General features: G+C 38.9%; 9 protein-coding genes across 14 annotated transcripts; 5 read left to right on the forward strand and 4 right to left on the reverse strand.

Moving 5' to 3' along the window:
• Positions 1 to 1,289: 1,289 nt before the first annotated feature.
• On the reverse strand, positions 1,290 to 4,941 carry mibp (muscle-specific beta 1 integrin binding protein). 2 transcript variants are annotated; one of them, XM_028444358.1, is made up of 8 exons: positions 4,736 to 4,941; positions 4,033 to 4,123; positions 3,498 to 3,546; positions 3,094 to 3,268; positions 2,037 to 2,108; positions 1,835 to 1,941; positions 1,607 to 1,692; positions 1,290 to 1,503 (listed from the first exon to the last, which is right to left on the reverse strand). In XM_028444358.1, exons 1-7 carry the CDS (start codon positions 4,759 to 4,761, stop codon positions 1,607 to 1,609), a joined length of 606 nt encoding a protein of 201 aa, XP_028300159.1. In that variant the 5' UTR covers positions 4,762 to 4,941; the 3' UTR covers positions 1,290 to 1,503. The 2 variants fall into 2 exon arrangements, with proteins under 2 accessions (XP_028300159.1, XP_028300161.1); XM_028444360.1 differs by lacking the exon at positions 3,498 to 3,546.
• A 3,610-nt stretch (positions 4,942 to 8,551) lies between these two features.
• On the reverse strand, positions 8,552 to 21,590 carry atcaya (ATCAY kinesin light chain interacting caytaxin a). Of its 2 annotated transcripts, XM_028445280.1 has the most exons (14): positions 21,142 to 21,590; positions 20,923 to 21,014; positions 19,720 to 19,819; positions 16,226 to 16,284; positions 15,899 to 16,147; positions 15,552 to 15,725; positions 15,317 to 15,419; positions 15,076 to 15,207; positions 14,753 to 14,839; positions 14,320 to 14,418; positions 12,252 to 12,287; positions 12,082 to 12,138; positions 11,926 to 11,971; positions 8,552 to 10,061 (listed from the first exon to the last, which is right to left on the reverse strand). In XM_028445280.1, exons 3-13 carry the CDS (start codon positions 19,794 to 19,796, stop codon positions 11,944 to 11,946), a joined length of 1,101 nt encoding a protein of 366 aa, XP_028301081.1. In that variant the 5' UTR covers positions 19,797 to 19,819; positions 20,923 to 21,014; positions 21,142 to 21,590; the 3' UTR covers positions 8,552 to 10,061; positions 11,926 to 11,943. The 2 variants fall into 2 exon arrangements, with proteins under 2 accessions (XP_028301081.1, XP_028301082.1); XM_028445281.1 differs by lacking the exons at positions 19,720 to 19,819; positions 20,923 to 21,014; positions 21,142 to 21,590 and adding an exon at positions 18,628 to 18,868.
• A 2,139-nt stretch (positions 21,591 to 23,729) lies between these two features.
• Positions 23,730 to 42,045, forward strand: zfr2 (zinc finger RNA binding protein 2). 4 transcript variants are annotated; one of them, XM_028444246.1, is made up of 19 exons: positions 23,730 to 23,885; positions 26,283 to 26,529; positions 26,756 to 26,870; positions 28,201 to 28,425; positions 29,400 to 29,743; positions 29,880 to 30,068; positions 30,289 to 30,535; positions 30,964 to 31,127; positions 31,386 to 31,505; positions 31,656 to 31,804; positions 32,295 to 32,421; positions 32,554 to 32,750; positions 33,261 to 33,429; positions 34,799 to 34,973; positions 38,940 to 39,028; positions 39,427 to 39,522; positions 39,621 to 39,732; positions 40,565 to 40,662; positions 40,748 to 42,045. In XM_028444246.1, the coding sequence occupies exons 1-19, from the start codon at positions 23,830 to 23,832 to the stop codon at positions 40,919 to 40,921; spliced, it is 3,093 nt and encodes a 1,030-aa protein (XP_028300047.1). In that variant the 5' UTR covers positions 23,730 to 23,829; the 3' UTR covers positions 40,922 to 42,045. The 4 variants fall into 4 exon arrangements, with proteins under 4 accessions (XP_028300047.1, XP_028300049.1, XP_028300050.1 ...); XM_028444248.1 differs by having other exon boundaries at positions 30,991 to 31,127; XM_028444249.1 differs by having other exon boundaries at positions 30,994 to 31,127.
• A 7,734-nt stretch (positions 42,046 to 49,779) lies between these two features.
• rx1 (retinal homeobox gene 1) lies at positions 49,780 to 55,958 on the forward strand. Its single transcript, XM_028444999.1, has 3 exons — positions 49,780 to 50,117; positions 53,802 to 54,055; positions 55,449 to 55,958. The coding sequence occupies exons 1-3, from the start codon at positions 49,811 to 49,813 to the stop codon at positions 55,917 to 55,919; spliced, it is 1,032 nt and encodes a 343-aa protein (XP_028300800.1). The 5' UTR covers positions 49,780 to 49,810; the 3' UTR covers positions 55,920 to 55,958.
• Positions 55,959 to 65,128: 9,170 nt separating this feature from the next.
• haus5 (HAUS augmin-like complex, subunit 5) lies at positions 65,129 to 77,054 on the forward strand. The gene is made up of 19 exons (XM_028444028.1): positions 65,129 to 65,563; positions 65,656 to 65,718; positions 65,851 to 65,883; positions 66,075 to 66,099; positions 67,532 to 67,664; positions 69,013 to 69,172; positions 69,263 to 69,359; positions 69,506 to 69,597; positions 69,697 to 69,751; positions 69,833 to 69,960; positions 70,024 to 70,105; positions 70,215 to 70,369; positions 70,570 to 70,732; positions 70,868 to 70,948; positions 72,646 to 72,791; positions 73,132 to 73,213; positions 75,644 to 75,782; positions 75,926 to 76,058; positions 76,811 to 77,054. Exons 1-19 carry the CDS (start codon positions 65,466 to 65,468, stop codon positions 76,911 to 76,913), a joined length of 1,968 nt encoding a protein of 655 aa, XP_028299829.1. The 5' UTR covers positions 65,129 to 65,465; the 3' UTR covers positions 76,914 to 77,054.
• Positions 77,055 to 77,733: 679 nt separating this feature from the next.
• sin3b (SIN3 transcription regulator family member B) lies at positions 77,734 to 95,968 on the forward strand. The gene is made up of 19 exons (XM_028444027.1): positions 77,734 to 77,892; positions 80,899 to 81,005; positions 82,368 to 82,521; positions 84,316 to 84,684; positions 85,398 to 85,553; positions 85,733 to 85,861; positions 85,985 to 86,074; positions 86,188 to 86,306; positions 86,535 to 86,748; positions 86,893 to 87,009; positions 87,121 to 87,359; positions 89,472 to 89,655; positions 90,477 to 91,338; positions 91,458 to 91,627; positions 92,121 to 92,294; positions 93,079 to 93,171; positions 93,258 to 93,352; positions 94,512 to 94,710; positions 94,799 to 95,968. The coding sequence occupies exons 1-19, from the start codon at positions 77,770 to 77,772 to the stop codon at positions 95,033 to 95,035; spliced, it is 3,831 nt and encodes a 1,276-aa protein (XP_028299828.1). The 5' UTR covers positions 77,734 to 77,769; the 3' UTR covers positions 95,036 to 95,968.
• Positions 95,969 to 101,124: 5,156 nt separating this feature from the next.
• On the reverse strand, positions 101,125 to 177,791 carry xpr1a (xenotropic and polytropic retrovirus receptor 1a). Its single transcript, XM_028445105.1, has 15 exons — positions 177,332 to 177,791; positions 168,532 to 168,583; positions 129,856 to 129,957; positions 125,489 to 125,709; positions 125,249 to 125,398; positions 125,083 to 125,166; positions 123,929 to 124,010; positions 123,513 to 123,700; positions 123,019 to 123,198; positions 120,362 to 120,530; positions 119,591 to 119,791; positions 107,959 to 108,125; positions 107,737 to 107,876; positions 105,599 to 105,823; positions 101,125 to 104,500 (listed from the first exon to the last, which is right to left on the reverse strand). The coding sequence occupies exons 1-15, from the start codon at positions 177,398 to 177,400 to the stop codon at positions 104,443 to 104,445; spliced, it is 2,088 nt and encodes a 695-aa protein (XP_028300906.1). The 5' UTR covers positions 177,401 to 177,791; the 3' UTR covers positions 101,125 to 104,442.
• A 1,450-nt stretch (positions 177,792 to 179,241) lies between these two features.
• acbd6 (acyl-CoA binding domain containing 6) lies at positions 179,242 to 220,207 on the forward strand. The gene is made up of 8 exons (XM_028445513.1): positions 179,242 to 179,722; positions 180,068 to 180,132; positions 180,431 to 180,527; positions 190,007 to 190,080; positions 195,211 to 195,316; positions 198,660 to 198,749; positions 215,238 to 215,268; positions 218,549 to 220,207. The coding sequence occupies exons 1-8, from the start codon at positions 179,444 to 179,446 to the stop codon at positions 218,701 to 218,703; spliced, it is 897 nt and encodes a 298-aa protein (XP_028301314.1). The 5' UTR covers positions 179,242 to 179,443; the 3' UTR covers positions 218,704 to 220,207.
• A 9,447-nt stretch (positions 220,208 to 229,654) lies between these two features.
• On the reverse strand, positions 229,655 to 238,444 carry lhx4 (LIM homeobox 4). The gene is made up of 6 exons (XM_028444935.1): positions 238,136 to 238,444; positions 234,679 to 234,850; positions 232,617 to 232,819; positions 231,938 to 232,092; positions 231,466 to 231,637; positions 229,655 to 230,330 (listed from the first exon to the last, which is right to left on the reverse strand). The coding sequence occupies exons 1-6, from the start codon at positions 238,212 to 238,214 to the stop codon at positions 229,942 to 229,944; spliced, it is 1,170 nt and encodes a 389-aa protein (XP_028300736.1). The 5' UTR covers positions 238,215 to 238,444; the 3' UTR covers positions 229,655 to 229,941.
• Positions 238,445 to 248,670: the final 10,226 nt, after the last annotated feature.

Consider the following 248,670-nt stretch of genomic DNA (forward strand, 5'->3'; position numbering starts at 1 on the left):
GGTGTAATGACTGAGAACAGAGGGACAGACATAACTTGACTGTTGTATGTATATTAAAGTAATCTCTCCTCTCTGTATCCTGCGTTCAAATAAAATCAAATAATAAACTGAATAAAATATCAACAGTAGTGCTGTAATCTCTTGTCTGGGGAGGCAAAAGAAGAAAACAGAAGGAAATGTTTTGTCCTTCAGACATTAAATTTTTTTCTATATCCCCTTCTATATCCAGGAGAACAAAGTTTGAATCCCACATTCTAAGCATGCAATCTCCCATAGCCCACTAACATGGTAAAAACGTGACAAGGGCTACATCAGATCCAAAGGTTGCTGCTACACATCAAGGCTGAGCGTTGGTGTGTCCCAATCTCATGAGCAAACTACGCTGAGAAGTAACGAGGTCACAATGGGTGGGTCTAGACTGGATTTTCAACCTGTGTTTCCTGTTGTGTGGAGCTGAACATGCAGGTGTTCATGGCCCTCAGCACAAACCACACCTCTGACCTTGACAGGCACTCTGTAAACCACTGAAGTGTGGCGTTACGTGCGGGAGCTGTACCTTTGCATGTGCAAACACAAAGTTCTCTTTTCCTACACGGGCAGATTTTGTCATCACACACACACACTGTTATTTTTAGCACTTACATAGACTTCATCTACAAACACATGATGGAGCTTCACACCGATCTGTGTCACTATTTCCATCTGACACATTATATGCACATACAGCTGATGTCACGAGTGCACAAATGAATAGTTATCACTGTAATACTTTTGGTGTCAACAAAAAGTGAGCAGAATTATTTTAATATAAGCTTCAACTGATGCAGAAAATAAAATTAATGACACTGAAGAGGTTTTTTTTTTCCTGATGCCAGCTGAAAAAGATCCAACTCAAGCATTATTTTTTACTTCCAGGATGCATTAATAACTGCAGCTAATTGCCATGTACTATATTTACTTGTTGCAATAATGTCTGAAGGTCAGTCCAACCTTTGACAGGATGAGGTCCATCCTCTGGAAATAAATCCATCCTACTATTGAATGTGAAAACATGATATCGGCATGAGCACCCAGTGCTAATAGTCTATATCTTATGGATGATCAATGACTTATTAAGACATTGACAAGGCAAATATGTGTTTGTTAACAGCATGGTAATGACCTTTAATTAAGTTGCAGATACAAGTAAAAATTTCTTCAAAATAAATTACTATCTATTTTATACACCAGAACTGTGTTGCATTTGGTACAAAAAACAAAAATCATATGAAGCAATGAATGAGAGGTGCTTTGATGTACCACATTGTTTATTTGTCCAAAGACATAAATGAGTCAAATGGTCCATCACAATTCAAAACTGGTCAGTTCAACCATCACATACAAAGTAAAAATCCCAGCAAAGATAAATTAACATTGCTTTAGTCTATATATACACACACAGGAAAAACCTTATAAAAAAAGTACTATTTACAAAGACTGTACAGGTGAAGAGGAGTCTTCCTGCTGCAAAAAATAGAAAATACATTTCTTTAGACACAAATATTCATACTTGATGTTTGCACTGCATGCTTAACAGACGGTACAATAAATATCTAATGTTACATACCTATAAACGATTTAGCAGGTTGTTCTGAATGTCCTCGTACACCTGGTTATAGATCTCCTCTTTGGAATTCAAACCATTCAGGCATTCTGCAACAATTCATCATTTTTTTTATTACTAATATAGAAATATGAATCAGAATTGAAACATTAGTGCCAATTCCATTATTACCCTCAGGTAAGATATTAAGAGGGACTTTAAACAAATAGCAAAAAACAGTTGCCAACGTACCAATATTTAACCCGCTGTCCTCCATCTCTTTCCTGTGTTTCAGGTACATTGGCCACACGTGACCATCGAACAGACCAGGGGGGTCGGGCACGGTGTACTGTCTTGTACTGAAAAGAATCAAAATAAACAGTGTTTGAGAACCTGTATTTCAGTACATAATTTTCATCTCATCTAAATGAATTTGAAAGCAAATTTGCCTCACCTTCTTCTTCTTTTGCACTCCTCATAAGGAATCTCAATGTAGTAGCATTTGTCAAAGACTTCCAGCAGAGGCCTGCGGAGGGAAAATACATAATACATTAGACGCAATCTAACGTCTTCTATAAAGCATCAGCGTCATTTAACACCCTGTTCCTTATCTATCGCCGCAGCACGCTCGCCACTCACTGAATGTACATTCAGACCCAGACACTCAGTGGTGACGTCGTAAAGGACCAAAGTCCTTATCTTGGACCACAAGGATGTTCAAAAAATCTGCACACAGGCGTGTGCTTGTACACTTATGAATGTACAATCTGACATGAGCTAACGTCATGACTTGGGCAGGGTTAAAGCTATTGACACAACAAGGCTTTTAAAATGGCTTGAGAATCATTTAAAATGTCAATGTATGGAGGTGATATGTAATTTTTCAAAAATTGTTAAATTAAGTTGCTCACAGTGGGCCTTGAATGTCAGCATTGTATGTTTATTGCGGTGGGTAAGTTTGGGACTTTTGTCAGTGGAAATTAATTTAAAAAAATATATATATAATTAATTTACTTCCCACCCCTTTTTTGGGTTAATTTTAAAGGTTTTATGTGTCCAAACAACTTTGTATGTGTATTTGGTAAAAGTGTGGAACAGAAGGAGTGTGGAGCTAAAACAATGTTCAAACGTAACATAAACACATCACTTTTGCTGTTTTTCTATTTTGACGATTAGCTATGGACTATTTGTGAATATGTCGATTGTTTAATGATATATAGGTAATTAATTGTATTATTAGTTGTACTTAAAAAAAGCAAAATCTGTAGTGATTAAAGGGGTATGATTAAATAGATTTACCCTTCTTCCTACTCCTTTTTGCACATGTAAGTTTCAGCGTTTGTGGATCATATAAACTGTCTATTTCTGTTGTTGTAATTCCTCATTTTTTGTTTTCTAAACTGTTTTTCTTTTATCATTTTACATGTCCGAAACAAAGACATCAATCAAATCAAAATATTTGCGTACCAGAAAACAAAAAAAAACCAAAAAACAAAAAAAGGTACACATACTCGTAGTTGTAGAGCAGGAAGCCCTCCACAATCAGAATGTGGATGTGATCAAGTTGGTCCGACACGTCTGAGGCAGGCGACACAGTCACACCGTGGGATCGGGCAAATTTCACTGGATTCTCCATCCAGGCTTTCACTGTGTTGGTCATGGCTTCCATATCCAGAGCTGTAACCACTGTTCATTAAAGAGTAATAGGAAGAGAGAAAGTGGAAAGGACAACAGCGGATTAGAATAAATACACAATAAAAATGTAATGTAATGGGTTTGTGTTGGCTGCTGTTTAGTTACTGAAGGTAAAAATGTGTGCAATTATAAACGGTGGCAGTGTGCACCACACTAAGAGGACAAGTATGGTGAAATCATATTGTCAGTGAGTCACTGGCAGGCTCCAGTGAAGTCTTACCATCCCATTGTCTAAAGCCGTCCTTCCCGACTTCTATCTGATCAGGTTTCTGAAATAACAGTCACCAATAAAACAGTGCTGCAACCTCACAGCTCTGAACACGAGCAGATCCCACTCACTCACATGTCAGAGTAAAGCGATAGACACAAAGCAGGGAGTAGCAGACAGCAGAGCAGCATGCACAAAACTAAGCAGTTTGCAGCAAAAAAAAAAAAAAAAAAAAAAAAAAAAAAAAAAAAAAAAAAAAGGCATGTTTGAGCTCAAAATAATAGAATTCAATACAGATATGCCTAAAGCTGGTAAACTTAAAATGTGTTAGAATATTAAAATAAAAAATTTAGTAAAAAAGAAAAAAAGACTAATAAAAGCTTTAGCAGAAATCAAGGAAACTTGTAATACGTGTGGGGGTGGGGGGTGTTACTCATTGCACCATCCTCCACTTTTACTACCATGCGGCGCTCATGCAGGCTTTAGAAGAACAACAAAGCTCAACGACACTGAGTCACACTTCAACAATCCTCCCCGTCATGCTCACCTTGAAAAAGTCATCCTGATGTACAACACAGCAATTGGGCAACGTCTTGATCAGGTTATTTGTCAGCGTGGTTTTGCCACCATTGGTGATCCTGAGAACAAAAACAGGAAAGCAATCACATTTATTCTATCATTGTAAATATGCTGCAGCCAGTATACATTATTCATCAAATTTATACAGCAATTTGTGTGGAAATAAAAAACAGAGCAGCTTAAGAGGATTTTTTTCCCCCCCTAAAACATTATAATTTAAGCGGTATCATAATTTGTTATTTAATCAAACAAACCAAAAAACTTGTAATACAAGACATGACCTATAAAAATACAGTAAATATGTGTAGAAGTTATTCACGAACAGGTTGCATTTTATTTTTCCCATATAAGAAAGTCATGATTGAATATATGTATTATAAAGTGCAAGAATGTTATTATTTGTAATAGGCTAATTATTGATACAGGACCGGAAACGACATCAAATAAATATTCCCTCCATTTTTGAACAGGCAGAGAAGGACCCGCCATCACATTTCAAATGTCCCGCTCGTTTAATGACAACAGAATGGGCGGAACAGGCGACTGATAACACAGGGGGCGCGTGTGGAAGTAGCATCACTGTTAAAGTTACAATTCAAAACATATATGTGAAATACGTACTCGAATAACATATTATTTAGGCTAAAACAAAGTTGAACACACTAACTTACCCGCCAATTCCTATAATGTATTTCATCTTGTCCTTCGTCAGGCAACAGTCCTGTGAACGTCAGGCGGTTAAAAAAATAAAATAACAGCTTCTCAAATAAAGTTTAGAGTAAAAGACAAAAATGTCCAACAGTGAAAAGTCTAAAGCTTTGCTAGTGAATCTCTCTATGACAGCGACCCTGTCTCAGTCTCCATTGACTGCGGGAGCGGATGCACTCAGCTTATATAGCCACCGTGCGTAAGCGTAAGGTTGCGTCACAGCATGGGCAGGCACGCGCACATCACGTCGACGTGCCTCTGTCTTCCTCGTGCTGAGAGACGTCCTGGTAGCAGCCAATCACAGACCGCGGAAGAGTGTGACTCTTAAATACGGACACGAGCAGCTGTGGGTGTCTGTCAGTGAGCCTCAGCGTCACATAGATATATACACATATAGCTCCTGTCCGTCATAGTACAGACTCCACTCATGGTCCCACCGTGGAAAAATACACGTCTGTCAGGGAAACAAACAGAGTAGGGATGGATTATACCCAATAAGAGGTACCAAGTCAGTACTAATGTATTTTATACATTAAAATGAATTGAAAAAAGGATTTTTTTTTTCTTTCTTTTTTTTTTTTTCTTAGAGGGAAACAACATTATATAGTTTTACTGTGGAGAATGTTCAATAATACCACAAAATGCATTAATATAAAACCAGGAAGAAGTTATTTTTGCCCCCTAACCTACATTTTATTTGGAGGTACGGAATTAGGATTAGGACCATTTTTGATGGAGAAAATAATTTTAATCAAGTTGAAATTTTTATTAATATTTTATTTAGATTAAAGTGGAAATTTTGAAAATAAAATAGAAATTTTTTAGAATAAATTAGAAAATTAGAGAATAATGTCAAAGCTGGAAGCGGACTTGGGCCAATTCACCATATGACGACAAACAGCAGATTGTGGTCGTGTATCAATAAATACATTAAACTATACTTTGAAGTTGGGTTTAATAACAAAGAAAATGTTTATCTTTTAGCTCGTAAACACGGCGTTGTAATCTCTTTAAGGACTTTGAAGACGTCGTTAGAACTGGTGTCGTGTATTGAGTTCACATCGTACTGAGATTGTATATACGCATGCGCGCACATGCACATTACCGGAAAATGAATTTTGCCAAAAAAAAATAAGAATTTTCTTTTGTTTGTTTTTCATTTCAAAGTGAATGGACACATGGTTAGGGTTAGGCTTAGTTTAGACTTATAATCTCAGTACGGAGGTAAATTCAGTACGTGACACCGGTACCAACAGCTGCTATGTCAGTCCCGTAGTTGTACCAGTGTAATGTTTGATACTGACGAATCAAAAGAGGTGCTTCATCATCGTGAATGTCTATTTAAAACTGAAATTGTCTAGGAATCTGAAAATATTAAATATGATGAGCAGCTACATACATGCTAAAAGGCAGGGAGGGCAATATATTCAAATGTTCTGATGAAGACACTTTTTAACCTTCAGGTCTGTGAATATCCTCTACTGCACACTGATACTACCTCATTTAACTTTTTGTGCTGAAGCATGGTGTCTACAAACAGTTTGCACAATACAGAAACGTACCATAAGAATGGTGCACAATGTGGATTTTTGTGAACATACAAATGCATTACTTATAATATCAAAGGCACTAACATTAATGGACCTGGTGGATCAAACAACAGCAATAATTATGTTCAAAACAAGAAATAACTTACTTCCCTCTAACTTACAAAATATGTTCAAAGAAAGAGAGGGGCATTATCCCATCAATGGTGATCTAAACTGGAAACAGTCAGATGGGCATTCCAGACCATGCAGACGCCGCTAGATGTTAACCTAACCACTAGGAACTAAGCCCAGAACCATGCAGGCAGACCTGATAACAGTGTATCATGTTTTTCTGCAGTCTGTGCCTTCTCCTCACCTTTCTCTCTCTGCTCTGTTTCAGGTGTCGTGAAGCTGATGATGGCAGTTCCTGATCATTGGTTCACGGCTCAACTAGTCTGGGACACTCATGTTCTATCTCTCTATCCTGTTCTGTTGGTCCTTCTCTCCACTAACACCAACCAGTCGCCGCAGATGGCTGCCACCTCTGAACCTGGTTCTGCTGGAGATTTCTACCTGTTCAATGGGAGTTTTTTCTTCCCATTGTCGCTGATGCTTGTTCATGTGGATTTGTTGGGTTATTTACAAATTTTATATTTTGATAGCGCTTTGTGATGACTTTTGTTCTAATCAGCGCTATAAAATAAAGTTGAAATGAATTCGATATACTGTATAATTGATTCCTTCAATGTAACTTTAACCTTTAACTTGATCAGAACTTGGCTCAAGCATGGCGACTCATTCTGGTTAAACATCTTAATTCACTTACTCGATACAATGGGGGGACTTCGACTCCTCCTCCTCACCTCAAACCTTGGCATCAATAAACTGCTGATAGCCTTATCAGAGTTTCATCAACAAATACTGATATTCTGGAAAATGTTGTAAACTTTTCAACTCACAACGTGACTCTATGGAACAATAGATACATCTTAGATCGCAACAAATCCTTGTTTTTTGTGACGGGTATGGGAGAAATATGTGGTCATTGGTTTAATTATTGAATTCTCAGTGCAACCTTTGAAGGCATTTCAGCTCTGTATCAAACACAGTTTCAAACCTTCAAAAGAAGAAGTGAACGATGTATACTAAGCAATACTCAAAAAACTATTTGATAAGAAATATACCCAATTAATCCAAATTTAAAGGCTTTTAAGACATTTCCATCCCTGTTAATAACGAGGTCCAAATGTATGCACATCCCTATTTTTTTGAAAAATGGCAATCCCAAAATGAGTAATCCAAATTCGAATCGGATGAAAGAACCAACTCGAAAAAAAAAACAGAGTCAAAAGGATTGGTCAATTACGAACAGATTTATTTTGTCAATGATGAGAATTTTTCAAATTTTGAAAAGGATCCATGTTTGAAATGTCGTGAAGGTTTTTTTTCTTCCGACAATTTTTTGATTGACCACGTGCGGGGCTGACCAGGGCTAAAGACGGTCCACATAGTGGAGTTATGGATGTAACGGACCAACAGCTGAGCTTGCTTTACACAGCTGCTCTACAGTAATCCAAAGGGATCAACATGGTCACGTTCACATTATACCAGAACAAGGTTAGAGTGAGTAAACAGGAATTGGCAATTATAATTCCATTAATTTAGGTCAAGTGCCTGAGTATGAATATACCGCAGTATGACAGTTTTTAGACAAAGGCCCCCCATGCTTAACTTCACACAATGTTCCAGGATTTAAGATTCTGGATAATTCCAATGAGCTCAATTAAACTAAGACACCCCCCGCCCCCCTCCAATTCTCCAAATTGGACCAAATATCCAAACAGTAGAGCTTGTCCCAGATGACTTAAAACACATTGTCCTTCAAACATTAGCTAAAATATTGATAAATCAAATATGTGCATGGCTTGTGGGGAAACCATTAAAGGTTCCTGTCAGTGTCAACCAGGATATATTTACCTTTGACCCTTGTCTGGTTTTGTTTAATCAATGAATTGAAGGCTGAAGAAACAAGATGTTGCGGCACTTTAATTTTAACTTTAATTTTTGTTTTAATTAACAAAAAGGAGTCTAAGAATCACAGTATGTGCACAAAACCAGTGTTCTTACAGAAGGAATTGTACTAAAAGGGTACAAGCTGTGACATTAGGTATTTCAACACTACATGGTACATGTTGCATGTACATCTTCATAATCATTTCAAACACAATCTAATAAAAAAAACTGAAGACATTTAAATTCCAGACCGAACCTTTTTATTTGGACATATTTACAAACAGAGAAGCATATACTTTGTTTGAATTTCAGGAAACAAGCAGGAAGGTGTATATGCAAAGTACAGTGTTTGTGATTCTGAGTGTATTGTGCTTTTCCTTTTTTCAGAATGCTACATTTTATTTTGAAAACGTCAAATCACTCTACTAAAGCATGACAAAATGCAGGCAACATAGTCCAAACATCCGTACAGTGTTTCTGGATTTGCTTTAATGAGCAGTAGACAACTTATTTCAGCCAGCAATATAAAAGGAGAAGCTCACAGAATGACAAATTGGGATTCTTTTTGCATCAGGGATAATGGTTAAAATTTCAAATGGCATCATATAAAACAATTTCCTTGGATCAAAAAGAAAAATATAAAAAGTTTTAACTTCAGAATTAAAATGCTACCTTCCTGTACAGACCTGTGCATAAACTTATTTATCAACCACTATCAGCAACAGGAGTCATGCTGATCATTACAAAAAAATAGATTTCATTTTTCTGGCCCATTCTCTTTGAATAAACCCACAATTAGAACCAAATCCAACAGCTAAAAAGTAACAGATTACAAATAACAATAATTTACAAGACTAACATCCTACTACATTAAAAATGCTAAATATGGAAGACATGATGGAAAACGAGGGGTACATGAGAAAGTGCTGAAATTATGTTACAGTGATGCAAAATTATCCACACAAAACGAGTAACTCGGCTTCAGAAAGCAAAGCATTGCTTGAACGAATGCACACAATTGATTTTACATGAGCCATTTCAGTGTATCTTCTCTTACGGTATCGCTTAGGCTACAAGATACTAGTTGCCACAACGTTTCTCTGTTACCATGATCATCAATTCTTCAATCTGACGTATAGATTGGATGAAGATGGAATAAAATTATATTTAAAAAAAGTGAACCAGGAAGGGACACTGATCCCCACAGGTGTTATGGACAACCTCACAAATCCTTTAAAAGGCTTCATGATGGAGTAAATATATAGCATGAGGTATCAAAATAAAGATAAAGGCATCTGATACATTGAAAAACACTGTAGTGATGGTGTTGCTACATCTGAGATCCTTTTAATATTAGATCTTTGAAGGCATTCAACGTTGGTTTTCTTCAGTCCGCAGTGCAGTGACCATGTAAGAACCAGCTGAGAACTGTCCTTACATTCCATTGCTTTGCCATAAGCTGCATTACCGCTTCACCATTAAAAGAGATGCATTAGTGACAGTTTCCAGTAGAAAAAAAGCTCTTTTAACAGAGCTGCAGAGCTTTTGTTTTCTGTTTTCTATCTGAGATACGATCAGAGGAAACCGAGAGGAGGAAGCAAAAGCAAGGCATGATAAATGCAGCACACCGATCCTTATATTATTCAGAAAAGGAAGGAGCATTGATAAAGTGGTGAAATAAGTCAGAGAAACTTTTCTTCCCACAGGTATATAATGAAGATTTGAGGCCTTACGACTCCGTTATGCTCTGCATGAAAAAAAAAAGAGTGCATGAATAATGAGTTGAATGAGTGTGGAACAGTTTAGCATCATTGAGAATATATACAAATACATTTATCATAATATCAAAGTTCATCAAAGACATCCAAAAATGTAAAATTCAAAGAGATAAGAAAGAATATTCTGTGAAAACAAAAGAGGTTACTAAATAACTGCCTTCAAATATGAAACACTTAATCTGCTGTATGAATAATTATCCTTCAAAGACAAAGCACAGACGTTCTAACAAGATTTGCAAATGTTCATTATTCCCACCAGTGTGGAACCTCTAGTTTAGATGCAATGGGAGCATCGACTGCTTCTTTATGGTTAGGCTCCGGTGTTAACATTCACACAATAGGAAAATCAGTAAATTGAGTCACACTGTTGGTCTCATATGAGACATGAATGTAGTGATTAGCAAACTTTTTTCTTTCTTTCTTTCTTTCTTTCTTTCTTTCTTTCTTTCATCTATTGTTAAAGGGGGTGGTTGTATTCATGCTATCAAGATGTCAATCGACGCCACTCGATGCTACTTTGAAAGGTATAGGCTACCCACCCCTCCTCTAAACCATAGGAAATAGTGTCATGAGCAAAAGAGTCGACTCTGAGTTGTACAGTGTTTAACAAAGCACCTAAAGTAAGGTTATGCAACATGTTGCCTTAAATAAACATCATTGGTAATTACCTAAATTATTTTTGATGTTTCTGCAATGGTTAATGCACCAATATGTTGAAGGTCTTTAACCAAAAGGGTTTATTTATGCAAAAATATAGTTCAATAAAGAGAAAGAAAAACTTGAAAAAATAGTAAAGCACAATAACTTTTGTCAAACAGAAAAAATTGTTTTAATGGATGAATGTCATGCATGATACATTTCTGACTTCTCAGAGAAGCCCAGTGAGCCGGGATCATACCATTATGTGAAATAAAAATGAATGAATTAATTAAAGGGTATCTGTTTGTTAAATGAGTTTGGTTCTATTTTGTTTGCCTGGTTGAAATATAGAATATATAATGTATTCTCCTAATCTCTCACTACCTGCTTAATGTTGTGGATTTAGGCATTTTAAGTCACATATAAAGATGATTAAATTATCATTTTAGACATGGAACAATGGCAAATTCCAGGAAGAACAAGACTTGTTTGGCCACGTGAAGCATTATCTCTTATCTATGATTAATCGGGTCAGCTATTTGAAATTTCTTAAACTTTATAAACAGGAAAAGCCAGAGGTGGGCAAAGTACTCAACTTTATTACTTCAGGGAAAGATGAGATACTCCTTATCAAAAACTACTTCAATTCAAGTAAAAGTAGCTTAGTCCAAACTAAAATAATAATATTACTTAAGTGAAAGTATTGTTATTTGCATTAAAAAAAAGTTACATTTATAAAAGTAATTAAAAGTCTCAAACATAATATAAACATAAGCGCAATTTCGGACGCACTGATGCACAATAATAAAGTTGGTAGAACTGGCTTGAAAAATAAAACCATCTGCTTTACAACCAAGTATACAAAGATAAATAAAAAAAACTATGGAAAGAGTCTTAGGTTATAAATTTCTTTACATTACATTGAATTCTCTTAAACATGTTAAAATGAGATCCTGCGATAATTGTTCATAAATCATTAACAAGTGATAAATAATAATTTATGGATATCTTTATCTTATTATAACCAGAAGTACACACACACTTTGATTTAACCATTTCATATTTGAAATATTCAAAATTTTTATACTGAAATATTTATAAACGATCAACTAAAATGTGTGAACTGTTCATTTCTGCGTGATGTATTTATTATTGCTCTCTTGTGGACAGAAGAATTAATACATGTTGATTTACCTTTGCTTTTAAAATTGGTCAGTGATCCACAAACATTGATTTTGGCCTAGAAAAAAAGAAAAAAAAGATGCATTTCAAGATTTTAAAATGCTACAGATATGCACAATATTTCAACAGTGGTTATAGGTTGAACATCGAAACGTTAAGACCAACTACCTCTCAGACTTTTTGTTGGAATCTTGCTGGCCCTGCTGTTTCTGCTCCTGCTCCATTCTTCAAACAATCACACAAACAACACATAAAGTGTCATCATTTACAGTATACATCCCAATAGTCTTACTGCGCTACGAAAAGATTCAGATTAAGTTTGTAAGTATGCATTTTACCTTTCTCTGCGTGCCTTAATCCGTTCTTCATCAAATCTGAAAGTTAAAAAAAATTCTACTTAAAGTCTATTTTTAACACTTTTTGATATATTTACACTAGGAATGTCAAACATTTGGTTCACAAGCAAAATGGGGATCATTCCTGAGTCTAATTCAGTAAGTGAAAATATACTTATATTGCTATTTTTTCGTAAGTACTTTTTCAGTTGTATGCATATTTCTTGTTTATAAGGGTTGCATATTTACAATTATAAAGCTTGGTTAAACAAATGTGACATGTGACTAGTACCTACCACGGAGGCACTACTCCTGAGTGGTCAGGAGTAATATACCAAATTAACCGCACGTGTGGGTGTGATACGCCCTGCATACTATTATGTGTGCCATGCACCCACACACTCTCTCTTTTTCTCTCGACTGGGAAGGAAGTTACAAGGCCAACTTCACTTCCGAGTGACAGTAAATGGTTACAGGTTCACCGGCATTCATATCATATCTAACCTGTTACTATATTACAATCCAAATGAGTCACGAGGAGAGTAATTTGGCATCACATCAAGGTCAAAAACCAGTAAAAGTGCACTCAATGAAAACAAATAAGGGAGTTCAAACATTTTATTGTCATCATCAGAAGATGTGGAAGACATGCGTCCAGGTTGATAATGTAAAACATCAACTGAAAACATCATGGAAAATGGGCCAAACAAATGGCACCCAGGCAGGGGAATAAAAGGAAAACAGAGGTTAACTTAAGGGTCTGTCACAGGCCCCAGGATTGAGGCATGGGCACTAGACCTAACAATGTTCAACCAATAAAACCTACTAAAATCAATGACAAGGGACTATCTGGTCAGGAATTGCCAGAACAGCCCAGAACAGAGTGCACAAAAGAGAGGGGTCGTCAATGGCCTATGCTCTATGTGGAACGATGGGCAGAAGTAAGTAAGTAAAGTCATTGAGGAGGCCCAACCAGCAGCATTACATACATCTTCCAAGGATGCACCTTAAAACAGTGCCCAGGTAGCTGCCATTACTCTAGCATAGCACGCTTACTCGTTTCAACGATGCAATAACTAAAAAAAAGTCCTTCTTCCAGCTGAAAAGCCAAAGCTCAAGACGGTACAGCCACTCAAATGGGAGGCAAGCAAAAGGTCACGAGAACCACCTGGACGTCCCAGGAAAGATGCTACACCTCTCAGAAACTGAAGGCCAATTTCCGGACTATGGGAACCAGAAGACAAGCCATCACTTTCTATGGATAATAGAAAGCGCTGCTAGGTAGCCTCTGATTCTGTTGATTCTGTCCGGCCCAGGGAAAAGAGGTGTTGTAGGACGGACAAAATAACAGAGATGTGACGGGTCAGGGGAACATCTCCCTTACCCTGACACCAGCCACTAAATACCTTCCACTTTGCACGATACTGCTGCTGAGTGGAGGGGGCTCGTGAGGCCTGAAAGTGCTCAACACTTCCTGATCAAGGCTGAATGATTGCAAATGCTCGTTCAAGGGCAATACATGAGTATGGGTGCCAGATCTTGCCATGCACCTAGGAGAACGCAGCTCTTCTCAGTGGAAGAGTCCATGGTTGGTGTTCCAGTATCTCGTGGATCTCTACCAACCATGGTCTCTGTGGGCAGTTTGGTGGCACCAAGAGTACCTTGGCATGTTGCATCCTCACCTTTCTCAGGAAAGCTGGAAGGAGAGCCAGTGGAGGAAAAGCATATGCCATATAGCCTCATCGGAGGCCATTACGTGCCAAGCGGTCCTGGAAGGCAGGTGCATTAACAGCCACAGAGGTCAGTGAGTATTCTCCTCATCTGCAAAGAGGTCTACCTAGTTTTTTCTATGTTGGGAATTCAGTTTATTCACAGATAGCTTTTGTTTGGGATTAATAAAAACACTAAGATATGGAATTTAAAATGAGATTCTGATTTAATTTTTCAAACAAACTTTATAACTCTCGCATTAACTGTTTGCAGCTTTGTTCTTCATAAGTTTAGGACTGATCTGAAGCTGATGTTTACTGCTGTAGCTCTCATTCTTCATCTAGTGGTCGCTGGTACTTACTGCACCACACTCTCTGGTATGTGGACGTGCTCCATTGGAACAATCTCTGCTAGTTCATCAAGGCTGTGGACATACTGGATCTTGTTCATGAACTTTACACTGCAAAGACAACAAGAGAAAAGGTGAAAATCACTCAAAAGTAGCAATTGTAAGGACAATGAATAGTGTTGGATTTTCTAATCAAGCATGCTAACAACAAAATGAGAATTTGGCCTGCTGTCCTATTATATTTGCACTGTGAACAATAGCTTTTTTGCTGTCCACTTATGTCAATGTCAAATTTAATCTCAGAAATTGGCCAGTAAACTAGTAGAGGACATCTTCTTTAGACTAATTTTTCTCATTCTGTGTTCTTTTTTGTCACCAAATTAAATTAAACTTTTTTCTATTTTTCTGTCACTTTTCCTAAAAGCAAGCGAAAGTGTCATTGTACCTTATGAAAGGTCGAGATATTGCCAGGACTGTACGGATGAACCATGTGGGATGAGCAATGATCAAGGACTTCAGGTTCTTTCTCAGTCTATCACAAACATAAATCAAAATATAGATTTAGATGAGCTTCAATCAATAAGAAGCTGCAAAACTGGGTAACAAAGGAATCAAACATTAACAGAGTGTAACAGTAAACATGATGAAATGACCTAAAGGAGCAGTCCTTATGCTTTAAAGAGTCAACTTTAACAGAGCGAGCTTCGTTAAATAAAGTTAGTAAAAAGTGTTCTGCACACAAAATATGGACCATTAGTGTCGCTTTACCTTCTGTCTATCATTTGGTAGCACTTCTTGAGCCAGCTGATCCCAGGCATTCTGCTGCGAGGTGTGGCTCCATTCATGTAGATGATAAGGTAATCTTCAGCCACCAGCATCTCAAGGCTGCTCACCACATACCTGGAGAACAGAGGAGGCAGGTGGGTGGGATTTCTTTACAAATTCACCTCAAATGCATTTTCAACTTCATCTGTGAAACGTTAGAGGCAGGTGTGACAGGTGGACATACAGGAAGAGGTTTTCCATGATGTAGTGATAGTCTTGAGAGCTGCTGTCAGGCAGATAACAGGCAGAGAAGACAATGATGGCATTCAGGCCTTCCCCATAATATCCTGACAAGACACAATAACAACATAATTTACCGAGTGCAGTAAGGATATTTTATAATGAAATAATGTATGTACAATAAATTGAATTCATCCTGCGTAGATTCTATCCTCTGACCAAATGTTATTGAGTCTGACCTCCGTGTGTGATGACTCTTAGGTACGGTCTAATGGTCTGCATGTCGATACGGTGCTCCTGTTCACCGATAATCACCGTCCTCCAAAGGCGTCCGTTGTTTCCATTTCCATCATCACCCACTTCTCCTGCACCATCAGCAGGACCAGCTTTGGCAGAGGCCACTGGTGTGTCATCTGTGCACACACAGGCACACACACACACACCAAAAAAAATCTGGATCAACTTATCAGGATAGAATTTCATCATCTTTACTTGTCTTTGTACAAGGCCAAGTTCCAACCTTCTACTAATGCTGAAAACACAAAGATCATCAAGGATAAAAGGCAAAGATTAGGACATCCTTCACCTTCCCACTCCAAATCGTTGCCATTGGTGACAAACTCCAGCGAGTCTGTTTCATCAGGCGTATCAATGTCATCCACATTGATGTCGAGATCGTCTGGTGTGTCCAGGAAGTCATCTGACAGGAGCGACCCCTCGCTCTGATCCAACGACAGGCTCATCTCTGGGGCGACCAATGTGCGCCGTTTCCGGTGAGATGAGGAGACGCCATCGCCGCCTCCAGGAGGGTTCACAGTCAGAGAGTCATGAGGAGCTGCAGGGGCAACAAATCAGGTTCTCATGATCATGAGTTATTTGTGTTACTTTTCGTGGATTGTGCATCAATACTAACATGCTCGATTGTCGGTGAGACCACAGGAGAGGTCCATGTCTCCGTACTCAGGTAGTGGTCTAGATAGAAACAGAAAGACACACAAAGGATGAGCATGTAGTAGTGCGTTCAGGAGTAAATTAAGTTTCCTTCAGAGGTTTGTTCCCATAGAAGCTGTTTTTACCTTAGTAGTGCAGTGGTTGAGGAATGTATACCTCCTTTTATTTGCTTTAGCATTACTTTGTATAACTTTGCAAATTTCCTGATTTATAATTGTGTATTACCTGTGAATGCTCTGTGACAGACACATAAGTAGACGTCACATGCACAGCACAAAGACACACACTGATGAATGTCCCTTTAATTTTATTCAACCTAATTCCTTCTGCCCGTACTTTCTACACCCATAATTAGGGATATAACGATTCACTCAACTCCCGATACGATTCGATTCACGATACTGGGTTCACGATACGATTTTCTCACGGTTTATTTTACAAAATGGGAATGTTGACAAATGACTGAAAAATATTCCTTTATTTTTTTGGGGAAAATACGATACTATTTTCCTTTTATTTTTCATTGTCAAAAGAATCCCTTGTTAAACTATTCAAAATGATGCAATTTAACTAAAAATAAATCTTGAATGAAATAAATAAAGGAATAATACAAATGAAGAAGCCTATTAATTTAAATTCTGGTTCTATAATAAACAATTCAAAACTGCGTAATAGTTCTTTTTCTTTTTAAAAGTGCAACTGAAAATGTATTTTGTGCCTTAACAATTGGACTTTAAAAAAACAAAAACAAAAAAACAGTCATTTTACTGTATTTACGTCAGATATTTGTTTAGACCAGCAGAGGGCGCTGGTAACCCAGTGGTCGGTTGGCATGCAGTTATTCCACCAGTGAAGAAGAGAAGCTATGCTAGCAGACAGAGTTAATAGAAAAACCTGACTTTTACAGATATTCACGTAATATTACAGATATTCTTTCGGTGCTAAAGGAGTAAAGAATCATTTATGAGCATGTTTAACAGTAAATGGCGGCCAGAAAGAAAATAGTAGCAGATTCCGCCCGTCACGTCCGCTTCTGGAAGGATTAATATATAGCGCCCTCTGCTGTTTAAAAAAAGTACTGCGATTCAATTTTCAGAGCATCAATGTGAACCGTGGTACCTATGAATCGATTTTTAACTGCCTTCGAATTAATCGCTACATCCCTACCCATAATGTTGGAGCCTATTCGGGTGGCTAAAATTCACCTTAAAGTATTTCACGAACTTAGCACTTGGGAGAAAATGCTTTGTTAAAACTCAATTAAATGAATAAAATCCTTTTTTCGTCTCTAAAAAACAGATACTGGCAGTGTTCAAGAGCAGATGTGCGATTGTGAATTTACCCAGACCCTAATTATTATAAATAAATTGAGCAAGAAAAACAGATTGCAACTCTACTGCTTTTGCCTCTTAATAAAGTGTAACATTAGGATAGCAAAGCAGCCCATTAAAGCGTGGGTGTTGACACTGATCTCGAGAAGCATTGAAAAACAGTGCACGGATGAGGATGAGACGGTTATTAACTTCTCTCTGTGGAGAGATCCAGATTGCAGGTTGTGAGTCAGAACAAAGAGAGAGGGGAGGAGAAATAGGAGGGGGGGGGGGGGGGGGAGGCAAATGTCTCCGCATGCAAAGCAGATCATTTGTGTTTTCCTTTATTTACATGGGATGTTCTTAATGTTGACTTCCAGCTTGGAAATAGAAGAAACCATGGGACTAAATCGGACTCACCCACATATCTATGTTTATAGTTCTAGATCTGTGTTTACTTTAAGCTAAAGCATTATACAAGATAATGATATGTCAAACATGCTGCTAACAACCGCTATGTTTTGATGGTATATCAGCTGTGAACAATGAATATGTAGCTGTGAGCCTGAATAATAAAGAATGCAAAGAGTCGGATCCCTGTGTGTGTGTGTGTGTGTGTGTGTGTGTGTGTGTGTGTGTGTGTGTGTGTGTGTGTGTGTGTGTGAGTGTGCGTGTGTGCGTGTGCGTGTGCGTGTGTGTGTGTGTGTGTGTGTGTCAGCCAACATCAGCCAGAGGACACTGTGTGACAGGATTGGCTTCTCCTGAGCGGTTTAGAAACAGAAAACCAGACTCCATTCAGAGGAACTCAGCTCCAAAGCATCCTTTATCCTGAGTGAATACATGTTTATATAATATGAACTGACTGCAGGCAATTGTCTCTAAACCAAAGCAAGCTCATCTCATTTGTGTGTGTGTGTGTGTGTGTGTGTGTGTGTGTGTGTGTGTGTGTGTGTGTGTGTGTGTGTGTGTGTGTGTGTGTGTGTGTGTGTGTGTGTGTGTGTGTGTGTGCATTGTTCAGTAAATGTCAGCAGGACAAGGAACCTGTGATGCTTACCTTTAGGAGGGATCGACGTGCTGCCTTTGTTAAAGCTTGAGTAACCTAATACAACTCTAACGCTGCTTCACCCTCTCTCACTCTCTCATCAAGGCACTATTTAGTTTGACTAAATCTTCCAATGGTCTCATCCAAAACCTGCCACCATTTTCTTGCCGTGGTGTTGTTGTTGATCGCTGCAACGTCACATGACGTAGCCTAAGATGGTTTGCAGACTGAGCAGCACCTGCTCCCTGCCTCCCCATTTGATGAAGACCAATGAAAGCAGGGAGGGAGGAGAGGGAGGAGGAAGCGCATCGCTGCTGCTCATCACACAGATCTGCTGCACATTTTCTGCTGCATTCCAACATCTCCACCGCACATTTTTCTATTTTCTAAACCACTGTGAGTTCATTTTGACTCGGATGGCTTTGAAAATAAGCATTATAATCCATTCCTTGTGTTTTATTCTTTCAATACAACATGCTGAGGAACTCTGATCACCAGTGTTTGTGAGTATTTGACCCAACATTATTTCAAACAACAGAGAAACCTGCAGCCAGAATAAGACATTACGTTTCACAGAAAATGGGTGAAGTAAGTATAAACAGGCCATTAAGAATAAAAAGGGGATTACTCTGAAGAAGTGAATCAGTAAAAATACTTCATTAAAAAAGGGAAATAAACTGAAGAAAGTTGATTTATTTATTGATTAATTGATTAAAAAGATTGGTTTATTATAATATTAAAATTAGAATTTAAAATAAACACATTACATTTGTAAAAGTAAGTCTTTTATAAAGTTCAAATAAATAAAAAGAGTACAAATAATTGAATTTTCTAAACTTATCTCTAAAAGATCACTTAATTTTGTAAAGAAAGTGTGAATATTTGGTTTAGCTATATGCATATTATAGTTTACTCATGTTACACGTGAAGCAACATGATTAGTCATTTCTTTTAAGAATGGCATGCAATGACATGTTTAGCTGAGAAACATGTCATAATGTGATATTTAACATATACTGTACAACCACTAATGAAATTGATGTCACATCTAAAGTGTGAGCGGATGATTGATGATGAAATGAATCCGTGGGTAAGAGGGCCTACCTTGGGAAATCTTCATCCTGCCACTCATCTCTCACTTCCATGTTCTCCATTCGTAGAGTGGCTTCTGTGGTGCCCATTCCTCAAAGAGGAGAACAGGGGGCTTGAGGGAGGACAAATAGATGTTCATGTGAACAACATTGACGGAATAGAGCAACGTATCAAAGTCTGACCAGTCCTGTCCATTTCCACAGTGCTCGCACAAGTACTGTCAAGCAGCATTGTGAGCAAATTTGATAGAAAAACTGACTATTTTATTACAATTTAGGGGCTGACTGCAGGGGTCCACGTGAGCAATTATCCCCTAGTGCTCTAAGTTAACATGTGAGAGGCATGTGACTTCAACAGATCCGGTTGTTCTGAGCTTGGGTCCCCTCATTGTCAAAATTTAAAAAGAGAATAATTTTTTTTTTTGAAAGGTTTAAGTAAAGTTCGACAATCAGGCGCGTAATCCTTCACCCTCTGCAAATTAATCCTTTCTCACTGCTGCCTTTAGATCTTTACTCACACTAACTTCAATGACTTTCATTCATTTGTTCAACAGAGGTTGGAGGGAATCCAATTAGAAGTGGTGCATGCTTTGAACAGCACAGTGCCAGAGGTGTAATGTCTAACAACCATGTATGACATTGACAGTATTGTATTTACAATACAAGGAAATGCAACATCGGTGAGTGGGATGTAATAACAGGGAGCAGTTTTAGTGGTTTTAACAATAATTGCTATATAATATATGGCATGCAGCTAAGTCTCATTTACCTATTTCCATTGGTCATATATGGCAATACAAGAAGATATATTAAATTGCATAAAGTAATTAAATCAGATAAACTCAGAAAGGATCAAAAACAAGAAAACAAAGAAATATGTCACATGGTTTGGTTGATAAGGAATCAAAAATCCTGTAAATAATGCAAAAACACTCTAAATTTTTAATCTGCACATGCATTAGCTGCTGAGCCCTGGAGTCACTTGCTCCCCACTCGACTAAAAATATGAACTTTTCAATAAATTGCACAGCCATCAAGAAGTAAAATGGCTGCACAGCTTTTCTGGGTCACCTGAAAACACAATTATTCAACACAAAATCTAGGATTTCACACAATTTAAAGTCCACACAGTCAACCAAGTGGCAGATCTGTGGGACCAGTTCAATTCAAATGTTAGGACATTGACAAATCATTGTGCTGTTAAGATGATACTCACATGAACTTGGTGTTATCTCTCAGTTCTTTTCTCAGGGCTGACCACTGTCCTCATCCACCTCAATTACAGAAGCAGCTTTACCAGTCCTGAGCCTCACATGAACAGAATTGCAGAACCAAGGTTAAAATTCCTCCTCTTTGTGTCTCTCTAATCCACATGCACACGGTCGTCCGTGCACAGACACAGTGGTATACAGTGTCCTTGGTTGCAGCGGCTCACCAGCAGCAGGTGTCTGAAGACAGGGGGCACCTCTGTTCTGAAGCCCCCCTCCTCTGCTCTGCCTCTGACCACCTTTGTTGAGGAAAGACTGGCCGTGAAGAGTGAAACGACAGCACGCCTCTCACAGATTCTGTGTCCACATGCAGGGGCTCACAGTTCCCCTACAGTAACAGAGTAATGCACCTGCTTTGGCACCATTATCTCTCCCAAACCCTCCAAAGTATCCCTTTCTCTCTCACTCATCAATTCCAATGCTTTAGTCCAAATTTCTCTAAATCCAAATCTCTTTGGTCACCCATCATGCATCACCCCAGGGGAGAATTGAGCACCAGCCTGTGTGAGCCTTCACTCCTTCAGATAATCCTGTCCTTGTTTTCAGTGGTCCTCTCTGTGGCTGCTGTTCCCTGGCAACAGCATCACTCTCCATCTCTCCTCCCTTTACATCTCCTATGGCCCAGCCTCCTTCATGCCCACCGCAGCACATCCCCTATCACATTGCAGACAATTCAGCTTCTTACTTCACACAAACCCAACCAATCATATCAGTCCTCTATCTTCTGCACTGTCCACAGGAGCAGCAAACGCATACCTTCCCTTTTTACAGCACATCCATTTAGGAAAGATGATTATTTAACGGACTTGCATCACAGTTAGATAAAACCTTTCAATTCAATTATTCAAGGTCATTTTTATCCAATCATAGTGGAGAATCCCACACTCTAACCCTCCATCACCTACGCACAAGGATTTCCTCTGAAGAGTTTGTCTTGACACACTGCTTTGTAGTTTGGTTGTAAGACTGCTGTTCAGTCATTGGGCAAGTTTAACTCTCTGACATTCAGCTGACACTATAGGAGATCATCCTCCAGAGCCTTCACTCCATGTCACTTCCTTCTGAGACCAACTCGGATCATGTGAGGTTGCACAAATCATGGGTACAGCAGGTGTTATTTTATTCAAATGCTTCAGTTTGTGATAGTAAAAACAATTAGGTACACAAAAGCTAGAAAACCTGTCACGTATTAGTATTTCTCCAATGACCATGGAGATTCCATATGTTTTTAAATGCAGATTATCTCAAAATAAAATCCAACAAGAGGAAATCTAATTAAACCTTGAAATAGGTACAGTGTCCCGGTAAATCAAAAACGATTTCATTAACACAATATAATGTAAAAGTAAAAAGAAATTGCATTGTTTGACATAACGAAGCCAAAAGGAGGACACAACATACTAAAACATGCATTAGAACAAATAAAATAATACAAATAATAAAAAAAAACAATACAATAAAATGATATAAAGTAATGTAACTTAAAACAAATTTTAGTGTGAAAGAAAATCTAAATCAAAGAAATACGTAGTATAAAAATAAAAAACACCAATAAAAATAACTTCTATCGACTAAAATAAGAAAGCCAATTGAAATAATGTAGAATCTCATTTCATATTATTCATTGTCGTTTATAAACAAAGTAGCACACTCTTCTTTGCCCCATTTATTTTGTAAGAAGACTTTCGACATAGATTGTGTATGTCAGACATTTGATATATATGTGTCTGTGTGGCTGTTTGTGTGAATGGCTGACGTGATTACCATTATAGGGAGCTGATAAAGTGGGAAGGTGAAACAAAAATTGATTTAATGTGGGTGTAGATATGTGGCATTTCATTTGTGCTGCAAAGTCCAAATTGTGCATTGGTATTCGGGGAAAAATATAGCAAATACAATTACTCATATGTACAATTTAATTCCTTAATAAAAAAAGTTTTATCACGAGCGTGACAGATTAATTGGTGTGGTCGATTGATTGAGCAGATTTGAGCTATTAACTAATTAATCGACATCGGTCAATAGCCCAGCCAATGAATCTGTCGGGCTTTAATTTGTGAGTGAGGTATTAACTTTTTTGCTGAATAGATTTACTGTGGTTCTGTGCTGTGCTTTATATATTATAAGCTGCTACTTTTCAATCGGCAGTATTGATTTCAAATTTAAAACACTGGGAAAAGTGTAGTAGTTCATTGTTTACTGTTACAATTTCCCTTTCTTGACTTATCCATGTTTACACTTTGCATTTTGAGCAACTTCTTTTTTTTTTTTTTTTTTTTTTTTTTTTTTTACATTTTATCCCAGAAATAGTTTGTGTAAGTTTGCCTTTTATTTATCAGTGGCTATACATTCCTTTATGTTCACAGCGTTTATAATTAAAGTCCCTTATTTTATTTTAATTTAGTCTTAAATAATTTTTTGGTATTATAAGAATGTGTGTTCTGTTCATGTACAGTATATATCCTGTGTATCTAAATGTTCCTATTTCATATACCTGCCGATATATCGACCAATAATATATATGTGTGTGTGTGTGTGTGTGTGTGTGTGTGTGTGTGTGTGTGTGTGTGTGTGTGTGTGTGTGTTATCGACAGATACATTGGATATCAGATTTTAAAAAACACAATATCGGCCAAAAAAATCCCATATCGGTCGGGCTCTAGTTTTATTTTACTTTATGTATAATATATCACGGTTCATAAATGAAATAATATATGTTTCTAATAAATGCCTGCTCTGTATAAGTGAAGTAACCGAACACTAGAGTGCAGACTAACGGGAGGTGGACAAGGGGGAACTCTCTTGCCTGTTGGAGCCTCGCTGCTCTCTGCCTCCACTGTACCGGAGATGCCAAGATGGCAGCAAGCAACTATTTCGGCTTCACACATGGTGGTGCCGGTCCACAGTACAGGTGAGACACACCGTGTTGCTCGGTGTCACTGTTTGTCATGGTGGTTAGCGGCTCTATGGTGTCGGTATAGCCGCTCAGTGAAGCGCAGAGAGCGGTGGTACACCCGGACTGAGCCGCTGCTCTGGAAGCTAACAGCTGCTAGCACAGCTTAGCCTGACAGGCCACCGCTGCTTCACGTGAAGGTTGACAAAATGAGACCTTGCTAAAGGCTTGAGGGATTAGCGTTGTTGACGCGTTTGGACTTGTTGGCCTGAACGACAGCAGATACTGTTTAGTGTATCACAGTCATGTATGGCGTTTTGCTGCTGAAGCTAAGTGGGACATCTTTAGGCAGCAGCAGGACTCACATCCTGGTCTGTAGCCACTGACTCAGGGACCTGTGTCTGCAAACAGTGCGATTCTGTATGAGACCATAGCATAACAAGCAATAGTTTAGGGTCTTTTTCTGTAGACCCAGGAGTAGATTGGTGTCAGATAAAGCCATCGTCAGTATTGAGTAATTTAATAATCATGTGCTAGTCTTATTTGACAGGATTCAACCCTAAGCAATGGTTAGTGGTCACTGTGTAAACCCTGTAAACATGACTGTGTCTGCTGCCTGTGCAGCTCAGGGATCACTTTTCCTCTGATCTAGATGTTCATGTCCCTGAACTGCACCAAGGCAGAAGAATAGGATGCATGAATTCTGAATAAATATCAGCCTGCTGCAGAAAGGTTTATGCTTTTTTGCCAAAACAAACGTTTTGATTGTTCACATAATATCAATCACAACGACTGAAGTATTCTGCTTTGGTTAATGTTGTGTTTTCAATGCAGATCTTTCTCAAATATAATAGCTGGTTAAGCAAACCAAAAAAAAAATTGTTTCCCAAAAAGTGTGTGTTTACATGTTGTTGACATGTTGGCCTCTGAAATCTCCTACAGCTTGAAAATGTCAACCTGTACACGTTTAACGCACACTAAATATAAATTTTGTGCATTACAACTATTGTATATCAAAGAATATATTTACCTCAATTTTTTGTAGTGTTCATAACATTCTCATAACTAGGGGTGTGTATTGCCTGGCATCTGGCGATACGATTCGTATCCTGATACATAGGTCACGATAGGATACATCCCGATATTAAAGTATAAGGCGATTATTGCGGTTTTATATATATATATATAAATAACCATAACTTTCCTGGTTTAAAAAAGGAATTTTTTTTTAACTGAAATACATTTTAAAAAAAATCAAGATGAATGCATTTAGAATTGCGAGATGTAATATCGCGATATATTGCCCAATCGATTTTTTGAACACCCCTATTAGTAACAATGTAGTAGGATATTAAGGCCACAATATTGTTCATTCCATTAATGCCATTTTCTTGTCAATGGGTGGAAAAGATGTTGGATGAGCAGCATGTACAGTGTTTGAAATAGGCTTAAAATGACTCGGCATGTTGGAAAAATTCATCAATGTTTCCAAGTGCCCACTGCAATGTGTTCAAGTACCCTAGGGGTACACGTACCCCTGGTTGGGAACCACTGCTGTAGTAGAACAAAGCTATTCATCCAGGGTAGAAACAACGTGTGGTGGTGCCACTTTTTGACACGGAGCGGACAGATGTGCCCTTTAAGTGTTTTGGAAAAAATAAAAAGTACGTATGATATGATTGGTACTGATACTTGTATTGTATCGGCCAATACTCAATGCTGCAATATCAGTATTGTATCGGCCAATACTCAATGCTGCAATATCAGTATTGTATTGGAAGTAAAAAAAAAGTTGTGACGTCCAACACATGGATGGCAAAATTAGATGTTTTCCCAGCAGAATGTTGCCTAAAGCATGCTTACGTCCTTCCCATGGGATGCATAGATAGATATAGTTTATTGCCATTCATACATATATACCATAGTTTTCCACACAAGGTTCGACTCTAGGCTTTAAAAAACAAAGCATAAAAACACACATTTAAAACAGTGATAAAGTGCTGTGCTGACACAGGATTAGTATTAGTTATTACACTGTAAACCAGTGTAACCAGGCTTCTATCTATAATCGTCCCGTTACTTAGGTAGTGGACTAGCTTTGAAATTAGCTGCCAGAGTGATTGGTCTGCTTCTCTTTAGTTCCACACACAACAAACTGTGATCCATCCATATCACAACCAGCATGAAATTCTGCACTAGTTGGAGAGCTACAGTTTGTGGTCTGTTGGATTCGACTAGCTTTTACTTCACCAGCATCAATACTCATTGATTTTCTCATATGACCCAGCTACTGTGATGGACTGACAGATTGATACTAGGAAGTAGAACGCCACACAAAGGCAGCAGTTCTACGAAAACACTCGCAGCGTGTTCCTTGTCATACTTTCAAGGCACACCTGTTTTTCTCTTCCACAGCACCCAGCCTCCCCCCGCCTACTCCCACCCCTCCACAGCCAGCTACAGCGTTCAGCAGGCACCAGCTGTGGCTCACGCAGTAACTGCGTCCTACTCTCCGGCACCGGTCCAGGCTGCCCGGCCCGTGGCCACAGCCCCCTACGGTGCCTATCAGAGCCACCAGGCACCTCCAGACTACACATACAGGCAGCCTGACCCCCCGCAGTCTACCACCACCCCTCAGACGTACCAGGTATACTCTGACACGGTCAGTCCCCTTTTCATTCTCCTTTAGAGTCTTCACTCTGTCAAAGAACATGTTGCTTTTATTTTGGCTGACTTTTTAGTTTTATGTCTGACATTCATACTTCCTTATCCACACACACACACACACACACACACACACACACACTGTGCTGTTGTGGTTTCATGATCATCCTTTTTCCGACTTCTCTGCAATCATCTAATTTGACTTGTGGGGAATTTGAACACAGGAAAACTACAGTTATGGACGCCCTGCTGCTGTGACGACTTACGACAATAAGCAGTACTACCAAACAAGTGTAGCCTCAACTCAGAGGACACCCACAGAGAATTACTATCAAACTGGTGAGTCTGGATTTTTATTCACAGCTAACGAGGTTTATAGATTCAACTTAAATGCTGTACTGTTTTGCTGCAAAACAGAATATGAACATCTTTACAAGACTCTATATTAATGTAGTAATTCAACAACGTTTAAAGAACTATTTACACCAGATATAGCATGACAGCTTTAAGTTACACTTACTAGAGCAGTGTTTCCCAAACTTTATTGCCCCATGTACCCCTTAGCCTTCATTTCTTATCACAAGTACCCCTTAGCTCATGTTATATATACATTATTTATTTGTCTCTGCAGGCTCGTCTAAACTCTTTACTGTGTCTCATCAAACATTAACCTTGAATTTAGGCCTTTTTATTAATTTATTTCTGATGTTTTTCTCGTTATAGAATTAGAATTACACTTTCTGGTGTATTTTATAGAGTTGTGGCACAAATTGTTATTGATGGATGAGAAAAAAAGTCTGTTTGCATGTAAAAAAAAAAAATCTATAATGTTAAAAAATAAGCCGACAAATGTTTCTGTGTACCCCCTGAGAGGCGTTCAAGTACCCCAGTTTGGGAACCACTGTACAAGAGGAATGGAATTAATGTGTTTTTCAGCATTAGACATTCTTTTTCTGACATTTTCTGTAGATAATTCAGATAACTGAGCCAGGAATGCAATTGATGATATTTTTGTTTCCATTCCAATGACTAATTTTGAGACACTCTGCTGTAGCACACTGATGTGATCATCAGCAATCACTAGTTGCAGAGATTATATAAGTGTCCGTACTCAGTAGGTCTAAGGATGTTTTTTCAATTATTTTTTTTTTTCCATGTCAATAGGTACCAGTAGATAGTAGGGCTGGACGATTTGGGAAAATAATGTAATTGGGATGTTATTCGTCAATATTGTGAATAAATATGCAATTATGATATTTTTTAAGGTCCTCTATTTATGTGTTTTATAACAAACACAAGCAATAAATCAATTTGTTCTATAATAAACAATATCAGACTTGTACATGAACTCTTTCTTATTGTTTGGCGTATGTTAAGATAAAGGCAAATGAAGCATGAATTTATATCAAAAATGGTTTATTTATCTACTTCAAGTACAATTGTAAACTTAGTAAATAATTGGTCTTGCAGTCTTGTAAACGTTTACCACAACAACTTATTTAAATTATGCTAAACAAGTGTGGTGTATTAAAGTGCAGATCCAACAATAATACAAACTAATCCTACACTCCCATTTAATTGCTTTGCAGGACAAGTAAAAATGAATGATTTCTGTGCTGTTTAGTAATGACATGTCATCTTTTCTTCCCCCTCACCTGTGTTGTATCAGTCGGTGTAAAGAGTGTTTATAGTCCGGCCCCCACGACTGTGTACAGCCAGCCCCCGCCTCAGAGGCAGGTGACCACCTTAAAGCCTCTCACCCCTCCAAGCTCTGTGGCTACCAGCTACAACATCTACCCCGTGTCCACCAGCGTGCAGCAACCTCCAACTCCCATCTCATCCTACACCCTCGGCTCCAATTTTAGCTCCACCGTTTCTGCTCCTTCATACTCTGGTGAGAATACACAGCCAACAGACACTATTATATTGTACTATTTATTACATTATAATGTTTTGGCACTTGATGAGTACTGTAGAAATCCATGGAGGGGTTTATCATCGCTGCAATTTTTTTTTTTTTTTTTTTTCAACATTTGATAAGAATGTTCTCGTTATGGATTACAATGCTTTATTGATTCTGCGCTGGTTATTTTGTCATTTATTTTCAAAGCGAAACACTAAATGGCTTACAAAGTTAAAGGACTATCACACTATAAACGCATAATCTGAATACTATAGTCATGATGAGTGACACAAATATGATTATATTTATCAACAGTCCTGACACAAATATGTATTCCGATTTTTGCCCACTTATGAGCTGCAGAACTTGAAAAAAAAATACTTATTGTCATTGGTTTTGTATGTTGAATCACTGCAGGTAAAGCTGTTTCTTAAAGTTAACTTTGCTCAAAGTTATATCTGAAAGATATTTACCGGTAGTTGTTTTCATATATGCTTATAAGTGAAGTTCAATTTTATTTCTTTACGTTTGCCTCTGAAGAGCAGCCCTAAGTGATGCCTTTCATCCATCCATTCATTGTCTTCATCCACTTATTTTAATCAGGTTTAATAAATGCTGATGCTTTTTCATGCTTAGTTTTTGGATTGTGGTAAGTGCTACAAACCTCTGCTCTGTTCAGACTGGTAATAAAAATAAAACTAATATAGCTGTGTTTTGAATGTAGATGGATAATTCAGATTACAAGGAGGTTATAAAATGTTTTTCATTTGACTGAGCTCCAGTAAAAAGGGTTAAAGAAAAAAAAAGCAGCATAATTACGTGCACACAATAGTCTTTTCTTTGCTGCCTCTGGTAAAATTGTTGTCTACTCAGTACTTATTGCTTGTGTGACTGCTCATGTTGACCCATATTCTGCTGGTGTTCATCCTTTTAGTTATTCTCCTTTCTCCTTCTCTCTCCCCCAGGCATCAACTACTCCACTTATGATTCAGTCGGCTACACCACCACATCCACTCCACCCTATTACCAACCGGCCCAACAGACCATCTCCCAGCTTCCGCCGCAGCAGTCGCAGCAGCAACAGCAGCAGCAGCCTCAGCAGTCCCAGCCCCCCGTCCAGCTCGCACACAAGCAACTGACAAGCTCATCCTGGAGTAACTCAGGCAGCAACATGGTGACGGCTCCAACGGGAAACAGCTACAAAAAGACAGTGTTTCACCAGAGCAAGCTGCAGAAGCCCATAAGGCCTCCCAAACAGCCGCAGCTTCATTACTGTGACATTTGCAAGATCAGCTGTGCAGGACCTCAGGTAGGCAATTAAATCAGAGTGGAAAAGTAGGTTATCAGTGACAAAGCTTTAATATGTGCATGCAAAATTCTAAAAGCAGCCTACATACAGTATATATAAATGGAACATTTTGTTTCGGCTCTTTTTGCTGAATCAGACATACCGAGAGCACCTCGAGGGTCAGAAGCATAAGAAGAAAGAAGCAGCTTTAAAAGCTGGAAGTCAGACGGGGACCAACAACGGGCCCAGAGGTGCACAAACTCAGCTGCGCTGTGAGTTATGTGACGTCTCTTGCACTGGGGTGGACGCCTACGCTGCTCATATACGTGGAGCCAAGCACCAGAAGGTTAGCAAGGCAACCCTTTACCTGACTCTGTGTCCTCTGTCAGGATTTCTCTTTTAAGCCAGTGTCTGCTGCTGATCTCCCCTCATGAATGTGCTTTATGCAAGTGATGTTCCCTCTGCACTGCCAAGTCAGAGAAACAATCCTCCCTGAGGGACGTGGGGTGGGATGACGTACTATCTTTATTACATGACTTCAGCTCTCTCTCTCTCTCTTTGAAAAGGTGGTGAAACTTCACACCAGACTTGGAAAACCCATTCCTTCCACTGAGCCTGTGTTGGTGAATTCGGCCCCAGTCGTCGCAACCTCCAACGTCGGGAAACCTACAGCGTCTTCCTCTTCCTCTGCTCCCTCCATAGTCTCAACCAAATCAACTGCTACACTGACACCCAAACGGGCGGTGTTGAATACTACGACTAAAACACCACCACCCCTAGTCAAGAAACCTGCTCCTAAAGTCACCATTATTTGTAAGTTTGCCAATTCACTCACTGTGTATAAAGAGTGTACAGCACAATGTCCAGTGTCCCCAAACGTTTCTTATCATAACACAACAGTTGCATGCTACTATCTTCTGTACATACATTTTCAAGTTTAATGAGCTAACAGGGAACAAGTAATTTCATAATAAATCGCCACACACTTAGAGAAGCACTAGCTTAAGTGGTTATAGTTTATTCCAGTTGACACAAGGGCTAAGTCGGTTACTACAAGATTCAGAAACTGCTCACACTCTAAACACAAGAAGTAATTTAACTTCCCAACAAAGGCAAATATATTAATGTCCATTATGTTCAAAAGAGCATCCATCAGCCCGTAGTGTCAAACTGTTACAGTGGAACTTATTGTTTTACTAATCCTAGTTATCATTTGCTGGTTTATGTGAACTGCTCCACAGCCAATAAACCAACCAGTGTTCCTGCAGCAGTGGTGGCATCCAAGACAGTGGAACCTGTGCAGCCATCAGTTGAAAAGATGGAGCCACAGAGTGAGGATGAGGATGGTGACAGAGCCGGACCCCATGGAGACATCCAGCCAGTGGGACATGACTATGTAGAAGAGGTGATCCGGCACAGTGGACCTTTTTGTTTCCATTTCAAAGAATTCTTGCTCAAAAAAATAAATAAAAAACAACCATGAAAGTCTTCTTAAGGAGCTCAGAGCCAAAATAATTATTTAGCTTTGAATTCTTTTCAGAGTTCATGATTTATATATATTTAGGAATAACCCACAAACCCTGACTAGAGAATTGTAGTCAAGCTAAGTGTAAGTAAAAGCTTTCTTCCTGATGGCTCGCTCTGTAATTTTTGTATTTTCCAGGTTCGTAACGATGATGGGAAAGTGATTCGATTCCATTGCAAACTGTGTGAGTGTAGCTTTAACGACCCCAACGCTAAAGATATGCACCTGAAGGGGAGAAGGCACCGGCTGCAGTACAAGGTCAGGAACATTTTTGAATGTAATGTAAACCTACCACTGAGAAAAAAGAAAGTGAGGCTTTTGAGGAATATATTCATTTTAAAGGTACTGTAGATTTCCTAGATTACCTGTTTACTAATGTCCTGTTTGTTCTTCACCATTTCCCCATAGAAAAAAGTGAATCCTGAGCTTCCCGTAGAGAACAAACCCACAAACCGGGCCAAAAAAGTTCTAGAGAGCAAGCTGAAGAAGCAGAAGCAGAAAGCGCTGTTGAAGAGGCAGAGAGACGATGAGCAGCGCTGGCACATGGAGATCAGCAGGTCAGACATAACCTCAGGTCACACTTTGTATTAGTTCAGTTGATTGTGCTACTTTATATCGATAAAATAAATTAAAGAACTTGTTGAAGGTTTTCAAGTAGGCCTAAACAATGTTTATTTTAGTTTTTAGTGTTTTGCTCTAAATATATCCCCCAAAGAACAAAGATAAGCCTTGATTCTTTTCACATTTTTTTTATTTTAGGAAAAATAAACAATATTGAACTTGTCTGAATAATATATATATATTACCATAAACTTACTTAATTTACAATCAATTATTTTATTTTTTTAAATCTGTTATTGAACTAACTGATCTTTTTGCTGCAGCTCTGAAGAATATTGTTGTAAAAGCTGTGCTGCTCTATTGTGTTAAAACTTTGTATTTTTTTTGCCTGAGGTGTGTTTTTATCCAATCAATGAAAGATGGTGGTGAAGTGTCTCACATGTCAGACAGAATAAATGACTTTTCAAACCTAACCGTCTCCTGCAGGCGCTATGAAGAAGACATGTACTGGAGGAGGATGAAGGAGGAGCAGTTGTACTGGGGTGATGTCAGGCGCCGGGTTGCCCCTCCACCTCTGATGAGCCGACCTGGAATGCCTGTGCCCCCTCTATTGGTGAGCTTCCACACTGCTGTTTTTATGGGTTTTTCCATTTGGAAATGAGCAATAAAACAAATATTTTTGTTTTTGAGGCTTTGTAAGGGTCTTGCTCACATTTGAGTGTCTTTTTATCCCCTCCTCCTTTAGAGTTGTGTTCGTCGCCCCGACTCACCTGATGATCGACACATCATGGCTAAACACTCAGCCATTTATCCTGTGGAGGAGGAGCTCCAGGCAGTGCAAAGGATCGTCTCTCATTCTGAGAGAGCTTTAAAGCTGGTCTCTGATTCTCTGCTGGAGAAGGAGAGTCCAGGGGCTGCTGCTACTGATGAGGATGAAAAAGGGTAAATGGAAACACTGTTTGTTCCCCTCAGGACAGGGAACTATCAGGATTAAATGACTTTTTCATTTAATCATATGTTTAGCAGTATCATTATACAAAGTAAATAAAGTAAAAGTATGTTTCAAATGACCTGAACGTATGTATAACAGTATTTTGCTCTTCCTGAAAGCTGAATGTTTCATGAGTACTTTAGATTTTTGTAACAATGTCCAGCCCTAGTCATTAAGAGCTGCCATCCTCCATGTTAGTGGTGAGTGATATGATAATACATGAATTCAGATGTGAGACATTCAAAGCATGTAGGACCATGTATGGTGGACATCTCTGCTTTCTAGGGATGAAATCTAGGTGGCGATTCAAAACAGAACCACTAGGTGTCACAAAATCCTCCTTTTATAAAATTGAGAAACTATCTGGAAACCATTAGCTTTAGCTTTCCTTCATGTCCAAACAAACTTTAAAAAAGAAATCCAACAGGTTTTCCTCCAGTTTTTATTTCTATCTCTGACAGAGCTGAGAGTTCATCACGGCTGCTGAAAGGCGTGATGAGGGTTGGTATTCTGGCCAAAGGTCTGCTGCTTCGTGGAGACAGAAACGTGGAGCTCATATTGCTGACTGCAAAGAAACCAACCGTCTCACTGCTCCAGAACATCGCCAAGGAGCTGCCAAAGGAACTGGCGGTAAGGAAACTTGTGGAAATGATACCGCTTTACCAAATAAAGCTGTGTGTCGGGTTGTTGGAAGGCTAACATGAATAAAAAATATAATCAGCAGCTTCTCCAGCTGTGCTAGATTGCTAATGGAAATACATTTGGTGGTTGCTTTTAACCTTTGAGTTCCTGATATCAGGAAGAATCAAAGAAGTTTTTCAGTTGTCTTACTGGAAATTGTTTTTGCAGCTTTAATAATTTTTGTTCTGTTGAAAAAAAATGTCTTAAAACTATATTTCAAAAGAGCAGTGGAATTTGAAAGCAGAGTAAATTAATCTCTGATAGGAGCAGCTAACATTATGTTCAGCTGTTTGTCATCCACACATTTCTTCATTTAGTTTGTGTTTTTTTTTTTCCAGCTTTCTATTTGCTGTGGTGTATGCCACTAAAACACTCAAGTTATTTATTATTATTATTATTATTATTCTTTTTTGTTTATTTAGAAAACATATGTAAATATGTCAGATTTTAGCCACATGCTAATTTCCATCTATTTTCCCTGGACAGGCTGATGGTAGCATTAAAAACATGCAAGACATTGTCATCAAAAGCACAGACATTAGGGCCACAGACAACAGCAGGAACTACACAATAAGATTTCAAACAGCAAAGCCAACACAGGAGAGATTTGCCACCACAGACTCAGGTGTGGTCAGGCAGAAAAAGTTCACTCCTTCATTTACAATTCACAATTTATTAGTTTTGTATTCTAGTTGTTAAAAAATGTATAAACACATTTCATCACTTAATTTTTCCTTTCAAAAAATAAGGAGAGAAATAATGTATGCAGTTTTATACTGTATACATTATGAAATTCTATTTTATATTTTCTAAGTTAAATTGTTGTTTTTTGGGGGGGTTTAATTAATTTGAAACCACTATTCTAGATTTAGTTCACTTGTCTGTGTGGATTCATGTTCCCAAATGATCAAACTGTTCCGATAGTGAGAGAACATCAGTTTCTAATGTGTTGAAACTCCTCATGTTTTCTTCCTCCTGCTTTAGTGGTGCCGAGTGTATGGTTTAAGGTGCTTTTCACTGATCTTTAGATTTACTGCCTGGTTATGACACCTGAATCCTACAGAGTGAGACGGGACTGTTTATCCGCCCTCACGTTTTACTCCATCCCACTACAACAAAGATGGCGTTAATAACCAATCTTTGAATTTTTGTCTCCTTGGCTTTTTTTTCAATTAATGGATTCAATTCCAATCCCTTTCAAAGACAAATTAACAAAGTAAAAAAAAAAACCATAATGTTTGGTAACTTTCTTTTATTTACCCCTATACATCCTTCCTCCTCTGTAGAGAGTAATCCCAAGTGTCCTTTTAACCGGCAGACTTTTTCTGAAGATCAGTATGAGGTGCAGGCTCACCCTGAGGAGGCCAACATCGTCATAATGTCAACAAAGGAGCCCAAAATGCAGGTGACCATTTCTCTCACCTCGCCGCTGATGAGGGAGGACACAGCTGCTGAGAAGGACAAGCAGGCAGGAGGAAAAGCGGCTGAGAAAGGTTAGAGAAGCCAAAGCTTTCAGTACCAGATGACCAAATGTCAACCATGTGTGTAATACACCTCCACACATACTGTGTTGCCTCCTTTGCTCCAGCTTTCCACCTGCAGCTTGAATTTTAGCTGGAAAATAACAAACGTATTTGTGGGACTTTAACCAAGACTCACAGTTAAGGTTTATTTTCTTTGACCCCCCCCCCCAAAAAAATAAGCTTTTTTTATTTGTCTAACTCCTGCCATGTTCCCGTTATTTTGCTGCCTCACTGGTCAGCAAGTCCTTTACTTACTATTCACAACTTGGGAATCAAAGCCGGGCTCTCCGACCTTTCTGTGCCACCAGGGTGTGTGTTTATTCACTGAACACATGCTCAGTTAAACCTCTGAGTAGCTGTAGGATTCACACTGTCTAGATAATGCCCAGGGATGAAACCGTTTAACAATTGATTGTCAATTATTTGCTTCGGCAATGTTTTGTCTCTCGTAACCTTTTCTGCAGCAGGTTGTTTGGAAGAATTTTGTCATGCAACAACCTTCTTTTCCCCTCATACATCATCCCGGCGTTATGGTGTGACATTCTCAGTGTTAAGGTGCTGGAGTGTCGTCATCACAATGATCACAGTTAGACTAAAGCCAACATGTATTATTGTGAATTATTGTACTTCTCTTATTTTGAATATATGCTAATTCCTATCACTGTGTCATGAACACTCCTTCACCTACTCCAGTAATCCAGCATTTTGTAAAGTTGTATTGCTTTTGGAAAACATGTAAGAATAGTTTTCTTTAGTTTTATTCTTAACGTGTTTGGGTTTGTTGATCAAGATGCTTTACTCTGTATCAACAAACCTAAAGACGGCAAAAATGCCCAAACCACACAGAGGAGAAGAACAAACGCCACCAGTTTGTCCCAGTTTGTTGCAGAGCATTTTCCGCACTCAAATGGCTTTCATCAGAATGGCTGAAAGAAAGATTTTGAGCTCTGAGAGCTGTGATGAATGTTGGTTAGAAAATGCAGCTCTGTTACTGCCGTTTCACCTGGCAGTGACCACATGGATTGATTTGGAGAAATCACTTTTGTGGTATTTCAGAGATGGCCTTTAGTGTCATTGGCCCTCATTTATCAACCGTTCGTACCACGTGCGTTCAACCACATTCACACAAGCTCCGGTATTAATCAATTCTAACATGATCGTACGGTACGATCAGATCTCACGTCCGATCTGACTTTGTGAATGCACATGTGAGTGTGTGGTTTTTTACTCACCCTTTTAGTCCTTCTGATCAGGTCATCATTACATTTATAAACAATTGCCGCAGGAGGTCCAAACTCTGCTGTGAGACGTTTATACAACCCCTGGTAAAAAATGATGGAATCACCAGGAATCACTTGGAGAATGTTCATTCAGTTGTATCATTTTGTAGAGGAAAAAAAAGTAGATCACAGACATGCCTCAGAAAGCAGTTGTTATTGACTACCACAGTTTTTTTCCCCTTGATTTCTTTTAATGTTTCTTAAAGCCAGAACGTTGCCATTTTAAATGACTTCAGTTTTGTGGCATGTCTGTGATCTACTTACTTTCTACAAAATGAAAGAACTGAATGAACATCCTCCAAGACTAGTGGTGATTCCATAATTTTTGCCAGGGTTTGTAATAGAGTTTTGACTCCCATGCACGAACTGCAGTGAAACCCATTAATGTCACTTAAATGGTTTAACAGCACATTGATATTGTATCACTTGTGCCTCATTCAGGTTGTCAAACACAATTTTTCTATTAAAAATGTGGCAGAGTTAATGAAAATGTAGTTCAGGAATACAGATTTATGCAAGTGTCCTACAACTCAAACATTTCACAGAGACAGTATCCAATTGTGTGTTGTAAGAAAAGAGGACGTTCCCTTTACTTAAAGATGAGATTAAGGATGTGAATAAAATTCCTCCACATTTTTATGTGAATTCTTGTTTTATCAATTCTGAAACTAAGATAAGTCGAGGCACATGTTTAAGACCACACATTGTTTGCATGTTGTTCTTTAATAGCATCAGTTTGTGGTGGATCTCAGTGAACAACTGCAGCTCAGTGTTTTTTGTGATCCATCACAATGTGGATGTTGTTTATTTTTTTATTTGTAGAAGTTTTCTGATCAGGCGTCCCAGGTTATAATTTAAAACCAGTGAAGCCTGATCTCAGAAGAGGAATGAGGCTCGCCACTTTGACAAACTCTTGGATGTTGTGGCTTTGTTTGTCTTTTTTGTGATCGCCATCATTACGCTCTTCATACCAAAGTCAATGTGATTTTTTTTTTATTTATTTTTTTTTATATTTTCGAAGCTTCTGATAGTTTCACTTGTTGTAAAAGCTCTTGTTTCGAGGACACTTTGCCTGGGAAGATTACTGTCAGAACCCAAACGGGAGGCACTGATTGTAGCTAGCACAATGTTAACCGCTAACTCTGTGACGGTGTACGGTTGGTACTTGGTAGGCATCAAGTTTAGCATCTTATAAGAACTAACTTAAGGTCTGGTTACTATGTTTGCATCCTGTGAACTCCAGCATGAAGCTAGAAGTATGAGTGCATTCATAGTTAGTCTGTCTACTACATTAGTTTCAGTTTCAGAAGAAAAAAAATCAGCAACTAAACAAGGTAAAGTGGCTCTAAGTAGGGATGTCCCGATACAACTTTCTTACTTCCGATGTGATACAAGATATTGTAGCCTTGCGTATTGGTTGATATTGCTACGATATCGGCATGAATCATACATTTATTATTATTTTTTTTTTTTTCTTTAATAAAAAAATAATAATGACTTATTTTGTAGTGTGGAATGTTAGAAAAGTCTTGATCAAATAATGTTACTCAGAGAACAATAGTCAGTAACAGTAGGTATGAGAAAAACTGACCCATTTATTATTAACCAATTGGTTACATACATTTTAACCTTCAACATAAGATCTACAGTATTCTACAATTGAATAAATATAGTATATATTGTAGATTTTAGATGTAAGGCAAGGCAAATTTATTAGTGTAGCGCATTTCATACACAAGGCAACTCAATGTGCTTTACACGATAAAACATTAAATTGTTTAAAATCAATAAGAACATTTAAAATCATCAGTAAAATCATCACCAATTACATCAACAACATGACCAAATCTCTCTCTCAATCATATGCAATTGAGAAAAAAAGTGCCTTTAACTTTGATTTAAAAATGTTCACATTAGATGCTGACTTCAGCTCTGCTGGCAGTTTGTTCCACTTCTTTGCAGCATAACAACTAAAAGCAGCATCACCATGTTTACTGTGAACTCTGGGCTCCACTATATGACCTGTGTCCATAGAGCTGAGAGACCTGCTGGGTTCATACCTGACTAACATGTCACTGATGTATTCTGGACCAAACCCATTCACAGATTTATACACCAGTAGCAGAACTTTAAAGTCTATTCTGAGGCTGACTGGGAGCCAGTGTAAAGACTTTAAAACTGGAGTAATGTGTTCTGACCTCTTTGTTCTGGTTAAGACCCGAGCTGCAGCGTTCTGAACCAGCTGTAGCTGTTTGATGCTCTTTTGGGGGATTCCTGTCAGAAGACCATTACAATAGTCCAGTCTGCTGGAGATAAGTATGTAGTCCGATAAAATCCATTATTCATTTTCTGGCAGATATCGGACCGATATCAATATCGAATCGGGACACCCCTAGCCCTAAGCGTGATCTGGACTTAATTATTGTTTTGCTAATGATTGTAAACCTTTGACCTTGATGACATTGTCGACATGTGAAACAAAAACACACTGTTCAGCCATGTTTTGGATTACACAACCACTCACTATTTAAAACTAACCAGACTGAGTTCATAAGTCATGATGAACAACAGTTTTTTGTGATTTTATGCTTAATCAGCCGGTGTATATTATACATTTGAACATAAACCATGAGCCGCTGTGTATTTTCTTTGACAGGTGAGGTTGAGAGCAATCCTCCTGATCTTCTGAATGAGGTGAAATGTCTGGAGTACCTCGCTGCTCTCCGTCACGCCAAATGGTTTCAGGTAAAAGCAGGAAAATGGGCTTCAGTGGCCTCTGTGCTGACATAGCTGGGTCGTATAGACTAGAGACGGGATTGGATCAAATGATTCACAAATGTGTTTTTCATTTTAACTCCGATGTACTATTTGGGATTGTGATTAAATTATTTGAAGGTCCTCGTGTGAGTGAATGTGTGCTGCAGGGGAGAGCGAGTCCTTACTTGTACAGCGTCTCTGACCAGAAACATTTATTATATAGAAAATGCCATAAGGCACAAGACGTAAGATGAAAAAACAACGTTTTTGCCTAATATTATTTATTATTTAAGTACATGCTATTTTAAAATATTATTTTAGACTTACTCTTGTCTTACAAAATAAATCATTCCCTAACTTGCTCATTCATCTGTGTATCTTGGTAGGCTCGGGCAAACGGACTGCAGTCCTGTGTGATCATCATTCGGGTGCTGAGGGATTTGTGTCAGCGGGTTCCCACCTGGGAGAAGATGCCCTCCTGGGTACGCGTGACAATAATTTTTTGCTTAAGTTTACGTGTCGCCTTAGAGAGGGTCTGAAAATGTTTCTGCAGCATTTCCCTCTGTGTTTCTTCCTGCAGGCGATGGAGCTGCTCGTGGAGAAGGTGATCAGCAGCGCCACCAGCCCGCTTAGCCCTGGAGAGGCCATGCGCAGAGTGCTCGAGTGCCTCTCTACAGGCATCCTGCTGCCAGGTCTTTCTCTCACTCACACACACACACACACACACACACACACACACACACACACACACACACACACACACACACACAGCATGGACCCCGAGAGGGCAGATTTTACAATCTGTTAACATAAATCCAAATTTAAAATCTGATTATTTTCCCAAACCCAAATTATTTTGCACTCTAAGTTCAGATATCATTATTGTCCTATCTAATTTAATAGTTTCATCATTTGAGCTGCAAGACAAGTCATGAAAATCAAATATCTGAATAGTTAAAATACACCTCAACAATAAAAAATACCTCTTTGATTCATGTTTAGTTCTAAAACATTTCTTTGTTGTTTTTTTAATATTGCTATAAGGCCCGTCTGCCATACCTGCTTCCAGTTTTGTGCCTGAACGCGTCATTAAAAAACGTGGTAAATGGGCTTTAGTAATGTATTGGGAAAACACCAAATCTGGCAACCACCACAGAGTTGCATTGCCGGGGGCAGCAGACTGCAGCACCAGCAGCTCTACCTCAGATTCTGTCTTTGCATTTAATACTACATATCTGTATGATCACTTAAAAGAAGGTCAGTGATGATCCATGTGGAAAAAGTTGAAATTTTGTGTAAATTATTCTTGCGGGTTTCAAAACGCAACTGCGCATATCAACAACGTCAACAGCAAACCTGAAAAAGCAGCAGCTTTAGCTTTCAACTTTTTTAATGAGAAATCATTCAAACTAAAACAGGACAATAGTCCTAAAGATGCAATGATTGAACAAACCTGGAAACATCCACTCCTCATTGTAATTTGTCTGCCTTTGGGTGCAACGTCTTCTGTTATTTCTCACATAGATGGACCAGGTTTGTTGGACCCCTGTGAGCGAGATCCAATAGACGCTCTGGGGAGCGTAACGCGTCAAGCCAGGGAGGACATTACAGCCAGTGCTCAGGTACTCATCTCAAACATGACAGGGAAGACAGCATTGCTTAAAGCATTCCTACTAACTAAAGATTTAAATGTATATTTTTCGGCAGCATGCTCTCCGGCTGCTCGCTTTCCGTCATATCCACCAGGTCCTGGGCATGGACTCTCTGCCGGCGTCCAAGGCCAGCGCTCGCAATCGCAAACGCAGACGTGACATCAGTGAGGCGGGCGAGGGCGAGGGAGAGGGCAAAAAGGACAAGAAGGAGGAGGCAACGAGTGCTTGACTTAGCATTAGCTCGAATGTCACAACTTTCAACCTTCTACAATTAGAACCACCCTAACACGCAGCTCTACATGTGAATATACCAGACTACATGTTACATGTTTGACTTTGAAGGAAGAGAGGCAAAGTGGGCGGAGTGAAGCCTGAGGTTTGAGGATCTGTGCTGTGATTTCTCCTGCTTAGTGATTTCATGTGGATGTAGTTCAGCTTTCAGTTAGCAGAGTGAAAAGGACAAATTACTGAGGACATCATTCCGTTTCAGTAAAAAAACACAATGACTACTGACCAAGCTCATTTTGTTTATTATCGGGGAACCATTGCTGTCACATGGAGACGTGTTGTCTGCTGAAGAGCTGAGACATCACTTTAGTTTGCTTTATTTTCTTCTCAGAAGAGCTCAACTCTGCTGCTGTTTAGCTCAGTTGGATGTTACCAGGACTAAACAGAAGATGTGTGATAATAGCTGCTAAAATGTGTTTGAGGGGGAAAATGAGGAGTTTGAGAAGCTAAATACGCACAGTACTGTGATCATTCATGGTGCCTAATGTTGACACTGCAGTAGTAACAGAGCTGTGCGAGGCTGGTAAACAAACTAACATTTAATCCTTGGCAGTTCATGTTACGAAAAGCTCTCGTTTGTTTTTAGAATAAGAACATTTTATTTCCAACCAAAGTTTAATCCAGACTGAACTAAAATGTGGTTTTTTGAAAATCTGTCACGCTGGTTTGTGAGAAATCACGTGTGAGGTCCCGCTGACGGAGGTCATGTATGTTACAATAGCATGCTGAGGGAATGAAGCACTTAAGAAAAGACAATGTATGCAGCCGTAAGATTATCATTTGAATAAAATGCAGAGTAATCCTTTAACTTCCAGAGTAAAGTTAGCAGAAGGAAGAAGCTTTATTTAAGACTGAAGAACTACTACTAATGAAACTGATTCATAGTTTTTTGAATTTCTTGTGCCTGCATCGTCTGAGTTCCAGACCAGTGGGTGAAGGTGAACATTGATGAGGTGTCAGTCCATTGTTGTGATGCTCTAATGTGAGATGTTGGACAGGTGCACATTTTTAGTTAAAATGTTCATTTACTAGAAACCACATTAAATAAATGTTGCCTACATCCTTGCTGGAGGAGGTTTCTGTCAATTTTATATTGTTTAAACAGGATGTGTGAACATCGCTGTCCCTGATTTTGAATGTGTTTGTAGTGTTGCGCAAAAAATCTTGGAGAGAGAATAAACTCTTTTAAGCCATGTGCTGTATGGGAGATTTTATCATTGCGGTAACAAAATTTACTAAAACTCTACACTTCTTAGATAGCGTTATTCATTTATTTTTTAAATACTTAAAAATAATCTTTTTTATTTTCTTCCTCATGGCTGGCATTAAGCTGGAAATCCCAGGCTGAATTTAAAACCAGAATGCCACGGGAATAATAAAATAATGTGATTTTTGGATTCTTGAAATGCTTCTGATTAGATTGCAGGGTCATATATTTATTTGTATCCACAGTGACTTTAAAACACTGACTGGAAGAAAAAAAAAACCCATACGTGTCTGTTAAGTATGTGTGGGTATGCGTTTCTTATGTCTGAGAGTATGTGGTCCAGACGGTGGCAGTGAAGACCAATAAATGTCATGTCTCAGGCCTTTCTGCAATACATCATAGTAAGGATATAAGGACACAATCAGAACATTTTCACAAGTTTAAAGGTTTCCCGCAATCCTCGATAGTTATTTAAAATGAATAGAAGCCTGTTGAAAATAAAGTTATAGAAAATGTTTAGTTTGTCAACTAATAATCTAACGTAGCATTTGTAATAGAAATGCGTTGGTAAATAGATGAGACAATAGAGAGGAAAACATAATCTTTATGCAAGAACCTAATGCATCAATCTATAGGCCAGTCAGATTTAATCTGTATGATGTACAATTTAATTCAGGCTGGAGTTTGCATGTTCTCGAGTGCACATATATTTTCAATAATATTTATATGAGTGTATGGGAATATGTTTACTCTATAATGGACAGGCGGTCCACTGAAATCACACGTGTCAAACACTCAAGAGCATCTAATTTGGGGTACAGGAGAAAATGTAAAAATGACAGGAAAAATGTGTATCTTTGTATGAATTACAAAATAATTCAGTTGTCGATTTCTCATTTCCTCAAATACACATGGATAGAAATGTACAAATTTCCCACACTTTTATCACATGGCAGTATATTTTTTTTATCTGAAATTGATGGGAAAAAAACTTTTTTACCTCAAAATCCTGCACAGTTCTTCATATTATTCTACTAAATTAAATAAGTGCAAATGTAAGTGAATTTAAGTTTTGTTTGTCTCATATAAACTTTATATGTAATTTATACCTGGAGGTGCTAACTAGGCACATTGATGTTGAAATTACTCTTTTTTTTTTCCTGCCTAAAATCTGTGGCCCACTTGAGATCAAACTGGTCTCTATTTGGCCCCTAAACTAAAATGTATTTGACACCCCTGGCTTAGATGGGACCCGTCTTTTTACAGGCCGTGATATGGAACAAAAGCCGATTGGTGCATTAGTGACGGTCAATGGCAAGCATTATGACAGTGAGTTTGTGTGTCTGTGGTTGAGCTTTAAAGCATCTCAACTGTTCACAGATTAGGTTCCTGAACATTTAGTGCTGGAGAAGGGAAGCTGATCTCTGTTCTGCTCGTGTTGCAGTTGTCAACGCAGGTGGAGGTGGAGGTGAGAAGAACCAAACTGGCCCTTTACAGCTCAGCCCTGGTAATCTGTCCTCCAAGTCCAGTTGTAACTTTGCTAAGATGAAAGGATCACTGGATCGAGCATGGCTTAAATGAAGAAGGGACAGTAGTGCCACATGGCTTCAGAGTTTTCTTTGCACCCTAGTTTAGATGGTGTCCTTTTAAATGCACATGATTAGCTTTCAATTACTGCCTGTTTATTAAAGACGCCTGTTGATTTATGTGGGTCATGTTTGTTTTCCTCTCAATTACTGTAAACCTCACACCTCCTGCTCTGGCACCAGAAAACCAGGAAAACCAACAATTCGCATACAAGAAGAAGTAACGGTGATTTTTGCATGTGTGTAAAATCATGAAGAGTCTGAACTTGTAATTGAATCTACTTTTTTCAAATGGCTTAGCACTGTCACACATGCACAGCCTATCACAGTTGACATGTCTAATGGCTAGTCCCATTGGGAGCAACTTGTGGCTATAGGACTATATAAACCTGACACAAGAACAGACAGAGCTGTCAATCATTTTGAAATACTACACAGCTATAAATTGCCCTTAAAGCATCCACCACTAACGTAACCTAAACAACTAGGGACGTTCGATATTAGCTGTTTGCCGATATGCATATGCTGATATTGTCCAACACTAAATTTCCGAATTCTGCTATTTACCAATACCGATATATGCGCAGACCCCTCCCCCAACCTAATTTCATTGCAGTGGCTATCCTTACGGTTATCAATATACCGACATTCTATCTGTACTCAGCGCCCCTATTTGGCCGGTTTACGTCACGTGATAGGTCAGTCATTGGCCAGTTTAGGTCGCGTGACTAAGACTAAACCTTACCCTAACCCTAAAAATTTTTGTGATATTGGGTTATAACCTAATCCTAACCCTAAGACGCTACGTAACCGTATCAATAGCTCCGGGGCTTGTCGATACAGCAACTGTACGAACAGACACTTTCTAATTTTAAATCATATAATATACATGCATCTCCATGGAGATTGCAGATTAAGGCTCTTCTCGCGACACCCCACTGGATGCAACTATTCCACAAATAAACATCTGTGCAAAATAATAATACTTATTCATACTCATGATTACTCCTTGTCAGCAGAAGTGGTTTGTGTGTAAATTATTGTTGAGTGACTGTAATCTCTCCCTCCTGATGTGCCTTACAGGTAAATATATATTAGATTTGAAGGAGAAATATCATCAGCTGACTGATATTTTTGAATCATCCTGCTTTATTTTATTCTAACAACACAGAAACATTGTTGTCTATTGTTATGTCACAAAGACTAAATCAAAGATGTCATTGGTTTAAGTCTAGGTAAGCCTGGTATTTGTCAGGATCCCAAGAGATGGAGTCAGATTGAGGTTTTATCCTCTTCTTATCATTCCGTGATGGCGAGAGTCCGACATGATTTGTTCAATCTGTGCGCTGTTGTGTTGAACCCTTTTTGAAGCAAGGATTTGCAGAACAAGGCACATGGAAAATTAAATTGAAAGAAATACATTTTAAAGATTTTTTGTTTTTATGTGAAGTTGGATTCCACATCATTTTTCTTCTTTTTTTTTGTGGGGAAATGTCATCAAATGTGGTCAAACTTTCATCCCTGCACCCATATGTCAGTTATCTAGAATTATTTTTATTGGTTTTATTTTCAATATGACTTATTATTAAAAAAAAAAAAACAAACAAAAAAAAGTCTGGTAGAAATATCTTGCTGTCTTCTTTCATGTTTGTTGAACTTCATCTACTTCATCATACTCATTTTTACCAACTTAATAACAAAATAACGATAAGTTCACTACGATTGGAAAATGTTGCCTCGACTTTTTCAGCTGTAGTTTTAGCTGTTGTTTGTAGCTGTGTCTGAAGATATATAGGAGAGACAGTGACAGTCACACAACAACACAACTGAGACAATGTGTACTATTCTGCATGTAAAATGTGTCTTGTTAATGTTAAATCCAAATCTAAATGCTAAATGTTAAATGTAATTCTAAATGTTAAATCTAAATAAAAATTTTAAATATTAAATATACGTAAATGTTACATTTAAATACAAATGTTAAATCCTAATTGTAAATGCTATTTGTTAAATCTAAATCTAAATGGTGAATTTGCATATTTGCTATATATTTAGTTTCACCCATGACATTAAGATTGAACATTTAGATTTAGATTTAATATTTAGATTTAGATTCAACATTTATATTTATATGTAACATTTAGATTTAGATTTAACATTCACATATTTTCACGAGAAATATTTTTTTTTAAAAAATTGCTGTAAATCTGGTCAAAAGTAACTTTTCTGTGTTTTGAAATAGTGTAAAATGAAATAGTGTAAAAAAAAAAAAAGATGAGTATATGAATGATATGAAAATACACGAATGTTCAATGTTAACACGTTTGTATAAAAATAGATGCCCATAAATCGTGTGAATGTGTGAAACAGAACAACTTGTACACACTACCCGTTCAAAATATGTCTACTCTTCATCATCATGTGACTTTGCTGGAGTAAGTAAATGTGTGTGCGTTACAGTCACATGAGTTAGAACCCATCCCACCCCCTCCACCTCCACCCCATCCCCTCCCTCATGGTTCTCCTACATGGTCCTTCTTCCCTAAGCTGACACTGCGCATTTACACATTAGCTGCTTTTACCTCTAATAGGATCAGGACGACTTACATTGTCATCTGATGAAACTAAGCAGCTTGATAACTACACTGCTTAACCAATTTATGCTCAACTACGATAACACAGAAACTGCAGATGGAAAGAAATAATAAATTAGGAATACCGTCCAGCATAGATACCTTTCATTAAGTGCACTGCCAAAGTTCATAGTTTCATATAGTTATTTTCAGGCTGGAATCATGGAATTGTTAATTATTTGATATTTTAAATTTAGAATTATTTGGACTGAGATTCAGACTTACTATTGTCCTGTTGTTGTTTTTTATCTGTCGTTTCATGGAGTTGTTTTACTAAATAGGTATTTATGATTTATTATTGATAAAAGTCATGACACTTGAAATGATACTTTAAGAACACAGTGTGCTCCTGAATTTACACTTTTTAGTTCTGTTTCAGAGCATTACACAATTTTCACTTATTTTCGTTACATGTTTGAGCCCAAAAATGGATAGGAAACCAAATTCAATGCCAATTTCATATTCTCTGTATATTATTTGACTGTTAGACTTTTGAGGTCAATCAAAAACCCTCATCTCTAAGTAAAAGCTCAATATTTTCTTTGGAACATTTCTTTACAATTAAACCAGACATTTTTTCTTCACCTTTTTATTTGAATGAATCAAAACATTTAATGTCAATTATTTTGACTTCTATTAGACTGGTGGTAAACAAAAGCTTAGAAAGATCACACTTCCACCATAAAACCTGATGGTCATTTTTCAGCATGCGGATAATTTGTCTGTCATGTCCAATAAATCCTTTAATCTGCCTAATAATATCTCAGAATAGTTAAAACATGGTTTTTATAACTAGGACAAAGAGAATGTGGGTGACATAAATAGTTTAAATAACTTATAAAAGAATAACACGTAAAAAAGTAGGTAAATAAGTATAGGTACAGTATATAGTGTGTAATAACATCTTCTGTAGGCTAAAAAGCAGCTATTAACCTGTAAAGATTAACAGTCTGTGATAATGAATAAATTGCATTTCTCTCACAGTTTTTTTTGCTGCAAATCAAATGCATACAGTGCATTGAATTTGATGCACAATATGAACAAGGAACAATATCTTTGTAGATCTTGAGTAGATTTGGTTAATTGTATCTCTCTTCATTTGAGATAATACACAACTTTAACAACTCTCTATCATAGACATCAGTCTTTTTTCAATCCGTCTGTCATGTTCGAGGTCAGGGGAAATCTCTTTAGTGACTTTAGAGTCACAGCTGATTTCCGTGACACTAAGCCGGGTTTAGCTTCGTAGGCTGTTGTCTCCGCTGATTTACAGCAGCTCATGGAAACTCTGGGGCCCTAATGCACAAAGAAACAATGCAGTAAAAGACATCGGCTATACAGTAACAATGCCCCACTTTGACTTTATTTTAGGGAAGCTCAAGTCCCACAGGCAATTGTTGAACCGAACCAGTCCTGAAGTCATTTACTGTCTTTGACAATGCAATCAATATTAACCCTATAGTACCATCTGTCACATTATAGTAAATATTAACCTCTGAGACATCCACTCTTAATTAAAGCTATAGTATATCAAGGTAAACTGTTGATCAAAATAAATGTTCAACTTGTTTTTCAACGTTGTTTTTGTTACAATTGACTGGGTGACTTATGGATGGATGGATGGATGGATGGATGGATGGATGATTAAATGATCCTAAGAGAAATTCAACAACACAAAAACATAAAGAAAAATATTACAAACTGGTGATAGACCAGCAAAAAAGAGAATGAATGAAACACACATTCATGGGATCAAATCTTTCTTGACATGTGTCTGTTTTTGGTGACTTATAGTCTTCCATTTAATAGTTGATTATTAATGGTTGCCACATGCACTATTAAACAGAAAGTCCAGTTAAGTATAACCAACAGGACCCACACAGACGTATGGTGATAGATTAAACATTGTCTCAGTTGGTTGCACAACAAATGAAGCTGTATGTTTAAATAGGGAGTAGATTTATCTTGTATTTAATAAATGTCACGTGCCACACAGTCGTTTTGAAGTCTCTTATTTTTCACTGTCCAGCGTGACGGTGGCTTGGTGTAGTGCTTAGTGAAAACACTGAGTGATTCCTTTGTTTTTAAAACAATACCCTCATAAAAGAAAGTCTGGCCCCTGCTTCATTAGCCTGGCCCTTTCCATTGAGGGTGAATGGGGATGACATTTAAAACAGTTACTTGAGCTTTTTTTTTAAGGCCAAGGATTGTAATTAACAACCCTCTCCTAATCCCCTCGTTTCACCTCCTACTTCTCCTCAGCTTTGTCCACCTCTCCACTCTCCGCCTCATTCCTCATCTACCCATCCCACCAAGCTGGAGTGCACCAACTCAGAAGCCGGCACTTCACTTTGTTGTACTTCATTGGATTTCCTCCCTTAGATTAAGAAGAAGTGTTCCTAAAACACATATAAAGATAAAAGTCCTCTTTTTGAGATGCAATCTGAGCCACTAAGAGGCAGCAGGCGGGTCTGAAAGGAGGGAAGTTGGAGGCAGGTGGAGCTCTGGCATCAGTAACTTCAAGTGAAACATTAACTTCCATAAGGTAAGCCTGCTTATAAATATGTTTTCATACATTAAACTGACAATGAAGGTGTGACATAATGTAAAACCAGATGGTCGAGACTCGAGTAAAAAAAATGTCAGAACTAGAAAATAATGAAACAAACATTTTGGTGTCAGACAATTTAGACTTTAGTCGGTTGTGTAAATCTATCTATATTTATTAGGGGAAAAGATGTTTGATGATCTTAAATGATTTCATTCATTCTTGACGAACAACCACATGAACGAATGCATAGAATCAGAATCAGAATGTTTTATTGCCATTGTTGATGAACAGAATTCACAACTAGGAATTTGCTTTGGCTTACAGGTGCTTAAAAAAGGTGCAATAGAAAACGATATAGAATGGATAAAATAAAATAAAATAAGAATAAGGCATGCACATTCTTGATAATAATATAATACATATACTAAATAAATATAATATAATAATATATACAATAAACATGTCGTCAGTGCAGGTTATTAAGAACATGATTTTGATTCCAAAAGCTTTAAATAACTTTACAATCATGTTTCTATTCATTTAAGGTTTTTGATGAAGTTGATCCAAATTAGATAAAGACTCAAAATTTCAAGTTCTCTGTTTTGGAAAAATATTCTTTCTAGGTCTTTGGAAAATTGTTTGTATGTTCAGATGAACAAGTATGAGCAGCACAACCCTTTTAAAACAACATTTGATAGTTTTTAGCCATGAAGACAGTGTTCAGGTTCAGATGGTGGTTATTTAGAAAGAGAATCTCTCTCTCTTTCTCCTTTATCTCTACTCTGAGCCTTCCACCCAATCATCCTCCATCCGTCCACTGTCCACAGGTCCGTGTGATCATCCAGACGCTCGAATGCATTTATCACTGGATACCATGAGCATGGTGGACGACAGCTGCCTCTCACCCAGCAACTTCCACGAATTGGGGAAAGGTGGGGGCATCGCAGCGGGAGGCCGAGTCCACAGCATCGATGTGATCCTGGGGTTCAGCAAGGATCATGAGGACCCCTTGCTCAGTCCACCTGGTCCCCACAAAACAGAGATAGAAGGCCTGCTAGAGCCAAGGAAACAGCAGGAGTCCTTGTCACACCCTTCCTACAGTGGACAAGTGTCTGCTCTCAGAAACAGCAGCACAGAGCAGATGCAGCAGCAAATCCATGGTGAGTTAAGGCTGGGATCAGAAACCATAGACTCTAAAGTTAAAGCAAATCTGCTGTGGAATCAAATGGGAAGGGGATGTTTGTGCATGATCAGATAATCATCAGCTTAGTGATAACACTCCCATTTCAGTGTTAGGACACCTGAACCAGACTGAACTTTATCTTGGGTGTAATATTTCAATCCTGTGAGACACAGAATATTTTGTTCAGGAAACACGGACACTCATGCACAAACATACACGACAATTCTCAATGTAACCCTCACACACATATATGCATATACAATTCTTCAATCTGACGTTGAATCCTCACATCAAGTCATTGCAACATGTAAGAATGTGGTTAACTGATTATTACACTCTAGATTGACATATTTCTCTATTATCAAGAAGTAATAGAGGTAGAACCTAATAATTATTATAGAAGTATAATGAAATTGTGCATGCCTCTCCCAACAACATTCAACTTCACTTCAAGATTCAAGCCAAACAGACACAATCATCATAAAAACAACATAGCGTACAGTAAAAAAAAAAAAAAAATATTGATATTAAAATGAGTTAACTTAATCATTTATGAGTAGGAAATGTTAAAGCTCCTGTAGTAACTTTATGGTAGAATGTTGTGGTTTTATTCTGCAGATCTCTCCCAATGTAAGGCTGGTTTTGGGTCAGTGTGGTGCACACATGCAGAGCCTGTTGCATTAAGTGGACCATGTTGAGATTGAGAGATAAATCACAGGACAAGATGTTACAGGGGGTTTTGTACCCAAGACCAATCCTATCCCTTTGTGAATTCCCCTAATCTTCTATTCTGGACAGATTACATTCTACAGTGGTACATTCAAGCATTATTGTTGTCATTGGGTCTCGAAAACAAATTTATCATGTTTAATCCAAAGCTATTTCACATGCTGGATCAGGCAGGTGGTTTGTGATTTTGTGACAACTGCAATGACCTTTAGGTATCTGTCGCCTCCAGGTGAATTATTTCAGACGAAAACCATGTGTTTCATTTTAGTACAACAGAAATGACACCAATACGTGTCCAGTGAAGTTAGCTCAGTTCCTTCTGAATGAGCAGCCCCCTCAAAGTCCAGTGAGGGGTTACCCCCCAACTTTTCTGTGCTGAGAGGTTCTGTTGGCTGGTAAACAGCAGGAAGGCTTCAGACTAGCGGCGACGATGAGCTGACAGGCCAAGAGCTGGTCACTGAACCACACCTGACCTCTGCCTTTGTCAGAGTCTGGCCTTTGTCATAGCTGCTTAATGAGAGGCCGATAAATGAACTCCCCCAAAACCCTGCTCCTGTTTAGCAAAGAGGAAGACCACGATGACCTCTTCTTTATGTCCATCCTCCACGTCATCAAGTCACCTTTTAGCCTCTTGTACTGGCTGTTGTTTTAATGATGCTTTGACACAATTAAGGCCATTTAGGGATCACCAGGAATTAAACTGGCATACAGAGCAAATGTAAAGTGCAGTAACAAAAGGCAAAAGTAAAGTTGCTATACCTAGTGCCCAGCCCTCGTCTTTACCCTGGTCTTGAGTCTTGCTGATTTCAAAATGTCAGCTAATTTAAGCTGACTGTGTTATTGTTGTAAAGTTCCTTAGTCATTAAGATAACTTTGTTAAATAGAGTTATTCCTGAGATCTGATCAACGTGTTTCGCCGTGGTCAAAATAGCAACAACAAAGATCTATTTTATTCCATATGAATTTAAATAGGTTAATACAAATTGTCCAAATGCTAAAAAAGAGACAAGCACAAGGTTTAAATACAAACAAAAGCACACAAACCTCCGTCAAGCGCCAAATATCCTCTTTGCCAGATATTGGATGTTATCTGGATCAGCGACCCTGATCATGGTACCATGATCAATCACACTGGAAAGGCTTGTAAAAAATGTATATTCCCGTTAATAATGATACAGTAGGTCCAAATGTATCGGGCAATCACGAAATCACAATGAAATGCACAATCCAGATCCGATCCAGATTAAATTTGGTGGGGGTAATTGAGCAACAATCCAACATAACTAAGTCAAATTTGGTAAAAAAAAAATTAAAAAATTAGTCCACAATGAGAGATAGGGATTTTTTTTGCTAACATAAACAAACACCGGTGAAAATATCACCTCCTTGGCAAAACTGAATAAGGGTAAAATCAGCAGGAAACATTTTTCTAATTTTAACATTCATACATTTTTAATGGCCCGGCCACTTCCGGTAGTTAGCTGTGTGTTTTTTTTTATGCAGTACATGCACAGGTCATTCCAGGGTGCACTAAATGTATTGAAATGCCGTGAAATTCAAAGGGGGGAAAAATATAAAATTTACATCGGGAAAGAGTTACTGTACTGCTGTGTAGCATTCATGGAAAGTTTGGTACTGTATCCGTTTTCACAGATTCCCAATGTTGTTTCCGATATGCAAAAACATGAAATACATGGAGTTACCCAATGATCAAATGCATGATGAATTTACAAAAAAAACAAAACTATTTTCAAAGAGCAGACTGAACATGAAACATCTGAATAAACTTACTTAATTGCTAATTTAGTCCGTTTTACAGTATTAGAGTATGAAGTATTTATACCAAGTCAACCTACTTCCTGGGATTGCCAGCTTACCCAGCGCAGACTGACTTGAGAAGTCTTTGACTCCAGTCCAGTATTGGCTCTTTAAGAGGTGCTGATTGACAAGAGTGACTAATCCCATAGCTGGATCATCATCTTTGGCCTTTATTTAATTACATTCATTTGTGGCTAGTTTGAATCCAGCCAACAAACTGATCCTTGCTAACTTAAAAACTGACCTGTTTCCAGCTGTTATTGTGTGAACATTAATCAGTGAAGGTGGGAAAGAATGAGAGAAACTGAAGAGCAGATAGTCATAAGAAGGACGGATAAATGGCGACCGTGGATCAGGTGGTAGTGGGTCATCTTCTGATCGAGAGGTTGGAGGTTCGATCCCAGTACCTGACCATGTGTCGAAGTGTCCTTGGGCAAGACACTGAACCCTAAGTTGCTCCTAGTGGTCGACTAGCGCCTTGCATGGCAGTCCTGTCCCACTGGTGTGTGAATGTGAGAGTGATTGGGTGAATGAGCTGATATGTAAAGCGCTTTGAGACTGCTTCAGTGTGGTGATAAAGCGCTATATAAAATCTAGTCCATTTACCATTTACCATAAATACCAAAGGAAAAATGATGCATGCTCATAAAAATGTTTCCAAATACCTCTAAAGTTCTGGATATTTTCCAGTGTTTTAAATTACAATTAAATCATTACCAATACAAAATCTTCATGAGGACTTGGATGGGAAGAGAAGTTTCAGTCCCAAAAAAGGATGGAAAGGTTTTATTTCTGAATATCTTTTGAAAAACAGTTTACCTTTGAAGCAGATATAAACACTGGAAACAACGCCTCAAAATCCGATTAGAAATTCCTCAGAGCTTCATTGACGTACAGGGGATTGCTTGCTTCACTGACTTACAGTGGCCTATTAATGCATGTATTACAATAATGTTTAAATAAAGGTGGGAATACATTCTTCATTTTTCATTGTGAACATTTTCTTTATCTTGTTCCATAAAACATGGCATGTTTCTTTCTATGTGTCGTGTTTACTGCAGTCAGTAAAACAAACACAAACTCACAATTCACTTTTTCCTTGTATCCGTGACAGAAACTGAAATATTCACAAACAACAGTGATGAGGAGCTCAGTGAGCTGAGAACAAACATTGAAAGTGATGAAGCCAAGTCTCCAGAGCCTGGAAAGGATGATCAGCCAAAGAAGAAACACAGGCGCAATCGCACAACCTTCACCACATACCAGCTGCATGAGCTGGAGCGTGCCTTTGAGAAGTCCCACTACCCAGACGTTTACAGTCGAGAAGAGCTGGCCATGAAAGTCAACCTCCCCGAAGTCCGAGTGCAGGTATATGAGAAAGACAGCATCAGTGTTTTTGTTTAGCTTCTGCTATAATAATGCAATATGCAATAGTGTATGGCATCAATGTGCATTAGAGCAGATGGTCACACTTTATTTGAAGTCTTATACATGAGGCTGACATCGCGCTGTCATTATCTGTCATTAGCATGAAGAAGGTGTCACGAATTATGAACCTTTCACTAAATGATGACACCTTTGGAGCTATGTTGGCATTTTTTGAGTTAGGTGAGGGATCTAGTGGGGTTAGGTAGGGTTGGGGTTGGAGGGTTAGGGGTTATGTTTAGGGTTAGGGTTAAGGTTAGGGTAACGAACGACACTTAATGACAGCCTTCATGACAACTTATTCATGCTAATGACAGGTGTCATATCATAACAATGACAGCGTAACGTCAGCCTTATGTATAAAACTTCAAGTAAAGTGTTACCGAACAGATTTAAAATTAGGGGTGTCCCGATACAACTTCCGATACGATACTGCTTTGTATATAATGGCCAAAACCAATATTAATTCAATATCAGCACGAATCATACTCACTTTTAATACTTATTTTGTAGTGTGGAATGTTAAAAAAGGCTTGATAAAGTGATAATACTCAAACAGAGAATAATAATAGTCAGTAACAGTAGGTATGACAAAAACAGACTTTTATTATTAACCAATGGGTTGCATACATTTTAACCTCTAGCATAAGAATATTCTACAATTGAATGAAAACGTAAAAAAATGAGAAGACATCTAATTTAATCCAATTAAAACTATAAACATATCAGAGGCTTTAGATACAGGCCGATATGATCCGATACTCGATTTTCTTCATATAGGATATCGGTCCTATCCTATATCGGTCTGACATCAGCTGCACTGAGCATGTCCTGAAACTAACAATACTTGTATTACCCTTTTAAATGTATCAAGTTCACTTAACCCACAAAGTTTAGAGAGGTAGAGAGGTCGTCTTCTGATTGAGAGGTTGGGGGTTTGATTCCCAGTCTAAACCTGTCAATGTATCAAAGACACTGAACCCTGAGTTGCTCCCAGTGGTCGACTAGTGCCTTGCATGGCAGCTCAGTCCCATGGTGAGTGAATGGGTGAATGAGCTGATATTGTAAAGCTCATTCACCCATATAAATCTATATAAATCTATATAAAGAGTATATAAATCTAGTCAATTTACCATTTACCTCAAAGGTGCAAAGAAAGGCCATAATAGGCTTTGCTTGAAAACAAATTAAAAAAAATTGTAACATATTGCAGCAATAAGCCCGCTTACAATGAAATAAATGTGTTAAATGTTGCCTTTAATGACCCTCCTTTCAGTCCATATAAAGTATCTTAATAATGGGAGAAATAAAACAGGTGTGTTCTTTTGTTGTTTAGGTGTGGTTTCAGAACCGCAGAGCTAAATGGCGCCGTCAGGAGAAACTGGATGCTAGCACCATGAAGCTTCATGACCCGCCCATGCTTTCTTTTAACCGACCACCACCAGTGCACACCAGTATGGCTCCAATGACCAACGCACTACCCTTGGACCCCTGGTTGACCTCTCCCCTATCCAGTTCCACGCCTGTCCACAGCATCCCAGGCTTTATGGGTCAAACTCAAGGCCTTCAACCCAGCTATCCCAGCCACACATTCCTCAACTCCACCCCTCACCCCCACTCTCACTCTCATCCCACCATGGGGCAGGGGATGCAGAGTATGGCTCCTCCTCCATACCAGTGTCCCGCACCGTACCAGGAGAAATACCCACTGGAGGATGTGGACCAGCGCAGCTCTAGTATTGCTGCACTGAGAATGAAAGCCAAGGAACACATTCAGTCAATGGACAAAACCTGGCAACCGATGTGACTAAGAAATCTGGCAGGTCATGAGAGTGATGCTGGCTGGAGAGAATAACTGGGACCTGTTGTTGACCAACAAAGTAAAGGAAGTTAACCTGGAAGAATGAAAACTTTGGCATTTTAAATATGGGATGCATCTTTTCCTGTGACTGACTGAGGTGGTGAATGTTGCCTTGAACGTCGACCTAAAAACAAATCCATCATGTTTTATGAATATCATTTTGCACCGCATTCATGATGATGAATAATTCAACAATTATTGGAAAGGTTTCATCTCTTTATTTAAATTAAACCAATTCTATGCTCAGTCACCGTCTATCCACTGATACTAGCTTATACTTACAAATCAACTCTAAATAACCAGAAGTGCTGACAGAAATACAACTCGTGTTTAGTTGACGCTAGCTGACAATAACTAATAACTCCTAATCGCACAATATAACAAAGGTGTGGATGACAATGTTTTGGGAGAAATACATTTGCTGGTATATATATATATATATATATTTTTTTTTTTTTTTCAAGTTTCTTTTTTACTTCAGATTTTGGACTCACTGAATACCGTAGTCCAGTTTTTCAATGTTCTTGTGTCCCAAACTAATTTGATAAGGATATTCTCTTAAGTTACAGAAAAAACAAGGCACATACAACTATTTTCATCGCTCCTTTCTGGTTTTTTGGCTATAAAAGAGCCAGCCTGTGTAGATATGTGTTGATGGCAGTGGACCGTTGACCGTCTATGTTGCACGGGGAATCGCTACATAATGGGGATAACAGAGTGTAAATAAATACATTTTTGGTGTGAAATGATATTGAGAACAAGTGGCACCTTTGTGGACAGGAACCACGAATATACCAAAAATAACTTTTGTACAAACATTAAATAATTGTTTGTGGGAAATGAAATGCTTTAAACAGGGAGAATAGAAACGAGGCTAAAACAGAAAAGGCTGCTGAGGGGAGTAACGCTCCTTTTGCTTGAGTGGCTGTTGGAGGAGAAAACCTGTTGGCAGCTCAGTGTTGGGTGACTGCGTGTACGTGCAGGGCAGCAGAAAAAGCCCTGTGTGATGCGTCACCCCACATAGTTTACTCTTTGTTTGACACAATTGATCCAAGTGTATCTTCATTGTCTGAAGCTGAAGGGAGAGAAACGGTCTCAGGCTGTGCTAAATAGGCCCTTGTAGTCGTTTTATTATGGATGGGTTTTTGTTTTTTTTTTTCATCAAAACGAGAGGAAATATGGACTGCTGCTTCTGTGATCATTAAAAGAACAACATTGGCCTTTTACCATCTGTTAGTGAGAAAGACTTTTGTTCATTTAAAGGAACATTAAAACCTAAAGACAATGTTGGAGCAGGGCTGGATAAAAATATTATTTGCATTGAGATATTAAAGCTTCTCACACATGTTGTTATGTTTTCCCATTTAAAGTGCAATTTCAGAATCATTGTTGGTGTTTGTATGAACAGTCTTTAAAAAATAAAATTAAATAAAATGTTTTTTTCATTTAATACCCATTATTGTTTGGAATACTCCACTTTTAAAACCGCTCTGATAAGAACATTTTCTACTATCATTTATTTGTGTTATAACTATAGTTCTTTTTTACTCTGTCAAGACCTTGTGAGGTCCAGGAAGTAAAGGTCACCTTGCACAATAAAAGCTACTTTAAATGGTAACACAAACATGATTTTAGGCCAACTATAAGCCAAAGGTTAAAAATGGACAAAATTGCACTAGAATTCTTTTAGTTTTAGTTTTCTTTTGTATTGGTAATGGATGATGTTGTACGTGTTCTTGTGTCGTATGTCTGTCATAGTGGTACTGTTTTATCCTTTGAATATTTGATGTGCAGCTTTTAGAAAAAAAATTGAATAGCTTTTGAAAATAAATGTAGTTTGATAGAAACTTTTACTTCTCTTATTTTTCTGCACTACATGGACCAAAACACATTCCCACGATTTTTTTCCCCTTTCTTACTGTGCCCAGACTAGAGAGTGATCCAAGATTACTAGAGTATAATCAGGATCATCTGACATACATGGGCAGAGACATTCTTTCTCTCCTGCTAACACTTGTGGTCCTCGTGTCTTTCGCCCTGTCATGTACCGGCTCTTTTCTCTTTGTTACCGCTCCCAATCCTCTCTGCATTGGTGGCAGTGTGCCAGCCCGTTAGGAAGATGAGACTCCAATCAATCAGGGCTTCCCAGGGGGGCCCTCCGACCTCAGGGCCCGGTTCACTAATTGCCCCAAGGCTGGCAGGGCAGGTCGGTAGGCCGAGGCGCTGCAACACATGTTCACAAAGGGACCGGCGCCGCCATGCTCGGTGGCCTCCCCAGTGTGTGAATCACTTTCCAGGACAGATGGAGGCCTGAGCAGACTGCAGTACAACAGCCATATGGATACGCCATTATATGTAACAGGGCCATGTTTGGATGGATTATGACATGTCCACAAGTGATTAGACACTGAAAAACACAATTTCGATTCTGTTTATTTAGTAGTGCTCTTCATAGGATTCACAGAAAATAGTTGCATAAAAGCGAAACCTAGATTGGGATTTTTGAAGGCCCACATTTTCACAGAAAATCCAATTAATCAAAAAAAAAATGTCGTCTTGTGACACTAAATATTTCCTAAAACTCCCCAGATTTGTTTATTTCTTTTCCTTCTTTTGATTAATTTTAAAGCCTAATTTTAGGTAACATATAACAACCCTCCTACCCAGAGCTTTACACATATATTAAATAAATTGTAAAGTGGTAATCAAAACCACTTTGTAATAGTAGAGATATTTTAAACAATGCTTTTATTCTATCCGTGAATTTGTTTTCAATTCATGCTGTAACGGCAAACTATAAAGTCCTCCTAAATTCTTAAAAAGTACATTAAAAGTTTTTTGTAGTTTTTTTTTTTTTTTGCCTTGCTTGCTTATTTTGCTCACATGACCTATAAGTAAAAGCTAAAAAATAACAACAAAAAAACCCTTAAATGTAATTTATGTCATGATTTTAACGGCCAAATTCGAAATAATTTGATAGTAAGTGGGCCGCAAATTTTAGGTGGGAAAACGAGCAATTTCTCCAAGTTTGCACTTCAATGTATAAACCATACATAAAGTATTTAAAGCGCAATATCCAGGCAAGTGACAAACATCAGTCTCTGCAGGATTTTGTCTTTACATTGTATTGATTTTGTGACCAATTTTTATGTAATTTGGGAGTAATTATTTGAAATAATTTCAGAAAAATGTTGTTCTTTCAACAATTTGAGATTCAAAATGACTGCAGCCATGCATGGGAAAATTACCACCAAAGTTTCATTGAATTAGAGCATTTAGAAGAGCTGGTCGATCTACAACCAAATTATATGGTAATTTTAAAAAATCTTTTTTTTTGCTTTCTCCTACGGGCCGAATTGGATGGTCTAAGGGGATGGATTTGGCCCCTGGGCCTTGGGTTTGATATGTGTGATCTAGAAACAAATCATGCAGATTTGACCAAAAGGACAATGATTTTATGGGTGTTAACACTTTTGTACGCAATAAAATATTCCTTACAATCTTAAAGACCTGTTAGTGCCCTATTGTCCGAGCAGGACACTTCGCTCTCAGTTTGCTGGTCTTCTGGAAGTTCCTAAAGTGTCTAGAAGTAGAACAGGAGGCAGAACATTCAGCTACTAGGCTCCTCGCCTTTGGAACCAGCTCCCAGTCTTAGTACGGGAGGCTGCTACTCTCAAAACCTACTTATTTGCTAAAGCATATACTGTATAATAGCGTTACCCTAACCACTAGGAACAAAGCCCTAAACCTAAAAAAAAATTAAAAATTAGGAACTAAAAACTAAGATTATATAGTAGAACACCAACACTATATTCAAACACAATCCACCATCTACACATCGCTCTAATGGGTTGCAATGTGTGATGTCCACAAAGACACAGTTGTGCCGGGTTGTAGCCAACCACCCACTTCTGAACCTCGTTGCACACCCATTCCACTGCTCACACACCATTTACACTGATGTCCACCCCATATTCATTCTCATTCCACTGTATTCCTGTATCGTGTTTTTCTGCAGTCTGTGCCTTCTCCTCGCCCTTCTCTTTCTTCACGGCTCAACTAGTCTGGGACACTCTGATGTTCTCTCTCTCTATCCTGTTCTGTTGGTCCTTCTGTCCACTAACCCCAACCAGTCGAGGCAGATGGTTGCCACGTCTGAACCTGGTTCTGCTGGAGATTTCTTCCTGTTAAAGAAAAACAGTTAGAAGGGAGTTTTTTCCCCCCACTGTTGCTTATGCTTGTTTATGTGGATTTGTTGGGTTTTTTCGTTTTTATTACAATTTCTGTATTTTTGAAAGCACTTTGAGATGACTTTTGTTGTAATTAACACTATATATAAATTGAATTGAATTGTATTGAATAAAAGAGGAGGAGAATATGAGGAAATCAAATGTAAAGAGGGACTGTAAGAGTGATGAGTTGTTAAAAAGTGTGACAGTGAGAGCGACAGGGTAAGAGAGAAAGGGTGGGATGGCTGCTCATCAGAGTTAATGATGTAGAAAATCCTCCAATTAGAGCATTTTGCTGTGTTGCAGGATGAGTTCAGAGCGGGGTCCTCTGTGCAGGCCCAGGGGAGAGCTGGGCCTGCACAGATTCTAAGTTAGTGGTGGAAGCCTTGGCAGTGCTCAGCTGAGGCCAGGTCGGGGTAGGCATGCGTTGAGCCGTGCGAGTGGCACAAAGCAAAGCATGGGAAAAAGAACAGCAGCAGAAAAATAAGGGGAAGTGATTTTAGTATCTTAGCTGAGCCAACTGTATGTGGTCCAAGGTGGCAAAGTGAGAACTCTTATTTTTACACCACAAACTGCATGTTTGACCTAAAGACACTAAATGATTGAATATGTTACAAGCCAAACCAAACATACAGTTGAGTCCACACACCATTCATCTTCTCACAGTGTTTGCATTTTAGATTCTTCATCACTGTCTTACACAGTTGTGCAAAACACAACCTCAGTTCTAATCTGAATATCTGGATATTACAGATGTGTAATCTTTCCCATTTATTGCTTGATGTAAAACACTAATTCACAATATAATTTTTTTTAAAAAAGGGAGAAAAAAAAGACGATAGTTGGGGTTTTAAGATCATGCAAGTACATGATATTTAATCCTAGCTGACCCTGATGCTAAGGACAATACATATTACTGCCAGTCAGTCCGTATATTAACACTAAAAACTAGGTGTTTATCTTTAAATTATCTGAACAAACGAACAAAAGGTTTTTGAGTGTCTTTATATTTTTGCAGTCATTTTGTATAATTTTTCTCTCATTTTGTTGTTTTGTGTGCTTTGGAGTAATTTTCTATTGTTGTGTAGTCATTATGTATATTTTTCTCCAATTTTATGTGTTTTTTGTAGTCATTTCATACATTTTCTGTGTATTTCTGTTGTTGTTGTTGTGTTATTAGCCATTTTGTGTAGCTTTGTTGTCCTTTTGTGTATTTCACTGTCATTTAGAAGTTTTTTGAGTAATTTTGTTGTTGTTTTGCATGCTTTTGGAGTAATTTTGTGTGATCAGTTTGGAGGCTGCACACTACTAGATCAATAGGTGAATGTTGCCCCTGTTTTATATGAACAAGGTGGAGAGAAGAAGATGAAAGAAGCAGTATCCATATTCTATTGTGTAGTATTGGATACTAAGAAGACTTTGTTTTGTCAGAGGGTAGTGAATCAGTAAGTAAACCATATGAAAACAGTTTTTTTTCCCATTAGTTGCTGGTGTTGCTGATTGTTTAAAGGCTGAGTGGTGTAAGAACATGGTCAGATCTGGGCTCTGATACGATTGTCATTAACATTGGTATTTAAGCCTGAACCTAAACTTATTTCTAAGAAAAACACTATAGTTTTGCAGCATGTTGTAAACCAGGGGTTCTCAACTGGTGACATTTTGTCACGGTCATTAATTCGCGACCCACTCTTTTTTTTTCTTTTTTTTTTCAGAATTCTTCAGACCAAGTTTAGTTTTTCAAAAGCAGCTGTTGAAAACACACATACATAATATTTTTTAAAACATAAATCTATATATATTTGTGGGCAACGTGCATTTCACAGCATGCCTGTGAAAAAAAGTTTCTTTCAAAATAAAAGACAAGTCCAACATGAGAGACATTAAGTGTTTATTTATTTTTAACCAGCTGTCCGCGACACACCCAGTACTGGTCTGCGACCCACCAGTTGAGAATCACTGTTGTAAACAATGCAAACAAGTGTAAACCAATTCACACAAGTAGTCGCTTGTAAAATATATATATATAATAAAATTAATACGTTAATCACTAAAAGTCATAAATGGTCATTTGTAGATCTGTAGAACACTTTTAAAAATGGGACTGTATGACAAAATGTTTCAAAGTTTTAGCGGTTGCAGTTCTGTCAAAGATGCAGATGCTGAAGAACGCAAAGTGTTGTCGGAACTGCAAAAAGAACAAGAAATCCTTGTGTGAGGGAGCTAGGACTCAACGTTTACGGCACGTCAACTGTGTTTACTAGGAACAACTGAGGCCCTAAAGACTAATTCACTAACTGTGCGGTCCATTATTGTTGCTCCTGCACAGCTAAAGATTTTAAAAGGCCCCGGCTGGAGTTAACAGTCTTATTGGAAGGACGCGTTTCTTTGCTAAGGATAATAAGGGAAAATAGCGGAATTAATTGGGTTTGATTAAGAGAGCTTTTCAATGGGACACAGCTTTTTTTTCGCATGACATAATTAGAGGTCAGGAGGAGGGTGGTGGTGGAACGGGGGGGGTTATGTGTTGGCGCCAGAGCTGTGAGGATGTGAGAGAAAGAAGACAGACAGATAGAAAGGTTGTGTGTATGTGTGTGTGTGCGTGTGTTGCCTCCCTCACACTTGGAGCCGGGTTCTGTGTTTGATGTGGTAAATTTCTATATGTTCGCTCAGGAGAAAACACACAGTGAAGCTCACAGGGGGCCCTCAGCCTGCGATTATTATCACTACAAATGGTGGCATTAAAGGTCCAGCGCTCAGGCCTTTGTTACTGCAACATGGTCATTAGCTGTGCATTTCAGGGACCGCTTAATTGTATAGACGGGATGGAAAAGTACATTCATCAGTTGTTTTAGACAAACCCAAAATTCAAAGTTGTTGTTGTTACACACACTGAAGTTCTGAATGTGAAATCCTGTCACACAATAATCCGGGGGTTAAAAATCCACCTTAGCCGTCATAAACCAGAACCAGTTTTTCACCTTTTGAGTAGATTATGAAATATTTCATCAGAGCTTTGCACCTGCAGTAGTTTTCCCCACAGAGATGTGATCCCACAGCTTTCAGTTTAAACAGGATTTACAACAAATATGGGCGTTAGGGGTGTGTATTGCCTGGCATCTGGCGATACGATTCCTATCCCGATACGTATGTAGGTCACAATACAATATGATATGTCGCGATATGTAAGTATAAGGTGATTATTGCAATTTTGTTTTTATATATATGACTTAAGAAACAACTAATCTGTAAATTTGTACACCTTGAGAATATTATGTATGAAATATATTTTATTGGCATATTATAATCTGCCTGTGGCTTTTAAACCAACTTTGACTTTAGTGCAACTTAACTGAGGTATATGCCTACAACAACAAATAAATGCAGAAAGTTAGTACTTTCTTTTTAGATTTTATTGAATAAACACAAGCTGGTCAACATGCCCAGGTTTCAGAGCACTTATTTGTGCAGATACAACGTCTCCTGCAGTGGAAAAGACTTTCCTGGTTATATAAAGGTAAAGAAAAAAAGAAGAAAAAAAATCACATTGATGCATTTTGAATCGGTCCGAGAATCGCACAACGTAATATCACGATATATCGCCAAATGGATTTTTTTTCAACACCCTTAATGAGCGTAATTTTTGTTTTTGAGACTTGTTGCGTTTTAGTTTCTCCTTTGCTTTAGTTACTAAGCTTTAAATATCTTGTCAAATAATTCGTTTTAACGTACATTTTACCATTGAATCACTTGTTTTCAAGCACAAAGTAATAATCCATTTTATGGTATTATGATGTATATTAATATTATTATTATATAACATTAAGGTCTTACAAGAATGGACGGAGAGTCAAATAGATATTCAATGAAGGAGTTTCAGGGAAGGGTGAATGATACAAATTCATTTTCAATAAGGCATCATTAGTTTATCTTATTTTATTTTTTTATTTAAGATGCATTTAACTACATGTTCTCTTTTATCCTGTATTCAGATGGTTAAAGTGCTGGCTATGGGCCCTCTGATAGGTTTCTTTGAATCTGGCAAACATGAAGGCTGAATTAATATTGGATGGAAGCTCCAGTTGAAACTCTACACAAACCTAAAAGAAGCATAACCATTAAACAAATGTATCACTGTTTCAATTGTTTTTGCAGACGACAAAAGCAGAAAAGTGTTTGCAGCAAACTACTTTATATCTATAAATTGATATATCATTATGTCTTAATTTTTTGGTGAAATGGCATCTATTCTGTTTGGTTAGTGTGAATTAATTAAGTTTTAACATCACTCATTATTATTCTACAGCCACCATTTAATTATTGTTATTACTATTTTTAAAATTAATCGACAAAAACATTTACAAAACATATTTTAACTCAGAAAATGATAGGGTTTTGCTGATAATGACAACGTTACGGTGTAAAACGTTTGTTTCAGGTTTAGATATCAAGCTTGTGTGAATAAGGTCAGAGAAATAGAGTTCTGGCGCCCTCTATCGGTGAAAGTTGGACACAACAACGACGTAAAACCTTGAACGTTTTTTTTTTTTTTTTTTTACTTTGGTACACAGAAGCTTGGAAAACACCAAAAAAGCTATATTACAGGTGCTCAGAGTGTTTTATTTGATTATTTTTTTTAAACAATATCATGTGATGGGCAATATTTTATAGGATGTAAATGCTACATAAATGTTTTTTTTTTTTTTTTTTTTTTTTTTTTTTTATTAGAGACACCATTCATGCAGATTATGCTATAAATATAAATTATGAAATAGTAACTTGTGGTGGGAGTTGACTGCTTGACAGTTCATACGCCAGTTTAGGCATAGTCCAAATAACCAATTAATTAATGAATCTGCTCAATTTATCATACACAATCTGGCTGCAATCAGCTCACTGACGCATTAAATATATATTTTCCTACTTACATGAAAATATAGGACTTGGTTTCATCGTAACTCTGTTTTTTCACTAGTTTCCTCACCTTTACTTTTCATCCACGGCGAAGGTGACGCTGTTTTCCCGGAAGTTGACACCGGAAACACCGACAGCGGGCGGGATCTTTGAGATTTGATTCTTTCTTGGAGAAAAACAAAACAAAACAGTGCCTGTTGCCTCCATGACTTCTTCCTTGGAGTTTGTATATATATTTATAGATTGATAGTTTTGTATTTAAGGGTATATCAGTAACACATACTGCTAACGGGTGGAACTGGACGGAGAATTCGCCTGACGCTAACGTTAGCTGAAGCTAACCGGGACCAGGATGGCGGACAGAAACCTGGTTCTGGATCTGAGACGCTGGGCGACAGAAGAGTTCAGTTTACCCCCAGAAAGCCTCCCCAATGAAAGCTACTTAAAAATGTACGTTGTGACAGCTCTAAGCAGTGTTCTTAGTTTAAACTAGAAGCGGAGGTTTGGTTATCAATGAACTAATGTAGGTTTATCTATTGCAGGCTCTGTGTAGGAACAGGGAAGTCAATATGGAAGTATATGATTCATCATGTTTTCCAGCAAAGGTTAGTCTCAACAATTGAGTTTCAAGTCTTTTGTCATTCTTAAGCCTCAATATTATCCTCAAACAAGTCCTATATTTATGACCATATTCTAATAGTGTTATTGTTTGTGTTTTTTCCCCACTTTTTTTGCAGAAATGTGAGGATGATGCGTGGAAATCTTCAGTGGTATCCTTCCTTTTGTAGTTTTAAACTCAGTGGAGTCTTTAATTGTTATATGTATCCACTTTTATTCATCAATTATTCACTCACTGTAATCTAAGAACAACTGTTCCATGCATATTTTTTTGCATTGCTGTTTATAATATTTGATCTGTATTGTAGAATTCTGTACACTTCTTAACATATGAATCTCCAAGGTATAAAGTCCTTCAAAACAAACAGGTAAAATATTATTTTCTTTCCAGTTTTTTCTTAATTTTTTTTGCAAAACACCATTTACCATTTTCTGATTTTACAAAAGCAATAGAAAATATCAGAATCAGATGTACTTTATTGATCCAAGGGGGAAATTACTTTGTTACAAAGGTCCGAGAAATATTGCAGATGAAAAGAAAAAACACTACACAAAGACAACGTACATAATTAAGTATAATAATGTTAATTAGATAAGGATTAAAGACAAGTCCACACATTACAGTAATAAAATAAATAAATACAATTAATACAAATGTACAGATATATGCAAGAATCAAGATGCTGTTGGGATCTAAATTCATCTACTTTGATTTGTGAAATCACGTCAATACTGGAGGTTTGACTTTTCCAACGTGATGTAATTGCCTTGGTCCATTGGCTTTCTTTTGAAATGTACTTGTGTATGAGACATTTTCTACAGCCTCCGTTCATCAATCCACCTATAGCAAAACATGTCCAAACTTACTTTGGGAGGGCCACATTCCTGCAGGAGAGGCTTATTGCCGATATTTAAGCAAATCCAAAACAAACTATGGTGAGTCACAGCAAGGACAAATGTAAAACCTACAGGATTGTGGCCTTCTAGACTTGTGTTTTGACCTAAGCTGATTCTAGTTCACTGAGATCTCACATGGCAGGCCTGGCCACACTCTGGACAGGTTGTCTGTACATTTCAAACAAAAACAGAGAGTTGGAGTTAACCAAACTTTTAGGCAGTGGCTAACCGTACGCAGTGCCCCTATTTGGCCAATTTAGGTCATGTGACAGGTCAGTCATTGGCCACTTAAGGTCACGTGACTAAGACTAAACCTAACCCTAAAAATTGTTGCGATATTGGGTTATAACCTAAAGCTAACCCTAAAACGCTACTTGTACTTGTACTTTGGTAACTGTGCCAATAGCACCGGGGGTTGTTCGTACGGCAAACAAATAGACACTTTCAAACTTTTATCCTCAGCTTCAAACTAGAGGCAATAATGATTTTAACAAAGAAGATTTGGGTTGCCTTTGGGTCCTTTTATAGAATGTAAAAACTGCAGAAAAAGTGGGGGCCATCAGCCAGGCTGGGATTAGCAAACTTCTTACTGCACAATTCCTGGCCAACATTTCTTCCTCTTCTGGTTTTATTCCCAAGGGACATTCTGAGATGAATATTTCCTGTACTATTTGTATGGCTGTTCATATGTTGTTTGTTTCAATTATTTACAGGCTGCTTACACACCAGTTAAACACACAAGTTATTCTTTATTGTAAACAACTTTCAACATAACAAAATGTGTTTCAATAGGCTCAGGACATTGTAGAAACAATGGCAGTGAATGCGTTTTGGAGTGAAAGAGAAGGTTTGACTTACGGTAATTGTAATAATGGTATTACCTGGTATGTTTTCACGTTCAAGGTGAAGCAGGCTGAGGACCAAAGTGAGGCAACAAAGCGAAGAGAGCTTCAGAAGAAGGTAGAGCAGCTGAGAGTCGAGATCAGTCACCTGGACTCTCAGATCCGTGAAACGGAGGAGCAGGTGGCCACGCAAGGTTCGTCTGAATTTAGTAGTTACTGTGTTTACGAAGCCTAATCTTTTATTTATTTGGGATTTCTTGTTTCTGGAAAAGTTGTGTTTCTGATTTCTTCATTTATAAAAGTGGAGAAAAGAAAATACAATAACATACATAGAATAAGAAATGTCAGCCGGGGATCTAAGGCTGAACGATTAACCTGAATCGTTTCGATTTTGAGGTTTTCACTACTGTGATAATGTAACCTCAGATGCCGAGGTTTTTTCTTCCTTCTCCGTCATTTGAGTGATATACTATATGTTCACAATCAGAATTGCCGAGAACCGCCTTCCTGGGCTGCTGGCCAATCAGAGATGGTTACAGGACACAAGCTTGTATGCGCTGCAGCGAGTCTCAGTTACCCCTCAGTTGAGTGCGCGAACAACAACTACACTAGGGCCCTATAAAATCCACGTTAACGGAATCGCGGACGGAATCGACCAATGACAACGGAATCGACCGTTGAACGTGGAAATGAACAGAATCGGGTTGAAACGCCATCACCGTGAGGAAAAGGACTTTTTTATGGTGAAATGTTTCTAGAGATCGCTTATTATCCCATTCTGGTCGCTTCAAACACCATCTAAACCACCCGAAACACCGCCTAAACTGCCAAAAAACTACGAAAATCATCACTGACTTATATATACAGAGCAGTCAAATATATACAAGGAGCAGTCAGCATAATCAATGTCAGTACAACTTATATATACCTTTTAATTGTATCTTACTCATTATTTTAAATTACATTTTTATTTTTGACATACATTTTCGGTAAATTATAGTTTTCTTTTTATTAGAATTTATTATGTTTCCTCACAGTACAACTTATATCTACCTTTTAATCGTATCTTACTGTATTTTTGACATACATTTTTTGTTTAATTATGGGTTTTTTATTTCTTAGTATTTAATTTGTTTCCTCACATGAGTTAAAAACGAATATTTTCTGAAAGAAATGTTTAATATTTCTAAAAAAAAATGGAATTTAAAAAAAAACAGAAAACAGAATTTGGTAAAAAAAAAAAAAAAAATGTGTAAAACATTTAAACTCAACAGGAGATTTAGGCATCCCAGCAGTACAACAGACATACATTAATTCCGAGAGGTAGATCACCACCTAAATGTCAAAATTGAAGCTAAAGTGCGTCAACTAGCAAAAGGTGTACATGCCCAATTAATTTTATTGCACGATGCCAGTATCTTTTAAATAGATTTAAATTATACATTGCATTTTGTCAAAATGAAGCTGATAATTATTTGCATTGGTGTTAATTTCCTGTGTTTGATGTGCCTGATGATGTATTTTTCTATTAAAATTATACAGAGCAGTCTATCAGCGGTACATGGGCCCAAGTGGAGGACTGCCAACACAGAGAGCTCCTGCTTCAGGCTTTCAGGCAGCGCTGCATTGTGGGCCGCAAGGTGCTCTCGGACGATGCACACAAAATCAGTGGCCACTGCAAGGCATTGGAACAGATGGCTAAGTAAAAACAATAGTCCTTTTTTAAATTGCGATCCATTTCACACCTGGTGTGAATCCTTTGTAGCAACATTTACACATGCATGTATTGCAGGAAGGCAGAAACTGATGTGCTTTTTGATAGCGCGCCACCTAACAACAGAGATGTAATCCAAATTAACTCTAAAACTGCAGCAGAAACACAAGTTCTGGTAAGACATGCATAAAGTTGATCAGTTATCTACTGTTTGAATATTCTTTCTTCCCATTGCTAACATTAATTTGGGGTTTCTTTTGTGTTTTTAGCAACATTAATTGGATTTCTAAGGATTTAATCAGTTATCTTTTCTGTTGCCAGCGTGAAGTGCGGGAGCTGTGTGATGATCGAGTCCACTTTTATCAGTCTTTACAAGAGAATGAGCTGAAGAAACATCACTCTACTGCGAAACAGTAAGAATGATAGTGTAGTTTACAGTTTATTTAATTATTCATCAACATACCTGTTTTCTTCCTTATTTTGTCAATCATACTGTCTTCCCCTGCCCCTAGTATGACCCATGAACAGAGGGCAGCTGTGCATCAATACTGGCTGAGTGCAGTGGAGGTGTTTTTTGTGCTCATCTAAGTTCTCTCAAATTCTCCTTCATTATCATTATTTTCTTAATTTATTTTTTCTTGTCACCAGAATGTGCTGAATAATTTCCCTCCAAACCATGTCATGTCAGCTTTACACTATCTGGCTTCAAGAGAACAAAAGGAACTGGAGGAAAAAGCAACTTCACTGGATGTGACCCAAAACGTGACGGCTCTACGGTAAGGCAAAGATGAGGTAGAATGATATTTTTTCCATGTGACAGTTTTTCATGCCTCTCCCAGGTTCCGTTATGAAAGTGATCACCTGCTCGACATGTCTGCTGAGGAGAACAATGAGCTACCACCTGTCAAGTCCCTGTTGGAGGTGTGACATATTAAATTATCTTTTGTGTGGTTTATTTCTTTTAAAAATAAATTCCTGTGTTTTGAAATGTACACTGACTTTGATTTGTGTGAATATCTGTTTTGTGCAGGCTGCTTGGGAAGAGGTGGGGCAGAGTCTGGTTGAGTTGGCTTACACTCGCTCCAGAGTTCAGGAGCTTAAGCAGCAGTTGGACGGCTGTAAGACGGAGGCTTTGCAGGAAGTGTCGGGCCTTTCAGATGAGCTCAGCAATGACACTTTAGCACTGTACGTTCATTCAAATTATGGGTTTTTTCTTCATGTGCAAATGGACCAAATATGTTCATCTTTTGTTGTTGTTGTTGTTGTTAATCGAGAAACTATGTTAGTAGCCTTTTGTTATCAGTGTGTTTTAGGGTCTTTACTGGCTTGTTCTCATCAGCATTACTTTATTAGTTTAACTAATAGCACATTGTGTTTTGGTATAGATCAGCTTTTAATTTGGAGCTGCAGTGTGTGATGCAGGCTGCCGCCAGAGATCATATTAGGGAGTGTTGCATTCAACTTGACCAGCACGCTCAAAACCGACGAGAAGCACTGAGAAGTCTTCGCAGCCAATGGCAGAGAATCTTGGACTTCAGACAACTTGTGGTGAGATTGACTAAAATACATCTTTGAATCATTTAGAGAGAGAGAAAGATTTATTACTGTTTAGTAACTTGAACTGTTACAGTATTACTACCTGCGTGTATATTTAAATATTGTTTTTTTTGTGTGTCGCTGCAGGTTCTCAGACAGGAGCAAGTTAGAGGTTTAATCAAAGGAAACTCAACAACTAAGACGGAGCTGATTCGTCTTCACAAAGAGGTCAGAATGTTTTCTTTGCAGCGGTTCTCAAACTTTAAAGTGCCAAGAAAACTAACATGGGTAAAACCATGTCAATTACAACATTTGTACTGCCATGATCTATGGTTACATGTCATAGGAATGAGATATTTTATAACCCTAGTAGGGGGCCTCATTTCAAAAACAATGTGTAGAATCTGTACTAAAAGTGTGCATGCTTGGAAATTATGAAAATGTGGTGCGCTAGAAAATAAACAGCATAAAGTGGCCAAATAACACGTTACGTTTGTTCAGAAGTGATCGTGTCAACATAATCGCTGCTGAGGCGATGGTTCACGGGAGCGGACGGATCGAGCGCTATCTCATTCTGGATCCAGTAAAAACCATAAAAAGCTGTAAATGGACTGATAGGCAGACGTGGGACAGTGAGGAGGAGACTTAATGTAGAGATGGAAACTCATCCGTTGAAACTGATCAGAAAACCTTTGTTAACAGGAGTACAGCAGCCATCCTACATGCCAGTTTATAAGTATAAGTAGTTATAAGCATCTAGAGACTTGTATGCTTTTAGGTTTTCTTTTGTATATACACTGGGTTTTTCTATCAGATATGTATAAATGTCTGGCCAGTGAACATCGGGCCAGGAGCGCACATTGGATGACCACTCGTTTTCGGGAATGCTGCATGGGTCCCGCAATCGTTCACCTGTACTTAAAGTGAGTTTCCTTAAATAAGCGTCTGCTACAGGACACACCTGGCTGAGCCAATACTGCGTCACAACTTTACAGTTGAAACTCAACATTTTGTTGAAGGTGTAGGTCCACAACAGAGCGCGCACAAAGGCAGGCAGAGTGTCTTCCGTGCCATGTGAAGCATAGCTTTCTGTTGCAGTTGAGCAGACACTGCTGTGTCAGGATGAATGAATCATGCGTCAATGCCACCGTGTGCCAGATTTGTCTGATTTCAAAGTTTAAAGCTAGGGTCGGCGATTTTCTCCAGATGCACTTTTCAAGTTTTTGTTTGAAATTGTCTTTATGTCCTGACAGAAATTAGGATCTTATGTGCTCTGAAAAATGAATGAAGAAAATTCATCAACTGTAGCAGCTGTAAACCTGTAATAACTTCAACCAGTGGATAAAAAACAGAGTAAAGGCGGAGCCGTCGGGGAGGCTACATTCAAAATCATGTTAGCTTTTGAAAATCGCCCACCCTACCTTTAAGTACCTGCACTTATTTTCACTCAGAGCTTCAATATGAGCATATTTGAATAACGTACATTGACCTAATGGTTCACTGTTCACATCTATAACACTACAGGCTTGGATATTTATAATTACGTGGATCGATTAGTCTCATGTGAGGACATTAAATGTATGAGGTGAATCTAGCTTAAATTCACCAGCGACGTCATTTCTCCACGTCTACAAAATGTTTGTGTGCCTCGTTCAGAGTTACCATACCGGTGTGCACAATCTCACGCTACGTTTATTTTTATAAATGACAACTTTTGCATTGAAAGTGTTGTGCACATATTTCAGGCTACGTTATGGGCGTACGCAATGGTTATAAATGAGGCCCTAGGTAGGGACATAAAATACAGATTATTTACTGAAAGCAATAATGTGATTACCTGCGAAACAAATGTTGTGCTACTTCATTAATAATAGTAAAGATTTTGCACCTTGTTTTTTTTACCTAAATATGGATTTTGGTTTTAGTTACAAGATTTCATCCAGAGCAAGCTCGTGCCACAGTTCGACTGTGTCATCACTGCAGCCAGTTGTGCGAGGAACGCTATTTCTAAAGAGGCGAAGCAACTCGGAACAGTTTCGCTCCTTTCTCTGGACCGCAGGAACATTGAAGGGTAAGCATACCTTTTTTTGATTGCTAACATTGTTATATCCCTGTTTGCTTATTGTTTTGATAGGATTGTAGACCTAAATTGGGTTTGGTAAAATTACACATTTTCCAGTAAATCGCAGGAAACAATAAATTTGCTCTGATGTTTTCTGAAGAGTTCAGTTATGGAATATTACTTGATGAATTGTTACACAAGGAGGGAAAAACATGTTGGAAAAAATCATTCATCATCTGTGAGACATCTGTAGTAGCAGCTGCCATGATCAGCTAAAACATTTGTTTCTTCTCATCGAGTGAAATACCTCTTTTCTGAGTTAAAAAAAGTAGTTTTCTTTGATTTATAGAGAACAAAGTATTCCTGTGCCATGGCTGTCCATCAATCGCTTGCACTCCTCAGTGTTCAGTCTGCATTTCCCAATGTATAAGGTAATTATACATACTATTGTTCTCAAGATTATTTAAATGCTGTGTCAAAATTTGATTGAATATGTACCCTGAAAATTTTGTAAACTTCCCTATCAATCTTATATTTCACTATATTTTGAGCTGTGCCATGGTTTATTCTCAATCCCAAATATCATAAAGATTTTTTGTCAAGGTCCTGGTGTGTTATTTTAAGACCAAATGTTTCCAAAACTTTTGTTTTAGACATTATGCATTTTGTCAGAATAATCATTAAATTGTATACAAACGTACTGTATATCAATACTAACTACACTTAAAAATGTAAAAAAAAATCGTGAGTTGCTGGTTCCCCGTCTGACAAGATATTGTCCTTTGTTTTAGGAAATGACTGTGCTGTTCTTATATTAATGCTAATATCTTTTTCATTCAGAGCTTTTAAAATACAAATGACATTCACTTGAGCATTATTAAATTCTTTGCATCAGGGGAAGGAACTTCTTTGAGAACACAATGGAATTGATGAACTGGCTCACAGTCACAGTTGTTTCCCCAGTTTAACTCAAGACATAGTTAAAGATGCTGGAGACTTAATTACCTTTATCAGATAAATCCATAATGTAGGCCTCATAGATCAATAAAGCAAAGATCATTAGCTTGAAAAAAATATTTAAAAGGTTGAAATTACCGTTACACTGTATTGACATATTTTGAAAACATTCACACATCGCAGGAATTGGAGTCCAGTAACCGGATGCATAGATATGTTTTTCCTTCATTCCTACCGTGATTCATTTAACACCATTTTTGTTCTAGTTTGTTCCCGGTATTTCCCGTGATATCACTTCGCTATATGAGACATAAAATTTTGGCTGGTTTCCGATCTTTTCGGGCCTGTACTACAAAGCTGGTTTTCCTCTTATTGTGCTAACTTCCGGGATTTATTTCTTTCTTTTATCTAATGGACTGACCTATATTAGTCATCTGATAAAGCCTGTGCGCGTTGGATGCTTTCTGACTGATAAATAAATGAATTATTGTATTCATATACACTGTGGTGACCGAGAGAGCCCCAGTCCTATAACATAATACATTCTGTATAAAATACAAATATCGTCCACCTTATAATGTCAGCTGAGCTTAAGCAGCATCAGAGCCACAGACTGCACCCAAAATGAGGCGAATACATAAATAGAAGCACGTCCGTGCCTTAATAAAGTAAAACTGATCCGTGTCCGTTTATTCTCGCATGAATTAACATTGCATAATCTCACAAATTTACGAATTACCAGTAGGGGTGGGAACCTCTGGGTACCTCACGATACGATACGTGATACAAAGCTCACTATAACTATTATCTCACGATATGATGATTCTGCGATTATTGATATATTGGTCAGAAATCAATCAACGATAATCTGACATTACAAGAAAAAAAAGATTAAGTGAAAAAATACAATTTTAATATTACATCTCTGAAAGACAATAAATTGAAAAAGTGTCCTATGAACAGTGACACTATTTTAGTGCAACATTTCTGTAAATAAGTGTCAACATACCAATGTAAACAAATAAGTATCTCCAATAGTGCTTTCTGTGAACAAAGAATAGGGTCTTTCTTCCCAGTGACACTATTATAGTGCAATATTCCAGTAAACAATATATTGGTTCCTTCAACAAACAGTGACAAAATTTATGTGAAGACGTACCTGCGCATTTTAGTGAAAAAGCAGAAAAGGTTTTGAAAATAAAAAAAATCGATACTTAGCGGGAGCATATCGATAATCGATTGTGCGGAAAAATGACGCGATATATATCACCGTATCGAGATATTGTCACACTCCCAATTAGCAGTTGTCTATTCTCTGGTTGTGTTCCTTCCTTCCTGCTTTTTCTGCAGCAACAGTGTTTTTGGTCTGAATAATGGATTTTAATTCTTCATATTTTAAAATAATTTTTCCTCAATTGTGACGTAAGTTTCGTAGTTTGGGTACTACAGGGTAAACCCCAAAATAAACATCTGCCATTGTTTTGCCACAACTTTCTGTTTGTAAAAACACCAGAAAAGTGTTGGGAAGTCACTTTGGAAGAGTTTTTGGTGTGAATGCAAGAAATCACGATAAGAATGAAGTAAAAACACTACAATCCATCAGTTTATGGGACTCCACATCCCACAATGTATTGTACGAAACTTTCTCGACATGGTCAATAGACTAATTTTTGAGTGGCAATATTAACCTCTTACAATTTTTTTTAAGCAAACTACCTATAAAGCCTACATCATGTCTTTATCGCTTAACAAAATCTCCAGCAGCTTTAAACTTCGACAAAAATCTGCATTCAATGTAAATATCCATGTTTTTCATCAGTATCTGAGGCTCATGCTGACAATCTTACCAGGTTCATATACTGTAATTACCCTTTGATGCAAACTTTCTTCTTGATCTTTCCCAGGCACCAGAGGAGCTTTGCTTTCTGATTTCCTCCCAACAGGTTGAGCTGCGCTTTCTTTGTCAGATGCTGCAGCTTCACTCTGCTACAACTGAGAAAATACAGAAGGAAACAGAGCAGCTGCATGCCTCTGATCAAAAAGGTAAACAAGATAGCTAAGGAAGAGCAAGCATTCATCATGCCTAAAGTACACAGTCAGGAAGGCAGAAAGAATGTTTAATGCATTGCGAGCTGCATTAGCTACTAAAAGAAACCCCTCTTGTCTGTTTTCACCGTCTTTCTTAGCTTTGTTGTCCAGAATCACGGCAGTCGATCAAAAGCTCTTGGTGTCTTTGGTACCTCGAGTCAGAAGCCTCGCACACCGCTGTTCAAAAGGGCTTTCTTATGGGGACCAAGTCAAAACTGCCATTTCTTACTGGTGAGACACTTTTCTGAAGAAGTTGATCGTTTTCTAAAAAAGTTCATCAACAGGTATTTGTGGTTCTACTGTTGGTAAATGTAAGGGTTTGGTCTTTATTGCTAGAAATGTATCTTTAAACTTTTCTGAAGATCAGTCTACTTCTGTTTAGCTTGGTTTTTATTCCATTTTAAATTAAACTACTGATAATTAACAATAATCCATCCATCTTCAGTACCCTCTTATTATTTGAATCTCTGGGTCCAAGTTGTTATCTCCACTTTGTAAGTTTTCAGAATTGATGCTGAACTGTTTTCCAAATAAATTCTGTTTATGTGAGGTTAACCTGCTGTATCCTGCCTTTCCCCATGAGTAAGCTTATATAGCTTTATAGGCAGTTCCTTATTAAGCGTTTAATAAGCAACAGGGTGATTTTACATCACATCTGCCTAAAAATGGATAGTTTGGACAATTTAACTGTTTGATTTGACATTCAGTTTAATACACAATACCAGTGTGAGAAGGTGAAGTTACCCTCTACGTTTTGCACCGGTTCTATACACATAATATAGATCAGATTAACATTTGTCCATCAGTTTGTATTTCACTTTGCATATATATGTATTTTAAAATGTATTCATTATTTTTTTAATTGTTGGTCCAATCTTAAGTTGGAGTATTTGTAGAGTGTTACGGCTGAATTCATAGCATTATAAAGAACTGAAATCGCATTTTTTTTTTTTTTTTTGACTTTTCTGTTGTGTGTGTCCTAGGTGGGATAAACCTGCCCAGTATGTTCTTCCTGAGGATGTGAGAGGAGGTCTGACCTTTCAGCAGTGGCTACAGCGGTGGAAAATCGCAGCCAAACCTTCATAGATAGCCACAGTTTGCAATATGTCAAATATTAAACTAACCACTGTGGGGAGGTTAAATTACTGCACTGTTTTGCTCTAGAAATGAAAATATGCTACACCCGTTTTCTTCCTGTGTTTCTTTCTCATCAATAAATCATCTTAACACCCCACCCCTCTCCAACTGCTCGTGTGTTCATCGAAATGCATTCCAAAACATACGGAGGTGGTGTGAAACTCTCCAGAATTTGTAAATGACAAAGCTTTATCAATGCTGCACATGTTATGTACCTCTATAGATGATGGTAGAGGTGTATCAATAGTCTCGGCATTGATCAGTGTCGGTGATCTGAGTGAGTAGCCGTCGGTGGGCTGACGTTGTTTCTTTGTAGCAGTGAAGGGGGAGTGCAGATATCTGATTCCTGTGAACGCAGCTCCGCCCATCCATGCGCATGCGCAGTCCCAGCAATCGTCGCTTTTTTTCACTCTTACTCCAGCTTCCGGACGCCAGCAGAAGACCGCCGCCGCCGAATTTAAAGAGACAGATCATAGTTGTTTTAAATACGATAAACGGCAACCATTGTCCCCGAGCTCGCTTTTCTTTCCTCCCTGTTAAACCCGTTGGCAATGTTTGATCGGGATCGTAGTTGGTAGCAGCGTGCATGTCATCTGCCTGCACTCTGCCGGACTCGCCGTCATTTTCTTTCTCCTCCACCGACTCTCTCCAGCCAGCCAAAGTAGGGGGTTCACGGCCAGCCAGGCTGGCTTCCCGACCGTGAGAGAGGGTTGGTCGGTCAGCAACAAAACTGGAGGACACGCAACGGATTCCCTTCTTCTGAGTTGCTGTGGTAGTGGCTCTCAAGCCCCCCGTCTCCGGGATAATGGCGAAGATCCAGACGCACAGCACCGCCAAGCAAATAAACCCAATTCAAGACAAGCCTTATGTTATCACACAAAAGCAAGTGCAGCAACAACAGCAGCAGCAGCACTTCCAGAAACTGAAGGTAAGCGGACGAGGGAAAAGTCCCTGCGAGTCTCAACCATTTTGTTGCTCGGGTGACTGAAGCCGTCGAGAGTTGTGAAAGGAGCGGCTGGCTAACGTTAGTTAGCTCGGCGATCTATTAAAAGTATTTCCCCGCTGACCAGTCCTGTACTAAAATGTAAGCTTGGATGTGTTTTGTCAATGGATAGTGAACGTCACGGGGCTTGTGTTACTTTCCTATTTACGGTGTGAAGCGGAGCTGCAGACGTTCAGTCAGACCTGGGCTTGAGGGAAGTTCCTCCTGTGCTGTTTTTTCACAGCCACCCCGAACAAAGTGGAGGACGTCAGCCAGGCTAGCCCGGAGCGCAGCGGCTACTTCAGCTGATTAGCAGCTTGGTTACACATGTCTTTGTTATCGCAGAGCAGTAACACACCGTGGTGCTTTGTGCCAACGCGACACTGCTGGCCAGGGACCAGCTGCGAGCGAACATATTGTGTAAAACCGTACGCGGGTAGGTGCTGGAAGTGTTGTGTTGGAGTTATATTGTCGTCAGTTGGCTAATGTTAGCTGCAACAGCCCTCTTTACATGTTGACGGTGTGTGACAATGGTGTGTGTGTGTGTGTGTGTGCAGTCTTTCTGTCGCAGCCTTTACCAGTCCAACTGTTACGGTGTAGCCAATAATACGTAACTGCTACGTATTACCTTTACCAGTAACGCGGAAAGTAACGCATTACGCTACGTTTTCACCGCGGGCGGAAAAAGTAGTTTCGTTACTCGTTACTTTTGGCGTACATGGGAGCAGCTCGTGTGCTTGTCCTGCCTACGTCCTCCCACTATTATCCCCAACATGGCACTGAGCTCTGGTACTGACAATGAGTCCCATCAACTACATGAGAATTGAACAGACTAGCGTGAATGTATATGTTGCTTCATCTTTCTGATAATAACTATCTCACCTGTACATTCCCATATGTAACCACATATGAGCTACTGCAACCTCAGCCTTTTTCCACACCTATCAAAACACATGCATTTCATTGTCCAACGGGTTTAATAATTGCCCTCTAACATAGCCTCTACTTCCCAAATCATCTGAAAATTAATCTGTTAGGTCAGGAATTGGTGTTAAATATCTACGCCTGGCTTCTAATCTCAGCTCCAAGTAATTCCAAACGTGTTAACTTGCGATATCTCGATGTATTTTGTGCTCCCCCCTCAAGTTTGTCCACAACGCCTCTTTCAACCTTTTCTTTATGGACATTACTTTGCAGTTCTTGTGTAAAGTAATGTTGGAGCAGGAAAACGCCATCTCAGAACTTCTCTCACAACGTTGGTGGTATGAAATTGTCCAAAATTTGTCAACAGTTTGCAGGAATGAGTTGGGTTGCCAGATTTGAAACCATATTGTGGGTTTTTTGACTCTACTCGCCGTGCTTGGCAACATGTAGGGGTGGACTCGGTCGCTAGGTTCAACCAGGGTTTAAATGTCCACTCTGTAATAAAGCACATATAGCCAAAAACAGTAGTGTCGTCTTAGATACAACAAACTCAGCTTTTACACTTGGCGTGTTGGTCAGGTAAACACTGTTCTATGGCCACGACCAAACTCATACCGCCATTTGTCTGCTTCTCACTGCTGAAACTGACATTTTACGTTGCACTTGGTGAGATGAACCTTAGATGCTGCTGCTCGCCAGTAAAGCTCTCAATTTTTTATTTTTTATTTTGCAAATCTGAAGGCCACATTCAATTTGGATATCTGTAGTTACTGACTCAGCAGAAATTTAGCTCCTTACCCACACTGTATGCCTCAGCATCCACTGATCCCTACTGAGTTTTTTTGCATTGCCACACTACTTAATGTGTAACGTTATTGAATTAAAAACATTTTCACCAATTTATTACTAATTGAAATGGTTTCTGTCAACCTATCAGGGCCAGGTTTGAATTTGCTAATGGTTAACATCCATTAATTCGGCAATAAAAGAATGTATCAAATTAGTGGCAATCGTTGCCTCGACTCCCTTCTTGACAGCGCTATTTAGGTATTATAACACAATAAGTGTTATACTCAACTGTGGTTACAACACCATTCACATTTTTACCACCACTTAAATCAAAACTTGAGCCATTGCGGACAAAGTCCCTAATATTGAAGCTGTTATAACAATTAAGATTTTAATACTACATTCAGGAGCAGTCTTTGAAATAGGATTTGTTTGCAAGCATGCAGTGCACTGCCCTGTGTGTTTAGCACAAAGACACTGCATTTTGTACAGTGAGAAAGTCTTCAGTAATTATAATTCTAAAGAAAATGCATGACCATCATTCCAGTGCTGTAATGCTACAGTAGTTCTGTATAACAAAGGAGCTAGCAACAATCCTGCTAAACTTTGAGTTATCCGTTACAACTTTCACAAAGCAAACAGTTACTCATTCCTTCAGTGTTGCAGTAACATGATAAATGTAACATGGTATTCCTACACTCGGGTTACTGCTTCGCTGAATTCCTGTTTACTAAGGGTGGCCTGCTGTCATTAATCCTGAGCAGACTCGGCCCTTTTTGGAGTATGTCAGATATTAGATAGACGCAACACTTAAAGATAATACTGCGTTATTATGACCTAAAGGACAGACTGTGTAGCTAGTTAGCCAACTGAATGGCTATTTACCGTACTTCCACTAGCTAGTAAGAAGATTTGACTCACTTTTAGTCATTCATTAGTAACTTTGAATGTTATCTCGGCACTTAAAGGCATAAAAAAAATACGACGAGAGATTTTTATACTTTGACTTGGTCTAATCACTGCACTGAGAATCATTTGTTCTTTCCTTTAATTTATCGGATGCAGCCTGAAATGTAAGAGATTGGTAAAGTTATTATTAGCTCTGATGTGTAAACAGTTTTTTTTTTTTTTTTTTGTAATGTCCAATTTCATCAGCAGTACACCAGGATGTCAGGATTCATGTTTATAGAAACTGCTTTGTCCTGTAATTAATGTTTTTCTGTCTCCTCTGTGTTTTAGGTTGAAGATGCCCTGTCATATCTCGACCAAGTCAAAATTCGTTTTGCCAATGACCCTGGCATATACAACAAGTTTCTCGACATCATGAAAGAGTTTAAATCACAGAGGTAATATTAACTTTCATTTGTGTTTTTACAATATATCCCTTTTTGTCCTGTTCATGAGGCTATATTTGCACTTTGTACAACAGCACTAACTAAAATTTAAATGAGCAAGTCAACAATAATCACAGTTGCTGAACAGAATCCTATTGAATTGCACAGCAGGGAAAATTGCTGTTGTTGCGACCTTAATTTTTCATTTTTCATTGTTTTTGTACAAAATTTTAATGTAATTACATTAGGTTATATTATAATTTTGTAATTACAATTTAACCGTTTTTATTGTCTATAGCATAGCCTTCCTCGTCCCACAATCTTGGGGTTGGTACTGTATGTAAGATATCATATTACTAGACCTCTACCAGAGGCCTGGGAGGTATATACATATGATATATATATATATGTGTGTGTGTGTGTGTGTGTGTTATATAGGTGTGTAAGAGCACTTGGGGCCGTGGCCCACATGGGAGAGTGCCTCCAACAGAAATATATATACATATTAGCGCTGCCCCAATCCGATATTGATATCGGATATCGGTTCGATATTAGCCTGAAAACGAATATTGGATTCAAATTTTCGGATTCTCTGATTATTATTATTTTTTCCCCCAATTCATTTTTTATTTATTTTATTCAATTGTAGATTACTGTAGATATTATGTTGAAGGTTAAATGTATGTAACCAATTGGTTTATAATAAATAGGTCAGTTTTTCTCATATCTACTGTTGCTGACTATTGTTCTCTGTTTGAAATGGCGTTACTTATTTTCTAACGTTCCACAAAAAAAAAAAGTATGTATGATTCATGCTGGTATTGGTATCGGCCGATACGCAAGGCTGCAATATCTGTATCATATTGTAAATGAAAAAGTTGTATTGGGACATCACTAATACATATTCTGATTCAAGATATATTGAGTTTTCTATTTTGGCGGTATAGAAAATCACAATATTGATATATTTTTATTACAATGCTTATTTTGTATTAAAATACTCATTTTGGAAGTTGCTGCTTTTGCTACTTCTCAGAACAGTATGACAAGCAGGATTTCTGAGTGAAAGAAGCCCCACTACAGAACTCACTCACACGTGCTGTCCCTTACAGTAGAAAAAGCCAAAAGTGGCTGATTTTGTGCAGCTGTTTGTAAATAAATGTGCCTGTGTGGCATTTTGCATCAGCAAATTTAACCCAGAATTGATTATGGTAAGAATTTATTGAGTTAAAAATATCGAGATTCATATGATATATCGATATTTCGAGAAAAAATATCGAAATGTGAATTGTGGGCCATATCGCTCAACTCTATTGGTTTATACTTTCTTTGTCAACTGCAATACTAAAGCATTACTTTCTGTTTTCCCAACAGCATTGACACACCTGGCGTGATAAACCGCGTGTCGCAGCTGTTTCATGGTCACCCAGACCTCGTTTTGGGCTTCAATGCTTTCCTACCACCAGGATATCGGATAGAGGTCCCAAAAAATGGTGTTGCTTTCCTCCAGTCCCCGTTCACCACAGTGGTAAGTAGCGTTGCAGCTGAAGCAGATGTTTTGGTCCTCTTTATAGATGATCTATAGATTTATTTGACTGAACATCATTAGACATTTTTCAAAGCCATGTCACCTCTCAGCTAGAATATTCTGAGGGTCAATGCTGATTCAGCGCTTCACAATGTGGAGTCGTCTATTTTATTCATAAAAAAGTAATTCTGCAGACAGCATATCGCTGAAGTTATTAATCAAATTTAAATGAAACAAATGGCTCTTTACTCAGACTTTTTTTTGCGTTTGCAGAAAAAGTGATGTGTGTAAAAGTAGTTTGTGGCACGTAAGGCCTAGGGTTCACTGCTTTAGTTCACAAGTATGTTTGCAAATGCACTCTCGATTACCACCCGGCTGCACCGGCCCAATCAACAAAACAAGCGCCTACACACACACACACACACACACACACACACACACACACACACACACTGCTCTCATAGCCGGGGGCGTGGCAAACAGACAGCGTTTGGGTTAAACCCGGCCCGGTGTCTCCCCTCCGACCAAGGTATCAATATGATAATTTTTGTTGGACTTGCTATTTTGGCCAAGTTGAGGACAATGATAGCTTTCCTCACTATAACTTCAAACTGCCAATAGCAAGCATTAATGTCAAGCCCTGTGGTCTGCAGACTTTGAGCTTTAAATTGACTAGAGTGTAGGATGTGTGTTCGTTGGATGATTATTTAAGCCGTATTATTATAGTAAATGATTATATTAGATATAGTTCCTTTTCTAAAGACCTGAGAGCTTTTCTTTAAATAAAGGATCCAACACCTGATGCCAACTGTGTGTACTATTCAGTGTTTGATTTTCTTGTGAAGGTAAAAGGAATTCAATTCCCATCACCCCTTTAAAGACCTTTGAGTTGATGGGTGTCTCTTAGTCATTTTTATAAACTAAGTCAAAAAAGAGTGAAAGCAATTTTCTTGCGCTTTATTGAGTGTGAATTGATTTGAAATAGAATAATTGTCTGCTATTAATGAACGCTCAGCACTTTTCTATCCCTAAGTTTTATATTACATTATATTCTGTGCTGTGTCGGTACCATAATTGATCTGTAACTGCTGTCATCGAGTTCAAATGATTCTCCTTTAATGTGATGTTATGCTGTTCTGTAAATTAAAATGTTTTATTTTTAATGTGGGATTGGCAACATTTCACGCCTATAGGATAGTGAAGGTTTTCATTACATTTGAATTTGTTGTAACTAAGGCCAGTAACTTTATACACAGTATTTATGATGGTACTTTTACTTTTGTAATATGTAAGTATGATTAAGCCATTTAGTGCTTCATAAAAGGTTAATATGATAAAATTGAGAAACATTTCATTCAACAAGTAATGTCTTGGTGTTTCAAAATACTGTAAATAACCTTTAACTACTCTCTTTGTCCCACTTTTTCATCTTCTCTTTCAATATACATGCACATTATAGCCCTCTGGTGGAAGTGTGTTTGCTTCTTGGTCTCTGGCTGCATTGTACAGAAATAAGAAAACAAAAGTTAAAGAGGAGACTAAAGGCAGTGTAGCTAAACGCTAGCATAAAAGACCTGAGGGTCAAAGAATCCAATTTCTGAGCGCAAACAAAAAAAGAGAGCGTGGCTGCTGAAAGGCAACACATCAAATATTGTGCTGCAGCAATCCATGTTCTATGCTGCAGTGGAGCACGTTCCAAACATTGGACTAAATGAAATGCAGAAGCTGTAGAAACCATCATTTTGTCCATCAGTGTTGGTCATCCATTGATCATCTCTTTGCTCTTGTACACAGGTGTCCCCGGGTCTGCTGGGGAAGACGCCCACCACCCCTGTAGTAGCCTCGTCCTCTGGTAGTGCCTCTGCTGTTCGGAGTGAAGCAGCATCTGCTCAAACCAGTGAAACCAGGGGAGCCTCAGCAGAGTCAGTATCTTCCTCGACCTCAGCAGGACCTCCAGAGCCCCCACCCAGACTCTCCCTTCCTCTGACGAGCAGAGAGAGCCAGAACCAGGCCACCACCTCCTCCTCCGTGTCGCCCCCAGCCTCAGAGACCAGCCCCGTAGAGTTTGATAGTGCCATCAGCTACGTAAACAAGATTAAAAACCGATTTTTGGATCACCCAGAAATCTACAGAGCCTTCCTAGAAATCCTTCATACATACCAGGTACTGTGTCACCAAGTGGATTAAAGCTAAACTGTTTTAGCAAGAATGAATCACCATAGTCTCTTAAGCAATCTGTCAAACTCGAGGTCCGGGGACCAAATCCGGCCCTTTAAAGCATCAGATTCGGCCTGCTCGAGAAAGTAAAAATGACAGAAAAAAACTTGATTTTGTAAATGACAAACTAATTCAGTTGTAGATATCTCAGCCCCTCCAAATACAAAAATCCAGAACATTGGTAGAGCTCAACTTTCCAGTTCTTATATCATGACTGCAGTCATTTTTAATCTCAGATTGTTGAAAGAACTTTACATTTTTCCAAAATCTGGCAAATTTTCCGAAATTATTCTACAAAATTTCCCCAAATCTGCCGGGACTGATATACTCACATACTTTATCATTTTATATATCATTTATAGGTGGAATGCAAACAAGGGCACATGAATGTTGACTTTGCTCTGTGGCCCATTTAAGCTCAAACTGCTCTGTATTTTGGCCCCTGAACTAAAAATGAGTTTGACACCCCTGCACTAAAGTGTCTTCTGTGCTTTCAAAGTCAAATTTGACAGAAAAACAAGTTATTGCTAAATTTTTACAGGACAATTTCCCTGTCCTTGTGCTCATTGTTACTGACCACATGTATCTGAATTTAAATTTGCCTTGCCGTCTCTACAATCATTTTCATTCAATATTTTTTTCCTCCATCATTTTTCCAGAAGGAGCAGCTGGAGGTGAAAGAGAGTCGAGGAAGCCGAGGCAGCAGCGGGATGACTGAAGATGAGGTGTTTTCTAAAGTTGCCAGCCTCTTTAAGGGACAGGAAGACCTACTGGCTGAGTTTGGTCAATTCTTGCCTGATGCAAAGCGATCACTGGTATGTGGAGCAACAATGACCAGCTGCTCATTTGACTAGAACACAATAGTCATTGGACTATTAAAACATTTACATATTATTTTACCTCTCGTGTCAAAAATAGTTTCAATCAATTCATTGATTGTTTTTTAGATGGTAGAATATTCTTATTGTTTTTCTTGTCTCTTCTTCACTTGCAGTTCACAGGGAGTTCACTGACTGGAGGGAAGGAGCAGTTAAAGCGGACGGATGATGACGACGCTTTAGCGAAACAGAACAAGAAGCGACCCAGGCCGATACTGCTGCAGCACATGTCCCCACTACTCAAGGTAAAGGCCCACCTTGCCTTTGTTCTGTCAAACATGAATCCGTTCAAGCCTCACTCCACATTTGGAGCTGCAGCGCTTGAATATAGAGGATTTTGTTTAGAATGGGTTTCTTCTTTCTCTTAGAAAAAAATGAAGTATTCCTGTACCAAAGATCAGTCCTTTGCTTCAGTCGGCAAACATGGCGTCCTAAGAGAGTTTTCCTTCTTTGATAAGGTGAAGTGTTTATCATTTTAAATCTTTCTTTGCACATGTCACTAAACATGGTCTCTTCTTGCTTTTGTTGAATGCTATTTAAGTATTTGTTTTACAATCTGTTGGTGATTTAGGTTCGTCGCCTGTTTAAAAGCCAAGAAGTCTATGAGAACTTCCTGCGTTGCATTGCCTTGTTCAATCAAGAGGTCGTTTCTGGAGCTGAGCTGCTTCAGCTCGTCACTCCTTTCCTGGGGTGAGTGGACGGAAAGATGATTGAAAGGAATCTGTGTGCTAAATAAATGTGTGAAATTACTTTTTTGGAAGAACGTTAAATGACTCTCTAAGTGGAAGTACATTAATGACTCCAAAATAAAACATGTTGGTGATTATAAGAACTTTTCAATGTTGAATTTAAACGTGGCTGGGAATTTTTCTTTTTTGGTAGATTGTATGATCTAAGATTTCACTCTTGTTCTTGCAGGAAGTTTCCTGAACTGTACTCACAATTCAAGTCATTTCTGGGGGACAAAGAGCTCTCTCATGCTGTGTCGGGGCTTTCGGATCGTTACATGGAAGGGGGAGGAGGCAGGGAGGTGGATTATGCCTCCTGCAAGCGCCTTGGATCCAGCTACAGAGCACTGCCCAAGACCTATCAGCAACCTAAGTGTAGCGGGCGCACGGCCCTCTGCAAAGAGGTATGAACTTATGAACACTTCCATTTTACCATGGGGAAGTGTCACGAAATGACTGTATTCTGTCCTATATATATACTTGTCAATATGTTGAACGTGTGGAATGAATCCTGTCTCATTTAACTACATTTTGTTGCTGTTGTGTAGGTATTAAATGACACCTGGGTGTCATTCCCTTCCTGGTCAGAAGACTCCACCTTTGTCAGCTCTAAGAAGACTCCATATGAAGAACAGCTGCATCGCTGTGAGGACGAACGGTTTGAGGTGCAAATAACATCATAATGTCATCCTAATTAACATGAATGTTTTTAATCTGTTATGAGCAGCATGTTTGTGTATACAAACTTGAAAACATTCTGTCTGTAACAATTACAGTTGGATGTTGTCCTGGAGACAAACTTGGCCACCATCCGTGTGCTAGAGAGCGTCCAAAAGAAGCTGTCCCGCCTGTCGCCAGAGGACCAGGGCCGCTTCAGATTAGATGATTGTCTGGGTGGGACCTCTGAGGTCATCCAGCGCCGGGCTGTGTATCGTATCTATGGCGACAAGGCCCCAGAGATCATTGAGGGCCTGAAGAGGAGTCCTGCAACTGCTGTGCCTGTGGTCCTGAAGAGGTGAGATCTTTATCTTTCTGTATTATAAAAAAGTTCTTCTTATGTGCAAATGGAGGGAAGAATATTTCAAACTTGGTGCGACTTTGTACATGTGCTCACATTGCAACATTTGTTTTACTTCATGGTAAAAAGTCATGTGCTAGCTTAAAAACATTACATTATGGATTGTTGGCAAACTATCATTAATGTTGCTATTTTTCTTATTATTATTCTGCTTGACAAAACAGTTTGAGCAGTCAAAAGAACTTTGTAATAAGGTAACTTATAGAGTCAGTCAGTGTCGCTATATGCTAATAAAACATATATAGACATGATAACAAGGTATAGTTAAAAGAAATACACTTTTAGGGGTCGGGACTTGCTAATATTTTTATGTATTTGTTGTATTTTTGAAGTTTTTCAGCTAAAGCATTGTTTAATATACAACCTGCATGTTTTTCATACTAGAATAAACAGATTCACATTCTAAATTGTGACGTAAAAAGTTTTGTAAAAACATTGTTAGGATTTGGGGAGGATATTGATCCTTATTCTTGATAAATATCATAATTTTTTTTTCTTTTGTTATGGCTCTAAATGTTAAAATATCTGTAGTGGATCAGTTTAAAAAACAATCCTACAAAACGGTTTTTGGATCAATGTACATGCCCGACGAATCTGTGTACCCTTGGTTCTTTGGTTATTTCGTTTCAAAACAAAATCTAAAAAATGATTGGTTTTTGTTTTAGTAATTTAGAAACAGGAAAACAGAAAAACCAAAAACCAAACAAGCAGCGTTTTTTTTGTTTTAAAATAAATCTGGTTCTGTTTGTGTGATATTTGGATATTTACGGGAAAACTAGGACGAGAGCTTCATGTTTTAATCTCACCATGTGTGCACACAGAATGACCGACAGAGGAATTTTACTCTGCTGCGTTTGATAAAAAATGATCTTATAGCATGTTTTCCACCTCACACCGTTAGCAGAGGTGTAATTTCTGTGTCGATGATGTTTCATTAAAGGGTTATTGATACTGGATGTCTGAATTTGTGAATATCTGCAAACTTTACCAAACAGTGTTATGGTCCAAATAGTATCCAGATAAACTGGTGACTGGGCAGACTTTTGCTCCCTGTCCGGACATAAAAAGAAGCAACACATAAGTCGCATTACTGGTGAATTAAAACGTTATTAATACATAAATCAATCAAAACCAAAAAATGGATGTTACGTAAAACATGCACATGATATGTGGAACCAGAGGTAGTGTAATGAATCTACTGGTGCTCCTTGTTTTTTGTGATCAACTTCTGTGTGTTGACGGCTGCTGTTAGCAGTATTTATAATGTGCAAAATAAAAATTTTACTGCCCTCAAAAAAGCTATAATTGTTTTTGCAAAAGTGTCAAATGGTAGAAGTTCATCTACAACATCTATTGTTCCTCACACCAGCCTCACAGTTTATAGTCAGTCACCAGTTTATTTGGATACCATTTGGACCGTAACACTGCGAAACAAAACATAAATGTGAGCAGCTTTTTACGAGCTAAAACATCCACACACTGAATGAAAACAGGAGCAGGACCAGAAAACTGCTGAAATAAATCCTTAACAGTCCTATTGTGTGTGGAGACCTGGTCCAAGATCTGGGCAGGTGGTGCGGCGGACTTCAGTTCTCGCTCTAATTTCCCCGTCACATAAACAGAACAAGTTAATAAAAAAAATCCCCACAAAAAAAAACACAAAAACGCTGCTTATCTGGTTTTTCTGTGTTTTTGTTTAGGTTTTAAATCAGTAAAACAAAATAACCACTTTGTTGTTATATTGATTAGGTTTTAAAACGGAATAACCAAAGAACGAAAGGTACACGAATTCTACCGCTCCTTTGTTTTTGTGTTTCCATTAACATTGTAGGGATTTGAGCGATACAATATTCTATAGTATTTGTAAGTGTTTGTGAATTCATGAAGTTGATTGTTGTCCAGAAAAAGATTTGAATTTAAAGGGTGCAGTATTGCTTTATAAAATGTGCATTCGTAAGAAAAAAACACATTGATTACTGATTAATGCGATCATGTATGTTCTCTACCATATTGGGGTTTTAGTATGAAAGTTGTTGATGTTCTCTCCAGGCTAAAAGCTAAAGAGGAGGAGTGGAGAGAGGCTCAACAAGGCTTCAATAAGATTTGGAGGGAGCAGTACGAGAAGGCCTACCTGAAGTCCCTCGACCACCAAGGAGTCAACTTCAAACAGAACGACATGAAAGCCCTGCGCTCCAAGAGTCTTCTCAATGAGATTGAAAGTGTTTACGATGAGGTAAAAGCTTTTTGAAATGTTATATTACATGTTTGTAGCATTTTTAAATCACAAATTAGGTTTTTGGTTAAAACACAAACATTTCTTCACAGATTTACAGTTACAGCTAGAAAGGGCATTTACTGACGGTTTAACCTTTGAATTGTTATTGTCTAATTAAAAGTGCTTTTTAAGACTTTAAATCCCTCTGAACATCCAAAGGACTGATCATCTATCTCAGTAGTTCCCAATCTTTTTTCTTCCGTGTACCCCCTTTGCATTTTGGTCAAATCATGTGTACCACTTCTTTATATCATAAGTACCCTATCCATAATTTCGTATGCTTTTTCATTTTCTCCCAAACCCCCAACTGTGTCTCCAACATTGGTTCCCTAATATATAGCTTAATCTACAAATTTAGAATAGCGAATTATTGTCTCCTATTGTCAGAAGTGTGGTAAAATGGCCTCTACAGCATGAAATAATAATGTTTTAAAAATTACATGAAAATATAGTTCTTTATTAAGCAATGGTTTAATTGTTAGTTTGTGGTGAATTTGTTCAAAATATACATTAAAAAAGAACTAGGAATATTTCCTGATTGTTTTTAAATTAATTCGTAAATCTTTCCGAATACCCCCTGCAATGTGCTCCTGTACCCCTAGGGGTGCTCGAGTTTAAGAACCACTTATCTATTGCCATTAAATGTCAACACTAGGCTTGGGCGGTAATACTGTAAACTAAAACTTTTTTAAGGAATTTCCTAATTTTAGTTTTGATCAGATTATGGGATCTTGACTCAATGCCAAGTTTATGAAGTCTACGTTTTTTTCTCCCCACAGCGTCAGGAGCAGAGCACAGAGGAAGGTGGAGTTGGCCAACAAGGCCGTAACGGTTCTGGTTCGGCCACAACCAGTGAGCCTCACATGGTGTTCACTTACGAGGATAAGCAGATCCTCGAGGACGCTGCGTCGCTCATCATCTACCACGTCAAACGTCAGCCCACCATCCACAAGGACGACAAGGACCACATCAAACGCATCATCCAGCACTTTGTCCCCGACCTGTTCTTCTCCCGGCGCGGTGAGCTCAGTGACACTGAAGATTGGACTGATGAGGAGGCGGAGCCAGAGGAGGGTGGAGAAAGAGGAGGAGGTGGTGCAGCTTCAGGTGGGAGCGTAAACGCTAATTCTACTAATGCATCGGGAGCAGCTGCCACAGGGAGTCAGTCTCAGGCCCAGTCTGCCCAGTCTCAGAGCCAGTCACAACCACAGCAGCATTTAAACGGTGAGTCCAGGAGGCGGCGCTGCAGTCCACCTCAGCCTGCTGACCCAGAGGCCTCCTCCACCATCACCACCAGTGCCATGAGCCAGCCTGCTGGGCCAGCTGCCTCCAGCACTGGACCTGTACCCACAGAGACGGGGCCTTCAGCAGCATTAGAGAAGGTGGACCTACGGGACCCCGAAGCAGAGCACCAGAAGGAACTGGATGGGGTCTACAACCTTTACTACGTCAACAACAACTGGTACTTCTTCCTGCGGCTGCATCAGACTTTGTGCTCACGGCTGCTGAGGGTTTACAGACAAGCTGAGCGTCAGCTGTTGGAGCACCGGGCCGAGCAGAGCCGAGAGAGGCTCCTGATGGCTGAGGGCCGCAGGGAGAAGGCATGTGACCTGGCCATGGAGCTACGCCTCAAACAGCCCAGTAGGTTCACATACTGGTCTCACCAGATACAGTCACTAATCATTTCATGATGAACTGTGATGTGTAATATGTGTAATGTGCTGATTAGTGACACACCTGTGGTCCCTTTACCTGCTCAGGTGAGGTGGAGTTAGAGGAGTACTACCCAGCCTTCCTGGACATGGTGCGCAGCCTGCTGGATGGAAACCTGGACTCCAACCAGTACGAAGACACTCTGCGGGAAATGTTCACCATCTACGCTTACATCGGCTTCACCATCGACAAAGTCATCCACAACATCATCCGGCAGGTGAGAGAAGATCATCTTTGATTCATGCCTCTATGATCTAAACCAGGGGTGTCACTCATTTTAGTTCAGGGGCCAAATAAGGATAAGTTTGATCTCAAGTGGCAAACAGAGTTTGGGATTTGAAAAATTACAATATTACTACTACTTTGCATTTTTATGTATAAATTATATGAAAGTATGTATGTAGAGTATATAAGGCACTGACAATATCCAAGCATTTGGTGACAGGTAGTGACTATATTTATTTGATTTTGGAAAATCTTGTCAAATAATTTGAGGATTTAACAGGATTTTAAAAATTTTCTTCAACAATTTCAGAGGAAAAATATTTTTACACCCTTTGCAAACCTACTGAGATATCTGTGATTTATACTGTTTTCTCAGTCATTTTCACTTTCCCCTGCGGACCGATTTGAATGTTTTAAAGGGCCGGATTTGTCCCTCGAGCCTTGAGTTTTGACACGTGATCTAACCACATGTTCTTTAACTCCAGCTGCAGCACCTGGTGAGCGACGAGGTGTGTCTCCAGGTGGTGGATCTTTACCTGGCTGAGAGGAAACGTGGAGCAGCAGGAGGAAACCTGTCGTCACAGTGTGTGAGAGCGGCGTGGGAGACCAGTTACCAGTGGAAATCTGAGAGGGTCATGGCTGAAGAAAACTGCTTCAAGGTGAGCGACAAACGCCTCAACGCTTTGTTTTGACCAGAATACATCTTTATTTTACTTTGGTTGTATTTTATCTTGAATAAAAGGACTAAGGTTTGAAATCTGAACGAGATTTCCGAGAGTGTGAAAAGGCTTATTATAAAGCAAAGTGTAGTATTAGGGTCTGATGATGTAGAAATGAGTATTACATATTATGTTTGTCAACTTTGAATCTGTTAAACCTCCTCTGGTTCTTTGCTTCATGTGTTTACAACAGATTCATTTCAAAGGCAAAATGTGCTCATTTACCAGATCATATGTGAGATACATGCCGTCACTGTTTACCCACTGTTTACCCATAGCACTTTGCTTTATAATAAGCCTTTTCACACACTCGGAAATCTCGTTCAGTTCTCGCCCATGAGGTCAAAGGGCAAGAGGGATAAACTCGCCATAGCTGACGATGTAAACAGCGAGTCTGACAGATATTTAAATGATTTTTAAATATATATATATATATATATATATATATATATAGCAGAAAGCTCTGGTCCCTCCTTGAGTCTGAATATATGTAATATTAATAATATAAACACTAACGATCTCTAGTATAACATTACAAATGCTGTTAGGTGTGAAATATTAACAGTGAACAAGCTTGTTTACGTTTATATCCCTCTCAACCTATGACCCCCCAGAGTGTGAAAAGACTTATTGTGATGATATAATAAAACTAATTTGTTCTGAACCTGCTTTGTGACACAGGTCAAAGCTCATTTGATGAGATGTGTTAATGCTTCTTTATCAGGTCATGTTTATCCAAAACACAAGTCAGGTGACCATGACCATCGAACTGTTGGACACTGAGGAGGCCCAGGCAGACGATCCTCTGGATGTTCAGGTGAAGGCATCTTTCTTTAATTAAGTATTAATACAAAAGTTTAATAGTGTAATTAAATATTCTGCTCTGTCCGTCTCTCACATCAGTGTCTGTCCAGTTACATGGAGCAGTTTGTAGGAACTGAGTCCAGCCTGTGCTCGCAGGCTGAGGGATACTTCTTTAAACCTGTGTTTCTACCCAGGTGAGACATCAGCTCACTCAGCTAATGGTTTACTATTCAGAGATTAAAAGTCAATTCTTTAAAAATTACTTTCCTTTAATGCTCCTGAATTTAGTCTGACGTATTTCTGCTGTTTTTAATGATGTCATATGTTTATATGTAAGCCGTGTTTAGTTCATTATGGAGAAAAGGTGTCGCGTCATCATACTGATGTGATGCAGGACATCACACTAACCTGCAGGAATCCATGCACAAGGAATTTCCTTTCTGCATTCATTAAATCTGAATGTTTCATTGATGAGGTGATAAAATATGATCTAGGTCAAGGGTCACCAACACGATGCCCGTGGACACCAGGTAGCCCACATGGACCTTGTGAGGGACCTTCAGGAGCTCTACTCACCAATGAGCTCCATCTAAAATCTGATTTACCTTCCAGGATTCAAACTCTCAAAGATAAATACTGTACGTACGACTGATGTAGTTGGTGCTGATTATAGAGTTAAATACTGCTGCACGTATTACAGTTTTAGTAATAAATTATCATCTTTAAATTTTTATTTTCCCTGAAACGTTGACAAATGTTTTAAGTGTTGCAGATTTTGTGTATGATCAGTGGAATGTTATAAATAATATAATATATATAAAATTAATTTTTAAAAACACAAGGTAGATTTTTGTAAAATATGGCATAATTGTCACATTTTATAAATGTTAAACTATTAGTTAAAAGTTGTTTGTTAGTAGCTGGTAAAATACTAAGACGATTATTTTCTGTGAAATGTAATGAAAATGAAACAATTGCATAAATTAGGAGAAATAAAGTGTTGCATGTTGGAACGTAATCGTTTAGTTCAAATAAATTATAAATGAATAAATAAAAAGTCTAAAAATATCTGAGGTGGTGCATCTTGTCACTTTGTGCACTAATCATGACTTTTTTGTATTTGTAACACATTATAACAAACATGATCAAAAACTATTTCTAGAGAAGAAATGTCTCTGGTGTTGATCTAAAAATGTGGTCACGACCCAGAACAGGTTGAGAACCACTGCATTATGAACGCCACGTTTTGCTTCAAAGTCTCAGATCAGTTATTGTGTCACACAGCAGAATTAACAGGAACTGGTGTGACTCTGTAATGGTTTTTTTATATTAAACGTGTGCCTTGTTCTTCAGGAACCTGCGTCGTTTCCGCCGCTGGCAGGTGCGTCAGGTGGAGGCCATGCGCTGCAGGAGAGAGTGGCATCGCCAGCTGGGCGTGGAAAGTGCCGGAAGCTTGGATTGCCGTTTTAAACTCAACACCCACAAAATGGTGTTTGTGATGAACTCTGAGGACTACATGTATCGCCGTGGGGCGTTGGTCAAAGCCAGGAAGGTAGGAGTGTGTTTAAAGCAGCACCGTGACAAATCCTCTCTGGTTTCTCACTAACGAGGCTCTGACACGTTCTCCTTGTCCTCCACAGTCCCAGCACAGGGTGGCGGCGGGCCAGCACGAGCGCTTTGACAAGTGGCACCAGGGCTGGCTGGCCAATCACGTCACGGCGTCGGCGGAGCGCTCGGTGCAGAACTGGCTGATGGGGGAGGAGGAAGAAGACATGATTCCCTGCAAGACCACGTGTCTGTCCACGGAGCTGAAAGGACAAACGGTGAACAGGTACCAGGTCCACTACAGCAGTAGCAAAGCCCCCTCCTCACCATAAGGAACACGGACGCACACGCGGAGGCGCGTGGACTCTGAACACACGTGCACACGCAACACAACCAGCTGCAGTTTTTTCTACAACTGGCACACTTTCACTTTTCCTTCTGGATGAAGATACTGGTCAGACCACAGTGAGGATAATGTGGAGATGAGGACCAACAGACTGAACTGGGCCCCCGTCACTGGGACAAATGGGCCACAGCAGCCACACAATTCATTATCTTCATCTTTCTCTCTTCTCGGGTAAAGTCTCTCCAAATAATGGACAAAGATTGTTGATCAGGTGAGAAGTGAGAGGTCATGGGACTCGTTTGAGAAATGTGAATGTCTGCTTTTTTTCTGTTTCTTTTTTTTTTTTTCTTTCTTAGGTCAAGTGTAGTTTTTAGCTGGTTAAGCCAGAGAGCCTTCAGCTTGTTGGTTACTGTGTGTTTCTATGGAGAGATGATGGTGAACGTGTGTGATGTTTGTGTTTCCTGCTTTCTTCATTTTGTCAGTGAGTAGACCTCCTGCAGGCTCTACTACTCTAGTACCTGCATTATGACTGTATGTGCATATATATACACATCACTGTATTTTTATATATGCATCTACAGGAGTTTATTGATACACCTAAAGATCATATGGTTCTTTAAAAGTGTTAGCTGTCAGCCAATTCTTGATGTCTGTGTTCATTTTTTGTAGTTTTCTTTCCTTGTGTTGTAGCTGAACAATTTATCACCAGGGCAACATGGAGTCCTAATTAATTGGTTTAATATTGTTAAAGCGAGTCCAATTATGTATTATATCATGATTTCACCAAATGCTTACTTGGCATTGTCTTTTGCATACTGACATTGAAAATAAAAGTAAAATATCAGTGTTAAAATAGAATGTATAACATTTATCCTGTATCAGTTATCAAAATAAACAACCTAGTTGTGATCTTCTTACACACGGACTGGTAGGTTGTTTATATCCAGTTAGTGATGGTTGATCCACATGTGAGGCACCACATTCATTTTAATGAATTTGTATTTTTCCCTGAAAAGGTTCTCCTGGCGTTCCAGCTGTATCCAGGTTACCTTAGGTTAGTGTTAGCATTAGCGCCTCTGTGTTTGTTCCCTGAGTGGCTGAGCACATGTTGGACTGGTGACTCATTTAGTGTTGAACCTGTCTTCTCTTTCAGGTCGCTGTGATTTTAAACAGGTTGAACAAGTGCAGAAGGAACGATTCATTTGCATCTTTAGTTCAGTTTGATTCTGAGTGAAATATTCACCAAAACACTGTCAGTATCGTTGCTCAGGAAGAATTTAAGAAGAAACCAAAACATTTGTGTAGCAAATTATAACAGTGTAGAGCGGGGCAATATGGATAAAATGAATATCTCAATATTATTTCTTAAAATAGCGATATACGATTTAAATCTTGATATTTTTTAACTCAATAAAGTCTGACCAGAAAGACAATTCCAGGTTAAATTTGCTGATGCAAAATGCCACACAGGGACATTTAGTAACAAACAGCTGCACAATATGTCACTTTTGGCTTATTTTTCCTGTAAGGGACAGCACGTGTGAGTGAGTTCTGTAGTGTGGCTTGTTTAGGGGAAGGTCTGGGTTAGGATGCGCTGAGAAATCATCTAACTGTGCTTTTAATACTGTTCTGAGAAGTAGTGGAAGCAGCGACTCCGGAAACGAGTATTTTAATACAAAATATACAATAAAATAAAGTTATATTCTAATTCTCTATATCACCAAGATGGAAAACTTGATATATCTTTGATCTATATATATTTCCCAGTCCTAACTAAGTGTTCACCTGCAGATGTCCCAAACACTAATGAAGCCTACGACCACATGTATTAAACTCAGTTTAGTTCAGGGGCCAAACATGGACCAGTTTGATCTCCAGTGGGCTGTAGATCATAATTAGGGAAACCAGCAATCTCAACATTATTGGGCCCTAGTTTGCAATTCCACATGTATTTGATATGCAAGCCACTGACCAACCTCATCCTAGAAATATGTCCATCCATCCATCTTCTCCCGCTTAGCCGTTTTCGGGTCGCGGGGGCAGCATCCTCAGTAGGGAGGCCCAGACTTCCCTCTCCCCGGCCACTTCCTCCAGCTCTTCCGGGGGGACCCCGAGACGTTCCCAGGCCAGCCGAGAGACATAGTCTCTTCAGCGTGTCCTGGGTCTTCCCCGGGGCCTCCTTCCGGAGGGGCGTGCCCTGAAGCCTCCCTAGTGAGGCGTTCAGGGCATTAGGTGCCCGAGCCACCTCATCTGGCTCTTCTCGATGCGGAGGAGCAGCGACTCTACTTTGAGCCCCTCCCGAATGACTGAGCTTCTCACCCTATCTCTAAGGGAGAGCCCAGCCACCCTACGGAGGAAACTCATTTCGGCCGCTTGTACCCGTGATCTTGTTCTTTCGGTCATGACCCAAAGTTCATGACCATAGGTGAGGGTTGGAACGTAGACCGACCTGTAAATAGAGAGCTTCGCTTTTTGGCTCAGCTCCCTTTTTACAATGACGGACTGGTGCAGACTCCGCATCAATGCAGACGCCGCACCAATCCGCCTGTCGATCTCTCGCTCCATCCTTCCCTCACTCGTGAACAAAACCCCGAGGTACTTGAGCTCCTCCACCTGGAGCAGAACCTCATCTCCAACCCGGAGAAGGCACTCCACCTTTTTCCGGTCGAGAACCATGGACTCGGATTTGGAGGTGCTGATTCTCATTCCGGCCGCTTCACACTGCTGCGAACCGATCCAGTGAGAGTTGAAGGTCACGGTATGTTGGAGCCAACAGGACCACATCATCTGCAAAAAGCAGTGATGCAATACTGAGGCCCCCGAACCGGAACCCCTCAACGCCCTGACTGCGCCTAGAAATTCTGTCCATAAAAGTTATGAACAGAATCGGTGACAAAGGGCAGCCCTGGCGGAGTCAACCCTCACCGGAAACGATTTCGACTTACTGCCGGCAATGCGGACCAGACTCTGACTCCGGTCATACAGGGAATGAACAGCTCCTATCAGGAGGTTCGATACCCCATACTCCCGGAGGACCCCCCACAGGAATCCCCGAGGGACACGGTCAAATGCCTTTTCCAGGTCCACAAAACACATGTGGACTGGTTGGGCAAATTCCCATGACCCCTCAAGGACCCTGCTGAGGGTGTAGAGCTGGTCCACAGTTCCACGGCCAGGACGAAAACCACATTGCTCCTCCTGAATCCGAGGTTCAACTATCCGGCGGACCCTCCTCTCCAGTACCCCTGAATAGACCTTACCGGGGAGGCTGAGAAGTGTGATCCCTCTATAATTGGAACACACCCTCTGGTCCCCCTTCTTAAAAAGGGGGACCACCACCCCGGTCTGGCAATCCAGAGGCACTGCCCCCGATGTCCACGCGATGTTGCAGAGTCGTGTCAGCCATGACAGCCCCACAACATCCAGGGCCTTGAGGAACTCCGGGCGGATCTCATCCACCCCCGGAGCCCTGCCACCGAGGAGCTTTTTAACCACCTCGGCAACCTCAGCCCTAGAGATAGGAGAGCCCACTCTCGGGTCCCTGGGCCCTGCTTCCTGATTGGAAGGCGTGTCGGTGGGATTGAGGAGGTCTTCGAAGTATTCCCCCCACCGATCCACAACGTCTCGAGTCGAAGTCAGCAGAGCACCATCCGCACCATACATAGTGTTGACGGTGCACTGCTTCCCTCTCCTGAGATGCCGGATAGTGGTCCAGAATCTCTTCGAGGCCGTCCGGAAGTCGGTCTCCATGGCCTCGCCAAACTCCTTCCATGTCCGGGCTTTTGCCTCGGCGACCGCCGTAGCTGCACTTCGCTTGGCCCATCGGTACCTGTCTGCTGCCTCCGGAGTCCCACAGGCCAAAAAGGCCCGGTAGGACTCCTTCTTCAGCTTGACGGCATCCCTCACCCCCGGTGTCCACCAACGGGTTCGGGTATTGCCACCACGACAGGCACAGACTACCTTGCGACCACAGCACTGATCAGCCGCCTCCGCAACAGAGGCACGGAACATGGCCCACTCGGACTCAATGTCCCCCGCCTCCTCCGAGACATGGTTGAAGTTTTCCCGGAGGTGGGAGTTGAAGCTCCTTCTGACGGGAGACTCTGCCAGGCATTCCCAGCAGACCCTCACTATACGTTTGGGTCTGCCAGGTCTAACCGGCATCCTCCCCCGCCATCGGAGCCAACTTACCACCAGGTGGTGATCAGTTGACAGCTCTGCCCCTCTCTTTACCCGAGTGTCCAAGACATGCGGCCGCAAGTCCGATGACACGACTACGAAGTCGATCATCAGCTTGGACATGGTGTTTGTTATGGACAATTTGTGACGAGCACAGAAGTCCAACAACAAAACACCGCTCGGGTTCCGATCAGGGGGGCTGTTCCTCCCAATCACACCCCTTCAGGTCTCACTGTCGCTGCCAACGTGAGCGTTGAAGTCCCCCAGCAGAACGAGGGAATCCCCAGAAGGAGCACTCTCCAGTACTCTAAGGAATCCAAGAAGGGTGGATACTCCGAGCTGCTGTTTGGCCCATAGGCACAAACAACAGTCATGATCCGTCCCCCCACCCGAAGGCGGAGGGAGGCTACCCTCTCGTCTACCGGGGTAAACTCCAACATACAGGCACTAAGTCGGGGGGCAAGAAGTATAGCCACCCCGGCGCGGCGCCTCTCACCATTGGCAACTCCAGAGTAGAAGAGAGTCCAACCCCTGTCGAGAAGACTGGTTCCAGAGCCCTTGTTATGTGTCGAGGTGAAACCGACTATATCTAGTCCGAACTTCTCCACCTTGCACCCAAGCTCAGGCTCCTTCCCCACCAGAGAGGTGACATTCCACGTCCCTAACGCTAGCTTCTGTAGCTGGGGATCAGATCTCCAAGGCCCCCACCCTGGACGACTGCCCAATCCACACTGCACCGGCCTCACATGATCCCTCCTGCGGGTGGTGGGCCTACGGGAGGGCGGGCCCACGTCGTCCTTTCGGGCTCTGCCCGGCCGGGGCCCGTGGGCAAAGCCCCGGCCACCAGGCACTCGCACTCGAGCCCCAACCCCGGGCCTGGCTCCAGGGTGGGGCCCCGGTAGCGCCAATCCGGGCGACGTGAACTGCCTTTGTTTTTTAATATACATATATGGCTATTGAACCACTCTTAGTCGGACCCGTCACCTGGGACCTGTTTGCCTTGGGAGACCCTACCAGGGACATTAAGTCCCCGACAACATAGCTCCCAGGATCATTCGGGTACTCAAACCCCTCCACCACGTTAAGGTGGTGGTTCATGGAGGAGCCTAGAAATATGTGTAAAAAGCAATTGAGGAAAATAGTGTTTTTTTTTTTTTTTAACAGTTAAAGGGTAAAAACGGCTGCCATCATGTGATATAAGCATGGAAAAACTGAGCCCTGGGAAATACTGCAGAGTTTCATAGAATGTGTGTATTTTGGAGGGACTGAGAATTCTACAACTGAACTTTTGTGCTTTCTCCTGCTGGCCAAATTGGATGCTCTAAGGCAAATGTGTCAAATTCAAAGCGTGAGGGCCAAATCCGGCCTTTTGGAGCATCCAATTTGGCCCCTCGGGAGAATGTAAAATCAACAAAGAACATGAATCATTGTGTAAACTACTTATTCAGTTGTAGATATGTTTCCCTAAAAACACATTCAATATAACCTCTGTGTATGCAGCGCCTGTAGTTTTCACTTGCTTAGATCACATGATGGCAATCGCAAAATTGAAAAAACACGTTTTCCTCAAAGTATTTCACAAAAATTCCATAAAAATGGATTAAAAAAAAAATCAAAGAAAGATCCTCCAGGAAGTGCTTGGATTATGTTGGTGCCTTACATACTTTACGTATCATTTATATGTGAAAGTGCAAACTAGAGCAAACCCCCTAAAAATCCGTGGCCCACTAGAGATCAAACAGCTCCATATTTGGCCCCTGAACTAAAATGAGTTGGATACCCCTGCTCTAAGGGGCCACATTTGTTCCCGGTCCTTGGGTTTCAGATGTGCCTTTGTGGTTAAACTAAATTTCCTCTCTCGTTACAGCCGACGTGGAACAAAGTGAGGAGGCAGAGTGAGTTTTAAAAATAACAGTGGTTTATAAAACCCAGATAAGACAGATCAACAAAGTGTTCACAGAAATACAAATACCATCAGAAAAGCCATGGTAGGACAGCGCAATACACACACACACACATACACCACATATACAAACTACTCTGTAAAAGGGACCTAAAACATGGCAAGAGCATTATTTGACTTTAATGTCTTGGAAAATGACATTTAGCAATGTATTTATTCAATGTTTTCTGAGCGTGAACCACAGTCTACCAAACTACAGACACATACTTTGCTAGTTCAGATAAAAAGTACAAAGAACATCGAGGGAGGAAACACACACGTCAAACACTTTTAACATCTTGAAGGCTTCAGAGAGCGGAGAAAACTAAATATTCTCTGGTTTTCCCTCACACACACACACACACACGTCGTACATATAAACCCTGTTTTTATTCCCATCAGCAGGACACACACACTGTGAATGGACACTGAAATGTTTGATTTTCTCACAGAGAAGCACCTCCATGTTCACCCAGCAACGTCAGGGTGAGTCCTCTTTCTCAGTCTGTTTACAACACATGAACCATCCACAATATCAACAACATGCACATTCACAAATGTACACCATCAGTCCTCCATCAGGCCTGGACTGTAGTACAGTACAAGCTTTAGGAGATGACAGGAATAATCAACAGGATACATTTACATTCTCAGTGGCTCTTTTTCTTCTTTGTTTATCTTTATACAAGCACAGTTCAACACATGTACAGGTGAAAGGTGCACTAGGCCTACACAACACGGCAAAATGCAAAACGCGACGTCCATCATTGTCGGTGACTGGCTACATGGATTACTCCTCCTATACACGCTGGGTCAAATAAATTAGGATCTATATACAGTGTAAAATAAAAGCAGCATGCATGCAAGACCTTAGAACTAAAGTATGTGCAGTAGCTTTTGGAGGTTCACTGAATTATTTCCTCTTCGCGTTATTTTGCTGATCCATGCGTGTGTTATGGGTCCCCGTGAGAAGAAAAAAAAAAACAATTATGTGGCCAACTCAGCTTGTTTGAGACGTTCAAAGCACAGAAACCACAAACCACTTTATAATGTGTGGTTGGTATCCAGAATAACGCCTCACAAACCTTTCTATTTAAAAGGTCTGTGTTTACAATCAGTTTTACTAAGTTTTTATTTGATTTTAATTTTTTTTTTTAAGTAAAAACCATGAACAAGAACATCAATCAAAAGGGAGATACAGTCATTTTAGGGTTCAGGCCTGGACAGGGTTCTGAGGATTCACTTATATTGGCAAATAGTCATTGTGACTTTCTATTGTTGATTATACATCAGAATTATTAGACAAAAAGGACATTTTATTTGAACCGTAAAAACATTTGTCAAATAACAGACACTCTTCCCACTTACAAAGGCCCACGTGATTTAAAAAAAAAAAAAAAAAAAGCTAGAGATATCCGTGTAAACTGTGGAGATGAACAGATATTATAAAGGTGTCAAACATCACACCTGACAGATGGTCTCAGCTCTTATTGTGGCACTAATTATAACATTACAGTGCATCATATTTGATGCATATTAAAGATTTACTTCAAAAAGCACAAAAATCCCTCTCAGTCCATTACACGCTTTGTTCCAACTACACAATATTTACATCTTAGTTTTATTTTTTTATTTTGCTGCTTTTGGTTAATGGTAATTTTTCATTTTACTGTCTGTAAGAATATAAACGGTTTAGTTTATACAACCTTTAAGAAACATTTTGTGATTTAATTTTCCTTTAGTTTAGTATTTTAGAATGTTTTGTTTCTTTTTTTCTTATGCAAAAAATTAGTGTACTGACAAAACTTAATTTAAAAAAAAAAAAAAAAAGAGATAAAAGGTTACATTTTAAATTGAAATCAGCTTTTTAAATTTAAGGGTCTCATTGTTAACCAAATATTAAGTTAATGCCATTCAGATGAATTACTGGTTGGGTAAAAATGAACAGATACGTATTTGCCTGCCGTGTCACACTTTTTACTTTTTATTGATGTAATTGTGCATGTAAATATTCTTCTTTATTTTATTAAACCCAACCAATTTATTATATTAGAGAAATATCTGAAGCCAAATATTTGTTTAAGGCACAGATACATTAAAACACAGAGTTTGGCTGTAGAATCAGCTGATTTATGGCTTTTGGTTTATACCTTTGTCCTCTGCTTGTTGGTCACATGACACTGGACCTTTGATGGATGTCGTTGCCTTTTGTAAACTTTTATGAATCTGTTTAGATCGTTTGTGTGTCTACGTCAGAGAGAAGTAGTGTCAGACACACAGTGGTCAGCAGATCAATAGAAAACCTCCGCACAGTCACATGAAGAGAAACAACAAAGCAACACATGCATATTATCTGCAGTTATTAGGGCACTTAGAAACAACATGGAACATTAGAAATTCACACTAATATGAAACGAACGGGAACTTTATGTCTAATCATTCTCGTATTAAAGTGTGGCACCAGTTTGAACAAGTAAAACATTCAGAAATGTTACAAAATACACGAGCAATCATTGAGAGGATGTTAGAACTACAGTAGAGTAATAAAGTACGTCCACATCTTAATATAATACAAAGAAACCTCACAGGCTATAAACGTTTGACTCAAAACACCATTTTTACAGTATAAATAGATGTTCTCCTGTGTTGTTGTTGTTGTTGTTGTGTATTAAATGCAATTTCCCTGCAAGGTTGTGATTGCACATAAATATATAAATCAACGAAACCAGAAAAAAAGTATAAAAAGAATCAACGAGTTGAAAGCAGTTGATTTCCTTTGATATGCTGAGTCCAGAGTGTTCAGTCTCTTATTATTGGCTTTGTCTGTTTCCTGTTGATCCAGGTGTGGATTTAAAGGCGTGTAAACAGTCGACGCAGCTTCATTTAAACAAATACAACATTAACGAACAAATAAACAATAAAAATACTAAATAAGTCCGTCTGAAAGAAGGAGAGGACGATCCCTGGGCAGTGTGCACGTTTCCTTTGATCTGTGTGACGTTAATGATAACACTCTACGTTTGTGCTTCAGCAGGTTTTTTGTTTGTGTTTATCTACAAAACGACCAGACACACTAACACTGGTGGAAAAGCTGAGGTAAGTTGTAGAAACGTGAGGAAAATCCTCACTGATTAGTTTAAAACTGCAGCTAAAATCTACACAAACAGCAGAAAAGTGAATTCAGGTTCAGCGTTAGTGAATCTGGTCCTTATACATGACGTGTGTGTGCGTGTGTGTGTGTGTGTGTGTGTGTGCGTGACAGCACTATGGATTCAGTTGAAGGCCTCGTCATCCGTATCATCAATCAGAACCTTTGTGTCTTTCTTTGATCTGAAAAGAAAGATTCATAATAAAGGCCTTGTTATTTTTTTTTGCAATAATTATTAAAAAAAATGTATTGTTTGTTTGTCTGGTTTATTAACAGTAGCTGTTTTTGGCCACTTTAGCTTATTTTTGGGTACAAACAGTTGTAGCGTTATTATCCTGCTATATAAACAATGAAAAAAAACTAAAAATGATGCAACCCTAATCTGATTAATAAATACTGTGAAAATACAAACGACTAAACATGTTCAGAGCAAACATTTATTGGTCCCTGAATAATTTGGTTTTAGTCTTGATTTTTAATAAAGCAATTAAGAATAGACTTTATTAATCTATTTTCCACAAATAATAATTAGGGGAAAACAATTTAGACTCCATTGAAGGGTTGTTGTAATTTTAACATAAAAAAATGCTTCTTTTTTTTGTTGAAGAAGCAGGTTTGCAGGTTTTTATGGAAGCCCTTTTCCGCCACTAAAAAAAATAAAAAATCACCAAGAAAAGTCATAATTATGAGATAGTAAAGTCATAATTATGAGATAGTAAAGTCATAATTATGAGATAGAAACATTTTTAGCCCTGTCTAAAGTAGTCTTTGATAGTCTTATCAGCCATCTCTCTGTGTCAGCTCACCACATGAACAAGCTGCTGTAAATGTGTCTAAGTATCTCATAATAATGACTTTTTTTCTCATAATTATGACTTTCTATCTCATAATTATGACTTTGTTTCCCATAATTATGACTTTCCTTGGTGATTTTTTTTTTTAGTGGTGGAAACGGGCTTCTGCACATTATGAGGCTGCATAAACACCTGTAGCCACCAGGGGGCACTACAGCTACATGTTTTACACTCACCACTATCTTGTATCTTGTGTATTATTGCTATTGTGTGTAAGTAATAACTTCTGCAAGGTTTCACCTAAAACATCAGCTCAATTTGTTGTTAAACATGCCACAGTATGAAATGGGTAGGTTTATATTTTTATCACTTTTCTGAATCTATGACGTCACCTTTTTGTCATTAAAAAAAGTACAAACTTCTACAGTTAACTCTGCTATTTTTAAATCCTAATAAGTGTGTGTGTGTGTGTGCGTCAGCTCTTACTGTGAGGAGGACAGTAGAGGGCGACGCAGAGTCAGGCTGTAGGACCGTTTCCTGTTCTTCTTCCCAGAGCGGTTCCTGACTCCATCCTCCTGGTCCATCATCTGCTCCAGCAGCGTCTGGTCGTCAGCGTTGAGCGGTGCCACTGAGATGTCCCGAACCGCACGAAACTCACCGCAGTTATTCAGGTGCTCGTTCTCCAGTCGGAAGAAGTTCCACACGAAGCGCCTACGGCAAGAAACGTGAGTGAGGAGCTGTGAGTCTCAGATTTGGAGAAAGGGGTACAAAGTGTGGTCTGAAGGTGTTCTTTAAATAATCAGAATTTAAAATGATTCAGATTATACCAGTGTGGAATTAAAAGCTTTTATCTTTCTTTACAAACGCAACAATCAAACATGTCTTACAACGCAAACACTCAAGAAGATTAAAACTTCTAATAACTCTGTATCCAATACATCCTGGACCTTTAGTGTGACGTCTTTAGGAAAGTCCCAAACTAAATGTTTATTTTATTGTTTGTCTGTTAGCAGGATTACGTAAAAAGTGTGTAACAGACTTTGACAAAACTTTAATAGTATAGATAGAGTGCACACCATGGAAGATTCCAGTAATTTTTTATAGTCATTTATACTGATTCTGGATCTGTTTGAATAATTAAAAAATCCATATCTCATTTTGTAATGTATTGTATGTCGTTGGCTAGTTCTTCAAGTTTCATCTGGATCGGATCCGGATTGCGCATTTAATCGTGATTTTTCTCCAAAAATTGGGGTGTTCATACATTTAGACCTACTGTATTGTTATTAGAGAACAGAAATTTCTTCCAAGCCTTTAAAGTGTTAATGATTATGGTAGAAAATGACAATATCACCTATATCAATATATGTTTTTTATAGCTTATTTTGCATTAAAATACTCGTCATAGGCGTCGCTGCTTTCACTACTCCTCAGAACAGCATGAAAAGCACAGTTGGATAGATTTCTGAATGCGTCCTAACCCAGACTTTCGCCAAAACAAGCCACACTACAGAACTCACTCACACGTGCTGTCCTTTATTGGAAATAAAGCTGAAAGTGGAACATATTGTGCAGCTGTTTGTTAATAAATGTGCCTGTGTGGCATTTTGTATGAGCAAAATTAACCCAGAATTGTTTTTTTCTGGAAAGACTTTAGTTGAATTAAAAATATCAAGGGTTATATTGTTTATTGTCATTTTGAGTTTTGGTCAACATTGCCCAGCCCTAATGGTACCATGATCAGTATCACTGACCCAGATAACTGCCAATATCTGGATAATAGGGTATTTGGCTCTTGGCATAGGTTAATACCATGGACCTATTTACACATGATGTGAATTTAATCCCAATCTGGAGAATTCTCCAGGCTTAAAGGTGCAGTCCGTAACTCTTATAAAAAGAGATTTTTTGTCATATTTACTAAAGCTGTCACTATTTAAGGACAGCTTTACATCAAACTAGTAGTTTGTGTGAAAACAACAGACTCATTGAGTCCCCCCTGCTGCTCCTGCAGCCTTTGGCAGATTGCCAGAATGCACCGCGACTGAGCAAAAAGAACCATTCAGAGTCAGGATTGCTGTCTGACAGCTGTTGCTCACAGGCCCCGCCCCCTTTCTGCCGTGGCCAAAACACAGCAATGCTCACAGCAAGGTAGTACCTGGAGCGCTGTCTTTTCTACCATGTATGGTCTGGAGGAGTAGAAGATGGAATTGCTGACTTGCTTGAAAGGTAATTCCTGCTGCTTGATTTACATTATGTTTGATCTGTAATTGTTACACTAGAACTCTGTGGTGCATGTGTTGTTTGTTCGTGTGCGCTCTGCTCTCACTGCAGTCTCCGTGTGGGCTGCTGTGAGTGACACTGTGTTGTTGCTGCTGCTGCTGAGGTGTGTGCACATTGAGAGAGAGAGAAGCGCTGCAGTAATACGCTTTTAAACAGAGCATGTTATATTACTGTGATGTTGCTGCTAATGATAGCTTGTTAGCTCCTCTGTGGGAGGGACTTTGGAGGCAGAGCAAGAGAGCAGCAGAGAGGGAGGGGGGATCTGAAAGTTATGGACTGCACCTCTAAGTGTCTCCCATTCATTTAGTCATTCTGCAGGGTTCATGACTCAGTCGACCAACCTGAACACCTCCAGTGGAGCCAGCACAGTGGCCACGATGTCGCCCACAGAGTGGCTCTTTGTCATGGTGGTCAGAGAGATCTGGAAGGTCCAGGCAAAACGGAGGATCACATCTTCAATGATGGCACAGTAGTAGTAGGCCTGGGAGAGGAGACAGGATGAAGCTCTGTGTGTGTGTGTGTGTGTGTGTGTGTGTGTGTGTGTGTGCGTGTGTCTGTCTCACCTTGTGTGGGTAAACTATCTCCTCTCTCAGGAAGGTGTTTTCTCCAGCTGCAGAGTCAAACAGTCCCCAGTCCATACGTAGATCCCAGATCAGTGTGTACAGAGAGCTGATGGTGGAGAAGACGATCAGCATGTAGAAGAACATGTCAGCGTCTGTGTGTCCTTGTTCTGAAATCAAACACAAGGACATCCACTCAGTCACATCACATTTTCAGCTCAGGTCAGAAAAAGAAGAATGTAGCAGTAAATAAATAAATAAATCTGTTGATCCTTGTCCACTAGAGGGAGCTGTGTTGTCATGGGTAACCACTACCCAGCAGTCATTGTTATCAACACATTCACACGGAGATTTAAACACTTTTAACCATCACACACACACTTATCATCACATGATTTGATAAAGCAGAGTGTTAGAATATGACCTTTATGCCCTGTATTCACTCACACTATTTACATTTTTTTCTGAATTATATTTCTTTGTTGTCATCACTGTATTTGCTCCTGTTGTTTATTCTTGTTTCTTGAGAAGCACTTTTAAATAAAATGTATTATTATTATTATTATTAGTAATAATAATGTTAAAGTTGTACTAACTCTAAACTTATAAATCAAGGCAAGAAAATGTATTTGTTTATCGCATTTCATACACAAGGCAATTCAATGTGCTTTACATGATCAAAAAGTGCAAAAGAAAACATTCAACAGCCGAAAAATCAATAAGAAAATTAAAATAAGCTGTAAAAACATTTAAAATCATCAGCACATGTGTACAAATAGACTACTAAATTATAAATATTCTACACTAGAATCCTCTGAAAGAATTGTTGCCAGTATTAAATAAGATGTCAGTGACGCAGGGAGAGAAATGCATTCATTTATTCTCTGTTCTTTATCTTAATTAATCTAAAAAAAAACTATTTTGAATTAAATGAGTGATAAACATAGTTTGATGGACCAGTTAATGAGCAAACTGAACTAATGAGCGAAAATTATTATAATGTGGATATTATTTTTGGTTTCTAATGTTTAATTTATGACCACTAACCATCCGCGGTACCTCCATCTGTCTCAATGCACCATGTTCTTTATAAGCAAACAATACATAACAATTTATTTGCTGATTGAGTTTGACTTTTTAACCAGAATATTGATAAACACACAAAACCTCAGCCTTGTATTTACAGGTGGTGTTTTTTCTTTGAATAATTTTAACATTCATCTCCATCCCCACACATTATTTTAAGAGTCTTTAAACTAACAGTTAAAAACAGTGTCAAGCATAAAAGTCAAAGCTGAGGGTGGAGAAGGAGGAAGCAGGGTCATCATGTCAGGTCAGAGGTCACATGATCTCCGTAATTTTATTGCATTTAATTTATTTAAGTGAACGACTACAGCTGGTATACGCATTGCATTCCTGCATTAACCTTGCTGACACAGCACAATGGTGACATCTAAAATAGGGATGTCCCGATACACCTTTTTCACTTCCGATACGATACCAATGTTGCAGTCTTCAGTGTTGGCCGATAACGGTATCAATCCGATCCGATATCAGCACGAATCATTCATACTTTTGACTTATTTTGCAGTGTGGAATGTTAGAAAAGGCGTGATCGTCTGATGTTACTCACACAGAAAACAATAGTCAACAATTCAGGTTCACTTCAGTTATAGGAACAACTGAGGGCGGAGACAGAAACAACAAGAACTTATCGGAGCGCTTATATCCGAGATTTTAGATGCAGTCCGATAAAATCCGATAATTGTTTTCTGACTGATATCGGACCAATGTCTGATATCATTATCGGATTTGGACACCCCAATCTAAAATTCTACATAATTCATGTTGGCAAGTCTGCAATGTGCATGTGAAATGCACACATATGGTACATTAAGTAGCAATGAGCACCTTGACTTAAACCATATCATTTAGTCATTTCTACAGGCCATTTAGAGATCGATATGTAACAAACCCAAATGTAACAACTTTTTGCCCAAAATGTAACAAGTTGTTCCATAATGTAATGACGAACCAAACATGTCCGTTATTACATTTTGTGCAAAAAGTTTACTTAAAGTTTTATACATAAGGCTGACATTACGCTGTCATCATTATTACATGATACCTGTCATTAGCATGAATAAGGTGTCATGAAGGTTGTCATTAAGTGTGGTTTGTTACCCTCACCCCTAACCATACCTAACCCCACCAGATCCCTTCAACTAACCCAAAAAATGCCAACATGGCTCCAAAGGTGTCATAATTTAGCAAACAACACTTAATGACAGCCTTCATGACACCTTATTCATGCTAATGACAGATAATAACAGCGTAATGTCAGCCTTAGAAATAAAACTTCAAGTAAAGTGTTCGCAAAAGTTGTTACAATATTGAACAGTTTACATTTTGGTTTTTATTATATTTTTATATCGGGCTCTAACAAGGCCACAAAAGTAAAATCAGTCTAACTTGTTTGTCTAACATAAAGACCTTAAATCCGAAAGGTAAAGACCTTAAAATGGAACATAGAACCTCATAGTAAACAGGTAGCGTTGCTAACCTCAGCACAGGATCAAAGCACACATGTTACCTGTGATGTAATAACGGTGCTGATCATTAGGTCTGATTAGTGTAATGTCAGTGTGTGATAAGGAGTCCCATAGCAGCGCCTCAATGTCTTTGTGATGGGATCTGCTTGTTTCTCTGTGGGTGCCTGGTGGCTCCTCACAGCGTCACATATACACACACACACACACACACACACACACACACACACACACACACACACACACAGAGGCTTCTATATTCGTCTTAGTCACCGCTTCTTCCTGCTCGCAGCCAACGAGACGCCAGGGACTCTGAGCGGGAACAGCTTTAACAGAGAATTACTGCCGTACTGCTCTGTTAACTGCTGCGTCCATTGTGCTGTTTGCTGCTTCAGCTGAGCGATGGCATGGAAGTGTTCCCTACGGCCTCAGTTAGCTCCACAGCACTGGATTATACTCAGTCCTCAACAACAATAACAACACATGATCCGTCCATTAATGTTAATTCCTCAGCTTGTTAGGGAAAAAAGAAGGTTCGTCAGTCTGTAACTGGACCTTTCGGACATATGTGTCAAACTCATGGCTCGGGGGCCAAATCTGGCCCTTTGGAGCATCCAATCCGGCCCGCAGGAGAAAGTAAACATGACAGAGAAAACATGAATCATTGTGGAAATGAAACTCATCTAAATATTCTTCAATTTTCCACAAATGATTACATAATAATTCCCTTTATTAAATACAACTTGGTCACAAAATCTAGGAAATTTAAAGTAAAGATCCTGTTGGGACTGATATTTATCACCTGTTGCTTGCATATTGTCAGTTTCTTACATATTTTGTATTTTCTGTACACATAAAAATGCAAACTAAGGCAAAATAGTGTTGAAATGACTTGTTTTCCCGCATATAATCAATGGCCCACCTGAGATCAAACCCCTCCATATTTGGCCCCTGAACTAAAATGAGTTGGACACCCCTGCATTAGGAGATCACTGATTGGATGCTCAGTACAGGTTTCTGCTTGTTGTCACACTCACTCAATCTCTTGACCACACACGCGCACACACACACTGAATATATTCACACCCACCTAACAGGTAAAAAGTAACACTTCAAATCTTGACGACGGTAACAATGTTTCAATTAGGGATGGTCACTCTCAGCTATCTATATGACGACTCATTCATCTCCATGGCAACCAAATTAATCAAGAGATGATTGAAGCCAGTAACAGCAACCATGTTACACACTATTTTCTGCATTTGTTGCCTCTCTATCCAAGCTGTAATCACTTGTTGCACTTACTAAGGCACATGTGTCAAACTCAAGGCTTGGTGGCCAAATTTGGCCCGTTCGAGAAGGTGGAAATAATAGAAAAAACATAGAACATTTTTAAAATGATCAACTAATTCAGTTGTAGATATCTCAGCCCCTCAGAATACAAAAAGTCAGAGCTACAGTTTTCTTATTTCACAAGTCATTGTTGAAGAAACTGAGAATTTTTCCAAACTCTGGCAAATTTTCCTCAAATAATATCATGAAATTTCCATAAATTCCCCAAATAAATTTTAGGTGAAATGTATTGTTTATACTTAGTTTATAAGTGGAAATACAAGCTTAAGTTTAAGCTTAAAGCTTAAGCTTAAGCTCCATATTTGGCCCCTGAACTAAAATGAGTTTGAGTCACGACATCAAAGGATAAAAAAGCATCAGAATGAACGCTTAGCTTATCCCTGTGGTAACTTTTCTAACACCTCCAACATAAAATGCAAGAAGTTCAAAGAAAAAAAACAACTATCAAGCGTGACTCAAATGCTGCACAATTTACAGCTCCAACTACTAAGTAGTGCAGTGCATTCATAAAAAACAGCTATTTCCACTGCAGTCTTAAAATGTTGTTTATCCCGTTGCTATTCAAAGTCAATGACTAACTATATCTGTTTATTTTAACCTGATAAACCACATCCGAACATTTTAAATCTATGGTTTATTTAATAAACATGACAGACCTTTAGCTGTAGACTGTATCCAGGGTCAGTGTTGTGTTTAGCATAAGCAGAGGGGAAATAGAGTTCAAGGAGTCAGAGGAGGAGATTTGACTCAGAGCTTCTATTTGTGTGTGTGTGTGTGTGTGTGTGAGAGAGAGAGAGAGAGAGAGATCATGATGATAAACGAGCAGTCGGTTTATGAAATGAAGCTGTAAAATATGTCAGTCCTTCACTCATCTTTACAGCCCAGCCCTCTCCTCTCCTCACATTTTTCTTACAGATACCGTTGCCTTGAACAGAAAATATCTCACAGTCAGCATAAAATGTAATGAGCTCTTTGTTCAGGGTCACTTTAGCGACATCAGTGTGACACACTGAAGAATGCCTTTAAATCCACAAAGTTGAGTCTTTGTGTTAAAGTGATACAGACAAAATATTCTCTAAGCAAAAGCTGTTTTACTCTGCGTTTGCTTTTAAACTAGATTAATGTTGACAGTATAAATTAGCTTAATGTCCTCTGCATCTAAAACAGCATTAAGGCTCAAGCTACTGCACATTACCATGAGCCTGTATTGATCCACAGTAAAGCATCTGCCTCAGGGTCAGGACTCAACTCCTATTTTCCTGGATTTGAAAATACGGAAGCAGGAAGTCATCATTTCTCACTTTACAGGCTTGAGAGAATCTTCTGATATTACTGTTACATTACAGCATCCCGTCTGTTGTTCACTACACTGAACCCTCCATTAGTCCGTGGACAGCAACAATATATCACTAAGTAATGCAATGCCAAAGCCCTGCATGTACACAGAATTGATAAGGAAATTTCAAGCCAATGAAATTTTTTTAAACTCAAATCATGATGTCAGCGAGGAAATAAAGTCAAAGTCAGTTTGTTGCAATGATTTTCACATTGTTTTGGTATTTTTTGTTAACATAAAAAAGTTTAGTGTTAACCCTGATGTTATCACATGACATGACATGACATCACATACCCTTTACTTCCCACAATCCCATGTGTCACTTAAAATTGCTGGTAGAGTTTTCTTATTTGGCCAATGAAGTACACATATTTTACACTTAATTCTGCTTGTTTGTTTGTTTGAAAGGACAAAGTGCTCAAAAGGAGTAGGCAGAAGTTCATGGAACTTATAGGTGCCTACAACTCCTTCACAAAATCACATTTGAAACTTCACATTTGGTGTTTCAATATGTAAGAATACTATACAAACATATACAGTGCATATACATACATACTTTTTATTGTTTATGTTCGTTCGAAACAAAAAGTTATGGAAAAAATCAACCAGAATATTTTCTTTTTTATTGTTTATGTTCATTTGTAACAAAAGTAATGAAAAAATAAACCAGAATATTTTCTTTTTTTATTGTTTATGGTTGTTCGAAACAAAAACTAATAGAAAAAATAAACCAGAATATTTTCCTCTTTTTCGTTTATGGTTGTTTGTAACAAAAAGTAATGAGAAAAATAACTATAGGTTACTTTCATAACCCCAGTTCTATGAGTAATATGAGTGAGATGTCTTACTATGGGATGTCGCCTCTGCTACATTCCTCAGAATACCTATTTCACTTTGCCAATCCTGATTGGCCCGTGAAGCGCATCAGTCCGATAGAAGAACCTCCCACTTCCTATAAGAGGAGGGGATGAACAGGTTTCTTAGTAAGCAAACCTCTTCTCCTTGTTCGAGAAAGAAGGGCAGTCTGGTGAGACATCTCACTCATATTACTAATAGAACCGGGGTTATGAAAGTAACTTATAGTTCTATTTCATAATATTTCGTGAGATGTCTACTATGGGATATGGAAACTCCCGTAGTGCAGACAAGCTTACCACGCATCACCAGCCCAGGGGGCAGGAGCCTGCTTACATCAGGACAGTAAGAGGACAAACGTGAGGGGCGAGGACCAGCTCGCCGCCCCACAGACGTCCTGGACAGACACTCCCCTGAACAAGGCCCAGGATGTGGCAAGTCCCGTAGGCGGCTGCAGACCCTGACTTGAGTAAGCCAAAGCAATAGCCTCCACTACCCAGTGTGACAGGCATTGCTTTGAGACAGGCTTCCCCTTACACGGGTTGACACAGGAGACAAACAGCTTATCGCTCCTCCTGAGGGCCCTTGTCCTGTCCATATAAGTGCGGATCGCACGAACAGGACACAACAAATGAAGCCGCTGCTCACCCTGTGAGGCAGAAAAGGCCAGCAGGTCAATGGGAGAACATGAGCCCACCACCTTAGGCACAAAGGCCAGGTTGGGTCTCAGAATGATCCTCGCATTACCTGGGGAAAGGGAGGGATGCAACATCCATTTCCCGTAAATCGGCGTGCCCTTGATGTCCCGGAGAGACGGGAGGAAGTGGATCAGCATGAGAAACACCGCTGACAGTTCCAAGTAATTTATGTGAGAGCACTGGAGGGCCGCATTCCAGCGGCCCCTCACAGATCTGTCCTTGTGAACTCCAGCCCAGCCTGACAGGCTGGCGTCCATGGAGATCACGTTCCTGTCTGTGACAGTGTCCAAGGGCACTCCATCCGTCAGGAAGCCGGGCGCCTGCCAGTGAAGCAGAGCTGCGCTGCACCCTGGCATAACCAAAACCCTCCGTGTGCCATGACGCACAGGGTTCAGCACAAGTGAGGCCACCCACAGCTGGAATTTCCTCATGCGCAGGCGGCCCAGATGGATCACGAGGATGGCCGAAGCCATCAACCTGAGTAACCAAAGACATAACTAAATTGAACAGAGCACCTCTGTCGGAACAGAAAAAAAAAACACGCTCTGAATGACCTCACTCGCTCCGCTGACAGGTGCACGGTGAAAGGCACAGAGCGCAGGAACAGTCCCAGGAAGACTATCTCCTGGGAAGGGGATAACACGCTTTTCTCCACGTTCACCATGAATCCGAGATTGGACAGGTGATGCAGCAGGATGCGCATATGCGTCCTGGCCTCTGCTCCGACTGGGCCAGGAGCAGCCAAATATCCAGGGGTGAGAGAGGAAAGAGGTCAGGCCGATTTTTTCTTTCTCGGTGCCTGCGCACGCTGGGACTGCTGCACTGGTGCAGCAGCAGCTGGGGCTGAGGATTTCCTCTCTCGCCAGGCAGACGGGTCCTGCTTTGGTTGCGGAAGCGGGGCGGAGGGTCTCAGTGTCTTGACCAGCGGAACCTGGGGAGGAAGCAGTGGGGCCGTTCTCGGACGCACAGGCAGAGACATGAGCAGAGGTTTCCTAGGGAGGCACAGGTGCAGAGCCTCATCCTCTCTCTTCTTCGCTTCGCAGCGCCGCTGCATGGAAGATAGGGCTGAGCCGAAAATCTCCTCGAAAATGATGGGAGCATCCAAGATGTTCCATCAAATTCTCCACAGTCAATAACAAGGACATCCTCGTCAGGGGAGAGATAACTGCCAGGTTCAGGTGAGCGCCCCAGCTGAAGCCGTGAACAGCAGTAGTTTCCATGCAGACCGTCTTCAATGCGTCCACCGCGACTGTGTCGTGTGTGGAGGAAGATGGGCTTTGCTCGGGTCTCAGAAGCCACGCTAGTCTCCTGTGGAGGCACCGGGCGCTGACACATTGCTTGCAGGAGGCCAGGAATTTGATGGCCATCCGGGTATGCTGGAAGCCCAGGCACCCGGAGCAGGTTCTCGTGTCTGTCCTTGCTGGATATTTTTCCACCGCATGGACAAAGACAAGCCACGACGCATCCCCTTCCCTCGGTCAGAGAAGCCTTGTCTTCCATGGCTGCTGATGCATGCAGGATAGCAGGTGGTTTAGCTAGCGCTACCACGTGGCGGCTAGCAGGGATGCAGGACAGCGTGTTCCGGAGCGTCCAAGACGTCGGAGACAGCATCACCTCTTAACAGCAGCTGGGTCGCTGAAGTTCCTCAGCTCGTATACCGTGGCGTTGGCCTAGGAGGGAGACCAACATGCGCAGGAGTCCGGGGGCGTCGAGGGCCGTGGTCTGGGACGCCAGCTATGGTGAGCTGGGGTTTGTGAGTTTTGGTCTTACGGCACAGAGCTAGCAGCGGAGCTGTCAGCATAGTGAGAGCTTCGGCTGTCTGCGGCAGCGAAGGACAGCATTTCACCATGCGGAGCGAGGTAAGAGCTGTTAAACCGTGAAATAAGTATTCTGAGGAATGTAGCATAGGAGACATCCCATAGTGAGACATCTCACGAAATATTATGAAATAGAAACCAGAAAATTTTCCTTTTTTTTTGTTTATGGTCGTTCAAAACAAAAAGTAATGGAAAAAAATAAACCAGAAAATTTTCTTTTTTTAGCGTTTATGGTCGTTTGCAACAAAAAGTAATGGAAAAAACCCCCAGAATATTTTCTTTTTTTTGTGCATCCCACTACAGCTAGAAAAGTGTAACAATTGCTCTAAAAAACACAATTAATTTTGACAATTTTTCATTTTAGTCACTCACCAAATACAATTTAGTCTTTTAGTTTTGTTTTAGTTAAAATTAAATAGGAAATTAAATTGAAAAGGAAAACCAATGTCCAGATTTTCATCACATTTTTACTTGTCAGTTGATAAAGAACAGATTAAAAATGAACACTCATACACATGAGCTCAAATCAACATATTTTATCCACACATTCTTAAAGGCTTTCTTAGGAAGAGGAGATACTATAGTTCATAGAGTTACATCAGCACATTTAAACTTCGGGACATGAATGAAAACTATTGAGTCATTAATAAAAAAGTCCATGATTTACATGATGCGTTGATACAACCCGTGTTTTCCCATCCTGGAGCTAAATGTGTGCTTCCAGGAATCAGTGAGTAGGTGAGGCAGTGAGGTCACGCTGAAAGCAGCGGAGTCGTGATGAGGTTGCCAATGAACTCAACGTCCAATCACAGACAGCTGGACCTCTGCCAGCTGCTGACTGTCACTGGGAGTTCCTTTAACAGCTGGACTCAGCAGTGTGAACACGACACCTACCCACTGGCCTCTATGGCTAACCTGGTGGTCACAGCAGTGTGAAAACTCTCATTCAGGGTAGGGGTCAATTATAATTGTAATTGATAATTAGTTACAATTATGCCGTAGTTATAATTTTTATTGTAATTCAAAACATCTATTGCTGCCGTCATTAAATTGTAATTGAGTTTAGATAATTGACTTTGTAATTGTAATTACCATGAAAATTCTATTAAAATTGTCAATTATAATTTAACGCAAAACTGGGGACCCGCGTTACAGTTTTATGTACAGTTCTACACATATGTAGTTAACAATTATTAAAATGTTTCATATCAAGCTTTCCCACATTTTATCATAAAAAAAATTAAATGAGACAAAAATTAAATGACACAAAGAAGATGCCCACCCCAAAAATATTAAAACCTATATTTTAATTGATTAGGAAGCCTAACAAGGAAACCAATAGATAGGGAAGAAATGATATATATTTGTTTTTAGAGTATATATTATAGCTGATTTAGGACCTGTTATCATAAGAGAAGCTAATACAAGAAGAAGGTTACGTTTTATGGGGTTATTTATTTCAGGCTCAGTAATTGTAATTGAACTTAAGTAATTGAGAATCCAATTGTAATTGACTTTCTGAGGATAAAAAATAATTGGAAAAAATGCTGATCACTATAATCATATTTGACTTGTAATTGAACATGGATAATTGAAAACGTAATACAAAAAAAAGGAAAAAGAGAGAGAGAAAAAAAAAAGAGAAAAACCAGGGAAAAAACCCGAAAAATAGTAAAAAACGAAAAAATGAAAAAGAAAAAAGAGAGAAAAAAGGAAATTACGAAGGAAAAAAAAGAAAAGAAAAAAAACGGGAAATAAACTGAAAAACAACAAAATCGGGGAAAAAAGAAAATTAAAAAATAAATTGAAAATGTAATTGTAACTGAAAAAATGTAATTGACCTCAACCCTGCTCTCATTTGCACAACAATTCTGTACTTTTTGAATGCAGCTGTGGCCCTTTATGCATCATTAATATATTTTGGTGATATATAATTTAACATCCAAGTCTTTAATTACCAATCGAAGAACTCTCAGGTATCAAAACACAAATTTCTGAATGAGACACTTATAATATCGCCACAACAGGCAATTTGCTCAAATGGGCACTCAGCATGTACATCAGTATCTGTCTGACTGTTCCTCCTTCACTTAACTCAGGCTCCATTATCAAGCAGGATAAAAGACAGCTTCATAGAGAATAACGCATGAAGCGAGGCCATTAGTGGAAGGATACACAGGATTCAGACCAGAGGAGGAAGGAGGATATGGTTTAATGGACGCCTTCCCTGCTGCTGCGTGGAAGGAAAAAAAAAAAGCTCTGTCTGTAGCCATCTCTCTTCCTGAATCATTCAATATCAGCAGCGGTCAGCTAAGGAAGCGCATTTATCGATTTAGAGAACAACGCAGAGACAAGAAATACCCTTTAGATGTTTAACAACTGAAATTTGCTGGAAAGAAATATTTCCTAGCAAAAAGCCTGTAGTGGTTTATATAAAGAAAGACTCAGTTTAAAGGAAACCAGCAGAAAAAACATCAGCCCTGTGGCAGAATTTTGTCGAAGTCTTTGTGATGTGAGCTCTGATTCACACAGATTTTAGGCTCAATGAGAAGCTGTGAGACAGAGAGTGACTTGAATATTAATCTCTCTTTAGAACTGTTTCATCATTGTGTCTGTCTGAGTATTTTTTGTAAAACTGAATCTGCTTTAGAGTCATGAAAAATCCTGAACCATCAACAAAAAAAGTCAATCACAGTCGTACCTAAAGACATTTAACACTATGAAGTAGTGGGCTTTGAATTTGCACCTCCACTTTTTCCTGCATTACCTTTTATCTCTTTCTTTCTTTTTTAGACATGCTGCCCTGGGACTTTTTAAATCTGTGACCTTTTTTCTCTGAACCCCTAACCCTTAAAATCCAAAACCAGCACCTGGGTGAACATTCAAGGTCACCTCCAGTTTGCTCACATTGTGTAACACAAAAGGCTCTGACGTCAGTGATAAGATGGTGATAAGAAACACAAAAACACATCCACACGGTTCCTTTTAGCTGTAGATTTTTGTGTGTTTGCACATCTTGTGTCCTACCTCTGTGTGTGTTGTAAAGGGCGGCGAAGGTGACGACAAAGAAGGTGGTTGAATATTTCCCAGCATTCACCAGGTGTGGGAAGGCTCGCTTGGTGTCACGGTAACGCCTCAGGCACTGGATGAAGCGCAGCCAGGCTGGCAGACACTGGATGATGGCTCGTAGGCCGTAGGAGTAGCTGTGACAAATGTATTCTCCAGGACCTGCGATAGAAAGTAAACAAAGACCACGATCACAGATCTAACTAATAACACCTTGAGTGGAAGACAATCTACTCTATGATAAAAACCACAACTGGCTAAAGCTTCCATCAACACTGTATTAAAGACAAACCTTTAGGAGTATTTTGGTGTCATTGACCTTCAAATACACTCTGTGGATGCTTTAATGAATGGCGACTGAGATATATAATCTATACATTTTATAATATATAATATCTGAGCTTGTGTGCTACTTTCTGTACATTTTGTATCCATAGGATGCATTATTAGTGTTTTAGGCTGGGCTACCAGACTCAAAATGCCTTTGTTCTTCTTGTTGTTGTGTACACTAGTTAAAATCGCTACTCCTCTGTTATACGTGAACGGATTGGTCTGAAATTTGCTAGGTATAATCTATAGCTGTGTACGCATTGACGCTCGGAGCCCGACTTTCAATTTGGAGCCCAGGGGGGCTCTTTCTAAGTGGGGTCCTAAGTGGGTCCTATTTCTAAGGCCCCACGTTTGGAAAAAAACGTAGGGCCTTAGAAATATAACAGAAACATCACATCTTACTTGGAACTTGTGGTAGGAGACCCTTGCTGTTGCTCCACTGCAGCTCAAATATGTAGAAGCAGATGAGATACTCCAGGTCCATGAGAACAAACACCAGAGAGTTGAGCTGATCTGCCAGCCAGAAATCAGCAAACTCCACGCGGTGAAACGGAGCCGTGAACACACGGAACTGAGGGACGACAGTAGAAAAGTCAGAATACGCCAAAGAAAAGGAATATAATGAACTGGACATGAACTAAGATTGTATGTGGTGGTTTAACAGCGTGACTGGATTAATCAGCACAAAAATACAACTAAATAGTTGCTCCAACTTTTATTATCAATCTGTAACTAAATAATAAAACCTCTGAAGTTGCTTTTTAGAACAACACAGGAAGCGCTGAGTCACACTTCCATCGCCATGTGCATGGATTTGTTGTTTGCATGACACTAATCTACTGTGTACAACACATGGATGTGTTTTGTGTAACCTGTGTCTACAGTTTCTATGCTGTTGATATTAGCGATGTGACTTTGGCAGGACTTCAGACATTGACCACGCTGTGTAAAGTGATACAGCCTCTCTCGCCACTTTCCATTTACCACCCCCACCACCTCCACAACCCCCCGCAGGCCATAGCTGACATTCAGTTCCTCTCACCACGCACTCGCACACAAACATTCACAGAAAATGTCAAGGGATATTGATCGTTTTTTGTTTTTACATGTATGAACTCATTAGGATTCCTCCTGAGCTGTCAATCACAGGGACTATTGATCGTGAAAGCTCCTCAGTCATATCAGACTCAAGGCCTGTGTGCACTTAGGTGGTCAGGATATCATTTCATCAGCAAACACTGCTGATCCGAGTGGCAGCTCTGCAGGTTGAACATTAAGCTAATGGCCGATGTTTGACATCAGGGAAAATTCACGCACACGCACACACACACACACACACACACACACACACACACACACACACACACACACACACACACACATACACACACACGACTATTTTACCATTACGGTGCAAACAATTTGTTCTTTGTTCCAGTAAAACCACCATTTTTTTTTTCACAGACTCATTATGGAGACAATCAAAACTGAGAATGGATATTAAGGAAAATTACAGCAAGGCGAAGGGTTGGAGGAGCTCGCTGGGGGTCCGTGGGGAGCTAAAGGGAAACAACGTGGGGGGAGGAGTTGGATGGATGAGGAGAATGGGAGGACAGAGGAGCTCAGGGCATCAGCATACTGATAGATCTACGCCTGTAATGATTGCACAGTCACAGCCTCTACCTCCCCTGAGACGAGCCGCATTCAATAATCCCTCAACCCTCTGCCCTGTGTCCACGCACGCACGCGCACACACACACACACACACACACACACACACACACACACACACACACACACACACACACACACACACACACACACACACACACACACACACACACACACACACACACACACACACACACACACACACAGACAGACAGTAGTGCAGCTCAGACAAAGAGTCGGATAACAACTGAGGATTTTGTAAACATGAGATTTGAGATGGATATCTGAATTGTACCTGCATTAATGTGTGAGATACATATGCATGCATCAGTCCCATCACCCTCCCTTTCCTACACACACACACACACACACGCATACACACATAATAGAGTAGAAAGGGTGGCGTATGGCAGTGACAAAATACAAAGCTTTCAAAAGTAAACAAAGATTACCATGTCATTGCTTTATTGACATTACTTTTTTTATTTGGTTATGTTAAAATTACAATAACACAAGAGAAACAACTCTCAAATGTGTCATGCAATTATATGGCTGTCATAAAGGCTGTTCTCAAACCATTATCACAAATAATCTACGAAATTCTGCAACACACACATACAGTAGATTAGCACTGAATCATATGGTATTTTTTGTGTATAGGCAGGCCAATAACTTCACAATTATTGTACCAACCAATTAATTTTGACACAGACAATGACATGTGGTAATTGTGGAAAATTAATGTAATTGAAGGGATTAGAACATTTGCTGAGAGAGCAAAAACTGGCAGGTATTTAAAAAAAAAAGCCAAAGTAAAACAAAGTACATTTATTGTAACAACCTAATTATATAATAGATGTATATGTTTTTAAAAATATGTAACCATTTTATAAGGTTGTGTATCTGTTGACTGTATCTGTTTATTACAAGTGTATATACATCCCTGATGTATATTATTATTGTGAGCCTAGATGTGGAAATCTATAAATAAAAAGGGTTGAGTTATGTATTTTAACTATCATAGGCCAACAGTTTTTATTTACATTTTACTTTATTTTTCATGTTTTTTCTTCATTATTTAACCTCAAATTAACATGAAGATTGGGCCGAGGTCAAAGTCTGCATGGTGCAGAAACGAACGGCATCATTGAAAGGCTTGGAATACAACAACATAGCTGTGTGCTGGCATTGCTAAGCTCTACATTATCTACTCTATTTAAAAATGCAAAAAAGATCTACAGCTTTATAAATACATTTTGGACAAATATCATTATATTAATTCGTATTTGCACTCATTTTCTTATTGTGCAAGTAAAAGTTAGTCACAGGTGAAAACATTTTTACTTTTACTTTAAAGGATTAATTAAGGAAAAAATTCAGAAACTCACCAGTAGTTTGAGGAGCCAGAAACGAGATTTGTAGTAGCAGGTCTTGAAGGGGTTGATGAGGAAGAGCAGCATGAAGCCGTAGAGGATGAGGGGGTTGACCTGCATGGGGAGGTACGTGTACTCCGAAAAGACACACGAGAGGATGCTGAGACACCATAACACACCGAGGAAACCAGCAACCTGCAACGCAAACACTTTCATTAGAGGGAAACCCATGTGACACATCAGAGAATTTACCAAGGCAGTGAGATTTAAAAAGCACAGTGTGTTTGGTTAAATGAGTCTCTCATGGGCAATAAAAAGAGGCTGTTTCCTGACAACAATATGCTGTAATAATTAAATATCTATTACCCATGTGACCAAACACTGTCATTTGTTCATTTCTCAGATTTGCTAAAATACGTTTAACGTAAAAAATCAAACAAACTGGATTTCTTTCATTATGCAGCAGAAGTCTGATTCCTAACAAAAGCCTTTTTATGTATTTATTCAACCTCGAAAAGGTGCTGATGAGACAGATTGTTTCGGGGATTGATCTCAAAGATCAGGACGTGGTTGACTCCAGCCTGCCTCCATCCATACGTGTTAATGCCCAACAGAAAAAGGAACTGGATCAACAGGAAGCCACCGCGATAGATCCGCACAAGGGGCCACACGTTCTCGTAGCGTATGAACACAGCACCTGACAGACAAACAGGAGAATCACACTTGTCAAACCTTCAGACTTGATGCTGAATAAATAAATAAAGAGCTTCATGACAGATCTGGGTGAGGAGAAAAGAAAGAAATGCTTTCAAATTTTACTCATTTTTATTGATATTTTGCAACTATACCCCAGCAATGCATTTTCAAATATTCAAGATTTATTATTGAAATACTGTACTTGATTTCAACCATTCTTGTCACTTACCAGTGAGAACGGCAGCAATGGCAAGAATGACAAAGAAGCCACAGAAGAGACCCACACGGAAAGTAGTCCAGGCCAAAGCAGGCTGGAACACAGGAAAAACCAAGTAAACTTCAATGACTAAATGCTTTATGTGTAGATAAACTCTACATTTAAGTCTATATGCAGAGTTCCATGCAGAGAAATTGTACATCTTTGAGTGACTGAATCCCTCTTCCATGTATACTCTTTATTTACAAGCATGCAGAAGAAATTGGAGTTCATACTTAAAACTATTACTGGAATGATATTAACAGATAACAGACCTAGTATAATGTAGGGGTGTCCATTGCCATGAATCTGTCCATACAATAACACATTTTAAATGTAAATGGTAACTAAAAGTAAATGGGAACTAACTGTAATTCAAGTACCAATATCAAAAACAAGTGGTATGTTTATCAAACTGTCAAATTACATTTTTCTTAAAGGTTTAACTTTTGCTTCTTCAACAGACTATGATACTGTAAAGTTTTTAAATTCTTAAAAAAAAAAACATCTATCTATAAAAGTGCCCAGTATGTGTTAAAATAAAATAAAAATAAAGTGCAATCAACCTCCAAGCTAAAATGCAATGGGGACAGCGTTAGTTTAACGATATCTGATGTGGACACCTAGTGACTGGGCGTTTACAAGCTATGCATATGTTGGCGCAATTAAATGTTTTTTAAGTTAAAAAATATGATTTAAAAAAAACAATTTGGAACGATAATCACACGACGAACTATCACGATATATCACCGAATCAATTTTTTCTTACACCCTTAGTATAAAGTGCCTGTAACTGTCTCTTCAGCACAGGATTAAATACTAGAGGAGCTGATGGTTTCCTCTCCATCTATACAACTTTCACCGTTCCTTTTCATTCGCTTTTCACTTCTCTTCTGACCTCAGTTCAGAAAAATAAAAATGCATTAACTGCTAAGGTTCATAAATGTCTACGTTGAAGAAGACTGATATTTATGAAGATTTATTTTCAAGATTGTTGCATCTCTCTCATGAGGAGATGATTGCTGATGAATTTAGTTGTTAAAAATCTCGTTCACATGTCTTGAGAGCCATTGCCATAACATCCATCGCACTCATTGATTTCCATTGTGATCAGTGGATGTTCTGACCTGAGCTGCCCCCAGCGGAGGAACTCTCAACCTCTTCATGGCTTTTTGTCGATCTCCTGCCTCCAGCTCCGTTGTAACCAGGGTCTGTGTGTGGGAAAAACATCACATTTTGTGTCACAGATATTTATCCTCTCAGGTGTATTTGTAACAGTGTGTGTTTGTGCACCTCTGTCTCAGTGATGAGCTGTGTGATCTTCTTGCATGTGTAGAAAGGTGCCACCTCCACATGAGCCACGCGCCAGTCGGCACCACGAGGCGTATCCAGGATCTTGTCATGTTTCTTTAAGATCTTACGAAAACCAGTGAAGTTCAAGTTCTGCAGAAAACAACAACAAAAGCAAACAATAGGTTTTTGGATGTACTTAAAACATGATGTGCGGAGTGTGAGGATGTGTGTGTGTGGGACCTGGTAGTTCTGAAGCAGGATCAGGCTGAGATAGAACTCGCTGAAGGCAAGCTTCAGGTCTTTGATGTTGTGGTGTTTGCAGCGCTCCTCCTGTGACAGGTGAAACACTGTCTTACGTTTGCGCAGGCCGGGTGGAGCGTTGCTCTCACGCTGAGCGTCCAGTGACGACTGAAGCTCATTCTGAAGTGTAGCGGATCGTCGCTGAGCTTCAGCAAGCTTTTCTACGCACACAAACACACACACACGAGAGTTTTATTAAACATGTCATTGAAAGGAGCTATTTAATTCATAAAGTCCTTTTTTTGTATGCAGAAAAAGCTGGAGAATAAAATAGGTGTTCACAAGGGACCAAAAACCACAAGGAGACAAAGACAGCAAAGAAAAAGTTATTGATAAAGGAAATAAAACCCTAATGAACTGCAGTTATGAAACAAAAAACTGAAAGACATTCAAAGCTAAAAATATAAAAGCATTCTGGTTCAACTTGTTATAAAAATCCTCCTCTACTGGAAATGACATGGCTGCCCTCGCTGCTGAATCAGATCCAGGAAATAAAAGCCTGGAGACCGTCAGGCTGAGAGTAAATGCTGCAGACTGAGGAAACATTATGTTGGGTCAGATCTAAGTTAATACATCTAGGGAGACAGAATGGCAGAAAAGGTCTGGGTAGTAACTCGCATTTCATTTACTTTTTTTTTTTTTTCATATTTCTACCAACTTATTAGCTGAGGTCAATCTCATTTCTCTATTGATTTTATTTATTCAACACTGTTTAGTATCCCTTATGTTACCACTGCTTCCCTGTTTGGCTGTGAATTATATATGTTTTTCATTTATTTATTTTGTTCCTCAGACTCTCTTCCCTCTTATTATGTTAATGTGCTGCTTGGAATAGCACTAAATATAATTGCATTTACTCATATTTTTACAGTTCAATCGAATAATTTTCATCCCAACCGGGAAAGAACAAAGTACCATAAGTAGTCAAATTCTCCCCATGGTCAGTAGTTGACCATATTAACTACTATCTGTATGTTCATGAGGATCGTTATTTTTAATGTGGTAATAAATGTCCACTAAGGCACACTGGGGTGTAGTATGAGTCTAGTATCTCATCAACCCTGACAGTTTAAACTAAAGCTGCTGTTTATAATCTGACAGAAACAGTTACAAATGTCTTAAAGTGATGCTAAGGCTCCTATGTGACATCTTAAGAAATTATGATTGAAGTTGTTGTATCACACTGTGTGTAAATAGTGAGTGGATAATGAACTCAGAACAGGCTAGACTAGCATAAAGACTACCTAAGCTTTGGGTTTAATAGAGTTGTTTAGAACACTATTAAGACACTACTCATTTCACGAGTAGTGTCTTAAAAGTTGGACAAAAAGCTGTTTAATGAAGTCTACTTATTTACTCTTATTCAAGTACATGGTGTAATTACTTACTGACCAAGACATGTTTTGTGTCATTTTGCTTTTTTGGAGATTTTGAATTAAAAAAAAAGAAAAAACCCACCGGTTTAAAGCACCTGCTATTTATCTACAGTTCAAAAAACACACAGGTAGTACCGGCACAGTCTGCTGACCTGATAAAATGTTTTCCCTAGTGTTTGTTACATGAGGATACAAGTGTTTCCTACTGGAATGGATTTTTGAGCAATGCAGCAGAAAGGCTCTGAAAGGTCAGGCACCCCTTTCAGAGGCAGATAGAGCCATGGCAAGTGCCTTACCTAAAGTCAGCAACTCAGCACACAGTATATACCTCCACCCCCATAACAACCCACACACACACACACACACACACACATTCCCACATTGATGCAGGCACACAAAGATAGTCAAACAGTGATAAGGCTGCCTGTTAGTCCTTGGTTCTCTTTCCTGTGAGTATAAACAAGACTCCAGGCAGCAGAACTGAGATTATGTTTTCAGACAAAATACATCATCCACCCCTGGGCCTGTGGTCTGCTGATGTTCTCTCCTAGGAAGTTTTCTAATGTTCAAATGCTGGATCACTTTCAGAGGCAAGTTATAAATGTCTAGTTTACGGTGTTACTGTTGGAGTTAACATTGCTTATTTTACTATTACATCTGCCTTAATGTATTATAATACATCTAGTCAGATTTTGTCAACCTATAAACCCTGACCCAAAATGGCTACAAACAAGTTTTCTTTGAGTGACCAGAAAGTAAAATTCTTAACTTCTGTAATTAAGTTATTTTACAAATCGAAATACAGTTAAAGCTGATATCCGGAGTTTCTGAGCGGACATCTCGACGTCCTGCCCTCAACAGCTCCACTTCCTCCCCCTGCCTCTGCAATCTACCAGAGGCCACGCCTCTACATTTGTGCACGTGCTTCAAGGAACACACGGTCGCATCGGAACGCATTGATATAGGTCTATGGGTCATCGTGGCAATGGACATTTCCGAGATAAGAGCCTCCATGACGCTATGCTGCTCAGTGATACTGGTTTGCTGTTGTGACACGCGTCCTCGTTTCCGAACACAGTTTACGCACGCGCATTCCCTTTGATTGACAGAGTCCACTCCAGGGAAGTTGAAGCTTATTGGCTGGGCAAACTCGGCGCTCGTTTCCATTTATAGGGGTTTTATAGGGGTCTATAGGACGAAGGCGGGCCTTATATACATTGACGTATATGAATGACCACCTACAGTAGACCATAGTAAAAGACTAGTTGGGTATTTTTGCAAATTTAAAAAAAAATTACACATAAACATAGATTTCTCAGGAACTCTGGATATCAGCTTTTGGGAGTGTTTTGTTAAAAGCATAGTTTTATATTGGATTAAATGGATTAAACTTTACTTTAAGGGTGATGGCAGACTATGACCAAAGCTTTGGTTTTACACCACGCGTGTCCATTTTCACTGAGACTGATTTCACATTGTCTCCCTAATAACTGGTAGTAATGGCAGATCTCATCATCACATCTTGTACGATAGATGAAACAATCCTAAAAAAGCAAATGTGAATGAAACTACTTTACAACAAAGAAAAATCACGAGATCCAGATTTGTCACTGGATAAAATAAACACCTGTTTCTACATAACATATTCAGAGCACCTGTAAAATAAACACAAGATCATCAATGTTGTTTTTAATATATATAAATGCAAATATTCACTCCTGTAGACTTATATCAGAATGAAGTGACCTCCAGTGAGTAATCTTTTGGTATTTAATAAAGTAACACAATCTCTTTGGGTACACACAGTTGATCGGCCCAGCTTTGCTAATCAGCCACACTCATTTCACCTGTGTCTCTCAGCTGCAAATAATCAGCTCATTTTCTCAGGCGCAAACAAGCTGGGCTTTGCCTGTCAGCGATTATGACATGCTTGTGGTTTCTGTGTATTTACTTTGGACTGAGTAAACTGTTTTTAGCTGTAAACTTAGTACATACATGAATAGAGCATCTTCATCTCTTCTCATTTTTCCAAAACCTTATCTTTATCTGCAGGTTTAGGTCAGTCGAATATAAGGCTACTTAATAAGGTGAGCCCTATTCTGCCTTTAGATTCTTAATAACTCCGCCTCCTGCTAAGGCGCACGATGATTTATCCTCATCCGCTCCATCAATCTACCAGTAATAATACACCATTATGAGCTGGAGTCAACCTTGGCCCAGGGTTGACCTGTTTTATTCAAACTGTCTCCGGAGGAAGAACCTTCTGTCTTCAGATTCCACCCACAATGCACTGCTGCTGCAACACCAGAATGAATCATGGCTTTTAGGTGTGGTTGATGAGCCCAATATCCGGATTCGATTGTGATTACTGAAGTTTTTATTACAAACTGATTTCTGATTATTAATGATTATTGATCTTCCATTTAACATCAGTCAGCTTCTGAAGTATTTAACTTTTTTTTTTAACACCTCAACACCTTCAATATTGTATAGTGTATATGAAATACCCAAATTAGGAGGATTCGCCTGGTTTGTATTACATTTTTAAAAATACAAATAATCTCTCTTTAGAAATTTAAGAATCGATTCATACTTGTCAATAATAAATGAATACATTTTTTGTCACCACTCCTAATGGCTTTCATATCGCATTGCACATCACACCTCGACTGCCTTATTTATCCCTAAGCCAAACTTCCAATTCTGCAACTCTGTGCAGCTGAATAATCACATAATTTAACAAGTGGTTCAATATATGTCACGTTATGGTAATATTACTTGACACTGCGATAAAAATTCATTAATCATTCTGACTTAAATGGAGAAATTGTGTTCAATAAATGTGCTTCAATTATGTAACATGACACATGACATTTGAACTAACCCTCATTATGTCACGCAGTATTCATGCTAGCATAAGTAAATGAATACCTGAATAAAATGTGTTGATTTTCAGGAGCTCCTTTTCGCACGTCTGGAAAAACCTCTCCTCAAACTTTGCGTAGTATCTCTTCACTGTATCTTCATCTGTAACTGGAGAGACAGAAAGCATTAGTGTTAAATGTAGATCAAAGGATCACTTTACATACAAGAGGCTCTAAAGAATCAAAGTCTGGACAAAGCTCTCTGTAAAGGATGAACCGCAGAACTCAGGGATGTTTTTTTAATATTAGCTTCATCCAAACTTCAGAAGATCTGCCATTCTAGCGTGAAAATCCAAAAACAAATTGGGAAATATAATTTAGCTGTACAGCTGGACTGGGAATAAGCAACACCTAAAGTAAACAAAAACAAAATGCTGTTTTCATAACTTCTGAAGCTTTTCTTATGCTAGCATTAGCAGGAGCATTTACAAGTTTTAGTATACGTTTAGTTTTTTTACTTCCCAAAATCAAACTGCACTCCCTTAAGATTCATTCTTACAAACTAAACAGACGTCCATTCAGACGCAGAATTAGATTAACAGCTTCCTTCTGTCTCTTGTCTGTCTGTCTGCCAAAAAAAATCCAGCTCAGCTTTTTCTGCATCCACCAATTCAATCAGCATCGACGCTGCCTCAAATAAACGCTGGGCTTCATTCACACAAAGTTAGCACCTGACTGAGCAGAAAAACACTAAACTCACAACATTGTGCATGTTTACTCTTCAGAGAAGTAATAACCACACCATTTAAATTGGTCTAAATCTGTGTCACAAATACGTAAATAATAGGAATGTCAATTTAAATTAAAATAAAGACAAATGTATGTTTTAAAGCTAAAATATGCAGAGAGTCAATGCCAGTGGTGACACAGCTGGAAAAATCTATTATATAAAAAAATAACCTTTAGCCGAAAATGGTCTAGCCCACTTTCCATTCAATACAGTAATAAGAAAGAGATGCCCCAGGCAACAGGCTGCCAATACCACTGCTCTGCCCAACCGCATCCACACACACACACACACACGCGTACACACACGCTATGAAAAGGTCAAGATGTATACAGTAGCAGCTTTACGGTGCAACAGCTTTACAAGATAAGCTAATTAAAAGCTGCCATGTTAGGTAGAATTTGCACAGGTATAATGGGAAAACATTAAACGATTAAAAATAAATAAATAAAAAAATCACACATTACAGGTGAACAGGCTCAAATAAAAGAGAATCAAAATATCTGTATTAGTAATAACATTTTCTTCTTGCACCGTCCGTTCGTTGACAGTATTTTGTATTTCAGGGAAAGAAAAAGATAAACTGAAAATTCCCTGTAAATACATTTGGCTCTACTATGTTTTACATAGGCTTTATCCAATGTTTAGATTCCTATTTGTATATTGCAGTAAATAATGCATATTGAAACAAAGACTTTCCAAAAATATGTAGATTATTTTGTCCAAAAGTAACTGGAAAGGTTTTGTGGTGGTCATGAGTTCACATTTTTACCCTGTTAACCCATATCAGTTCATTTTCACAGTTTTGATTGTAGAATAAGACCTTATTTAGATCAGCATGGACTGATTTGCATTGGGTCTAAATGAACAAGTCTAACTATATTTTTTTAGAGTTGCTTTTCACTTCATATAGTATATTACATTTGACAGAAATATGCACTCTGATGTGTTCTCTGTATAAGTGAGTTAAGGTAAAGGTGTAATTCTAGTCTGATTAATATCTGTATAGAAGATGATATGACATTTTTATTATTTTTCAGTTAAAATTTTGACACATGTAACCTCAAATGTAAAAATGTTTGGATGAAATACATTCCCTACAAACTAATCCCACCTGGATAGTGGCTAACAAAGGGAGGGAGTGAGAGTGCTGTCAGGATCAAAGTGCAGATGTGAGGTCAAAGGATGAGAAACGAACCAGCCCTCACTGTCTTTCTTTTGAGTAACACGTCAGAGTGAAGAGCGCCTCTCTGTCTATTTGAATTCATTCATGTGTGTGAGGAAGACATGAAGAGAACACAGTCATCCTCTCACAGCTCCTAAGAATCCGTCATCAACATCCCACCGAAAGGAAATGAAACATAAAAGTCGTGCATTTACACTCCAGAGTTATATGATGCTTGTCCTTTACCTACCTGTAAAACTAACTGGGTTGTAATGCCAATATGCTTTTATGACAGAAACATCCTACATTCATTAAACTGCTGCAGTATGGGGTGAGCCTGTGATTGAATCAGCAGAGTCAGTTTACATGAAAATCTGACAGTGCCTTCGCCCGCTAAACAGTATGAGTTCTCATTATCTACAGCCTGAGTGGATCATAAAGAAGGTGGCTGTCTGCAGTGGGGACATCATGGGAAACGAGAGCTCTAATTCAATGATAATAGGACGAATCTGTCTGTTTTCAGATGAATATCCATGATGATTCAGTTATGCTGCTGTTTCCTCATGAATAACATTCTCATTCAAGTGTTTTTAGGAGTAAATGTGTCTGTGGGATAATCTACAGTGTTTAGAAAGACACCAGGACAAAGACCTTTCTCACCTAAAACATGTTGTTTAAAAAAAAAAAAAAAACATAAAGTTTGTGATAATTCTACCTCAGCGTATTCCAAATTCAGATATTAGGATTAAATGCACCTGTATGAACATTATAGTAAAAATCTAAGATATATGGAGCTACTGCATTAGCAGCAGATCCACTCGTCAAATATTCTGTTTTTACACTTTTTGTTTTTACTTGTTTCAGACAAAGAACTGTGCTGGTAGCAAGAAAAACATTTCTTGACCTACAGTATACCCGGCGGCTGAAAGCAAGCAGCCCCCTCCTCTCAAAGTTAACCCCATCGTCTGTAGATTGTATAAATAAATGATGAGACAGCTTCCCCTGAACTACTACGTTCACCCCATGAAACACTCCAAACACACACACACATGCATGTGCACACACCCTGCCCCCAACTTCTTCTGTTCCCATGCAGGCGTTCTGTGACATGGCCCCATAAGACCAGCATAATATTAATATATCCTTCATGGACTCCTTCCAATGTGCTGACTACGAACAGGACTCAGAGGGAACAACGTGAACATGTCTCACACCTTCACACCTTAGAATCGTCTCACATCTTACTTTCTGTTCTTTTTTTGTCACATTTCCTTAATCTTTAAAGGTTTTCTTTATTCTAAGAGCTTGGATGTCCTCTACTACAGCAGACGGAGACAGAAGAGGGCAGAGTTATATATTTTTTTCTGAAAACAAAAAAGCAAAGCACTCTTTTTGACACAAATTATTTCCTCCCATTCGAAGTTCCATTTATCCCCCATAATGACACCTCCCTGTGCACCATAAACTACTGTATATTGTGATGGCTTTATTGTCTGGGGAGCTGAAGAAGCCATTACGGTATGATTGTCTGTGCCAGCTTCACTCTTATCACCTTCTTGCATGCAGCAGGTGTAAAACGCAGCCATAGACAAACCAAGCCATAAAAGAAAATAGGATCGACTTAACTCCGGGCCAATATTAATCTAGTGAGACTAAAAGAACATGTATATTAAAGTAGTTTCCACATCCTACAGTACCAGACTGTACACAGGGAATCATAACACTGAATCCAGCCAGACGAACCCCCCAACCCCCATTCCTCTAGTGTTTTTCTCACTTACTCCCCATTCAGCCCTCCAGCCACAATTAATTCTACCAATCGTCTCTCTCATCGAGGCCAGGGGAGCATTAAGAATGCAAACTCACAGGGTTGCATTGCCAAACTGGGAGCACCAGAGGCAACACCAGGAACTGCTGTAGCTCCAACCCATTGTGTACTATTTATTACTGACAGACTGCAAGCCAAGCACGTCTAAAAACAAACCTGGTGTTGGGTGTGAGTGTGAATGTCAAGAGTAAAGAGTGCGTGTGATTTGTAAACCACCAGCCACACATTGGGCTCTTAAAATGGAGAGTTTCAATGCAATAGATCAGATGGAGCGGGAGATGACACCTGAGACCAAAGGGTAGAACTCAGCCCTCAAAGACACTTTGATAGGGAAAATATAATCAAAATATCATGGACACCTCAGTTACTACTTTGTTTTGAGAGTTTTATGCTGCGCTTAGCAAAGCAAGAGATCAGCAACGACTGAAAACTAGAGCACTCAGAGAGTGTAGACCTCTGCCAAGTCCAGCACGAGTACCAGGCGGGACATACACACAATACACTTCCCTACCACTACCGCATTACCTATAAGCCACGACACTTAAAGTATCGTTATTACCTCCGCTCTGCGCTTCGCACCTGGCGGAGGTAATAACTGCTTCTGAGTCAAAAGTAGATATAAAAATGGTTGCTCCTATTGCTAGAAGCAAGAAACAGATGTTAGAACATAAACTTTTACTTACAATTGCTTTAAATACAGAGAAAGCATTTCATTTTGAAGCTATTATCATCTGAGGAGAACTTTAATGTACACTCAGCAGGATAATGGATACACGCTAACTGGGAAAGTTTCTGAGAACCACATAAAGTGGGACATGTCTGCTGCTCTGCCAATATTGATCTGCCCACAATATTTCCTGTAAAATAGAGAATAACAAGACAAAAACCACCTAAGTACTTGGAGATGATGAGTGACCATGGAACAAAGGTCTAGGCTACGGCAACGTAACAAAAGACGCTCGTTGTTGACTTGTTGTCTTACAGTTCTGTATTCTTTTCATTATCTGCTCCTTCTCTGTTTATTCTTTCCTGCTTTTTATTAACTGCTACTATGAAGCATGATCTCCAAACAATCAGAACAAGGCCATGTTTGCTTTGAAGGGCATCTCACACGAGTGGTTATTATAATATCTACAAAGAAGGCAATTCTGGTGGTCTGAGCCCCACAGTCTGGTCTGAGTGTTGTCAATCTCATTGTGGTCAAAGACATTGCATTACGCAGCTTAACGTGATAGTAAATGCTGATATTAGATTTCTGTATACAGTCTGAGGAGGCAATAATAAGCAGACTTTTATTCCTGGCAATACAGTCCAATGAGATGTAATTGAAGCAAGTTTAATCTTAAAAGGATGGCGTCTGATTTCATTGGAAGTTTTTCTAATGGAAGATTTGTAATTTAACATATCAGGTACGTTTCCATCAGAAGACACACTGATGAAATGCTTTTAAGATTATTTTGGAGAGAAGTTGGTAACACCTCAGATGGATCGAACTTTTAAGCTTTAGGTATTTATTGTATTTGACAATTATAGGATGTTCAAAGCTCTTGCTTAGCTTTGACTTCAGCGTAAAACATTATGAAGTCATTGCCTAAAATTTGCCACGCATTAACACTGAGGTTAGTTATGTCACTTTGATTCTGAACTAACACTCCATTCACAGAGTCTGTGATTGAATGACAATCGATTGGTGGACATGACTGTCCTACATTCCAGTCAGTTTACATTGCTAATGAGTCCATCCTCTAAATATTTTACAATATTGGAGTAAAAGATACATGAGGGAGGAGTTGAAAGGGGTGGAGGTCAGGGGGTGTCATCAGCGTCGCGCAAACACAGCATGACACGACAGAGGGCATCTGTAAGGCTATGTGCATTCCATCCACTCCATTAGCTTATTATTACCGTGACACAATTATGCTTAAGCTAATTGGACAGAACAAGATTGATTACGCACAAAAAGCATTTCCTCTTTACATAAACATTCATAACCTTTGTCTTAGAGACAATCAAAGCAGAGAATCATCTGTGCAGTTTCCAGTGTCATCAATGACAGAATCCAGCACACAATCAGTTTCAGGATCACCAAGTCATTGCTGAAACTCATTAGTCAGGGCTGGTCCACATGGTCATGCCTCATTAGGATTACAAAAAGGTTTATGTTCTGCACTGCATGTAGCACGAGCATGATTGATATTATGTATTGTCTGCTCTGTGGAGAGGAGAGCATCCTCCATGCTAGGCTGTGTAGGGATGTCTCATTTTTTGTCTCTCTGTTAAAGAATGAAGTGTGGTCTGTCCTAAAGTTGACCCAAGAAGACATTTAGATAATGTTCTACATTAATTTGTCAATCATTCTGAGGCTTCAGGAACCCACAAAAAAGATCAAAATGCTGCATGCAGACATATTCAATTATCAAATAGTTACGTTTTTCTAATGTACTATTAACTTAATTATAATTATCTACTGTTTGCAGTTGAGAAAATAGGAAGAAATTGCCGTAACAAAAGATAATTCAACACCAGATATTACATGTTTGAATAAAAACATCTGCAATCATAACTTTAGGTTTATTCAACTCAAATATTTGTAACACTCGTTACAAGGCAAAAACAGGCACAGTTTATATTAAAAAGCAGAGGCTGTTTTTCACCATCTTACATCATCAACATCAACTCCATTGTTGTCCGGTTCATCTGCAAGTCCAATGCAGACATGCAGCCTATCGTGAGAAGGATGTATTTTCTTTTCGGCATGGCTGATAAGACCATACTGAAAACCATTTTTCACCGTCATTCCGTGCTGTGTAAAACAACAAAATTGGACGAACACACCTTCAAGCGACATTCATGACAAATACACACATTTGATCTTCTCATGATTTAGGGATGAACAGTTCCAGCAAATTCATGTAGAAAATGATGACACTGCTGATGGATGCAATCAGGAAATTAAATGTCAACCTAATGATGCACATGGCAGAGTTGCAGGGTAGGCTTGATGAAAAGGGCAGAGTAAGGCTGTAAAAAAAAAAAAAATCTAAAATCAACCTGAAGACGAGACTGAGGAAAATCAAATGTTGAACGAACTTGCAGAGAGAAATAGGAAAGAAAAAGCTTTTATCCGAAAGCTGTCTGAAAATCAACCATCAGGCACCCAGATGTGTGATCGAAAGAAAATTGCCCTTCCACTTCAGTGCGTTGTTATGTGGGTTTGCATGTGTGTACCTGTGAGGACCTTAAATGCTTCAGAAGTCTCTGCCCATCCCCTGGATGCTGTAGCCGTTAGCAACCATCGTCCTGACGCAGCCTACATTGTGTTGCAGCCAATTTCTTTCCCATCACTGATCGACTGTGTGCATGCATCTCAATGAGCAGGTGTGGATTTATTGTTTGAGCGTGTGCATGTGATTGTATCAGATGGTACAATATAATAGCTATACGTTAGGGTCTGCGTTGATTGTCTGACAAAACGCAGGCTCACGCTCACTCATTTATTCCACATTTATTCCATATTAAGACAAATGTCTAAATCGCATTTATATAGTCAGCTGGCGAACAAGCAGGGCGAAAACATACACACAAAACCCAGCAAGCGGGAAACTGCACAGCATCAGTAAGCAGTCAGCACATAATAATCAATAGGTGTTGATTAGGCCTACTCAGTACCTTTGTATTGCATGGAAAGCACAGCCCGTTTTTTCCCTGTATGCCCGGGAATCAATACTGTGATTTCTGATGAGGCTGGGCTACAAATCCCACTGAGTGGAGGCAAGAGAGCAGCACACAACAAAGGACTGTAAAAACTGGACTAAATAAAGCATCATCCATGATAGATGACACGATTAAAAAGCCTAGATAGATTCCCATAACACCAAATGAATTAAATGTGTGCTCATAAATGGGTGTCTCAGGAGCGTATTTCAGATGGCAAAAAGGCGTTGGGTATTCTTCCCATTAAAAGCTCTGCTGTTGATTAGAACAGTGGAAATACACAACTGCAGTCATTAAATGCCAGACTTTAGCAATAAGAGTGTTAAGAGAGGGCAGGAAAGAAAAAACACAATTAATTATTGGACTTTTAGAAACTAGCATTTTGAGTATTTACTTAAACTCTCATTTTTATTCTCCATAGTTTCCTACTTTGATCACTTTAAAACATTGATTTTCGACAGTTGAACACAGAAACACTTTTTTTTCACTCTTTTAAACTGTAGCTTGATGCTGAGGTACATCATATCGATTTAACACTTTTGGTACTCGTTGGCAGAGTAACATGGAAACCCTTTTATACTAAAGCCACTTTGGGACTGTTTGTGTCCATAAAAAGATCGGTCTCGCTTTAAATCTTCAACCATGTATTTGTCAACTCTCAAAACTGAAGAGTAAATTCTGACTGCCTTAACTTAAAACAAGAAGACAGTCATCAACATCCTCCGCTAGATTGGTTCTCATTATAACTCACAACCTTTTCCTAAATGTTTTAAATCTAAGAACTTAGATGTATACTAGGGATGTAACAATTTACTCAACTCCCGATACGATTCGATTCACGATACTAGATTCACGATACGATTCTCTCACGATTTATTTTACAAAATGGGACTGTAGACAAATTTTTTTTTTGGGAAAAAAACTAGAAAATACGGTACTATTTTCCTTTTATTTTTCATTGTCAAAAGAATTCCTTGATAAACTATTCAAAACAATGCATTTTAACTAAAAATAAACCTTGAATGAAATAAACAAAGGAATAATACAAATGAAAATGAAGCCTATTAATTTAAATTCTGGCTCTATAATAAACAATGCAAAACTGCATAATAGTTCTTTTTCTTTTTAAAAGTGCAACTGAAAATGTATTTTGTGCCTTAACAATTGGACTTTAAAAAAAAAAAATTTACGTCATATTTGTTTGGACCAGCAGAGGGCGCTGGTAACACAGTGGTCGGCTGGCATGCAGATATCTTGCAGTGAAGAAGAGAAGCTATGCTAGCAGACAGAGCTAATAGAAAAACGTGATACCTATGAATCAATTTTTAACTGCCTTACGATTAATCGTTACATCCCTAATGTATACTTAACAAAATATTATGACATCAGAATATAAAATTACTAACTATCTTAAACGGTTTTTAAGAAAAGCTGTCCCCTTTGAAGATACCTCGAACAGAGTAAGAAAAACGGGAAAAGGGCAATAACTCCAGAAAAAAGAATTGTGCGCTTCTCATTTTCGAACTCCATCAAGGTATTGATACGCTGTAGCCACACACCAAATTTGGTTATCCTATCATAAACCATTTCTAAGAAAAGCTGCCCCCTTTGAAGATACCTCGAACAGAGTAAAGAAAAAAAAGAAAAAGGGCAATAACTCCGGAAAAAATAGAGGCACTATGTGTAACCATCACTATGCACACTATGTTGCATAGCATCTGCAAACCTCACACAATCAGGATGTCAAGCACGCAACAAAACACACAATATTTTGTGTGTTTGCCTTTGATGAATATATATTATTATAGTAATATCATAATAATATAGTACATAATAATATAATATAACATAGTAATATTACATAATTGTAGCATGCACAGTCAAATGGATAAAACCTGGAACTGTTTATGGTGCCTGTTTTTGTGTATAAAATTAGCACGTCCCATAATCAGGGTAATAGTCATAAAACGGTGATGACGCAAGGGAAACAAAAGGCTACAAAAAGAATGGGTGTTTAATGCTTGAGTTAGCATTTTTGATATAAAAACAATTTGATCAAATAGTGATAAAAAACAAACCATAGTCTATATTAACAGCCACCTAATGAAAAAGCAGTATAAATTGTGTGTAAAAAAATGAATCATGAAAAATGAAATGTGGCGCTGCTTCTTTCTTTTAGTCACACACGCTCTGCCCACCCACTTCATGTTGCACAGATAAGGCAATAATAAATTGGGAAAAAGCAACATTACATTTTAAAGACCAGTAAAGTAACAGCCCTTTCATTAATATTGATTTAGGATTATACATAACTGAATTAATTCAATATATTCACTAATTGCTGCTTCATTGTGGAATCACCTACAATTAAATGTTTCAGATTTAATTTCTCCCACTTTTTCCAACCCTCTTCCCAATAGGAATGTCCAGGCATGTCCTATTGGGAAGAGGCCTCGAGGAAGGCCCAGGACACGCTGGAGGGACTATGTCTCTGAGCTGGCCTGGTGTCGCCTCAGGGTCCCCCCAGAACGGCTGGAGGAGGTGTGCGTGGATCGGGAGGTCTGGGCATCTCTGCTGAGACTGTTGCCTCCGCGACCCGGCCCCGGATAAAAGCGTAAGAAAATGGATGGATGGATGGATGGATTTCTCCAACCCCCTAGTCCTGTTCCATCTATCCATCAATTTTCCAATCGATATGAAAAAAGTTTTCTATCTTCTTTTATAACTTTCACCTTTTAGGATACATTGATTTAAGTTTTAAGTCTACTTCCCGAAACTCACGAGTAAATGTATTTTGTATTTTTCCTTGATGGTTGGATACAGATAGAAAAAGATTACCAGGGATGACAAAATACATCTATTTCACTGTCTTCGGTTAGCACACACCCCTTGCTACAGAAGTACAAAAAACACAACATATTAGTTTCATCGATTTGTATTCAATGCTATTAATTATCAACAACATCCAAATGTACATGAAATAAACACAATTCAGACTTCAATTCAGAGTTACACAAATGCAGTCTTTGTTAGATATGATTGTGTTTGTGTGACCTAGGAGCAACTACCAGTGAGGCACGTGTGTGTGTGACACCATATATTATAGCAACATTAGTAGCTGGCATGTGAGTTAAATCAGGCCAGTAATAAAAGCAGATTGTGCTGATGGAGAAAAATCCCATGGGAGCTCTTTGTGTCTCTCAAACCCCCCCAGACCAGTACAAACCCACCCCTTCACCCTGTAAAGAAGTCATCTGACTCAAACCAATATTCCCATTCCCTTTGCATCATGCTCACTGATCTCATTTTTCCTCCAGTCACTCACGAAGCAGCAAACAGGATTTAAAGAATCGCCTCACTTGCTCAATGGCAGCAATAATAAAGGTCGACCTAAGCTAACACCCACATTCACTCTCCTCTTCTTCAGGACACCCCATTACTGTGACTGTGCACCAAACCAATGGGCCCCCACCACTTCATGATGGATGTGACAGATCAGGCCCCGTTGGCTGCAGGGAGCCTCAGCCAAGCTGATGTGTTATTCATTACTGCAGCGTTTCACTGTCCTTTAAGGGCCCTAAAAGGCCACAGAGGAGAGCCGTATTCAACACAAGCAACCTTTATTGTGATTAATGTGGCAGCAGCGACCTACAACAGGTATCTCACACACGGCTGGCTGTGCAACAGGGAAAGATAAACTCAGGTATACACTTTCAAATTGGCTGCTTCTGTAGCTCTCTACAGTCACATGATTCAAATCCTTTACATACATGATTACATGTTACAGCTGCACTACTTCAATCTTGAACCATGACAGAGGGGCATGGCTGAATTTGAACTGTAAATCCCGCCCCCCAGTCTGATAATCCCTCCCAGTCTCCTCCTCTCTGGAAGTGCACAAAATCGCGCACGAGAGCTGAACGTGCACCTCCGGTAAAACACGTCTCCACGCAAAAGGATGCACACAAAATATAGGAAAATGGAACATTAGATGACCGGTCTGGAAGGAAAACAGCCACTTGCCCGTCCAAAGTTAGTCCAAGACTGAACACAAGTTTGCACCGTGCAGGCGCTTCACTATATATCGCGGCAGCCAATGAGGAGGCTCCTTCATGGGCTCTGCTCACCCCACCTTTCTCTGTGATTGTAGCTGGAGGGGGTGACCGCCAATATTTTGTTTTTTATTAACTAAAATTGCAAAATTGCAAAAATCTCAATTTTCACAGAGAAAAGTTTCCAGGCTTGTGGTCACTGCTGGGTCTGTAGTTGCTCTGAGCTTCTCTTGTGCAACATATTACAGATAAAACTAAGAGTATGTAAAACTTTACACCAGGACTACATAACAAACACACAGACATCAATGCATTGAAAATGTCAAACTGCACCATAAACAAACACAGTGAGATCCTGAGTGTACAGTTTTTTTTTATTTTACACTGTGGGGTACGTTTATTCTAATAATACTCATATGGTACTTAAGGCAAACACAGACCTCAGGCATTAGGCACTTGTAACATTATCTGATAGAAGGATCAGACTGAATTATATTAGTCTTCTCACCAGACATTTTCTACATAACACCTCTGCTAGCTGTCTGCTGTAGTATGATGGGAACCGTTCTAAGGAGTCCAAACTTGCTTAGTCCTCCTGCAGTATCAGAGGTAGCAGTGACGGTGCAAAGTTCCAGTGTGTCCTGGCAGACTAGAGAGAGATAACAGCTGACTGGACCTTAGCCTCATAGGGTAGAAGTCAGCAAAGTAAGCAAATGACAAATAAACAAGGAGTCAACCTGTCATCAGAGCTGGAAATTAACAAAACGCAAACAAAAAGAGGGTTTTCCTCTTTAAAAACCCCTGAACATCAAGTAGTTATTATAAAACGAAGCATTTTGTTCACGTGTACTTGAAGCATGTCACTTAGGGATGTCCCGAAACTACTTTTTAATTTCCGATATGATACCGATATTTCAGCCTTGTGTAATATTGATCCGATATCAGCATGAATCATACATACTTTTTTCTTTTCTTTAATAAAAAAATAATTATTACTTATTTTATAGTGTGGAATGATAGAAAAGGCTTGATCAAGTGATGTTACTCAAACTCAAGAGAACAATAGTCAGCAACAGTAGGTATGAGAAAAACTGACCCATTTAATATTAACCAATTGGTTACATAAATTACAAAATATCTACAGTATTCTACAATTGAATAAAATAAATAAAAAATGAAATGCGGGAGAAAAAATAAAAAATCGGAGAATCCGGAAATTTTAATCTAATATCCGATATTCGTTTTCAGGCTAATATCGGACCGATATCCAATATCGATATCAGATCGACACACCCCTAATGTCACTGCAGCATCTTGTTTTAAAAGTGACAATATTTGAGTTACAACTGAAAATCCAGTGCATTGTTTTTAAAGCTGCAACATTCATCAGGGAGGATTTTAGAAAAGGTCGTCATTAATATTCTGATGCCCTTTACTGAAAAGGCAAAATTGATCTAACATCGCTGCCAAACAAGTCACAGTATGTGTGTGCCTCAATGTGCATTGTTTACGAGGAAGAGCCATCGCCATTGGTTACAGAACTAAATGTAAACAAGAAAAATCCGACACAAAGACACACAAGATCTAATGATTCCAGTTTCTGCTAAGCACATACACCCGTCCTTTAAGCAATATAGAGTACATGAAAGTGGAAGAAGGGTGGATGATGATGAAGAAGGAGAGATGAATGTGTGGATGCCGAGTGAGTGAGAGAGGGCGTGGAGAAACACGGGCGACAAAAAACAAAACAACAAAAGATCAGCCAGCAGTGGACAGAAGTTCAGAAGAGCTTTTGTAGTGAGAATACACACACACACACACACACACACACACACACACACACACACACACACACACACACACACACACACACACACACACACACACGTTAAACCTATTCCTATTGAATCATCTGTGGAGCAATGCCACGGTTTTATTGTGTGTCAAAGAGCACTAAAAGGTCCTCCACACTAACGTCTTCTGATGTATGTGCATGTATAAACAAGTCTTTAAACATGTATTACTATCAATATAAAATTCATTCATTCTTATCAAATAAACCAAAAGCCATACAGAGGCTGAAACTTCATTGCTCTCATGAGCTTCAAACAACAGTTTGAACCATATGTGTCAAAGTAAAGGCGCGGGGGGCAAATATGGTCCTTTAGACCATCCAATTCAGCTCGCAGGAGAAAATAAAAAAAAAAACACAGAAAAAACATAAATTATTGTGTAAATTACCAAATATTTCAGTTGTGGATATCTCAGCCATTCTAAATATACTAATTCACTGAAACTGTGCAAAATTTGGAGGATGGCATTTTCCTCATGCTTTTATTACATGACTACAATTATTTTAAATCTCAAATTTTCCTGAAATTATTTCTCATAATTTCCCGAAATTTAAAAAATATTAATAATTAATAATAATTAGTCACAAAATCAATTACATTTAAAAGAGAAAATCCTGCAGGGACTGATATGTATAAGTGCAAAACTATGAGAAATTATTGTTGAAAATGCTAATTTTCCTGCCTAAAATCTGTGGTCCACTTAAGATCAAGCTACTTTATATTGAACACACAGAGATTGTATGTAATAACTTATAAGTCAGCTGATTGGCTACACACAAAAAGCCATTAGACATTTCCAGAAAAGCTGCAGAGTCTGAATTTCCACCAACCAGTGCATTAAAGTGCTGACTTTAAAGCACAGCACAGCAGCTGGAGTGGCAGGACTCTGCAGGTGGCAGGAGATGTGAAGTTTCAGTGACTGCAGCATTCCTCCCTGTGGAGAACAATCGGCTCTAATGAACACTCCATTCATCCAGTCCATTATATCCACACAAGGAACGTCTGCCTCTGCCGGTGTGTGTCCGCTCTCCCATGCACAACGCCAGGACTTGGAAGCTCTTTGTTTGATAGATGTCATCATTCATCAGATGGAAATATTTGTAGTACTATTCTTTTTTTTCTCTTCAAATAATTGTACACACTTTACGGTATTTCATACAAGGTTTCATTTGATTCTCAAGCCGTGGCAAGAACTGGGAGAAGCGCAATAAATTCCAAGACTATTCTGTGGGGTGGACGATAGACAGAGCTCACAATAAGACAAAATAGATGACTAAATGGGCTCAGAATAATGATACAATACAAATGCTTTGGAAAGGGGGTACAAAATAAATACCCAGGCTTTATGAGACTTTAACCCTGGGCAAACATATGACTGTTTCAACTCAATACGAATCTGAAAAATTTGAAATAAACAATAAAATAAAGAAAATAATTTTTCTTACCTATCCTACCAAGTTAAAAAAAAAAAAAAAACTCAAGCTATAACAGTCAACACAGCCCAGGTTTAAGATATAGATATGTTTTTGTTTTTTTAAGGATGATGCCATGGTTTTTAAAGTTAATATAAAAAAACCTTTATTCATTTAATCAAACCAATCATTGGAATTGGGTGCATCATAACTTAATAACAACTAATAAATGTGTGATATGTGTAAATTTTCCATTTTTGATCCGATGCTCCGTGTCCATTATGCTATACAAATGGATGGTGTGACTTTATCTTCCTCCCTTGATAGAAAAAGAGAGAGGTGTGATATAGAGAAAGGCTGGAATTGGAGCATTGATGGCGACAGACAAGCCTCCGACTTGTGACTTTTCAGCAAGCTATGCTTAATCAAGTGCAAAAAAACACTTTGGTTGGACCGAATTTACATAATTGTTGCACTTATCGTACCATCACAGAGAAAGTGAGCGGTACCCCGCCCAGTGAGAGGGAGGTTGTCAAGGCAACTGATGCACAGGTTCAACGGGAGCATTCAGCGGCCTTGAAACACAATCGGGAGGGAGTGGCTGAGTTAGCCGAGGCCATTTCAACACCAGCAAGTGACCTGGTCCCTGTTTTACAGAAGGTGACTAACACATTTAGGCACTAACACAAGAAGTACATACATTTCAATAATGCTGGACACCACAGTGAGGTTAATTAACTACAGGAGAGAACCATCAGTGTTTCTGTTTTACTCCTCCTGACACTCTACTGACCGCTGAGCACATTAACTTTAATGAGTCTATCTTTGTACGTTCACACATAAACAGCGTTGCACATCCCAAGCAGCCAAAACAATAACCTCATGGGACACAGAGCACTGAGTAGGCCGCTCTTTGCTGCCGCGTCACAACAAACTGAGATAAATGGTCCAGTTTTTACCTCCCACTGGCAGCAGTGAGTCTTTCTCAGACCTTGCTAGATACTGACCTCTAAAGACCAGGAACACCCATCAAGACCTGCCTGTCTGATGCTCTTTTCTCATTGCCAACATGTCAAACGTGTTCCTGGTCAAATTCACATCCATACATATCCTCATATTTCCTGCTTCCAACGCAAAAAGATTGAAGACAAAATGTTTACCAGAATCCTTTGTATTTCACAAATGCAGTTTTTTCAAATTATATAGATCATCAACATTATGACAGTCATTATGTTACGGATATTCTAAAAGATCCCTCAGTTTTCCATTATTGTTCTACCTTTTTCTGTATTAAAGAACAAAAAAAGTACAGAGAAATGTTTTTTACAACACTTGAATGTTTGATCATCACATAATCACTTTAATTGGGTGCTAATCTACAACAAAAACATTGTCTTTTATATTAAGAATACTAGTGATTTTTATTATTATTATTATTATTCAGGGGTAGATACCTTATTGGGAAGCTTAGGAATTAATAAACCTGATTTACTTAGGGAAAAGAGGTGGGATTAAAAAAGGACAGGATTATCTCTCCCTTTTTTGAATATTTAAAACTGGAAAAACACCATTATCCCTCTGTAATGAAGCAATTTTTGTAATTTTGCGTTGCATATTCAAAAATGAACTGACAAACTGAACTGAACAATTAAATTGTATTTTCACTAAAAGTTCTCAGTGGACTCCTCAATTAACTATTACATCTGCTGGAGGTTCACATCATTCTGCTAGGGAGGGTTTGTGTTTATCTAAAATGTTCCCTCCATTAATTCCCTCCCTTTTCTTCCATGATTTGGGTAATTGCAAGTTACTGTGTGCTATTAAGTGTCTGTATGAACAGTGTGACATTAGTGAAGTCTGATTCATATGTGATGCTAAACCACATGGCTTAATAAGCACATTTCTTTGTGTTGGCTTGGAGTCTGGACACAGCAGAGTTTGTATATCGTAACCGTGTCCGTGATAGAAAACATGTTTAAAGAAAAAAAGTGTGACAAGAGCTTGAACGTTTCATTACCATATCATTGCGACAGATTAATAAATGCAATCAAAAATGAATATAGTCTGTAGCAGAATCAACAGATCAACAAATTTCACAACACAGCATTTATTCTGCCTGTCACTTTTCCAAGGCCACGAACACAGTGAGAGATGGCTGTATCCAGGCAACTGGTATATGACCACCGTCAACCAATCACAAGCATCAATTTCCTCTTCAACCAAACATAACTGATGTCAAGCAGCTGCTGTTTGATACAGACTTATTAGGGATCTCAATGCAACTTTTTAATTTCCGATATGATATCGATACTGCAGCCTTGCGTATCGGCCGATACTGATACTGATCCGATATCAGCATTAATCATACATACTTTTATTACTTTAATATTAATAATTTAATAGAAACAATAATAATAAATATTGTGTAGTGTGGAATGTTAGAAAAGGCTTGATCAAGTGATATTACTCACACAGAGAACAATAGTCAGCAACAGTAGATATGAGAAAAACTGACCCATTTATTTTTAACCAATTGGTTACATAAATGTAATATCTACAGTATTCCACAATTGAATAAAATAAATAAAATTAAAAAAAATAAATAAATAAAATCGGAAATTTGTAAATTTGAATCTGATATTCGTTTTCAGGCTAATATCTGACCTTATTATTAAGACCAGTCTGTCCAGTAGCAAAGTGCTAATAGGTCATAAGTACATGAACCTCACACAACCTGTGGCCTAAGATCTTTGACTGGTTTCATTTTTTATCCAAACACAGGTAATACAAATGTTATAGAATATTCATATTAGGGGTATTGTCAGAAACACATAATTAAAATAAAGGAAAGAGTACAAATTAAAGATTAATCCAAGAGAACAAGTTAGGGCCGGGCAAAAAAAAAAGATTGAATCAATTTATCAACATTGTAGATAAAATAAAATAAAAAAATGTTTATTATGCAAATTCAAGTTAAAAAAAAAATATATATATATATATACTGTATATATATATATATATATATATATATATATATATATATATATAAAAAATTTAATTAAATGTTCTTCTTCCCACCACAGTTTTTTCGGACTTTTTCATGTTCCGTCCTCATGGGTTACCATAGCGCGATGTGAGCCAGCCCCCTCTTTGTTTACATGTGTTTACCCTTTCAGTAGGTTATATGTGCCACAGGCATGTTTCATTTTTTATTCGCACTATGCTGAGATGCTAAGGCAATAGTTTATTAGTTTTTTAATTGTAATGTTATATAACGTTATAAAATATGTAGTTATCTGATTTCTTCATCAGAAAATTAAAAGCTTCTGTGAAGTTGCTGTTGGACTTTTGCTTAAACTTGGGTTAAAGCTTGAAATTGTTAAATGACAGACTTATTTACTTTTTATTTTAGGATTGTTCTATGCATTTTAACTCTTGAGGACTTTTAACATATATCTGATTTTTGATTTTTTAAGTGCATTAAAAAAAAAAAATTGAAAAATCAAACCAAAACTCGAATTTTTCTTGAAAAAATCTGAGTTGTTTTTTTTTAGGCAAAATCGCCCAGCCCTAGAACAAATCCTAACTCAACGGGAAGTAAAGAATCAATAAATGAATAGAATTATACACAAACTGATAAAGAGCCCCTCCTGAACTGAATAATAATCTATAACTTGGACCATGACATTTAATCTAACCACTGATGTTACCATGTGTTCACTAGTCAGACGAAAAGCTCAAGATCCCCAGTGTTCTAATGGCGTTGCTTCTATTACATATGCTTTATATATATTAATACATGAAATTGTCAATTTCCATGAAGAAAATAGGGGGCCAAAGCTGTGTAGAATGGATGATGAAAAACATATTAGACTAAATACACATTTCATTATTTCCATTTTGTTCAAGCAGGGCTTTGTGTGAGACTCGTGTGGATCTGACAGGTGAAAACAGCTCTTTCAGAGCATATAATTGCCTCACAGAAACACTGGTCAGATTTAGTATGTGCGTGTCACTATAATGAATATCTGCTGCCAGAAAACGCTCAGCATGGGCTGACAGAGGACACGTATAATTTAGGTGGAATAGTTTGCAGCACCAACTCCTATTCCCTCCTCTTTGTCTCTCAAACATGGATCACTTTGCTTTGACAGACATGAGTTTGAGCTCAGCAATCTGTTATCCTGACTGAGGCCGACAGTCCTTGTGATGTTTGGTTCACGCTTTGCGTTTGATGTTTGTGATACAGAGGAAGTAAAGCCTACAGGGATATCACATCCGTTCATTCTTCTTCTCTCTGCCTCTGATCTCATGCCATTCTGCATAACAATACAAATACAACGAATACGTAGAGTTCAGTGCACCAGGTCGGTAACTGTTGTGAACAACAAGATTATGTGTTTGTCTTTTTTACACACTTTTAAGTAGGGCTGAGCGATTTTGGAAAATAATCTATTTGCGATTTTTTTTCCTGAATATTGCGATTTTTTTCAAGGGCCTCTTGTCATGTATTTTTCAATGAACACAAGCAATATATCAATCTGTTTCAAAATAAACAATTTCAGATTTATTTCAACTTTAAATAAATATAAAATGTAAATTTTAAAGCACAGATTACAACAATAAAGCAAAAAAATCTGTGGATTTACCTCTTCAACACGTCTAACAAACTTCACGTTTTATGGAACATTTAAACATGTGGACTACACTTCTGAAACACTCTCTGAACTGAAAAAAATTGCAGCCTTTGCGATTAGAAAATCACATTTTATGATATTGTGATAATATCGCAAATGCAATTAATCGTTCAGCCTAACTTTTAACTTCTCTATCTATAGTATGGTTGTAATCATAAGTTATGTAAAAAGACATTTTTAGTGACTTGCTATGTTTAGTAAGTCTATTTTTACGTGTGTAATTGTGCAACACTTGCCTACAGCTGTTGTTTATCATGCAGTCATTATGACCAAATCATTAATGCAGAAAATGTGACAATAACTCAGTTGGCTTTAAGAATAAGAAAAGAAGGCGAAAAAGAAAAAAGAAAAAAGAAATGATGATAAAATGGTAATAGTAATGGTGTTTAAAACTAAAAAGTCTAATTTTCCAGCAGTTTGTGCCCACGCAGCATCTTAAGACGACCGTGCTGTCAGGATTGAGACAAAATTACAGATGGAGTCACAATAACTAACAAGGTGTGGGTCGGTGTGTGTGACAGCGCACACATGTACCTCAGAGGTTTATAGCTGGGAGGCGGAGGACTCATAAAAACAAGGTAAGTGCTGTGTCAATAGTCCAGGGTGAGGCTATTAATCGAAGGGGAACTAGAGCTCTGGCTCTGCTGCTCTAACCATGGCAGAGGAATGAATGAATGAATGTCATACAAACCAATGAGAAACCATTAAGTGTAAACAAAACTACAAAGACAGAGATGAAATGTGAAACTTAATTGTGCAACTGAAAGATTTTCCACCTTTAAGAGAATCCCCCCAAGATGAACATAATACAGGCAAAAACCCTAATCCTTATTTCTAATATTCATGCTTGTTAGGGTCAAATGTCCAGTCGGTTCAGAATGACTGAGCCTTTGTGTGAAGTTGTTTTTCCAGCCTTCTTTGGTGGTGTTTCTACCCCAGCAGCTGCAGCCTTTTGATAAGACTCACTCTGCAGCTTCACTTTGAGGACAAAATGAAACTGAAATGTGAGGCTATATAGAGCAATCATCATCAAAACAGACTGACTGACACGTGCACCAACATGCACAGCCACATGCACACACCCACGCATGCAAGCAGGTACACATGTAGGCGCTGACAGAGTAAGTGACAAAAACAAGGCTTTTTTCAAAATATGTAAAAACATTTACATAATTTTGGAGCACAGCGTTCTGCCAGGGTTTTAAATGCACCTTATTACATGCATCAGTGCCAGATGAGATGTTAAAAGTTCCAGTAAAGATCAAATCTGTTTATCTCTGTTGAAAACAAAGTAAAGAAAGATGAGTAGAGGGATTATTTTCCTGAAAGGAAGGAAACTTGAGTGATAAAGTATGTTGTTAATGCTGTGAGTGTTTAAAGGGGTATCCATAAAACAGACAGAAACTACAGTAAAAAAAAAAATGTAAGTAACTACCATACAAAGTAGTCTGGCAGTAAAACCTGTTTATTTATTAATTCATATATCTGCTGCAAATCAGCGAAAACATTTACAGGATCATGTTGTTGAGCCGCGAGTGATAAAACAATCAAATACAACTTAATTCAGTATCACATCTGAGTTATGAAGTCACACAGGTCAGACTTTCCATGTAGCTTACTCACGTTTTATCCTAACAGTGTAACTCAAAGTTATGAATGAGCTGTCAGATTTTCCCATTCTACCTTTGCCATCCTGGCGCGCAGGAAGGAATTCAATACATGATGGGATTCAATTAGGAGTCATTTCCTGACTTAATCTGATTAGAAGCACACTGACCATTGGATGCTGGAGTGTCACAGTGTTAACAGGATTCACTAAGAAAGGAAGGTATTTATATATATATATATATATATATAAAAAGGAGCGATGCAAAGATTAAATAACTAGGACCATAAAACACGGAAGACCTTTTAGCATCTCTGTAAAAATAAATGTTAATCACTTTCTCTTTGTCGTTTAAACCAGAATCACTTGTATATCCATAATCCTTAAAGCTCATATCCGGAGTTTCTGAGAAATCTATGTTCATGTATGATTCTTTTGAAATTCATAAAAATACCTAACTAGTCTTTTACTATGGTCTACTGCCGGTGGTCATTCATATACATTAATGTATATAAGTCTCTCCTTCATCCTATAGACCCTTATACAAATGGAAATGATCGCTGACTGCACCCAGCCAATAGGCTTTGACTTCCTGTTTTTGAGACTGTCAATCAAAGTGAATGTGGAACTGTGCATGGAAAAAAGGCCGCACGTCACAACAGCAAACAGGTAAATATGATTTTGGCTCTTACCTGACACATACACCTATATCAATGCAACCCGATGCGACCTTGCGACCGATGCGTGCAGAAAAGTAGAGGCGTAGCTTCTGGTAGATTGCAGAGGCAGTGAGAGGAAGTGGAGCTGTTGAGGGCGGGAGACGTTTCTCTCAGAAACTCCGGTTATCAGCTTTAAAGAAGCTGTTTCTTTAGCTTACTCCACTATTTGAAAGAGTATACATTTGTGATGACTGGTTGGTAGTGAGGTGGTCGAGCTCCTTGATCACATTTTCTTTTGGCAATATTATCTATGTTAGTATTTATTCTTGTTCTTTACTGTCTGCTCGTTTAATCGTGCTGCTACGACAAGTGAATTTCCCCTCTAGGGATTAATAAAGGTTCATTCTATGTTTTCAGACACATGAATTTTTCGTACATATCCCAGTTTTTCTCTGATTGTTTTTTTAAGTGATCCTGGCAGTAATTGTATTTGTATTTTTGTGTTAACATAATAAACGTAAATTAATTCTAACCTGAACAAGGTAGGTTACAAGTGTCCCAATGTTCATCTCAGTTTGAATGAATGACACTTTCTGTGGATGCACTTAATAATAATCTTGAAGCATCTTAAAATAACCTTTATTTTGTCAAACTGCTCCACTGACCATGGGGTTAGTTATGAGCTACTGACATGTCAGCATGAATTTATGGTTTAGTTAAGTAGTTTGGAAAGGTACAACGACTCCAATTATAAAGTCCCATTTATAGGCCAATACAGGTACAGTGTCTTGCCTAAAGCAATGGTGTGGGATGGTGTGGGATTCAATCTGCTAACCCTCTGATTATAGGATGACTCTTAGTTCTGGCTTTTACTGCACCAGAAAAGGTTTTGTCTATTTCAAACCCTCTTAAGAGTGCCAAGGTTTCCTATGTGCAGACAGAAAGAATATATATCTTCTTGGGACTCCCACTTTGCAGTCTGTCTCTGACATCTTCTATTATATGGAGGATGGCCTTCAGTAAAAGGATGGTACAAGGACTCACTCCGAAGAATGCTGCAACTTCAAGTTGCTCAATTGCAATGGCTCTATACAGAATAGTCAAACGTAGCATGCCGATTTTTAGAGCAGACACTAACAAAAAGATCATAACTAACGATGTAACGATTGTGAATCGATTTATATTCCTACGATCCAACTACATTGATCTGTGCTCGGCAAGTCGGCCCTCCAGATGCCATTAATCGATGTTGGTTGGACTTTATTCAAATAAAATGTGAATATATGAATGTCAATGTTGTTTACTTGTTTATGTCCATAAATTAATTATGGACATAAACAAGTAAACAACAATTAATTTATAGATGATTCCCTTACAAGAAACAACAAGAATCCATAAAACCTCACCTGCACTGTCCAGTATCCACGTATTTATTTCACCCACACTGGTTGACTGATTATTGTGGTTAAAAAGTTATTGAATCCATTTCAAGTCACTGAATCATTTCAGATCGAATTGTTCTAAATTAAAAATATCGTCTTTGAATCGAATCGGTAACCATGAATCGTGATTCGAATCGAATCGTTGCTAAAAAGAATCATGCAACGCTAATCCTAACATTTCTTTAAAAAAAAAAAGCTTTGTGCATCTTGTAAATGTCTTTTTGTTTTATGCATGTGTAAATCATCTTGAAAAGCCTTGGCTTTAAGAAGTACTATAGAGATAAACAGGCTTTGTTTTTTCTCTGGAGGCCTGGATGGCCTCCATCACCCTTGGACCCTTACCTGACCAAAGCAGGTACTAAAAATAAACGGATGAATTCACAAAAGCTGTACTCAGAGGGAAAGTTGAGTGGCCGCATACACAATAATTAAGCAACAGGTAACACTTAAGCAAAACAAAATACCACAACACACCATTCATCCTTTGAAATTCCTTTTAATTGTAAGATGTTCTGTCAAAATGCCAAGAGACAGTGTCTGCGTGTTTTCACAAAACATCATTACAATTCAAGCTGACACCTCAGCTCCTCATTTATGGTGTTTGTGTCCAGGAACAAAGCCAGGATCAAGTGATTCAGGTCTCTCACTTTGGCGTCATGGTAACCATGAAGGATAAAGTTCAGCACAACCTTATGTGTCCACAATGAAAGGTACAGACAGTAAAGCTGTTTCTCTTCATGGTGAAGCCACTATTTCATCATCGTCCATGTCCATTCAACCACTGAGGGCTTTAACAAAAACCACGACGGCTATAATTTGTATTCAGCATGATGACTACACTAAAAAACAATCGATATAGAAAATTCAACAATTGATTCATTCTTATATATCCAAACAAGAAATCAACAATAATCCTCCTACAAATGGCTGCTGCTGATGTCGGGGGAACAATAAACTGCTCTCTGCTCAATTGAGCTGCATACTAATGGGGGTGATTATAAGACCTAATTATCAGATGGCTCTTGTCAAGAAGAAACTGCCTGAAGACAAAATGCAAAACAGAAACAAACAGTTATTTCTAATGAAAATCCCTACAGGAGGGCTTCACTGTTATCATCCAACTGGACATGTATGCGTAGGTAAGCGGATATCAGCAAGTGTAACACACAGAAATTGACACTGAGGAGGACTCAACATTACCAGCGGTCAAATCACCAGTTATTCAGTCCTACCAGTCATCAGTTGCAGTTTTAGACATCATAAAATAAATTGTATTTTTCCCAAGGCCACTGTTGAATGGCTGGATAGGAAAAACAGGGAAGAAAGGAGAACAACCAGGCCTTATCCACACAAAGCAACATTCAGTATTGTTAAAAAGAGTGTTTTCTTCTCTTTTTTGACAGAGCTGACCAAAACAATGAACATCCTTTTGATTTTTGAATTGAACTAATATGTCAAGACCAATACGCAAACTACTACATCTGTAATTGGAGCTTCAGTGAGGTATGTTTTTTAGTAGAAGTGATGTAAAATAAAATAATTTACAGCACAGATGATTCTTTGATGCAGGAACATGTATACAGGTGTATAAAGTGATCCAGTGCACACAGGTCAGTTTGACCAATAGGACTAACAGACTCCATTGTAGAGTTTTTATTCTGGTGATGAAATACTTCACGTCAACATTTTTACTATTTAAAAATCAACGTTACAATGCGTATTTAATTCTTCCTTGACGAAACCATCCAAGTGTTGTGTTTCTCTTGTGGGAGCCTGTAAAGATACAGGGCACTTTCTGAAGACACTCACACGCCAGGGGGAGAGTCAACACAATTTCAAATTTCACACTCGGTTAATAATTCAGGGTTTAATATAAAGACACACAGGCTGCCCAAGCGGGTGGGGGGTGAGATACAATAATTGTAAATTATTGATCGCTTTCTCTCTCCTCTTCGCTCTCTGGATTATTGAATGAGATTAGGCAGTGTAAATATAATAAAGAATTACACCTGGTCCAATATTCTTCTGCCCGCTAAAAGAAAAAACCCAGTGACGTCAAATACATCAGCCCTAAATGATAAGTTATTACTGTCACCTATGGAAAGTTGTTTAAATTTCCAATGAATTCAAATCTAGTGTATAAAGAAAGATCTCCAGCAGCTTTGGTCAGAGAGTCGGGTCTTTTCAGCCTCTATTTCTTTGTCTTTTCACATTTTTATTATGTTGGCAATAGTAACGGTTGGGAGGAAGAGCTCCCAGAGGCTTCGACTTCCTCTCCTCCAATTACCAACAATGTCACCTTGCTTTTTTTTCCTGTCCATGCTCTGTTTTTCACATTATCAGTCATTCTAAGCCCACTCTTCATCCCACTATTCTGTCTTTTACTCTGCTGTCTCACTCGTGCTGCCAATGAGAATAGCCCTGTAGAAATAGCCGTCACACAAAAAACACCCCGTACCATTTCAAACAACAATTGTTCTTCACTTGGAAAAATGACAATTTGATGAAACATCACTTGGATTTTTGGTTAGAAAAACAAATATTAAAGTTTGTCCCACTAACTGCGTCACCCAATGGCTTTATTTCTCGTTTTATAGTCAAGCAGAATGTGGATTAAATCAATCAGGTCCTCAAACATTAAAGGAAAGCTAATTATTTTTCATGAGTTTGATTTTTTTAAACACAGAAGAGGAAAAAAGTCATACATTCTATGATACACTGTTTTTGAGAGTAAAAGAGCTCATTTACTTGCTATTACACATTTATAACTAGGTATCAAACAAAATACCCATCAGGCAATCACCAATTTAATGTATAAAGTTTATAACCCACCAATATATTATATTGCAAAAATAGTAAGGAATGCATTTAGCCTGAAAACACTAAGACTCAAACCTACACCTAGACTCTCAGGAAGATGACTTATTAACCTCTGAGGATGCAAAAATAATAATAATCGTTTCGGCAATGTATTGCAATATTTCACTGCGCGATTATCATATCGATCCAGAAAATGTCCAAATCAATTTTTTTTAATCATGTTAAAAAAAACACCCGGTCATTAGGTCACACTTGTTAAACTACCTCACTCCTCAATGCATTTTAGTTGGAAGTTGATTGCACTTTATTTTCATAAAACATACTGGGCACTTTTATAAATGTATGTGGTTACTTTAAAAAAATTAAATTTAAAAAAATTAGACGTGTCCCAATCCGATATTGATATCGGTCCGATATCAGCCAGAAAACGAATATCGGATTTTATCGGACTGTATCTAAAATCTCCGATATAAGTGCTCCGATAACTTTTTGTGGTTTTTGTCTCCGCCCTCAGTTGTTCCCATCATATACTGACAGTAAAAAATAACTAAGTGAACTTGAATTGTTGACTGCTGTTCTCTGTTTGAGTAACATCACATGATCAAGCCTTTTCTAACATTCCACTCGACAAAATAAGTAATAAAAGTATGTATAATTTGTGCTAATATTTTATCAGATCGATGTTGGTATTGACCAATACTCACGGCTCCAATATCGGTATCGTATCGGAAGTGAAAAAGTTGTATCGGGACAATCCCTAATAATAATTTAAGAACTCAGAAACTGTTGTTGAATCAAAAATTTAACTTTTTTGAAAAATGTAATTTGACAGTTTGATATAAATTGTAATAAATTGTATTTCATAGCATTTTGCACTTGTAAAGGGTAAATTTCTAATTATTAATATCACAATGTATATCGTATTGTTTAGTATGGGGATGATATATGGTATCATGACAAGCAAATCGTGAATCGTATCATATCCTCAGATTCATGGCAATGCACACCCCCATAAACCTCCTCACCTCCTCCTCATCCTTAGGTACAAGGCAATCAGGTAAAATGTAGAGGAGGAAATAGTTTTAAATCACGAGGGCATCACCAGCACATTTTTCTGGCCCTGAGCTAAACGTACCAGTACCAGCTTTATCTCCAGAGACACGGTGCAGTGTACAGTACACAGTACAGGGAAGGACACTGCGTCTTCTCCAATGCTCTACACACACACACACACACACACACACACACACACACACACACACACACACACACACACACACACACACACACACGATAACAGAAATACATCTCTCAAGCCCTAATCGCTTAACAATTTCTAATTAAAATATCTCAGTAGCTCCACAAAAATAGATTTGAAAATTCTTTTTATGATTGTTTTATTATTGGCTAGCTAATTACAGCTTTAAAAAGAACAGAAACACATCAACATATGGCCCTGCTGTCGTCACCCCACAGCTCACAATCACACCCACCCGCCACGAAGCATGCAGATCCTTGTTGGCATTAGTATCTGCATTCATGAGGGTGTATGTGTGCGTGATTGAACGAGTTGTACATGTGTAGAAAAGAACCAATACACATAGTGGAAATAAAAACATCACAGCAGACTCCAAACACGAGCTCACATGTCTTTATTCTTCTCTCCTTCCATCACCCATCATGTAGCGGCTTTGAATTGATAGTATACACGAGTGTTACTAATGACAATCACACTGAAAATCACAGATCAGAACAATGACTTCTCGCCATGCAGAGAGGAATCAGTTCAAACTGTTGAATGAATCCAGGCTTGATGCATGCCAGGACAGCTCGGCTCTGTTGGCTGATGGCCAAAGCTTCTCATGGCCGATTAAAAAATAACTCCTCATAACAGAAGTTAGATTATGGCTTGAAAGCACTGCTAATGCTAAACAAATATACCAAACCCCTGAGACCTGGACAGCTGATTTCTAATCAACAGATCAGATCTCATTACATCCACGTGCCTCGCGTGCATGAGATTGCGGCAAAACCACTGCTGGTGCTCCACGTGCAGCACATTAAATCAGTGTGTTTTATGTTGATTTAACCAGTTTAAATTAGCATACCTTCATTTCAATTAAGGTAAACTTCAGATGAATAAATATAAAGACTCTCTGTGGGATTAGGAATTAGCTTCTGAATATCTTTGGGACTGTAGCAACAACAGACTGCTGTCCTTGTCCAAGTAACAACAACCCCCCAGCACCCCCAACACACGTGCACACACACACACACGCACACGCACACACTGAATAAAGAGGCATTTAAAGGATGGCTGAACTCATAAACCCTACAAGCCATAAGACCATATGGGATGACCTTGACACCTCCAAGCATGACTGACCTCTCTTTTATCATCATCATCATCATCATCATCATCATCATCATCACCTCTGTCAGCTAAAACCCAGCTAACATCTCCATTTATCTCCAATTTCACAATATTTTAAAAACATATGTAAATTCTTCCAGTCTCTTTGTAATTAAAATATTACCACACCTGCTAAAAGTGCATTATCATCATCCTCTCCTTATCTTTTCATAGCAGCACAAAATTGGATTCCTCTTCCTTCCCCAAACAAACCACTACCTCGCCCTCCTCTCCTCCACTTCATTCAGGCGAAATCTAATTCTGCGATGAATAATGGATGGATGGATAGAAGACTTGCATCTCGCACAGTTCTCTGTTCTTTCACTGGCTGCAGTGCTAATGCAGGGCAGCATGAATTGGAGATGAGCCCAGGGACCTCCCACTCAGTCTGTTTGTCTGTCTGCTGCCATCAGGATTTCTCTTTTTCTATCATTCACATTCTCAAGGATTCTCCAACAAATCAAATCCATTTTGTACCCGTTTGCAGAAGTCGTCATGTGTTGTTTTATTTTGTTTTCCAATAAATCAAGCAAACTGCAAAGACAAGCAGAAATTGTTCCTTTGTGTCATCATCATTTTCCTCCAATTAGCCTCAACCGCTTTCAATATTCATTCCCTTTGTTCAATTGGTTCCCGACCTTGGAATGTGTTCTTAGATTTGTATTGACCCTGATCTCAATGGTTCCCTTCTTTGTAACACCCTTAGAAGCCCCATCAAAAGACCAATCTCTAAATCCACCACAGCCCCCGCCCCCAATGCTGTAAGATCAAAGCACCCTAAAATTTACTCAGCAGCTTAACCTGAACAAAAAAATGTGTCAGAAATCTGATTTAAAGCTCTTATGGACTGTAAACTTTATAGAATATTATCATATAATATTAAACTAACAGCCTGAAAAGACATTTCATCTCCCTTGTAAATAAAGATACTATAAAGCATAAGGCAAGCCGGCACCAACTTAAATCCCATATAAACTTTATTGACAAAAAACAAGCTTTTTATGTAAAACCGTAATTTTTTAATCACACAACACCAAACATCTCCCTCCCTTCCTCATGTTTATTTGTTAACAGTTATGCATTACAGTTTTATTGTTTTTCTGGTTGGGGGCCAATCAGTGGCAGCAGGATTAAAGACCAAATCCCCCTTCTTCAATTAGTGCCTGGAAGCAAAGCAGAGCAGCAGCGTCCCAAAGTGTCCATCAATAATGCAGTCACAGGACTGTCCTGGTGAACCCTCACGCTTGTCTATACCTGTCTGTCTGTCTGCGTGTCCTTCTGTCTCCGTTCCTTCCTTTTGTTTTCTTCACTGACTTAATTCTGACTGACCCTCTGCTGACCTGCCGCATCTATTTGTCCCTATTACCAGCTGCAATATACAATACACATGCACACGTCACACACACTGTAGATTATGGGAATCTGAGCTGAAGAACATTTATTCATATGTTTAAATCTATGAATTATGAATTCTTAATATAATAATAATAATAATAGGAGTATGGAGAAATAATTGTCAGTAAAGTAAATACACTTTACATAAGAAGATTTCTCCAAGCGCTTGGAGGCCCCTGTTGAACCTAAAATATCCTCTAATATGATACACTCTGAATGGATTGATACAGGATTTTTATTTAATTCAATTGCAAGTTTATTTTAGCAAACTGAACACAATGATGTATTGAGTTTTACGAGAGTTGGATTGTACCGTAGTAATGAATTTATCCCGGGTATATAGTGCACCGCTGTATTGGCCGCTCTCTGAGAAATGAACAGTGTTCCTGGAAAATTCCATGAATTGGACGCTTCGTCACATAAGTCACACACTATTGGCTGAAGAGGATGCCTTTCAAACAACTCAGCCAATCAAAACATGCAGGTAGGCGTGCTGATACTCTGGTTCCCATTAAGTGAAATTCACATGTATTCTGATGAGTTTCAACCGATAGGTTTCCATCAACACATGAAGTCACCTCCTCACTGACTACATACCAGTCCATTTACAGCTTTTTATGCTCAGTTTTTACTTTAATATCTGGGCGTCAAAAGAGCTCACAATAAAAGCTAAGCTTTGCATATTTACATCTAATGTAAAGTCGGTCCTGCTCTATGGTTCAGAAAAGTGGAGAACGACCAAGAAGATACAGAACAAAATCCAGACCTTTGTCAACACCCATTAGCAATACATTTTTGGCATCTGCTGAAGGGATAAAGTAACCGATGTGGATTTATGGAAGCTTGCCGAAGGGGGAGCCAATGGCACTACAGATAAAGACAAGGAAGTGGGGATAAATAGGACACACTCCATTGAAGCCTGCAAACAACATCTCACGACATGCTCTTATGTAGGGGTGTGAAAAAAAATCAATTTCACGATGTATTGCGATTTTATGTTTTTTTTTTTTGTTTTTTTTTAACTGTTATAAAAAAATAAATACATAAAACTTGTTCTTTAATATGATATTTAATCAACATTTTTCTAAATGTATTTTTCACATTTTCCTGGATGTGTGTTTTCTACTGCTGGAGAGCAGCCTAACTACTGGGCATGTAGACCAGCTCCTGTTCCTATAAAAACCTTGAAAATTGTGCCACTTCCGCAACTCCACTCCGGTAGATGGCGCCGTAGATATAATAATATTCATAAATACTATGTTTTGAAGCAAATAGTTTTGACTCAATTTGTCCTCTGAATTATCAATATCTTCTGATGAACATATACAGCAACTTGGTTTTTAATCTCTACGTTTAATTTTGACATTAACTGGGTAGAACATCACAATATATTGTGATATCACGACATCGTGATAATATTGCATCGTGACCCAAGCATCGTGATTGCAACTTTCTTGCCAATACTCACCCTTACTCTTATGTGAAACCAACAGAGAAGAGACAGCCTGAGGAATAGGGATCTAGAAAGCAAGCTTCAGGGTTTAGGAATATCAGAATCTGATACATTGGAGGAAACTCATTGATGGCCTATTCTCCGCAGGGTGGGATGGGCCAAAGTAAGTGAGTAAGTTCCTTGTGTATGAAATGTGCTATACAAAGAAATTTGCCTTGCCTTGCCCTATAGTTCTACTGTAATCAGACTGCTGCTCAGATGCTCTGCTCTCGCGTGTGTCAGTTCTGTCTACTGTGCGCTCTATCAGCCTCAGAGTCCGGTGGGCGATCGCTCCTGAACATCAAACCTAATTTGGTGTTTCTGCAACTTTAGGCTGTTTAATATTTCCTCCTGTTACAAACGGCCAAGGATATGCTGCACAGGGTTCTCACCAGGAATTTTTCACAGCGTAGGGGGATCGCGTTTCACTGATTGTGACGGAGCTGCCATGCGAGGCACTAGCCCTCCATTAGGAGCAACATGTTCAGTGTGTTATGTCTCCACCCCTTTTCATCACTAAGGTGCTGCAGGTTATTTAACTGTAAAGTTTGCAGACTGATCTATTCATTAAAGGGCCCACGTTAAGGTAAATCGACTTTTTTGTGCCTTAAATATCATAAAAGTGCTATTTGGACTTCATACACATGCCTAAAGTGTTTTTTTTTTTGATTCCCTCAATCGTTAGAAGGTGATTTGCTCCTTTCTTACTGCAGGGGAGCCCAAACACCTCGGTCCAATTTAACGATTAATTTGATGCGGCACTGAGCTGGAGAAGCTGCGCCTCCAGGAAGCTCTCTGCCGTGATTGATATGTAAACAGACACGCCCACAAAGGTGAGCATTTCAGCGTCCTTCGCACAGTGCTATGTATGTATTGTCTACAGTCTATGTATGTGCCGGTGAACGCCCGCCCCCACGCTCTGTCTCCTGTTTATAAAGCAGCATGAGCTTGACTACAAAGTGGGTGGGAGGAGGGCGGGCCGTCCTCTGGCCTTACGTCATCGTGCGGGGAGGAGGAAGTCAGTGACCCGTCTATAGACACGCCCACTCATGAATATACATTAGTAGGCCACAAATCAGCCTGTTTGTGTAGAGTTGCTCAGAAAGTGACTTTTCAGAGGCTAAAACTCTGGAAAACAGGCGAGTTTGGGAAAATAAACCTCAAATACTGTGTTTTTGGGGTTCTTAGAACAAATGGAGATGGGTGAAAAACAGCATGATATGGGACCTTTAAGAGAGACACTTCTCATCATTGTCTGTTATTTACATAGCAATGGACCCCTTTATGTGGCAAATGTATAGAATTTTAATCAGTTGTAATCAAATGTCTGAAATTTAGTATTGATACAATTTTAAATAATTCATTTATTATGTGGTCATTATTGAGATAAATTTAATATAATAAAAAAACTAAACCCAAAGGCAACAAACTGACCAATCTATCTAATCTCATATAGTCTATCTCAAACAACATTTCCTTTAAAATAAAATCTAATCTAATTGGGTGAACAACTGTCTTTAAACAATTAAGCATGACTTACTAAAGTAAGAAAAATACATCAATGTAATTGTTCTTTCACACTGGTGGTGAGCAACTCCAGCTGTCAACACCAACAGAAGAAACAGCTGCTTGATCATCATATGCACTAACAGAATAATAACCAGCCTTGTATTCAGCAGCTTTTCCAATAACCTCTCATCATGGTTACCGGCGTCCGCAGACAAAATGGCGGGCAAGCAAGAGTCCAAGACAACAATAGAAATGAGCTCAACAGGTGTTGGCTGAAAGGTGTAGCTGAGAGGATTTGTGGCAGAGACTGTGGTCATTAAGAGATTAGGTTTACAGATACACACAGAAATACACAAAAACATTTAGTGGAGATTGGAAGTGAGAAGAGGTCACGGCAAAGGTAAACATTTTTACTCTAACAAGAGCTAAGAAATCTGAGAGGGGAGACTTTGGTGAAAATTAATTGTGGGCGTAAAAAGCCTGAATGGGATCTGTAATGTTACAATGGCCTAATAAAGGACAATGAAGATCATTTACATAATTAGTCTATCAAGCATTGTATCGACCACTACTAAGTTGTTTTTGTGTTTGAAAAGGGACTAGGGCTGAGATAAACAATTATTTTTTAAACGATTAATCTAGCGATTCATTTTTCCAGCTCGATTCAATTCGACTTGATTCGATTATCGGGATAAAGGAAGAGGATTACGGGGAACAGCTACCTTCGACGTTTGATATCACACTCGTGTCTTGGGTTTGTTGATATTTCTGTTTGTGTTTGTCACTACTGGTATTAATTGATTAACATCCTCTTCTGTCCTGCACAGATATCATAGGTGTTGTAAAAAGCTGCAAAAGAATAACTGGTGAAAAAAGTAATGAATATGTTTCAGTAAAGCACTAAGCTCACAGCATGTGATAACTTCTATAAAAAGCAGGACCAGGAGAATAGATGAGGAGAATTTACACTGTGTCGACTACATGCTTGCATTGTGCATAGATGTAAAATGTCAACAATATTGATCAGACTAATCGATCAGATCATAACAAAGCTCAGTCATAGTAGCTGAAACAGGACAAACTCATTCAACCAGATGTTCCCTCGGCTGTTTTCCACTGCTTCTCTACAGAACAGCGACAGCCAGGTTTTAATTACAATTACAGAAGGACCAATGTCGAACTGAGCGAAGGAGAACAAAGGAGCTTAAAGATGGGTGAAGGGTCACATGCAGCAGCAGCGTTCATGCCTATTAGCAGCAATCACTCCTAATTGCAGCGCGCCCACTCTGTAGAAGAAATAAAAGTGACTAAACTCACTCAAGAAATGTTTCTTTGATGCCTTTTTCAAAAAATAAAATTATGCCCATTGAATGAGTCTTGTCTGCTTAAATGCGCAATTAAAGAAGAACTGTGGAGTTTGCAAAACTACCTAATCAAGCATTATACACACGATTCTGGAGGAAATAATATTCAAACCCACACATCTGGTCTTCATGCATATGCAGAAGCTCTAATAGAGTCTTTGAGCTGCTGTCTGTTCTGTGCCAGTCTTGGCTCTATCAGGTACAGCAGGGTTTCCAGTGAGGGAGAGTGATGGTTATAAGTGGTTATAACCCATTGAACTGTCTCCCTCAGGCAAAAGACGTCCACTGAATAGCAAGTGGTTACTGTTTGTGAAAACTAAGGCAATAGCAAGAAAAAGGTCAGTCGGAGAGTGAGAAGCATTTCCTAAAAACTAATCGCCAGCATTAGTCTTCCTGTCTAGGAACATGTTGTATTTTTAAATTTATTACAACTCACCTTTTTGTTGTGATGTATGGTAGAGAGAGAACAACGTACATAGCTTTCTTTACTTCTTCCAATAAAACCTTTATTTAACGAGATTTTCCAAAAAAAAAAATCTTCCTCAAATAGTGGTGGGAGGCAATCAGAACATAAGGCACTTCTGAGTGGAAGCATTATGAGGTCTAATAGTAATCACTCTCTTAGCACATGCATACAGACAAGAGTAGTGTGTGTTGACACAAACTGAAATCTTAAACCCATAAACAGGGGAAAGCAGCTTAAACCACACGTGTGTTAACCATAAACTAAATCATTAACTAAAACTAAACAGGATCTGAAACCAAACACAATCCCAACTGAAGAAAAAGAAAGAGCAACCTCATCATGGTACCCGATAGGGCTCAGCGATTTTGGAAAATAATCTAATTGCGATTTTTTTTTACCTCAATATTGCGATTCCGATTTAATATGCAATTATTTTTTTCAAGGGCCTCTTGTCATATATTTTTCAATGAACACAAGTAATAAATCAATATGTTTCATAATAAACAATTTCAGATTTATTTAAACTTTGAATAATAATTAAATATACATTTTAAGGTAATTTTTAGGTAAATCAAGCTCCCAACAAACTTAAAATAAATTATTCCAAAAATTAAAAAAAATTGCAGCCTTTGCGATTAGAAAATTGCGTTTTATGATATCGTGATAATATTGCAAATGCAATTAATCATTCAGCCTTCGCACCTGATAATGTTATAACAAGAAACGTGGGGTGGCGTTAAGTGCTTTGCCCATTAAGTCTGATCATTTAACATACAGATTTCAGATTACCCTTAAAGCTGATATCCGGAGTTTCTGGAAACGTCTCGATGTCCCGCGCTAAACAGCCTCACTGCCAAACTACCAGAAGCCACGCCTCTACTTTTTTGCATGCGCATCGCGGAACATAACAAGGTCGCATCGGGTCGCATTGATATAGGTCTATGGGTCAGGTAAGAGCCAAAATCATGTTTACCTGTTTGCTGATGTAACGTGCAGCCTTGTATCCGTGCACAGTTCCGCATTCACTTTGATTGACAGTCTCAAAAACATAAAGTCGAAGCCTATTGGCTGGGTGCAGTCGGCAATTGTTTCCATTTGTATAGTGGTCTATAGGACGAAGGGGGACTTATATACTTTATTATAAATAAATGACCACCGGCAGTAGACCATAGTAAAAGATGAGTTGCTAGGTATTTTTTTTCGCATTTCAAAAGAATCATACATAAGCATAGATTTCTCAGAAACTATGGATATCAGCTTTAATGTCAAAGAGCTTTACAAAATATGTCCAGTGTTTCCAATGCCATTCAGGCTCAATATAAAATAGCTAAACAACATTTACCAGTCTTGTTTGAGGCTGATGTGGGGACAATTGCTGGGGTAGGCTAAAATGTTCCCCCACTGGCCAACCTTGTTTCTGTTATGAAAGTGAACAAATGCAGCCATAGTAGAGACTGATTTTCAGCACTCAAAAACACTCTTCATTGCCGTTCATTGGTTTCATTAGAACCACTTTCTCTTTACCACAAAACAAGTCAGAGCACATCCTGATACATTAAAACACTTGTCTTCCATGCAGTACATGCTGGCACTGCTACTTCTTTGTACATAGCTCATCTGAAATGTCTATGTCAAGAAAAACAAATCATTTTGATTGAGTGGGGAAATTGGAGGTGTCATAGTGACACCACAGCATGGGCATTGCATGATTTTCTAATGATTGATAGAGCCTGCCTGCATTCATGAGACCTGCTCACCGATCTGGAGGCAGAGCAGCGACCTGTGTGTGCAGATCACACAGGAAATAGTTTGTCACCAGCACTGAGCTTGCAAGGCCTCACACCCTCTGGGGAAAAGGCTCAAAAGACAAACTCAGGCCTGATAAAGATGTGTATTCCAGAGAGGAACACTGGAAGAAACCACAAATATCCAGACAAACTACTAAAAAACTAATATGTGAATACTGAGGAATGAGGTTTATATCTATCCAAATAAAAAAAGAAACCACTGAGATCCAGCAGAAGTCACTTTTGTGAAAATCAAGATATATCTGTTTTGGCGAAATAGAAAAACAACAATATCGTGTAAAACAATATTTTTTTTAAATTTTATAGCTTATTTTGTATCAAAATACTCACTTTAGGAGTTGTTGCTTTCGATGCTTATGAGAACAGCATAAAAAAGCCCAGTCAGATGGATGCGTGCGTCCTAACCCAGACCTATCCCCAAACAAGCCATACTACAGACCTCACTCACACATGCTGTCACATGCTTTTTGGCTTTTTGTATAGGAGAAAAAGCCAAAAAGAAGTGGCACATATAGCTGTTTGTTAATAAATGTAGGGCCCTATAAAATCCATTTTATTTCTTTCCTAATTCCGTTTAATTTTTTTTACAAATTCCGTGTTTTCCACATTAATTTTTTACAATTCAGTTTTTTTTTTTTAGAAATAATAATACATTTTTTCAGAAAATATTAGTTTTTAATTCCTGTGAGGAAACAAAATAAAAAGAAAGCTATAATTAAACAAAAATGTATGTCAAAAATGCAAATTGTATTTAAAATAATGAGTAAGATACAAATAAAAGGTATATATATGTAAGTAGTACTGACATGGATTATTCTCACTGCTACTTTTTAATTATGTATATGCAGCATTCATGTCAGGGATCAATGGTTTCCTGAATCTGAGCAGGTTTATTGATTAATTTTGATGAACTTCATTTAAATTAACCTAATTTAAATTATCCTGATGACATCATTCCAGACTGTAACAATTAAACGAAAAACAAATGGACACAAACATGCATCAGTTATTTCACCACTAGGGGTCAGAATATTTGACAGTATCACAAGTTATTAATAACCTATGATCTTTAAGACTCTATAATCCCTGGCATCGGTGGTCTCGTCCACAACAACAGAACAAGTTTATCCACGGATATTCTGTCGCTCTGATGAGATGTTTAAACACTCTGAGCCGGTGAAGCTGATCATGTTTTCACGGATCGCTGCAGCACTTGATAAGAAACGGACGGAGTTTCACAGACACGTTAAAGTTAAGTGTGAACTGGTGGCTCTGTATTTAGGAGTGAGTGATGAGTTGTGTAGTTTTTGGACAGTTTAGACGGTGTTTGAAGCGACCAGAACGGGAGGGGGAATGGCGGTGCACCTAATGAGTGGCACCCGGAAACATTTCACTATAAAAAATGTTATTTTCCTCACGGTGACGGCGTTTCATCCTGATTCTGTCAATTTCCGCGTTGAACAGTAGATTCCGTCTGCGATTCCGTTTATGTGTATTTTATAGGGCCCTATAAATGTGCCTGTGTGGCATTTTGCATCAACAAATGTAACTCTGAATTGTCTTCTTAGTAAGACTTTATTGAGTTAAAAACATCAAGATTTATACTGTATATAGCTGTTTTGAGGAAAAATATTGAGATATGAATTTAGGTCCATATCGCCCTACCTTCATGTCATCAAATCTTTAGATGCACTTTCACAAAATTCTACATAGTTATTAACATTTTAACCAGGAAACTACCGAAAGTTGTTTACCCCCACAAAGGGCTATCTAAAATAAAAACAAATGGTTTACATACTTTGGCTCATCATCACATTGCTTACGCCACACAGTAATTATAGCCAATGGCTCACTTTATCTCTGCTGTGTTCTGTTGCTGCAATGCACTTCTGCTTTAATGACCCCCAGATTAAAGCTCAAACTTTATCTGTGCCACTTTATAACAGATACTTAGGCATTTCACTAGAGTCATGCTTTTGTAACCATAACAAGAAGAAATACTCAGTAGAAATGTAATATCACTTCAGCGCACTTTTATTCTTTATTACTCCATTGGGCCTAGCAAAGAGGTAGAGGATTTGAGAAACAGGCCCCTGAATGTGGAGTGAGTATCGTCCTTCTAGCTGTGATTCCCTTCTATTTATAACCACTAGAAGTCTGTTATTCTGGGGATGCACAAACAGGAGGCTTCAGGTCTATATGAGGTTAACGTTTCTCCCACTGCATTTGTCCTCGTTTATGCAAACAGGAAGTGCTCTTACCTTCCATGGATGGAGCTTGGTCCTGGGCAGCGTAAAGCATTTCTTTAAAAGCCTGTTGAAAGGAGAAAAGAATAAATTAGTAATCCAAAAACACCAAGAAGCCAGTTTATTAAGTAGCTTTGTATAAAAAAAAGTGTGAATCTTTATGAGGCCAATAGACAAAAGATTACTTGAAATGATTTTTCATGCATTTTTAAAAAAAAAAGATGGACTGTAAATTACATTTGGACTAAAGTATAAGACGAATTACATCCACCTAAATTTAATGAATGTGTTCATGGAGCTCTACTAAAAACCAGATCATAAACTTCCTAAGCAAGTGTATTGGAGCATGGAAATATTTCAAAACTGCTACTCTCAGGAACATTGCCATAGATATTTCAGTAAATATGTATAGCTTCTAAGATCACTTAAGTCTCTGAACTGAAAGTAAATATTACAGATTTTATTTTCCTATTAAAAAAACGTCTGTGAAGTTCCCTAACGTCTCTAAGTGATCTTAACAATAATATTTTTATTGGTTGTTTAATAGACTTTTATTTATTTATTTATTATTTTTATTTAAGTAGGGACAATACATACTGTATAAATGAATATTCAACAAATGTAAATATGTCAGATTATAGCCATAAGCTAATTGTCCATGTCCCTAGACAGGCTGATGTGAAAAAAATGTCACACTTAACAATAAAACAAGGCGAGACACAAAACAATATACAAAAGGATTACATACAGCACAAGGAACATAGGGATCATGAAATACAGTAACTTCACTTATATTGTCTAATATAAAACAAAAATCTATGTGTATATTAAGTAACATGTTTTTTAAACTACACTTCTGCAAACAGTTGAACAAAAGCACCAATTACTATATATGTATTAAAAAGAAGAAAAAAATAATGGTGTGATCATCACATGTTGGTTTATTTTAAGAAAATTTAAATTTTGGACCTCTAACAGGATGTTCTATGGTACCTGTTGAACCACTTTTATTATAACCCATCAGTGCATCATCCATCCATCATATGTCTGATACACAGACAGTAACAGAGACACATATTCACTCTTTTTGGCACATATTTACTCTTTGTCATGGTTTTGCCGAAAACAAACATGCACAATAAAACAGGTGACAAAATTCTAGTTACCACCTGTCTTGCTGGAGAAAGATTAACTCCAATCAGGGTGCTGAAACTAACCAGTATAGATAAATCAACAACTAACATAACACGCCAAATGATGGAAAATATAAATTCAGATTCTGACAGAGAGAAATCATTACCGTGGAAGAATTGGCATGAGGTAAAGCTGCAGGCAGCGCAGTGTTCAGCTGTGCAACCTGTACACAATAACTACACTTAAGCTAGTTCATAACACAATAGTAGGACTGTGACGATATCTCAATATGGCAATATATCGCAATATTTTTTCGCACAATCGATTATCGATATGCTTGCGCTAAGTATCGATATTCTTTTTTCTTCTTTTTATTTAAATTATCTATTTATTTTTTTTTCAAAACCTTTTTTTGCTTTTTTACTAAAATGTGCAGTTAGGTCTTCACAGAAATGTTGTCACTGTTTGTTGAAGGAATAAATATTATTGTTTACTGGAATATTTCACCATAATGGTGTCACTGGTAAGAAAGGCCCTATTCTTTGTTTACAGAAAGCACTATTGGAGATACTTATTCGTTTACATTGGTATGTTGACACTTATTTACAGAAATGTTGCACTAAAATAGTGTCACTGTTCATAGGACACTTTTTCAATTTATTGTCTTTCAGAGATATGAAACAAAACTTGTATTTTTTTCACTTAATCTTTTTTTTTTGTTATGTCATAGATTATCTTAGATTGATTTCTGACCAATATATTGATAATCGCAGTATCGTCATATCGTGAGATAACCGTTATCATGAGCTTTGTATCGCGTATCGTATCGTATCGTGAGCTACCCAGAGGTTCCCACCCCTACATAATAGTAAGTGCTCAATAAAACAAACATTTGACTGACACAAGTACCAGATTGTTTTTTCCTGGATCTGAGAGTCTAACTGATTGAACTTGTTTGAACTAAATCCTTTGAAAGCAACAACATGGTTAGAAATAACGACGACCCAACAGGTTTAATATAAGTGCTTTTATGGCAAAAATGACTTCTAAATGATGCTTGAGATTGTTATCTCTGTACTTGAGCAGATGGCATACTGTGCTTTAATGTTCTGAGGAGATCTATGGCTCAAAATAAGAGCCGATGGATCTCTTCAATGTACTGGTCTGTGTCTGAGTGGATCCTCTGATGTAAAAACAAGAGTGAAGAGGATGAGAGAGGAGTGTGAAGAGAGGAGTGGGGGAGCAGAGAGCAGGTCTGGTTGGGGACCAGATGTCCTCCCAGTGGGGGAGGAACGAAGAGGTGAGGATGGAAGGGAGAAGGGGGAGTTTATAGGGGCGGGGTTTGGGTTTCAGCAGTTTCCATGCCATTACTATTGTATACATATATACACTATTTACAGGACACAACATTGAAAAACACACCAATACATCAACCTTTCAAGGAGCATAATGCATACTGTGTTAAAAAAAAAAAAAAGATTTATTTTGCTTCCAGGTCAAGTATTACTATTTTAATGCTATTACTGCTACTTTTACACTCTATTACAAAGTAAGTCTGGCTGAGGTTGTAAAAGGCATTTAAATCATCTCACTCTTTAATTAAACAAGGACATGACTCGACCTTTGAGCCAACAAGTATCGCTCACTGCAATCAAACCTGTGTTCCATTTGCCAACGTTTTCTTTGCTTCTTTGAATTTCAAATGGAAGCCTTGACAAGCACTCATCTTCCTCCCCCACCTCCACCTCCTCTTCCTCTTCCTCCACCTCTGAGCTCACACGACTGATTGCGCTGCAGAGGTAAATACATGAGCGGACTCGTTCTCTCGCCCACACACTAACCTGAATTGTTCTTTGCGGTTACACAATCATCATCATCAACCTTTTCTGTACCAGATTATTATTTTCAAGGTCATTAGTAATCAAATAAACAATGATTTCCAGGAGAAAACCTCTACCAGCGTAAATGCACGACTGCTTTTGTATGAAATATCTAAAGAAAGTAGAAAATTTTGACTTTGAGTTAAATTACCAGTTGAAACTTTGACGGTAAAATATATACAGATTAGTCGTATTCCTGGTGACACTACTGCAGTTATGAAAACTTTATCCCTAATGGGATAGATTACTGACCCTTAAACGAAAACTTTTTTAGCTTTTTAAAAACAATTTAAGCGATTTCATAAAATTATGTCAGGAGTAGGGATGTAAAGATTAAATCGTGAGGCAGTTAAAAATCGATTCAAAGGTGTCATGGTTTACATCAATACTCTGAAACTGAAATCGCAGTACTTTTTTTTTTTTTTTTTAACAGCCAAGGGCGCTATCTATATAGAATTTGAAATTTAGGACGCACTACCATGTTTTAAATCAGAAGTATGGAAGCATTTTGGTTTCCCCAAGACAAAATGAAAAAAGTGACAAAGAAAGAACATGTGAAATCCAAGGTAAGAGAAACACACAGAGAGAGAATGAAAGCCATAGTTTGTTCATTTCTTTGATATGGGATTTGTTTTGAAGTCCAGTTGTTAAGGCACAAAATACATTTTCATTTGCACTTTTGAAAATAAAAGGAACTATTATACAGTTTTGCATTGTTTACAGTATAGCTTTATTTATTTCATTCAGGATTTATTTTTAATTAAATTGCATTGTTTTGCAGTTAATTATGGCATTCTTTTGACAATGAAAGATAAAAGAAAATAGTACAGTATTTTTATTTTTAGTTTCGAAGATTAAATGAATATTTTTCAGTCGTCTACAGTCTCATTTTGTAAAATAAATCGTGAGTGAATCGTATCGTGAGTTGAGTGAATCGTTACATCCCTAGTCAGGCTACAAGAGTTTTTAAATTGTGTAGCTCATGTAAAAGCATATTTGAGTATCCCAAAAAGCACTATATAGATTTGATGTAATATTTTTCTTATAATTAATGTGATGGGGAGGGATGAACAAATTAGAATAGAATAGAATAGGACATTAGAGAGAGTTCATTGTATTTTTAATTATTTATTTATTTTCATTATCTCTACCACAGCGGAAAATGCATCCACATTCTAATCCAACAAAACAAGGATTGCAACATTTATATATACCATGAGCTTAAAGATTCAGGAGGACAGCAAAGCTCCAAAACCTAATTAGCATATAGCTTTATAAATTCAATCCCACTGGATAAAGTGCACATCTAATTACTCGATCACTCAACAGCCTGTCAATGCTTCCACCTGAGAATGAAGTCAGTAACTAAGTAAAGCCCATATTAGCTGCAGCAGTCACTTTGCAGCATCCTCATCATCTGCATATATGGAAACTGGCTGACCAGTTTAAATGAAGAATACACACAATGGTGTGCTTCAAATAAAGGAGAGGGAGAATTGTGCAGCAGGTTCATTTATCCAACTATCACACAAAGGAAAGGAGAGCAATTGAAAAAGCCTCAGTCAATGTGAATGTACATAGTATCCTTTATTCTTTTTAGATTACTTTTTCTATTTCTATTTCTATTTATGTATAGCTTCTATTATTGTTTTGTCTTTCTGGTTTTTTCTGTGTGTTGACTTCTGTTGTCTTTTTATTAAGCTGTCATGTCAATAAATGTCCTCACTGCGGGTTGAATAAAGAATCTCTATCGCTATTATATTAGCGCTAAAGTCACAGGTAAAGTGACAGAAGGTGTCACAGCAGCTTAGTGGGTGGATACGGGAAACAATGACCTGTGCTCATCTAATAATGTGTCATTGAACAGATACACAACTGATTTAGAATTACAATTTCATTTAGCAGGTGCTTTTATCCGAAGGCATGTACAACATAAGCAGTTAAGGGCAAAATGTGCCTTTCATTTGCCTTAAAGACTACAGGAATAACACATTAATAAAACATAAATTAGAGGGGTTTTGTCGAACATCCTTAAATTCTCAACAACAAAAAAGCATCAGTGCACGACAATGAGAGGAAACTACATAACACAGCAACTTTTAATCAAAATTAGTGATAGACCGATACATCGGATTTTGTGGTGTTCACCGATTCGCATTATTAAATTTTTGTTAACTATTTTTCACTTGTTCTTGTTCTACATCACCTGTCTTTAATATTTGTTAAATATTTTTACTTGTTCTTGTTCTACATCACCTGTTTTTAATATTTGTTAATAATTTTTACTTGTTCTTGTTCTACATCGCCTGTTTTTAATATTTGTATGTATTTTTTTACTTGTTCTTGTTCTACATCACCTGTTTTTAATATTTGTTAATAATTTTTACTTGTTCTTGTTCTACATCGCCTGTTTTTAATATTTGTATGTATTTTTTTACTTGTTCTTGTTCTACATCACCTGTTTTTAATATTTGTATGTATTTTTTTTACTTTTTCTTGTTCTACATCGCCTGTTTTTAATATTTGTATGTATTTTTTTACTTGTTCTTGTTCTACATCGCCTGTTTGTAATATTTGTATGTATTTTTTTACTTGTTCTTGTTCTACATCACCTGTTTTTAATATTTGTAATTTTTTTTACTTGTTCTTGTTCTACATCACCTGTTTTTCATATTTGTTAAATATTTTTTACTTGTTCTACATCACCTCTCTTGAATATTTGTTAAATATGTTTCACTTGTTCTTGTTCTACATCACCTGTTTTGAATATTTGTTAAATATTTTTACTTGTTCTACCTCACCTTTGTTAATTTCAATAAATGTTCCTTTTTTGAAAATTGAGACTCGTACCATTTGTTCACATCATTGTGTAAGTTTTATGATGTAAATTGAGGGAACAAACGTAGTATCGGCCCAAGAAAATTGGCAGTCTGTATCGGTCATCGGCTAAGGCTGATAGGAAAAAAATCGATATCGGCCCCTAAAAAAATCCATATCTGTCTATCCCTAATCAAAATGACAATAAATATTTGAATTTTTTCTGGAAATATTTTCCGCACATTATACAAAAAGCATGAGATAAAGGGGAAAAAACTGGATTTCTTGTAACCACTCAGCAAGGATTGATTGAGCAGCCTTCTTATGACAAGAAAGAATGTCAGTGAATGAAAGCTCCTAATTGCTTATAAATGTGGTTGGTGCAGTGTTATGATAGGTTGACTAGAGGAGCTCATTTGCCCATGATTTTCTGTGTGTCTCTGTGTTAGCCCTGTGATGGCGTGAGGTTCTGTACAGTGTGTGTCCCACTTCTGACCTGAGTAGGAATAGGCCCCAGCATCCTGTGACTCCTAACAAGCAAAAATAGCTTGTGAATGAATGGATGGCTTTTATTGATCTGGTCTATGATATCCTTTTTCTTTTTTTTTTTTTGGTGCAGGCTGCATTGCAAAAAAAAAAAAAAAAAACATCATCTCAAATTAAAAAGTTGCAAAAAGGAAAACGTCTTTAAAGTCATTTTCAACATTGTTTGGGGTGAAAGAGTTAAAGATAAGAGAGAAAAAAATATCAAAATACCGTGGATGACACATTTACACCTTCACGGTACATAAGTGGCTTAGAAATGAAAAAACATGTGGATTTCTTTTACATCACAGTCACTTGATCATATACTTTATGGATGATTTAAATAAAATCTGACGTTTGAACTTAATGTTGATAGACTGGTTTAAGGGGGCAGCTGATTCTTAAGTTATTTAAAGGCATGAGACATCTCTCTACTGAGCACTGAGGTCAGAAAAATACAGATAGGGACCTCCATAGCAGCACAATAACTACACACATTCTTCAATCTATGTATAATTTAGATTTGAGGATGAATACAAACTGTACAGACAGGCCAACTGCTCTTTTCTTCTGCATTATTCAACAACATCAAGTCACACAACAACATAAAAGAAGATTTCTGGATTTATTTAATTATTTTTTAATCATTTCTATTTCCAAATTATAAAGTAGGTGAGGACACTGATCTCACCAGTAATAAATCAGGAATCAATTTACAGTTCTCTTAAATGTTACAACAAGCATTATATTATGACGCACAGACTGATTTGGCAAAATCAATCAATTGCACCTATCAATCAAAAACACACATTAAAGAAAGCCCTTTGCCTTTATGTAATAATGATCCTCTGTAAAGACTGAATAAAGATTATTTTAGTTATGAATTTATATCTTTTATATTGAGTTTAGCGGAACAAACACAAAAGATGGAGAAAATCTATGATCATCCATCTCAGGTCAGTGAGTGCGGCGTTGAAGACTGGAGGTGTAAAATGGCTGGTATGGCCATGCATCTGTCCCTGAGATCTGTCTAAGCCCTTTAATACAAAGACAATATATATGTAAACTCTGGAGGCATACAGTTGTATCGCTTTCAAATCATAAAAACTGATCTAAAGGTTGCATACTCATAATTTTTCATTTTTCATTTTTATTTTTCCCTAAAAATCCATTGTTTGCTCATTGATTATCAACATATACCACTTACGTCAAAATATAAAGGGTCTCCTGAGCAATTATTACCATTTTGTGGTACTAAATAAGGACATGTTAAGGGGGGAAATGGTTCACTGAGCTTCTGTTGAGTCTGCAATCTAAGATAAGGTGAAAAAAACATGCTTTGTCTATATTTTATAAAGCTGAAAAGGAATGAGCAGCTTGTTTCACCACTATGTGCCTGTAACAAAGCAGCAAGAAATGGGGTGTGAAAGTAGAATAGTGCTTTACATTAAAAAATGCAGCACAAAATAAAAAAATAAAAATAAAAATAAAAAAATCAGTATATGTATAACAAGGGATTCCATAGATAGATTGTCTGTTTTTTACAGGGGAGGATCAATATTAAACTATACATTTATATTCAGAGGAAATTGTTTTCAAAGTGGATATTTAGACTTTAGAGAAATGTAGTTGGAAAACACAACAATAACCCTCAAAATAATTTCTTCTGGAGGCAGTAGCAGAGAGAAGCCTTTTTATTTTTTTTAAATTTCATTTTGAAATAGTGCCTCATATTTATGATGATAGACATGAGCTACATAAAAATAAAGACTTAAAAAGTCTGTGATTTGAGTTTCTTCTGAAATGATAATCATTCACTGTTAATGAATCACTTAATGTATTCCAAATAACAATTTTCTGATAAATGCCATGATAATCCAATCATATTAAAATACTTGTAAAACGATGATTTTTTTTTTTTTTTTTTTTAAACATCCTATAATAATCACACACTAAAGCCTGAAAATGAATTGAAATTTATATTTCAAACTTTGAGGAATTACTAATAATAATATAGAAAAAACAAGTCTAAATAATTTTTAAAATAATGGAGTAATTGGAAGAAGAAAAATAGTTGAATTAACTCAAATGTTTTTTTGTTTTTAATTGCTTTTTTGTGTTTTTTTTAAATGTCGTAAACTGTAACAGGTGTAATAAAACGTGAATGCTCCCTATGGCGTTTAACAACCGCAGTCCTTCCCCTCCATAAACAATGGAGCATCTCCATCCAATCCATTAATGCTCTGAGAAGGAGTCACTTTAAATCTAAACTAAATAAACTAAAACACGTTTATGAATATATAAAACGTGATTTATACTCCACTGTACAGTGTAGTTGTTGTTTTTTTTTAAAAAAAAAAAAATCAGTTGAAAACACATCTGGCAATGATTTCCGTGTTAATCAAGGAAATTAATGTTTAAAAAAAAAATTAAAAAAAACTAAATAAATGGTAGTTTACCTCATACTGGAGATACTGTTTCCTCCATTCCGGAGTGATATGAGACGAAAGATGCTCTGCGAACTTCATTTTGGCCGGAACAGGTGTCCCTGTGCTGCGGTAAATCCGTGTGTGTCCGTTGGCTTTCCTCACAAACGCTACTTTGGCTCAACTCAACTTGCTAGCTTATGCTTATGCCGCGCGCGCCCGGTGTGTCACACTTCGTCCCGTTCGGTGCGCTCCGGACTAACCTTCGCTCCACACACCGGGACACCGGGGACACGAGAGGAAAAGCTCCCCTGCTTTGACTGCGGCTGTCACGGAGCTGTGTTGGAGTCGGTGGGGACTTGCTCAGTGACTTTGGCCCGTCCCTTCCTGGGCTGGGCTGGGGACACTGCGGTCCGCCATGGCAATGAACCACAGCAGAGAGATAGAGACGTGTTTGCGTCAGCAGAGCGCGCGCTATAACCGTGCACTGCTGCTGGGACCTTCAACAAGTCCGGGACCATGTATAGTTACTACTAGTAGAGGTGGGACGATATGCAAAGTTCACGAGGCATAATAGATACACAATACTGAATACAGGGCTCACGATAACAATACGAGACGATATTTTTGGAAGACAAAAAAGACACACCATAAATGCATTAAATAACAGTGGGTACAATCTTTTCAACTCATGTAAATCGAAAATACAAATGATCATACATGAGACTAATATTTGAAGTTAAATTGCAGAAAGTGCCACAAAAACAGACAAAACTACAGTTCAAAGTTAACCAAATCATGTCATCATAATGAGATTCCTTGCAAATCAACTTTGCGAAACGTCTTTGCACGATATGTTGTCGCATAATTTATAGTCTAATGCAATATATTTACTGTCTGCGCCACACCCGCTATAAGGCTGTCCACCTTCATGCCACAACAGCTTTAGAAAATGTTATTTATTCAATAATAAAATATAAAAAAAACAGAGACATAGCGGTGATACACTTGGTCAGACGTTTTAACGTGTAATTTGTTTATTCCCACACCGTGACAAAAGTACAAAGTCCTTGAAAGTACTTGGAAATATGTTTTTGAACCATGTCTGAGAGCAGACGTCTGTTGGGTTCCGCTTTGCTTAAAAGATCCTCATTCCACTATCACCATAACTCCGCAAGGATACACTGCTTTACACGCTGTTTAGCTAAAATATAGAGAAAATAGAGATAGTCAACAGAAAATTAAATATTGTGATATTCTGCAGCCTAACTCAAAAGACAAACAAATCAAAATGCAACTATTTGCTACTCAGCTTTAAGTTATCACTAAAACCATTGTTGGTCCAATAGCAGCATCTGCTGGACTATTGTTGATAGTGAGAGTTTGCTACATAACAACATGAACAACCTCACCGATTATTAGCTGGCAACATTTTTATTCTATTCTATTCTATCTTATTTACATTTTTGTTAGTTAGTTTGTTTGTTTGTTTGTTTGTTTGTTTGTTTTGCTTCTGTATCAAATCCCTGAATTCATGCTTGAAGATGTTGTCAGTTCGTTAACCTATCTATGAATAGAATAGAATAGAATAGAAAATTCTGGAATACAAACACTTTATATTAACACCAATAAAGGAACATCATATTTTTCTATTATAGTTTTCGGTACTTTTACTTTCCAAATTTCCATGGGCCAAACTGGGGCTTTAAAGGTGCATATTTGGTCCGTATGTCCTCCTCCAAAGAAAAGGAAATGTTTATTATTATTATTATTATTATTATTATTATTATTATTATTATTATTATTATTATTATTTGATTAAAATGTTGGTTCCGCATAGTAATACGGAAAAATGCTGTGTTTTTCCCAAACTAATAATATATATACATTTTTAAAAACTCGCACGGTAGACAAGCGGAACCTTTCTTACTGTAAGCGAAGTTACCCGGAGCCATTTGTTGACAGGACCAAAGACGGACCAGCAGCAATAACAAACCTTTCAGTCGGAGATTCAAACCATGATGGATTAAAATAGCCTCATACAATCGTATTTACTTATTTATATGACTGACACCAGTACAGTCCCACTTATTACGCACATTCCATTGACCCCCTCCCATCGCTTAGCAACAAACAGTTTCAACAATGGCTTCTGGTTCTCCTTCGTCCTCCCCGGACACTGCGACGGGATCAGGTACGGATCCAGCCCGGTTCGACACCGGGGAGCCTCTTGGCGGAGCGGGCTCGGATTCCGACTCAGATTTAGGTCTGTCAAAGTTTGACTGCAGCGGGATGGATGTGACGGACCGGCTGGAGGGACAGGACCTGGAGCGAGAGTTCGAGTCCGCAGCCGAGCGGGTTAGTGACCTTGTCCAGACCACCAGCAGGGACCAGCTGCTCTACCTGTACGCCCGCTACAAACAGGTGAGGACCAGCACCCCCTGTACTGTATGTGTGCCATGTACACATCAGACCTCACATTCATAAGCTGTCATTAACTTCTTCATTAATGTCCTCAAATTCAACAATTTGACCACGCCCACCATGTGCTGTTTTCACGCGTTTTGATAAAAACAGATTCTACAACAATCACTAATGTATGAAATTTAATTACATTTTCCTTTATTATTTAACTCGGCGACACATTTTATTTATTTCTGTTTTATTACGACAGCAGAGTTATTACATCAGATCCATAGCTGATTGTTGTTACTTTGTGTAATGGTGAACATCAGGTAACAACACAATCATTTTCTATTGTCTTTGCAGGTGAAGGTGGGAAGGTGCAATACACCAAAACCAGGCTTTTTTGACTTTGAAGGACAGAGAAAATGGTACATGTTCTTAGCCTTGATTAAATGTCCAGATAACAGCTAGAGACAGATGTTGAAATTCTAACATTTTAGGCCCACATACAGTTTTCAGTTTATAACCTTTGTACCGTAATCTGTGCTGCATTTTAATTGTTTCTTTACATCTAGTAACACATCTTGATCAGGTGACTAGTTGTTTTTCTCTTTCTATTATTATAATTTTTCAATCAATAAATGAGTTTCTAACATTGGTTCATTTGTAAAGAGCTTTAATGTTTCACCGATTATTATTACTTTTTTTTTTTTTTTTTTTTGGCAGGCAAGCCTGGAAGCAGCTTGGAGACATGGAGCCGGAGCAGGCCATGCACGAGTACATTTCCTGTGTGAACGTGTTAGACCCCGAAGGCAGAACAAAGGTAATGAATGTGTTGTGTGTTAGACTGCATTGTAAACTGTTGGTACATGTGTTTCAAAAGATGATTTCTAAATGATCACGTTTTAAAATACTTTCAATCAGGTACATTGTTTTTTAAATTGTACGAAAAGTGAACAATTCTGAGAGCCGTATTTGATCTCAGAGGACATTACCACAGTTTACAAATCTTAACCAAAGCTAAATTCTTCTATTAGAGTTTCCACAGCAGTCACTCACATATAGGGATGTCCCAATCCGATATTGATATCGGATATCGGTCCGATATCAGCCAGAAAACTAATATCGGATTTTGTCGGACTGTATTTAAAATCGCCGATATATATTACATGATATTTATTCAGAATACTGTAGATATTATGTTGAAGGTTAAATGTATGTAACCAATTGGTTAATAATAAATGGGTCAGTTTTTCTCATACCTACTGTTGCTGACTATTGTTCTCTGTTTGAGTAACATCACTTGATCAAGCCTTTTCTAACATTCCACACTACACAATAAGTAATAAAAGTGTGTATGATTCATGGCCAAATACTCAAGGTTGCAATATCAGTATTGTATCGAAAGTGGAAAAGTTGTATCGTGACATCCCTACTCACAAATACTTAACTTTTCAACTTCTAAAGTTCATGTTCTCTAAACAGTATTCCCATTCAAACCAATTAAAAATAAGACAAATATTAGTAGTAGTGCTGGTTCAATACACAGAGACGACTTCAGATGCTCGGGTCCATTTATAGATGCCAGTGAACATGTACAGTATGTTTTTACTACTGCTATACCAACTGTGTGAATAATAAGCCCATCTATTCTCTGACAGCACTAAGAATACATAGGTTCAGTGGTTTTCAACCTTGTGGTCAAGGTTGAAGTTACCTGAAATATTAATTAATTGATTAATTATCGATTTATTTTGAGCTGGATTAATAAATTATTATTCTTTTTTCAAATTATAAAAACACACAATCTTAAACAACTGTATTTTAACTTTCTCAAATATAAATCTAGTTGAAATAAAATGCAGTGAATATATATCTGAGCTGGCACAACTTGTTTGTATTTGTAACACAGGATAACAAATATAATCAAAATCTAATGCTAGAAAGAAATAAAAGTATTTGGGGTCACCAGAAATTGGGTTGAGGAACCATTGGCTTCTTGAAAAATCAGATTTATTACAATCCTTGTTTTTTTTTTTTATTGGTGTAACCATTTATCGGTCTGCGTTGTGCAGCTCTAACGGCCAATGAGGCGATATTTCCACTGATAATTCCTTTTAATGAACTGACATTAAATAGAGTCCTGATTACTGTCAGAGAGCTGTAGAAGTGACAGATCAACCACCAACAAGACCAGAAATGAGACCATCTGCTTTTTCTATTTATGTGATGCAGTGCTTAGTTTCTGCCAGTAGATGTCAGTGTCACATTGACTGTTCATTATGGCTCAGGTGATAGAGGTTGTGTTGTTATAAGTTATAGGTTATTCATGTGACAGTATTTCATTTAGCAAAAATAAAAACCTAAACTTTAAGTGTTTTGCATCAGATGACTAATATTTGGTTTAGCAGCTTTTTTTTAAAGTTATTTGGCTTATTTGGTTTTCATAAATACATGGTGAAATAATAAATAACTCAGCCATTAAAGAAAATACATTATTAGTTCTATCAGTACTTTAAACCTGTAAGTTTCAGTGGTTTGAAGGTAATATTTTGAAGCTTTTATACATCTTTTATTGATTTCCATCTCTATGTGATTACAGTCAAAGACTAAGGTCATAAAAAACATTAAACATTTAGTTTAAAATTCATTAAGGAAGATTGTTGTTATGTTTGTGTTCCTAAGAATCACAATGATTTTTTATTAGGTAATCTATTTAATTTAAAGAGTGATTTTTTTTTTTTTGATCTGAAAGTCAGACCAATATTTGCAAGCACTGCTTCACTCTCAGATTTCCTATTTAATATTACTCATCACATATTCAATTTCAGGGTCAGCTCTGGAAAAGGGCTGGGCGATTTTGCCTAAAAAAAATTTGTTTTCGATATATTGTCAAAAGTGCCACTTTATTGCTGTGATTGTCCTCAAGAGTTAAAATGCATAGAACAATGCCAAAAGAAAAAAAAGTAAATCAGGCTCTGTCATTCAACAAGTTCAAGCTTTAACCCAGGTTTAAGCATATATATATTATTAATATTATACAACATTACAATTAAAAAAATAAACTATTCCCTTAGCATATCAGCATATTCCGAATGAAAAATTAAACATGCCTGTAGCACACATATAGCCTACTCAAAGGGTTAACACATGTAAACAAAGAGTGGGTGGGCTCACATCGAGCTACGGTAACCCACAAGGACGGAACGTGAAAAAGTCTGAAAAAACTGTGGTGGGAAAAAATTAATTTTTATTTTTTTTAATTAATTTTTCATTTTTTTTTTTAACTCCAATTTCCAAAATAAAAATGTTTTTTATCTACAAATTTGATTTTTTTTTTTTTTTTTTTTTTTTTTTTTTTTTTTTTTTTTTTTACCTTGTCTGCACATGCTTTCGAAGGTTAACACTACAAGAAGTGCAATCTTTTGACAGCAATGCATATTTTATTATTGCAATTAAATAAATTTATTTATTTCATTGCATAATTGTGACCGTCACCAGCCCTCCCTAGGGAAGGGTAAGAAATACTTTATTAAAGGGAGGATGTAAAAAAGAGAGGGCAGTGTTACACCAAGGTGAGGGGTTGGAGGGGGGTGGGGAAGTTAGCAGGGAAGAGGGATACAAGATAGGATATGGAATGGGTGAGGAATAGTTTTAAGTGATGCGATGTGAAATTGTGGTTGTGTATATTGTGTTTATTGTTGTGTTGTCAAGCCAGTTTGGTGACCAGTGTGTGGTTTAGGAATAATGGTGGTGGCTGTGAACAGAGGAAGAGGTGAGTGGAAATTCCATAAAACAGGTATTTGGGAACAACGTGTCTAAGGTTGAGCCCAGTATGAGTGTTATCCCACAGCCCAAGGCCAGTGCATCCATGACAAATGTATTTCCAAGTACCGCCACTGCAAAACCCAAGAGCCGCCCCCGGGCCCGAAGAAGCAGTCAGGCCAGCAGAAAGAGCAGGCAGCCTAAGGGCCCCCGGCGACCACCCCACGGCCAAGCAGTCCCCCGAACGCCCCCAAGATCCCAAGCCGAGAGGCAGCCATCGCCCCCCCATACACACCCGAGAAAGCCCCAAGGAGCCAAGGACCCAGCGCACCACGCCACCGATCCCACCCCCAACCCCCAGACCCCCCACCCCATCGACCCCCCCACCCCACCCCCGCGCCTAACCCCCCGAGGGGAGGGCCCAGAGAACTCCCTGCCCGAGGCCCCAGCGGAGGAGCCGAAGCCCACACCCAGCAGACGACCAGAACCGCGCCGAACAGGCAGCCAGTGGGCACCCGCCGGCGAGCCCAGAGCCAGCAGGGGCCCGACCCCAGGCCAGAAGGACCCGGAACGGATGCAGCACCAGGAGCAGCCCGCCCAGGGAGGACGACCACACCCCAAGCCGCATAAGGCACCAGGGGGCCGCTGGGAGTCTCCCCGCCGGCCCCCAGGCACCCCAACCTAGCCCCCCACGGCGCCCCAGATCACCCTTCACTGATGCCGCCCGCGCCACGAGCTTCAGTTCTTTTTTTTTTTTTTTAAAGCCAGGGCCCCCTCCAAGGGCCAAGCCAGACCGCCCCGCCGGGATGTGGCCCCCTATTCCGGCCCCCGACACCCTACCTCACGGGGCACTGCCCAAGCAGGGGCCGTGCCAGTAGGTACGCAAGGGCGCGGCACGCGCCACCCGCCCCGAAAGACCCCCGCCAGGACCGGCCCGGCCAGCAGGCCAAGCACCCCGGGCCCCAGGAGCACCCCCCGGGACCAGGACCCCCCAAGGGCAAGCCCCCGGGCCAAGCCCCCCGGGACGCATCCCCCACCCCCGCCCGGGACCCGGCCACGGCCCAGCAGGACCGCACAGCCCCGGACAGCCCACGGCCAGCAGCCCAGGGCCCGCCGCCCCCCGGACAGCGCCAGCCACGGAGCAGCGCCCCCCGCCGGCCCGCGAGCAACCGGCGATCCCCACCGCGGGGACGGAGGCACCCCAACGGCACACATCAAGTGCGGGACAGCAGCCCCCAGCCAAAGATGCCCCGGACCCACCCACCAGTCCGCAAACGGCAGGATAGACCCACCAGGCGGCCGACAGCAACCTCCACCACCGGAACAGCTAGCGCCGCCCCCCAGTAAACAGCATCACCCCGAGGCGCCAAGCAACCCCGCCCCAACCCCGGCGAGGACACCAACACCCCCCCAGCACACCCACCCCCCAAACCGGCGAGGCAGGCCGCCCCGGGCCCGCACACCGCGGGGCCCGCCCCCAGGGCCACCAGGAGACAAAGCAAGCACCAAGCCACACCCAAGGGGGAGAGGCACCCCCGCGCCCCACCCGGCCGACACAGCCCGGAAAGACCCCGCAAGGAGAGACCCCGGCAAAGCCCCCCCGAGACCCACCGCCACGCCCGACCGCACCATCTTGATGTGCTTTTGCTCTATGCAGTGGCCCAGCCACCAACAGAGGGGCCAGGCCCCCACCGGAGAGGCCCAAATATGTGTACCAACCCACCACCCTGTTATGGTGCCTCTCCATTCCCCAATGGAGAGGCACTTCCCGATCCCCTGTGTGAATGTGTGTGTTTGGTGAATGTATGGGGTGTAATTAAAAGAAGGGGGATGGAGGGGAGCGGTGCTCCCCCTCCAGCCTCTGTGGATTTATGTGTATGTGGTGTAATAGGCCGGAGGGTGTAAAAGATGATACACCCTCCGGGGGGTGACATGTTGAGATGCGATTAAAATTGGAGGGATTAGTAGGGCAACTAGAGGTGGGAGGGCCGCCCCCACGCCACTACATAGTAACACAGGTGGCGGCCCCCCTCCACCCCCAGCCCCACCATCCAGCCCCCCAAGGGTTGGGTATTGGTGTGTGGTGCATTTTGTGAGTGAGCCAGACCAGCTGGGAGTGGGGTGAAGTGAACATGTAGGAGGCCTGTCCAGTGTGAGCCGGGCCCGTCCGCGTGGCGGGCCACGCGAGAGGGTAGATGGCGCAGACGGGCAAGTGGCACTGCGGGCCCCGGAACAGCACAGCCGGAGACCCCCCCCCACGGCACCCCCCAGACCGCGCCGGCCCCGCGGAGCACGGCGACACCCCCCACCCCCGGGCACAGCCAGGCACCAACAACATCCCCCGGCGCCCCAGGGGGCGACCCCCGCCGCCCGCCGGCCCGGAGCAACGCCACCCCGCCACCAAGGGGAGCGGCCGAGCGGGGGGGAGGCCCATGCCCGCACCAGGGCCAGCACAGGCCCACCCGGCGCCACGATACAACACTCTCCACCGGGAGGCGGCCCCGGCCCCCCCGACGAGAGAGGACGCCATCCACCGCCAAGCAGGGCCATCCCGCCAGCCACGGACCGGCAAGCCAGAGTACCGAAGCACCCCCAGCCCGGAACCGCCCCCCCACACCAACGGCGCCAGTAGAGCCCCCCCCCCCCCCCACGGAGGCAATCCCCGACGACCCACGCACCGGCACGAGACACCCCCCCGACGCCAGCACACCCCAAACAACAGCGGGCCCAAGGCCACCAGCCCCGCCCCGCCCAAGGCTGCGCAGCGCCGCCACGAGCCGCGGCCGGTCCCCGGGCAGATGGCCGGAGAGCACCTCCCCGGACACGTAGCCCAAGGATCCGCCCCCGGGGCACCCCCGCCCCGGAATCGCGCCCACGGCGCCCGGTGCACCCAGCCAGCAGACCAGCCAATCCCAACGCGGATCCACCGGGCCAGGAACCACGCGCCGCGCCCCCGCACACCCGCCCAATACGACCCCCGGGGAGGCCCCATAGCACCCCTCACCCCACCCCCTAGCCATAACGTCCACACCCCGGCCATTGCGGTCGTACAAAAAGCCCCCGAGGGGGCCCCGCCTAGCCCGTCGCGCAAGCGACATCCCTAGCAAAGGTGCGCCCCAGGGAGCCAAGCCAAGGACCCGCAAGGGCCGACGGAGCAACCCACAGCCACACCCCGCCACCCAGCAACCCAGGAGGCAATCGCCGACCCCGGGCAGCAGCCACCCCCAAAGCTACCCCCACCCCGGATCCCCCCGGACCGGAGCCAAGGACCCCACCACCCCAGGCCCCCCAACGAGACCACCCCCCAGCCAACCCACCCGGCACGGCACCGCCCGCCCCCCAGGCGGGAGCCACAGCCCCCCCTTTTTCTATTTATGTGATGCAGTGCTTAGTTTCTGCCAGTAGATGTCAGTGTCACATTGACTGTTCATTATGGCTCAGGTGATAGAGGTTGTGTTGTTATAAGTTATAGGTTATTCATGTGACAGTATTTCATTTAGCAAAAATAAAAACCTAAACTTTAAGTGTTTTGCATCAGATGACTAATATTTGGTTTAGCAGCTTTTTTTTAAAGTTATTTGGCTTATTTGGTTTTCATAAATACATGGTGAAATAATAAATAACTCAGCCATTAAAGAAAATACATTATTAGTTCTATCAGTACTTTAAACCTGTAAGTTTCAGTGGTTTGAAGGTAATATTTTGAAGCTTTTATACATCTTTTATTGATTTCCATCTCTATGTGATTACAGTCAAAGACTAAGGTCATAAAAAACATTAAACATTTAGTTTAAAATTCATTAAGGAAGATTGTTGTTATGTTTGTGTTCCTAAGAATCACAATGATTTTTTATTAGGTAATCTATTTAATTTAAAGAGTGATTTTTTTTTTTTTGATCTGAAAGTCAGACCAATATTTGCAAGCACTGCTTCACTCTCAGATTTCCTATTTAATATTACTCATCACATATTCAATTTCAGGGTCAGCTCTGGAAAAGGGCTGGGCGATTTTGCCTAAAAAAAATTTGTTTTCGATATATTGTCAAAAGTGCCACTTTATTGCTGTGATTGTCCTCAAGAGTTAAAATGCATAGAACAATGCCAAAAGAAAAAAAAGTAAATCAGGCTCTGTCATTCAACAAGTTCAAGCTTTAACCCAGGTTTAAGCATATATATATTATTAATATTATACAACATTACAATTAAAAAAATAAACTATTCCCTTAGCATATCAGCATATTCCGAATGAAAAATTAAACATGCCTGTAGCACACATATAGCCTACTCAAAGGGTTAACACATGTAAACAAAGAGTGGGTGGGCTCACATCGAGCTACGGTAACCCACAAGGACGGAACGTGAAAAAGTCTGAAAAAACTGTGGTGGGAAAAAATTAATTTTTATTTTTTTTAATTAATTTTTCATTTTTTTTTTTAACTCCAATTTCCAAAATAAAAATGTTTTTTATCTACAAATTTGATAAATCAATTAAATTGATTTTTTTTTTTTTTTTTGTCAGTCAGCGATTTCCTTGCTTATTTTTAACACACCATAATGACCTTTGGGGTCCTTTGACATCATAGCATTCTGATTTATGTTTCTTGTTTGTTTATCAGTTGATTTAAGGTCATATTTTGAAGCTTTTAAATGTCTTTTAGTGATGTATTAAACATTTTCTATCTTTTTGCCATTGAGGTCCAAAACTAAGACCATAAAAACCATTAAATATTCAGTTTAAAATGTATAAAGGCAGATTGTAGGAATTTATAAAAGCTTACGTTACTTACTTTTTTAAACAATGCCCGTATGAATTTATGAGCTCCTCTGTTATCTATGAATATCTTTTCTCTGAGGATTGAAACCAAAGACCTGCTTACACCTTCTTTTACATTCAGCCATAGGAAGTGTTTGGCTCCACATTTCCTATTTGTTCTTTGTGCTTCCTGCTCTGTTTGCTATTAATCTGATGCCCCCTTGTCATCCTTTTACACCATTTCCTTCTCCTGTTCTTGCATATTTTTTTTTTTGGCTCTCCGTCCTCATTTATGGCACTTTAATAGCATCACTGTCTGGCTCAAGTACAACACTGACACTTTTCTCCTCAGCTATACTCGCTGACTCTGCCCCACTGTTGTACAATGTCAGGGGAGAGCCCCCACAGATCAGCCTGAAAACTCTCCACCACCCCCTGAAAGGAACCTGATTGTATTAGTGGTAACAAAGCGCCATAGCATGGCAGCAGCCATTCTTTGGGAGACACAGTTAAACAATGTAAGTAGGAGTGCATAGACACAGGAGCAGAGGAGAGAATAATAGCCACGATTTGACCTCTGTTCCTATCCCGATTGTTGAGCAGACACTGGCTTTATATTGCATTATATTCCAGAGGAGCAGGGCCAGTGCATCAGCGAATATTCAGACTTTCTGAAGTGAATTAGGTTGTCCTAAAAGTGCACGCCCAGTTGTTTTGCTGCGCTTGTCATGTTCTCCCCACTCTCCCTATTTTCAGAAATCCGATTTGTGTATGTCCCTTTGTCGAGAGTCGAGATTGGTCTTCAAAGAATACTCAGTGTAATACAGTCTCAGCCAGGATGAATGTAAAAAAGATTCTCATAAAACAGGGGAAAACAGGTCCCAAAGTAGCAAAGTTAGGCCTCTTTTTGGTTTTGATTATTATCTTTGGGTAAAACTACAAAAGATATAGGAGTTAATAATTAATATAATGTTATTTTTATTTACTCTATGTACAATGACCATTTTTTTGTTGTATGAAATGCCATTGGAACTGTAATCATTTTATATTTAGCTTCTGTGTTACTTTTTGACATTGAATGCATTAACTGCTTCATTCTGGTGGCGTTTTAGCTGAGTTTTGTCTCTTCTGTGCTGCTCGCATAGCAATGCACTGCTTAAAAAACACTGTAATAATAATTAACGTGTGAAACCAATCTGTCTTTTTCAAATTAAAGCAAACTTCTGCTGCTTTCATGGGGAACAGATACAACGCCGATGAGGAAAACATAAAACCCATTAGTCCAGCTGCTAGAATGTAGTCCTAACATCTGTAAAGGAAACGGGATATACGTAGCCAGGTTATTCTGTGAATGTGTTTCCATAGACATACACATATAGAGTGACAATCTGTATGAGTTTGTGTTCACAAATGAGTAAAAAAAAAACATTTTCAACTTAGAACCGCACCTGTATCGATCTTTGTTAAAGGAATCATCCATTTGACAAACTTTATTCTACATAAGTTATTCAATTACATTTTAAAATTAGGTCTAATATAACATTTCATAATATTTTTTTATAGTGTGTTCACCATTATATTTTTCACTTTCCCAGGCTGTAAATGTGAGGCTCTTCTCTTTGTTTTCTGTTTGTCAAACAAAGTGTAAGGTCCATGTCTTCTGTTTTATAGAAGTGCCTGAAATGAGTGGGTTTCATGTTAACATAATTACAGAGGCACTTTTTAGTTCTTACAGTTTGTAAGTTAAACATTGTTTTTCCTCACCACAGTTTTTCTTTCCACAGGAAAGACGAGGTGCAGAGCGAAAGGCGGGCTTTGGAGCAGCAGTCAGTTCACTATATCAGGAGGAGACGATCAGGTCAGAGAAGCTACACGGATACTAAAGTAGGAGGGTGGGTGGGCATCTCATAGAAATGGACTGAGTGGGTTTCAGATGCTCGGATCGTGGCCATACCAGCCTGTCATTGTCTGATCTCGTTAGATTAGGGCGGCAGTAGCTCAGTCCATAGAGACATGTGTTGGAAACCGAAGGGTGGCCGATTCAAGTGCGGACCAAAATACCAAAGGCACCAAACCCCAACACTGGTGCACTCCCTTCATTGTAAAAGCAGCCCCACTCTGACATATCTCCATTAATGCATGCAGGTCCTGTTTGTACATGTGTGTGATTCGGGCCTATGTGTGTGTGAGAAGTATGTCCCTAAAAATAACAGAGTGCCTTTTCCCTTCAGGGAAACATTCAAATTCAAACTAAGCAAACTGGGCCTGGTTAGTAGTTGATGGGAGACTGAGAATTCCAGGTGCCACAGTGGTATCTGTCATTCTGTCCTTGGGCAAGACACTTCACTGATTCACCACTGTTGGTGGTGGTCGGAGGGACCGATGGCGCACTATGGCAGCCTCGCTTCTATCAGGGCAGCTGTGGCTACAATAGTAGTGAAAGAATAATCCCTTAATTCTGCTTTGTGTCCAAAAAAGCGCTATATAAAATTGATGTATTATTATTATAATAATAATAATTATTATTATTATTATAATAATAATTATTATTATTATTATATGTGCACGTTTGAATATTCTGTAGAGCAGAGGTTCTTTATTTGGGACCTAAATGTGGTTCATGGACCTGTTTTCATTCAGTTGCCTCTGCTATTTATTCATACCTTTAACAACAGGTGGGATTCATTTCTTTTGGCGTTGATGTTAAAACAATGTTTTGTGTTATTTACTTACTGATAATGTCATCACATGAAAGTTTTTAATTACAATTCAATTAATAAAAAAGAAATCTATTTAATGTAATCTGACATTTTGAACCTTTTCCTTTGTTTGGGTCACGTTTTGTTTTACGCAGTGATTTTTGGTCTAAAAGTCAGACCAATATTGGGAGGCAACGCTTCAGTGCAGTCTTTAACACTCTCAGATTTCATATTTAATTGTTACTCATCACATATTCAATTTCACGGTCAGCTCTCGCATTGTTAACCAGCGATCTCCTTCCTGTATTTGATTATATTTAAAACACCATAATGACCTTTAAGGTCCTTTGACGTCATAAGCGTTCTGATTTATGTTAATGGATTAAGTTCCCATTTACTCATGCCTGGCAGACTTACTCAACCTTAAAAACTCCATCTTCATTTCAATGGAAAAAGAGCTCTTTGAGGGGTGAAAATGAGATGTGTGAATCCTGCAGGTTTTCCTGCATTAATGGCTGTGTGTGATTAGTATGCAGAGCTGAGGGAAGAGACGGCCTCAGTCTCCCGTTTTTTAATTACGTTATGTTTCGACGGTGATGGAGACGTGCCGGGTACAGCAGAGCGAAGCAGTAACAGCAGGGTTTCCTAGAGCGACGAACCTCCACGTGGGAATCCATAGAAAGGATGCCCTGATGGGAAGGCATTACCATTGCACACACACACACACACACACACACACACATCTGAATGTGTGTACACAGAAATGCACTTTTTGCCGCACGTGGCTGAGAGTTGTGATCATCTGAATCCATGCATAACCTACCAGAACTGTCCCGTTCACTGCTCCACTGCATTTTCAATTTCCTGTTTCCACCTCACACAAACACTTACACACGAAGCGGCTCCGCACCTGTTAACCAGGCACAGGCTTAATTACAGTGGCGTGTGTATGTCTGGAGTCCGAACTGATGAAGTCTTCATTGATCATTGATTACCCCGAGGCTACTGAGCTGATCAGTGTTTGATTGAGGAGGTTTTAAATGTTATATTTTGTAATATTCTCTCAGAAAACACTTTGTTTTCCAAACTCTCAGCAGGGGACCTCATCTGGGTCATTGAAGTTCTGATTGCTCTTCTTACTTCTGTGGACTTGGAGCGCGTTCGGAGCGTAAACCGTGATTCTCTTGAGGAATGTGGTGATAGATTGTGTGTTTTTGTTTGTGTGTTTGATGGATTGTGTGGCCGTGTTGTTGATCAGTGAAGCTCAGGGCCTGGTGGATGAGAGTTCTCTACCACTGTGACCAGTTTAGTCTGATGGATGAAGGACATATCTGTGACTACACCAGACTGGACACACACACACACACACACACACATGCCCACACGCACAAAGGCAAACAAACTGCGGTAGGGCCGCCAGAGATGACGGAGTAGCCTGTGACCTTCCCAGCATGCTTTGCGACGCCGTTGATGTCATGTCTTTTACAGGAACCACATTAATCATTTGTTTGTTTTCTGTGTGTGGTGTGTGTGTGCTCACTGTCTGAGTCATGTGTCGCATGATTTTTTTTTTGTGTCTTTATTTGTGTGTTTATTTCAACAGTTAATTTTTTACATCACCTCACATCACAGACGCCAAATGTGTGTGTGTTTGTTCATGCTTGCAAAGGTATGTGTGTGTGTATCTGTGTGTGTGTGTGTGTTAGTGCTTATTACGGGTGTCACGCCGCCGTCAGGCCAGCCCTGTCCCTCCATCGATGAAAGACTGATGAGCTCGGCCTATTGATTAGTTGTCGAGGGAGACGGATGGAAGCAACACATCAGGGACACACGGGGTCACCGTGGCCACCAGACAAGGAAGTGGGTGTGGCCGAGCTTGGCGCCTCATGAATAAACATAGTGGTGGTAATCAGTTGTATGTAAATGAATGTCCTCACACACCACCTGTGTGTGATGGAAGCGTAACGAGCTCTTCATAATTCACCCGGGCCTGATGAGAGTGCAGCGCAGAGAGGCTGTGAGAGGAAGGACGTATAGCAGAGGAAGGGAAAGTGCAGGCTGACAATAGGATGAAAAACGATGGATGAAACTTATTGTGTCCTGTGGGATGCGTGAGTTTGGAAATCGTAAAACGTGCAAAATGTGTGATTTTTGTGACGGAGACTTTCAGGCTGGAGTTCAGTGGATCTCTGTGGTGGAGAAAAGCAAGGAATGGGATTAGCAGTTTTTAAAATAAGATATAGTACCTTCCTCACTACCATCCCTGTTAGTGTAGTGAAGCTACTACACATTCATGTTACACAAAATGTTAAACCACTCAACTTTTGTTGTCAATTAAGTAGAAAGACTAACGATATTTGACAAATCAGTCTGTTTTTTTTTCCTCCATGATTCTAGAGAATCTTTACTCTTGAAAATTCTCTTCGTTTTTAACCTACCACTTGCTGTAGTTTTATTTTGAAGGAAAAACCTTTGCGTGCAGTTTTTTTAGCCTTCTTTCATTCTATAACAACTACCTGTTGTTTGGATTATTTATTTCTCTATGGCATTCTTCCTGCATGGAAACAGATTTATTCAAACTATGTTTCTTTCATTGTGACCAGTATTATGTGTTTTTTTGTCCTGCTATACTATGCATAAGTTAGATTTCCCTGTTGAAACAGCTCATCAAGGCTCCTGCGGTAGCTGTGACACCCAAAGGAGTGTCGTACTTGGTATTTTGCATCAGTGCTGAATAGGGGTGTCCTGATATCGATGTCGGATATCGGTCCGATATCAGCCTGAAAACGAATATCGGATCCAAATTTCCGATTTTTTTTTTTTGCAATTCATTTTTTATTTATTTTATTCAATTGTAGAATACTGTAGATATTATATTGAAGGTTAAAATGTATGTAACCAATTAGTTAATAATAAATGGGTCAGTTTTTCTCATACCTATGTTGCTGACTATTGTTCTCTGTTTGAGTAACATCACTTGATCAAACCTTTTCTAACATTCCACACTACAAAATAAGTAATTATGATTTTTTTTTTTTTATTAAAAAAAAGTAATAAAAGTATGTATGATTCATGCTGATATCGTATCGGATCAATATCAGTATCGACCGATACGCAACGCTGCAATATTGGTATCATATCGGAAAAGAAAAAGTTGTATCGGGACATCCCTAGCGCCGAGTCATTTAAAGCAGCAGGTATTTAGTGTTTCTGTTGGACAATAGAATCCCTAAATTCAATTAATCTGACTGGTTGGGATAAGAGAGGAAAGGGAGGGTGTAAAGCTCTAAATGAGATTTTGCCCCTTTGTCCCCCCTCACCCATCATCCCTTCAACTCACCTTTTACCAATGCTCCCCCCCCCCCCCCACCCCCCCCCCCCCCCCCCCCCCCCCACACACACACACACACACACACAAACACGCACTTTCCCCTTAGGATTCACTTCTGTCCCCAATGCGGGGAGGTTCTTGGAGGTTTACAGCTATAATTAGAGGTGTGCTGCTGCTGCTGCTGCTGTGGTGTGTGTCTGTGTGTGTATCTGTGTCTCATATGCCAGTTGTCTCAAGGGACGTGGCGCGTGTGGCTGACGCTCATGTGTGAGATGAAAAGGACATGATAAGGTTAGGTTAGGTTTCTTTATATGTACCAAGAGGTAAAACTGTTTTGCAGACAGACGATTATTATGTCATTTACCATCACTAGTTGTAATGTGTTTGATTTCATTATTTATTAAGTAATTTTACACTTTCCGTATGTGAAGTATTTGAATTAAAAGTGATTTTTTGTCATTTTTCTCTCAGGTTAAAGCCAGTTTCTGGTAGTTTTGACAGTGAAATGAAAGGATTATTTCACTACTAGCATAGTTAGAGCTGAACTCATCCTAGATTTTTGAAATTACTGGAATGCTTTCAACAGTATGAGAAGCTTTATGTGAGATGTTTTTTTTTTTTTTTTTTTTTTCTAAAAAAAGAGTAAATTATTAATTTCATTATTACATCTATCAATTTTTTTGACAATTTCATCTGTGGCATGTTTGTTGAAAAAATTGCTTTGGTAGTCGAAACAAATTAAGTTTTTCCTCAATAAAGACTTAATTATAAAAAAATTAAATGACTTATTTTGTCCCGATCACTGTGTGAAAATCTCTCTCTATCTGCCCTAAGAGGTCTTTTCTCATTTGAGTCCAAAGCACACAAACTAAGGTCCTCCAACACTTTTTACAAGTTGTGATCAATGGATGAACTGGACTGACCCGTCTCTTTTTCCTCCTTTGTGTTTGTTTCCCAGGGAGGAGGATAAAAACATCTTCGACTACTGCCGAGAAAACAACATCGACCACATCAGCAAAGCCATCAGCTCGCAGAAAGTGGACGTAAACAATAAAGATGAAGAGGTATAGCTTCAATTCAGTGCCAAGAATTTTTTTGTCGATTTGAGCTGTGCGAGTCGCATTTCATTACCATGGAAACGCTCTATTGTCTGTCTGGTGGCTGCAGAGGGTTTTTGATCCCACACTGAATCCATACCAACTGTGCGTTGCTCTGACCTCTTGCGCTGCGGGGCAGGTGAAAATGATCAGAGATAGGACATGAGAAATACAGGTCACTGGGGGATATATCATGTTGCTCCTTTTGCAATCATTACATAATGGTTTCAGTGATGTGCAGCTACACACACACACACACACACTCACACACAAACACACACTGAGGCTTGATTGTGTGTACAGCTATTACCATGGTGAGGTGTTTTCTGGATTGACCCAAAAATCCATTCATCTGTCCTTGATTCATAATCATCAGGGCCAAATGGTCCTATCTCTGCCTCTCTTTGATCACAGCCCATCTCCAGATAAACAGGTTGTTGGCCTGTGAGTTCACCAGCGGAGGCCAGATGGTGGAGAGACCCCAGCACAGAGACCTTTGTCTGTTGTCACTATTGTCGTCCTCCTGTAGTTTATCGGAGTAGACAGCAGAGGGCAATAGTGAGGTTTCACACTGATCAGAGGCCTGATCTGCTTTGGCTTCACTGAAAACCAAACAGATGCAGCTCCGAACTGCGATCAAGTGTTTTAAATGAACACAATACATTACCTTTATCCTACATTACTAAAACATCTAGTAAAAAAGAATTGGTATGTATTTTCAAGCAAGCTGCAACACTCTGTATAATCCAGATTTTAAAAATGATTCAAATTATTAAGGTAAATTAAATGAAACCTTATTACCGGCTTTATTTAACACAGGTTTTTGGGGTCTACTTGTCACAATCCCCAAGTCCCATTCGTCACAAAGCAGGCTACACCATAGAACAATTGAGTGCCTATAGAATACTATCAATACTGTGTGAGGAATCTGGAGTTCCAAAAGAAAAGTCACCTAAACAGAAACAGTCAAAAAAAAAATCACAGCCTTAAATTGGCTTCATTTAAAAAAAGAAATGTAATTTGTAACTTTTGGAAAATTTTGGAAAATAATCTAATTGTGATTTTTTTTTTCCTCATTATTGTGATTTAATATGCGATTATTTTTCCAAGGGCCTTTTGTCATGTATTTTTCAATGAACACAAGCAATAAATCAATCTGTTTCATAATAAACAACTTCAGATTTATTTTAAATTTAAATAAATGTAAAGCATAAATTTTGAAGCACAGATTACAACAATAAAGCAAACAAATCTGTGGCTTTACCTCTTCAACATATCTAACTAACTTCACGTTTCATGAAACATGTAAACATGTGGACTGCACTTCTGAAACACTCTCTGAATTTAACAGGACAGTCTATAAATAAATAAAATAAACATATATATATATATATATATATATATATATAAAAAAAACATAAAGCTTACTAATATCCAGTCAGTAACATCACACATACTAAAATGCAGGAAAAGTAAAGAGAACTAATATCTGCTTTAACCAATTGGATGTTTTTTAGGTAAATCAAACTCCCAACAAACTTAAAATAAATTATCACTAAAAAAAAGAAAAATTGCATCCTTCGCAATTAGAAAATCACGTTTTATGAAAAATCGCAAATGCAATTAATCGTTCAGCCTTCCTTACTTAATGCAAAAGTTTCATTACAGTAGTCTGCCACTGAGATGTGAAAGTTCACTTAACCTAAATGTTATTGAAAAGCAGTACTGATTGAAAACACACACACACACAAAGAACATGAACACTAAGCTTGTGAAAAGCTGTGTATTCATTTATTTATTTTTTTTACAAACATTTTATTATTCATGGTTTTCCTACCTTAAAAACGAATACTTTACTGAAATGGGATTTTAGCGACCAATGCCAAGCCATGGTCTCTTTAAGTAAGAATATAAGCAGCAGCAGTGAGCTGCAGCACACCTGGAGGAGAGAGTGAGAGACCAGGAGACCAACCTATTGGTATTCTAGCCTCCAAGGTACTGTTTGAACATGCAGCCTGTTGGGATCAATATGATTTAAAGGACTGAACTGGACTACGAGAGTTGGTCTTACCTAATTGGCCTCACTGAAAAATGAGCTCGTGCGCTTTTATTACAATGAGGATCTTGAATTATTGTTGCCGTTTGTTTGTATGCGAGTGTGTGTGTGTGTGTGTGCATACTAGTGACATTTCATCTCAACTCCAAACATTTCGGTTTGGTCCGACCCAGGTCACACCTAAGTGGAGTTTGCGTGTCCTACTCTGGTTTCCTCACAGAACTCAAATACATGAACACTGATACGTAAAGTTTCTAAATTGCTTCATTAGATTTGGTGTCTCGTGAGTATAATAAACAAATTTAGAGAATAAATGCAGGAGACCAGGGGCGTCAAACTCATTTTAGTTCAGGGGCCAAATACAGAACAGCTCGATCTCAAGTGGGCCACAGATTTTATGCAGGAAAATGAGTAATTTCAACAATATTGTGCACTAGTTTGCACTTCTACGTATACATGAAATAGTAAATATGTCAGAATCTACAATATCAAAGCAAATAAGGGATAGATACGAGTCCCAACAGGATCTTCACTTTAAATTTCCTAGATTTTGTAACCGATTTTTATTTAATTGGGGGAAATATTGTGATGATTTCAGGAAAATTGAAGGATTTCGTAAGGATTTTGTAAGAATTTTGAGTTTTTTCAACAGTTTATCATTAAAAATAACTGTAATCATGCGATTTAGCATCGGGAAAACTGTGTGCTCCTGCAAATGCTGTTGAGTTTCCTTTCTACAATGATTTCTGTTTTATCTGTCATGTGTACTTTCTCCTGCGGGCCAATTTGGGTGCTCCAAAGGGCCGGACTTGGCCACTGGGCCATGAGTTTAACACGTGCAGTAGACTAAAGAGCTTGAAATGAATTTGTCTTCTGTTATTTCCCAACACTGTTTCCTTAAAGTGTCTGACTTTACGGGAGGAGGGGCATACTTAAAAAAAAGTTTCAACACTCCCCCCCAGCTAAAATAATCTGTCCCAATAGTAATTAATGGTAATGTGTCACAGAAAACTCATGTTATCCACAGACCCACTGATCAGGCTCTTGAATGTCATCTTCAAAATCAATGTTTTGTAGTTTTCTCTTGTTGGCATTTGTAATTTCTATGTTTAATCTGTTTTTTTTTCCCCAATCCCTTCTTTTTGCCATCAATCTTTCTTTGGCTTTAGGTCAAACCTCGGTATTGTTGAACTCACCTTATGCAGGAGTCTAAGTTCTGCTCACAGTCTGGTTTCTTGTCGCTTGTGTTTGCAGGGGCGTGCCCTCCTGCACTGGGCCTGTGACAGAGGACACAAAGAGATGGTTTCTGTTTTACTGCAGCACAAAGCCGACATCAACAGTCAGGTAACAAGAAAAATCTCATCTAAGATCTTCTATTTAACATAGTTTGGTTTTTCAGTTTTGGGTGCTAAAGTCTTTAAGTTTATCCATAGGTGTAAAATGTGATGTCAAACTTTCCCATTACATTCTCACATACGGTTTGAGTAACTTTTTAAGATCTTAAACAGAAGCCGAGGCTCACCATTATTTGCGATGTAGCGTTTTCCTCTGGGAATAAGAAACCAGAGTGAAAATCTCTTCTCAAGAGTTTTTTGGAAAGGCCCTGCAGCTGGAATACAAAGCTAGTCGCATGGAGGTTTGTAGGTCAGCAGCAAAAGTAAAGCTATTATTCACATTTTGTGTAAATCTGTGGAGTTGTACTAGCTGTCGATGGAAAGTTCTCATATATGCAAGCCTTGTTCCACTGTTTGAAATACAAATACAGGTAAGAAGTACCATCTCCATTATTCCCATCACCCTCCTCTGTCTTCTCCTCCATCTCACGGAGAAGGTCACCTTTAATTCACTTTGTGACTCAGACAAATCCCTCAGGGCTTTAGCAGACAGAGTTAGCTAGTCGCTAGTCTAGTGTTTGGGCTTCCCAAGGTTTAGCAGCATCCAGGAGGCTTTAGCTTTGACGGTAAGCTGGCTCAGCTGCACATCGGAGAAATTACTCCTCTTTCCAGCTCGGCAGCTCAACACAGTGCACTTTATCGGGTTGCACACCAAGGTTTTAACTGTACGGGGTGAATCAATTGGAAGTAATCAGGCAAATTGTTTTGCATTGCACAACACACATAATCAGGACATTTCACAAATGACTTTCCTCCTCTGTGGTCATGCTTGGCCCCTTTTGTTTGGGAGGGGCGGATTCTTGGAGAATGGCTCATAAAAACCTTAACAGTCGGATAACTACGGAACACTTCCATGATGATCTACGATCATATCAAGATAATGAAAAATGGAAGCAAAAGAGGATGGATGAACACGTTGAAAGTCTTATTTTTTCCCCTTTCTACCCCAAGATAGAACACATTCACCGCCGTGTGTCTATTGTTGAAATATCAATATGACTAAGTGTCAGGTGGAGTTTTCTGCTGTCAACAAAGGAGACGTAAATCTTTGCACAGGTGGTGATAATAGATGAGTACATTTAAGCAGACACTGTTGTCTAATTCTTCCCAACGTCACAACATTATGGAGGTTTCAATCTTTCACATGTAACATTAGGATGACAGGATGCTTGTAAATTCAAAAGAATTCTTTCTCAGGTGAAGAATGTGTCTGTTTTTTGGAGAAGCTTTGGAAACTTTTGTAATATTTACACTCCAACCGTATCTGGTTCAGGGGAAATTTCTTTGTAATGAGGTTTCAAAAAGAAGAGATCAATGTTTGAAGGAAATTGTGGTAGTTGGTTTTACTGCATAAAGTTGGTAGTCGTAGACAATTTATATAATTTGAATTTAAATATGAGAGGAATAGAATAATCTTCCGGACTTTACGTTACAGCTCCGACTAATCTCTCTTAACCTCTCCCAACCGCAGGGCAACCAGTAAACAAAGATCAAACATGGTTTATATTTAATTTGTTGATTAAAAAGGGAAGAGATGGGGGTGGGTTTGGGACTTAAACAAAACGTTTTTTTTTTTTTCGTTTTTTTTCAGTGGAGGAAAATCGTTTTAAATTAATCAACTGATTGTTTTAGTGAATTGTTCCCAAATCTCGGTAACTTGCATTAAAGGCTTGTTTGATCGTTAATCCAGGATCAAGGCAGGGAGGGACTACAATAGGTAGCTGTGTGTGTATTAATACACAGATCACAGATCTGCCACCTGCCAGCTGTAGAGCAGGCCACGAGTGTTGGTTCAGTGTGGTAAACCCCTTAACCCCCCACCCATTCATATCACTGCTCCCTCAGCTAATACACTCGGAGAAAGTGGGGCAGACTCACAAACTGTGGGAATCTGGCTATCAATGCTATAATGGAAATTAAAGGTTAAATACGGCCCTTACTGTATATGCTCTATGCATGACTGTATTTAAGCACATTGAAGGGGTTAAAGTTGATGTTCTGGATTCCTTAACATCACCACAGCTGTGCACACGAGAAAAGCTACATGAATATCTTCCGTGCATCTTATTTGGATACAACTTTTGTGTTTCATGGTAAATACAGATGTGTGAACTAGAGGTGACGCAATACAACTTTTTGTTATCGATATTGCAGCCTTGGTTATTGGCCGATACAATGTCAGTGTGAATCATACTTTTATTACTTATTTTGTAGTCTGGAATGTTGGAAATAACTTGATCAAGTGATGTTATTTAAACAGAGAGCAATAGTCAGCAACAACAGAAAAACTAACCCATTTATTATTGAAGGTCCAGTATTATGCTATTTTTCACCCATCTCCATTTGTTCTTAGAACCCCCAACAACATAGTGTTTGTGGTTTATTCTCCCAAACTCGCCTGTTTTCCAGAGTCTTAGCCCTCTGAAAAGTCAATTTCATGGCGCTTCAAAAAACTGGCTGTTTTTGGGCCTTCGTGCATATGCATGAGATGCTAATTTCCTGCCACAGCTGATCACTATACTTTGCTATCCACACACTTTTGTTATTGTTTTCAGCCAAAAAACTGCACATTATAAAACCAAAACCATTATAAAGTGTATTTTTTTTTATAATACTGCCCTTTTTTAACCAAAGGGTATAAATTCAAACCTTAAATATAAGAATATTCTGCAGTTGAATAAAATGTTGACAAAATTACCTCAATAAATTTGTGCAAAATAACCATGAATTTAAGTTAAACAAAATAATATTCTGCAATTGAATACAATAATAATTAAAAAGACCTTGAAAAATAACCTAAATCTAATGAAAACAATATATGTGTCGGAGTGCTTATATCAGAGCTTTTAGATGCAGGTTGATATAATAGGATGCTTGTTTGTTTTTTGGGGTTTTTTCCCCTGGTATCTGACCGATATCAACATCTGATTAGGACAGTTAAAACTGAAAGTGTTCAAACTTCACAACAGAACTGAAGGAAGTTGGACAGAATAGAGCAACATCTGTATTCTAATATTTTGACGTTTTTGTTCATGAAATCATTATTCAGTGGCTCATTATGAAAGTCAAAGTCTGATTACTTTCCCACGCCAGCATGTGACTGCTGTCCCTGTGGTCACTTCCAGTCCAGTGGCTACATTGTTAAATCCTTCTCCTCACACAGCCAGTGTTTTTCAGGTGGCAAAGCTAAAAGCTCTGCTGTTACCTTCCTGAAAAGTCATGCAAATATGCGTCTGTGGATGGGACACATCCACTAATGGGAAGAGGAATTTAAAGACTGGGCAAGGAATGGTCGTGTGTAGGTTTGGACAATGTCTGGTTTAGATTGTGATTAGCGAAAGGGAAAGAGACCAACAGAGGATTAAGGCTGACAAAGAGGGAGAACAGGTGAGAAATAGGTTAAACAAACTCACACACAATGCCAGGAAGGAAGAAAGTATGTGAAAAAGTAGGTGATTGGTAAAAGACATTGTATTTAATTTTTTTAACATATAGAAAGCTGTGTCACAAGTCCTCGCTCGACTCTCCGAGATGTTTTTATTTGTATTTTTCCCATCTCGTTTTTGCTTCTCCTCATCACTCTCCCTTCCCCCCATGTGTCCGTCCTCTTCATTCCATTCCTCCCAGCCTCTGCCTCTACTTTGTATTAAAACAACATGATCCATGAGGTGGGGAGGGCGACTCGCAGCACCGCTAATTCTAATTAATCCATCGTGGTAGCACGACCAACGCAGGGCCCAAGCACTCCCAGTCTATCAGATAGAAATTCATAACTTAATTGAGGTCAGAGCCTCGAGCAGGCAGAACAAAAGTCTCCAGCCAGGACTAGCTAGATCAATAGTAATAAATATCTGACTGGGTGGCCTACAATTGGTAGCTGGAGATCACACAACAAGTCTCGTACACAGTCTGCATGGTGCTGCTGCTGGACTAGGACGAGTCAGGCCTAAAGGAGAGTGACAATAAGATATGTGAAGTACAAATATTAATTTAGAGCTCCGTGAGACTATATCAAGCTGTGTTTTTCAAGAGTTTTTGAGCTGCCACCACCAAATTATTTACTCTTCTCTCTTTTTTTGTTTTCTACTACTCTGTTGAGATGGAGGTTTTTTCTTTAATCCACCTTTTGACTTTGTCTAGTAAACTAATGGAATTATTATAAAAAAAAAAAAAAAAGAAAGAAAGAAAACAATTCTGAAACTTCTGACAACAGACTGTTTCAAGGGGCCCATGTGATGATCCCTCTCCCCACATTAGTCTGGCACAGCACAGAAAGATCTGTAATTACATCCTTACAATATTTTTATCTAATTATTCTGAAATAAACAAGTTTTATTTGAAAAGCATTTTGGGAAGTGGTTTAATATACTGATTCTAGATCAGATTCACGAATCAAAAATCCTTGTCTCTGAACATTGACGAAATTTTTAAATTTCATATCTCGGTTCGTAATTGACCAATTTTCATTGGGTTCATCAATTACCCGACTGAGTTTCGGATCCGGATTGCGCATTTCATTGCAAATTTTTGGGAGGGTAAATGTGGGTGCCAATACATTTAGACCTACTGTATCGGAATTAATGGGGATAGAAAGTATTTACAAGGCTTTGAAGTGACAATGTTCATGTTGACAGCTAAATGCAAACAAAAGCAGATGACTTAAACGCAAATATGAAAAATGTAACAATGAAATCTAATTATAATAAGAGCACTTCAAGTTTAAAAAAAAATCAAGAACTTATCTTCCTATGAGTAGTTCATCAGAAAATATTTCTATCTTTGTACTCAAGAGACATATCAATACTCTTTATAAAATGTATTTAAATTCAATATTAGTCGACTGAATCCTTCAGCAGATGCAATTGATAATCATTTCGATTTTAGTCAACATGTTTAAAACATGCCATAACGAGGTTTTCAACTTAAGACAGAAACTCAGACAAAATCAAAAGGTTGTCAAAATTAGATTAATGTTTGAATGTGTCACAAAATCATGACTTTTTATTATCGGGGCTGAAGAAAGAAGTCCTCAGACAGGATAATGCCTGGCCTGGCCAGAGTCCATCGCAAATGCTGTTAAGATGACACATATCTGACTAATGGAGAAATAGCTCCACTGCTAAAGACGTTAACTTCACACCTACCAAGGCTCTCACACTTCCTTAATAAAAAAATTACTGTAATATAACTGAAGAATTCATAGCATTTGTTCATGCACATTTTTCACTGAAAACCTCTGTTAATTTGTATCAATATTAATCACATTTTGTCAAATATTGCAGCTTTTTCAGGGTTCCAGTGTTGTAGGTGAGAATCTTGTGTGTGTGTCCTCTACTGCATTGCCTATTTCCACATACACGCACATACACACACACACGCACACGAACTAGCAGCTGATTGAAATTCTATGGCAGAGGCATTATTACACATTTGTATCCCTCCCCTTTCCCAGCACTGCCTCCTATAACTAATGGCTCAGTCAGCCCAGTCATAACAAATATCCAGTAAAATTCATCATAATTGTGTGTGTACTTGAGTGTGTGGAATATAAAGGGTCATTAGAAGAGAAAGACCAGTAAGGTGGAAAAGTTCAAGTATTTAATGAGATTTTTTTTTGTTTTAAATAAAATAAGATGAAGTGAAAAACTGGGCAGCACAAACCGATCTATGAGTCGTAGACCAGTTAGGTCAGGCCTTGTGGGGTCCTGAGAATTTGGTCTTTGTGGTTATTTTGCGTTCATCATACTGATGAAGTTGTGTACAGAAATGCTGGTCATCATTCACTAGGGATTGTATGATATGATTCGATATGTTGATATTGTCTAACCCAACATTTTTTTGATTTACAATATTTTCAGATATCGATATATATACACAGATCCCCTCTCCACTCATTTTAGGTCACATCATATATATCTCCATGTGATGCCCCATTGGAACCATTCCACAAATAATCACATATCAGTTTCAGTGATTTTATTGCTAATATCTAGAGCTGAGTATCATCGCTAGTTTTCTGAATCGATTTGACAATTGAGGTTTTGAATCGATTAATCAATTCAGTATTGATTTTTCAAATGTATTTGGATATTAATAAGATGGTTCCAAATTTCTGACGTTTGCACTGAATTGAATGCACTCTTGCGCCGTACTTGGATTTGCTAATGTCAGACTATAGCACAAAAATACAGGGGTTAGAATAAAAAAAAAAAATAGATTGCAGCACCTATGAATTGATTTTGGAAAACTTCAATAAAATCGATTTTACTTAGCTCTACTACTATAAATACATTCTATAAATTCACCACCTCACCTTTAATCATTTAATTCAATTTATACACTATAAAACTGAAGTCGTTTGATTGTTTTTTACCTTGTATCAAACTGCTGCCCAATAACTGACAAGGCAAAGAAGCAAATCAGAGTGAAGGTTGATTTGTTTGAGATTTGTTGTGCTCCACAGTCAGTGATACACTTGTCTCGAACAACCTTTTCAGGCTGATATGTGGTGATGTAAAAGATTCAGACATTACATCTATTAAAAACTGAAACACAGGAATCAATAGTAACCGGGGCAAAAAAAAAGAAATATAGTCTTATGTATGCATCGCTGTCAACGCTTCCCTCCACACCTGAGACGCTTTAGAAGTCACACAGTTGCTCTTATAACGTTCATATTTACTACTTGGCTAGATGCAATGAAACGAAAGCTGTTGCCTATATCAGACATAGATACAGTAGTGAATTTATAATATGAGCATGCAGAAAAGAGTGGACTACTTGACAGTAATAGTGCAACCCTAGGAGTCGTTCCAGCAGGTAACCGTCCTCTTTGCCATCATCAGCTGTTGTTTCTTCCTTATTGGCCACTCACTGGGCCTTGCCTACACTCAACTATTTGATTTCCATCGTTCTTAACCATCCACATAAATTGTCAGGAGCATTAAAGCTGTCCTCGACTGTTTCAGACAGAAGGGGAGGGGGGGAACGAGGAGAGTGAGAGAGTGCGAGCTGAATGCAGACAGTGTGGGGAGGGACGGGGCCGAGGGGAGAGAATAAACAAACTAAGTGTTTTGCCTTCCATCAGTCTCCCCGCAGTACTCAGCTTTATGAGCCCCTCACTCCAAATGCCTCAGCCTCAGCCCCCACTGCCTGGCCATTGATTTTCATATTACACTCTTTTATATATTTATTTACTTTATATATTTCTTTTTAAACATCATTGATGAGCCGCAGGAGGACAGACGGGGGCTTTGGCGATGTTAATTCTCAGGCTCAACCCTATCCTCCTACTCTGATGGCTTTAATGGAGGCTAAGGTGTCCCTGGGGGAAAAGCACGCTCTGCGACACGGGGAGGGGAGAGCGTAGAAGAAAGAGGACAAAAGGTTTGTTTGGCTCGTCAGGACCAAGACTCTCCAAGAGTTTTAATGTTGATTAAGGAGTTTTTATAGTGAGTAAATCATGTCAGTAGACACTTAGTACACTTTGTTCAGACCATATTTCAGTATTGTGGGAGTAATTGACCCATTTTGAAGTTGGGCATTTTATTTTATATGTTCCAGCTATTTAACAACTCACAGCCCTTCTCATGGGTAATCCTCCTAACCTGATGTTGTGGATCCTAGCTTTGTACGACAGGGAAGAGCAAACACCCAGGCACCTGAAGGACACCCGTAGGAGGTGTGAAGGGCAGCAAGCTCCATGTCAGGCTAATTTGACCGTGGGTGGCAGTGCTCACACACTGAGTGGCAAGGTTACCTCTCCCTGCTCTGAGAGGAGACCCAGATTCAATTAGGGCTGCCCTCAGTCTGCAGATCCTTTTAGAAGAGGGGCCTTCCCTACACAGTGCATAGGATAAGCAGCCCTCGATGCATTTGTGCAAGATAGAGGACCAATGCATGTCATCATCACACCTTTTATTCTCAAACATTTTAAAGGATGATATACACAACTGTTCATCTGATGGCTTCAGTGGCGATATTATCTCCACCTGTATGGTGAAACCATAGAAAAATCACTTTTTAATTATATGGACCGCTGTCGTTAGAACCTAATGATTATTACGTTACGTGATGATCTGCTTGGGGTGGCAAGTTGTGCATCACTAGTTCTTTCTAAGGAGCATTCAAGGAAAGCATATTTTTCCATAAAACAGCCAAAATGTAATGAGTGCTAGAGATTTGATTGAAAGAAGTGTTCAGTAGCCGTGCTGAGGCAATAGGACAGGGGTATTCAACTCCAGTGCTCGAGGGACTGATTCCTGAGACTTTTAGATGCGTCCCTGCTCCAACGCACCTGAATCAAATGAATTGTTTATCATGCTTCTGCAGAACTTGATGACAACACATGGGTTTCAACCAGGTGTGTTGGAGCAGGGAGACATCTAAAAGTCTCAGGAATCCGGCCCTCGAGGACTGGAGTTGAATACCCCTGCAATAGGGGTTCACCGTTTATTGCACCACGGAGAACACACTAAGCCTTAATGCTCGGAACCCGGAAAAATCTGGGTCGTCAGTTTGGACCTCCGAGGTGAATGCGTTTCGTTCAGTAAGCTCGGAAAACATGACTGGCCACAGTCACCTGATGTTTGTTTTTATATTTTTAAAGGAGCAAAAATGCCTGCCTGGGAAATAGATTAGCTCTTTGAGGGTAAGAGAGAGAGAGAAATGTCATACACTTTAAGTATGACTTGGACGCACCAGCGAGGGGAATTCTGCATGCGTCTTTCAGTCATAGACTGTAGAAAGAATGCACTGAACTATACGCAGAGTGGTGTTCAAATAAACAGAGTGGGGATGGAAATGCAACTACAAAGTTATTCTACACTTTTAGTAACACAAATGCCAAATTAGACGACATAAGTTGAGGAGAAAGTGACTGTTTACATATAATGGTCTGTATCGGCATTTTCCTAAATTGTCATTCCGATTCACTCGGGCTGCTTGAATCCTGCCCAAATTCGCGAGTCAGGGTCCCGTTTCATTGCACTTTTGCGATTTGTTCTGTCGGATTTATCCTGGTTCCGAATGCAATCGAATGCAGCATAAGTCACTCCAGATATGTGGTGTTAAGAATGTGTGTATGTGTTTGTGTGTATGCATGTGATTAAAAGGCGCTACGAGGCCCCCAAGCCGACACCATGTGATCTACGTTTGTAAATCCATGATGTAAAACGTCCTTATTTCTCTAAATCAGCCGTGATGGACTCCAGCACCTTCAGCCTAGTACAGGATAATCAAGTATAGAAGATAAATGAATCATCTGGCAGAGGAGTTTGCATACTTTTAAGGTGCATAATGAGGGCCCACGGTTTTGGTTACAGATGGGACCTGCCGAAGAAGGATCGTCCTCTCCTTCCTCTGGCTCAGTTCAGTGTTCGGCTTTCTGATTAATAGCACCTGCTCATCATAATGCTATCTGCCTGAATCTGCATACCAAAGATCCCAGTCGCCTATCGATTCACCTCACATCCACCACACACACACACACACACACACCCTGGAGACTCGCACACACGCATTCATCCTCGCTGTGCCTCCCTCCCCCGATCACTGTCATTATAAAAGTCAGCAGCTGCTGCATGCATTGATCATAAATCATAATTGCTTGTTCATTTTTCCCCACTTGTTTAATGTTGCTGTCAGGGAGAGTAGGGGGAGAAAGGGAATGGGCGGTGGAATGAGAAGAGGAAGAAAGGCCTAAAGAAAGTTGACTAAGAAACAGAAAAATGAGGTTAGAAAAAGAGCCAAGGCAAAATGTACAACTACACTATTTGGATTCATATATGGATTTTTAAAAAACCCATTTTAAAACGATACGTAGCCCATCCATAAATGCATTACAGATGATCGGTTTAAAGATAAATTATAAAACTCTGTTACTAATTTGTGTAAGAAATGTCTTTGCAGGCATTTATATAAACTTTTAGCCTTCATACCCATGTTATATACCTTTATTTATATGTGGGCTTTGCCATTTTGGAAAATTTGGCCATTCATGTTTGCATATCATGTCATCAGGAATATTCTTCTTATTTCTGACCCTGATGTTACTCTTTAAATAAATATCATATTTCTATCTGACATTTTAGAGTTTAGTTACATGTCATCTAGTTCCTTGGACATTATGACGTTATTCCTAAGTAGACCAGGATGATTACAGTAGTAGTTTGACGTTGTACTTACCAGAAAGAGCAAAAATTGGACGATGGACGCAGCTTTTAGATTCCACTTTCAGCCATCTTAATACAGATCCATGCATGTCTTCCAGCTGAACACAGAAGACACCTTAAAACAGGTAAGTTTATGCCACGATTGGAGCCATTAATCTCATCAAACCAGTTGGAGTTACATTAATCACACACTTCCTTGAGAAATTACTACATCGACCTCCACAGGCTTGTATTTAAAGTGCTTTTTGTTGCATATACAGCTTCTAAATCACCTCTCATTCCTACTAGTAAAGGTTACATATATTAGTCTTCCAGCTGAGATGTCTTTTTTCTAAGTAATCTGGGTCAAACTAATGGTTGTTCCTGTTGGTTGTGCATTTCAGAGTGGACAAAGATTTGTTTTGCACCATCTTTAACAACATCCAGAGACGTGTCGAGTCTTGCTAGACTGCATGATAAATTGCAATCAGTTGTTGGGCTTTACAACCAGCCATGTTCACTCATTCACACTTGCATTCATTCACCAACAGCAAAAGAGCTGCCATGCGAGGTGTGAATCCTCCAATCAAAGCAACTTAGAGTTCAGTTTCTTGCCCAAGGACACTTTGACACACGGACAGTCTAAAAATCAAACTACAAACCTCTTGATTAGAGCATGACCTTTCTGTCACCTGCATAGTCGCCAAAATTAAATAAAACAAAATGCTCTCAAATACTGTTAAGGAACTTAACTTATTGTAGTCAAACCTTGCATACGTTGTATTCCCTGTTATTTATAAGCAGATCTAATTGACTTTATCTAGCTCTACAAACACATTCATCTTCTAGAATTTAAGATGTCTCCAGAAATTTCTCTTCTAATTCTTTAGTCATGGCCTCTGGTTTTGGTTTGGATCCACCTGAGTGCAGCAAAGGCTAAACATGGACATTAGTCATGCTGCAGTCTCCACAGTGAGGGATGGATTTACAAAAAAAAAAAAACTTTGGAGCTTCAACCCTTCTGTTTTTTAGGCCTTAGTACCATATATATTTTTGCTTAGTGGTTCACAGGTTTATTTGTTCATTGGATCCCCATTAGCTTCCATCGTGGTGATTGCTAATCTTACTGGGGTCCATAAAAAAAAAAAAATCAAGATTCCAGTACAAGTAAGAACAGCAAAAATGAATGACAGTTGAAAATATACAGAAACATTACATAAAAAAGTTACACCAAGACACATTTCTATTACATCAACAAATAAATTAAAAACCAACATGATGTATACATTAAGATGGATACAAATATGATCTTAAGGCATTTTTAAATATGCATAAAGTTGACAAGTCTTTCAGGTCCCTAGGCACTTTGTTCCATAAGTGAAAAGCACTAAAAAATAACAGAAATTAGTAAATAGTTAAAGTTGATATCCGGAGTTTCTGAGAAATCTATGTTATGTATGATTCTTTTGAAATGCGAAAAAATACCTAACTAGTCTTTTACTATGGTCTACTGCCTGTGATCATTCATATACATTAATGTATATAAGTCCCTCCTTCGTCCTATAGACTCCTATACAAATGGAAACGATCGCCGACTGCACCCAGCCAATAGGCTTCAACTTCCTGTTTTTGAGACTGTCAATCAAAGTGAATGTGGAAGTGTGCACAGAAACAAGGCCACGCGTCACAACAGCAAAGTATATGATTTTGGCTCTTACGAGCGACCCGATGCAACCTTGTTATGTTCCACGATACGCGTGCAGAAAAGTAGAGGCGTGGCTTTCTGGTAGTTTGGCGGAGGCAGTGGGAGGAAGTGGAGTGGTTTAGGGCAGAACTTCCAGACCGTTCTCAGAAACTCTGGATATCAGCTTTAAGGCTGAGGAACAAAATAATAATTTTTCAAGAGTTGAAAACATCTTGCATTATCTTTTTGTACATGAACCCAGCTAAAGCAAAGGGTTTGACACTTTCCTAGTGTTTGACTTTTACATTTCAGGACAATTTCACAATAATATGTTTACTTTATACTGACAATGTTTCTAGTCTGTAGAACATGAGAACCAAAGAGCATGAAAAAGTAACCAAATGTCCCTGAGTAGTTTTTTTTCTTTCTTGCTGTGTTCCATATCAGAATTTTTACGGTATTTTTGTTTGATTTGTTAAGAAATATGAGAGCAAAACATGTCTCTCCATCAGGCCATAATTCACTCTGTTTCTCCTTCATCCATCTTACTTCACATCATCTGTGTGGTAGAAATGATAGATTGATATGACTCGAAATCAACACAACTGCAATTGTCCTGATAGATCAGTCCCTATGCCTGCTGCTCCTAAGCACATTGCTCCACTGCATTAGAGTGACACACTGCACTGCACTGTGCTGGATCTCTGCTACGGTGCAAGCACTGACTTTTATTGAGCACTCTGCTGACATCCAGCCCAGCATTTCTGCATCGCAAGGGGAAACTTTGGATGGCATGTAAAAGCAGAGGTTTGGGCGCCTCCGTAATGGGATGGGAACAGGGATGGTGGAGGGAGCAGGATGGCTACAGGTACTGGGGGGGGGGTAGATGGAGAGGAGAGGGAGTCTCTCTACCAGGTTGCTTCCAAAGCAAATGGAAGACAATCCAATTTCCTGTGATTCCATCAAGCCCACGTCCTGGATCGAGGGGCATTAGGGAATGCTGAGAGGACAGGCCGCTGACCCCTCACATGAACATGCAGGAAGCATGTTGGCTGCACACGTGCGCAGTCCTGCTTAGCGTTATATGCCTTTTTTTTTCGTGTCTTTCAGTCTTACTCCACATGAAATAAGGTGGTGCCAAGTCATACATTTTTGCTTTTGTGTCTGTGCATGTGTGCCAAATGTGCTTGTTGAACAACGCACTGCAGATTAGTGCTTGCTAGGATCAGATTAAGGCCTAAACCCCTTACACTTTAATTATAACTGTATGTATTTATGTGCACCAAGGTCTTTCACTTAGCCAATGCTATAAACATCTGTCACTGTCGTACTCTGCTGTGCGTGCGTGCGTGTTTGTGTGCTTATCTGGAATTCAAAAACAATAACAAACTTGGGCTGTTTATTGGTTTTGCTGCATATCTCCTAACCCGACATCATTGAGACAGACAGACACAATGGCTGCAGTACATCACAGCTAGTGATTTGTCTCGCAGTCAGACAGCATTGTTGTCATGGGTTAAACACTGCACGCTTTACCACGCTGGTGGCGATTTGCATCTGTGCTCCGTGATCCACCCCAGGGGGAATAGTAAGCTCTAATACAATCAGCAGGTCCCTGAAGTGCTGCCTGTGAGAGACAGAGTCACAACAATAGGATCACTCTACACTGGGCTCAGCTCAAGAAGGAACGCACAGGAAGGACACGCACTGGGAATAAGCATTGGAGAGGAGTAGGAATGTGGAAATAGTAGGTGCAGGGATAAAGTGAGCGAAAGAATATAAGAATGAAGTTGATCTTCTGCTGCTTTAGTAGTAGGGGTGGGCATTACCATGAGTCTGACGACACGATACGATTTGCCTGTCCCGATACTAAACAATACGATATACATTGTGATATGTTGCAATATTAGTGCCCTATAAAATCCACATTAACGGAATTGTGGATGGAATCACGGAATCGACCAATGAAAACGGTTAAACGTGGAAATGGACAAAATCGGCATGAAACGCCGTCACCGTGGGGCAAAGAATGTTTTTTTGGGGGGAAATGTTTCCAGGGCGCTCTCATTAGGTGCACCACTCTCCCTCCTTCTGTCTTGGTTGCCTTTACCTCATCTTAAACCACCACAAACACCCTCTACAACAATGCAAATCATCACTGACTCCTAAATACACCAGTGCCCGTTTAACTTTGCTGTGCCTGTAAAGCTCCGCCCATTTTTCTTGTAGCGCAGCGGCACTCCGTGAGAACGTGATCAGCGTTAATCATCTTCACCTGCTCAGTGTTTGAACTGTTGTGCCTGGCTAACTAAGAATAATTCAGTCCGTGTTGTGCTTTAGTTCTTTTATTCCAGCCTTTTGTCCGTGCCTCGTCGGCACACGTTCACAGTCAGCTCGCTACCTCAAGTACAACCGTTTCAGTGGGAACTTCCGGTTTACAAAATAAAAGTTGGTTGGAGCAACGTTGTTAGAATGTTACATTCTAACATCTCATCAGAGCTACAGAAGATAGGATCATTTAAATGAGGTTAATTTAAACTAAGTTGATCAAAACTTAAACAATAAACCTGCTCAGATTCAGTAAATCATTGATCCCTGAGAGGAAATTGGGTGACATCAATGCAGTTTTCATACATATTTAAATGACATATAAATAATTAAAAAGGAGCGGTCAGAATAATCCATGTCACTACAATTTTATCTTACTTTATTTTTGACATACATTTTTGTTTAATTGTGAGTTGTTGTTTTTTTTTAATTTATTAGTATTTATTTTGTTTCCTCACAGGAGTTAAAAACTAATATTTTCTTTAAAAAAAACAAAAAAAAAACAAAAAAAAAAACGTAATTTCGAAAATCAAAGTGGAAAAAACAAAATTGAATTTGGAAAAAATAAAACAGATTTTATAGGACCCTACAATATCAATAATCACAAATTTCTACATTACAAATACAAAATGGTATGAAATACAATTTCTTTCATTTTTTTTTTTTTTTTTACTTGTGATAAAAATTAAATGGCAACTAACTGTAATTCATGCACAAAAAACAAAAACAAGTGGTATCAAAATTGTACCCATTTGTAAATAGCTGTGTGTATATGTGAAGGATTTTATAATCTTTGTATTGTGGGTGGGTAAGTTTTACTGTTTTGACTGTATTTCACTGTAGTATAGAAATGCCCAACCAGGGACAGGAGTTGTAAATTAGCATTAGCTACACACTCTATGTGCATCACATCAGCTGCAAACTTATTTTGTATTTATGTCGAATTGCATTGTCCGTGTCAAATAAATGCATAAAATATGTTTATCAAACTGTCAAATTACATTTTCCTACAACAGATTCTGATTCTGTTAAGTTCTGCAATTATTTAAAAAAAAATGCTAAAATGCAGAGTGAGGCAGTTTAATGTGGTTTACCTAGTGACCTGGCATTTACACACTATGCATATGTCCGTATGGCTTTAAAGGGCTCATATTAAGCTAAATGGACTTTTCAGTGCTTTAAACATCATAAAAGTGATATTTGGGCTTCATACACATGTCCAAAGTGTTTTTTTCATTGATTCCCTCAATCGATAGTTAGAGGGTGATTTGCTCCTTTCTTACTGCAGGGTGAGCCCAAACACCTCGCTCCAATTTGATGACGCGTTCCCACTTTGATGACAAATTTGACGCGGCTCTGAGCTGGAGAAGCCGCGCCTCCAGGAAGCTCTCTGCCGTGATTGACATGTAAACAGACACGCCCACGAAGGTGAGCATTTCAGCGTGCTTCATGCAGTGCTATGTACTGTATGTATTTTCTACGGTCTATGTATGTACCGCTGAACGCCCCGCCCCCACGCTCTGTCTCGTGTTTATAAAGCAGCATGAGCTCAACTACGGAGTGGGTGGGAGGAGGGTGGGCCGTCCTCTGGCCCTACGTCACCGTGCGGGGATGAAGAAGTCAGTTTCCTGTCTATAGACACGCCCACTCATAGATATACATAAGTAGGCCGCAAATCAGCCTGTTTGTGTAGAGTTGCTCAGAAAGTGACTTTTCAGAGGCTAAAACTCTGGAAAACAGGCGAGTTTGGGAAAATAAACCTCAAATACTATGTTTTTGGGGCGAAAAATAGCATGATATGGGACCTTTAAGAATGTTTTTTTTTTTTGTTTATAGAGTTAAGAGGAGTTGGTTGACATGAGATGAAGAACCCACTCTTTCGTGTTACTAGCGTGAGCTATATTAGCACGATGTTCCTTTGCAGAAGTGGACGTTACCTCATGTTAACGATGTATTTTGCAGATCCCGTGCTTCTTAAATCATAATATCATCCTTATGTATTCCTCATTTGGCACAATTTAAACATGGCTGCATTAGTCCAGAGAGAAGATGGTTGTCTTTCTTTTTAAAAACTATAATTGGTATTCAGTCATGTGTAGATTCTCCCCTTTAGAGCTTTGAGCCAATAATTTAGCCTCCCACACTAAACCTCTGAAACTTATTGGTCATTTTACTGATATTATTCATCACATTTGCACTGGCCAGAGTATTTTAATTCTAGTCAGTCACAGGTCTGTTGAAGTAAATACTTTTTTTTTTTTTAAATCTTTTTCAGGATAATGAAGGACAGACAGCACTGCATTATGGTAAGAAAGCTCTTACATGCATCTCTCTACATTACAAAGTGCATAGTTTCCACTGCGGAGATTTACCACTTGTGTTTCTGTTCTTCAATAGCAGCAGCAGAACTCCCATTCATCGCATTCTGACATCATTATGTTGTCTGCGTGCGCACTCTCTTTATATACAGCAGCTTGTTGTCTGAGCCTAGCAGCTCTTTGCCAACATTCATCTCAAATGTGTCATTTTCCCTCCTTTTCCTCCTGCTCTCTCTGCTCCATTCCTCATCTTTATTTCCTGCACTTGTTCTTTTTTTCGAACAAGTTTATATTTGACTTGCTGTGCACAACAGCGAACGAATACATGTAGCCATCTGGCGTGCATGTACGTGCGGGCAGGCGTGCGTGCGTGCGTGTGTGTGTGTACGTGCAATAACTGCAGATATCCCTGAGGAAATCAGCAGAGGCCCTCAGACTCCCCTGACCCCCTGCTGCCCCAGCACACATGTCCCTGAGGGGCGGGTCCTGTGTCCTTTGAGCATCTATGTCTATGTATGTGTGTGCCTGTGTGTCCATGTGCACCATCTGCCCAGTGTGGTGGGCATGTTGCATCGCCCACAGGAGATCCTACACACACACTCACCATTAGAAGCCCTGAGAATGGGGCATAAAACGATGACTAATAAACATAAGCGATGAACTCCAAGAGACAAATAGCAGAGAATGAAAATTCATTCCCACCTCTCTTTGCACAGGGCCACAGTGGCTGGCAAGTGATTAATTGAAGGTTTACTGCTCACCATAAATTGTTCTCCTCCTCCACAGCTCCCCTGAGGGCCACCCACTTTTTACAGCTCAAGGTCCGGGCCAGACACCTACCACGCACACACACACACACACACACACGACTGGACTGAATTAAATACAGTTCTGTGCAACAACAGGAAAAAAAACTCTTCACTTATTTGTTTAATGTGGCTGAAAGAAAGTTATTATTGAAGATTTTTTTAGGCAGACGAACCTCACCTTTAGTCGAACACATCCAGCTCTCCAGTCCTCATGCACTGCAGGGCATTGTGTCTCCCGTACACACACAAACACACCTCCCTCCTGGCTGTCGGCCACCTCTGGGCTGGAGGTTAAAAGGCCTGGCTGTCAATCAGCGCAGCTGCTGACATCAGCGTGCACGGTGCAGCACAGAGTTTGCTCTTTAAGAGGAGTGAGCGATTGACAGACAACGAAGAGCACTCACAAACGTGCGTGTGTGTAAAAGGGGGGTTAAAGAGGGGAAGAGGTGCATCAGGAATGAAGGAACCAACTAACTGGGTTAAGCAAGTGCAAGTTCTCCCCGTCACTGTATGCTGAAAGAGAGAGAGGAGCCTTTTAGCGGTGCACAAATTGCCGATGTGGCAGAAATGAAGTGTTTGAGGGAAGTCGGCGTTCAGGTCCGCTGTTAGAGCTGCGTCGGCAGATGTGGTTTTCATTGACTGTAACTGTGTACACGCTGTATTAATAAACTACAGTGTGAAGAAAGGAAGGAGACGAACTCACACCACAACAGTGTGGAAAACACTGCCTTTGTAGAGAATTTGTTCCCAAATAATGTCGTTTTACTTCCCATGAATGAGACAAATATAAGTTAAATTACAGAGAGAATACAACATGGCTAAAGAGGACAAGTATGATAAATAACAATGATTACTGATGAAACAAAGCACCAAGTCAGGACAAAAACATCCACACAGTATATGACAGCAGGAACACAGTTCAAACTAATCTATACTTAACACAAGAGAAACAAAAATCAAAATAAAGTAATAGTAAAATAAAAGGCTGTCAGTGTGAACATAATTGTTCACATATATCGTTAGATATAGCACATGACAGGTGTGTTCCCAGGTCATTTATCAGTCGTTATGGAAGTAAATCGTATCTTGCTCTCATTGGTGGCCTGTGTGTGGCTGTGTTTGAAATGACATACTAACGTACTAAAATGAGCATGTAGTGTGTTCACATAGACAGTATGCAAAGATTGAGTACGTGAGAAATACCCAGATGTATACTATATCGGGACATTTTTGAAGTATGCACAGTGGGCACACTACTCATAGTAAACCGCCCCATGATGCATTGCGTCCTGGGACCGATGTCACGGCCTGAGATCGGTTATGAGCATGCGCACTACCGGAAAATGAATTTATGCTACTTCCGCTTAGCTTTATTCTACTTCCGCCGTCCTGAGATAAAAAATTACATTTCAAAGCTAAGGTTCAAAGCTAATGTTCTTTGATGAGTGCTGAATGGTTCCTTTTTGTACAAAAATGTACAGCTGCTCAATATACGAGGTAGGAGAGGTTCCAACGCCACAAAGAAATGATAGACAAGTTAATCTTCTTCATGGTGAAGGGCACGCCATCACCAGACACCGACAAGAAGGAGCTCAGGAACATGATTATAATAAAACATACGAAAATAAATAATTTATTTTGCATCTCAGTGCGTAGCAGTCACGTACTGAGATGATAAGAGGAACTCAGTACACCAGTGACACCAGCTTCAAGCTAAAAATCAAACATCCCCTTTTCAAAATAAAAGCATCTCTTCTTGCCTTTTATTTTTTCCTTCTTTCTAAATAGGGCTCTTGTTTTGAAGTTAAGCAGAAGTTTTGTCAGTTGCACAATGGTGGGTCTCAAATGTTGGCATGAAATGTGTTTACGTGAGTTTTATGGATCAAATGAGCACATGTTGATATTCTACTCTGTCACTTTCTCACTTTAAATGTTTTCAAAGGTGGCGAATCAACAGAAATATTTAGCCTCAGTGCACTTCAGGTTTTTGTCTTTGTAGGTTAGAAATGCATCTTGGGAAACTTAGAAGTATACTTTAGTGGGAACGGTCATCATCCTAATCCTCCTAACCATACCTATAGTATGTAGTAGACAGTATATACTCATTGAGCATAGTACGGACTAGTCACTGGTGTGTTCTTTTAAACACAGCCTTTGTGTTACCAGCCACAAGCAGGCGTGGCACAGCTGAAACTGATTTTGATGATAGCTAAGTTTAGCAGCTGATTTTAATCAAATAATTGCTTTCGTCTTAATGATGAGGTGCATCCACCGAGCAGTCGTATAATCAGCAGTTGAGCAATCCTTCAATAAGTTTAACTGATGCATGAATGCTTCAAATAAAACAACCCTCCATCCCTGCACTCTGCATGACGTTTTTACCATTTAGTAAATGTGTCAGAAAGTGTACGAGAGCTTATAAAACCTGTCTTTTTCTCCTTCTTCCTCTCTTGTCTTAGCGTCAGCGTGTGAGTTTGGTGATATTGTGGAGCTGCTGCTGAATGCTGGTGCTGATCCTTCCATCAAAGACTCAGAGGGTTCCCTACCTGAGGAGGTCACTGAATCCAGTGCCATCTCCACTCTGCTGCGTCAGTACACTGCTCCAAAGGGCTAGGATGCTCTACTTCCTGTTCCTGTTCCTGTTCCTGTCTCATGTGTGTCTCGTCATTGCTCTGCTCCCATAGTCCTACCTTCACCTCTGTCCGTAGACTAGGACTGCAGAACTTTGATTTCATTTGGTTGTTTGAAATGTTGAGGTGAGTTTGACTTTGCTGGATTTTTTTTTTTTTGAGCTAAGGCTGTAAACATCTTTCGGGGTGGGACGATATATAAAAGTTTACAGTCACGATATGGGACGATGTTTTTGAAAAGGAAAAAAAAAAAATGTAGTTTGAAAAGATAATCATGCTTTTATTTCAACTAAGTCTGGACATAGTCACATGACTACTCTGGACATAACCTTTTCAACTTAAGTGAATATACAATGTAAAATATAAAATGAACAAGGGGCGCCTTGCAACATTTAGCAGCAAACCAGGTTTAAAAAACAAATGTGAATTTTTGTATTTGGACCAGATTTACAGCAACATTTGCGAAATCTTTATTCTTGTAAAATATAATGTCAGCGTTTAATCTAAAAGTCACAGGTGAAACTAAATATTTAGCTCATGTGCAAATTCACCAGAAGTACCAAAATAAATGTTAAATTAGATTTAACATTTAGATTTAACATTGACATTATATTTTAACGAGAGAGAAAAAAATCACAAATTTCACAAATCTGGTCAAACGTAACATACAAAAATTCACATGTATTTTTTAACGTGGTTTGTCGGTAAATGTTGCAAAAAGTTGCTTTTTATTGTAGAATGTTTATTGTAGAAACCCCCACACATGCCAGTTTGAAAATAAGACCCAAACATCTTCCTATCGGTGCAGATGTCAGACATAGACATGTTCTTTTTCATGAATATTAGCATGTCTACATCATCTGGCAGAAATTGAGACGATATGTCTCCGTTAGTTAAAAACACACTCACCTGGGACAGAAGTATAGGGATGCCCAAGGTATCGTCATACCACTTGTACCATCAACGGTATATCTTGTGACGATTAATGTCACCATATCTTATATTTATATCGTATATCGTCCCACCCGTACCATTTACTGTTGTTTTGATCTGTATATTAACGCCCCGTACCATAGGTTTGGGTGATATTACGATTACTGTGAGACTTTACAGATTAGTGAGGTAGAAGAGCAGGTCAGCTTACTGTTCATCAGTGTTGCAAAATATCTGCATTTGATCATATCTGTTACCTCCTAGGTTTTTAAGAACAACACATACAGTATGTTTCACTGTTACCACAATTTACACACACAAAAAAAAAACATTTATTTTTTTTTTTTAAATTTATTTTATTTTATTTTTTTTTACTACTGCTGGGAATGGACCATTAACCAGTTTTATTGTTGGTCAGCCCAATCTTCCAGTTCTTGAGATAGCTTTATCAGCTACCAATGAATGCTTGATTCATTTCTCCTGTAATCATTAAAAGTCTCACGTTCATCTTTTTTTCCCTCTGTCTCTTTAAGAAATAAAATATTATACATGTTATTTTCATTTTACTGTATACTGTATGTGTCCGAGCTGTGCAAGTGCAACTCTTGCACTAAATGTCCACTGAACCAACAAAATATCTAAAACCATCCATTTTAATTGGAGTTTTCACCTCAACCACAACCCAAGCCCTGAATGAAGTATTTTAATGAGACGCAAATAACTTCAAATTGAACACATTGGAGTTTGAAAGTTGTGTAGCAACGCAGAAAATGTTGATGAGGTGATGAAAACTGCATGCCGCATATAAACAAAGTGAATCAGAATGAGCCATGTGCTCCTCTACTTAAGAAAATACACAGTCCTAAAAATATAGATTGTATGTAAATTGGAGCCTTTGAAAACTGGAGCTCACCACGATCCTGTCCAGTAGAAATAGGATGGAGGAATACGTAATAAAGCATTGTTCACATGCAAATGATGAGAAGCCAGCCTTTATTTGGATTGCATTTTTAATTTAAGCTGCCTTTTTATTCATGTTTGTATTATCGTCCACACGGTGTACAACAAACTGCATGAATCACTCTATATACAGTGGTGGCTCTTGTGCTTTGACTTAAAGTGAATGTTTTTCGAAAGGAAAAAAAACAAGCAAATCTGCTTAAATCGTCCACACGATCAACACACACACATACACACATACGCACACACACACACACACACACACAGGGATAGAAGCTGTAACAGATGAGGATGCACTAAATCTACGTCCTGGATCTTAACTACAGATTCTTGGAAGATACCAGTGCACATTTAGTAGACAACAGTTGGGACAGAACTTAATCCTTTACACTGGAAAATGCAGCCTTTCACCTCCCCCCAGCCCCCCCCCCCCCATCTCAGCCCACGCATGTGTTTCACTGGAAATCAGCTTAAGGCACTAGATAGATAACTGTCTCAATATGTCTGCTTGGAGCCTGTCACTCACTCAGATCTATGACAGCTGTGTGTCGGCCAGTGCTCATCACCATGCACACAACTACTGTTATAATGTCTAAAACATGTTCTTGTCCCGTGTACCCCCTTTGCATTGTGGAACACTGGACTCTCCTAAACCCTTAACGTCCCTAAGGTTTAATCTACAAATTCAAAACATTGAGTAAAATTTAAAAAGAACAAATATACCATGCAACTTCAATAGTAAGTAAATACAGTCTCCTTTGTAAAATGGAGCTAATTATTGTCTCCTATTGTCAGTAGTGTGATAAAATGGACTCCACAGCATAATAAATTAATCCTGTTTTTAATAAATTACAATAAAGTATAGTATTTTATTGTGCAATAGTACTGTTAATAATTCCAGCAAGTTCATGAGTCAGCTGGAATTATTAAGCGGAAGTCATGGACAAAACTGTGTCCAAGCATATCAAAGCAATCAGCAGACACCTCTGAGGAAGACTGGGAGTTGACAGTCGAAATATGTCAGAAGATCAAAGCAAAACTTCCTGAAAACGAGTTGTATGAATAAATGAAACCTTAACATATTAATATTACAGTACTGTTAGTTTGTGGTGAATTTGTCAAAAAAAAAAAAAAAAAAAAGCCTAAAAAGGAATTAGGAACATTTCATAATTATTATTAAATTAATAGGCTCCTTGTTTGGGAACCACTGATCTAAATGAAAACCTGCAGCCTTTATTCTAACATGTAGCAAGAAGCTCAAAGAATCTTCTTGTGGTGAATTTGAAGGCGAAAGCCTTCCTGATTCCTGGGGAAATGTTTTGAGTATTCACTGTGAGTCGCAGACATGATGCCCTACAATCCCACAAAGAGGCACAACCTGTGAGCATCTTACGGTTATGAATTCCAGCCACATCCCGTCATTAGGATGCCGGTGTATCTCTAAAGCCTGTTTGGGTCTCGGTGTCGTCTCCACGTTGCTGCATAAACTCCGTTATGCTGGCTTGAGGTAAGAGAGGATGACGGGAGCCCCTGCTTGTCTGCAAAACTCTGACACTAAGTCCATTAGGCTTCCATTATGGGCCTTCAATTTTTCTTCTGAGCTCCTCAGATTTGACACTGAATCCACCTCTCTTTCTGAAGCACAGAGCCCTGCACCCTCAAGCCCAACACTGCTCAGTTTGGATGAATATTTAGTTTTTTATTTAGAGGTGAAAAGTAAATAATGTTGACTGCAGCAATTGGCCGAGAATGTTTGGTTTTTTTGGTACGACACAAGAAGAATAGATGAATGCATAATGTGGATTTTATTTTCACAATCACTTCCCGAAAGAAGCGAATTTGTGCCAATCTTGATGGAGAAAATTATTTTGGGCAAATCAAGAATAAAGTCGAAATGTTGAGATTTAAGTCGAAATTTCAAGAATAAAGTTGAAATATAATGTTGAGATTTAAGTCGAAATTTCAAAAATAGACTCAAAATATAACATTTTGATAAAAGCCGAAGGTTTGCTATTAAAGTCAAATCTACGGAAGCTGACTAGGAAGCAAAAGTGTGTCCCGAGGCTTGGGAGTAGACATTTTATCTTCTAGGGCTGGGCGTGCCTCGTACAATAGTTTGGTTGGTGCAAGACAGTTATCATTCAGTCACACCACATGCCAACTTCTGCAACTGGGATTTCTGAACCTCTAATGGTCCCATATCATGCTATTTTTCACCCATCTCCATTTGTTCTAAGAACTCCAAAAACATAGTATTTGAGGTTTATTTTCCCAAACTCGCCTGTTTTCCAGAGTTTTAGCCTCTGAAAAGTCACTTTCTGAGCAACTTTACACTAACAGGCTGATTTGCGGCCTACTTATGCATATTCATGAGTGGGCGTGTCTATAGACGGGACACTGACTTCCTCCTCCCCGCATGGTGACGTAGGGCCAGAGGACGGCCCGCCCTCCTCCCACCCACTCTGTAGTCAAGCTTATGCTGCTTTATAATCCCTAGACAGAGCGTGGGGGCGGGGCGTTCGCCGGTACATACATAGACTGTAGGAAATACATACATAGCACTGTGTGAAGGACGCTGAAATGCTCACCTTCGTGGGCGTGTTTGTTTACATGTCAATCACGGCAGAGAGCTTCCTGGAGGCGTGGCTTCTCCAGCTCAGAGCCGTGTCAAATTCGTCATCAAAGTGGGAACGTGTCATCAAATTGGAGCGAGGTGTTGCAGTAAGAAAGGAGCAAATCACCCTCTAACTAACGATTGAGGGAATCAATGAAGAAAACACTTTGGACATGTGTATGAAGCCTAAATATCACTTTTATCAGAATCAGAATCAGAATCAGAATCATCTTTATTCGCCAAGTGTATGTTGTACACACGAGGAATTTGACTCGGTCAACTGTGCTCTCTCCAATAGTGAAAACAAAAATTTTCAACAATAAACAATCAGCTAGAAAAGATGAAAATAAGTATAAACATAAGTATAAATATAAACAGTAGTTAGACTATAATGTGCAAATAACAAGATGATAATAATAATAATAATAATAATAATAGTATAAAAAAATAATTAAATAGATACAAAATAAAAATAAAAAAATAAGATAAAAGAAGGAAAATAATAGAAAAGAAAGATAATAATAAAATATAATAATAATAAAAGGAAAATAGTGCAATAGAGCATTGATAAGTAGTGCAGTAGAACAATTAAATTAAAGGTATGTACATGAACATTCTCAGTGTCAGATTGATCCAAGGTTGTTATGTTTGGTTCCAGGGTTTTTTCACAGAAACAGGACTGACACTCTTTGACTGTTTAGTGTTGATCAGAGTGACAGCCTGGGGGAAGAAACTGTTTTTATGGCGGGTTGTTTTGGCGTACAGTGATCTGTAGCGTCTGCCAGAGGGGAGGAGTTTAAACAGATTGTGTGCACAAGCACAAGAAAGTTGATTTAGCTTAACATGGGCCCTTTAAGTGCTAACAACAAAATGTGGGTGGGTGTTGAGTCATGCTAACGTGTGCTTAAATGCAAAAATGGTCTTCAGAGATAACAACTGGCACCATAGAGAAGAATCATAAATAATACATTTCACAGTGGTACAGTCCACAGAGACAAGCTGAGATGTTGTGGAATCCTAATGCAATGAATGATAGAATGATTTCATGTGCATCCACGAAGAGCTTCTTATCAGACACTACACAGAAACATTATTTATTCACATGAAGTCCCACCTTCCCAACGATATTAAGATTTCATTGGATGAATTGTACTGAGACACAGACACAGGTACACACAGGAAAGCACACATGCAAATAGAGAATATCTTTCATCATCTTCAGCCTTTTCAAACTTACTTAAAGATCAATAAAGGATTTGATCTATCCAGACGTCTAAGGTCCCTCCTGTTACCTGTGAGACATTTCATATCTGCAATTAGTAATTATTGACCGGGAAAAGTCCCATCGTTTCACATTAAAACAGCATCGAGCGCACAACCTTCAGGTTGTCATTGAGAGGCCTTAGTTTGACTCTCCAGCTCCTCTTCAAGACTCGCTCAGTCATCCTGCAGATCATTGTCCACTGCAGCCTGGATCAAGTCGCCGTGGGAGAAAAATGCCTCCACTCAATACTCCGACATTGACTTTCATTCCCAAGCAAACTCTGTACGTTTCCCTCGTGAATTTATCCCATTTCTTTCTTTTAGTGAAGTTGTAATAAAAGCTTTGCGATCAATGATAATATCATTTGCGTTTGTGTTTGTCATTTTCACAAAAACAACATTGATGGAGTTTCCCACAGATTTATTTTTATACTAGTGCTGTAAGTGGCGTGTAAATTATCCTAACTGTCTGTGTGGCTGTTTATCTTTGTAAGTCACTACTATTAGAGCCTATCCATTAATGCCCATAGACCAGCCAATCAATGCCAGAATAAGAATCTACTCAATTTGTGGCGTTTAATGCAAATGTGCAAACTGCAACAACTGGGCTGACTCGTTGCTTTTTATTCTTATAATGTCACAGGAATGGGTAAAAAGCAAAGGAATCGATAACACTTAAGTTTAGGTTACGGAGAAAAAACAAATGCAGTGCAATGCTGCATAGAAATGAGTTTTATACAGATGAACAGTGGGGTTTGATTCCATTATAATTCTTAATATACTTACTTAGCCAACAACACTTTAGAATTGCAGCTGATACGCTCAAAGCCTATGACTTTGCATTGACAATGACTTTGTTTTTTCTCTTATTTTATTTAATTTTTTACAGTTAGACATTATAATACAAGAGTATCAAGAGTTAACATTTATATAGATTATTTCATAATAACTATTTCAGGGGGACATTGGATGGGTAATCTCTAGACAGGAAGCCAGTCTGTCACATGGCAAAGACTCAAACATTCATCACATTGTCTTTATTATTTTTTTATACAATGATTATTTTATTATTTGTCTAATAATTGTACTAGGAGCAATTTTTTTTGTTACAGGTGCACAATTACGAAGCATTGATATCGTTTTTTAATCATTATTTTAAATGAAAGTTAACAATAATAATTGAAAATCATTAGACATTTATCATTTAAGTGTCTCTGGATGATTATAGATAATAAAATACAGTATATTCAAGTGAATTGCTGACACCTCCTATAATTTACTAAAAACAAATCTTTAAATCTTTACCCATGTATTTTATCTTTCATAAGGTATCAGATAATTGTCTATGGGCCTTTATAGACAGAAGAATGCAAAGTCCAAGAAATGATGAAACAAAGATCATTTACTATCAGATTTAAACAACATTGATTTTTTTTTTCTTTTTTTTTTTTCATGGTGACATTTTTTTTATTTTGAGCAAGTCCTAAAATGAACAACTTTACATTCCAGATTAGTATTTGTTTAACCTGAGCCAAACCCACAACATGCTAACTCCACATGGATGATCCTATAGGGTCACCTCGTCTTAAGAGTCTTAAGGCAATAGTGCAAAAACATCATATCACAACTTTGCCCATAATATTGTTTAATTTTGCTACACCATGTCCTCGGTGTAATGCTAACTCTTCTTTTACTAGCGTGGAATTACTCGGGGTGTGACGGGATCTCATGAGATTAAACTCGACGAGATTTCTCCTTGCATTAAAAATCTGTCTTGCAAGATTTTATTTCATTTTTTCAATTTTATTTTCATTTTTTGTGAGCTATCCAAACTTCTATTTGTGAGCTGTGGGGGCAGTAGTCCGTCTACCCTGCTAGAACCTAAAGCAAGAGAAGGAAAAGAAGAAGAAGAAGGAGTAAAATTTAGTTCTAGTTTTAATTTGTGGAAGATTAAGTTTATGAACAGTTAAAAGAACATGTAGGTTGTTAATGACGTACTGGGTCAGGCTCTGTTTGCACTATTTACATTCTGTATTGACAGAGTAGAACTTTGGTTTGGTTTTGCACATAATATTCTTTGCACTTGGAAAAAAGAAAGAAATATGCAATTTTATTTTATTTTAACTTAGATGCATTTTAGTTTGAATTTCAATTTGTGGAAAAAGAAGTTTATTAAAAGCTCGCGCTTACATCATGCATGTAAAGAGTTATAATATTTCAATATGCATGTGCAACTCGGTTAAATAAAAGTCTGCTGGTCCAGTCATATATTTTGTCATTGTAGTTTAATTAAAATCTCGTCTCGTCTCGTGAACTGAGTGTATCGTCACACCCCTAGTAGTTACATATATTTTTTAGCATGGTACGTACTTCATCGCAGCCTTATGCTTTAACTTTAGCATTTGATGCTAAAACACAATCTACATCATCAGATAACATTAACTCAAACCTCAGATTATGTAAACTCAGTATGTCTGTGCTTACTGGGATGAATTAGATGAAGTTTTCCTTATTTTTTTTAAAATACTATCAAAGCGGCTTCACTGCTTCTCTAACAGGATTATAATGTTATAATGTTGGGCCTACATCCCAAAGATGTATTGCAAATAAAATATTTAAAAAAAAAAAAAGAAAGAAGAAGAATGAAGATGTTGGGCAAATTGACAAATTGCTGATGACCTAGCAGACTAACAATCTCCATATAGACCATTTCACTGATTGACATACTAACATAGTGCCTAAATATCTACATATGGGCCTCTTTGACTGACAACAAAGCAAAGCAGTGCTCTACAATATTTCACAAAGCTCTCTACAATTAGTTAACAGCAGCAGGATTAAGGGATAGATTTAACGTTGTCCTGCTGCAATCTGCTGCTGCGTCTCTTCAGTGCTGAGAGGATCAGAGAAATAGCCAGCGAGGCATCTGTTTCTGCACTTGTTTCATTTCCCCCCCCACCACCACCACTCCTCTTCCTCGCCCCTGTTACTTCCTACTCTTCATGTATCTTTCTTGTCACACACACCCCCCACACACACACACCCTAAGAGCGAGAGCCGAAAGCAGTATCAATCACTGTTAACTGACTGACCACTGGCCGATGGTGGTACTAAATGGATCTCCACAATTGAATAGAGGCCTAAGTGTGTGGTAAATGCTCTCAATGGGTAAATGAATTTGCGGGTTAACTCGCTTTAAGAGCGTTTCAATAAGGCAAAATAATAAAAAACAGCAACAGCACATATTTCTCTTTTGATGTATTAAAAACAAAGCCCAGCAGAAAATCTTAACGCTCACATTCATCACTGTGTAGGGCCCCCGGGCGTTTCAAGACAGAAGCACAAGGCGAGGGTAACCCAAAGACAACTCGGCTTTATTTTCCTCATATAGATTTGACTGTACACCGTTTGTACCGTTACACAGAAGGCATAAATGAATAAATTCAGTGCTCTCTTTTACATCTTTTTCAAAGACACATGGCAATAATAAATAAGCGTTCATGAAACAGGACGATCAACACGTTTCAAACTGTACAAAATTTACAGCAATTAAGATGCAAACTTCTGAGGCAACACATATAGAATACAAAAAAACTGCAGTGGTAAAATTAACATTTTGACTCCATATGTTAATTTTTCATCCCATAACAGGCTGAAAATAGTATGCTGATGATGGACGTGCACACCTCAGTGAAATACAAGGGCATCTTTAGATATGGAAGTAGACCAGGACAGGAGGGTCATCAATGTGCATCACGTGTATGTGCGGGAACTGTGAGTTTAAATCACCTGATAATAAATAACAGTGTTTTTAAAGCAACAGTCATCTGTTTGAAACAAGTGTTTTCCAGTAAAACCAATATTTGTTTTAATAAATAAATGTCATAAATAAGAAAACAATATGTAAGTGAATTCACTGAAATAAATGTATGCAAATACTTGACCTGATGTTTTCTGTTGCACTTTTTAATCATGTAAAGCCCATTGAATTACCTTGTGTAATGAAATGCGCTATACAAATAAATATGCCTTGCTTAGCCTGATTATAGAAATCTATAAATGTTTTTTTTTTCACCATCTTTTTTCCCTTTACTACTGCAATCTCTGGGCTGTAATCTTTAATTTAAATAAAAAAACACCTCTCTTGGTTAAATGATAACAGTAATTAAAACATGGCTAGTTTAATGGAAAAAGTGCATGGGTGAGCTTAAATTTAGACTATGTGTTTTGAAGGAACTCAAACGGACCTGTGGATAGCTAAGATAAAGTTGATTTTCTGGCCTAGCAGCCATACGATATACACACTGGTGCTAAGGAATCAACCCTGAATGAGGAGGGGGACCGTGGTAAATTCTGCGTCATGGGGAAGCAGAGGGAGAACAGGCGGACAGCACATCTGGGGGGGGGGTGTGTGTGTGTAACTAGGTTGATTGTTAGCAAAGCCAGAGCTGCTGGACTGTGTGGATTATTCACGGAGGCCTGGATCAGCACAGAGAGAGAGAGAGTACTTGATGGTGTTATTTAAGTTTCGTCAATAACATCACCGCTGGAGTCTGCAACGAATACCTTGTTTCATAAATGTATACATTTATAGGATGTATGATTAGAAGATATAAGCGGCTCAACCACATCCTGGCTGTCCTCCAAACTGTGAGTGTGGTCTGTGATCATTTTAATACAGACAGGAAGGAGTCAAGTACCTGTTAATACAGAAGAGAGACCAGCTGATTTGCAAACAGTGTTTACCCCTCACTCAAACCCTGAGGAGGGGCAGAAGACAGACAGACTGACAGACAAACAGCCATCTACTCCCTAATAACGTGTAACTTTACCAATACATTAAAAAAAACACACACACATCAGCGTGGTTTAAAATTCACACTTGTGCCACTGTTCTTGTAAATTTCTCTCCCCGTGAAACACTGTGTTTTTGCCTTGTGCATAAGTCTCTCCTCTCTTTCTCGCCGTCTCCCTATTATACTTATGTCCAAATGTGTAGAAAAAGAAGAGGAGAGTAAAGTGCATTTCCAATGTAAAAGGCTTTGATATGGCCAGAGAGCAGTTCCTCAATATGAATCAGAAGCATGATGCATTGCCTCCTGGGTCTCATAAGGGACTTTGATCTCGATTGTAACCCTAATGTCGCAGCTGTTAAAGGGAGATGATGTTTCCTCCCTGTGAACAGAACCCACACATATTGAAAATCCAGTCTCATTTTCTGAAAGTGACTGAACAAATGTATAAATAAAATGGTATGGTACAGTGTGGAGACTTAGCGTTCAGTTGGAGGATGTTCTGTTACTTCTCCCTCTCGACTGGTGAGAGAAACACTCACATCTTCTCAGCCTGCGTCACAAAACCAAACAGTCTTGGAGGGCGTTAGAAAGAACTGTAAAAAAAACAACCCTTTTGTCTTCATTTTCACTCATCCCCGCCATCATTGGGATGAGACTCAAAACTGGGAGTGGTCCATCTCATCCAGCCACGAGGCGGGGCTAGTGGGGAAGTCAGGGTATCCCGTGCTGCTTCCTGTGGAGAGGTCTGAGGTGGGGCCCCCTGCCATGGCCCTCAGTGCCTGTCCAACACCCCCCGCCCCCCCCTGTGCCACCAGACTGTCCATGCTGAAGCCCAGACTGTTGAGTAGAGGGGTGTGGCCGGGCAGAGAGGCTATGGAGGAGGGGGACTGGGGGAGGCCGTAGGGACTTCCTGCTCTGATGTCGTGGTACGGCTGTCCTGTAGCGTCCACGGAGAAAGCTCCATTCAGCACTCCACCGTTGGTCACGTCCCCAACACTCCCATAGAGCCCGTTGGCGTGACCCAGATCTGACAGGACCTGGTCATCTGTGGAGGAGACCACATTCCCTTTAGCATCAAGAATGTCAAAATCTAACACAGGGGTGTCAAACTCACTTTAATTCAGGGGCCAAACACAGACCAGTTTAATCTCAAGTGGGCCGCAGATTTTAGCCGATAAAATGAGTAATTATATCATCCATGTGTCCAAGTTTGCACTTCCACCTATAATAGTATTTAAAGTATGTAAGGCAATAAGGCAGAATCTACATTTCTCTTGATTTTGTGAATACATTTTATCTAATTTGGGGAAATTCTGGGGAATAATTTGAGGAAATGAGTTATCTACAACTGAATTAGTTGGTCATTTACACAATGAGACATGTTTTCACTGTCATTTTTTTACTTTCTCCTGTGGGCAAATTGGGAGCTCTAAAGAGCCGGATTTGGCCCTCGGGCCTTGAGTGTGATCTAACACATCAATGTCACCTGCATGATTGTGGACTATTGCATTTCAATAGTGCTGTGTATTTCAGTCGGACAGTGACTAAGTTTGCTATCTACACACCTGAGTATGAGTACAGACATTTGTGTGCAAGTGTAAGTGCACATAATATTTGTTTCTGTTTCAATTCCTCCCCTGGGTGGCTTCAATAACACTAAGCTCCAAAGCACTTTCTCTCTAATTGACTAAAAGCCTCACAGGCTTTATGGAGTTTCTGTCACCAGCTTTTCATTTCTCATAAAAAGTCCTCCTTTTTTATTTAAAAGTGACCAGAAGACGTTTATGGCAACCCAAAACAGTGTTCGCAGACATTAAGTAACACAGGAAAGTCTCAAATGCTGTTTGCATGGCAGTAAGGAGCCTCACTCGTTTCCAATAATCTCCATCATTGTGACAAACAGGGACAGGAGGGTGCATCAGCATCCGCTGTGGTGTGAGGGGAATTTAAAATGGGAATGCCATTTAGGATTTGCCTGAGAGCAAAGCCATGCATTGAAGAAGGCAGGAAAACAAATGAAATGCCACAAAGACACATTCAATTGCTGCCGCACCCGTGTCATTTAGCAGCTTGTAGGCTCCCTTAATCCTATTAGCCTGACAGCATGACTGACAATTCCCTCTCGGCACGACTGTCCCAAACAATAAGAGACGTGTGCTGTGTGCGGAGGGAGGCCGTACCTCTGAAGCTCAGCTCACTGTCGCTGAGACCTGCATCATCTGCTGAACTCTCCTTCTCCACCTTAGTGCCTCCGCGGCTGCGTTTCACGCTTTTATAAAACTGACTCCAGCGATGTCGGCCTGCATCTTTCTTCAGACGCTTCTCCTTTGCTCGTCGGTTTTGGAACCAGACCTGACAGAGATCATAACACAACGGTTACAGATACCATCTCTACTGAAAAAAAAAACATCTAAATACGCCAACAGACTGAAAAGTTAAGCAACTGCGTTTTTAAAAGTGATTCTGTTCTTAATTGATTTTCTCCATTTATTCATTCATGTAAAAACTCTGACTAACGTCATTCAGTGAGAATAAAATGACATGTTAGGTGGTTTTCTTGGTTAAACCCAGGTTGCTGATGTTATCGCTGAGCTGCTGTATTTTACAGCCTGACAGAGATGTTTTCTACATATTAATGAACTATAACTTTACCTGCACCACTCTCATGTCCAGCCCCGTCTCTGAGGACAGCTGCTCTCTGACGTGGCGTGCAGGCTTCGGCGAGTTTTTGTAGGCACTTTTGAGGGTCTCCAGCTGCTTGGCGGTGATGGTGGTCCTCGGTCGTTTAGTTCCTGCCTCGGAGTCATCTGAAATGCACATCACATGAGTGACTTACTGCCATTATTTTTTACTTTTCAAGCAGACAAAGAATTACAATTGAGAATGAAACATTCCTCTTTTTATGAGAAAAAAGGGATTTATTCCTTATCCCAGGCCTTTGCACTGTGTTTATGCATAAAAATAGAGATGGAATATATGCATCCATCTCACTCTTACAGAAAAATATATAAATCACCTCAGTGTCTGAGTTATAGAGTTATATTGATACATGGAAATCTAAGGTAGAGCCCAACAGAGGGAAAAGGCACACATGCGCCATGACCACAAACATTACAGATCTCCAAGTGTGGGCATTTTTTCTGTCATAATTCATCAATTCACCATCACACAGATCAGATGCATATTCAAGCTAAAGTTAGGTAGCATTAAAAATACCTAATTATGTTTTTGAACACTCTTTGGTACTACATTGAAACATTTTGCTTGATGCTAAGACTAAACAGTGTATTTTACACAAACATAAAGCAGTGTTTCCTCTTTGCAAACCTACCATTTTGTTTGGCAGTCTCATAATCCACCTTGCACACCAGCCTTCCATCCTCCATGAGGTAAAACTCGTCCCCTGTTGCCAGCTGTCTGCTGCACATGATGCAGGCGAAGCAGTGCAGGTGATACACAAAGTCCTGAGCTTTTCGTACGACCTGCGTAGGTGGAATGCCCTGTTGGCACGACGCACATTTTGTTCCAAAACGCCTGCCGGAGGACATGGAGAAGAAATGTGCCATCAGACGATCTGATGTAAAACACCAGCAAGACAGAGGGAGATTAGACATTCACATGGTACACAGTGTTTTCTTTAGCTGCAGCCATGAGTGATGGCAGAGTGTCTGTGTTAATGGAAACTCCAGCTGTTGAGGAAGGTATAGAAAATCAGCACTGGATTGCATTTCCACTAATGATAGATCTGTCCACGGTTTGATGGATGGACAGGATCAATGCACTGTAGAGTGAGCACGACTGTTTGCGTGTGCATGTGCATGTTTGCATGTTTATGTGTTTGCAGATGAAGCACTGAGAGCTAAGAAGGGGGAGGAGGAAGAGGAGGAGGACAATAAACACACCCTGAGGAGATCCAATAAAACACTGACTCAGGAAAGGCTTTAAATCACGGGACCAACCCACACAAATAAAATATTCTGCATGCGTGTGTGTGTGTGTGTCCGTGCGTGTGTGCGTGTGAACATGCAACATGCAAGTGTCCCTAGCTCTGTGTGCCCCCCAGGTCAGCTATAACCCAGTTAACTCCCAGTTAGACTGCACAGCTCTCTAGATCTCTTCCCAGTGTGGAGCATCAAAACCTTTCAGACAATTCAACAAAAAGCTCAAGATCTAGTTTGATCCGTTTGAGCTCAGATCCACTGGTTTCTAATCCTGTTTGGGCTGAAGTCCAATTCAGTATCATTCTGTATTGCCCAGAAATGTTATTCAAGATTTAAAAAAAAAAAAAAAAAAAATAGAAATAAAGAGATTAACAATGTTAGATTATTAAGGATTATAATTTTTTTTTTTTTTTTTTTTTTAAAAAAGGAGCAAAGGTATATCTAAACCTTTGCAGTTTTTGCAGAACAAAATTTCAATAAAATATCAGAGTGTACGTCTTAAAATAAGTAGTGCAAATTTACATCTATCATTACAGAGAACATTATTGCATGATTGTTATTACACATTTATATACAATGGTTTATTGATTTTTTTTTTATATCAAAAAGGTATTATCTATAAGTTTATTTAAAATGATGACTGCATATACTGTATATATTCATCAATTATTGTATATACATTTTTGCAAAAACCACATATTGTTGTGGTAGAATTAGAAAATATTAAACTACATTCCCTACAGCAACAAAAAAAAGTTTTTGTTTTTAAGTTTTTAAGTAAACAGCATCTAATATGGTGTGAAATGCAATACATTAATCAACTAATTATTTAATATTCAGCAATTACAATTTAAATACTTTCTACTTAAAAAAAGAAACAAAAAAAAAAAAAAACAATTTACTTTTTTATTTTTGATATTTTGCTTCAAGAGAAACAGGAGGAAGATAATGACATTTTAGAGTTACATAATATTTGTCCAGCAAAATAATAAAATGCTTTCATGCTTTCCAAAATGGTAAAACGGATCAATCAATCCAGTTAAACGGATTAAAATTATAAAATCAAATTATAAAACAGCTTCACCTCAAGCACAGACATTTATTGGGACTTGAATAATGCAATTATAGAAAAACACATACAAATAAGATAATTAATACTGAATAATTTATTACAATCACTAATTTAGAAGGATTTCCGCAAGACATAGCAACAAACAAAAAAACGGTTTTTTTTTTGTTTGTTTTGTTTTTTCCCAGCTCTATAGGTGTTAGAATTAAGCCAGATAATTGTGAAATAATTAAAACAGTTTGAATATTTCACTTCCAATCCTCCATTAGGTGCACGTATTGTTATTTTTAATTTTATTTTATTTAGAAAATATTGTGAAAACGGTGTGAAATGACGCCAATAAATGCTTAGTGTGTTTGAGAGAAGATGACAGTGCCACTGACTTGAAGAAGTCCTCCTTGCAGTAGACGCTCCCGGCTCTGGAGAAGCACTTGTCGGCCAGCGGGCTCTGACAGTCGGCACATTTGAGGCACTTGGAGTGCCAGTGTCGGTCCAACACCTTCAGGATGAACTTGTCCAGGATGTGCTGACTGCAGCCCGCACACTGAGGAATCTCTGCAGGGACAGACCAGCACAGGACCAGGACCAGGACCAGGGTTACACTCAGACATACACGTGACACATCACATGGTGAAACATTAGATCAGATCCTAAACAAACTAACGACGCTACTGTTTACAGCGGGTTAAGAACTGGGTTATCTATCACTAATCAACACTATTAATTACACACACGAACACACACACACAAAGCCTTCATTTACAAAAGCACTTTATCTTAGGATATATTTTATGATTATAAATGATATAGGTGGAAATAATAAAAATATAGACGTGTTGGTTTAATCCCGTCCGGGCTCTGTTTGAGTTTACATGTTCTCCTGATGTGCTTTGGTTGTTTTCAGGTACTGCAGATTGTGATGTGTGTGTGTTTGTGTATTTGTGTGTTATGGACGTGTGACCCTGCAGAGGAACCACGAGCAACTTCATTAGATATAATCTCTTCGATTTTATATTACACATTTGCAAAAACAGACAAATATATATATACTGTATTTAATTTAGCTGTTTGTTTCTCTACATATTTATTTAAATTGAAATATTCAGACTAATAGGTATTTTTTATTGTCATGAATGGAATTGAACATTTAAATCGTGTCTGTCCTGCAGGTGTCTCTGTCCAAGTTGCTGAATCCGACCCGCAGCGGGGGGAAAAAGACGTATTCGGATACATTATTGACCAGCCCCCCCACCCCTCCTCCTTCCTTCTCCATCTTTTAATTTTGTGAACCAGTTCCGGTCTGTGCTCTTCATGAATCTTTGAATGATTTTATAGGACGTCTTTACGGTGGCGGCCGCTGTTATTGGCGGGTGGGTGCACGAGGTAAAATCAGGGTCAGAACAAGGATGATTCTTTATTTTAGAAACAAAAAAACGCTTGACAGAAAGTCAAAATATATCCAGAGAAATCATGCAAGCGGGAACCATGGAAATGCGTTTTATTACAGCATTTTATTTTTAACTTTATTGCAATTTTGATTTTAGGCTAAATAAAGCAAAAAAAACTCCAAATTTACCTAGATTCAACCACATCTAATTTTGTACTGCGTAAATGTGTAATAGTTGTGTTAAATACAGTAATAAATAAATAAAACAAACAATCTTCATTAGGCAAGTATAGGGGGGGTCTGATCTAATGTATTAAAAACGCTCCAGTTGTGATCTACACAACAATAAATCAGTGCACACAATGGAAAGCACTGCAACCCTAAATTCAATTACATTCTTAAAAGTCACTAGAAATTAATCAACGATAAAATCATTATTACACAAACACACACAGTGTCCTATTTCATCACAAAGGCAAAGTAAACAAAGCCCAAAAGCTCTGCAGAGTATAGTGTGCATGTTACACATGAATGTGGATGCATAGGCTATACCTGACACCTTGGTACATTTAATTTGGTTCGAAAAAAAAAATATAACAAAACAAAAACAAAGAAGACATTTTCCCCCCTCTTCAATTCAACCAACATATTGCAATAAAATAAGACAATATAGTGTGACACGCAGCAGCAGCAGCAGCAGCAGCAGCAGCATTCCTGCACAGGCTCGGTTTGGCTTTTTTTTTTTCATCCTCAACAGTAAATGAATTCATCCAGAGATGACAGAGGAAAGGGGGTGACATTATTCAGAGGAGATGCTCCGGTTGAATCGATGCTCAGGTCTTTTTTTGTAATGAGAAGCCTTTTAGAATATCCACAGTAAGTGAGAGTGAGTGCATGGGGGCGGATGGAGCTGCAGTGGTTTCACAGAGAGGTGGAGCTGAAAGGGAAGCAGCAAGATTCTTGGCATGGAAAGCAAGTGTGTGCGTGTGTGTGTGTGTGTGTGTGTGTGTGTGTGTGTGTGTGTGTGTGTGTGTGTGTGTGTGTGTGAGAGAGAGAGAGAGAGAGGGAGAGAAAAAAGAGGGAGAGACAGTTTTCTTCATATCTTATTATCTGTTGCCACTTCTCTTCTCTCTTCACCACTTTCTGTCTCCTCTCCTCCATCATGCCAACATTTTACTACCTGACTTTTAATTTAGAAAGTTTTTTTAATTTTTTTTTTTTTACATTTTTTAAGAAATCTATCAAATGAACATGTTTACCGCATCACTTTCTTATGTGTTTTATACCACCTAAAAGTTTACATTTGATTCCCCATGTTCGCAGCCTTATCTTTGGTGAGAAATGCTTACATGTTCGACGTTGTTCTTGGAATAATCCAGGCTTTAAATCCAGCATGGATGCAGGCGCTGCGGGGGACTGAGTGGCAGGATCTTTATCCAATCTTTTAATCTGTCTCGATTTATTAAATGAAAGAGCATAAGGCCATCGCTGCAGGCGCTCCCCCTTTAGTCACATTTACATAAATACTTTACTTTGTTGCTGTGAGTCTGTCTATTAGCCCCAGCTGTAAATTCATCTGTCACAATTTTCTATTCAAATATTTCATTAAAATTTATATTGTGTAATTTCACAATTAATTTGTCAAATTAATGTAATGATTTCATGACATTTAATAATATATGTGACACCTCTATCTTATTAATATATATATATATGTAATTAGCTAATAAATGCTTATTGTATATTGTAAAGTTGTTTGTGATCTGGAGCCATATGCATATAATAATTAATCTGTAACTATAGGTTACAGTCACACTTTGATCCTAAATCTGACTGAACCAAAATAGTAACAGCGTTTCATAACAAAATCCGGCATCATTTGTCCTTGTCCTTAAATTAAATTAGTTATAACATGTGTATACCTCTTTTTTTTTTTTTTTAGATTATTATTTGATTTTTTTTTTTTTTTTTTTTTACAAAACCTTATCAGTCATTTTATGAAAAGTAAATAGTAAGTGTGTGAAGCGTGTCACTCAAACTCACTGTGTGATGTCTTTTATAAACTAACCGCTGAAAGGCTCACAGTGACCAAACAGAAGCTGCAGCACAAAGGCCAAAAAGAGACGATGGAGCGGCCTTTACGCAATATGATATGTATATTTTCCTGTAACGATGGAGAAAAGCGTCCATCCTTTGGACGCCTGCACGTGTGCGTGCGTGTGTGTGTGTGTGTGTGTGCGTGTGTGAAAACAGCAGATGATCTAAGACGCACTTATGCTCCATGAAATACAAGCAGCACACATCAGTGGTCTGAGCATGACAATGTGAGGCTGAGAGGTTCAGGATCCTCTCTTTAATCTTTGAGTCACAGAGCAGGACGCACGCACGCACGCACGCACACAGGTTGATCAAAGGACAGACAGGAGGAAGAGGAAGGTGAGGAAGGCTCTTACGTTGCAGTGGCACTCCAAGAATCTCCGGTAAACTCTTCACGGGACTCTCTGTCGGTAGGACCGCCGCACTTTGCATCATCGTGATCCAGACCGGCAGACAGACGCACGCACATACAGCCGCAGCACGGTGGGCGCGCGCTCCCGTCCTGCTGATCTTACGGGGGACAAAAAAAACGGTGCTGCCGGTGCTGAGGCCTCTCCACCCCCGCACACACACACGGACCTCCACTACAATCCCAACAATTTGCGGTCCCTCTTCAGGTCTCTATTCCCAGGCTGGTGTCCGTGGCGCGCCGTGCCGTGCCAAGCTGTTTTGGTGTGGATCCGACAGGCTGCTGGGTCCATTCAGTGCTGCAGGGGCAGCGGGGGGCTGACGTCATTACGGCAGCGGCTCACTGGGAGCCAATGGGAGCGCAGGAAGAGGAGGCCCCGGAACGGAGCAGAGCTTCAATAGGAGCAACAAGCAGCAGGAGAGGAGCAGGACTGATGGTCCTCACAGAGGCGGGACCTCCGTGCTGTTCACACCGTAAACACACCACTGCAGTCAGTGCAGTGGACCTCAGAGCACAGGTCTGCACGGAACGGAAGAAGTTTAAGATAGAAACGAATTCATTTGGAATATTATAGATATCAGACAGAGGTCAAATGTTAGAACAGGGATCACCAACCTTTCTGATACTACGAGCTGTAGGTGTAGTGGTACCAGTGTGAAAAGAGCTTATTAATGACTAAATGTTCACAGTTCCACTTTAATTAGAGGGTACGATAATAAAGAAGGCTTGCAGTAACCTAAAAAAAATCGGACATGTGTAAGTTTCAACATGCAACTCTATTTCTCCTAATTTATTCAATTACATTTTCGACATTTCTTAGAAAATCTCCCACGTTGCTTTTTATTATAGCTATAAACAAACAACTTTTAGCTAATCATAAAAAATGTAAAATTTGTAAAAAATAAAATTAAAATAATAACACAAAAATATGTTTTTTAATTATATCACATTATTACATGCCAAATCTTCAGCATTTAAAAACATTTGTCTTTATGTTTCCATGAAAATAAAAATTTGATGATGGTTAATGGTTAATTTAATACTAAAACTTTTAAATACTTTTACCTCTATAATCTATACGAAAAACTACATCTGTCTAGTGTATTTATCTTTGTGAGTTTGAATCCTGCGAGTAAATCAGATTTTAGACGGACCTCATTGGTAACTATAGCTCCTGAGGGCCCCTCACATGGTCCATGCGGGCTACCTGGTGCCCGCGGGCACCGTGTTGATTACCATATAGGTTAGAAAAATAGCGAACTGAAACAAAGACCAAAAGATCAGCGCAGGCTGGGGATGTGGGGTCAGGACACATGCGGGTAAAAAAAAAAAAAAACATCCTCACACCCGCTTTAAAAACATCACGTGGTCTATAGTCTATACCAGCATGGATCACAGGTGAGACCCCTGTGGAGCAGAGCTGACAGTGGGCACAGGTACAGGTACAGGTACAGGTACAGGTACAGGATCACAGACTGCTGCATTCCTCCTGCTGACACACTGCATCTCTTCTGGATTATTACATATTCCCTCTGGAGCTCCCGGTGGTTCAGCCTAGATGAACTCAATCCTCACTTCCAATTTACTTCAAGCGCGGAGAAGAAACGCACGCACGCACACACACACACACACACACACACACACACACACACACACACACACACACACACACACACACACACACACACACACACACACACACACACACACACACGCGTCATTTCCATCAAAGTGAGTCAGTCTCAGGTGAATCACACACACACACACACACACACACACACTTTAGTGCACGTGCACGATCGGACTTCTAATTTCTATTTAATTAAGTGAAATCCAAGCACAATCAATACAGCCGTGTTGATAACAGGAACTAGAATAACGTGACTAAGATCAATGTTATTAATGTTTTGACGCACAACAGCTGGACGTCAGACGTGCGTGAAAGACCAAGTAAACACTAAAAACACACAAAACTAAACACAAACAAAATAATATATATAAAAAAAAATGAAACTAATTTAAAAAACAGAGCGTTTTCAGAGCATTTTCCCCAAAGAGCATTTCTTCACATCATGGTCCGATCATTCTTTTGTCGTTATATACGGACCCACAATTCAAGCTGATTAAAAAGAAAAACAGGCTGGGATTTTACAGGAATTCATTTCAGCAGAGGCAACGCGACGGGTTTCAGGCCTGCAGGTGTTCAATACATCCATCCATTCATCCATCCATTCATCCATCCACAAATGAAATAAAAGGTTTTGCCAAAAGGAAGACTATTGCAGGTTGCATATTTAACATTATGAAAAGGGAAATTCAAATTTTACACATCAACATGTTTCTGTCGAGTTTGCACTGATTTTATACATAATGTGTTGGGTTGTGATAAATTCAGTTAAAAACAATAAAGAAAACAAATGAGGGAAGTTTCCTAAAAAGATACTCATGGTGTTCGCCTGCAAGTGTTGAGATGAGTGATTATAGTGTGTAGCCTAAGAATGATGTGAAGGGAACTAATGTGAGGGAAGCAGCACACAGTGCAATAACTCATGCACACAGTGACTCTATGACCCAGCCATTTCTAATTGGATCCAATATTTCAGAGGACGGCTTCACTGACATCTGCGATTCACTGGTCCATCAGTGTGTGTGTGTGTGTGTGTGTGTGTGTGTGTGTGTGTGTGAACAAACAAAAATAATAGTAGTCGATAGATTAAATAGCCTAGAGGTGAAAGTAATGGATTACAAGTGCTTTACTCTAATTTTTTTTCTTTTTTTTAACATGATTCTAAGCCTGTAATTTTTACTTGTACTTATTAGTACGTTTTAAAAAAGAAGTAATTCATTACATTTATACACCTAACCATTACTGAGTAAATTATTATCATTATTATTATTTTTGCTTTAAAATGATCAACAGACATTGTGAAACTAAAAAAAATGAAATGACCACAACAATCAAATGCCGACCAACCAGATTAAACGTCATTTTTTATTTTTTAAATGAATTAATTGGTAGTAATTTATTATTATTATTATTATTATTATTATTATTATTTTATTTATTTTTTTAAAGAATTGCACCTTTTATTTTATACAGATGCCTTCGTGGAAAATAAATTAATTGTGCTAGATTTTATCTCTCTTTTTTATGTTTATACATGTTTACTGTAAGGAAACCTTGGCAAGATTTATTACATAAATAAATGTAGGGCTTAAAGTAACTACAGTAACTTTTACTTTGAGTACTATTTAATTGAGCTACTTTTTTTACTTGTACTTATAGTATTTTATGTATGACTGACTTGTACAATTTCAATCAAGTTACAGTACTTTTACTTGAGTACCATGACTACTCTACACCTCTATGTCCTTATGTCTACATCCTCACAGCCACAGTACACAGTACTCATGACGTATTCTTCCGCACAAACCGCTGCTACCTACCTTAGCACAGCAGGTGGTCCTCCTTTTCCACTTCCTCTTCCACTTCCTCTTCCTCCATACCACAGTAGGCTTGTAGCGGCAGCTCCCTCTTTAACACACACACAGACAAAAATAGATGGAGGAAAAATAAATCCTCTCCACTCTCTGAAAACTATAGTGAGACCACCAGCAGGAAACCGGCTATAGCGCACGAGCGACCGGCGGTTCACTGGTGCAAGGCGCGAGGGCAGGAAATCCAATTGAACCTCTGGAGTAAATTGTATTAGTGGCAGTTATTGTCTCCTCGCGTTTCTCCTCCATTTGGGTAATTAGTGAAAGAGATTGGTTAAATAAAGCAAACCTTACCCCGTCGGAGATGATTGTAATTCCCTAATTGGAGCTGACCGTGGCGGGATAATAAGGCCGTGCGCTGATTGGTTAGTTAGAGGAGGACCAGGAGAGGAGAGAAGCTGCCTGATCAATAATTAAACACAGGTGTGACTAATTATCTAACAGTGATGTCATACACACACACACACACACACATACAGTATATACATGCTCAGGAAAAGCTATAGCAATGTTTTCCAACCTTGGGGTCAGGACCCCATGTGGGGTCGCCCGGAATTAAAATTGGGACGCCAGAAATAAAATGTCTAGTGATTGATAAAAAATTAAAATAAATGAATAAATAAAATAAAAGAGGTAAAAACAGACTAAAAGCTATGTTTTTGAAAGGTCCTGAGTGTCTTTTTTTTTTTTTTTTTTTTTTTTTTGGGGGGGGGGGGGGGGGGGGTCCGGGTTATTTTAACTTTGTTATTTATTTTTCTTTTTATATACATTTTTTTCTATATTTGTATGAAACAAGTACTACTGAATTGCTTTGTAAGTATTTGAAAATTGTGTCACTTTGAAAAAGCCCATAATAAAAATATTTATGGGGGAAAAAAACGGATTAAAATAGTATATTAACACACAATAAATATCAAATAACTGTATCCTATACTTAAACTTCCTCAAATATAAATGTAGTTAAAATACAATGCAATATAAAAAATATCTGAGGTTTACACACCTGTCCTTTTGTGCACTAATACTGCGCTAATACTGCATGGCTACTTTAATAAACATGATCAAAATGTAATTCTAGAAAAAAATGTCTCCGGGGTTTGTGATATTAAAAATGGGGTCACGATCGGAAAAAGGTTGAGAACCTCTGACTTATAGTGTGAAAGATATGAGTTAATCGACACAATACATATTATCATATTATTATATTACCATTATTACTGTTATTATAATATAACAACACTCCTACATCTTCTATGTATATGTGAAGTAAAGGGAACTGTCCATGGTGTTGGTCTGACCATCAGCTTAGTCGGCAAAGCAAAACAAGAGCAAACCAAAAGGCTTCCAATGTAAAATACAGAATATTATATATTACAAAAGACAGTTTACTGACTGTATTACACATTTAAAACATTGTTTGAGAGCAATAAGTAACTCTACTAAAGAGTTAATTTGAACTAACAAATAATTTGGCTTCATCATTTACAACTATGGCTTCTATATGGTACAAATGGCCTGCAAATACATGGTAATACAGATTTATTGTTTTTTTTTGAAAACTTTTCAACAAATTAGATAAAATATTTGAGAAACATGACAAATGTCAATCAGAACATATTCAAAGTTAATTTAAGGGGGTGTTTATTGTAAAATGGTACTGTGTTATTTGTATTCATAAATTGGAAGGAGAAAAAAAAAGGAAATAAAAACAAACGTCCTGCTGAAAAAAGGCCAAGGAAGTGGTCGTCAGAGGAATGTCATTCTGTGATGAAACTCTGTCAGCCAAGTGGAATGAAGCACCAGTGACTGACAAGGATTGGATCAGCTCCAGCTTTGTTTTCAGAGAGCAATTCCTGTAAGCTCTACTACACACACACACACACACACACACACACACACACACAAACACTACACACACGAAACATAAGGGCTGAGGTGACATCACTCCAGCTCCAGCTCCCTCCAAAAAAAAGCACAATCTCAAAATGTATTGCATTATTATTATTATTATTATTATTATTATTATTATTATTATTATTATTATTATTATTATTATATAACAATAACATTTATTACAAGCACTTCAAAAAAAATCTTATTTACTTAAAATTGCCATTTAGTATTTTGGGTTCTGATTATTTATTTCATATATGACGAAGAAAAGTTATCAATAAAATATTTCTGCAGTCTGTGACTAAAAATGTGAGTGTGTATTAATTATCCATAGACCTAATATCTATTCATACCTAAAACAGCTTAATGAGGTTTTTAAATAAGAATAACAATGCATTTGATTTTATAGCACTTTATCATTGACACAAAGCATTTTATATTGATGTGCATTATTCTCTCACTCCACGCACAGTGGTGGTAAGCTACTATTGTAGCCACAGCTGCCCTGAGGCAGACTGTTGTAAGCGAGGCTGCCAGTGTGCCATCGGTCCCTCCGACCACCACCACCACTCACTCACACACTACGTCCATACGAGACAATGTGGGTAAAGCGCCTTGCCCAAGGACACAACGACAATGACTTGACAAGAGCGGGATTCAAACCCTCAACCCTTTGGTTATTGGACGACCCATTCTACCACTGATCCATACATTAACATTGAAAGATGGTTTCAAGTTGCCTATATAGGTTGAAATGATCTTTATAATGTATTTTAATACTAAATATGTGCATCCATTTAAAAAAATGCCATGAATACTTGGAGACACTTGCAGATATTTGCACGTGCAGCAGAGATGAGATGTTTGGAAGACGAGCAGATGAGCTTCCTGTGGGCGGGGGTGTGGGGGTGGGGGGTGCACAGTAAAATGAGATGGATCTGACCCTACTTGACTCCCACCTCTAAAAGCTGCATGTTTAAAGCCCGAAAGGGGATCTGGCTCAGTTTGGATGTGATATACCAATACCATATATTAACCTCTTTTTCATAATTTATTCCCCCTCCTCCTATGTTCTCCCTCTGTCCACCGCTGGAAGCTTTATAGTATTATTAAAGTCAGAAAGAGAGATGACAGAAAAATGCATCAAGCTCCTCCTGCATTTTAATACCAACACTATAGAGGTAATAAACAGAGGCAGAGAGAGAGCGTTCAGTGGAGGAGTGACTATAAAACCCTGCATTGTCTAATTTATGGAAGACAATAGCAGGGCAGCAAGGTTAGGGTTTTACCCTTCAGTCTGTGGATTCACAACACATCCAAACACTGTGTCTGTCTGTGCACAACACAACAACGCATAGACGCACAGTGAGGGCGGGGAAAGTTTCAGGTGTAGTAATTGGATCATCTGAAACATCAAGACCTGCATTCTGTGCTCTTCTCTATGAGAGTCTGAGCAATTTATTAAAGGAAAAGTTATCCAAAGAGATGAAATAGAAGACTTTAATATATTATAGCAATGCACATGTCTAATGCTTAACAATTCAACACTATTGGTGTTAAGTCATGAATGTAAATGAAAATGTTCTGTTTTGTAAGTTTTTCTAAGATCCCTATAGACATGACCATTGTTTACCTAACATGACGATTGTTTACCTAACATGACGATTGTTTACCTATAGACATGATGATTGTTTACCTATAGACATGACGATTGTTTACCTAACATGACCATTGTTTACCTATTGACATGACGATTGTTTACCTATAGACATGATGATTGTTTACCTAACATGATGATTGTTTACCTATAGACATGACCATTGTTTACCTATAGACATGATGATTGTTTACCTATAGACATGACGATTGTTTACCTAACATGACGATTGTTTACCTATAGACATGACGATTGTTTACCTAACATGACGATTGTTTACCTAACATGATGATTGTTTACCTATAGACATGACCATTGTTTACCTATAGACATGACGATTGTTTACCTATAGACATGATGATTGTTTACCTAACATGATGATTGTTTACCTATAGACATGACCATTGTTTACCTATAGACATGACGATTGTTTACCTATAGACATGATGATTGTTTACCTATAGACATGACCATTGTTTACCTAACATGACCATTGTTTACTTATAGACATGATGATTGTTTACCTATAGACATGACGATTGTTTACCTATAGACATGATGATTGTTTACCTATAGACATGACGATTGTTTACCTAACATGACGATTGTTTACCTAACATGATGATTGTTTACCTATAGACATGATGATTGTTTACCTAACATGATGATTGTTTACCTATAGACATGACCATTGTTTACCTATAGACATGATGATTGTTTACCTATAGACATGACGATTGTTTACCTATAGACATGATGATTGTTTACCTATAGACATGATGATTGTTTACCTAACATGATGATTGTTTACCTATAGACATGACCATTGTTTACCTATAGACATGATGATTGTTTACCTATAGACATGACGATTGTTTACCTATAGACATGATGATTGTTTACCTATAGACATGACCATTGTTTACCTAACATGACCATTGTTTACTTATAGACATGACGATTGTTTACCTATAGACATGACCATTGTTTACCTATAGACATGACCATTGTTTACCTATAGACCTGACCATTGTTTACCTATAGACCTGACCATTGTTTACCTAACATGACGATTGTTTACCTATAGACATGATGATTGTTTACCTATAGACATGACGATTGTTTACCTATAGACATGACGATTGTTTACCTATAGACATGATGATTGTTTACCTATAGACATGACGATTGTTTACCTATAGACATGACCATTGTTTACCTATAGACATGACGATTGTTTACCTATAGACATGACGATTGTTTACCTATAGACATGACCATTGTTTACCTATAGACATGACAATTGTTTACCTATAGACATGATGATTGTTTACCTATAGACATGACCATTGTTTACCTATAGACATGATGATTGTTTACCTATAGACATGATGATTGTTTACCTATAGACATGACCATTGTTTACCTATAGACATGACACTAAGGATTTGTCTTTAGAAGAATGACAATGTGGCAAAAAAGAGCATTACATAGAAGCGGTTGAAAGTTGAACCACCAACTCAAAGACAATAGATGAATATAATGTAGGAGTGACGTTCAACAGAAAAACTGACTGATTATTCAAGGACCAAGTCAAGATCATTTGAAAAGCGCTGAATGGATTGAATACAAAACAGAGGTTTGAACATTCCAGCAAGAAACCAGAAAGAGCACTCAACCCTTCCCCACAATGTCTTAAGACCTCTTTCTAACTATCATGTAAAATGAAAATGTAAATAAAGAGTTTGAAGAAAAACAATTCTATAGAAACAATCTCACAGCTGGATCTGAGTTTGGAAATGACGTGTACCAAGATTTGATTGTGAGTAAAAACTTAAAACCCTGCAATCCAACTTCCCTAAAGACTGAATCATTCCACATGAGGTTAACGTGCTAACCCCTACATTGCAGCTCTAATCTATTAGAATAAACCAACAACATGAATTATGAAGTCTGTTAAAAAATAATTTCTCAAACCCAACCAATCCACTTTTTGATCCCTTCCTTAATTTAAAACTGTTAGTCTAAATATTCTTATAAATCTCTTGAGGAGGTTTAAACCCATTTCATTAGAGGACCCAATAACAGACATTACTGAAATACATCCAGTAACACAAAAAGCTCACATCAAACCACATTAAGATGCATGCTTTGAATGATTCCTTTTTTTTTTTTTTTTTTTTTTTTTAGAAAATGCTGATTAAAGATAATATGATGAATCAAAAAACAAGCTGACTTGATATATTTTCCAATTAATCCTTTTTAAAATTCATACCATTCTTGAGACCAATATCATCCAGGCTTGTATTTTAATCCAGGTTTGAAACCCGTGTCCTCAGAGTGAACCACTAACCTTGGCAAAGCTGCCTGTATATGTAAAGGCATCTGCCAACTCTCTCATTAACCACCATTACTCTGAACCAGCATTACATGTGTAGCTCACTGGAGCTCAGACACACACTAAAGGGTTGCGTAGAGTATAAGCATCAGCAAATACACAATCCTATAAAGAACACAGGTATAGAGTTCAATAGATTACTAAATCACATGTAGGGGAAACCGCTGGTGTTGATTGGGCCCAAAATAATGAACATTTTAATAATATTTTTATCACTGTAAGGAGTTTTTTGACTCTACATTCTCTATTGTTCACTAGTCTTGCCATACTTAAAGGTGCAGTCTGCAACTCTTATAAAAGTGACTTTTTTTGTCATATTTGCTAAAGCTGTCACTATGTAAGGACAGCTTTACATCAAACTAGTAGTTTGTGTGAAAAAAAGAGCATTCTCCAGGTCACATGACCTGGCCAATGACGGTCCGTCTCTCCAAACTTACATAGTCGGTATTTCAAGAGGGAAGCCTCACTCGGAGCATTGATACTGTCAAGTGCTGTTTATTGGCCTGAGGAATCATTTAAAATAGCTCATATGGGTCCATTTTTTTAGGTCAAAAAGTCTGCCGTGTGCCTTTAAATGACTGTTCAGAGGTTTGGGGGAAACACTTACAAGCGCTCAACACAACCACAATTACTACAGAAAAGATTTTCAAGAACACGCAAATTCCTTATTCCTACAGTGTGAAATGTAAAAATCCTGTGACCTTGTAGAATTTAAAACTGCCCAGATTTAATACAAAGCAAGAAAAAAATCTACTGTCAGAAAACGTTCCAAACATTCATCGAGGGGAAAGATAGTTTAAAGATTTCAAGTGACATTGAAAAGTTTGTGGAGTAAAAACAATGTTCCAGCATAATTCAGTTTAAGAACAGGTATAAATAAATGTTTTTCACAAGGTACAGGCATGAAGAGAGGCTTTACCAATGACCAGTTTTTTTTTTTTTTTTCTGTTTTGATTATTAGTTATGAACTTTTTTATAAATATGTAGATTTAATGATATATGGGTAATTAATTGTATTATTAGTTGGAAAAAAAGC

Source organism: Gouania willdenowi, chromosome 4 (genome assembly GCF_900634775.1).
Source record: "Gouania willdenowi chromosome 4, fGouWil2.1, whole genome shotgun sequence".
NCBI lineage: Eukaryota > Metazoa > Chordata > Actinopteri > Blenniiformes > Gobiesocidae > Gouania > Gouania willdenowi.

What these genes read in the sequence shown, in the direction of transcription:
- mibp (XM_028444358.1), bottom strand. Translation starts at nt 4,761, where the DNA reads ATGAAATACATTATAGGAATTGGCGG. An exon ending in TACATTATAGGAATTGGCGG is followed by an intron (nt 4,124 to 4,735) that starts GTAAGTTAGTGT and finishes TTTTGTTCTCAG; the next exon opens with GATCACCAATGGTGGCAAAA. An exon ending in ATCAGGATGACTTTTTCAAG is followed by an intron (nt 3,547 to 4,032) that starts GTGAGCATGACG and finishes CTGTTATTTCAG; the next exon opens with AAACCTGATCAGATAGAAGT.
- atcaya (XM_028445280.1), bottom strand. Translation starts at nt 19,796, where the DNA reads ATGGGCACCACAGAAGCCACTCTACGAATGGAGAACATGGAAGTGAGA. An exon ending in ATACCAGAGAGTGTGGTGCA is followed by an intron (nt 12,288 to 14,319) that starts GTAAGTACCAGC and finishes TTTAACTTTCAG; the next exon opens with ATTTGATGAAGAACGGATTA. An exon ending in ATTAAGGCACGCAGAGAAAG is followed by an intron (nt 12,139 to 12,251) that starts GTAAAATGCATA and finishes GATTGTTTGAAG; the next exon opens with AATGGAGCAGGAGCAGAAAC.
- zfr2 (XM_028444246.1), top strand. Translation starts at nt 23,830, where the DNA reads ATGGCAGCAAGCAACTATTTCGGCTTCACACATGGTGGTGCCGGTCCA. An exon ending in TCAGCTGTGCAGGACCTCAG is followed by an intron (nt 29,744 to 29,879) that starts GTAGGCAATTAA and finishes TTGCTGAATCAG; the next exon opens with ACATACCGAGAGCACCTCGA. An exon ending in GTCACGCCAAATGGTTTCAG is followed by an intron (nt 39,029 to 39,426) that starts GTAAAAGCAGGA and finishes GTATCTTGGTAG; the next exon opens with GCTCGGGCAAACGGACTGCA.
- rx1 (XM_028444999.1), top strand. Translation starts at nt 49,811, where the DNA reads ATGCATTTATCACTGGATACCATGAGCATGGTGGACGACAGCTGCCTC. An exon ending in GATGCAGCAGCAAATCCATG is followed by an intron (nt 50,118 to 53,801) that starts GTGAGTTAAGGC and finishes TATCCGTGACAG; the next exon opens with AAACTGAAATATTCACAAAC. An exon ending in TCCCCGAAGTCCGAGTGCAG is followed by an intron (nt 54,056 to 55,448) that starts GTATATGAGAAA and finishes TTTGTTGTTTAG; the next exon opens with GTGTGGTTTCAGAACCGCAG.
- haus5 (XM_028444028.1), top strand. Translation starts at nt 65,466, where the DNA reads ATGGCGGACAGAAACCTGGTTCTGGATCTGAGACGCTGGGCGACAGAA. An exon ending in GACCGCAGGAACATTGAAGG is followed by an intron (nt 72,792 to 73,131) that starts GTAAGCATACCT and finishes TTTGATTTATAG; the next exon opens with AGAACAAAGTATTCCTGTGC. An exon ending in TGCATTTCCCAATGTATAAG is followed by an intron (nt 73,214 to 75,643) that starts GTAATTATACAT and finishes GATCTTTCCCAG; the next exon opens with GCACCAGAGGAGCTTTGCTT.
- sin3b (XM_028444027.1), top strand. Translation starts at nt 77,770, where the DNA reads ATGGCGAAGATCCAGACGCACAGCACCGCCAAGCAAATAAACCCAATT. An exon ending in AAATCCTTCATACATACCAG is followed by an intron (nt 84,685 to 85,397) that starts GTACTGTGTCAC and finishes TCATTTTTCCAG; the next exon opens with AAGGAGCAGCTGGAGGTGAA. An exon ending in CGTTGGTCAAAGCCAGGAAG is followed by an intron (nt 94,711 to 94,798) that starts GTAGGAGTGTGT and finishes TGTCCTCCACAG; the next exon opens with TCCCAGCACAGGGTGGCGGC.
- xpr1a (XM_028445105.1), bottom strand. Translation starts at nt 177,400, where the DNA reads ATGAAGTTCGCAGAGCATCTTTCGTCTCATATCACTCCGGAATGGAGG. An exon ending in TCTCCTACCACAAGTTCCAA is followed by an intron (nt 119,792 to 120,361) that starts GTAAGATGTGAT and finishes TTTCTATCGCAG; the next exon opens with GTCCTGGAGAATACATTTGT. An exon ending in CCTCTACTGTCCTCCTCACA is followed by an intron (nt 104,501 to 105,598) that starts GTAAGAGCTGAC and finishes CTTTCTTTTCAG; the next exon opens with ATCAAAGAAAGACACAAAGG.
- acbd6 (XM_028445513.1), top strand. Translation starts at nt 179,444, where the DNA reads ATGGCTTCTGGTTCTCCTTCGTCCTCCCCGGACACTGCGACGGGATCA. An exon ending in ACCCCGAAGGCAGAACAAAG is followed by an intron (nt 180,528 to 190,006) that starts GTAATGAATGTG and finishes TTCTTTCCACAG; the next exon opens with GAAAGACGAGGTGCAGAGCG. An exon ending in AAGCCGACATCAACAGTCAG is followed by an intron (nt 198,750 to 215,237) that starts GTAACAAGAAAA and finishes AATCTTTTTCAG; the next exon opens with GATAATGAAGGACAGACAGC.
- lhx4 (XM_028444935.1), bottom strand. Translation starts at nt 238,214, where the DNA reads ATGATGCAAAGTGCGGCGGTCCTACCGACAGAGAGTCCCGTGAAGAGT. An exon ending in TGAGACTGCCAAACAAAATG is followed by an intron (nt 232,093 to 232,616) that starts GTAGGTTTGCAA and finishes TGTGCATTTCAG; the next exon opens with ATGACTCCGAGGCAGGAACT. An exon ending in CAGTGAGCTGAGCTTCAGAG is followed by an intron (nt 230,331 to 231,465) that starts GTACGGCCTCCC and finishes TCTCCTCCACAG; the next exon opens with ATGACCAGGTCCTGTCAGAT.